Here is a 216659-nt window from a genome sequence, read left to right as displayed (position 1 = left end):
TGAAATGCTATTGATGGTCATCGAAGAGGCTAAAGAGAATGTTAGGAATTGATTCCCAAAACGGCAAGCATGCGTTGGGCTTAGCTGTTCATTAGAATTCAAAGGCACTTTAAATATAGTGAAGTTCAGGGAGTTCATTAGAGTTTATCTGAGGCGCCTTCAAAAGGTTCTCCAGAGGGTTCCGTCTGTGTGACGATCTGAGGAACCGAACGCTGCCTCAAGTGTCTTTTAAGCTGTAAAATATGACAAACCTTTCATGGAATTATAAAGCTATGTTTGAAATCTGACAGACGAATTTAGAGATAGATACAGTAGCCTATATAGACAGCCGATATTGACTAAAATTCAGTTCCTGAGTTTCCACAGCGTCTTTATCTCATTCAAATAATTAAAATAAAGTAGAGCTGAATTATTAATTCGATTGTTTTTTTTTTTTATTCTGGCCATAAACTTTTTTTTTAACTAAAAAATGAGTAAAGAGAAAACAGGCGGATTTCTATATCATGTGCTGCTTTGAAGAAATATAGCCTTTGTATTCTGAATCTACAGAATACATAGGATATCTTTGGGGAAATAAATATTTTTTTTATGTGGAAGATATACACGCAGACGCGCGTGGAGACTAAGCTGATATGAAATGATATAAATAAAAAATACATCGATAGGAATTATACCAATATTAATCAATATTTTATATATTTTACACATACCCCTGTTCGCAAAAACATGGATCTTATTCGATTTCTATACTTTTGGGCTGTTTCCTCCTTTAGGAATGAGGTAGCCTAGGCTACATACAAAAAAATATAGAATTTGAAGCAAAAACAAAAACGAAATTCCAAACATTTCGATTGCATGACAGCACTGTAACATCTGATTGTTTGAAATAAGAATGTGGACAACACGAATATTTGCTGGGACAGATCACAGTAGCTATATGTAATTTGGTGAATTAACTGCAGGGCAATTATGTGGAATGCATTGTACGCGCTCCTCTCCGGCTTAAACAAACACACACGCGGCGCAAAGCATCTCTCACTCGAACCATTTTATTTTTCCAAGCTGTATAGCTGTGACTGACAGACATGCAGCCGTGTACTCCGGCCCCTGGGGCCACTATATTTATAGTTTGTCCCCTCATTCTCCCACGCTGCACACTCATGCAACTTACATAGGCTACAATGTTTAAAAACACTTCTGGAAAATAGATGTATTTATTCTTGATGTTAGTATATACTGACATTATTATTATAAATATAAACATTAACTACATTATTAATAGCCTACTTAGGCTACTACTATTATTATTATGTACATTTTATGTTAATTCATCAGGTAACCCTAATACCATACTTTTCTCGCGGATTTTAATTCTTAATAAAAAAAACAAACAAACAAACAAAAAAAAACAATAAGAATAAGATGGGCTATATTATTAGTGGAGTGTTTTTTTCCTGATTCCAAATAATATATGAGATTAAACGAAGACCCAATAATATTTTAAACTATAAAAACGCGCTGTGCTCATGACGCAAGAGGTAATCATTTAGTGTTTTTTAAAATATGAATTATTTATAGAATTAAAATTCCATGTCCATGACGTGTCATCCTACCAGTTTTCTGTATTGTTTTTAAACATAGCCTATATATTTATAGCCTTTTACTTTTCTTCCCAGAGCATATGAAGGTGGTTTAATAATACCGTTACTCTTTATCGAGTTTATTACCAAAAATATTTTAGTATAGCTTTATTAAAAAAAAAAAAAAAAAAAAAAATCCTCCTTCGTTACTGAGCATTAATCAAATCTGTAATTTTAAGCTCTCAGTTTGAGACGCGTCACCAAACGCACGAGTAGCGCTGTGAACATGTGATGCACCAGCGCCATCGTGTGATCAAACTCAAGATCACACTCAAAATCAATCAATGCTTAATAATGAAGTTACATTTTAATACCTGTTACTGTGGGGTGGGGGGTTGGGGGGTTGGTAGCTGGATATGTAGTCTAATTAAAAATACTATAAAAATAAGAAAACACAATAATTTATTCAAAATACTTCTGTAACAATGTACACTAACATTCAAAAGTTCAGGGTCATTATTTTTTTTTCAGCAAGGATGTTAAATTGATAAGAAAAAGTGATAGTATAGCATCTAAAATAAAAGTTTTTGTTTACATAATATATTTGTGTGTACTGTTTTTTTATTGTGCGTGTGTGTGTGTGTGTGTGTGTGTGTGTGTGTGTGTGTGTGTGTGTGTGTGTGTGTGTGTGTGTGTGTGTGTAAATATTATATATACAGGTCCTTCTCAAAAAATTAGCATATTGTGATAAAAGTTCATTATTTTCCATAATGTAATGATAAAAAAATAGACTTTCATATATTTAGATTCATTGCACACCAACTGAAATATTTCAGGTCTTTTTATTGTTTTAATACTGATGATTTTGGCATACAGCTCATGAAAACCCAAAATTCCTATCTCAAAAAATTAGCATATTTCATCCGACCAATAAAAAGAAAAGTGTTTTTAATACAAAAAAAGTCAACCTTCAAATAATTATGTTCAGTTATGCACTCAATACTTGGTCGGGAATCCTTTTGCAGAAATGACTGCTTCAATGCGGCGTGCGGGTGCATGGAGGCAATCAGCCTGTGGCACTGCTGAGCTGTTATAGAGGCCCAGGATGCTTTGATAGCGGCCTTAAGCTCATCCAGAGTGTTGGGTCTTGCGTCTCTCAACTTTCTCTTCACAATATCCCACAGATTCTCTATGGGGTTCAGGTCAGGAGAGTTGGCAGGCCAACTGAGCACAGTAATACCATGGTGAGTAAAACCACGGTGACCTTTACCAGTGGTTTTGGCACTGTGAGCAGGTGCCAGGTCGTGCTGAAAAACGAAATCTTCATCTCCATAAAGCTTTTCAGCAGATGGAAGCATGGAAGTGCTCCAAAATCTCCTGATAGCTAGCTGCATTGACCCTGCCCTTGATAAAACACAGTGGACCGACACCAGCAGCTGACATGGCACCCCAGACCATCACTGACTGTGGGTACTTGACACTGGCTTCAGGCATTTTGGCATTTCCTTCTCCCCAGTCTTCCTCCAGACTCTGGCACCTTGATTTCCGAATGACATGCAAAATTTGCTTTCATCCAAAAAAAGTACTTTGGACCACTGAGTAACAGTCCAGTGCTGCTTCTCTGTAGCCCAGGTCAGGCGCTTCTGCCTCTGTTTCTGGTTCAAAAGCACACGCCTGTGCACGGTGGCTCTGGATGTTTCTACTCCAGACTCAGTCCACTGCTTCCGCAGGTCCCCCAAGGTCTGGAATCGGTCCTTCTCCACAATCTTCCTCAGGGTCTGGTCACCTCTTCTCGTTGTGCAGCGTTTTTTTGCCACACCTTTTTCCTTCCCACAGACTTCCCACTGAGGTGCCTTGATACAGCACTCTGGGAACATCCTATTCGTTCAGAAATTTCTTTCTGTGTCTTACCCTCTCGCTTGAGGGTGTCAATGATGGCCTTCTGGACAGCAGTCAGGGTCGGCAGTCTTACCCATGATTGCGGTTTTAAATAATGAACCAGGCTGGGAGTTTTTAAAAGCCTCAGGAATCTTTTGCAGGTGTTTAGAGTTAATTAGTTGATTCAGATGATTAGGTTAACAGCTCGTTTAGAGAACCTTTTCATGATATGCTAAATTTTTTTGAGATAGGAATTTTGGGGTTTTCATGAGCTGCATGCCAAAAATCATCAGTATTAAAACAATAAAAGACCTGAAATATTTCATTTGGTGTGCAATGAATCTAAAATATATGAAAGTTTAATTTTATCATTACATTATGGAAATAAATGAACTTTTTATCACAATATGCACAATCTTTTGAGAACGACCTGTACTGATATATATATATATATATATATACATATACACACACACAGTATATATTTTGAAATATTTACATGTATTTACATGTACATATACATATATATATATATATATATAAAATTTATATTATATAAAAATATATTTAATACATTTTTCTGAAATGTATACATGCATTTGTGTGTGTGTATATATATATATATATATATATATTATATATATATATATATATATATATATATATATACTATTTTTAATATAAATATATATATATATATATATATATATAAAATTAAAATTTAATTGATGTATATGTTACATATATTATGTAAACAAAATCGTCTTGTTTTGCTTTTACACTTATTTGTGCATATAGCATGTCAGTTTGAAAACTATGAAGTCAGAAAAACTAAAGTTTCCCAAACTGTAATTTCTTAAGGAAACGGTTAAATCATGCATTAAAAAGAGAAAAATCACATCAATTAAAACAACATTTGTTCTAGCTACATTTCAATTTATTTTCTTTGACGAAAATTGTACAAAAATTACTTGATACAGAATGTTTCGAATGTCATTTGTGTTTGCTCACACATCACATGTATTCATGCACACAAATTTGTCATTCTGAAATGCATCTTTTAAAAAACAGCAAAAACACAAAACAAATCTGTGTCCTCAGGAACAATCCCACTTTTGAGAGTGTTCACACGTTCCTCAAGACACTTCATAATGTTCACTGCTGCTTTAACACTGTGTGGCCTATCAAAATCACCATAAAAGAATATACAAAGGAATATATTTGCCCATATATGTACACATTTATAATGAGCTATACTTCATCTGCTCTGTAAGCATTTGTTGCCCAACAAGACAAAATATTATTCGCTATAAATGACATTAGTGCAAACATAGTATGGCATGACATCTCTAGCAAACAAAATGGAGCATACTCCTGACAAAAGTAATGGCAAAATAATTCTCCAATGACTAAATGAAGTGCTGTTGATGATACAAACTGATTAGTCAACAGCCAATATTAATGTGAAAATCAAAACTTTCAAAAAAAACAAACCAAACCTGAACCGTGGCTTGATTTTGAGATTTGACACTAAACATCACTCACTGAAAAAAACATGCCAGTTTTACAGCGGGCAAACGCAAGATGGCCTTAATAGAACATCCACTGAATATTAATAAAGAATATAAAGAAATGTATTGTCTTCCCACTAATGTTCTTTAAAACCAGAAAACAGGTTTAGTTTATGTAGTCTGCAATACGCTTTGAAAATGCTCGCTTCCAGGAATCAAGCCAACTGCCAAACTGACAACTTAACGTTATTTCTGACACATGATAAAGAGTGACAAATATATAGATGAAAAAGCCGCCCAGCCTCGGAGATCCCTTTATAACTGGGGTAAATAACAAGAGGCGCACTGTGATAAAACATAGATCAACTGGCTCAATGGCACTTTAAATAACATTCCTCAGTTTGACTTTGCCAGGGTCTGGATTTTACAGTGGCTCATTTGGGATGCGCTTCCAAAACACATTTATACACACACACACACACTTCTACAAAATAGTATAGCATAAGAATCGAGAATCATCCATTACCTCCATAGAGATGATGTACATTTTCAGTCAAATGGATGCTTATTAAAAAACGACTACGCCCCACAGAGGTGAAACACTGTACCTACACCATCACTCAATCTGAGAAAAAGCTTGATTGAATTGTTACACTAGCTACACTAGTAACTCAATGTTAACATGCACAAGATGTGTAGTTAGTAAGCTTCGTCTCTGTAGGGCAGTCTTCTGAAATGTCTTTTGACCAGCAATAATGTGAACAGATCGTATGAAATGCATCCTTGAGCTGAGAGACATGTGACCAACATAAAGGGACAGTTCATTCCAGAAGTCATCCTGTACTCATGCCATTTCAAATTCGTTCAGTGTTCTTTTGTGGAACACAAAAGAAGAAGTTTAGCAGACTATAAAAAAGCTTTAGGATATTTTGAATTGTAAGGAGATATTTTCACAGTATGGAAGAAAAAGAAAAAAAAACCTTCCTTGCAACTTTATTTCACAATTCTGAATTCTTTGCTTGCTGACTTCTGTTATTGTGAGAGATAAAATTGCAATTCCAGGAAAAAAAAAATCTCAATTGTGAGAAAAAAAGGTCGCAATTACCTTTTTTATTCTGTGGCGAAAAAAAAAGAAAACTGCGAAATGTAAACTCAGATTTCAGAAAAAAAAAAAAAAAAAAAAAAAAAAAGTCACAACCGTGGAATGTTAACTTGCAATTGTAAAATATAAACTCACAATTGCGAGATAAAAAGTCACAGTTACCTTTATTATCTGTGGCCGAAAAAAACTGCAAGATGTTAACTTAGAAATCAGAGGAAAAAAGTAATTACTGCAGAATGTTAACTTGCAATTGCCAAGATATAAACTCAAAATTCAACTCTGAGATCCAAACGCATAATTGTGAGACGAAAAGTCGCAATTGCAGAAAAAACTATTACAAGATGTAAATTTAGAATTCACCGAAAAAGAGAAAGAAAAAAAAAAAGAATTGCAGGATGCTAACTTGTAAATGAAAGATTAAACTCACAACACAAACTTTTTATTCCATGGCAGGAAAAAAAAACTCAGTATTGAGAGTCAATATTTTGCAATTTTGAATGTTTTTAGAATTGCGAGGCAGTCCAAATTGTCAGATAATTAGTAGCAATTATTTTTTATTCTGTGGTGGGAATAAGCTTCGATATTACAGCCTTTGTCCCCTTTTCATTATATGGAAAAGAGCAGCTGGAACAAATTTCTAAATATCTTCTTTTGTGTTCCACAAAAAGAGTGTGAGTAAATGATGACAGAACTTTTATTTTATCGTCTTCTAATGGAGTCCTCAACCTTGGCAATCTGAAGTATTTGTGGCAACACCTAACACCTAAGGATGTCATTTGCTCATGAAGAGGAATGGACATCTGACGTGCTGCACGAACCATTATCATTCAAATCAGCATCTGGGCTGGTGCTGCTCTCTGCCTCTGTATCACATTCTTTGGGCTGGATTTTCGAGCTCCCCGATAGCAAGTCCGTTCCAAGTTCTGGCTCGGCTGAGGTTTTCATGGGAGGAGTGTTTTTTGCTTGGGTGCCTTCCTCAGTGTCCAGCTCGACCTGTGGCTCACCCTGCTCCTGCTCCACCTCTGCTGGGTTCTGATTGGCAGCTACTGGAGAGCTCGCTAGCTGTAATTGGTTTTTGAGCTGGCCGTGGCAGAGAGGACACGTTTCTTGCACGTACAGCCACTTCTTTAAGCAGGCAGCATGGAAAAAGTGGCTGCATGGCGTAATGACAGCAGACTTCATATCCTGGAATTGAAGGATGGAAGTGAGAAACAATGTTTAAAACTAGACAGCCAAGATAAGAAGTGAAATTATGAACATGTTGACAAATGAGGAAATGGTTTAACGGCTAGCGGGAGCAAATTCAGATTCAAATGATAGTGAGCACAGGGAACAACTGTTCAAGAGCCCACTGTATGTAGTGGTATCACGAAGCATGTGCAAAACTATTCACAATCTCTTGATTTGATTCAAGTATGATTCAGATTCATTTGGGTATAATATTAATTTCAGTAAAGAACCTTCAATAAAAAAAAAATGGTAATTTTAAACTGATCAACACTTCAGTTTAGGGCTGGGACGATAAATCGATGCAGAATCGATTCGTGGATCGATTCTTAGATTTTCAGAATGCATTGCGATTCCTCTGGAATCGATTCTAAACTTAGATTTTATCAGTAGATGGCGCTCTAATCTAGTTTTTATCCGCACACTCAAATGGTCATGAAGAAGAGGGTTAAAGAGCGCTAGTGCATTTGGCATATCATGTAATTTCACCTCAGCTTAGAATGCTTTTATGATGCGAGATTAATGTAAACACAGCCCACTGTGAACACCTTTGTAATTTGCTTCAACCTTTTCGAATTTTATGAATTATTATTTTAGGTTCAAGTGTGTGTAAGGATTTGGAAACAAGCACAGTACGGTTGTTTCTAAAGCATGGAGTGCCATCTGATGTTCAAAACTATGCTCAGAATCGATTAAAGAAAGAATCGCAATGCATTCGGAAAATCTCAGAATCAATGCTGAATCATCCATTTATTTTCCCAGCCCTATGAACTCCAGTGAAAGTACATAAAACATTTTGTACTTTGTTCAAAAAAGGAATGATTCAATGAACTTATGTTGTGAATAAATGCAATGAAAACATCTTAAACACTCCTTACCTGAAAGCATATAGAACAGATGTCATTATGTTGCTGGAGTTGTAACGCGGAAGCAGTGGGCATGTTTTGGATCTTGTGAACTGCATCTCTGCGCAACAGGAAGCTCTGCCAGCCCAGCTGGGCCCTTAGCCACACGTTATAATAAGAGTGAACCAGGATGATGGTGGAGCCCATTACAGTCCATTCTCCAAACAGGGTCTCTGAGACACCATAGGCCACCACGCAGACGGCCACCAGGAACTCCAGGAGCCGGTAGGTCCCATTGACACAGTAGATGACTTCATCCATGTTCTCAACAGGAGCCTTACGAAACTCTTCCACCATGAAGAGGATGTAGATCAGAAGTGTGCCAAGAACCTGAGAGAGTGTAATCCATTATATCATATATTATTATATTAGACATTTATATGCATTTGTAAATGTATACATTATATATCATTATCCATGCAAAATATTCAAGACAAAAAAAAAAGTATGAAATTTTTTCTCTGAAACAGTATATATTTCTTTTGCCATAAAGGTAGACGCAACCAATATGTTGCCTGAAAATCTAAATCCAAATTTTTATATAATTTTTGAGAGCCTGATTACAAAAATAAAGTCTCACCATTAAAGGCCATTAAACACTTCAACATAAATCAAACAAAGCAGCCTTACAAATTAAACAAGTCACTGAACAACATTACTTGCGTGTAAAAAAAAATCTAAAATCATGTGCCATGCATAAATGAAACGGAATAGCCTCCGCACGAACAATAATGAAATTATTTTAGTTAAACCATATTGTTAATGAAAATAAGAAAAATAAAAGTGGTAGTGATTATTAATATATCAATGATTTTGAAAAAGTAGTATCTTAACACCACTGCTGTTTGAGCTGTGTGCGCTGTAGCTGAAGAGCAGAATGACCAGTAAACTGAAGCGCTTTGTTAGCAGGTTAATTACGCTATATGAGAATCAGATATTTATACAACATAAACAGAATATCATAACTTATATATGCACAAAAAGACAGAAATACACAATTTATGTGCTAGAATGTGTAACTTATGGTGTGTAGGCGCCCTTGGCTCTTTCCGTAACAACGAGCTGCAACATGGCAAATATACCAAAACAATTCACAACATTTTATTATAATAATATTCTCATTATGTTATATATGACATTCCCAATTATAGTTAATATTGTGCGCTGAGCTAAAGATGACCACTGACAAACTGCGCTCTATTTACCCTCCGTTAGCTTAACTAAAAGCATTCTATATTAGATAAATAAGATATATGTGCATAAACAATACAATTGCACAACGTACAATTGCACAAAAGGCTGCCAATGCACAATGCGACAACAGGAAAAAAAAAACATTTATCAGCTGATACCGATATGGTGGCCGATATATTGTGCATCCTTAGTCACCATAAAAACCAACTGATATATACACTACAATACCACTTCATCTTATAACAAAACTGCAGTGATAGCAACTGTTCATTTGTATTACTCTGTGAGGTTTGTGTACCTGCAGTGATGTGAGGATGCTGGAGGAGATGATTATGAGCAGCCAGAAGTCCATTTTGAAGAACTGGCAGATCATGTAAGCCATGTAAGCAGGGAAGACCAGCAGGAAAAGACAAAGACTTACTGCTCGGAAGTGCTTCCACAGACTCCTGCAAAAACCAAAGACAGAAGACAGGGTCAACATACAGGACCTCGGATAGAAATACACGCATATCGGCCCAGACAGTACTCTGCAGGGTTCTAATGATTTTATTTCCTGATTACAAGACCAATCAATACTAGCACGTTTTTTTAGCATGAAAACATGTATAATTAAATTTTAAAATAAAAAGTAAAAAAATAACATGCCCATAGTGCACATCTCTTAACGTTTACTCGGTTTAAGACTTTTTTGGAAGCTAGTTCAATTTTGAAATTAAATAAATTAAAATAAGAAAATGAAATTTCAAACCATTTAGAAAATGTCAAAAATCTGCCAGACTAAAAAAAATGTTTAAAAGAAAAAAAAAAATGTTGTAAATAATGCACGCGTCTTGCCTGAAAGTTGCAGGAATTGTACTATCTGTATTCTGATCAGGTGTGACGTATGCAAGATGTTTTGAGGCTCTTACTTGTCTCTGGAAGCCCCCAGGGCCAGAACTATGGGGTCAGCAATCTCCAGCATGGACTGCAGGATGGAAGCCACCACGACGAAGAGGATGATGCTGAGGAGGAAAGCTCTGTGAATGACCTGCAGCTCAATGAGGCCAGTCTGAACAGCCAAGATCAGGAGAGTGATGCCCTCCGTCATGCCCCTGAAAACCAGACGAGAAAACAAACTACTGCATACACTCTTATCTATATACAAGTCTCTGCAAAAAGTTGTTTTGAAATGGAGCACTGTAAGCATATTTGGTTGGACGTTCCTCACCTGTGCACGGCATTGTCATTCATGAAAGCTCTATATCCCTGTAGATAGAACTTGCAGAGTGTGAGGACGCCCAGCGCCACGAAAGACACAGTGAAGACCAGCCCCAGCAGAGAGTAAGGAGTACTACAGCACTCAGCGATACTGCAGAGAACACACACAACCAACAAAACATTTACATACTGTGTGTTACATATTGTTAAACAGTGATTTAGATTTCTACTGCCCTATTTTCAGCTGTTCCAAATCCTTGTTGCAATGCATTCTGGTTTATATCTAGCCTAGCTATGCCAATTTACAATTATTCCCATGATCAATTAATCATTAACCTAATAATTCAAAATGCTTCTACCGCAGTGGCATATAAATCACCAGCATTACAGGATGTGCAAAAACTAAAAGGATAGTAAGCAGGATTGTAAAATGAATTGACAAGATAATAGTTGTTACGTTTGGGATCATTTTATTTTAAATGGAGGTTATTGTTGGCTGTTTCATATTCTGTCATTGAGACAGCTGAATGCACCATTTTAACTGGTATGATGATGCGCATGGTTGTATTTAATTTTAAAACACAATCACAATGTTTGCAATTAACATTATCACCATTTAAAGTAAAACAATCCCAAATGTAGCTCAAGCACATAGGGCTGTGCCAGTAAGCATGACTAACCGCTACCACCAACAGTGATACGACAAAACGACTTTTTGCCCACATGAAACACCTTTTTACATGAACATTATGAAGTATGTGAAGTACAAAGCTTTGTTCGCAAGAGAAATAATTGCAAATTATGAAGGCAAATGTTACAATGCCTCCATGGAAACATTTGGATTCAAGCTGGATGAGAGAGGTACATTAGCCCATTCATTTAAATTAAGCTTTGTGTTCTGTTTTGCGGGTTGGTTGGTTATTTGAATTTCCACAAATTTAACACAAATTAAGAATCTGTTCCCACGACTTAATTTTTTCCCTCATGTTAATTAAATCATGGCCACATTGTACCTTAGATTTAATTTAACCTAATTAATAAAACGTGGGCCATGGCAACAAATTAATAAGTGGTACGAACTAATAAATATTAATATTTACTTTTTAATACCCATTTTTTCAGCATGTCACTCTGTAGTAGAAGTATTTCACATGCACCGGTATTCAGTTTAACTGTTCCTGACTTGCTTGCTTGTTTGGAAGATATTCACTTTTCTGACCATTTACAAATGGTGTCAGTTGCTTTGGAATATCGTGAGAAAACATTTTCTTTCTGTTTTTCTAGTTTCTATTTAATGCACTTTTGAAGTTTGGATCACATCAAAAGCATATTTTGTACAATGTGAATTATTCACGCGAGAGATCCAGCCCATCACTGTCACAGCCCTAAGTGCTCGCTTCTTTTTTTCCTGTGTGTCTGCTGCACGTTTTGTGCATGAACACACTGTGCTGAATCGATTATCGATAAGTTTTTTGATTGTCAATAAATCGTTAGCATCCCTCGTGCTGATTAAAATCAGTGGACTATATGTTGCAGCAGTCAGACCTGGTGAGGAACAGGAAGAGAAGCCTCTCTCGGGAGGGCGGCTGGTCCCGTGTGCTGAAGTAGGTGTAGATCTGCAGTGCAAACAGCACCAGCCAAAAGCACATGAAGAGAACAGGCAGAACCAGCTGATTCCACAGAGACATGCCCAGAGCCAGCAAACCATACACCTCCACCACCTACAGAACAACACAGGAAACACAGGGATGATACCTAGGGTTCAAAGACTGGCTGGAAGGATGCTACTCCACATTATTCACAAACCAAGAAAATTCAATTTACTTCACAGTAACTATATATATCATGATAGTTATTTTTGTCAAACTTTTGATAACTTTTTATTAATTATTAATTTCATAATTCTTACCAATTTCAATATCACAAAAACACTAATGCTAGCCTAATAATGCAAGTAAAAAACAAAATGATCAAACTCACTTAAGGCAATTAAACAGTGTAATTAGAAACTAATTATAAGCAATAGGACAAAAAATACATAAGTGACAGTAAAACAATTTATGTTAGAAAAGATTTCTATAAGAAAGGTGTCATTTTGAACTTTCTATTCATCAAAGAATCCCGAGAAAAAAAGAAAAAAAAAAGAACAGCACGTTTTTAACAAATAATAATAAATGTTTATTTGGCACCAGATCTACATACTTTAATGATTTCTGAAGGATTAAATAATACTAAAGTTTAGCCTTTATTAAATAAATACAGCTTTGATGAGGATAAGAGACTATTCCCAAAAACATTAAAACCGACCTCAATTAATTCAAAAATAACCCCAAACTTTATACTTTTTTCAAAAATATTTTTATACAAATTTGCTTTGGGTGTCCCGAGTTCGAGTCCCGGCTCGTGGACCTTTCCCTCTCCCCTCTCTCTCCCACTTCACTTCCTGTCTAGCTACTATACTATCATACTAAAGTTAAGAAATGCTAAAAAAAAAAATTAATCCCTGGATTGAGGGGGCGACAGATCTTACCCCACTCTCTACACCTATGACACTCATACCTGCACCAGCTCTCTGTAGGCAGTTTTGGCCAGATTGTACGGCACCAGCAGGTTGGAGGCGATGAAGTAGAGCACCTCCAGACCGGTGAAGATCATAGCGAAGCGGTTGATGAAGACGATGGTCTCCAGGGGCACGAGGCACAGTCTAGCCACTAGGGGGAGCAGGTGTGCAGAAAACAGCCAGATCTGTTTGGTCTGCATGACGCAGGAACACAGCGTACACACCACGACCTGACCTGAGGGAGAGGATAGTCTTACTGAACAAACACTAACTTACAGATGCACTGAACAGAAAAACATCACACTAACACACATCAATGTTTCCACAATGTGATCCGCTTTGCCATGTTGACAGGGCAAACAAAACATATCTGATCAATTTGACTCAAACAAAACAAAAAGAGTTAACTACTGAAGTTATGTGTCTATCAGTTTACTCTCTCTTCACTGAAGGCATGAAACTTTTCCATTTAGATATAATATAATTGTTTAAAAACAAATAATTGTTTTTCCAAAAAAGTTTAATTTCAAATGAATAAGTGAATGCCTTTTCTTTTTACAACTTTGTTGCATTGCACAAATTGTGTGGTGGTGTTGCCAAAGGGGAGTTCGTATGACATGTCATGTTGTTATCTTCCATTTCGATTTGGCTGGTCAGCAAAGAACACAGACTTTGCCTATGAATGTTTTCTATTCAAATAGTTTCATTTTGAGTAAAATGAGGATACTGCCCTGCGGTGCTGCTGTCTTTGTGAACTGTGCTAAATGTGTTCATTTATTTCAGTGTGATTCTTCTATATTAACAGAGATTTTCAGTATTAAATATCTGTATATATAGAGTCTGTTAGTGAGGTAAATATTTGATTAAACATGAATTAGACTCCCAATCTTTTCTAAGAATTGCAAAAATATTTATAGATACTGCACTTACAAAGAGTCATTTCTACCACACAGTATTTTAGTGGAAAAAACTCTATTATATTTGATTTATTTTAAATAATTTCCATGACATTTTTAAACATTTTTGTAATTATTACTTAGAATATTTTTTATTTGTTGTGAGCTTGGCATATCTACAAAAATGTTATTTTCCAATAAATTTCTATGATTTTCCATGATTTTCCCAGGATATTATTAAACATTCTACAGATTCCACTTGCAAAAACACTGCTTTAAATGTAAAACTTTTTTTGTAGAATTTTTCAGAAGTATTTTACAAAAATTCTATTATAGGGATTCAATGATTTTTCCAAACCCATATTTTTCATGGTTTTCCAAATTGTGACTTTGCTGAAACAGTTACATATTACACGTTACACATGTTAGAGAGAAGTACAAGTTCTTGTGACATCCATTACTTACTAAAAATATGAAAAACATTCCTTAATACAGAACTGAACCAAATCGAATTTAGCCATTTCTGTTCTACCTCAGAGTGTTACTCCGGTTTTAGCTTACTTCTCTTTTATCCAACTTTTGAAGCTATGGATGACCTGTCAAACTGATATTCTATATGTCACCTCTATTATACATGTTAATAAAAACTGATTAGGTGACAATGTCTTGGGTTTTACTACCTTGAGATGAAGTTTCACTCTTTTTTAAATCAATTAAATTAGTCAGAAATGTATTCATTTATTAAAATCATGAAACTTAAACAATTTTACATCAATAAAAGTTAAAAAAAAACTACATGTTTAGGGCCCTATGAAAGGTTTTATTTTTTTCCAACTTTGTTTTATTGTTACCAAATTCTGTTTTAGCATGTCTAATTATTTGAAAGCATAAAAACAAGTTTCATTTATTCTTACAATAGCCTTATGATTTTTTGCTCAGAAATTTTTTAAGGCATAAAACATTCATTTAATCTATCTTTTAAGTAATGAAAATTAAACATTAAATTATTTGGAAAATAAAGGTCATTTAATATTACAATTAAAATACTAAAAAAACATTGTATGATTATTCCTTAAAAATAAGGTTTTAATAATTTTAGTAGTAGTAGTAGCAGCAGCCTATTACCTACATTCTACTGAACAATAGCAATATATATCTGCCGCAACGCCTTCAAGTTAAACTGAACTTTTATTTTGACGGGTTGTGCAGGCCGCCCCCTCTAATATAATGGCAGGGGAAACACTGCAGTCTGTAGCTATGATTCAAGTCTGTTTGTCATGGAAAGGGCTGGTTGCATGCCATTCCATTTCTAAATGCCTCATTAGTAAAACTGGAAGTATTTCACAGAGTCTATTCATTAGCAAATTGAGTACACTGAGATCTGGTTTCTTCTCTTTCAGATTCTGTGTTATAGTTCAGCAGTCAGGTCTCTTTTCCAGCATGGGTGGGAACCAAGTTCAGTGACAACACCAATTGCGAGCAGGCATATGCCGGTATCAAATTTTTATGTTGCCATTAATTGCTAATGCTTTTATCACGGTATTACCACGATATTGAGATTTAGTTGCAAAAATAAAAAAAAAAGTGTTGTCATAATACAGTATAACAGGTTTAATAACAAAAAAAAATAACTGAACATTTAAATACAATAAAGCAATACACGAAAAAAAAAGTAGACTTATAGGTAAAACTTTACAATAAGATCTCATTAGTTAGCCTTAGCTAATGTATTAACAATGAACAATATCTACATTGGCTACAGAAGTTATTAATCTTTGTTTAAAAAAAACTCAAGTTAACTCATTAAATAACAGCTGCAACTTTTGATTTTAACGTGTTAATAAATATAGGAATTACCTAAGATTAATGAATGTTCAGAAGATTTTTTTTATTGGTTGTTTGTTAACTAATGAATTAACTAATGTTAACTAGTGAAGCCCTAATGTAAAGTGTGACCGAACAATAAAAAAATCAAAACACTTTCAAAACAATATCTAGGGCATGCTGTAGTCCAGATTAAAATGTTAAAAGGTTTGAAAAGAAACAGCTTATCAAGTCTAAACATTGAAGTATTTGGCTCCGTGATGAAGACTGCGAATACAAAAATCTGAATGGTGACAAGTTGATGGGAAAAGTATTCTTATTATGCATTCAAAATTCTGAATAATTATTCTCTGTATTTTAAAGTGCCCTTGATAGCAATATCGTGCATGTTCATTATTGTGATATATCGCATTACCAAATACCGGCACGTCTAGTTGCGAGTAACTCATCCCTCATAATGCGTCAAGAACAAATGCAGCAGTAAAGAGATCAAAATCTGTTGTTGTTTTGGAGCTGATGATGCAGGACGTACCGATGAGTGCTGTGGTAAAGCGGTTCATGGACAGTGGCTCCAGGTAGAGGGGTCCTTCATAACCCGAGTCCAGTTCTCCACGTACGTAATCCCTGCAGGAACACCAGTCATTCAGCACTGTTTGTTTGACAGTCATTATAACTACTAAACAGTTGCATTAATGTCAAAATGTGTCAAGCACTTTTTTTATTTGTGAACTGTCAATGTGTCAGCACTTAAATCCCAATGTGTCATTGTGTTTTATACAGTCAAGCAAGGGGTGCTGTGAGCACAGACCTGGAGAGCTGGTGTCCAGCGAAGAGCAGAAGAGCTGTGAGCACGTAGAGGTAGAGCTGTACCAGATGCTGCCGGGGTAAAGTCAACAACACCAGACTGAGGATGTAGCCTGAAGAAAAGGGAGTCTCAATTACTGACAGGAATAAAGATATACTGATACACATTCCATTAAATAAACTAACAAACCTTGTGCTTTTGCAATCTTGGTTTCACAGAAAACAAAAATAACATTTTTGGTTTTAAATTATAATCACGATATGGACTAATATCTGTAAATATTAAGCTGCAAAAGTCAATTTAAATATGAATCCTGCATGTTGAGTTGAGTTTATTACACACATGGAAGCGTGTGTGACGCTCGTGGTGCTTTCAGCGTAGGGATCGACCGATATGCGTTTTTCAGGGCCGATGCCGATACCGATTATTACAGATCAAGGAGACCGATAACCGATATTGTGAACCGATATGTGTCTTGTGTAAAAATGAAAATTAATGTCAAAATTAAGAATAAAAAGGCCTCTGACAAAGACTCTCTTTAAATTATTTTAACACATCTTTAATTCTGAGAACTGTTCATAATAACAACATTAATATTAATAATAACAACAAACATAAGTGCTGGGAGCATCCATCAGCAGCATTCTGTAAAATAAGTAAAACTTGCATCCATCAGCAGCATCCTATAAACAAAGTAAAACTTAAAGCAAATTTAAACAGCAACAAATGAACAAATAATGGAAAATAAATGTAATCTCTCTCTCTCTCTCTCTCTCTCTCTATATATATGTGTGTGTGTGTTATATTTAGCATTTTATTTGCAACCCAGAATTGCATTAAAATCACACACAACCCATATTGTAATAGGGGTTTTTTTTTTTTTTTTTGATGTGTAAAATGTTTGTTTGACTGTTTATCACGGCGATACAAACTAGGAAGTATACAGGACAGCGTCATCCAGAAACGTGCAATGTGAGATTATTGACAATTTACGTTATTAGCATAGGGTTATAAGCAGGGTGCGATTTGTGAAATAAACAAAGGGGGGGATGCTTTTGAAAGAATTTTATGAAATGTTTTTAATACGACGGAAATTGTATTTAGTGTGATCTCAGTTTAATAAAAACATTGTAAGCCTACGTCAGGCCTATTAATTGTAATGATTTAATGTCCACGGTTATTCAAACAACAAATTACATCGAGAAAGCGAGCAAAAAACACAACGGAGCTTTTTGAAACTCCGAATAAGTTAAACCATTGCGTCGCAAAATGATTCACTGTTTCGATGCGCTTCAATCGGATCGCGTATCGCGAATCATTTGATTCAGATCTGGACGTCAGAGCGGGTTTGCAAGATGTTTTTATCCCCACCGGGGATAAAAGTTATTCAGCAGAGGCAGGGATGCATAGACCAGAAGGGGGGAAATCCCCCATCCCCCCCGGCAAACCGCACCCTGGTTATTAGTCAAATGAGAGAGCGCGGCCGCGGAGATAACTAAATCAGGAATAGGGAGCTCGCGTCGCGTCAGGGCGTCAGAGCTCGCGCTTGATGCCCTTTCAGCTCTTCAAAATTGCACAATGGTAATTCTGAATCTGTATGATAAATTATTTTGCAATCATGTTAGAATAAAGCAACATTTCTCCAAATATGCGCAATTTATTTGACCAAGAGCCCTAACGGAACGGACGCTGTTCAGTGAAGCTATGTGAACAACACAAAAAAAAAAAAACCGCAGCAGACGTGAGTGAATTCATTCGTGTTGATAATCTATTCACAATATAACGTTAAGTTGGCCGAATGGTGAGAGAAGTAGGTTTTAGTTTCACTATCTCAGCACTGATGTGATGATCCGTTAAAGCATATCACTGCAATGACGGACATTGACCGGGAATTCACGGTATAATAACTGAACGGGGCTTGTCATCATAAAGCGATTATATTTAGGTGTTTTGCAACTTCAGTGTAGTGATTTATTGCAACTTCAGGAACGTTTACTGCATTCTTACCTTCGAGAGATAACTTATTGATGTGTGATGATGATCACTGAAGCAGCTCCTGTGCTTTCGGTGTGAGAGCGGAACATTTTCCAGGCGCGCCAGCCGTATTGATTGGCCAGGCTCGTGACTCCCAACAAATCAGACGGACGATGGGCGGGGCTTAGTCTAGGCCACAGAGCGGTGCGCTCTGACTGAGGTGGCTGGATCAGTGCCAGATCGCGCATTTCAAAATAAAATGGTTTTATCGGCAAATCGGTTTTGAAAATGGCCGATGCCGATAACAATAAAAATGGTTAATATCGGCGCCGATAATCGGCCACGCCGATAATCGGTCGACCCCTATTTCAGCGTCTGCCGTCTCATTAAATGAGGACGTAAACACATGAACAACTCCTCCAGAACTGCTCTGTGAGTCACTTCATGAGCATTTGACAGTTTCATCTGAGTAAAACTAGCATCATATCACATAAACAGAACTGTAAAGGTATTCAAGGCAACCCGTCAAAATAAAAGTCAGTTTTAATTTAAAGACAAGTATTTGCCAGAAATGTATTACTATTGTTCAGCAGAATGTACATTTTTGTTTACCAAAAAATAAAGTTTGCTTAATTTTCAATGATTAAGAGATACATTTAAATTAATGTTTTATGCCTTCATTTGATAACCAGAAAAATGTAAATACACAACAGAATTTCTGAGGAAAAAAAAAAAATCATAACGCTATTTTAAGAAAGAAAAAATAATAAATGAAGTTGTTTTTATGCATTTAAATAATTAGACATGCTAAAACAGAATTAGGCAACATTAAAACATATGGTGAAGAAAAAATATAACATTTCATAGTGCCCTAAACATGTAATTTTTGTTAAAGTTTTAATAAATTGGTGTGAAAATGTGTAAGTTTCATGATTTTAATTAATTAGACATGCTTTTTGATTAATACAAATATATTTAACTATTAAAAAGGAGTCCAGAAAAATTACAACAGGGAAAAAAAAAAAAATTTTAAATGGAAAAAAACGGAATGTGGAAAAAAATTAAACGGAATTTGATTTCATAGGGCCCTAAATATTCATGCAAAAATAAAACTCTACTGTAGCTTGTAAAAGAGTTTTAAAAAAAAGACAATTTCCATGATATCACATTATTTATATTGTTAGAGGTCAAAATTGTATGCATATTTTTGTTCAAAATTAACCGTAAAAAATTCTTATCACTTGCACACTGAAATACAAATAACTACAAGTATAAATAGTACTTACTGGAAAAATTAAGTAATAATACAAAAATATTATGCTAAACAAAATGTTTTTTTTCTCCATTGTTTTAAAGTAAATATATTTTTGTAATTTAAGGTAAGCTTTATTTTGAAACATTATTCTGATAAACAACAATACAAGACTAGCTCTGAGATATTTTACCAAATTAACTTGCTAATGCTGGTGATTATAAAAACAAAACACTTGAAACAAAAAGTAGTATGCAGCTCTGGTTTTTACTGACAGTGCTAATTAAAAAGGCTGAAGGATTGAGTTACAGCAAAGGAAAAGGTATTGATTTCATTTAATTCCAATGGGATTACACAGCATTGTGTTTAGATCACATAAAAAAAGTCTGTAACTAAAAACCAGAACTTAGGCCTAAACTTTATGGTCAAAAGATGGGTCAATGACATTATTGGTGAGAACTTTATTGTAGCAGTAAAGTGTGATCCACCCTGTCTGTTTAACTGTGTCAGCAGTATCTTTAAGCCACACTAAACCTAAAAGACTGTTCAGGCCGACAGGAAGTTACATCAAACACCTGACGATTTAGCTCCTGGACTGGCCTGCACATTTCCACTAGGACAGCTCTCTGCTGCAGATATCTTTAGCTGGATGAGCAGGTCTGGGAAAGATTCTGACATAAGCAAAACATCATTTGTCTCTGGCTTGCAAACAATTGCTCTTGTTGTGGTTGTTTATGCCTGCTGCACCGAACATGCAGGGAGAATCCAGCATATTCAAAGAGGAGGAAATCTAATACACTGCCCTGGACAGCTATATGAGCATCTAGTGATCATCTATAAAGCATTTGCTGATGCTTAAATCATTCCGAATAGAATTAGACATTAGTCTATAGGGGGGTGTGTGTGTGTGTGTGTGTGTGTGTGTGTGTGTGTGTGTGTGTTGGAAGCACAGTGAAGCTGTTCTCTCCATACTGACTACCGAACAACGATTATGCTTATGTAATAGTTAAGTCCAAATATATCCAAATATCCAAATGCTTAAGACTTTTTTCTTTCATTTAAAGATAAATATAAATTTGGCTAACATAAACTCTACAAGTAAACATAACTTTTTAATAATCTACTTCTATGATTAAATTGCACTAAAAACAGTTCATTTTGAAATATATTAAAAAAAAAACCTTATTTGACTAAATGAATCATTTTATCCTTTGATAAACACTCAACACATTGTAGACGTCACAATAGGTTTAAAAGATACAATGCATGCCAATATTTGCAAAAGCATAAATGAATGTCTCTGATCTGAAGTGCGTTTAGTGGTTTCTGTCATCATTCATTGTCTGTATCTTGTGTGTCGACTATGTGGCATAAATCAGTGTCACTGGAACCTACTCGGTTGGATCAAGTGTCTAGAACAGGTCACGCAAAGAGAGAGAAAGTGAAGAAAGAAAGGTGTGGTAGAGATGTGTACAACTATGCCATATACAGTATAATGCCTACAGAACTGCAGCCCTGTTCTTACAGAGTTTTTAGCTAGAAGTCACAGAGTTGCTGCGCTGATGGTATTTTGTATCAAAATGTATCAGGTGACAGAAGTGCGGCATCATGCCACTGGTTCCTAAATTCACGTTAAAATGAATGATGTATGATCGCATTGATTCCAATAGGAATTACTGTTGTTCTATTGTTTCCCATTTGCAAGATTACATCCCACAAACAAAATCTATCAAATACCAGTATAGACACCATTCTAGTTTATGTTGAAGCCAATATAATTCCCATTATAACCCTTAAATCTATTAAATTTTCTATTGTGTTTTGAGAGGGGTTCTATTGTTTTTTTTTTCAGCAGAGAATAATATTACGTTATTACTACTCTTACAGAATTTACTTAATTACTGAATTCACAGGAAAGATTAGCTTATTTTGTGTTAATAAAGAACTGTATTACTTCAGTCAATTATTAATAGATTACATAGGCTGATTTATTCAAGTATTTGGGATTTTAAGAACAAGTGGAAAATGTGCTGAATGTTTCATTTCATCCAAGTGAAATTAGCAAAGCAGTTAAACTGAATTTACACTTGTTTTAAATGCGGAGCCAGGAGCCAGTTGACACAGGTTGCGCGCATGCATCAGGCCTCATCCATATTGGCAGATGTGCTCGTGAAGACTCGTGGTGCGGAGCTGCGCGTGACTATAAACGAGCAATACGAGACAGGCTGCGTGTGTGTGTGGCAAGTGTAACGTTAAATAGCTTCTCCGTGAGACGCGGCAGAGAGGAGCGAGTATGAGAAGCATTCAGAGAGACAGGCTGTGTGTGCGGTCTTCTGAATTGGAAATAGCGAACACGCATTATAAACTTTTCAAATTAGAATCTGTTGGAGAGATAAAATGTGCAAAATAATGTTCATGTACTACCGTATTTTCCGCACTATAAGGCGCACTTAATAATCCGGAGTGCCTTATCTATGGATCAAGGCGCTCTGTCAAAATGTTGACATTCCCTTTAGCACAGCTCCATCTAGTGGATGCATAACGCAAACCCAGTTAAACGTTTGACTGCAGTATCTTCTATTCTATGCGCCTTATATATGAAAACAGTTCTAAAATAGGCCATTCATTGAAGGTGCGCCTTATAATCCGGTGCGCCTTATAGTGCGGAAAATACGGTAATAAAAACATCTAAGAATGTATCTTTTATTGTTAAGTACTGAAAGAAGAACCGATAAGGGAGCTCTCGATATGTGTTGTGACACAGCTCTTGCAAATTAACATTACCTTTTTTGTCTGGTGTCTGTCATTTCGAAGCTGAAGTAATCTCATACTACATAAGTTTATCATTTACATAACTATCGATCTGACCCTGTAGACACCATAATCACACACACTCTCTCTCCCACTTTCTGATTGTATTTTTTGTTTTTTAGGGCATTATTTTTTTTTTTTTTTTAGTTGGCTAGAGTATTGCTGATTGTTTTTTTTTTTTTACATGTATTTATGCTTTGGTTTGAAAGACACACAGAGGAGAGGAATTGTTGAATAAAGTTGTTATTTTTGTTTTCTTTGTGTACAAAAAGTATTCTCGCCGCTTCATAACATTACGGTTGAATCACTGATGGCAGATGGAGTATTCTCACGACGCTTTTCATACTTTCCTGGACCTTGACACTGTTATTTAATTTCTCTAGCTAACTATCGGGTTCATGGACATTGAATGTCTTGCGTGACATACTGTTCACAAGCTTTTTCATTGACGTCCTGAGACCTGAGATATTTCAATAAGTTGCTCCATTTCTTTCAGCATACAGTTTGATGTGCTTTTGTATTTGTATATATTGTTTCAATTTTGTGATTAAAATTGACAGAATTAGAAAGCCGAGTCTGATGTTCCACATCAGAAGTAACAAGCAAAGCCTATTGTGATTTATTAGATGGGACGCACACCACAAATAATGTTTCATTAATTCGGTTCATCGACTGAAAACAGCACAGACCAATTCTTGGGATTTATGAATCAATATTGTTACATCAAAATGGGAATCAATGAAAATATATTCCACCCAGCCCTACAAGGTACTGTGTTAAACTATTGAGACAACACTACCCAGGGTGCATCTCATGAGGATAGCTGAGTGAAGCCTTATAGTGCAGAGCTGGACTCTAGATGCTTGTCTATAAAGAACAAGCGATCAAACTCTTTCCCTATCATTTGTACATGCACAGCTTTTCTCGGTTTCCATGTATTCTTTGACACAAACAAAACCGGCCTTAATTACAGCTTGCAGCTCTATGGTCTAATTACTGCTTTAATGACTAACAGTCTAGACTGTTCCCATCATAAAAATCTTCCCAACTCCTGACTCTGCGTTTCCACTGGCCCATTACAAGAGAACTCCAAAAGACGTTATTGCATGTGAAACACCATTATGACCACCACAAATTGAAAACTAGCCATGAAGATACACTTTAACCCTCTGGCGCTCTTCGGTCACTTTTGACCTAAACATTTTCTGTTGTGAATTTTAAAAAAAATCACAGCTTTATCGGAATGGTATGGAACTTGGTGACTTTTATGGCATCTGGATGTGAACACACAAAATATAGCATGATTCAAGCATGATTCGAGCAGGCTAAGTGGTCGTAAAAAACAAATAAAAATGACCAACCATAGGAAATGAACGGGAAATCGACAAACACAAAAATTCAGAGAACAAAAAAAAAAAAATTCAGTGTACAAATCTGTCACAATGCAGTAAAAGTACACAGCAACGGTGGGGTGAAACTCTAAAACTGATGTGACTAACACAGCACATATGTAAAATTAAAGTAGTAATTTAACTACAATGCAGTAAAGAATTGGACAGCAAGGAAGCGGTTACGATTAAAACATCAAGAGTGCAAAACAGACACATCCACTCACACACGCTCACATATACACACACCCACAGACACACAAACACAATTATACACACTCAAATGAATTGGTATAGCTACCATATAGACAAAACAAGTCAGAAAACTGAAATCAGATCAGACCCAGAAGGAATAAGCTCTGATAAAACCTTCCTATTCATTTTGGTTACATTTTTATAGAATTTTAATGTTTTGTGTAATAAAATGCTTTCTGTGTTCAGGTTTGACTGTAGTAATAATAACTCAAAATCTGATGCTTCAAACCCCCCAAAAATCTAAACCTTTACAAAACGCTGTCTTTGAGAATGTCTAAATAGATATCTATACCCACAACTTAAAGGGTTAGTTCACCCAAAAATTTAAAATTGCCCATAAATTACTCACCCTCAAGTCTAGGTGTATATGACTTTATTCTTTCAGACGAATTCAGTCAGAGTTATATTAAAAATTGTCTTTGATCTTTCAAGCGGTTTCATGGCACTCAGTGGGTGCTGCAGTGCATCAGTCCAAAAGAAGTGAAATAAAAACGCCCATCCTTAATAAAAAGCAAGTGTTTCTTAATGATAAGTGTGTTGAGCAGATTCGTTGTTTAGTTAATCGATGCATTTTTATAAGAACAATAACCATATTTAAAATGTAATAATCAATTTAATCTAGCTTGCACTCACTGTTGTACACAGAAGCAGCTGTGGGTGGACAAACGGTCACTAATTAAAAGTACAAAATTAGAATTTGTAAAGAAGAATGTTAGAGGATTTCGATATAAGCCAAGAGGAGACTGGTTTTCCTTTGCTGAAGTAAGGAAACTTTGCTTCCTTTGCTCCTGTTAACACATGTTGGTTTTCGCGAGACTCACAGGCGCATGCACAACGCTTGGCCTAGAGCTGCAGTCAAGTCCAGCTTTGTCGAGTCCAAGAACAGGACTAGTCGAGACCGAATCCAAAGAGGTTCGAGTTCAAGTCAAGTCAAAGTCCAAAAGTTTCAAGTCCAAGTCAAGGCCGAGTCCAAATGAGAAAAAAAAAGGATTCTCTTCAAGACCACATACTTAACTTTTGATAATGTATCTGATGCGAGAGACAGCATATCTCCTATTCTAAGAAAATAATTGTACAATATTATTTGTAATGATCAAAAAGCATGTACAAAGTAACAACTCTGTAGGACAGGGGTCTCCAAACAAGATCCTGGAGGGCCAATGCCATGCAGAGTTTTGTTTTGAAGGAGAAAAAAAGCATATTGCTGGACTCAGTCGAGACCAATGAGAACATTTGGGGAATCCAATGACCAAGTCTGAGACAAGTCCGAGTGCAAACACCAACGAGTCCGAGACAAGTCCGAGTGCAAACACCAACAAGTCCGAGACAAGTCTGAGTGCAAACACCAACAAGTCCGAGAGCAAACACCAACAAGTCCGAGACAAGTCTGAGTGCAAACACCAAACAAGTCCGAGAGCAAACACCAACAAGTCCGAGACAAGTCCGAGTGCAAACACCAACAAGTCCTAGTGCAAACACCAACAAGTCCGAGACAAGTCCGAGTGCAAACACCAACGAGTCCGAGACAAGTCCGAGTGCAAACACCGACAAGTCCGAGTGCAAACACCAACAAGTCCGAGACAAGTCTGAGTGCAAACACCAATGAGTCCGAGACGATAGAAAAATGTCTTGAGTCCGGACTCGAGTCCTATAGCCCTACGCTGACCTCATACGTCATGCTCCTGGAACTGCTTCTGTGTGCAACTCTTAGCGCAAGCTACATTAAAGTGATCATTACGTTTTGAATATGGATATTTTTTCTTACAAAAATGCATTGATTCACTACAGGAGGCCTTTGTTCACCCCCCGGAGCCGTGAGAGACACTTTTATATTATAGATGGGTGCTTTTTATTTTACTTCTTTTGGACTGATGCACAGCAGCACCCGCTGAGTGCCATTAAACAGCTTGAAAGATCAAAGCCCATTTTTAATTTAACTCTGACTGGATTCGTCTGAAAGAAGAAAGTCATATGCACCTAGGATGCCTTGAGGGTGAGTAATTTTTGGGCTAATTTTCATCTTTGGGTGAACTAACCCTTTGATAAAAATAAGTATTTATGTCTAAAAACAATTAGAGAATTTATAAGCCTTTTATATAGAGCTATAGCCTATAGACTATTTTAACATGAAATACTGCATTAATTGAAAAGTTATATATATATATATATATATATATATATATATATATATATATATATATATATATATATATATATATATATATATATATATATTTATTTTTTTTTTTTTTTTTTTTTTTTTTTTTTTCCTTCAATGGATAGATATTGATCAGACTTATTACATAAATATTAACTAGTATCATGAAAATAAAAGAAAAAATATATTATACAATAGAAATATGTTAACACTGATTTTAATTGGGGGGAGGGGGGTGGTTACGTTTTAGATGTCCGGTAACTTTTGACCGTGAAGATCACATGACCGTAATGACTCCCAAATAAGGAGCACCAGAGGGTTTACAGTGCGACTTAAGTGTTGCACCTATGGTATTATGGGTGGTATTTTACTGGTCCAAGTGAAAAAAAAATAAAAACACCCCAAGTCTAGATTTGCCTCTAAAAAAATATATATATATATAAAATAAAAACAAAAACCTAATAACACACCATCATTCATGCTTTCCCCCAAAAATGAATGCCCAAGATTAAGAAAACAAAGACTTTAAGGAGTTCGTTCGAAGAGCATTTCCAGTTCAATGTCATTCAGTGCTTGTTGTATAGACAGGGAGTGGTTGCTTGTGTTTGGACCTACCGACATAATGCAGGTACAGGGCAATGTATTTGTACTGGAAGAGAGGATTATTGTTGAGACTGCTCCTCTGGATCTTCTGGAAGAAGGAGCTGACGTCCCAGCGGTACAGCACCTCTAGCAGCATGATGCTGGGGATCCGCAGACCCACGTTTAGAACCGCCTCCACACGGGCCTTCATCGCCTTGACCAGCAGGGCACCGAACAGGCCTCAACCTAAACTGAGAGAAAATAGAGAACAACAATGCGATCCTATTAAAACCACACAGTTTTGTAGTCTTTGAGGAACTTAATCAAGACACCCAGATGAGGTAAGTTTATATTTCAACCTGAAATTTGACTAAATAAAAAATAAGCATAATTAAAGCTGCAAGCAGCGATGAACGGGCCCTCGCACCCGGGCTCACCGCCAGCGGGTGGCTTTTGTAAAACAGCGAAAGTCGAGATATATGCGTTTAATGTGGTAAATATAAGAGAAATATGTCAAATGTCATTTATATGTGCCAATCTTCCTGCTGCCAGCTGGTGGCGCTATGACTATAACTGGATTTTGGAATGTTGATTTCTCCAGTCCAGCACTTTTATCAAGCATATGAAATTTAGTGCAGATTGAACATGGAATGTTTGAGGTTAATATAAGGCATGAGGTGTCCTATTGCCAACAGGTGGCGCTATGATTATAACTGAATATTGGCCTTTAGATATCTTCAGGCCATGACTCTTTCCCAATATTTGAATTTTGGTGCAGATTGGACATTGCATGTTTAAGTTAGTGTAAAACAAGCCATTTCCTGTTGCCAGCAGGTGGCGCTATGATTATAGTGGAATATTGACCTTCAGATGTGTTCAGGCCAAGACTCTTTTCGAACATGTGAAGTTTGGGGAAGATCGGACATCTTATGCCTGAGTTACAATAACTTCTATTCCCATGGCGAGACATCAAACTTCGTCATGGCGCCATGGCCACACCCTTTAATGAAACCTCAAGATGTTCACAATTTAACATCGCAAAGGCCTTTAGATTAGACTGACCAAAAAAAATTATAAAATGTCATAAAATATCTAGGAGTAGTTTGTTACAGCATAAAACATGTCACTTCCTGTTGCCAGCAGGTGGCGCTATAGCGATATCTGAATATTGGCATGTAGATATATTCAGGTGAGGAGTCTTCTCAAACATGTGAAGTTTGGGGCAGATTGGACATTTTATGTCTGAGTTATAGCAACTTCCTTTCTCATGGCGAAACATCGAAATTTGTAAGGCCGCCACAGACACGCCCTTAAACGAAACCTCAAGATCTTCGCAATTTAACATCGCAAAGGCCTTTAGATTACACAGACAAAGTTTGGTGTTGATTTGAATAAATCTCTAGGAGGAGTTTCGTTAAAGTACAACCCCTGAAAATGGAAAAAACGACACAAATTTTGCAGAGAAAATTCAAAATAACTGACTTCCTGTTGGGATTCGAATTTCGTACCAAGAGACTTTTTTGTAGGTATTGGTGTGTTACATGTGTGTGCCGATTTTTGTACATGTACATGAAACGTAGCTCGAGGCGCAATCCGTTGAAAATGTATAGGTGGCGCTATCGAGGCATTTTGCCACACCCAATGGAATATTGGCCTTCAGATTTGTTCAGGCCAGGACTCTTATCGAACATGTGAAGTTTGGGCAAGATCGGAAATTTTTTGCTTGAGTTACAATAACTTTTATTCCCATGGCGAGACATCGAATTTTGTGATGGCGCCATGGACACGCCCTTTAACGAAAACTCAAGATCTTCACAATTTAACATCGCACAGGCGTTTAGAATAGAGTGACTGATAAAAAAAAAATTATGTCATAAAATTTCTCAGGGTAGTTTGTTACAGCGTAAAATATGTCACTTCCTGTTGCCAGTAGGTGGCGCTATGACTATAACTGAATATGGGCATGTCAATCTGTTCAGGTCAGGAGTCTTATCAAACATGTGATGTTTTGGGCAGATTGGACATTGTATGTCTGAGTTATAGCAACTTCATTTTTCATGGTGAAACATCGAAATTCGTCAGGCCGCCACGGACACGCCCTTCAACGAAAACTCAAGATCTTCGCAATTTAACATTGCAAAGGCCTTTAGATTAGGCATACCAAATTTGGTCTTGATCTGAAAAAGATCTCTAGGAGGAGTTCGTTAAAATACAAGGCATGCAAATGACAAAAATGATGCAAAATTTGCTCATAAAATTAAAAATAACCGACTTCCTGTTGGGTTTCGGATATTGCTCCAAGAGTCTTTTTTGTAGGTACTGATGCTTTACATATGTGTGCCAATTTTCGTGCATGTACGTGAAACACAGCTCGAGGGCTGTTGATTTTTTTTACGATAGGTGGCGCTGTCGAGCCATTTTGCCACACCCTCTTCTGAAACCTATATCAGACATAAATTTTCACCAGGTCTGACGCGTGTGCAAAGTTTCAGGACTTTTCGAGCATGTTTAGGCCCTCAAAAATGCGATTCATTTTGGAGAAGAAGAAGAAGAAGAAGAAGAAGAAGAAGAAGAATAATAATAATAATAATTAAAGCTGCAAGCAGCGATGAACGGGCCCTCGCACCCGGGCTCACCGCCATTGGGTAGCTTTAGTAAAACAGCTAACGGCGAGAAATATGCTTTTAATGCGGTAAATATAAGAGGAATGTGTCAAAGTCATTTATATGTGCCAATCTTCCTGCTGCCAGCTGGTGGCGCTATGACTATAACTGGATTTTGTCATGTAGATTTCTTCAGTCCAGCACTTTTATCAAGCATATGAAATTTAGTGCAGATTGAACATGGAATGTTTGAGTTAGTATAAAGCATGTTTGTGTCCTATTGCCAACAGGTGGCGCTATGATTATAACTGAACATTGGCCTTTAGATATCTTCAGGCCATGAATCTTATCAAATATCTGAAGTTTGGTGCAGATTGGACATTGCATGTTTAAGTTAGTGTAAAACAAGCCATTTTCTGTTGTCAGCAAGTGGCGCTATGATTATAGTGGAATAATGACTTTCAGATGTGTTCAGGCCAGGACTCTTATCGGACATGTGAAGTTTGGGGAAGATCGGACATCTTATGCCTGAGTTACAACAACTTCTATTCCCATGGCGAGACATCGTACTTTGTCACGGCGCCATGGCAACACCCTTTAATGAAACCTCAAGATGTTCACAATTTAACATCGCAAAGGCCTTTAGATTAGACTGACCAAAAAAAATATGAAATGTCATAAAATTTCTAGGAGTAGTTTGTTAAGGCGTAAAACATGTCACTTCCTGTTGCCAGCAGGTGGCGCTATAGCAATATCTGAATATTGGCATGTAGATATATTCAGGTCAGGAGTCTTCTCAAACATGTGAAGTTTGGGGCAGATTGGACATTGTATGTCTGAGTTATAGCAACTTCCTTTCTCATGGCAAAACATCGAAATTTGTAAGGGCGCCACAGACACGCCCTTAAACGAAACCTCAAGATCTTCGCAATTTAACATCGCAAAGGCCTTTAGATTACACAGTCAAAGTTTGGTGTTGATCTGAATAAATCTCTAGGAGGAGTTCGTTAAAGTACAACCCCTGAAAATGGCAAAAATGACACAAATTTTGCAGAGAAAATTCAAAATGACTGACTTCCTGTTGGGATTCGAATTTCGTACCAAGAGACTTTTTTGTAGGTATTGGTGTGTTACATGTGTGTACCGATTTTTGTACATGTACGTGAAACGTAGCTCGAGGCGCACTCCGTTGAAAATGTATAGGTGGCGCTATCGAGGGTTTTTGCCACACCCAATGGAATATTGGCCTTCAGATGTGTTCAGGCCAGGACTCTTATCGAACATGTGAAGTTTGGGCAAGATCGGACATTTTATGCCTGAGTTACAATAACTTTTATTCCCATGGTGAGACATCGAACTTTGTGACGGCGCCATGGACACGCCCTTTAACGAAAACTCAAGATCTTCAAAATTTAACATCGCACAGGCCTTTAGAATAGAGTGACTGAAAAAAAAAAAAATGTCATTAAATTTCTCGGGGTAGTTTGTTACAGCTTAAAATATGTCACTTCCTGTTGCCAGTAGGTGGCGCTATGAATATAACTGAATATGGGCATATCAATCTGTTCAGGTCAGGAGTCTTATCAAACATGTGAAGTTTGTGGCAGATTGGACATTGTATGTCTGAGTTATAGCAACTTCATTTTTCATGGCGAATCATCGAAATTCGTCAGGCCGCCACGGACAGGCCCTTCAACGAAAACTCAAGATCTTCGCAATTTAACATCGCAAAGGCCTTTAGATTAGGCATACCAAATTTGGTGTTGATCTGAATAAATCTCTAGGAGGAGTTCGTTAAAATACAAGGCATGCAAATGATAAAAATGATGCAAAATTTGCTCATAAAATTAAAAATAACTGACTTCCTGTTGGGTTTCGGATATTGCTCCAAGAGTCTTTTTTGTAGGTATTGATGCTTTACATATGTGTGCCACTTTTCGTGCATGTACGTGAAACACAGCTCGAGGGCTGTTGATTTTTTTTACGGTAGGTGGCGCTGTCGAGCCATTTTTGCCACACCCTCTTCTGAAACCTATATCAGACGTTAAATTTTCACCAGGTATGACGCGCGTGTGCAAAGTTTCAGGACTTTTCGAGCATGTTTAGGCCCTCAAAAATGCGATTCATTTTGGAGAAGAAGAAGAAGAAGAAGAAGAAGAAGAAGAAGAATAATAATAATAATAATAATAATAAACAAAGCAGATACAAGAGGGTCCTCACACCATCGGTGCTCGGGCCCTAATAATAAACAAAGCAGATACAAGAGGGTCCTCACACCATCGGTGCTCGGGCCCTAATAATAATAATAATGCATATTATACATACACACATATTAAAAAAAAAAAAAAAATTATATATATATATACAAACTGCCTTGAGTGTTCATTTTTAGATACAACTCAGGTTTTAGTTGAGTGTTGATTATGCATGTGTATTTTAAATGTTAATTTGCAAAATATGAAACAAATAAGAATATAAATGTTTTGAATATGACATTATCACCAAATAAAATCATAATACATCTCCAAAACCACAGTAATGTCCTATCCTATCTTTAAGAAACCATGGGAATACCAAGGTACTTTTCGGAAGTGGAAGAACGACACGCCTACTTCTCTTATTACCACCATATGGGGAAAAAAAAACCTACAATTACATAACCATACTCTTGAGTCAACAATACAGTCAAATAATTGTGCTGTGGCGAAAATATAGTGTTGTATTTCTCATATTTAAACTCGGGTGGACTAGTTATCGTCATATCTGTCGTGTTAAACGTGTCTGAACTCTAGTAACCCCGACACATCAACAGTCACAGTTTAATACGGGACGCGTGTGAAATATTGAAAAGATAAACCTTATACAGACACACATATTACATCTTTAAGACGACAGAACACGGGTTTAAATGTGAACCAGAACAATAACAATGACTTTCGGAGTTTGTGCTGACTAAAGGGTAACGTTATCTTAATAATTAGGTAAAGTTTATATTTAACCGCTTTAGAGGTCTCAAAACACTAACAAATAATGTTTTTGAGGAAATGTGTTAAATACGTAGAGTTAAATTATTTTAAAATGCCTAGTAGCTAACGTTAACTGTAACATTACAGAACTGTGCCCGTTCTTCCCTTACAAACGCTTCGATAGTTATAATAAAATAGACTTACACGTCGGTTAATCACTTCACGCTGTTAGATTTCGTCTTTGGCTGCGTCTCTGGATGAGTATAAACCATTTTAAACACCGATGTCTTGACGTTATCCGTTTGTTATGGTCAAATTAAAAGAAGAAGAGACGGAGCATCTTAATTCACTTACTCCTTCAGGCAGCCATTACGCACACTGTTTGAGTGTGCACCGCGCATGCGCAATTTTGAATAACGGAGATTAGCCGTTAGGTGGCGCTTGTTTAACGGCAATTCTACTATGGCGAAGGCTTGACTGTAATGAATAGTTTAATTGACAAATACAATATAATTTAGAAAAGAAATAATTAAGGAGAGAGTGAATAGTTCCGAGGACCGAATTCGGATCAGAGTCTTTCGCGAAAGCGTCAAGATGAGTAGTGCACTCTAGGGATTCGACTATCTCATGAATATTAATGAATCAAGTTGACGTTCTACGTAATCTACCTGGAGCGTAGTGACGTAATTAACATTCATGAGCCAAATATTAATTCATTTGATTTCTCAACATATAGCCTAGAAGTTGACAAGTAAATAGTGCAGTGTTTTAAACTCTGCTTTTATACTTAATGCAGGATCATTACATATAATCAGACATCACATTTTTGATAAATATCTTGCAAATATAAACAGGAAGGTGAATAAATAGGAAGTTGTCAAGTCACAACTGTAATGTCTCAAGAATGTTTATATTGTTCTGACGCCGAAGAACCTGTAGATGGCACTCGCACACTGTACAGCTTCAAACAAACAGCCTATATCTTGTTATTTAATAAACTGCAAAATAAACAATTGTATAATTTTAATAAATAGTTGTTAAAGATAAAGGAAAAGATTGGTATTTTATATTTGTGATAAATCACATTATTCGATATCTACTATAACTTCTATAATATTGATGTCACATATCACTTAATTTTTGTTGTCCATGTTTTAAGATTTGGAATGGAAATTTAAGATGATTTTTTTCTCATTCAAAATGTTTTTTTTTTTTTTTTGTCTTATATAACGCAGTTGGCATACTACATCTGATTACAGCCAAAAACTAAAAGTACAATAATATAGTGCCTTTTGTCCTCCGTATTTAATTTAATGTAAACTTATTAATCTAAACTCTCCCTCTGATAATGTAACGTCATACAGGACGCGTTATTGTGTGCGTTACCTCTGCGCTATTTTTGGAAAGGGTTTTTTTTTTTTTTTTTTTTTTTGGAAACGTCGCGAAGACTTCCTGACAAATTAAACATTTGAATTTAAAAAGAACGCGTCGCGTCTCGAGACCCAGGCGTGAACGCGCCTGTCAGAGAGATGCGTTTGTGTCATCGCTGCCATGTTCACTCTGGTGCACTTGTTACGCGGATGTTGAGGAAGTGGTGGCACTTGGATGAGTATCATCCGCTCTTGATGTAGCACCGTGAGAAAGCGAGTCAGATGCCGCGCTGCTATGGACGCGATCGGAGTATCGCACACGGATCCGCGCGATGACTATGAGCTGATACACCGCATAGGTAGCGGGACATATGGAGATGTGTTTAAGGTAAGAAAACGACAGAAAGTTACCTCTGAAAAACCATTTCCGTGAATATTTAGTGCAGATAAAGCTCTAAGGCTCTTGTGTTTGTGCCAGTGATGTAAAAATATGTTGCAAAAATAAAGATTCCATCCTAAAACCACAGTTACTTAATCTTTCAGACATTGTCTGTATTCATACATTCATTTATATGTGTGTGTGTGTGTGTGTGTGTGTGTGTGTGTGTGTGTGTGTGTGTGTGTGTGTGTGTGTGTGTGTTTCATGACAGTAGTGGCTAACACGTCAGTTACCACAGTTTTAGTTTTTGGCTAATCATGCCTTGCTGCAAGCTCTGTTTGGAGACATAGTAGCTGGTTTGTTGTTGGTGCAGAATGGTCTATCAGGAAATTTACATTTTGTTACAGTTGTTACAGTTGCATGACACAAATGCTACATCTTAGTATCTTGTATCTTAGTTATATTTGCAACATTGTTGTTTGTGTTTGAATATCATATCCTTACTGTGAAACATATTGTGCATTTGCATTAACATGTTGAAGAAACTAGTAATATGTTTCGGGTGATGTGTGTACTGACTGTCTGACTGTGTTACTCTACTATGATTTCAGTTTTCTCACCCCATTGACTTTGATGTTCAGTAACGCCCATGTGGCGCTGGAGTGTTTAACACCATAAAAACATGCGATTCCACATGTATGCATTGTGGATTGCTTCCTTATAAAAAAGAAAACGTGATACTAAACTTGAATTTGCAAATGGAATTTGTTACTTTCTATGAACCGAGCTGGTCATGGTGGCATGCAACAGAAATAACAGGGCATGAAAAACATCTTGTTGCATACAAGGAAGCAAAGATTTGCAAACTCTGTATGTACATTTTGTCTCTCTGAAATGTTTCCAACGGTGGCCTTGTGCCCTGATTGGGTGGATTGCCCATTTATATCACCCTGCCTGAACAAACATGAATCATGCCCTTGATAACGGAGAAAGACACATTACAGGATGTGATTTGGTTCAGCAGGAAAGAAAACAGGAAATGAGCCCTGCTACTTTTTTTTATCTCTACTTCACCTTTCCAGTGTCTGCTGATCCACCATTGGCTGCTGATTACCATGGTTACAGGCAGACAGCTTCATTTTTTATTTTTTTGGTCTTTTGCAGACCACACTGGCACATACTGTGCCTCACAAATCATGTGAGGTTTGAGCGGAGGCAGAACGCTTGACTTGCTGATGTCACACTTGTGATGTTGTGAATGAGACGATCACATTTCTTTCATTGGTAAAATATTGTAAGGCCTTAAAAAAGTATAACTGAAACCAGGTCCGATTTGAAAGAGGTAGCGTGTGACACAATAAATGTTGTGGTGGCTCGATACACGAGATCTTTCAAAAAAACCAGGAGGAATTTTGTAAGTAACTGACTGATGCAAAGGTCTGATGTCAACATCCATTACTTATTTGTAGAAGTGTTTGATTTGCATAACCACTAACTTGTTTCTCTGTCGTTCTAGGCCCGTAGCATAAAGACCTCAGTCATCGCAGCTATTAAAGTGGTCAAACTGGACCCTGGTAAGGTCATAAACCATTTGTCATCAAATTGTTTCATTTGCATTTTACTGATATGATGCACACCATATATTGACCTTTTCAGTAGATGTGGGTAGTGTTATCTAAAGAGGTTCATGTTATGTCATATTAGTAAAATACAATTTAATTATATGAGATGTCAACAAAGTTGATGAAATTGAATATGTTCTATGCAATATTCTTCTTTATCTAGCAACTTTTACCATGTTGTCAGATACAGTTTTTCTTTTTTTCTTACAGCCATACTAACACTTTCTTATAGTGTCACACTTCATTTCAGAACACATTTTTAAAAAAGCAATCTCCAGTTCCTTAAACAATGTTCTGCAGTGCTTGTCATGATGCACAGTTACTAAAAGGAGCAGTTCTGAACAAGGGCTCAAATTAAGTCCAGTCAACATCTCATGTTAATGGGCATTGACAGTTATTTGCTGGCACTAATTGTATGTTACAGTAGTTCTTTGCTTCCGAACCTCTAAACAATGACATATTTTAAAACTGAAAATGGTTGAGAAAGGCCCGTAGTTGCAACTTTTATATATTTTGAATATATTTGAAGATACCTAGAATATCATCATTTATGCTGTAAATTCAGTTTAACGCTGAATTCTTCACTGAAGCATCTGAATTTCTGCTCTGTCTTTGAATCCTTTGAATCCTGCTGTGATGTTGAGGTGTTACTGACAGCGAAGCAGAATTACAGACGAGACCCCTGTTTCCTTTTCTGTCAGGTGATGACATCTCAAGCATTCAACATGAAATAACCATGATGAAGGATTGCACTCATAAAAACATTGTGGCTTATTTCGGCAGCTACCTCAGGTCAGTCACACAAGAAACCAATACTGCAGTTTGCAGCAAAAAAATAAAAAATGAAGAAAAACTAACAACAAACTTCTTCATATTGCACAGAAATAACAAGTTATGGATCTGCATGGAATTCTGTGGAGGAGGATCATTGCAGGATATTTATCATGGTACAGTTGGCATATATCTAATGTAATGATAAGTTACATGAATGTATATCATTTGCTGAAAATAGATAGTTTTTTTTTTTGCGCTTAGTTTCTTGGATAAAAAAAGCATAGATGAAGTCATGATGTTTAATGGTTTCAGAAGCGAGCCTTCAGATATGCTGTCTCTGTATGTGGTTTCTGTTGTTATTTATATTGCCTGATAGAGGATTAATGCTCATATGTTGTTTTGTGAGTCTAAATGAGGTCACTGTGTTTCCGCAGTCACTGGTCCTCTGAAAGAGAGACAGATAGCTTATGTGAGCAGAGAGACACTTCAGGTGAGGCTGCTTTCACATCTTACATCAGGTTCTTTTCACTTGAGGTTCATGAGGTTGTGTTATTTTCAGCCAATTTTTTGTTGCTGTTGTATTCTTTCCTTAAAGGCACAGTTCACCCAAAAATGTAAATTCTGTCATCGTTTACTCACCCTCATGTTGTCCCAAACCTGTATGAATTTCTTTTTTCTGCTAAACACAAAAGAAGGTATTTTGAAGAATGTGGGTGGGGAGTATGGAGGGAAGACAAATAGGAACCAGAAACCTGTTTGGTTACCAACATTATTTTTTGAGTGAACTATCCCATTAAAGCATTTCCGATTACGCTTGACCATTTTTAAAGAGATAGTTCACCCAAAAAGGAAAATTGACTTTCTTTCTGTCTTGAGAAATATCTCAGTGGCTTGTTTTTTCTAGACAGTGGAGGTCAGTAGATTCCAAAATGATTTGGTTCCCGTTGTTTTTCCAAAGGGGGCTAAAAGCAGAGCTAACCCTGAAATGCAGTGCCAAAGGTGCGCAATGTTACAACAGTATGGTGCTAAAATTGTGTGGCGAGTTGGCTAGCAAAAGACAATGAATTGTTAACCTCGTCAAATGTACAGTGTGAAGTCTCAGTAACTTTCTACCCAGGATTAATTATTAATCAGCAGGTAAACAATTTCATATACAGCCCATTTATGCCATATCTTTCACAAGTGTTTTTTGTTCGTTTACAGGGACTACATCATCTCCATGAAGCGGGGAAAATGCATCGAGACATAAAAGTAATTGCCTATAACCATGTTTGATATACATTAGTAGAGTTCATCTGTACATGAGTGAGTTTCTTCACAGCACAGTAGTGCATGTGAGATGATAGTGTGGATGTGCTCATTGTGTCGTTCTCGGTTGCTCACAGGGTGCCAACATCCTTTTGACAGAACGAGGAGATGTCAAACTAGGTCAGTCTGGGTTTACCCCTGTCTCAGACCCTCACATGTAAACACACATATGCATGTATTAACTAATACACCATAAATCTCTTAAATGTGGGCTTTTGTCTCCCCTCTGTCTGGCAGCGGATTTTGGAGTGGCAGCTGAGATCAACGCATCTGTTGCTAAGAGAAAGTCCTTTATCGGGACACCATACTGGTGAGTGACCAAGATATTATACTTTTGTAAACACTGTGCTATTGTTGTTGTTGTTGTTTTTTTTATAGTACCATTCAAAAGATTGGAGTCAGCAAGACTGCAATAATTTGATCAAACATAATATTATAAAATACAACAATTTAAAATAACTGGTTTCTACTTTAATATATTTTAAAATGTAATTTATTCCTGTGATACAAAGCTGATTTCTCAGCATCATTACTCCAGTCTTCAGTGTCATATGATCATACTGAGATTATTCTAATATTCTGATTTGGTGCTCAAGAAACATTTCTGATTATTGTCACAGTTGATGTTTGTGGAAACAGTGATGCATTATTTTCAGGAATCTTTTTCAGTAAATGTCACTTTTGATCTGTTTTTCTGAATAAAAATATTAATACACTTACCCTAAATTCAAATGGTAGTGTATATAAATGAATATATATGAAAGTGAATAGCAAATTACTGTATATAGATTATAAAATGTACACTGCCGTTCAAAAGGGTTTTTTTTAAGAAGTGTCTTTTGCTCATCAAGGCTGCATTTATTTGATCAAAAATAGAGAAAAAAACAGTAATATTGTGAAATATTATTACAATTTAAAACAATAGTTTTCTATAGTATTACTCTTTAAAATATAGTTCATTCCTGTGATGCAAAGCTGAATTTTCATCAGCCATTACTCCAGTCTTCAGTGTCACATGATCCTTCAGAAATCATTCTGATTTATTATAAATATGCTCATATATTTTCAATGTTGGAAACATTTGTGCTGCTTAATTTTTATTTTATATATATTTTTTAAACTTGTGATACTTTTTTCACTATTCTTTGATGAATGAAAAGTTTAAAAGAACAGCATATTCTAAAGAAATCTTTACTGACAACATGTCTTTACTATCACTTTTTAGCAATTCAGCACATCCTTTGCTGAATAAAAATATTAATTTCTTTAAATTCTTACAAAAAATTACTGATCCCAAACATTTGAATATTAGTAAAATATAAGTAGAAGGATACTATTGTTTTAATCCTTTTAATATGATTCTAAAATAGTTTATGAGACAGTATGCAAAACTTTCAAATAGTAGTTTACATTGTTATCAAAGTAAATTAATTTCAAAGAGCAGAATCCAGTTTTCATCCTGGAAATAAATGTTTTTATGCATATTTAATACCATTTTGTATTAAAAGAAAAGTAAAGCAGGATAATTGAACAATGAGTCATATTAAAAATCCCATCCGGTATTGCTTTGTTATTTGCTTCTTTTATATTTTACTGTGATGATTTTTCCTCAGGATGGCCCCAGAGGTTGCGGCAGTGGAAAGGAAAGGGGGTTATAACCAGCTGTGTGACATCTGGGCAGTGGGTATCACAGCTATTGAACTAGCAGAGCTGCAGCCGCCTATGTTTGACCTACACCCAATGAGGTGTGAACACACACACACACACACACACACACATAAAAGGGCCTTTCGCACTGCAGGAACCTTATCATAGTACCAGAACTAATTGGGGAACTACCCACTTTTGGGCGTTTTCGCAGCGCAGGAACTGGGTGCGATTTTAGTATCGGACTGCCTTTTTCGAGAAATAAATTAACTCCTGCTCCGGAGCAGAGTCTGACCAGCACAACTGGTACTACCCATGACGTAATCAAAAAAGGCCCTCCCCCTCCATTATTTAAAACGCTGTGTAACATACTGTAAACATTGTGTCAACATAAGTTTGGAGAACAGCGATAAATATACGGACGCTGAAGTGCAGGCATTTGTAGCAAATGTAGCTCTGCCAGTTATCATTGGAGATTCTTATTCCTCCTTTCCGTTCTTTCAATCGCTTTACGTATACGTCGACATTCCATGTCTATTATTGTGAAAGCCGCGAGACACAACAAAAACACAGCTCTGATCACAGCGTCCTCCATCCTCCTGTTGTTAACGCTGTTCTTCTTTGTTAATGTTCGCTGTCAACCGGCTTCCGTCCCGTCCTAGTAAACACTCTCGTGCGAATGCAACCCTTTAAATGGTACTGGGAAACAGTTCATGCAAAATCGTCCCAGTACTGTAGTACTGTACATTTAGTTCTGGAACTAAAGCGGTGCGAAAGGCCCTAAATATACACATATGCAGATCCTTTCAAAAGTATTGATACCCTTTGAGAGCAATCACACTACAAAATACATTCCCCTTTGTAAAAGGTGCTGTAAGCGATTTCATTTGTTCATTTGTGCTATCTTTATCTCAGTTTACACAGTCTGAGCCAGCCAAACCTTGACCCCTTGGCAAACGAGAAACATGCTGTTCCAAAAAAAAAAAGAAAATTGCTTACACCATTAATAATGTTTTCACATGCTGCAAAAAGTGATGTAGCCTAGCAGAAAACTCAAACAAAAGACGCAACGTTTCATAGACATTGTCCTTTAGGTTGAAAGGTTGAGATGAGATTTGGCGGTGGGTTGGGCGGCAGAGAACACAAACGTTTCTGTTGTTTCGCCCTCAGAGCTTTGATGCTGATGTCCAAGAGCAGTTTCCAGCCTCCCAAACTCAAAGACAAGAGCAAATGGTAATGTGCATGAAATGCAACTGATTTTCCTCAAATTACAAAGTATTTAGTTTGCCAGTTCAATAGAAGTATGTTTATTTCTCAGGTCCACAGAATTTCACAACTTCATCAAAATGGCGCTCACGAAGAACCCTCGGAAAAGGCCGACAGCAGAAAAACTCTTACAGGTACATGTTAACCATATCTGTGTTAAATATCATTTTACTCATGTGACATCCTTGTGGTTTATCTTTAATATACTCTAGGTGTACTGTAATGTATTTATTACTAAAGTGACATCTTTTTTTCTTCTGTCTTTTCAGCATGCTTTTGTGACGCAGCTCCTCACGCGTAACCTTGTTATAGAGCTGCTGGACGCCGTCAATAACCCTGATCTGCAGCAGACACACACTATGGATGAGAGTGACCTGGAGGTGAACTGAGCGCAATGAAGATAAAACGGGGAAAAAGATTTAATTTCAGAACACTTTAGATTAACTTTTTCCCAGTTCCACTTTATTGTGAGAACTAGGCTGATTTTGTGAAAAGTGTCAAAACTGTAGCTCTGTGCTGCTTTAAACAGTTTGTTTGAGCAATCTAACACCTACATCATATTTAGAAAACCTGATGGAAACAGGATCAGTGACAATGCTCGTTTGTTTATCCAAATCTATTAATTTCTTCAAAAATATAATTTTGAAACTATGTTGGGAGGCATCAAGTCAGAAATGTCAGGGTGAAATAGCATAAAACAACCCTTATATCAAAATGAAGAAAAAAATAAATAAACCAAAAAAAAGAAAAATTATAATAATAATGATATAATAATAATTAAAAATTATAATAATAAATAATTATAATAAGGCGGTGGTATGGTCTAACACCCAAAATAATGTAATGATGTTGGAACAATAATTTTTATTATTAATACCTATAAAATCATCAAATAAATGTGTGATTTGCTGGACAAAATATATAAATTTATTATATAAAAAAAAATACATATATAGCATTTTTTGAAAATAACAACTGAGGCCTGAACACGTTTTCAAAATATACTAAATGTATTATTTATTATTACAAATCAAAAGTTATTACTTTCGACTTTTACAAGTTTACAAGTCATTTTTTATTATTTATTTATTTATTTATTTATTTATTGAAAAACCATATAAAAACTATATGAGGCTTGAGCTTGATTCGCTGGTTCAGGTGTGTTTGATCAGGAGCAGGGTTGAAGACCTCTGCTGTCTGTTAAAAGGTCTTTATGTGACTTCAGAGTTTATGTCCATGTTTGTGTGTTTACAGACATGCAGTGTCCTACCTGATAAGATTCATTCCCTAGCGAAACTTCCGGCTCAGAGAACTCGGTCTGAAGAGCAATGTAAGTCAAGTTCATACTCTAAAACACAGTTTCTAATACACATCTTATTTGCTGTTAATTATCTTAGCAGTATGTTATTGCATCTAAATAGCAGATTAAATGAATCCCAGATTAAATTTTGATGAGAAACACCACTTGAATACATTTCTGAGAACCTGAAAAGAGGGGCCTTCACTTTGATTTACTTGTTGATTTATTGTGTTCAGCATATGTCAGTTAATAAAATCAAAAAAAAAAATTGTTCAATAAATAATTTTATATTTGTACCAGGGGTCTGCTTATAGTTTCAGACAATGTTTTTTGTACTAAAAATGTGATTTTGTTTTTAATGAGCATTTTCTACCCACCCTTAGACCTTTACAGTTGAAGGGACTTAAAGGGACAGTTCACTCAAAAATTTAAATTCTGTCATCATTTTGTTCAAAAACTGCATCTGTGTTTTCTTTGTCCATACAATGGAATTCTGTGGGCTCGGGTGTAGTGCTGTCAAACGATTAATCACGATTAATCGCATCCAAAACAAATGTTTTTGTTTACATAATATATGTGTGTGTACTTTGCATGTTTATTATTTATATATAAAGACACACATAAACAGTATATATTTTGAAAATATTCACATGTGTTTTTTTATTTATATATATATATATATATATATATATATATATATATATATATTCATATTTTTGTATTATATATATAAATGTATTTAATATATAAACAACACATTTTTCTTAAATATATATACATGCATGTGTGTGTATTTATTTATATACATAATAAAAATACACAGTACACACACATATATTATGTAAATAAAAACTTTTATTTCGGATGTGGTTAATCGCGATTAATCTTTTGCCGGCACTACTTAAATATCTTCTTTTTTTGACATGACTATGAGAAAGTGATGAAAGAATGTTCATTTTCTGGTGAACCATCCCTTTAAGTGGCGTGTTTTGGTATTTAAGCATACTATGTAAGCATTCACTTCGCATGTGAAATGATTAACAATGCTTTTGCAACATCCACAAATATACAAAACGTTTACTGTGGAATATAAATGTAGTCAATCATTAATGTACCCTTTTAATGTTACTAAAATCTGTGGTTTTTGCAACTTAAATTCAATAAGCTTTGAGTTCTAAAAGTTTAACCATTTAAGCAAAGTCACCTTTATTTATACAGCGCTTTATACGAAAAATAACAGAATGATTCAAACTTCATCAAATATAAATTCTCTTCAAAAGTAGCCCTGCTTATTCAATTCAAGTCAGTTCATTGTTGATTCAGTTCACTTCAATAACTGTGTAAAGTTCATCAGTTATGAAAAAGCTCAATTCAGCTATAAGCAGCTCTACTGAAGACATTAGTGTTGTTATTGAGCTTGAGTCAGTTCAGTGTTGATTCCATTCAGTTCAGTTACAGTGTCAGTGTCAGTGTTGCAAAATCTGAAAAAAATTCAAACACATCTGCTTCAGCTATAAAGCAGCTCCACTGAAAACAATGCCATCATCCAGCTCTGGGGTGCGTTTCCCAAAAGCATCGTTAGCTAACTATGGTTGTTAGTTCCATTGAACTCTATTGGTAATGACGGAACTTGCGACCATAGTTGCTTTTGGGAAACGCACCACAGTTCAGTTCAAACATTGTTCTCATTAGATAGTGTCAGTGCAGTCGACAATTTACATTAAATCTCTTTGTATATTAAGACCCCTTTAAAGGTACATATGCTTCTGAAATTTGCTGTGACTCATCATGTCATCTCCAACAGTGTAATGACAGAACTGTAGAGTAATAAGACCAAATCAGTAGTAGTAAACACCAAATCAGGAGTGACTAAAAAAGAGTGTGACATTAGTCAGTAAGTGCCATTGTTGTGGTTTGGTAGATTACAGCAAGCCATGGCCACAAGCCAACATTAGCTGGACAACAGCCGCTATTGTACTTGAGAAGCCACTTTAGAGCTATGAATGGACGCATTGTGTGTGTTTCTCATTGTGTCTTTAGGTTCATGTCTGTTTGCATGAATGCATGAGCATGCATCCAGAGATGCATGCTAGAATGTCACGCAGACAATACTATAAGAAAGTGGCGTGTTATACTCCTACCGCACGATTGTATGTGAAAGGGGAAGCGTGCAGCAGTTGAATACAGAGATTCTGTTCTGCTTGTGACTATCGCTTTTTCTGTTTTCCAGTTGATCATGTGAGGTTTGGACCACCAATGAGAAAGGAGACAGATCCCTGTCCTGATCTGGTGAGATTAAAATGTTTTAATGAAATAGAAATGACTTTGTCCAGTGTATCAAGTTATTTATGAAAGTTCTGTCCTGATTTTCTCACCGTCATATAGTTTCTGGGTAACACTCTACTGTATTTTAAGGTGTCCTTGTTACACATTATATTGTAAAAAAAACAATGCTTATGGAATTACATGCTCGTTTTCTGTTTTAATTAGGGGGCGTATGATGACTGGAGCACTATCAATAAAGACAAGGACTCACCGTGGGTTATATTTCACTCTTGATCATCTAAAATAATGGTGACTGTAGTAAATGTTGTGTCTGATCTGCTAATGCATGTAGGTCATTCAAAAATATTGATTGGCTGAGTGGTTTGACATCCTCCAATCACTGATCAAAGTCTAATTTGATACATTTATTGTTAAATTAAGCTGTTAAGAAGCACTAATAAGGCCTTCTCAGAAACGGGAGTTTTAAGGGTTTCTTTGCTTTTTTTACTGTGTGTTTTGCAGGAGTTTGTTAGAGTGTGTGGAAGAGGCCTTGATGGAAAGGTGATCTGGCTTTTATTTATTTTTTATAATGAGAGTACTTATGTTTAGTTGATTGCTTCTAAGGTTTTCTCCTAAGTCAAATGTGATTTCTGTTCACTAGAATGAAAATATCTATTTGCATAACTTTTTTGATTAATGAAACATTTGGAAACTCTATTAAAATTATGATATTTTATATTACAATAAAAATATTAATTGCTATACTTATTGTTTTGTTTAAGCTTCTTGTTTTTAATTTGACCCCTTTGGTCTCCGAAATATGTTTGATTACCACCTTGTTAATAGCTTACATTTTTGCTTATCAGAGAAATTTCCCTTAATTAGGTTTTAAGAATATTTATATATTTTGAAATATAAAAATATGACATTTTAGCTAATTAAATTTTGTTGCTTCAAATTTGGAGCAAAATGTTAATGTAGCTTAACAATTTGGAAATACAGATAGTATTTTAATCATTTTAAAAATGATTAAATAATATTATTAAAATAAAAATATTATGTTTGCTGTCCCCGCAAAGCTTACAGTGGATCTACATTCCTACCACCACCCTTTTATAATTAATAACATGAGAAGGTTAACTAAAATGATGAAATGCCTAACATTTTGCTTCCTCTTTTACAGGAGTTTGACTATAAAGAGAGGCTCTTCAGCTGAGGTAGGGGAACAATAAAATAAAAGTGTAAAAAGTCAAATGTCTTCTTGAATAAGATCATTTATGTGTGTTTAATCTACAGCACTCACTGGATGAAGAGGATAAATATGGGACGGTGAAGAGAGTGGTCTCTTCTCCCCAATCAACAACGGTCACCAATCAATCTGTCTCCTCACCTCTTATTGGCTCTACGCCTCTGAAAGGCCCCACCTCCGACACTAACCCCGCCCTACTCAATGAATCCGCTTTGCTGATTGGTTCAACACTGTCTGACCTGTCACTCCTCACAAACTCTTCCCTCTTCACAGACTCCTCCATCCTCAGTCATTCCAACAGTCTAGGTTCCCTTTGCTCAACACCAACTGAAGGTGATGACCACACTTTTAAAGCAGAATATATGGAGCAAATTTTGTGCCAATATTCATCAAACAAATCCAGCGTTTTGTAAATAAACGCAATCTGCTTTGCAAAGAAAAACTCGACTTTCAAACAAACACAAAATGATTTGCAAATGCAAAACTCTATTTGAGAGAAAATGCAGAGTTATGGACAAATGTATGTATTGTGTGAGAAAATCAAGCCTAGTTTCTCACAGTTGTAACACACAATACAAATATTTGTCCATACCTTTACATTTTCTCTCAATTAGAGTTTTGTATTTGCAAATCACTTTGCATTTGTTTGAAAGTCAAGTTTTTCTTTGGAAAGCAGATTGTGTTTTGTTTGATGAATAGTGGCACAAAATTCACTCCATAAGAATACCTCCGTTTTAGAGAACAGTTCTGTTTTACTAATTAGTATTAGCAATGTTAAATGGACAGTAAGACCAACATAACTAATAGCTTACACTTCTTCACATAAATGATTTTGTATGTTTTTTATGCTTTTATCCTGTTACAAATATACTCTGCCTAAAAATGAAAATTCACTCATCATTTACTTTCCCTCAAGCTGTCCCAGAGGTATATGACTTTTTTCTTTAGATGAGCCAGAAATTATGGTTCATAGTTTATTTTTCTTACACATACCCCTATAGTTTCGATGTGGTCATGTGGATTTGTCCAATTTACTTTGGTTTTTTAAGTTTTAGTTTTTGGGGTATTGTGGATATTGGTTGAATTGAGTTATGTAGTTGGTTATTGTTTTATAAATTGTTGTTTGCGGTTATCTAAAGAAATAAAGTCATATAGATCTGGGAGGGTATTAGGGTAGGTAAATAATGAGAGAATTCTTATTTTTGAGTGGAATATACAACCAAAAACACTTAAGACCACGCTGAATTCCTTAAGAACCATGCAACAACTCACTTAAAACCACTCTCAAAAAACTCTTAAATCCAGCTCTTTCATGGTTTGAATCTAAAGCCTTTTGGTTTTCATCCCAGATTTTGACCTGTTAGGCCACACCACCCAGTGAGATTAATATAGTGTTATATGTATAAAGTGAACATAAATAATACCTCCAAACACTGATGCAGCCACTGTGTTGAACAGGATTGATAGCAGAGAGCTCTGTTGCTCCAGACCCAGGAGGAACCAAGAGTAATTTCCCGCCACATGACCCCCCTCTCTCCCCAGAATGGAGTACTCTCAGGAGGAAACCAGATGACTCAGTGAGTAGATTACATAGGTCATACCAAATATGACCTTTGACATTGATGAAAATCTGTCTAAGGGTTTAAAACAAAGATGTCCAAACTCAGACATTTTGGCCAAAGATGCCCGTGATGACCTTTGATTTGGCCCAGCTTGCCATATCACAAGAGTAAGGGGGGAAAAACATCCCACTGAAACATATCTTCATTTCTAATTTATATTTTTGTTTTAACAAGTTTTTATCTTTGCACTTAAATGTAAAAAACAATGTAAGTTGTAAGTGATTTTTTTTTAAAATATTTTTTAAAAATACTTTTAATACATTATAGTTGTAGTTGGATATAATGCATTATTTACTTTAGATTTTTGGCTCTTTGTATTAAAAATTATAGTTGTAGTTGGATATAATGCATTATTTACTTTAGATTTTTGGCTATTGATTCCAGAAAGTCGTCCATGGACTGCCACCTACACCACAAGTACATGTATGTACAGAGAATTACATGATTCTAATTCTATTGCATGCTCTAATTTCATGCTTATTGATCTTTAATCATAAATCATAAATTGTTTTCCAGATGGGGGCCTGCTTCTCTAAAGTATTCAACGGCTGTCCATTAAAGACTCAGTGTGCTGTTACATGGGTTCTACCAAAGACCAGAGGTAAAGTTTGCTAATAGAATTGTGAGCACTAGAGACAGCCGTATTCTGCTGGCTGCCAATTACACACAAGCACACACAAAACCATCAAACAAGTATAAAAACTTGCATATGGTTTTGTGGTTAAAGTGAAAACCAAGGTCAATAGCAGAACAAAATAGCTGGTATGTTAAAATAGATTTGTGCATTAGTGTGAATGCAGTCTGTTAGACCTGCTGCTGTCTGTTATGTCATCAGTAATAAACATAAAGAAGTAATGCTGAGAAAAAAGGAACAATCCTTCACTGCCTTTGTCTGGAAACTTTCACATATTTAAAGCCCTCTCAGATATTGAAAGCACTTTTTGTTTATTGTTTATAATGTGTTTTTTGTATCCGTTATTACTTTATATTTGCTTGAAGCTATTTTAAGTTATATTTAGTATACTTGATTAATCTTAAAATACAGTTGTTTTGCTTTTTATTTATTATTATTAATTTGCTTGCATGCAAACATGGTAAATTGAAACTCAGAAAGCGTGGGCTTGACATGTGAGAAGCAGTGAAATTCATTATTGCGTGTAAAGCAAGTACAGTTGAGCTTCCCTTTACTATATTAATGATCTGATACATGTATGTGCATTGAGAAACACTTTTTATGTGAAGAAAAGCCTTAATTAAATCTGTTAATCACATAAAGTGATCATATCACTCCACAAGACTTGGATTAAACTGCTCTATTAATATGGATCACTTTTAGAATTTCTTTATGAATGTTTTGAAGCATGAAAGTTTTGGTGGAACTTTAATGGAGGAACAGAAATCTGTCTGGTTTCATTTTTGGATCAAATAATAGTTGATGGACACCTTATTTTAATTGTCGTGCTTCACAACTACCTCAGCCACTTCCCCGTGCATCTTGAAAAACTATTTTACTGTCATATGTATAAACTAATTTCTATTCATTTTATATGCAACATATTTACTGTATATGTTGATATGCTGATATTTACTCATAGATCAATACCTTATTCTGGGTGCTGAGGAGGGCATCTACACTCTCAACCTCAATGAGCTCCACGAGGACACCATGGAAAAGGTAGCCATATTATCTTTTCTCTATTTACTTGTGGACCCTTTAATTGTTTCAGAGTTAAAAAAAAACAAAAAACTGAGGAAACAGGCTTCCATAATTTACTACAGCAAATATCCCATGAAAGAGTGTGTAAGATTTTCTTTCTTTTCCAGTTGCTTCCTCAGAGATGCAGTTGGCTGTACGTGATGAACAATGTCCTTATGTCCGTCTCAGGCACGTGCAATGTTATTAATATGACTGCATTTAATGTACCACGAAGATCTGATGTCTTGATTAACTCTCTGGCTGGTACCCCTCTGTCTTCTGTCCACAGGAAAGTCATCACAGTTGACCTCTCATAGTCTGCCAGCACATTTTGAGTACCGCAGGAATATGCAGCGTAGACAAGGGCATCTCGCGATTAATGCACACCGCTTGAGCACAAAGATAAACGCGAGGTTTGTCGAATTTTAATTGATCTTTGTCTTTAGTCAGTTCCTTTGGATTTAAGGGTCTGCTAAATGGCGGTAATTCTTATCTTTCTCCAGGAAGTACGCCATGTCAGTAAAGATCCCAGACACCAAGGGCTGTAGAAGATGCAGTGTGGGTGAGGACCAGTGACCTCTGTAGAAGTGTAAATCAGTCTCTAGGCATTTCGTGCACGTTTTAATGTTTGTTCCTCTGATTCTAGTTCGAAACCCCTACACTGACAGCGTTTTCCTTTGTGCTGCTGTTCCCACTGGTTTGGTTCTTCTAATGTGGTATGAACCTCTGCAAAAGTTCATGCAGCTCAAGGTGAGAAATGAGAGATAAGAGTGATGAAAATGTGAAAAATAAGATCTGCACTGTTGCGTAATTTTCCTGTTTCTCTCTCTCTCTCTCTCTCTCTCTCTCTCTCAGCACATTGCTCTGAATCTGCCAGAGTCTCTGCCCATCTTTGAGCTGCTCGTAAATGAGACAGAAGAGTTGCCACAGGTCTGTGTCGGGGTGAGAAGCCGGCCCTGCCAAAAAGACACCACTGGACAGATGCACTTTGACATCATCCACCTGGATGACACGCCACAAAGTCAGCCAGGTGCTGCTCATGTGTGGATACATCAAAAGTCACACACAAGACACTGCTGTTTTACAAAAGCAATATATTTCAAGTGAGCTATATGATTTGTGTTTTGCTTGACTGAGTTATGTGACTTCACAGATGGCGAGTCTCTGGAGGTCAAGCAAGTGATTCAGCTCGACAGGGACACAGTTCTCATTGCACTGAAAGGTAAGAAATGCTTGTTTTCACTGAGCCATTTGAAGCACTTTGTATCTACGCTTAATAGGAGTGTCTGATACTGACCAAAAATTATATTTTGGGGGATTTTAATTTTCATATAACGATTATTAATGCAATAATTTTGCTGAGTGTGGTTTTTGTGCTGCTACCTTGGCTGGTTTAGGCCTGTCATGGAAAAATAAATAAATACACTAATCCTTTAACAACCTGTTTTGTTTCAGACACAGTGAAGGTTGTGAATCTACAGGGATGTGTGAGCCATCAGAAGTCTTCTGAACTTGCATTTGAGTTTCCCATTCAGACGCTGGGTAAGCCCTGTTAAGCCAATGCCAGGCTGTCTTTGAGCATCTCTTAGCCTGGTTTTTGCTGTCTGTTCTGCTGTCCACAGCTTTCAATTGAGAAGTTTTGGGGTAACGCATTACAATAATGCGAGTTACATAATCGCATTACTTGACTAGTTACATGAAATAAGTAATCTATTACTTTTTAATTTACAAGAACTTACTTTTTTTTTCAATATGTAATGCCAGTTTTCCCATTTATTGACTGACAGCTCTCCTGTCCCCATGTTGAGAAAAATCATGAATTTTACAAAAATATAACTTTTTATATTAAAAACAAACAAGCAAGCCCAGCACAGATTACTTTCCATAAAAAGTAACTAAGTAACACAATATTGTAATGAATTACTTTTAAAAGTACCTTTCCCCAAATCTGCTACTGAGCATGTTGAGCCAGTTGGTTGAGAGCGATTACTCTGATTGGCTGTTCAGCTTAATGAAGCAGTGAAGTCAAGAGCACAAGCTGGTGTGATGAAGCACAGCGTTTTAGATGAATCTTTCTGTTGCATCTTTGTAGTGTGTCTACAGGACAGCGTTCTTGTCTTCTGGAAACACGGTCTGAAAGGAAGAAGTTTACAGACTAATGAGGTAAAGCTGACGTCTACAACAATGAAGGCTTCACTGATGTGTGAGGAAGGAAGAAATGATGGATTATTATGCTGTTTATCCTCAGGTCACCCAGGAGATCACAGACAGAAGTCGGGTTTTTCAGGTTTTGGGAACAACTAGGTATGTTTTCCCACATGTCTGGTAATAGACAAATGGAATCATATACTAATCATTTAATGTTACTGCAGGGATATCATCTTGCAAAGTACTCCCACAGATGATCCGTCTGCCCTGAGCAACCTGTACATCCTCACGGGGCATGAAAGCAGCTACTGATGGGCCTGAGACGCTGAGAATGTTCAGCTATAGCTGGAAACACTACAGAGGTAGATGGTCCTCCCTTCCCTACTGAAAGGGTCGAGTCATCAGGCCCAAAAAGCTCCAGGAACAGAGGAAAGCATGATGGAGTCACGTACACACAGTTCTCCAGAGCCTTTGAGGACAGGAGGCGGATTCGGAGCTGATTTGGAGGGAAAGTGACCTGTGGACTTGCATTAGACCTACTAGGTTTGAAGAAGCTGATATGGGTCAGTGACTAAACAAATGAAGTGTTCTATTTAATACTAGACAGTCTGTTGCCAATCTTCCACTGGCCAGTTAATTAGCTGATAGAATTGTGTAAAACATTGTACTGTAAAACCCATAAAAACTGTGAAATAAATAAATGTAAACGACAAGGATAATTTGATGAATAGTTTTATTTGTGTTGCCAGCAGTGGTCGTTTTAATTCAGAGCGCTAGCGGGAGCTGTTTCTTTCGTCAGTTCTTAATTTTTTAACAGTGCCTTGTCTTATCTTATTTGGAGAGGCGTTTTAAAAACAGGAAGCGCTTTACCCAATCGTTCTGCAGCAGTGTTAACCTTATACCTATATGATAAAGTACTTATCATCTGGTGCGAATGCGCTGTATTTGAAACAAAGCTAAAACGTGTTATTCTACCTTTCTGTAAATGAAGAGGTGAATATTATACTCTCGCTATGAGTCTAGAGAAACGTTCGCTACTCTTGTGTTGACTGGTGTGAAGGCGCTAGAGAGCCGCTGGCGGCCCCTGCTGTCAGAGCTGCGGAACTGCACGCTAGCGGTTCGCATCGTTCAGAAGAGCTGGGAGGGAGAGCACTGGAGACTCATCTTCACAGAAAGACTGGAAATGACTGCCCTGCAAACCGAGGAACTGCTGGAGGCTGGAGAAGGGTTCGGCCGTGGTGTTATAGCAGGTGAAATGTACACTGGTTTGTTAATAATTGTAATGTTTGTATAATATAAAGATTTATTATGTGCATAATCAGTTTATGTAAGTTAATAAATAAATTCAACTAAGGTGTAGATATTATTCAGATATATTCAGATCGTATATATATATATATATATATATATATATATATATATATATATATATAATATATAATATATATATATATATATATACACACACACACAAACACACAGATAGATAAATAGAAAGATAGACAGGTCGTCATTATTAAAGGTAGCGCTGAAACATGAAGTAGTTTGTACTTTCTCAAGCCAACATTAAAGTTTGCTTTTATTATACTAATAAATATCCATAAATTGCTAATGATAGATAGGTAGGTAGACAGATAGATAGATAGATAGAAGGGCTGGACAATATGGGCAAAATTTATATCACTTAAATATAAGTGATTATATCTCTTAATTTTGGTCAATATGATATAATTCTGATATCTATATGAACTATATATATATATATTAAATGTTCATAGAGACGATATGTATATATATATATATTTGTTTTGTTTGTTTTTTTTTTTGTTTTTTTTTTTTTGCTTATTTTTAAATGGCCTAAGAAAAAAATGATGGATGTCTGTTCCTATGACATCTGAAAAAATGATTTTTCCAAGTCTATGAAACCTCCTCCTATAAAACTATGTAATATTTTAAAAATAAAAAAAGGTACAAATAAATTAATGTTCACCTTTTATTTGTATTAAGCCATCATACAAACAAAAAACATAAAAATCACCATCAAATACATTTACATTTATGCAGACGCATTTATCCAAAGCGACTTACGGTGCATTCAGGCTATACATTTTTTACCTAACATGTGTTCCCTGGGAATTGAACCCACAGCCTTTTGTGCTGCTAATGAAATGCTCTACCACTGAGCCACAGGAACACTAAAAATAAAACAGAACTCTCAGACTCACCTTAATAATATCTTTAATGTTACACTATAACACTATAGGCTGATTATTGTTATGGATTGAAACAAAAGTGCTTCAGCCATGATAAAGAATATGAAAAGTGCTCAGAGTCGCTGCACAAAACAGAAATAAAAAGAGTGAGCAACAACAAAAATGCATGTTGCTGGAGGGCCTTATTAAAAATGCAAATTCATACTCTGCCAGCCTTTTGGAACGGCAGAAACATAGGTATCCCCAGTGACATAGATAGATAGATAGATAGATAGATAGATAGATAGATAGATAGATAGATAGATAGATAGATAGATAGATAGATAGATAGATAGATAGATAGATAGATAGATAGATAGATTGATTGATTGATTGATACTGCAACATGTTGTTCAAGTGTTGAAACTTTGTTATCAAAAAAAGCATAATATAATTTTTGGCTCTGTTTAGCTCCTCATCAAGCTTTTCCTCCGCTTTCTGATGTTATTATTTGTGTATGTTTTATGTGCTACTGAAGTGTGTTTGTTTATTTGCCGCTGTATACCTGCAGGTCTTGTGTATGTTGGGGAGACGTGGTGTTGTCCTGAGGATATTCCCTGTGAAGAGATGAGAGAGCTGGAAACAGCAGCTTGCTTGACTGAACTCAGAATGAAATACCTTACCAGACTCTCAAACCCCCAGTGGCTTAATGAACCAATATATTCCAGAGGCCATAAAGATGTGTGGACGGTCTCCTGCCCCCTGCTCCTTCTCATCCGTAACAGTGAAACAGAGATTATTTGTGTCTGAGACACTGAGATGTGCCTCCCTGGAGATTTGCAATGTATCTAATGTGTGCAGGTTATTTTTTTCAACATTAAATAAAAAATGCATTTGTTACATACCTGTATATATATATATGACATGTGTCAGTATTCGATAATGAACATGCACGATATTATTGTGGGCACTTCAAAATACAGTGAATAATTATTTATAATAAATTATTCGTAATTTTATTTTATTTATTTTTTTTTTTTTTTTTAATGCATTTTAAGAAGGCTTTAGTAACATTAAAACAGTACATAAACATGTAGGCAAGGTTAGTTATTTCAAGGAAAGCGAGGATTCAACATTAAGAAAGCATAGTTGTAAGGACATCTTATTTCTGTTTTCCTCATTACCTGGGCATCGCTGAGAAGGCAGGAGGATTTGGAGAGGATATATATATATATATATAGTTGTATTATTTTACGCCGTATTGTCACGCTGTTGCATATTGGGAAACGTGGTTTGTAGATATTTATTGTCGCTGGCGTGGCGGTGCGGGAGGCGAGTTTACGAATCCTACTGCGTTGAAGACTGCAGCATTAATATTCATGAGCGGCGTCTTTGCCATTGGAAACTATTGACGCAGCGTAATTATTATTCAGGAGCAAACCATCACCATTGGTAGGTTATGCAGCACAGCTCTATTAAGTATTCATGAGCGTTTCCCTTCGGCGTATAGGATTCCTGATTTCGAGCGTCGGCGAGTCACAAAGTTTCAGAGGAAAGCTTTTTCAGATCCAGACACGATGAGCGTTGGATATGCAACATCGCGTTATTTTGCGCTTCTGTAAGCCTACAGTAGAGAATGGATAAGCGACCGACCTCAGCACAGTCAAACGCTGAATCTCCAGACAGGTCAGTGCCAATAACACCCATTTAATACTTTATGACACCCATACTGCTAGTGGCGCGACGCGAATGGATGCGTTCTTATCGCGTCGCGTTGTGGAGCTAAAGCGTCATAAAGGTGTGTTTTACTGCCTTCTAGTTACTGAGTGACTTGATAGCCTACAAACAAGACACTTGGGTTGACTTTGTTTGAATGAGATGTCATATTAAACAAGATATGCAGATAAGAAAGCATTTTATCAACCTCAGCTATAGCTACTGATGACTAACCTTCAGAATAAATTACTGGATAATATTCTTTTTTAAGGGTGCACTCACATAAACAACGGTTTTATATATATTTATATATATATGTGTGTGTGTGTGTGTGTGTGTGTGTGTGTATGTGTGTATTCTCAGAACTGCATGGTATAAATTCACAATTCTGAATTTTTTCTCAAACTTGAACGATAAAAACTCGCAATTGCGAGCTTTAAAGTCAGAATTGCAGGACATAAAGTCGCAGTTGAGTGTTATAAAGTCAAAACTGCAAGGTATAAACTCACAATTCTGAGATAGAACGTCAGTCTTTTTCCTCAAAATTAGACTTTAACTCACAGTTGTGAAAAGAAGAAAAACAAATCTGAAAAAAAGCCAGAATTGCAAAATATAATCTCGCAATTGTGAGTAAAAAGGTAAGATTTGTGAGTTTATATCCAACAATTCTGACTTTGTAACACACATTTTTTTTATATCATAATTCTGCAAAAAAAGTTGGAATTTTAAGATAGAAAGTCACAATCACCTTTTTCATTTTTACATTTTTTATTTTTTATTAATGACGGAAACAGGCTACAGTAACTTTCAGCCAGTGCTCAAGATGTTTTATAAAGTATAAAAATATAGTTCATCTAAACTAAAGATGCAGCATAACTGTCTGACAGCATAGTTCAGAATGATGAATGTTGTTGATGTACTGGTCCTATTGGGATAAATAAGAGCCAGTTGAACATAAACAGAAACCGTGCTCTTCTACATATCTTACTGTCACTCTTACATTATAGTCCCACAGGGGCTCATGTTGAATGGTGCAAACAACTGATTGCAGCAACAATGTCAAGTCAGATCTCTGGACCCATCAGCTCAGAGATGATTTCCAGAGATTACAAGGTATGAGCGTATACTGGTCAAGTGGTGTGTGTGTATATTTTGGATATGTGATTATTTACTTTGTTTTGGAGGTAAAAAGGTGGATTGCTAGATATCTCCACCCAGTGCTTTCAGTTTATATACTCTTATGCAAGAGGCAGCAGACTGCTGTTTTGTCATGAAACCACAGTGAATCAGAACATTGCTGATGAAATTATTTCATTTTATCAAGTCTTCACAGATGCATAGTTCACATGGAAAAGAAAGCTCTCTCAATATTTAACACATTTTGTTACAAAACCCCTTTGGTGGAACATAAAGGGTTAATTTTTCCTGGCCATATCATGGGACTATAAAAGCATCATAAAATAGTCCAGACAACTCCTGCAATGAGGACATCTGGAGTCATAAGATAGCTTTGTGTGAAGAACAGACTGAAAACAGGTGACTGAAAATTGTTGATAATCTTATCTTTTAGTGTGGTGTTAAAGGAATAGTTCACTTGAAAATGAAAATTTGCTGAAACTGTACTCACAGTTAAGTCATCTGAGAAATGTAGCATTCCATCCCTTGCTCACCAGTGGCTCCTCTGCAGTGAATGGGTGCCGTCAGAATGAGAGTCCACACAGCTGATAAAAAAACACTGTTATAATTTTAAAGTATATGAGTCCAGTCCATCGTTTAAAGTTCTGAAGTGAAAAGCTGCATGTTTGTAGGAATGAGTCCTCTTTCCATAATATTGTTTTCTCAAGTTAAAAAAGTCAAATCATCTGAATCAGGAGAGAAATATGCACAGAACAAAGCACAGTTTACAAGCAAAACAGTCCAAAGCAGTTCTAAACAAATTCATCTGTGGTTTTTGATGAGGACATCAGGGGTCTTTATCACTGGAAGTAGTGTTATTATGGATTATACACTTATATTTTTGCCAGAAGCGACTGATTAAAAAAGTAATGATGTTTCAAACACTGATCCCTTATGAGTTGAGATCAACTTCTCTGTGAATCATGCAGAACTTCTGATTTTCACCCTGCTTCTGTTCTTCAAGGGGTCATATAACAACAAATTAAGTTTTACTTAACCTTTTGAAACACGTTATGATTAGAAATTGTAACTTTCAGAACTCAGAAAACCCGAAAATAACCTGTACTGAAACATAAATGTAATGAGTGTTTTTTGTTTTTTTATGTTATAAAAAATATATTCTCATTCATTTTTTTATTTTGTTTATTTTTTATTCTTTTAGCAAGTAAAAGGCTTTTAGTGTAATTGTAGAAATGTCCTCATTCAGGTTGTGATTCACATGGTTTTAAGCTGTGAAATCTACTGAGTAATATTTCTAAATGAACATTAACTGGACTGAAGTAACTTAGGTTTACTACATTATCCATGCATTTTTTTAATTTTTTTTTAGAAAAAGCATGTTAAGATGTTTTTAAAAAATATCCAAAAGGCTTTTGAACGTTTATTTGTAAATTGTACAGTTTTTATACATATAAAAAAAAGCATTTAAATATTACCTTATTTGGGAGATATAAAACTATTATTGGGAGATATTGGCATGTGATATTTATATGCATTTTGTGTAAGTATCAGAAATGATCATATTTTTTCCTCTTATTTTTAAGCCATATAAATATCAGAAACTGCATATTTGGCTCAGTTTGGGGAAATTTTAGGTGTTTTTATCCTTCCAGTGTGATCTCTATATTCTCATTATATTCTAGGAGCCATTAATGCCTTATAATGAATAGGATAATGGACAAAAAAAAAATATATATATATATATATATATATATATATATATATATATATATATATCTATATTATATATATATATATACTCTATATATATTGTAACTTTTTTTATCTAAAGTTTCAATAAACAGTTCCTTTTTTATATATATATATTTTATTTGTCAGGTTAATAGTCAGGCATATACTGATTTCCTCAAAAACAGAGTCAGTATCAGAGTGCCGTGTTCAGAATTTTCGATGCAGAAACCTTGACTAACATCTAAGATCTGAGAAAGTTGGTAAAGTGGGAAAGTGATCAAAAGTATATGACCCCTTTTGACCTCATTACATCTGCATGGATGCTTGTAGTTCTTATAGTTTCTTGAAATGATTGCGCTTCCACAATCTTTCTGGTGGAATTACATACACTGAAATGTTTCTACTCTTTCTTCTCTCTCTTTCCCCATCACTTTTTTGGTTTTCTGTGGTGTTGTGTTGGTGTTTCTTTGGTACAGGACTGCGATGTGGAGGTTAAAGGATTTCTCTTGGACAGTGACCCTCAGCAGACTGCCCCCTCTCTCTTTCCCCGCAAGTCTCTTTCTGTGTGTGTGTGTGTGTGTGTGACTCTGTGAACTATTTGACATGATAATTAACTTACTAACAGACTCAATTTCAGAGAGTTGCATCCGTCTTGTCTATCTATTAAAACAACAGTCTGTCTGTCTGTTTTGTATCAAAACACATTTGAAAAACTATGTAAATGTGGATTTCTTGAATTGTCTGGTCATAATAATGATCCATGTCCATGTAAATGCATTAATTGTAATATTTGGACATATATTTGTATGCTTGTACAGAGTTTTTTTCTGTGCCACAAATGCTGTGGAAAGAGCATGATTTGTAAGGCGTATTGTATTCTACTTACTGATGCAGTAGATCACTGAATGGTGTTGAGTGTGTGAGGGGAAAATACAGATGTTTTGACTCATATGAGCCATTATGAAAATATCACCACCTCGTGCCATCTTTTCAGGGCTTGATTAGCATAATGTTGAACAGATCTCCATAGATCTTTTGTGTGGTCAAGCCTGTTGAACTCCACAGTGCCGTCGTTTTCCTGCAGCTGGACTGTAAGAGAAAGACTGAATTCTCTGATTCCTCTGTGTCCATGAAGCTGCCAAACAGTTGTGTCACTGTGGGTGGAGCAGACCCATGAGCCCCCATCTCATCCTGCTGAGCTCCCTACTCGTTGTCAACAGTGTGCTGACAGAAAATGAACTTTTGGGGCCAAACATTGACTAGTGGCTCATGGGATCTGAAAAGAGTAATCATACTGCTTTCATACTGCATATAGATGAGATTTTGCTCAATTTTCTGTCAAGATGCTGGAGTGGTGTACAGTAGAGGGTTTCCAGAATGTTGCTGTGTGGTTGTTGAGGTGTATTCTAGCCAATCCAAAAATATAAATATATTAAATATTTTGCTCTTGCTGAATTTGCATCATCAGAAGCTTTTTTCTCTGTGTCCTAAACTACAGCCCTGCCTTCCGTGTTTAATTTACAACCTCAAACGTTGGACTGTTTGCTTTAGGCGGAGAGAGAACTTAAAGTTTGGGAGTGGTAGCAAAGGAAACCACATACAGAGTATCTTTCTGACACTGGAGTTGTATTTTATACTTTTTTTTTTTTTTTGGTATGTATATTTTGTTAGAGATTTCTGAATAGTTTACTATCAGTGGCACTTGTGTGAAGGTTAGCTGCAAAAAACAATGCCAAACATTCAAGGATCTTTTAAATCCTATTTAGAGAACTGCCAATCAGATTTTTTTGTATCAATTTAAAAAAACCTTATTCGAATATCCATGCAGAATAATCTAGAACTCCATGCTTAAATTATGCTGATACTGGAATATTCTAATAGGAACATGTAAATGTGTATCTAGAATATAGACATTTTAATCAAGAAAATAGGCGATGTGACTTGTATTAATATCTCAATTGTGTTTGTTTCACGTGTGACAGACACTCAGTCGAAGGAAATAAAGCAGGCTCAGATGGAAGAGCTCAACCTAGTGTTCCTGGAGAAACCATTAACGGCTATGGTAAGGAACTTCGGTAATTGAGCACGCAGTTTTTATGTAATGTATTACTATAGAACCATATGAAGCATAGCAAGGCCAACCATAATACTGAAATTTGGTTCATATAGCGGGGGTCACAAGGTCAGTGGACAAGGCTAAAAATTTGTCATTATTTCTAGAACAGTACAGTTTACAGGTCGTCACACACATGTTGTTCATGTCAGTGGCAGATAACCCATTGTATGCTGTGGTGTTTTTTTACAGTCCAATCGCGGTCATGTAGCGTTTGTCCGTTCTCTGGGGTCGTGAGAGGGACTCTAACCATCACTGACTACAACAAGCTCTTCTTTAAAAGCCTGACAACAGCGGGGTAAACACATTTTTCGATTTCTTTTTTACTGCATCTAAAGGCAATGAAACATCAAACTGACATCACTGAAAGCCGACTGTGGTGTCACTTTTCATTTTAAAGTTCTGCGACAATGGTACCATCAAGAAGATAATCGCAATAGTTATAGTTTCTTTTCGGACTGTACATATCCGTGCTGAAATATTTGAAACTGTTTTAATACTAATTTTTCTGGCAGAAGTATACTAGCTGGTGCTTCTTGCCGTCATTCAGTGTCTTGTCATGTCAGTTTTTGCTGGGCAAATACTTTTCATAACGCAGGGTTTGCATTGAAAGAATAAAGACCAGCTGATCAACATGGTAAGCAAAATAGTGGTGTGTGGTATTGACAAAAAATTTATCTTAATTATTTTGGGGAATTTTTTTCCATAACTACAATTAAACAGTATGTTTTTGTGCTGGTACCCTTGGCTGGTTTAGGACAAGAAAGATAAATATGACACGGCAAAACAACAGTAGGGGGCGGCAAGTATCCTGTGTTAATGAGAGGTTCACTGAATCATTCGTTCAAAAATATCGTTTAACAACTCAGCTAATTCATTTAAAAATGAAGCGCAGTGGCTCTCTTTATGAAAGGATCTTTGAATCATTGACTCAAGTTATTTGTTAAAAAACACATTCACATAGGAACGAAACACCGCTTCCAGTTTTGTTTGGAACTATTTTCATTAGCGAAACAGAAAAAACAGACAACTCGTTTAATATTAACTTTCCGTTGTTTTTGAACTGAAGAATTATAAAAAAAAACAAAAGTCCCGTGTAGGGATATTTTTTTGCTTTCATAACTAGAATGATATGGGACATATGGAGTCAATATATATCACATATATACGCAAAAAAAATAAAGTTTTGCAAAGAAAATAAAGTTTTGCAACAAAAATTAAAGTAGTTGAGGAAATAACTTTTTTGCTTTTTGCAAACAAAAAAAGAAAAATTGCAAAACTCCATAAATAATACCGTGCGAAGCAGCTGATCAAAGACAAATAAGAAATGAAAAGTACAATAGTATGATGTGTCTTTAGTCTTCAGTATTTAATTTAAACGTTTTTATCTAAACTTTCTCACAACGTAACGACATTGTGGCTATGTGTTTTTGAGATCAAACATATTTGACTGTTCCGTCGCGATTAGCTGTTCTCTCTCTCTGTCTCTCTCTCTCTCTCTCTCTCTCTCTCTCTCTCAGAGATGCGTTGTTAAAGACGTCCTGTCAAGTTAAAAACAGCTGAAGAACGCGTCTCTCTCTGCGCCACCCTGTTGCGCTCTCGCGAACGCGTCTTGCGTGAACGCCCCCTGAGAGAGAGAGATGCGTTTGTGTCATCGCTGCCATGTTCACTCTAGAGCACTTGTTACGCGGATGTTGAGGAAGTGGTGGTTAGTGGCATTTGGATGAGTATCATCCGGCTCTTGATTTTACACCGTGAGAAAACGATTCCGATGCCGCGCTGCTATGGACGCGATCGGAGTATCGCACACAGATCCGCTCGATGACTACGAGCTGATACACCGCATAGGCAGCGGGACATATGGAGATGTGTTTAAGGTAGGAAAACGACAGAAAGTATCTTAGAAAAACGATTTCATTGAACATTTAGTGCAATTAGGCTCTTGTGTTTGTGCCAGTGATGATGCAAGCATACTATAACCAAAGTTTCCATCCCAAAAACCACATTTATTTCAGTATAAAGAGGTTTTCTGATATTGTCTGTATTAGTAAAAGGGGTGAGTTGTTGTAATCATGCCTTGCTGCAAGCTCTGTGTTGTGGAACATAGTAGCTGGTTTGTTCTTTATCCAAAATGGTCTATCAGCAAAAACACTTTCCAGCAGTTGTTATAGTTTCATGACACAGATACTAAATCTTGGTATCTTGCATCTTAGTCATATTTGCAGCAATCTTGATTGTGCTTCAGACTTGAATATTATATCCTACTTTGTAATATTATGCATTTGCATTAACATGTTGTAGGAACTAGTATTAACTACCACTTTCACAGAATATGAATGATGTGTGTACTGTCTGACCATGTTACTCTAATATGATTTCAGTTTTCACACCTCATTGACTTTGATGTTCAGTAACGCCCATGTGGCTCTGGCACGTTTAACAGCGTAAAACCATGCGATTGTGCATGCATGCACCTTCACTGTGGATTCCTTCCTCATAGAAAAAGTAACCAGGATACTAAACATGAATTTTCCTTGCAAATGGAATTTGTTCCTTTGAATGAACTGAACTGGTCATGGTGGCATACCATGCAACAGAAATAACAGGGTGTGAAAAACATCTTTTTGCATACAAGGAAGCAAATAATAAAAAGATTTGCAAACGGCGTATGCACATTTTGTCTCTTCGGAGTATCTGACGGTGACCTTGTTTGCCCTGATTGGGTGGATTGTCCATTTTTATCACCCTGCCTGAACAAACATGAATCATGGCCTTGATAACGGAGAAAGACACATTACAGGATGTGATTTGGTTCAGCAGGAAAGAAAACAGGAAATGAGCACTGCTACTTTTTTTTCATCTCTACTTCACCTTTCCAGTGTCTGTTGATCCACTATTGGCTGCTGGTTACCATGGTTACAGGCAGACAGCTTCATTTTTCTGTCTTGCGTAGACCACAGAGGCACACAATGTCCCTCTCAAATTGTATGTCTTGCTGCTGTCGCACTTTTTAAGGAAAATCCTTGTGATACAATCACATTGTTAATATAGTATAAGGCCTTTGAAAGGTATAACTGAAACCCGTCAGACTTGAAAGAGGTAGCGTGTATTTGTGTATGTATCAAAATACTTGTGGCTCTTTGTGCATTGGATTTTTGTGATCCAGCACAACCGCAAAAACAATGTTGAAACTTGAAGCACTGGAACTAGAAAATAACTGACTGATGCAAAGGTCTGATGTCAACATGTATTGCTTATTTGTAGAAGCAGAACGCTATTAAATTCATCTGCATAAACCACCAATTTGTTTCTCTGTCCTTATAGGCCCGCAGCATTAAGACTTCCGTCATCGCAGCTATTAAAGTGGTCAAACTGGACCCTGGTAAGGTCATAAACCATTTTTAATAAAATGTTCTTATTTGCATTTTACTGATATGATGAACACTGTGTATTGACCTTTTTTAGTAGATGTGGTTAGAATCAGAATCAGAATTAGCAGACACACAAGGAAGTTAGTGTTATTTAAAGAGGCTAATGTCACACTTCATTTCAGAACACATTAAAAAAAAAAAAAGAAATCTTCAGATGTTTATAAGATGTTCTGTAGTCATAGTGACCCACAGTAACTAAAAGAGTCCGTTCTGAACAAGGGGTCAAATTAAGTCCAGTCAACACCTCATGTTAATTGGCATTTACGGTTATTGGTCAACACTAATAATGTCAAAATTATACGTCACAGTAGTTCTTTGCTGTCTGAGCTTCCGAACTTCTAAACACCGACATGTATTTAGATTTTAAAACTGAAAATGATTGAGAAAGGCTTGTAGTTGCAACTTTTGTATACTTTGAGTATATTTAAAGATACCCAGAATATCATATTTTATGCTGTAAATTCAGTTTGAAGCTGTCGTTTAATCCCTGTAAATCCTGCTGTTATGTTGAGGCAGCGTGTTGAAATTGTGTTACTGATAGAGCAGCAGACAAGATTACAGACGAGACCCCTGTTTCTTTTTCTATCAGGTGATGACATTTCAAGCATTCAACATGAGATAACCATGATGAAAGATTGCACTCACAAAAACATTGTGGCCTATTTCGGTAGCTACCTCAGGTTAGTCACGCAAGAAACTAATACTGCAGTCTGCAGAAAACTGAAGTAAAACTAACAACAAACTTCTTCATATTGCACAGAAATAACAAGTTATGGATCTGCATGGAATTCTGTGGAGGAGGATCATTGCAGGATATTTACCACGGTACAATTCAAAGATTGACGTTTATAATAATTAATTTGAAACATTATTGCATATAATTTCAATTACTGTACATGGATGTTATAGCTCATTATTGACACTGCAAGTAGATAGTCAATTAATATATCAATCATTTTAGCTGAGGTTGTGATGTTTAATTGTTTCAAAAGCAAGCCTCCTATATGTTGTTTCCTTAAGAAGGGTGATGCAGATTGACATGGTTTCTGTTGTTATTTATATTAGCTGACAGAGGATTAATGCACATACTGTATGGTATTTTGCGAGTCTAAATGGGGTCATTGTGTTTCTGCAGTCACTGGTCCTCTGAAAGAGAGACAAATAGCTTATGTGAGCAGAGAAACACTTCAGGTGAGGATGCTTACATCTTACATCATGTTATTATCACTTAAGGTTCATGAGGCAATAGGAAGTGATTGCAGTTATGTTATTTTTAAATTATTCTAGTCATGTTGTTGTTGTTGTTGTCTTTCCTTAAAGCGACAGTTTACCCATAAAATAAAATTCTGTCATTTACTTACCCTCATGTTATTCCAAACCTGTATGAATTTCTTTCTTCTGCTAAACACAAAAGATATTTCGAAGAATGTGGGTAACCACGCAGCTGCAGGACTTCCATAATATGGATTTAAAAAAAAAAATCTATGGAAGTCAATGGTGACCAGAAACTGTTTGGTTCCCTTTCTTCAAAGGGAGCTAAAAGTGGCACCAATTTTGTGGCGAGTTGTTTAGCAACATACAATCGATCATAAACTAAACAATGCTCCCCTCGTTAAATATTCATGTACAGTCACAGAAACTTCCACTTGCTGTGTTTAGTTTCTGCATCTGAGGGAAACCTTTAAAGTAAATAGCAATTGCATCAGTTATAGCGATGCTAATTTGATTTACGTTGAGACATTTGCTCATTGCATGCTTGCTACAGTATACTTTCCCAGCCAGTGTTATAAACTTAGTTACGTTGGGATATATTTATCCAAAGTAAATCTTCAATATCACTAAAATGAAAAAATATTAAATTATAGTAATTTAAAGGGGTCATATTATGCTCTTTTACAAGGTCTTGATTTTGTTTTGGGGGTGTACTAGAACAGGCTCTCGTACTAGGTTGTTCGAAAAACACATCATTTTTCACATATTTTACATTATTACAACACCTCTCTCCACAGTCTGGCAAGAATGGCTGAAATAGTTCCTGTATCAAATGAAGGCCCACCTTCTGAAATACGAAATGTGCTGTGATTGGTTAGCCGGGCCAGTGTGTGTTGTGATTGGCTCCACTCGGTGGCTGGTTGGGAAATGTCATGCCCCTTACCATAGCCGCCTGTGAGCTTCAGTGTAAATATTGCATCAAAATCAAATCAATTTGAGCGAGATTTAAACCTGGATGATTGTAACCACTCTAAACTCGTCTGCCTTGGGAAAGCTAGCATGTCTACGACATAGAGATAACACTCGTTGCCTTCTCTAGTGCAGCTCAACCAGGTCTTGTCCCATTCGTCGATCTTTGTGATATCACAAATCCCGGAAAATATGGGTTGTAGTCCAAACGAGTCGTTCGTTGTATTTTTTGAAAAGTGATTTATGTTAAACAAAATATCTCCTTTTGAATTGGACTTTGAGCTTTGTAACTTTGCAGATCTTTTTTATGCTCAAACAGCAACATTACAGACTAATTAAAGTTGAAAAAGTGAAAAAGCATAATAGCACCCTTTTAAGAAAAACTGTTAAAAACGTTAATATTTATAAAATCACAAAATAATTTTAAAAAAAATCCATAATTTTCAAAATGCAGTTTTCATACTGTGAATTATAATGTGCATTGTAAATACACTTTTAACATTTCAAATGATTAATTTTAGATTTTGATGTTTTAAGTTTATGATTTAAATAAAGCTTAAAACATAATTTTAATATCAGCTATTTATTGGTTATTGTTTTTATTCATATCAGACAAAATCTAAAAGTTGAGATGTAACAGCAGTAGTGGCAGATCTTTTTTCTGTATTGTAACTGACAAGGATGGGGTTCTATTCACCAGTGAATTCTTATTAATATGCAAATAAAAGTGTTAACCTTTTCAAATGTATAGTGTGAAATCTTCATACCTTTCTACCCAAGAATAATTATTAATCAGGGTTAAAGGTTAGTAAAAAGGCTAAAAATGACACTAGGTTAATCATTTCACATGTGTAAAGCCAATTTATGCTGTATTTTTTACAATTATTTTCTGTTTACAGGGTCTACATCATCTCCATCAAGCGGGAAAAATGCATAGAGACATAAAAGTAATTTTACAAGCCATTATTGCCTATAACCATGTTGCCACGTAGTGATTGATATACTGTACATTGGTAGAGTTCATCTGTATACAGTATGAGTGAGTTTCTTTATAGCACAATAGCACATGTGAGATGTGCTCATTGTGTCCTTCTTGGTTGCCCACAGGGTGCCAACATCCTTTTGACAGAGCGAGGAGACGTCAAACTAGGTCAGTCTGGGTTTACCCCTGTCTCAGACCCTCACATGTAAACACACTTATTGACGTATTAATTAATACACCATAAATCTCTTAAATGTGGGCTTTTGTCTCCCCTCTGTCTATCAGCGGATTTTGGAGTGGCAGCCGAGATCAACGCATCTGTTGCTAAGAGAAAGTCCTTTATTGGGACGCCATACTGGTGAGTCACCAAGATTGTAATATAGTATAAAAATTAAATATTATTACAATTTAAAATAACTGTTTTCTACTTTAATATATTTTAAAATGTAATTTATATTTGGGATGCAAAGCTGAATTTTTCACATGATCCTTCAGAAATCATTCTAATATTCTGATTTGCTGCTCAGGAAACATCTTTTATTATTATCACAGTTTAAAATGGTTGAGCTGCTTAATATGTTTGTGTAAACAATACACACTGTTTTCAGGATTCTTTTTTAACATTATAAATGTCTTCTTTAATGCATCTCTTCTGAATAAAAATATTTTTTTTTTAAAATTGTAAATGTTTTTTTTTATGAATGTATGACTAATTGTATAGATTATAAAATAAGTATACAAAATATTAGTAGTAATGTACTATTATTTAAAAAAATAATACTCTGAGACAGTATGCAAAACCTTTCAAATAGTAGTGTATACATTGTTGTCATATTAAATTTAATTCAGAGAGCAGAAACCAGTTTTTATTTTGGAAATGAATTTATTTATGCTTATTTAAATCCATTTTGTGTAAAAACGAAGCAGGATGATCACGAAATGAGCCATATTAAAAGTCCCATCTGTTATTGCTTTGTTATTTGCTGCTTTTATATTTTACTGTGATGGCTTTCTCTCAGGATGGCCCCAGAGGTGGCGGCAGTGGAAAGGAAAGGCGGTTATAACCAGCTGTGTGACATCTGGGCAGTGGGTATCACAGCTATTGAACTAGCCGAGCTGCAGCCGCCCATGTTTGACTTGCACCCTATGAGGTGTGAACACACACACACACACACACACATACATACATGTAAACCCTTGCAAAAGGATCAACACCCTTTGAAAGTAGTCACATTACAAAGACATCCCCTTTTGTTAAAGGGAAAGTAAGTGAATTCATTTGTTTTGCTAATTTCATCTCAATTTGAGCCAGTCAAACCTTGACCCCTTGGCAAATGCGAAACATGTTTTCACATGCTGCAAAGAGTGATGTAAGCTTGTCTAGCGGTAAACTCAAACAAAAAGATGCAACGTTTCATAGACATTGTCCTTTAGGTTGAAAGGTTGGCGGCAGAGAACAAAACCGTCTTTGTTGTTTCACCCTCAGAGCTTTGATGCTAATGTCCAAGAGCAGTTTTCAGCCTCCCAAACTCAAAGACAAGAACAAATGGTAATATGCATAAAATATAACTGCTGATTTTCCTCACCTTTGCATAAATAACAAAGTGTTTGGTTTACAAGTTCAATAAAAGCAAACTCATTTATCAGGTCCACAGAATTTCACAACTTCATTAAAACGGCCCTCATAAAGAGTCCTCGGAAAAGGCCGACAGCAGAAAAAATCCTACAGGTACATGCTAACTATATCTGTGTTGAATATCATTTTAATGATGTGATATCCTTGTGGTTTATCTTTAAGGTAATATAGGGGCTCTCGATACTGTCTTAATACTGGAATCATATTTTTTTTTTGTTTCCGCTGTCTTTCCAGCATGCTTTTGTCACGCAGCTCCTCACACGTAACCTTGTCATAGAGCTGCTGGACGCAGTCAATAACCCTGATCTGCAGCAGACACACACTATGGATGAGAGTGACCTGGAGGTGAATGGAGCGCAATGAAGATATTTCCTTTAAAATGGGGAAACATATTTTATTTCTGAGCACTTTCGATTAAAGGTGAAGTGTGTAATGCTTTTAATGTTAAAATACTTTCTCCCAATTCTACTTCAGTGTGAGAACTAGGCTGAAAGGGTAAAAACTGTGGTTTGTTTGAATGGTTCAACATCTCCATCATATTTAGAATACCTGTTGGAAACAGGATCAATGGTATAATGCTCATTTGTTTATCCAGATCATTTCATTTTTATTTAAAATTATTAAAATTAAAGGTGCTGTATGTAGGATTGACACCGAGTGGTTGAACTAGGTATTGCAGTCCAAATTCAAAATATTGGAGAGGTTTTTTTCACCTGGCCCCTCCTCCTCAGGTTGCCAGATTGATGACACAAACAGGAACTAGTGCACTTGACGATGAATGTAATGAAATACACTGTGTTTTCCGCCAACTGGCAACCCGGGGTGCCGAGATACAAACATTTTCAAAAGAGAATAACTGACTGTAGCATTGTTTTTCGGATAAACAAGTATGTTAACTGTGCATGTTTTTTAAATATCTGCAAACATTATGGTATTTTTATGCTTTATTAGTCAAAATCTTACATACAGCACCTTTAAGTTAATTTTGGAATTATTTTGGGGGGCATCAAGTCATACACCAATCCTGATAACAAATTAAAGAAAAAAATTAAACCTGAAAAAGGATTAATTCTTAAATTTTTTTTACAGTTTTGTTGAAAAAAAGAAAATAATAATAATAAATTAAATATATAAATAAATAATAAATACATTTTAGCTTGAAAAATATACATTTACAGTATAAAAATATACATCTATGGCATTAATTCTTAGAAAAGATGAAACAGTTTTGTAAAAATAATAATAATTATAATAATAAGACTGTAGTGTGGTGTAACCCCAAAAATAATGTACTGATGTTGAAACAATATTTTTTTTTATAAATAAATATAAAATCATCAAATAAATGTGTCATTTGCTTTACAAAACAAACAAAGCACTTTTTAGCTTGAAAATATACAAAATTAATGTTTTATTTATTACAAAACAAGAGTTATTACATTTTTTTATGAGTTTACAAGTATGTTTCTTAAAATTCATTTGTCATCAGCCCAGGAATCATTATTTCTGCAGTTCTATTTGGTGCCAGGAATGGTACAAAAATTACACACTTCACCTTTAATACTCAAACACCAAAATGGTACATAGACAGTGCCATGGATTTAAGCTGACATGTGACATTTTTTAACATTACTTATCTGTACTGTGGTTGTTTATCTGTACTGTGCTCCTGGAGATCCACTGTCCTGCAAAGTTCATTTCCAGCCAGCTTCAGCACACTTGCCCTATTTATTCCCAAGTGATCCTGAAGAGCATGATTGGCTGGTTCAGGTGTGTTTGATTAGGGTTGAACCCTGCAGGATAGTGGGTTCCCAGGAGCAGGGTTGAAGCCCTCTGCTGTAAGGTGAAATGTCTTCATGTGATTTTAGAGATTATGTCCATGGATGTGTGTCTGTGTGTTTACAGACGTGCAGCGTCCTACCTGATAAGATTCATTCCCTAGCGAAACGTCCCATTCATAGAACTCGGTCTGAAGAGCAATGTGAGTCAAGTTCATACTCTATACACAGTAAAAGAACTATCTTTATGTTATTAGTGATCTTAGCAGTATGGTATTGCATCCAATTGGCAGATTAGATTAATTTTAGATTGAATTTTTGCTCAGAAAACACCACATAAAATACATTTCTGAGAACTTTTTAAACATATCACAGTTACTAAACCACCATTTTATGAACTTTATTGGTAATATCATACATTTATTAAATAAATCATTTCAGATTTGTATACCAGAGGTCTGCTTATAGTGTCAGACAATGTTTTTTGCACTAAAATGTGATTTAGTTTTTCATGAGCATTTTCTATCCTCTCTCTGACCTTTACAATAAAAGGGACAGTTCACTCAAAAATTAAAATTCTGTCATTTATTAACAGTCATGTTGTTTGAAAACTGCATCTGTGTTTTTTTGTTCATACAATGGAATTCTGTGTTCACTGATGCAACAAAGTTTCTTCAAAATCTTTTCTGTTTTTGACATGACAATGAGTCAGCGATTGATAAGTGACATTTTTTGGTGAACCATCCCTTTAAGTGGCCTTTTTTTGGTATTTAAGCAAACCATGTAAACATTGACGTTGCATGTGAAATGATTAACAACATCAAAATGATGAACTGTATTCACAAATACACAGTGTTTACTGTGTTGTGTAAATGTCAATCATTAATGTATCCTTTTAATGTTACAAAAATCAGATTTGATGCAACTTGATTTCAATACGTTTTGAGTTTTGAAAGTTAAAACGTACTTAAGTCAGCGTTTTATACGATACAAATAATTTTAAAGTGGAAAAATAACAGAATGATTCAAACTTAATCAAATATGAGACAAAGTCTGTTGTAAAGTAGCTCCACAGAAGACAATAGTTTTGTTATTCAGCGCAAGTCAGTTTAGTGTTGATTCCATTCAGTTCAATTACAGTCTCAATGTTTCAAAATTTGACAATTATGAAACAAATTTGATTCAGCTATAAAAGCAGCGCTGTAGAAAGACATAGTGTTGTCATCCAACGCAATTCAGTTCATGTATTGTTCTCATCAGATATTGTCAGTGCAGTCAACAATTTACATTAAAACTCTTATTTCAAAAGCTTTTTCTTTAAATGACCCATTTATGCGTCTGAATTCTGCAGGGACTCATCATATCCTCTCCAACAGTGTAATGACAGACCTCTAGAGTAATATGAGGGTTGTGACCTCACCTCACAAGTAGTAAACGGCTAATCAGGAGTGACTAAGAATGTGACATTAGGCAGTGAGCGCAATTGTTGTGGTTTGAAAGATTACAGCAAGCCAAGGTTAGCTGTACAACAGGCACTATTGTAATCGAGAAGCCACTCTAGAGCTATGAAAGGACGTATTGTGTGTGTTTCTGAGTGTGTCTTTAGGTTCATGTCTGTTTGCACGAATGCATGAGTGTGCATCCAAATCTGCATGTTAGAATGTCCACGCAGACAATACTGTAGAAAGTGGCGCGTTTATACTCCTACCACACGATTGAATGTGAAAGGGGAAGCATGCTGCAGTTGAATACAGTGATTCTGTTTGGTTCAAGAGCTTGTGATTATCGCTTTTTCTGTTTTTCCAGTCGATCACGTGAAGTTTGGACCACCCATGAGAAAGGGAGACGGATCCCTGTCCTGATCTGGTGAGAATAAACATTTGAATGAAATAGAAACAACTTTGTCCAGTGCATGACGTTAATGATGAAAATTCAGTCATTTTCTCACCCTCACTGATCGCTCATTTCCATACGATCCAAAAAGAACACAAAAGCACCAAACTTAAGATGCTTATGGAATTACTTATTGGTTTCCTGTTCTTCATTAGGGGGCGTATGATGACTGGAGCTCTATCAGTGCGGACAAGGACTCACCGTGGGTTATATTTCACTCTTGCTCATCTTAAATAATGGTGTCAGTAGTAATTATTGAGTATGATGTGCTAATGCATGTAAGTAATTTAAAAATATTGATTGGCTAAGGGGGGTTGACATCCTCCAATCACTGTTAAAAATTTAATTGGATACATTTATTGTTAAATTAAGCTATTAAGAAGCACTGATATGACTTTATCCTTCTCACAAACAGAAGATTGCAAGGGTTGCATTGCTTTTTTTTTTTTGCAGGAGTTTGTTAGAGTGTGTGGAGGAGGCCTTGATGGAAAGGTGACACACACATCCAGACAATACTAACTATTATTGCTTATCATTATAAATGTACACGGCAAAAACATTCTGAATCAGATTTTTGTTGTTGCTATTAAAAATAGAAAAATAATACAAGGTTCATCTTACATACAATTTTGTCTTTATAGTTTACCTTTGGCACAAATATCCAATGTTAACTATACTTTTAATTAAAGTGTGTGTTTTTTTTTCTTCTTTATACACTTGTGATATAAATCTATAACGAAGTGATAAATAATGAGAATTACTTATGTATAGTTGATTTTGGTTTCTACGGTTCCCTCTAGTCAGATTTGATATCTGTTCACTAGAATGGAAAAAAACATTTGCATAACTTTTGTGGTTAATGAAACATTTAGAAAATAATTATATTATATACTTCCAGTAAATCAAAATATGAAATGCTATACTTGTGTATATAAAAAGCTTATTGAATTTAAATTTTACCCCTTTGGTTCCTCAAATATAGCCTGTTTGGTTACCCCCTTCCACTAATGAGAAATTTCCACTAATGAGGGTTTTATGAATTTTATATATATATTAGACTAGAAAAACAAGACAGGTATGCTAATGAATTTTTAATCAGCTAATTTTTTTTTTTTTTTAATTTTCTGTCAGCTTTAAATTTGGAGTAAAAGGTCAATGTACCTAAAAAAATTTGGAAAAACTGATAACTAGGTTAACGTACAACTAAAATGATGAAATGGCTAACATTCTGCTTCCCTCTTTTGCAGGAGTTTGACTATAAAGAGAGGCTCTTCAGCTGAGGTAGAGCTATGACATAAAAGTTGAAAAAGTCAAATGTCTTCTAGAATAACAGAAGTGTATGTTGTTTAATCCCCAGTACTCACTGGATGAAGAGGATAAATATGGGACGGTGAAGAGAGTGGTCTCTTCTCCCCAATCAACAACAGTCACCAATCAAGAGAGAAAAATCCCACTCCCTGTTCCCTCTCCTCGCCTCTTATTGGCTGCACGCCTCTGAAGGGCCCAGCCCCTGACTCTAACCCCGCCGCTAGTCCAGTGAATCCTCTTTTTCTGATTGGTTGAAGGTGATGACCACACTTTTTAAAGCAGAATATATGGAGCAAAATTTTGTGCCAATATTCATCAAACAAATTCAGCGTTTTGTAAATAAGCGCCAATCTAGCTTCTGCAAAAAGAAAAACTTCGACTTTCAAACAAACTACAAAATGATTTGCAAATGCCTGGAAACTCTCTATTTGAGAGAAAATGCAGAGTTATGGACAAATGTATGTATTGTGTGGCCGAGAGAAAATCAAGCCTAGTTTCTCACGAGTTTATGACAACACACAATACAAATATTTGTCCATACCTTTTACATTTTACTACTCTCAATTAGGATTTTGTATTTATAAAATCACTTGCATTTGTTTGAAAGTCAGAGAGATTTCTTTGGAAAAGCTGGGTAATCTTTTGTTTGATGAATAGTGGCACAAAATTCACTCCCATAAGAATACCTCCGTTTTTAGAGAACAGTTCTGTTAATACTAATGAAGTATTAGCAATGTTAAATATGGACAGTAAGACTAACATAACTAATAGCTTACACTTCTTCACATAAATGATTTTTGTATGTTTTTTTATGCTTTTATCCTATTTACAAATATACTCTGCCTAAAAATGAAAAATTCACTCATCATTTACTTTCCCTCAAGCTTGTCCCAGAGGTATATGACTTTTTTTTCTTTAGATGAGCCAGAAATTATGGTTCATAGTTTATTTTTCTTACACATACCCCTATAGTTTCGATGTGGTCATGTGGATTTGTCCAATTTTTGTGGTTTTTGAAGTGTCAACTTTGGAGGTCCTGTACATCTGCATTACATGGAGTCATAGAGTGGGTTATTGTTTTATAAATTGTTGTTTGCGGTTATCTAAAGAAATAAAGTCATATAGATCTGGGAGGGTATTAGGGTAGGTAAATAATGAGAATTCTTATTTTTGAGTGGAATATACAACCAAAACACTTAAGACCACGCTGGAATTCCTTAAGAACCATGCAACAACTTTCACTTAAAACCACTCTCAAAAAACTCTTAAATCCAGCTCTTCATGGTTTGAATCTAAAGCCTTTTTGGTTTCATCCAGATTTTGACCTGTTAGGCCACACACCACCCAGTGAGATTAATATAGTGTTATATGTATAAAGTGAAATAAATAATACCTCCAAACACTGATGCAGCCACTGTGTTGAACAGGATTGATAGCAGAGAGCTCTGTTGCTCCAGACCCAGGAGGAACCAAGAGTAATTTCCCGCCACATGACCCCCCTCTCTCCCCAGAATGGAGTACTCTCAGGAGGAAACCAGATGACTCAGTGAGTAGATTAAATAGGTCATACCAAATATGACCTTTGACTTTGATGATAATCTGTCTAAGGGTTTAAAACAAAGATGTCCAAACTCAGACATTTTGCCAAAGAGCCCGTGATGACCTTAATTTGGCCCAGCTTGCCATATCACAAGAGTAAGGGGGGAAAAACATCCCACTGAAACATATCTTCATTTCTAATTTATATTTTTGTTTTAACAAGTTTTTATCTTTGCACTTAAATGTAAAAAACAATGTTGAAATTTGATTAAAAAATATTTTAAAAAATTACATTTAATACATTATAGTTGTCATTGGAAATAATGCATTATTTACTTTAGATTTTTGTCCCTTTGTATTAAAATGTCAAAAAAAAAAATGCAATCTTTCATTGGTCACTCACTTCTGTTTTCATTGATTCCAGAAAGTCGTCCATGGACTGCCACCTACACCACAAGTACATGTATGTACAGAGAATTACATGATTCTAATTCTATTGCGTGCTCTAATTTCATGCTTATTGTTCTATAATCATAAATCATAAATTGTTTTCCAGATGGGGGCCTGCTTCTCTAAAGTATTCAACGGCTGTCCGTTAAAGACTCAGTGTGCTGTTACATGGGTTCTACCAAAGACCAGAGGTAAAGTTTGCTAATAGAATTGTGAGCACTAGAGACAGCCGTATTCTGCTTGCTGCCAACTACACACAAGCACACACAAAACCATCAAACAGTAAAAATTGATATGGTTTTTTGGTTAAAATGAAAACCAATCAATAGCAACAAAATAGTGGGATGTTAAAAAGATTTGTTTCAAAGGTTTTTTCTCCTAAGTCAAATTTTGATTTCGGGTTAAACTAGAATGAAAATATCTATTTGCATAACTTTTTTGATTAATGAAACTTTTGGAAACTCTATTAAAATTATGTATTTTTATTCCCAAAAAAAATATTAATTGTTTATACTTATTGTTTTTTTTAAGCTTCTTGTTTTTTTTTTGGGAACCCTTTTTGAAATATTTTGATTCCCAAACCTTTTTAATCCCTTTACATTTTGCTTATCAGGGGGGAATTTTTCCCCTTAAATTAGGTTTTAAGAATATTTAATTTTTTGGAAATAAAAAATTAATTTTTTTTAATTTAAAATTTTTTTTCCCTTAAATTTGGAGCAAAATGTTAAGTCCCAAAATTTTTGGAAATACAGATAGTTTTTTAATTTTTAAAAAATGATTAAATAATATTATTAAAAAAAAAAAATTTTATTTTGCTGCCCCCCAAAGCTAAAAATTTTTTTACTTTACTCCCACCCCCCTTTTAAAATTAAAACATAAAAAGGGTTAAACCAAAAAGGGAGCAATGATTTAATTTTTTTCCCTTTTTTTACGGGGAGTTTAAACTATAAAAGAGAGGCTCTTCACCCTGAGGGGGGGGAACAAAAAAAAAAAGTGTAAAAAGTCAAAGTCTTTTTGGAATAAGATCATTTATGTGTGTTTAACTACGGGCCCCAAATGGAGGGCGAGGATAAATATGGGGCCGGTGAAAAAAGGTTTTCCCCCCCCAAAAACCAAAAACGGTCACCAATCAATCTGTTTTCCTCCCCCTCTTATTGGCTCTCCCCTCAAAAGGGCCCCCACCTCCGACACAACCCCCGCCCTACTAATGAATCCGTTTGCGGATTGGTTCAACACGTTTTGACCTGTCACTCCTCAAAAACTTTCCCTTTCACAGACTCCTCCTTTCTCAGTCTTTCCCAAACAGTCTAGGTTCCCTTTGTTTCCCACCAACAAAGGGGGTGATGACCACATTTTTAAAGCAGAATTTAGGGAGCAAATTTTGTGCCAATTTTCATCAAAAAATTCAGGGGTTTTGTAAAAAAGCAAATTTGTTTTTAAAAGAAAATTTCGACTTTAAAAACAAACAAAAAATGATTTCCCAAATGAAAAAACTCTATTTAAGAAAAAAAATGCAGAGTTATGGACAAATTATTATTGTTGAAAAAACAACCCTAGTTTCTCACATTTGTAACAAAATAAAAAATTTTTGTCCATTTTTTAATTTTCTCTAAAATTAATTTTTTAAGGCAAACCCCCGATTGTTTAAAAAGTAAAGGGGTTTCGGGGGAAACGGTTGTGTTTTTTTGATAGTGGAAACCAAAATACTCCATAAGAATACCTCCTTTTTTGAAAACATTTTCTGTTTTCTAATTAGTTTTCCCCAAGGTTAAATGGCAGTAAGCCCAACAAATTTAAAAAGTTTACCTTTTTTCACATAAATGTTTTTTGTATTTTTTTTTATGCTTTTTTTTCCTGTTACAAATTACTCTGCCAAAAAATAAAAAATTCACTCATCATTACTTTCCCTAAAGCGGGGCCCAGAGGTTTTGATTTTTTTTTCTTTAGATGAGCCAGAAATTAGGTTCATAGTTTTTTTTTCTTACACATCCCCTTTATAGTTTCGTTTTTGGTAAAGGTTTGTAAATTTTTTGGGGTTTTTTTTAAAGTGTCAACTTTGGGGGTCCTGTACATCTGCTTACATGGAGTCATGAGTGGGTTTTTTTTATAAATTGTTTTTGGGGGGGAATCTAAAGAAAAAAAGTTTAAATAGGGGGGTATTAGGGTGGGTAAATAAAAATTTCTTTTTTTTTGGTGGAAAAATAAACCAAAAAACTTAAGACCACGCTAAATTTCCCTTAAGAACCAGCAAAAAATCACTTAAAACCACTCTCAAAAAACTTTTTAAATCCAGCTCTTTAAGGGTTTTTAAATCTAAACCCTTTTTGGGTTTTTCACCCCAGTTTTTTGACCTGTTAGGCCACCCCCCCCCAGTGGATTAATTAGTGTTTATGTATAAAGTGAAAAATAAATAATACCCCCAAAACCCACTGATGCAGCCCTGTTTTTGGGAAACAGGATTGATAGAGGGGGCTCTGTTGCTCCAGCCCCAGGAGGAACCAAGAGAAAATTTCCCGCCACATGACCCCCCTCTCCCCCCCAAAATGGATTTACTCCAGGAAAAACCAGATGATCAGTGATTTAGTTTACATAGGTCTTTTAAAATATGCCTTTGGACATTGATGAAAACTGCCCAAAGGGTTTAAAAAAAAATGTCCAAACTCAGACTTTTTGGCCCAAAAGGCCCCCCCCCCCCGTGATGACCATGTTTTGGGCCCCAGCTTCCCAAATCACAAGAGAAAGGGGGGGAAAAAACATCCCCCCCTGAAACAACCCCCCCTTTTTAATTTATATTTTTTGAAAAAAGGGTTTTTCTTTACTTAAATGTAAAAAAAACCAAATGTTGAAATTTGTTTTAAAAAATTTTTTAAAAAAAAATTTTTTTTAATACTTTTAAAAGTTGTCTTGGGAAATAATGCTTTAAATTTCCCTTTAGGATTTTTGTCCCTTTGTTTTTAAAAATTTAAAAAAAAAAATCCCAATCTTTCTTTTGGTCACCCCCCCCTTCTGTTTTTTTGATTCCAGAAAAGCCCGGCCAAGGACTCCCCCCCCCCCCCCAAAAAAGTCCATTTTAGGGAAAAAGGGGAAAATTTTACAGATTCAAAAATTTTTTGGCCCCCCCCCTTCCCCTCTAATTTAATCCCCTTATTGCCCCCTTTAACCCAAAATAATATTGTTTTTTTTCCCAAGGGGGGCCTGCTTCTCTAAAGATTAAAGGATGTCCTTTAAAGATCGTGTGTTTTAAACATGGGTTTCCCAAAAGGACCGAGGAAAAATTTTGCTAATAAAATTGGGGAGCACTAGAGACAGCGTTTGTTTGGCTGCCAAAAAAAAGCACCCCCAAAAAACCCAAAAAAAAAGTAAAAAAAATTTGCATATGGTTTTTGGGTTAAGGGAAAAAAAACCAAGGTAAATAGAGAACAAAATAGTGGTATTTTAAAAAATAGTTTTGCATTAGGGAATGCAGTCTTGCCCTGCTGCTGTCTTTTTGTCATCAGTAATAAACATAAAGAAGTAATGCTGAAAAAAGGGACCCCCTTCACTGCCTTTGTTGGAAACTTTCACATATTTAAAGCCCTCTCCCGATATTAAACACTTTTTGTTTTTTGCTTTTAATGTGTTTTTTTTTTATCCCTTATTCTTTTATTTGCTTGAAATTTTTAAGTTTATTTTGTATATTGATTGAAATTTTTTTTTTTAAAAAAAGTTTTTTTTTTTTTTTTTTTATGTTTTTTTTTTTTATTTATTTTTTTTTAAATCTTTTAATGGTTTTTTAAAATTTTATACCCCTTTGTAAATTTTTTTTTTTTTTTTTTTAGTTTTTTTTTTGTTTTTTTTTTTTCACATAACTGTTAAGAGAAAGAAACATTTTTTACGTTAATTATTCTAATTGACCCTTTGTTTTTTTTTTTTTTTTCCCAAAACTTTCAAATTTCAAATTATTTTTAATTTATTTTTTTTGTTTTAATTTACATTTTTCCCGCCCCCTGACCTAAATTATTGGTATTAATCAAGTTTTTTATTTAATGTTTGAAGGTTTAATTATTTATTTTTTTTTACAATTTAATACACTAACTATAAACCATTTTGCCAAAAAGCTTTTGATTAAAATGTGTTTTATAATTAAACCAATTTTTTGTTGTTGTTTCTGAAAACAAATGCTTTGTTATTTTATTTTTTACCATTGCTTTCTTTTTTTTCTGTTGATTCCTTAATTGTTTAAAAATGTAGTTTTTTTTTTGTATTGTGTGTTTTTTTTTGTTATTGTTTATTTTTTTTTTTTTCAATTTTAGAATTTAAAATTTTTTTTTTTGAAACCTAAAAAAAAAACAAAATATTCCTCCCTTCCCCAGCCTTCCTTTTTTTCACATTTAAAATATAATCAATAATTAATTAATAATAATTAATAAATAAATAATAACACTAATGTTTTTTTTTTTGTTGTAGAAAAATAAGAATTTTTGAAGGGCCTTTTATAGAAAAAGGTTTTGGGTTTGGGAAATTTAATGGAGGAACAGAAATCTGTCGGTTTCATTTTTGGATCAAAAAAATGGGTTTATGGACACCCCTTATTTTAATTTTAGGGGGTTTACAACTACCTCGCCACTTCCCGTTTCATCTTTAAAAAAAATATTTTACTTCATTGTTTTAAACATTTTTTTCATTTTATATGCAACATATTTTTTGTATATGTTGATATGTTGATTTCCCCAAGATCAAAACCTTATTCTGGGTGCTGAGGGGGCATCTTTCACTCTAAATCAATGAGCTTAAGGGGACACCATGGAAAAGGTACCATATTATCTTTTCCTATTTCCTTTGGACCCTTTTAAATTTTTTCAGAAATTAAAAAAAAAAAAAAAAAAAAAATGGGAAACGGCTTTCCCTAATTTTTCTACAGGGAAAAAATCCCATGAAAGGGGGGTAAAAATTTTTTTTCTTTTCCCGTTGCTTTTTCCCCAGAGATGGGTTGGTTACGTGATGAACAAGTCCTTATGTCGTCTCAGGCACTGCAAAGTTATTTAAAATGACCATTTAATGTACCACGAAAATTTTGATGTCTTTTATTAACTCTCTGGTGGTACCCCTTGCTTCTGTCCACAGGGAAAACCTCACAGTTGGGCCCCTCATAGTCTGCCCGCACTTTTTGAGTACGCGGGGGAATGCCGCGTGGGGCAGGGGGGATCTGGGGTTAATGCACACCGCTTGAGCACCCAAGGGTAAGCCGAGGTTTGTGAATTTTAATTGATCTTTGTCTTTAGTCAGTTCCTTTGGATTTAAGGGGCTGCTAAAGGGGGTAACTTTATCTTTTCCCAAAAGTACGCCAAAGTCAGGAAAGAACCCCGACCCCAAGGGCTGTAGAAGATAAGTGTGGGGGGGACCAGTGACCCCTGTAAAGGATAAAAAAGGCTCTAGGCATTTTGTGCCCTTTAATGTTTGTTCCTCTGCTTCTTAAATTGGGAAAACCCCCACTGACAGGTTTTCCCTTTTTCTGCTGTTCCCACTGGTTTGGGTTTTTCTAATGTGGGATGAACCCCCTGCAAAGGGTTTTGCAGCCAAGGTGAGAAATGAGAGATAAGAGTGATTTAAAATGTGAAAAATAAGATCTGCACTGTTTTCGTAATTTTTTCCTTTTCTCTCTCTCTCTCTCTCTCTCTCTCTCTCTCTCTCAGCACATTGCTCTGAATCTGCCCCAAATTTTCTGCCCATCTTTTAGCTGCTCGTAAATGGACGAAGAGTTGCCACCGGTTGTGTCGGGGGGAGAAGCCGTCCCTGCCAAAAAAAAACCAAAAATGGACAGTGCACTTTGACCCATCCACCTGGATGCCCCGCCACAAAGCAAACCAGGGGCTGCTCATTTTGTATACATCAAAAAATCACACACAAGACACTGCTTTTTTACAAAACCAAAAATATTTCAAGGGGACTATTGATTTGTGTTTTGCGGCTGAGTTATGGACTTAAAAGAGGGAGGGGCTCTGGAGGTCAAGCAAAAGGGTTCAGCTCGACAGGGACACGTTTTCATTCACTGAAAGGGAAAAAATGCTTTTTTTCACTGAGCCCTTTTAAGCACTTTGTATGTTTTGCTTAATAGGGGGGGTCGTTCGAAAAAATTTTAATTTTTTGGGGGGTTTTTAAATTTTTATATAACGATTTTTAATGCCAAAAATTTTTTCTGAGGTGGTTTTTTGCTGCACCTTTGGGTGGTTTAGGGTTTTGGGAAAAAAAAATAAATACATAAACCTTTTAAAAAACCCCTTTTGTTTCAGACCCCAGTGAAGGTTGTGAATCTACAAAGGGGGTTTTGAGCCTCAAAAAGTCTTCGAACTTGCATTTGAGTTTCCCATTCCCCCCGCTGGGTAAGCCCTGTTTTAAACCAATTTCCAGGCTGTCTTTGGCATCCTCTCGCCTGGTTTTTGGGGTTTTTTCTGCTGTCCCAAACTTTTTAATTGGGAAATTTTGGGGGGAAGCCCTTTCAATAATGCAGGTTTCATAATCGCTTTCTTGCCCCGTTCCCTGAAATAAGTAATCTAAAACCTTTTTTAAATTTTCAAAACTTACTTTTTTTTTTAAAAGGGAATGCCAGTTTTATTTTTGAATGACAGCTCTCCTGTCCCCTGTTGGGGAAAAATCATGAAATTTTACAAAAAAAAAACTTTTTATATTAAAAAAAAACCCAAACAACGCCCAGAATTTCTTTCCTAAAAAGTAACTAAATAACAAATATTTAAAGAATTACTTTTAAAAATTTCCTTTCCCCAAATCTGCTATGAGCTGTTGAGCCCGTTTGGGTTTAGGCGGGTTACCCGATTGGCTGTTCAGCTTAATTTAACCCGTAAAATCAAGAGCACAAGCTGGGGTGTTTAAGCCCGGGGTTTTAGATAAAACTTTTTGTTGATCTTTGTTTGGGGTCTACAAAGGGCGGGGTTCTTGTCTTCTGGAAACCCCGGTCTGAAAGGAAGGGGTTTTCAGAAATAAGAAATAAAGCTGGGTCTACAACCCAAAAGGGCTTTTACTGAGTTGAGGAAAGGGAAAAAATTTGGGGGCTATTATGCTTTTAATCCTCAGGTCAAACCCCGGAGACCCCAGACGAAGTCGGGTTTTTTAGGTTTTGGGGCAACTAGGTATGTTTTCCCCCATTTTCTGGTAATAGAAAATGGGGGAAACATATACTAAACATTAATGTTACTCCCGGGATATCATCCTTTCAAAAATACTCCCAGGGGATCCGTTGCCCTGAGCAACCGGGACATCCCCCACCCGGGGGGATGGGAAAACAGCACTGATGGGCCTGAGGCGCTGGGGGAAAAGTTCCCTTTTTGCTGGAAACACTACAGAGGTTAGGGGGCCTCCCTTTCCCCCCTGAAAGGGTAGAGTCATCGGGCCCCAAAAAACCCCCAGGAAAAAGAGGGAAAACAGTGGATTTACTTAACCCCAGTTTCCAAAAGCCTTTGAGGGGCAGGGGGGCGGTTCGGGGGCTGATTTTGGGGGGAAAGTGACCTGTGGACTTGCATTGACCCACTAGGTTTGAAAAAGCTGTTTTGGGTCAGTGAACCCAAACAAAAGAAGTTTCTTTTTTTAAAGGTTTTAAACTGAGGTTTTTCCCAAAGGTTCTTGATGGGAAAGGGGAATAACGGGAAAAAAACAAGGGGTTATGAAGAAATTTTGGAAAAAAAAAAAAAAAAAAAACCTTAAACCTTTTCCCCCAAAGGTTCTAAAGGCACTTTTTGGGGCCTAAAACCGGGTTAAAAAGGGGGGGTTTCAGCAAAGGGGGAAACTGATTTAAAAAATGCCCCTTCCATAAAAGGTAAGGGGGAAAAATTAGGGAACAAAAAAGGCGTTTTTAAAGGTCCCCGGAGCAAAACGGGTTTTTTCGTTTTGGGAAGGAGGCCCAATTTGGGAAAAGCTTTTTTGGAAAATTATTAATTCTTTTGGGACTACAGGGTCCGAAAAGGGATTCAGGTGTCGTTGCCTAAAAAAACTTTTCATTTAATAAAAAAGGGCCTGTTGCCCAACCCCCTGGAAGTTAATTAAAAGCTGGAAAATTGGTAAAGGGCCCTTCCCTTTCCAAAACGGGGTAAAATTTTAAAAAAGTAAAAAGGAAAGCTGAAGTTTTTAAAATTTGTGTTTGGGGCAGGGGGGGAATTGGACCCTAGGGGGGAAACTTTTTCCTTTGGCTTCTTAATTTGGTTTAAAGTGTTGGGGTCTTTTTTGGGGAAGGGTTTTTTAAAAACGGAAGGGGGGAACCCAAATTCCGGGTTTTGCAGAATTGGTAAAACCCTTATGAAAACCTAAAACCTTAAAATTTAAATTTAAAAAAAAAGGGTAAAAAGTGTTTTTTTTGGGCCCTTCTTTTAATGAGGGGGGGGAAATTTTCTTTCGCTTTTTAATTTTGGAAAACTTTCCTTTCTTTTGGGGAAAGGGGTTTTAAAAAACCGGGAAGCGCTCCCCCCTTTCTGCAGAGTGCCAATTTGGAAAGTACTTAAATCGGTCAAGGCTGAGAAAAAAGAAAACGGGGAATTTTTCTTAAAGGAAAGAGGGAAAATTTTAAACCCCGGGCAAGGGGAGAAAAACTTGCAAATTTTGGGGGTTGGCCTGGTGTTAAAGCGGTGAAAGACCGGGGGTTTGTTTAATAATTGTTTTTTTGGGTCCCCTTTAAATTTTTTTAGGGGGCCTAAATCATTTAAGGAAGACTAAATAACCTTCAAAGGGAAGGGTTATTAAAATTCGGCCGTTTTATAGATAAATTTAATTGGGGTTAAATATTTAATTTTTTAATTTTAAAATTTAAAAAACCCCAAAACAAAGAAGAATAAAAAAAGAAAAGGGGTAGATTTTAAATTAAAAAAGGTCGTAAATTTTAATTATTTTACTTTTAAAAATTAAATTTGTTTTAACAAAACAAAATACCACAAAGAAGATAAATAGGGGTAGACGGGTGTAATTTTTAAAGGGTGGTTTGGAAAAGGGGAAAATTTTCCCCCTTTAAAAAAAAATTTTGTTTTTTAAAATCTTCCTTTCAAGTTTGGTCAATAGAAAATAATTTAAAAGGGGCTAAAGGAAAAATTTATATAAAAATAAAATATATATTTTTAATTTCAATTATAAATTTTATATATATAAAAATATATATATATAATATAATCTTTTTTTGTTTTTTTTTTTTTTTTCCCCTTTTTTTTTTAAAAAGCCTCAAAAAAAAGGGAAAAAAACCACCCAAAATGGATTCGGTTCCTATGAACTAAAAAAAATTTTTTTTTCCCAGTCAAAAACCCCCCCAAAAAATTTAAATTTTTAAAAAAATAAAAAGGTACAAATAAATTAATGTTCACCTTTTATTTTTTATTTACCCACCCTAAAAAACCAAAACATAAAAACCCACATAAAAATACTTTTAAAATTTATGAGACCCATTTTCCCAAAGCGACTTCAGTGAATTCAGGTAACATTTTTTACCAAAACATGTTTTCCCCGGGGAAATTTGGGACCCCCGCCTTTTTTTCTCCCTAATAAAATTCCCCCAAACCACTGGGGCCACAGGAACACAAAAAATAAAACAAAACTCTCGACTCCCCTTAAAATTTTTTAATGTTCCACTATAACAAATAGGGGGATTTGTTATGGTTTTGAAAAAAAAAGTGCTTCAGCCATGATAAAGAATATGAAAAGTGTCGAGTCGCGGCAAAAAACCCAGAAAAAAAAAAGGGGTGAGCAACAAAAAAGGCATTTTGGGCTGGAGGGGCCCTTATAAAAAAATGAAATTTTAAAAATCTGCCCCCCTTTTTGGGCCCCGGCAAAAACAAGGAAAACCCGGCCCTAAAACATGGGGCTGGGGTAGTTTAAGATAAAAATGGGATGATAGATAGAAAGATAGATAGATAAAGGATAGATAGATAGATAGATAAGTTTGATTGATTGATTTGATACTGCAACGTTTTTAAAGTTTTTAAAAATTTTGTTATCAAAAAAAACATTTTTAATTTTTGGCTCTGTTTAGCCCCTCATCAAGCTTTTCCTCCGCTTTCTGTTTGTTTTTTATTTGTGTTGTTTTATGTGCTATGAAGTGGGTTTGTTTTTTTGCCGCGGTATACCTGCAGGTTTGTGTATGTTGGGGGCCCTTTTTTTGGCCCTGAGGTTTTTCCCCTGTAAAGGAGTTAGAGAGCGGGAAAACAGCAGGGGTGTTGATAAACCAAAAAATAAAAACCCTTCCCCCGGCCCCCAAAACCCCCAGGGGTTTTTTTAAACCAAATATTCCAGGGGCCCATAAAAATGGGTGGACGGTTCCCCCCCCCTTCCCTTTCCCTCATCCGAACGTGAAACAGAGATTTTTTTGTGTCTGAGCCACTGAGTTGTGCCTCCCTGGAGTTTTTCAATGAAATTAATGGGGCGGTTATTTTTTTTCAACATTAAAAAAAAATGAATTTTTTTACAAACCTGTAAAATAAAAATTGACAGGGTGTCTTATTCGATAATAAACCATGCACGTTTATTATTGGGGCACTTCAAAATACGGGGAAATTAATTATTTTAAAAAAAAAATTTTTCGTTTTTTTTTTTTTTTTGGGTTTTTTTTTTTTAATGCATTTTAAAAAGGGGCTTGGGGTTTTTTTAAAAAACCCAGTACTAAACTGTGGGCAAGGTTAGTTTTTAAAGGGAAAGCGAGGATTCAACGTAAAAAAGCATAGTTGTAAGGAAAATTTTTCTTTTTTCCTCATTACCTGGGCATCGCTGAGGGGCGGTTTTGGGTTTTGGGAAGAGGATATATAAAATTTTAATAATTGGGTATTTTTACCCCGTATTGTCCGCTTTTTCATTTTGGGGAATTTTTTTTTGTAGATATTTATTGTCGCGGCGGGGCGGTCCCCGGGAGGCAGTTTACGAATCCTCTGGGGTTGAAGCCTGCACTTTAATATTCATGACGGGGGTTTTTGCCATGGAAACTATTGACGCAGCTAATTATTTTCGGGAGAAACCATCCCCATTGGGGGGGTTATGCCACAGCTCTTAGTTTTCTTTACTTTTTCCCTTCCCCGGGGAATAGGATTCCTGATTTCGGCGTGGGGCGATCCAAAGTTTCAGAGGAAGTTTTTTCCCGTTTCCGACACGATGGCTTTGGATTGCAACACGCGTTATTTGCCTTCTGAAAACCCTACAGTAGAGAATGATAAGCACCGCCCTCACCCATTAAAAAACGCGGGAATCCCCAGCCCGGCCCGTCCCCAAATTTTAAAACACCCATTTTACTTTATGAACCCTATGTAGTGGCCGACGACGCAAATGGAGGGTTCTTATCGCTTTCGCGTTATAGACCCTGGGAGCGTCAAAAAGGTGTTTTTACCCCCCTTCCCAAAGTTTAATGACTTGATAGTAAAACAAAGACCTTGGGCTTATTTTGTTAAATAAATGTCATTTTTAAACCAACAGGGCAGAAAAGAAAGCATTTTTTCAACCTGAGCTTTTGTCCTGATGACACCTTAAAATTAAATTTAAATTTTTGGCATAATATTTTTTTTTTAAGGGTGCCCCAAAAACAAGGGGTTATATAAATTTATTTTTTTTATTGTGTGTGTGTTTGTGTGTTGTGTGTTTGTGTGTTTCTCAGAACTGCATGGAAAAAAAATTCAAAATTTCCCGGAATTTTTTCTCAAAATTTTGAACGTTAAAAACTCGCAATTGCAGTTTTAAAAAGTCAAAATTGCGGAAAATAAAGTCGCATTTTAGTTTTTAAAAAGTAAAAAGAAAGGTATAAACCAATTCTGAGATAGAACGGGGTTTTTCCAAAAAAATTGGGTTTTAAACCTCTTTAATTTGGAAAAAAAAAAAAAAAATCAGAAAAAAACCCAGAACTGAAAAATTAATTCGCAAGTGGGGAAAAAGGAAAAATTGTGAGTTTTATATCCAAAAATTCTGACTTAAACACACATTTTTTTTTATTATAATTCGGGAAAAAAAAGGGGGAATTTTAAATAAAAATTCACAATCACCTTTTTTTTTTTTAAATTTTTTTTATTTTTTTTAAAGGGAACGGAAACAGCTAAAAGAAACTTTCAGCCAGCCCCAAAGATTTTTAAAAAGAAAAAAAAATATATTTTCATCTAAAAAAAGATGCAAACAAAACCTGTTAAAGCAATTTCAGATGAGAATGTTGTTTGTGAAACTGGTCCTATTGGAAAAAAGGGAGCCTTGAACTTTAAAAAAAAAAAACCGGTTTTTAACAATTTTTACTTCCCTCTTCCCTTATATCCCCCCAGGGGCTCAGTTAAAGGGTTTGGCAAACCAACTGATTCCCCAGCAACAAGTCAAGTAAATCTCGGGACCCACCCGCTAAGAGATGATTTCCAGGAGTACAAGGTAGATCATACGGGGTATTTTTAAAAAAAAAGGGAAAAAGGGGCCAAACTAAACAACCCCCGTTTTTTGGTTTTTTTTTTTATTTAGAAATTGCAAAAGATCTCCCCCCAAAGTGTTTTTAAAAACCCTCTTTTTCAAGGGCACAAACTGCTGTTTTTTCTTTAACCCACAGTGAACGGGAACATTGCTGATGAAATTTTTTTCTTTTTATCACGTCTTCACAGAGCATTTTCACAGGAAAAAAGTTTCTCTCAATTTTAAACACTTTTGTTACAAAACCCCTTTGGGGGAAACCCAAAAAAAGGTTTTTTTTTTCCTGGTCAAAATCATGGGACAAAAAAGGCATAAAAAGCCCAAACAACCCCGCAATGGGACATTTGGAGTCAAAAGGAGGCTTTGTGTGAAGAACAGTTTGAAATTTTTAATCTTACCCTTTTTTTGGGGTGGTTAAAGGAATGTTCACTTGGGAAAATTTGCTGAAAAGGTTCCCCGGGGTAAGGGCCCTCGGGAAAAGATGGTGGGCATTCCATACTTGCTCACCAGTGGTCCCCCTGTTTTTAAAGGGTCCCGGGCAGAATGAAAGGTCCACACACTATAAAAAAACTTTGCTAAATTTAAAATTTATATGATCCAGCCTCAAAAAAAAGGTTTTGAGTAAAAGGGGCATTTTGTGGGAAATGAGTCCTTTTTCCCAAAATTTTTTTCAAAAAAAAAGTAAAATCTTTGAATCGGGGAAGAAATAGGAAACAGAAAAAAAGGAAAAAGTTTCCCGGGAAAACAGCCCAAAAGCATTCAAAAAAAAATTTTCATCTGGGTTTTTTTGATGAGGACACGGGGGTCTTTATCACTGAAAAAAGTAGTTTTTATTAGGGATTATACACTTATATTTTTGCCAGAAGCAAAATGATAAAAAATTTAATGATGTTTTAAAACACGACCCCTTATGATTGAGATAAAATTCCCTTGTAAATCATCAGAATTTCCCTGTTTTTTAAACCCTCTTCTTTTTTCCCAAGGGGCCCAAAAAACAAAAAATTAATTTTTTATTTAACCATTTAAAAAAGTTAGGGTTAAAATTTTGAAAACCTTTTCAGAATTTTCCCAAAATAACCTGTCCTGCAACATGTAATAGGGGTTTTTGATTTTTGATGAAAAAAAACAATCTACTCCTCCATTCTTAATCTGTTCATATTGATTTTTTTTGAGCCGAAAAAGGTTTTTAGTGTAATTGTGGGAAATGTCTCCCCTTTTTGGATTCACAGGGTTTAAGCAGTGAAATCTCTAGTAATTTTTCTAAATGAACTTTAAACGGGATGAAGTAACTTGGGTTTTTCTACATTACCCATGCTTTTGTTTTTTTTTTTTTTTTTAGAAAAAGCCCTGTTAAGATGTTTTTTAAAAAAAAAAACCAAAAAAGGGTTTGAAATTTTAAATTTTTAAAATTTTACAGTTTTTTACAAAATAAAAAAAACTTAAATTTAAATTTTTCCCCTTTTTTGGGGGGTATAAAAAATTTTGGGAGATCTGGCCTGTGATATTTTATGGCCCTTTTTTGTAGTATGAAATTATCATATTTTTTTTCCCCTTTTTTTTAAAACCCTATAAATATCAGAAACGCTATTTGGTCTTTTGGGGGAAAAATTTTGGTGTTTTTTTTCCTTCCAGTTGAAACTCTATATTTCCCTTATTCTAGGAGCCATCAAGGGCCCTTTTAATGGAAAAAGGAAAAATGGACAAAAAAATATATATATTTAATATAATAGTTTTTTATATATAAATAATTTAATTTTATATAATATATTAGTAATTAATTTTTTTAACCCAAAGGTTTTAAAAAACAGTTCCCTTTTTTAAAAATTTAAAATTTTTTTGTCGGTAATAGTAAGGGATATACTGTTTTTCCCCAAAAAAAAAAAGTCAGTACGAGTGCCCGGGTTCAGAAATTTTTTATGCGACACCTTTACTAACTCTAAATTGAGAAATTTTGGGAAAAGGGGAAAATGATCAAAATTTTAGGGCCCCCTTCCTCTGCCGGTTTTGTGTTCTTTTTAGTTTTTTGAAAGATTGCCTTCCCCAATCTTCTGGTAAATTTCAAAACTGAAAAAGTTTTTTCACAAACTTCTGCGCTCTCTGTCAGCTATGCGCGACATTCGCACTGGGTCGGGGGTTTTGCTGTGGGGTGTGTTGGGTTTGTGATTACGGGGGGTACAGGACTGCGAGCGGTAGGGGGAGGTTAAAAGTTTTCTCTAGAGACATGACGGCCACTGACAGCAGAGACTGAGGCCCCCGGATCGTCGCAAGCCTCGTTCGTGGGTGGTGTGTGGTGCTGAACTCTGGGAACTATTGACATGATAATTTACTTACTAACGACTCAATTTCAGAGGAGTTGATCCGCTTGTCTAGTCGTTACAACAGTCTCGAGCCCTGTTGGGTGGTATCAGAACCATTTAAAAACGAGGAAAGTGAGTATCGGGATGGGCTGGTCATAATAAGGATCCAGGTCCATGTAAAATGCATAATTGTAATATTTGGACATATATTTGTATGCTTGTACAGAGTTTTTTTCTGTGCCACAAATGCTGTGGAAAGAGCATGATTTGTAAGGCGTATTGTATTCTACATTACTGATGCAGTAGATCACTGAATGTGTGAGGGGGAAAATACAGATGTTTTGACTCATATGAGCCATTATGAAATATCACCACCTCGTGCCATCTTTTCAGGGCTTGATTAGCATAATGTTGAACAGATCTCCATAGATCTTTTGTGTCGGTGAAGGTCAAGCCTGTTGAACTCCACAGTGCCGTCGTTGTCCTGCAGCTGGACTGTAAGAGAAAGACTGAATTCTCTGATTCCTCTGTGTCCATGAAGCTGCCAAACAGTTGTGTCACTGTGGGTGGAGCAGACCCATGAGCCCCCATCTCATCCTGCTGAGCTCCCTACTCGTTGTCAACAGTGTGCTGACAGAGAAAATGAACTTTTTGGGCCAAACATTGACTAGTGGCTCATGGGATCTGAAAAGAGTAATCATACTGCTTTCATACTGCATATAGATGAGATTTTGCTCAATTTTCTGTCAAGATGCTGGAAGTGATGTACAGTAGAGGGGTTTCCAGAATGTTGCTGTGTGGTTGTTGAGGTGTATTCTAGCCAATCCAAAAATATAAATATATTAAATATTTTGCTCTTGCTGAATTTGCATCATCAGAAGCTTTTTTCTCTGTGTTCCTAAACTACAGCCCTGGCCTTCCGTGTTTAATTTACAACCTCAAACGTTGGACTGTTTGCTTTAGGCGGAGAGAGAACTTAAAGTTTGGGAGTGGTAGCAAAGGAAACCACATACAGAGTATCTTTCTGACACTTAGTTGTATTTTATACTTTTTTTTTTTTTTTGGTATGTATATTTTGTTAGAGATTTCTGAATAGTTTACTATCAGTGGCACTTGTGAAGGTTAGCTGCAAAAAAACAATGCCAACATTCAAGGATCTTTAAATCCTATTTAGAGAACTGCCAATCAGAATTTTGTATCATTTAAAAACCTTATTCAGAATATCCATGCAGAATATCTAGAACTCCATGCTTAAATTATGCTGATACTGGAATATTCTAATAGGAACATGTAAATGTGTATCTAGAATATAGACTTTAATCAGAAAATGATGTGCATGTATCAATATCAAATTGTGTTTGTTTCACCGTGTGACAGACACTCAGAGAAGGAAATAAGCAGGCTCAGATGGAAGAGGCTCAACGTGTTCCTGGAGAAACCATTAAAGCTATTGGTAAGGAACTTCATAATTGAGCATGTTTTTATGTAATGTATTAATATGGAACCATTATGAAGCATAGCAAGCCAACCATAATAAGAAATTGGTTAATATATGGGTCACAAGGTCAGTGGACAAGGCTAAAAATTGTCATTATTTCTAGACAGTACAGTTTACAGGTCTTCCACACATGTTGTTCATGTCAGTGGCAGATAACCATTGTATGCTGTGGTGTTTTTTACAGTCAAAGATGTCATGTATATTTGTCCGTTCTCTGGGGTCGTGAGAGGGACTCTAACCATCACTGACTACAAGCTCTTCTTTAAAAGCCTGACACGGGTAAACACATTTTTCGATTTCTTTTTACAGCATCTAAAGGCAATGAAACATCAAACTGACATCACTGAAAGCCGACTGTGGTGTCACTTCATTTTAAAGTTCTGAGCAATGTACATCAAAGAATAATCGGCAATAGTTTATAGTTTCTTTTTCTGTACATATCAGTGCTGAAATATTTGAAACTGTTTTAATACTAATTTTTCTCAGTATACTAGCTGTGCTTTCTTGCCGTCATTCAGTGTCTTGTCAGTTCAGTTTTTGCTGGGCAAATATTTTCATAACGACATGGTTGGCATGAAAGAATAAAGACCAGCTGATCAACATGGTAAGCAAAATAGTGGTGTGTGGTATTGACAAAAAATTATATTTTAATTATTTTGGGGAATTTTTTCCATAACTACAATTAAACAGTATGTTTTTGTGCTGGTACCTTGGCTGGTTTAGGCCAAGAAAGATAAATATGACACTGAAAACAACAGTAGGTGGCGGCAAGTCCCTGTGTTAATGAGAGGTTCACTGAATCATTCGTTCAAAAAATTCGTTTAACACAGCTAATTCATTTAAAAATGAAGCAAGTGGCTCTCTTTATGAAAGGATCTTTGAATCATTGACTCAAGTTATTTGTTAAAAAACACATTCACATAGGAACGAAACACCGCTTCCAGTTTTGTTTGGAACTATTTTCATTAGGGAAACAGAAAAAAACAGACAACTCGTTTAATATTAACTTCTTGTTTTTTGAACTGAAGAATTATAAAAAAAAACAAAAGCCCGTGTAGGGATATTTTTTGCTTTCATAACTAGAATGATAGGGACATATGGAGTCAATATAATATCACATATATACGCAAAAAAATAAAGTTTTGCAAAAGAAAATAAAGTTTTGCAAACAAAAATTAAAGTATTGAGGAAAATAATTTTGCTTTTTGCAAACAAAAATAAAGAATTGGAAAACATAAATAATACCGTGCGAAACCAATGATTTTGCAATACATATTTTCTATGGTCATATCTACAATTTTATTTGCAACACTGATTTTATTTTGCGTGTCGGTCTAGTTTGAGCATGCGCTGCAGTTTTTCCTGTGAGCTTCATTTCTCTGCGCGTCTCGCTTTGTGGCGCTGTTTTGACGTGGGGGTGGAGTCAAGGGGCAGGGGCGTGTACAACATGCCTCCCTGGAAGTGACGACATCGGCCCGAGACGCAGCTCACTGATCCAGGTACTGTCATGATGAGTAGATGCATGCGAGTGGATCGCTTCCTTTTATTCACTAGCATTAAAACATGCATGGTTTCGTTTTATTAACTTTATTAACAAATGTATATGTGTATTAGCAGCGTTTGCTCAAGTTAAAGAAGTTGTTACCATGCACATCTGCTGTTTATTTCTCTCGATGTGCACTCTTTTACTGGCATAAAATTGGCTTGACGTTGGACGTTCGATATTCGCAAATCTAGGGACCGTCTCTAAAGTTACATGCAAAACTACTATACACTTCTCTAAGGTCAATAGCATGCAATGAGAATGACTAACAGTCATGAAAACAACTGTTAACTGTTCATCCAGGTGTCAACTATAATGCACACCTTTTATATTTTTTGATAATTATTAAAATTATAATTATGAAAAATATGAACGGTGTGCATTATAGTTGACACGAAGATGAACACTTTACAGTATGTTTTATGAAAGTGAGTCATTCTGTTCAAATGCTATTGAGCTTTAAATTTGTATTTAAGTGCATTCGGTAATGAAAAGTAGCAATATTTTACATAAGATTTACAGTTTATTTGAATAATTATGAAATTCTGATGAATGGTGTGCATTATAGTTGACACCTAGATGAACACTTTACAGTATGTTTTATGAAAGTGAGTCATTCTGTTCAAATGCTATTGAGCTTCAAATTATGGCATATTTTAAATTTGAGCCCATTCCGTAATGAAAATTAGCAATATTTTACATTTGATTTACAGTTTATTTTAATAATTATCAAAAAATATAAAAGGTGTGCATTATAGTTGACACCTGGATAAACAGTTAACAGTTGTTTTCATGACTGTTAGTCATTCTCCTTGCATGCTATTGACGTTAGATAAGTGTATAGTAGTTTTGCATGTAACTTTAGAGACGGTCCCTAGATTTGCGAATATCGAACGTCCAACGTCAAGCCAACTTTATGGCAATCACACACTTCTATAGCATTAAAATGTGTATTGTTTCATATGGTTAACAGTGTTTGTTTAAGATCTCTTAGCCTGTGGGAGGACGCCAGCGCACAGAAGCGTTCTTTGTTCACATTAGTTCAGAGTTAGCCTACTGCTAGTTTTTAATGTAAAATTATGCAATTCACTTCATAAACTATAACGTACATCATTAAAGAGGTCTACGACTCAAGGTTTTATATCGATCTCGACTTCGTTTTTCATTTACATAACTCCTGGCATAAATTAATAAATGACTGTCATTGTAAGATAAAAAAAAATGAAGCTCGAATCTTTTTGGTTTAATTTTTCCATGAGTTTAATGCATAAACAAACCCGCGTGACCATAGCAACCTGAGATTATCAGAGATTGATCAAATATTTTTATCCATCCCACAGTCCGTTGATCGTGTCTTTTTATGTAATATATGTGCATATAAGGCTTTTATTATTTTTATCATTATATATACATAATATATCCAAGTGGATGCTGCACACTGCTGGTGGTTGAGGAGAGAGACCCCCCACATGATCGTACAGCAAATTGGGTGTACAACAATACATTATAAAGCGCTATATAAATGCATCATTCATTTATTCATATAGGCTGACCGTATATAATAATTGATAATACCATTATATTAAATAGGGCTATATTTTTATATTTATTGTTATGCTTATTTCCCCTTTTAATTCGTGTATTGCTTACCTAATTAACGTTCTTTGTTAAATTAGTGTTTTAATTTACAAATGAAACTAGCGAATTATTCATTTATAATTCTAGTATTTATTATTATAGGGTTATTGTTAAATTCATCCTCTAAAGTGCACTTCCAGTAAAAAATCTTTATTGGCATGTCGGGCTTTTACAGTATAGGCTTTTATTTACAAAACTCTTCAATACTGCGTTTTCCAAAAGCATCGTTAAAACTAGCAGTAACTCTGAACTAATGTGAACAAAGAACGCTTCTGTGCACTGGCGTCCTCCACAGGTTAAGAGATTTTAAACAAACACTGTTAATACACATGCAGTTAACCAAATGAAAACAATACACATTTTAATGCTAGAAAAGTGTGCACATCGAGAGAAATAAAACAGCAGATGTGCATGGTAACAACTTCTTTAACTTGAGCAAACGCTGCTAATACACATAGGGCTATACATTTGTTAATAAAGTTAATAAAACGAAACCATGCATATTTTAATGCTAGTGAATAAAAGGAAGCGATCCACTCGCATGCATCTGCTCATCATGACAGTACCTGGATCAGTGAGCTGCGTCTCGGGCCGATGTCGTCACTTCCAGGGAGGCATGTTGTACACGCCCCTGCCCCTTGACTCCACCCCCACGTCAAAACAGCGCCACAAAGCGAGACGCGCAGAAAAATGAAGCGCACAGGAAAAACTGCAGCGCACGCTCAAACTAGACCGACACGCAAAATAAAATCAGTGTTGCAAATAAAATTGTAGATATGACCATAGAAAATATGTATTGCAAAATCATTGCTTTCGCACGGTATTATTTATGTTTTGCAATTCTTTATTTTTGTTTGCAAAAAGCAAAATTATTTTCCTCAATACTTTAATTTTTGTTTGCAAAACTTTATTTTCTTTTGCAAAACTTTATTTTTTGCGTATATATGTGATATTATATTGACTCCATAGGGACATTATTAAGGCTTCATCATGCAGTAAATGCGATCTCAAGATGTGTTTTTATTTGTTTTTTGCAAAGTAGGTGACATACTTGATACTGTCAGCTCGCAATTATGATATTATTGCAGATGATAAATATTGCACACCCCTATAAAGCAAGCGCTGCTTTGTTTAGAGTTTGTATATCCACTGACCTAGTTCTGTTTTTTTTTTTTCAAATAATGAATACAGGCTACTGCCACCTGCTGTTATGGAGAGTTATTTCCTCTCAGGCAGCAGCAGATCCTTTTGTGCTAGTTTGCTGTAGTTTTTGCAGTGTGTTCAAGCAGAACCTTTTAGCTCAGACCCAGGTAATGCGAGGCAGCTTTCATCGCCAGTAGTTCTAGTTGGTTTGGTGTGTCACAACATTAAAAAAAAAACCAAAGTATGCTCTAGCTTTTGCCCTAATACTGGCATACCGGCGCTTTTTCTACATATTCAGAAGTGTAGACTTTCCTGTGACCTGCAAAGTGCATAAATCTACTACACACTAAAATTATGCAAATTAGGACACAACCATGATCTCTATAAAATACAGTAAAATACAGTTTCTGGCTCTGTAGATTCCGAAGTGTCTTCTTAGATCTCAGCAAGCACAAATGTTTTGGTTGACTGATAGTGTTGTTTTTGTGTTTGGCAAAGGATCCTCCGTTTGTGCTGGATGTGAATCTTGGAGCCATTAGCAGACTGGAATCTGTCGCCGTTCAGAGTCACGGAGAGAACACTCAAGGACTTGAGATAGTTTGCAAGGCAAAGGGCACATCAGTCTTTTTCCACTCTTCATTGGCCCCCAGCCTCTTCCTTTTCATGTCTTTGCATCTATTTACTCTCTTGCTCACACCTTTAAATATTAATTCCTGTTTTTTTTTTTTTTTTTTTTTTTTTTCACAGGACTTGAGAAACCCCCGGTTTGCGTACAAGAAGGAGGGTCAGAGCAATTTGGAGGTGTTTGAAACACTGTCAAAGTACGCATTCCCGCTCTCCCACAACCTGGTATGACTTTATGAAAACACCCAGATGTGTGCACTAGCTGAAGGTGTTTCAGTATGTTTAATGATACACGTTCCCTCTCTTCCCTCAGCCTCTCTTTGCCTTTAAGTACCGGGAGACGTTTCCAGAAGACGGCTGGAAGATCTACGACCCAGTCGCTGAGTATAAGAGGCAGGTAAGAACTGTCGTCATCACTCACCATATGTAAAGTATGTGTTATTACAGGTCATTGTTTTGGTATTATGTTCTGATGTACCTGTGTCGATGCTGTTGGACGGTAACAGGGTCTTCCAAACGAGAGCTGGATCATCAGTAAAGTCAACAGCAGTTATGAGCTGTGCGAGACGTATCCCGCTCTGCTGGTTCTTCCTTCAAACGTCACAGAGGACGAACTGAAGAGAGTGGCGGCCTTTAGGGCCAAACGCCGTTTGCCAGTAAGATAACTAATTATTTTAAATCGCAAAGGAGAATTTTGTTTAACAGTTTTTGTTTTTTTGGGAAAAATTTAATAATCTTCTAACAGCACCTGTATTGTCATCAGGGTTATTATAGTTAAAGGGGTCATCGGATGCTACATGGACTTTAATAAGTTGTTTGAACTGAAATGTGTGTTGGCAGTGTGTGTACACAACCACCCTATAATGATAAAATTCCACCCATTTTTTAATCTTGTTAAATCATTTCCCCTTTTCAAATCGAACCGATCTCAGATGCCTGTCTGTGTGATGTCACGTTTCACGATGAATGTGGCTAAAGTAAACAGTCTCTTAGAGAGTGGCTCGGAAGAGAGTGGCGGGGTCAGCAGAGCTCATTTGTATTTAAAGGAAAATGCTACAAAACGGCTTGCTCTGAAAAAAGCTGTATTTGACAGGGTTAAAAGAGTGTTGTTTTACACTACCATTGAGAAATTTTAAAGGGGTCATATGGCATTGCTAAAAAGAACATTATGTTGAGTATTTGGTGTAATGCAATGTATTTATGCGGTTCAAGGTTAAAAAAACACATTATTTTACATAATGTACATTATTGTTGCTCCTTTATGCCCCTCCTTTCTGAAACGCATCGATTTTTACAAAGCTCATCGGTCTGAAAAGCGAGGTGTTCTCTGATTGGCCAGCTATCCAGTGCATTGTGATTGGCTGAATTCCTCAAGCGTGTGACGAATTTGTTACGCCCCTCAACATACTGTGATGCCGTGTCCCGGTGTGATGAAACAAAACCAATAAAACCCATTATAAACGAGGCATCTGTTGCATCCAGTGGGGACATAATTACTGATTATAATGACTTATACTGTGTTTTTATGCATTGCGTTGCGTATCGCATTTTTTATGCATGTCTGCATTTGTGATCGGAGAAATGACAAACAATAAGCGCTACTCTACTGCTTAAAACTTGCGCTTGAATCATCAGTGGCAAATCCTTTAAATATGAAAACATACTTACAGGCTGTGAGTCAGAAGTGCCAGACTGTCCTTGCAAAGTTGGAATTGCCCAACTTTATAGAAACAGCCTTTGTGCACAGAAGCATTATAGGCTACTGGTTCAGGAAACAGTCCTCGTCCTCCGTAAAATGTGCTGCACACATCTGAATATTTGCGTTGAACTGTTCTGGAACAGTGTTGAAATACAACTTAACCACTGATTTGTAGTTGTGTCCTCTTTTGGAAGGCCAAAGAAAGTAGTTTCGATTTCACAACATGGCAGCGGCGGCAACAGAGAGAATAAAAGTTACGTTTTCTTTCTTTGCTTGAAGATTTGGGCGGCGTTATGCAAATATTCCCACATAGTGACGTAGAGATGTGGGGGCGTGTTAGAATGAGCCGTTTTAGGGGTGTGCGGTTGACTCTTAACTTTTATAAAGAATATCTCTTTAGTCTTTGCAACTTTACAGATCTTCTTTATGCACCAAGAGCTTGTAACACTCCAAAGAGAATTATAAACACTTTTTTTATAGACAGTAATAAAATTGACAAAAACACATGAAAAAATTACTAGAACTTTAACTAAAATTTCAATGAAAATAGAAAACAATTTCATCCCCTTCCATCAGGTGCTGTCCTGGATTCACCCTGAGAGTCAGGCCGCTATCGTGCGCTGCGGTCAGCCGCAGGTGGGTCCATCAGACCGCCGCTGTAGGGAGGATGAGCGATACCTGCAGACCATTCTCGACGCCAACGCACAGTCTCACAAACTCTGCATCTTTGATGCTCGCCAAAGCACTGTGGCTGACACTAACAAAGTAAGCTACAGTGTTTTAACAAATGAATACTGCAGATATGCACTACCGTACAAAGGTTTGAGGTCAGTAAGAGTTTTTGGATTAATTAAATTGAGAAAGAGTAACAATAAAGACATTTGTAATGTTACATTTGTAATGTTTTCTGTTTTAAATAAATGCTGTTCTTTGAACTTTCTATTCGTTAAAGAATCCTGAAAAAAACGTTATCATGGTTTCCACAAAAATATTAAGCAACCCAACTGTTATTAACATTGATAATAATAAGAAATGTTTCTTGAGCACCATATTAGAATGATTTCTGAAGGATCATGTGACACTGAAGACTGGAGTAATGATGCTGAAAATTCAGCTTTGATTACAGGAATAAATTACATTTTAAAATATATTCAAATAAAAAGTCCTGTAATAACATTTCACAATATTACTTTTCTCATGAACATTATTTTAGTGTATACTCACTGATCTATATAATTATATTTCTTTAATATCTAATCATCATTTTCAAAGCCCTATATGGTTCAATCTCAGAAATATGGGGTCTCAATGCGGCTTCATGTCCAAAATGTTGAAAATTACCCATTTTCAGTGGGCAAAAACCAAATGATGGTCACTTTGTATACAGCTTCCAAATGAAGATTACAAAAGAAAAGTTTATTAAGAGCCAGAATTTAAAAGAATATTAATATACAGGCACATTAATAGTTTGTGCACAGGCATGTAAACTTTGGAAAAAGAATATTTATGGCACTTGGACAGGTATGTTCTATGCAGTTGTTTTAATAGAGGGAAACAAGATACATTTCCAGTTTCAACATGATTTGTTCTTCAGACATTCCTTTTTAAAAGAAAACAAATCAGATGACTGCAAAGTGTCCAACCTTTGGTTTTTGACCACTGAAAACGTTTTTTTTTCCTGGAGCCATATTGTTAAAACCCAAAATCTAAAAGGGCATTAAGATCTCTGTAATATTTCTTGAGTTACAGGTCAAAAAAAGTGCTTTTCCCATTTTTCCAAGTGCTTTTCCCAATCACCATTGCTAAAGTCAACAGATTTTACTAATAGACCTAGCAGTCTCTGATTAATTATATAACATAATGTTGCTGCCATTTTTCTGAAGTAATTTACCCCCTGGTTTCTGGCTGGTCATCATTAGTTGGTCATTCACTGGCGCAGCATGGTAGACCATCTTGAGCCAGCAACGAACTAACTATTGTACCAGATTTTCTGGAATAGCTGATATGTGGCTTCTCTTCTGTAGGCCAAAGATGGAGGATATGAGAATGAGAGTCTCTATATCAATGTAGAGCTGAACTTTCTGGAGATCCCCAACATACACGTGATGAGAGAATCCCTGAGGAAACTCAAGGAGGTGGTGTATCCTGCCATCGACCAGCAGCGCTGGTTCTCATCTGTGGATTCTACACACTGGCTGGAATACATCAGGGTGAGAATATGGGACTAAATCACTGCACTGCACCATGATGGTCAGTATATCCTGACCTCTATACTCATGAAGTTTCGTTTTTCTTTTGGTTAACATTTACAAGTAAACAATACAACGGCTGAATCTGTTGTACTGTCAAATCCAATAATTTAGCATTACATCACTTGCTTACTAATGGATCCTCTGCAGTAAGAATGAAAGTCCAAACAACTGATAAAAACATTACAATAATCCACACCACTCCAGTGCATCAATTAATGTCTTGTGAAGTGAAAAGCTGCATGTTTGCAATAAAAAAAATCCAGTATTATGTCGTATTTAACTTAAATCTATTGCTAAAGTGCAAGTAATTTTTTTTCTTAGTTTAGAAAATAATAAGAAAAAAGTTCTTCAGAATTTTATTCACACAGTGCATGTTTTTGCATTTCACTCCACTTCTTTTCCATTGTTTTCTATGTAAACATGCGCTAGATGGACCTGTGGTTTGATCTTTGTGTGCATGTCTAGTGTTGTCTGCCGTGTCTCGCACATAAGACATTCCCAAAACTCAGAGCACAAGTTGAAAGAGGTTTTAGGATGTTTTTAAAAATGACATATTTAGACCATTTTTCAATAAATAATGAATAAAAATGTAAATTCAAAGAAAGAAAAAAAATTCATTTAGTAAAATAAAGTAAATGTAACTTCTTGAATTTAAAACAGTATTGCACATTTGATTTTTTTTTATATGTTTGTCAAAGCTGTTAAAAAAATGCTGACAGTCTGTTGCAGGTTATTCTAACTTTACGAAGCTTTACAATTTACAATGATCTTTAAGATGATTCTTTTCAAGTTTTGAGAATCTTACAAACAAAAGATATTTAAAAAAAATAAAATAATAATAAGTATGTATATATGTATATAGGACATCCTCATTTGTAAAACTGGTATAAAAATAAAGTAAACAAAGTTTTTTTGAAATTGTAAAAGTGGGTTTAGTTTAAAAGTGTATAACTATCTGCATTTAAAAACAATAGAAGTCTATGTAATGTACCCATTTAGATAGCTAAGTAAACGTGTGTGTGTGTGTGTGTGTGTGTGTGTGTGTGTGTGTGTGTGTGTGTGTGTGTGTGTGTTTTGAACACGTTTGTCAGTGCAGTCCAAAAATGCTTACACCGTGTTGGATTTAAATGCCATTCTATACTTCACACTTGGTAGCAACTAATGAACTTGGTTGCTCAGCTAAGCTAAATTTTAATTGAATAAAGATAATACAGAAATGCAATTTAAACTGAAGCTCTAAAAATTCTGAATGTATTTTTTTGTATTTATTGTTACATTTAACAAAGTGCAGAAAGAGAATACAGGTTTTTAAAGAACAGGTTTTTAAAATAGTTGTATGTAATTAAATGAAATTATTTAACCGACTTATTAATTGAAAACATAACACATGTATAATAATATTAATAAAAATAAGCATTTCTTAAAGGAAAAAAATCTGTTTTCTCTGTAGCTCTTGCTAGCAGGTGCGGTGCGCATCGCAGACCGACTCGAGTCGGGGAAGACGTCAGTGGTGGTGCACTGCAGCGATGGCTGGGACCGCACGGCTCAGCTCACCTCTCTGGCCATGCTCATGCTGGACGCACACTACCGCTCGCTCAGGGGCTTCCAGGTGCTTCTGGAGAAGGAGTGGCTGAGCTTCGGACACCGCTTTGCCTCGGTCAGTAACATCCTGTGTATATGGAGAAGAACATTGTGCACTGAATGCTTACTAGCATCTCACGGCTTCCTTCTCTGTCCTTCTGTCTGTCAGCGAGTGGGACATGGAGATGGGAACCATGCAAACTCGGAGCGCTCCCCTCTCTTTGTGCAGTTCATCGACTGTGTCTGGCAAATGACCCGGCAGGTGAGGAACAGTGGAGCTGAAATTAAAAATGCAATGTTTATTATATAACCAAAGTGTTCTCTTTTTTTCTCTCTCTCTCTTCATAGTTTCCCTCTGCATTTGAATTCAATGAGCTGTTTCTCATCACGGTGCTTGATCACCTGTACAGCTGTCTGTTTGGGACGTTTCTTTACAACAGCGAGCAAGAACGGGTCTCGAAGGCATGCAACTGTTACTTGGTTTTAAAGTCATTCTGTCATGATTTAGTCACCCTGATGTCAATCAGTTCTGATTTTTATTTTTTTGCAGGAGGTGTACAGCAAGACTGTGTCTCTGTGGTCATATGTGAACAGCCAGCTTGAGGAGTTTACCAACCCGCTGTATGTGAACTACGAGCACCATGTTTTATATCCAGTAGCCAGTTTGAGACATCTAGAGCTTTGGGTCAGTTATTATGTGCGCTGGAACCCTCGCATGAGGCCACAGGTGAGCAGGGGATGCAGAGGATGATAGCTGATGGCTATTTATTCCACATTTGCTTCAGTGGTTGTAGGTGAAAAATGTGTGTTGTGGAGTTACACTGATAACAGTGTAAAACAATTAAGAGTTCATTTGAATTTTATGTTGCATTATAAAAAATCTTAGCATTGCCTGCATTTATTTAAAATGTTATTTTATTTAATATATGGTCAAATTTATCTTTTAGAAAATATGTGTTATATGGTATTAGGTGGTTTTATTTACGATAAATAGGATTTTTTCTATTAATATTATATATTATTTATTCAAGCTGTGCTAAAAATTGTAAAATCTTGTATGTTTTTCCATTTTTATTGGGATGAAATCCATAGTTTTGTGGTCCATGACTTTTGAATACCATTTTATATATATTTATATAATATACTTTATATTAGAAATTATATATATAAATTTATATATTTATAATATAAATAAAAAATTGCATCTCTAGACATACTATTTTTTTTCCACTGCCTTGTAAATGTGAATTTATTAAAAAAAGTAAATCAATTATAAATTACTTAATACTAAATAAAATGTTTATAAAATAGTACATTAATTTGCATTTAAATATAACTTTCTAAAATTGTATTAATTCCTTAAAAAAAACTGTATTGGCCATTTAATTTTGATTTGTTTGTCAATGCAGTTCGGCATGTCATTAAATTCTTTACACTTAGATACTTTAACCTTGGTTACTCTGAACAGATGATTTTAATAGAATAAAAAAATGCATTTAAAAGATGCGTTTAAAAAATATTCACATTAAAATTTAGTATATATTTATTTATATATACATTTTAATTTGTTTTCATTTAGTAAGCTTTACTTTTTATTTGTATGAATAACAATATTTAATACATTTTACAAAAGTCAGAAAAGTTATGTTGTGTATACTTCACATTCAGAGACACTAAAGGCTCTGTTTTTCCCCGTCTCTGTCTGTCAGGTTCCTGTTCATCAGAGTCTGAAGGAGTTGTTGGTCCTGAAGTCAGAGTTGCAGAAGAGAGTGGATGAGTTAAAACGAGATGCAGCTTCATCACATTCTCTCTCCTCTTCCTCAGAGCATGAAGGCATGCCCATGCAGACTACTGTCTGAGCATATCTTATTAACTTTTTTAAATACTGGCATCAAAATCAATTATATTTGTTCTGATCTCTGTTGGCACAGTTGGATAATAACAATGTTTACATATGTTTGATAAGATCCTAGTGTAATCCTTGGAATAATAACCACTGTGTGGTCATTGCTGCCCCCTAAATGCCATAAAACCACTGGCCAAATCACATAGCACTACAGTTCAACAGACATTTTCTGTAGAGTATTCTGTGCATAACTTTGTGAAAACTATTTAGATTTTTATCACATATTATTGGGAGCAATTTTTTGGAGGTTGAGTTTTATCGAGAGCTGAGTTTATTGAAAAGCCTATTCCAAGAAATCGTGGTCAAATTGTGTTAACAACAATAAAATGGTATTCAGAACTAAACAGTCTCTCTACAGAAAATGCCTGAATATTCCAGTGGCTTTGGCAAAATGTTCTTGCTCTTATATTGCATACAAGAATTACTACTCAAGACTAATTGAAATGTAACCTAATTTAAAATCATGCATAATATAAAATGAGTGCATAACTTTGTGACCTTCTTTTATTATATTTTATTATTATTTTAAATGCATTTCAATGTTACTATGACAGTTTACTAAAAGTTGGCTAATGTGTATATGTGACCCTGGAGCACAAAACCAGTCTTAAGTCACGGGGGTATATTTTTAGCAATAGCCAAAAAAACATTGTATGGGTCAAAATTATTGTTTTTAATTTTATGCCAATTATTTTTTTATTAGTAATATGCATTGCTAAGAACTTCATTTGGACAACTTTAAAGGTGATTTTCCCTTTATTCCAGATTTTCAAATAATTGTATCTCGGCCAAATATTGTATGATCCTAACAAACCATACATCAATGGAAAGCTTATTTATTCAGCTTTCAGATGATGTATAAATCTCAATTTCGACAAATTAACACTTAAGACTAGTTTTGTAGTCCAGGATCACACATATGTTATTTTCTGAATGTGTTTGTAATACCCTTTTTTTAATGTTTATGTTCATATAGCTATTGCTATATGTGATAAAATTCTAATTTACTATTAGCTTATATTTGTAATTATTGAGTATCTTCATATGTTTAAAACTACATTTTGTTGTATAAAGAATAAAAAAAAATCTTACATCTTAAGTGTTATTTCTGCTGCATTTGGTAATCCATGATACATCTGCAAATTGGCAGTTAATTAGACACAATATTGTTCATAATACTTAATATATACCAATTTAAGCCAAATGCTTATAATAAAACAAATAAATCTTTTTACTCTAAGTATAATATTGAAAACAAAAACCGTATTCATGTATGTCCTTTACACGTCGTTGTTTGTGGATAAAGCAATACCCAAAACTGTTTTTGTAGGCCATCCTCGTCTTCATATGGCAGCCAAACTACCCTATTTTCTGCTCCTCTACTCAGTATTCTCACGCCCTAAATATTGTACAGTATACAGTTCCTCTTTATAGCGCACTGTGCCGCCTGTAGTTCACGCTCACACGTGGTTTGCCACAGCTCTTTTTAACTTCTGTTGTTGTTACAGCAATTCCCGCCTTGTTTTTGAATAATGGGTGTGGCTTATGCTTCTGTCCAATGGCGGCAAGCAGGTTATGAATATGTATGACGTTTTAGCCAATCCACAGTTGTGGAGGCTGTTTTAAATGCGTGCCGGGACTGACCAATCAGGCGGCTCTCGTAGTGAGCTAGCGCGAGGCTGTGTGATCTTCTATAGAGAGAGGAAGCGCGACTCGAGGAGGCCGTTAGTGTGACTGAGGAGAACAGACGACAGGACAAACATTAGCAGAAGGTATTTATAAAACACTCCATTTTAGGATTTCCACCGGGGCTTAATATTCTCTTTAAAATCTTGTTTTAATTATTTAAAGCCTTTTTTGGTGCGTAAACCATATTTTTGATATAATTAACCGTGTTTTTCTTTTAAAACTCATTTTCAGTGAAATGTTTAACGGTGTTTTTTTTAATTCAGTTAGTTCTAAACCATTTCGCTTTCATTTACGGTCAACAAAAGCTATATTTTTTTCTCTTAAACCGAAGTTGAGTGATGAACGTGCTTTTAAAATGGCTGGCGATGTAAAAATCTCCCTTTAAAAAAATCACAGGGTGCTAAATGGCCTTGAAGGCTGTTGTGAAGTGCACCGTGTGTCGTCGCTGAGTTTGCTGTGTAACGGTAATAGTTTCAGCTCGTTGTATGTTTTCTGGTTATGGAGAGCGTTGAGCTGTTAAAGCGCTGTTGACAGTCAGTGCCAGTCATGGCTGGTTTGCCTCTGCCTTTGTTATAAACGGGTTTGAGCCGGGCGCGAATTTGCGAATCCTACTATGGGGAAGTTGTGGCTCATGAATGTTAATGAATTCGCTGACCGTTGCCGCGTAAAATTCCTACAACGTAACTTTATTTAATATTCATAACGAACGCCTTCTCCATAGTATGATTCGTTAATTCGCTGGCTCGCTAAATACGTCTACATTTCAACCAATCAGCTAGCTACGCGGGGCGAACGTCACGGTGCGTAATTAATATTCATGTCGCAAGCCTACACGATAGTGGTCTGGTTTTTAGCGTCAAGTGTGGAGCTGGTAAAACTTTGCAAAAGCTGGCTTCGCAGCTCAGTGTATTTAATAAACGACTTTTAAAATGGCTTATCTAGCAGCTTTTAAAAGTCGACGTGTCCTCGGGGCGTCTGCTGTGAAAACGGCGACGTGCAAGTCATTGTTCTCGACGCTGATAGAGGCCATTTTAATGAATGGAGTCTGATTTAAGAGAAGCGGCCAGTCTGTCCTTCTCTTCACACAATACTGGACTTTAAACTAGTCACGCGTTTAAATGCCATCTTATTTTGGAAATAATCACTAATTTACGGTTTTAAAAAAGTTACGTTTGTGTCATCAATTTGCACTTCACAACATGGAATATAATAAGGTAGTATTTGAAGGCACCTCCGACGATGCATTATATATTGAAACTAAAGTATGGTAAATATCCCATTAACTATTTTTTTTGTTTGTTTTACTTAACTAAAGTCCTTAAAGACTGACCTACTTTAAAGAGCTAGAGATTAGAAATCGATGAATTGTTGAAGCCATCAGCCTGCATGAATTCAATTTTTTTTTTTACTACGTTTAAAAAATAAATTAAAGAATATTACAGTACTTACATTTGGCTTAAAAAATTACACTAATCAAAGAATTGAGACAGTTTGCATCATAAGAACTCTTTAGCTCCTGTCCACTCCCATGAACCACTGCATTTAGTGCAATAAATGTGATATAGGCATTAAGTACAGTCTTTTTTAAAATCTGATTTTCAAATTAAATCAAAGCATATAATGTTGTAATTTTATAATTCACCTCGTAGTTGTTGGTTTGAATTTCAACTTACACCTCTAATGATTCCTTTAAAATCCCTACATGTAAAACGAATATGAAAATGTATTTTTCTGGAACCAGTGCTGCTGAAAAGTGTGTGGGACTCTCTATTAAGAGAGTCTCTAGGAATGAGCGATGTATGGAAAGATGCAGTTTTTTTGTATTGGAACTGTGGGACCTAATCATTTGGGTCATCTCGGTGATAATCATCTGTTTTAGTTTATTAAACTGTCTGTGTATTTCTAGGTGTGGTGACTAGTTGATTTGCTTCGTAATAATGGCAAAGGGTGAGCCAGGGAAACCCAAGGGCAAGATGTCCGCCTATGCCTATTTTGTGAAGACGTGTCGTGAAGAGCACAACAAGAAGAGCCCTGGTGTCTCGGTTAACTTCTCAGAATTTTCCAAGAAGTGCTCAGAAAGATGGAAAGTAAGTAGGTTATTCTTATCTGGAGATGTCTATCTTAAAAAAAAAAACAATAAAAATGAATAAAGGCTACAGGTATCGGCTTAACGAAACTGTCATCTGTTTCAGACGATGTCACCAAAAGAGAAGACTAAATTTGATGACCTGGCCAAACAGGACAAGGCCCGTTATGACCAGGAAATGATGAGCTTCAATCCAGGAAAGAAAAGTCGGAAGCAGAAGAAGGACCCTAATGCTCCAAGGCGGCCACCGTATGTGCTCTTTCCTCTTAGAAGGCTTATTTCTAGATCTTTTTTTATTGCTTGTGGATGGACTATGGGCTTGTCTTGTTTAGTTACTGAAATGTTTGTCTTTATTTTTTTTATTTTTTTTTATTCCCAGGTCTGGATTTTTCCTGTTCTGTGCAGAAGAAAGGCCCAGCATAAAGGCTCAGCACCCCAGTCTGGGCATTGGAGATGTAGCCAAGAGGCTGGGAGAGATGTGGAACAATCTGTCTGATTCGGAGAAGCAGCCCTTCCTGTCCAAGGCCAACAAACTGAAGGACAAGTATCAGAAGGTGGAGCATGACCTCTCTCAAAATGCTGTTCATTATTCAGTGTGGTTGGTGGTTAAAGAAAGATTGATATACATATAACCATTATTTATTTAATGTTTGTTTTGTAATTGTAAAGTTGTCATCATGTTTTGTTTTCTCAGGACATGGCAGACTACAAAGGAAAGGGAAAAGGAAGCGGAGGGGCATCATCTGCCAAATCCAAACCGAAGGATGATGATGATGACGAAGATGAAGACGATGAGGAGGAGGAAGAAGAGGAAGATGATGAGGATGATTAAATAACTTGTTTCTCCTAATTGGGCAGTAAGTTATTTGTTTGCTGCCAATTAGTATCAGTTAAGTCTGGTTCTACGAGGTCTTGATGTCAAGACTGCTATAAACTGATCACCAGTAGAGATGCCCAATGCATGCAAGCTCTGACTTTACACAACCAAACTCTCTCAGTGCTGGGTTTGCTGGTGGTCCTGTTACAGCTTGCTATTAAACTGCATTGACAAAAACAAAATATTTCTACGTTCAACAATAAAACAAAGTGGTAGCAGTACATACTCTTTTAAAACTATTTAAGGTGGTGTGTTTCTGTACGGCTGTTGACTTAGTTCTTTTTTTATTTTCTACTCTCCCAGCTTTCAAAATGCACAGTTTGTTGATCTGTAAGGTTCGGTTCTATTTGGCCCCATAAGCTTCCTGCAATGTTGAAAGGATGTTTGTGAATTGTGGTTATTATTATTTGTGTAATTTTGACTGATTACATTGATAATTTTATGTGTGGAGAGTCTAGGGACATTTTCAGCTTTAACCAGATGCAAATGATCAGATGTTAAGCTGGGGAAAGCTCTTATTTGCACCTTCAGCTGTTACCTTTTTTTTTTATGTCTAGGTGACACTGTGATTTGAAAAACATGGCATTTTTAGATCTCAAATGATTCAAGCGACTTTCTAATCTGCAAAATGTTCAATGTAGTGTGTAAATACTTGGGGTATTTGTCAATGTTATCAATAAAAGGATAAATGGTGATTAATTTCTTTTAAGAGTGCTCTTTTAATTTGGATTTGTTTGTTTTTATTCTTCTCTCCATTTAATAACTCTGATAATGCATTGACTGTGGTGAGCCACTAGATGCCAATGGAGGGCACCAATGGCACAAACTCTTTAACAACCTAGAGTAAGCTGTCAAAAAAAACAAAAATCCCAAAACGCAGTGCAACAATCTTAAAAATCCATGCAAATCTTAATGTCTCAACAATATCAGGTTATATCAGAGATTAAGATTTTGTCCGTCACTGTACAGACCGCCTTAAATATTAGATGTTTGCAAAGGCACGTGGATTCTCTAAAACTTATCAATAATAAAATCATTTTATGAATAGCTGTCTTGTTTGACAGAATCTTTCACTTAAAGGTGTCAGTATTTCTGGCTTGTGGAGGAGCAATGTGTCAAAAGGCTGTGAAAAGGCCCTCAGATATCCCTCGAGAACTGAACCAAGCCATGCATTATTTAATGTGATGTCACCTCAGCTGTTGGTTTTATACTGCAAAAAGAGATTGGCAAATATAACCGGAACAAGAATTAAAATGCATGACTGATTAGATAATCTAGCAATCCAAGTGGAATTTATTTTAAAGAGTGGTTTTTTTTTTTTTTTTTTATTTTTTTTTTTTTTTTTTTTTTTTCAATTTTCAAATTTTTTTTTTTTTTTTTTAGACGCATGGCCTGAATTGTCCTTAACAAGCTGCACACACAATAAAGAGATGAGTTAAACTATAGAGGTTTTGTTTCTATAGCCTAAAGTGGAGGTACAGTAAATATCCACCTCTTTTTGTTTACTGTGTTAAAAATCAAAGAATTGCAAACAATTTTAGACCTTATCTGATTCTAATCAGCTGATAGCAAAAACACATGACGTGGATGCTGAAATATTATGAGGGAAAGCCCTTCTCTGATCAATAAGGTAATCTTTATTGTCAGACAGGGATTTATTAGTAATATTTTACGTGGGCACAGAGCTATTTGTGGCTCATGTTCCTGTAAAAGTCTAGTTATGCCCTGTGTGGGTACATGGCATATTTTGTATCTTATAATTGGACATGAACACTCCTCCATTTTTAATGCAGATGAATGACTTCATAGTCAACATGACAAGCTACAGTAGCTGATATCAATATTGTGAATAAAGCAATATTGAATTCAGTTTTTAGTGTCCGCATATGCATCTATTACTTTCACGCTATTGTCTTCTGCAATGAATGGATTAAATATCACATCATTTCCGCTCTAGACATTTTATCCATAAAGCCCACTGTATCATATTTGAATGTATTGTAAAACTTTGCTGAAATATGTACACAATCTTCTGCATGCCTTCTGTCTCATTGATATTTCATACACTTTTAGTAAAAAGGCCTATAATCCTAAAAACGTTCTGCTTGTCCACATGTGTCAATCTGCTGTGAAATCAATGTTAAAATTATTACAAATATTACAAATGTGTATACATATCTTACAAGACATATTAAGTCAAGTCAAGTCATCTTTATTTATATAGCGCTTTAAACAAAAAAGACTGCGTCAAAGCAACTGAACAACATTAATTAGGAAAACAGTTTCAATAATGCAAAATGACAGTTAAAGGCAGTTCATCATTGAATTCAGTGATGTCATCATGCAGCTCAGTTCAGTTTAAATAGTATCTGTGCAATAATTTGCAATCAAGTCAACGATATCGCTGTAAATGAAGTGTACCCCACCTAAGCAAGCCAGAGGCAACAGGGGCAAGGAACCAAAACTATTAAGGTAGATATAGAATGACAAATGATATTATGCATTTTATGTAGGTAATCTTATACTGTTATAAAAATCTCATTGACTTACATTACAAGCTCAGAGCTTTCATCTAACATTTAGGCCATATAAATAGAGACACCTGCATAAAATGGTACAATTTTGCTTAGTCTGTGCCTCTGAAAAAATTAAGGTATTTTTCCTTCTCAAGAGTGAGCTCAATATTCTCGGTATATGAACACCATAAAGAAGGGCTCAGATAAATAAAATATGCAAAATTTTAAGCAGTTCACCCAAAAGTAAAAATTTGCTGCAAATGCGCTCACCCTCAGGCCAGCCAAGATGTAGACAAGTTTTTTGTTCATGTGAAAAGATTTAGAGAAATGGAGCACTACAGTGAATGGGTGCCATCAGAATGAGAGTCTACACAGCTGATAAAAAACATCACAATAATCCACACACAATAATCTCCAGTCCATCAGTTTATGTCTTGTGAAGCAAAATGCAGTTTGGACTCTTATTCTGACGGCACCCATTCACTGCAGAGGATCCATTAATGAGCAAGTGATGTGATGCTACATTTCTCCAAATCTGTTCCCACAAACAGACTACAAACTTGGATAGCCTTAGTTAGTGTAAGTAAATTTTCTGCAATTTTTTATTTTTGGGGGTGAACTAAAAGCAAATACAGAAACATCAAGATACATTAAAATAATGTGAAAGGGTTCAAATGTTTCTCAGATACTGAAATCTCTTCTGTCCAACCACCTGCTCCACTTTTCCCAAATCTGTCTCGTTCTACATTTTTTTTATTCCTCATCAAATATCCTGTTTCACTCTGTAATAAGATTATGCAAGTAAAATGGTCTTCAAAAGGCACCCTAAAAAACAAAAGCCTATTATTCCTGGCACTCAGCACAGTTCAGAAATACAACCCAGCTAGATGCCAACGTTAAAAGGTTTATTGTCATAATCTACACAGGAACAGTTTGCATGTTGTTTCCAAGGATTTGGGCCTACCTAACAAGTTTCTCAAATCACTCTGCAGCATATCCACTTTATGCTAACAGCACATTAGCTTTATTCTGTTCATCAAGGCTGCTACATAATAGATTGACGAGATCATAAAGTATGCTAGCACATGACCAATTATTTGTGGAAAACTAATTTTCACTTCATTATTGTCTAGACTCATATCTGGATAAGATTTAATGCCCTGACAGATACATTGTAAAATCCTTCACTTAAAAGTCAGGAGAGCTTATTAATAGCATGTCACTCCAGGCTGCAGTTTTTAGGTCGAAGACAGATTTGAAGAGAAATAATTGATGCGACCTGCTATAAAATCTGAAATCTACTGCATGAGTCACACTGCTGCTGTTGTGCAGTGGAGATGTGCGTTCTGTATGGGTGCCGGTGTGCAGCCGTGCCCCTGTCATCACCTCGTTTGATTGCCTCTGGACTCATCTACTCATTCCCAAGAGGCTTTGCACCTACACTCTCCCTGCAAATATACAGAATGAATCAGCAGGGTGCAATCACAAACTTTAGGATCTCTTCTTTGATCAAACATGCAGGCCTGATGCTGAGAAATAATGTACAGACGCACTGAAGGAAATGCATCCATTGATACACATCGTGCTGTGATCTGATCATCAGCATTGGTGTTGAGTTGCCTGTGGTGTGGGTTAATGATGCTCTGCCAGCACTGGAGATCAATTAAAGCTAATGAGGTGATGCGTTCCTGCACCAGCCCCAAACAGAAAAATAAAGCAAGCTCGCCTTTTTGTTCAGTTCTGACAATGGTGTCATTTTTATTATGGAAGGCCATTTTTGCAGCGGAATACTGTGACTTTCTGACTTTTCTTCTCAGAATGGCAAGATGTAAAGTACGAATTGTGAGATATAAACTTAAGGGGGGGGGGGGGTGTTATCACATGGTGGAAACTAGCTTCCATAATTTCATATATTTTTGGAAATAATGACTTTATGAAACTTTTTAATTTGTGTGTAAAAATGCATTTGGATATTTCTGATGGCATACAGTCAGGGTGGTAAAACTGTTATTGCTGAAACTTTTACTGATATAATGATATAAAATAATAAGAATAATAAAATTCTTGAAAGAAAATATTGAGGAAAAAACTGCAGAATCTATCTACAGATGTCATTATGTATTTATTTATTTTTTACACACTTTTTTGGCAAAATCACATGCGTGTGATGCAACCAACAAAAATCATGTGTTGCAATCAACATTCATTGTATATTATGTATATATAATAATAAAGATACTCTTTCATGTAAGGTGTAAGGACTTGATGGCTATTGAGACTTTTACTGAAAATTCTGCAAAAAGTTTTTCAAAGCAATATGAATACAAAGAGTACATTTCTTGATACTTAGAACATGGTTCAAATTAGATTTTTCCTTACATTCATTTCATATTATTTAAAGTGGATAAATGTTTATGTATTTCCATTTGAGTTTTGAGAATTTGAGTTAGTTTGGTTTTGTTTTGTTTTTTTAATTTGCAAACATAATGCTAAATTAATGTTGTAATCCCTTTGGTTATATGATGCCATACAGAGAAAAACATTTCTTAGCGCACTGATTATCATGAATTGTGTTTGCAATCGTTTCAGGCATTTAAAGGGTTATTAAGACTAAATGCTTTCGAGTGAGAGAAACGACTCTCAGAGATCTAGACATGACAAATGACTTCAAAAATAATAAAGACCAACAATAAACATGCCAGGAACTTAACCTGAACCGTGTATGACTGTGAAAAAACCCTGAGTCATGTGACCAGCCATTCATATTATTCAAAGTCTCTTTCTCCTTCTGTGGCCAGAGAATCTGTAAAAGAACATTTGTTTCCACCTTTACAGCAATATATATTTGCTGAATATGAAGTTCAAAAGAACAACATTTATTTGAAATATATATTTACACAAGTATATTATGTCAGGAACACTTGTGGCTCAATAGCTGTCTGTGTATGATTTGGTTGCAGGGCATTTCTAATGAATGAATTTTTGGTCAAGTGGAGTGAACTTCTACAGACGTCCTCTGATGAGTGTGTAACGCAGCTCTAATGACTCCCACAGGCTAGTGTTGCTATTCCAGCAGGTGCTTTGCTATATGCTGCCATTCTTTTTTCCTCCTGTCAAAACTGCAGTTTCTGTGACAGATGCACCTGCCATTCAGATTTTTAAAACGGGATATTTTTGTCTTGGTATGTGTCATTTCTGTTCTTATAGGTTTCTGTAAGGTAAAGGAGAGCAGTTCCACCCGAGAGAGCCAGTATGTATGTCAGTTCCATGATGGCTGATGGCTGAGCACGGTACAATCATGGTAAAATCGTTTGTGAATGTAGATTCCATTGCAGTCATCTACGAAGGTTTAGTTCATCTAAAGATGAAAATCTTTAAATCATAATTTTCTCTCACTCATCATTCTAATCCATTCTTTCTTTGGTGCAGCAAAAACATTTTGAAGAATGTTTTTTGTCCATACAGTAAAAGCAAATGGGCTCCAGAATAACTGCATTGTATGGGTAAAAAACAAACAAGCAAAATAACAAAAAGTATTAAGTAGTTTGGCATAATCTTTCATGAATATTTCATAGAAAAAAAAATACATATATATATTTTTTAAAAAACTGCTTCACATTATTCATTGTTTTTTATGCTTGACACTTATTGTTTTTTTATTGCACAAACTCAAATTAATGGTGCTACCAAACAAAATGGGTGGAAAATAAATAAATAATTCAGGAAATGTTATCATAACTGTGTATTGAGGTCAGCAAGTCTCTTAAAATATCAAATAATTTGACCTTTTATGACATTGTTTAAAATGTCATGTGGTGCAACTTCCCCAAAACCGATATTTGTTAATTCATAATATTTGTTTAAAAAAAAATTACTGGCCTGAAAATATATATTTAAAAAAAATAATCTGATACAAAAGATACAAATTACTTGGATCTACTTGATGGTTACACAAGATGACATATTTAACCATATTAACCATATTATTTAAAGTCAAATAACTTTTCTTGAAAATAGCATAAAAGGTTATTGCAGTGAAAGTCATCAGGGTCCATAAACAACCAGAGAGAGAGAGAGAAAACGTTTTATTTTTTCAAAATATGAAAAAAGTCACAAAGGAACAAAGTAAGGTGTGAGAAAATGATAGAATTTTTATGTGTAGCTCAATAATTCCTTTAAAAACAAAATTTTTAAACGTCTTAAAGGAGACCTATTATTCCCCTTTTACAAGATTTAATATAAGTCTCAGGTGTCTCCAGAATGTGTTTGTGAAGTTTCAGCTCAGAATAGCCCACAGATCATTTATCATATCATTTTGAAAATGCCTATTTTAAGTGGAACCAGAAACACACTGTTTTCGTGCATGTCTCCCTTAAATGTAAATGAGCTGCTGCTCCCGCCCCTTTTCTAGAACAGGGCTGTGCCTTTACAGCTTCTTCCTCAGATACTCTGCTAAAAAAAAACATTTGATTTTTTTTTTCCTGCATATTGTTACAGTTTCTCTGTCTGTCCCTTTTCTTCTGATGGTCTCTTCTGCGCGCTGAGATTTTTGTGCCAGCGGCAGCATGATTCTCCACAATCTGACAAGTCTTCAGCTGCAAAAGTAAAGATTTCCCAAGTGTCTGTGACAGACTAAGCCGATTGTCTCAATGTGTGGCCTGTGTCAGGATTCTAGCTCTGCCGCAGCTGTACACGGCCTCTCATGTCTTGATTTCTCACAGGTAATCTCTTGCTATTTAAATTCGCCATTGGGATTCAATTCACCATTTCACTCCATCGTTATGTGCACGGCAGTGTTAAAGTTCTAGGTAATCTTAGGGATCTTACAGAGGATTTTCCTGCCACTGTCGGCTTTGGATTCTTCACGGAGGGTTTGTGAGGCACTATACTGTTTCTTGTAAAGCTGCTTCTGAAGGATTTGTATTGTGTAAAGTTCTGTACAGATCAACTGAAATCAGTTTAATGACTTAAAGGCACGTCATGTCTTATTTTCAACTGCTAATTATATGAATCAACATATGCAGCTCTGTTCCAAAATCTAGTGAGCAGCCTACATGCAGCTTAAAGCAACATAGACATGAAGGAATAATTCCACGGCCTTCTGAGATGCTGAATCCTGAAAGAGTGTAGGGTGTATTTTCCATGGAGAAGAAAATCCTATTATGCAGCATAACATAAAACATTTTTTTTTTTTACGAAATCAATACTTTTGTTCAACAAGGATGCATTAAATTGACCAGAAGTGGCATAAAACACAACACAGTTTCTATAGAAATATGCAGCAAGACAGTTTTCAACATTGATAATAATAAAAATGTCTCTTGTTCTGCAAATCATCATATTAGAATGATTTATGAAGGATCAATGTGACACTGAAGACTGGAGTAATGATGCTGAAAAAAAATGCTATATATATATATATATACATATATATATATATATATATATATATATATATATATATATATATATATATATCTATATATATATATAGATAGATAGCACACCAAAAATGATCTAAAAGATACTTTGAATGGAGATCAAGTGATTTGAGCGAAAAAAATTTAAAAAAAAAAAAACGTGAAGATTTAGAAAAAATGTAAGGATCATCTTGTAAACTGTAATTATTGTATGCGAAGGACTGGTTACTGCTGCCGAAAGCTCATACAATATACATGCCATAGCCCACGGCCATAGCAGACATGATGAATAACCCACCAGGGATTACAACACTGAGGTTATTATAGCAACTCTGAAGAGTACTGATTTCTTCAATAAATGTTTGAGAAGATAACTGGACACCGAAAGCATTACATAATCACACTGTATTAGTAAAAGGAACGAAATTCACTCGGAACTGTTCATTATGCAAGTCTGCTTATTAGGGGTGCACTATTAAACCAGATGAACCTATTAGTGTGCTGATCCAACAGAAACCTCGGGCTCTTACAGCAGTCATTCAGCCATCATAAATGCAATTCAGAGCGAATGAGAATCATCAAAATGATTTTTGTTGCTGTTGTTGTTGTTACATTTAAGTAACTTTGTCTCCTAAAATTCTGTAGGAGCAATACAATTACACAAAAATTAGACAGCTTGTGTAAGAGTTTTAACGAATGCATAAATTGGATAATAAATGCTTGAGATGCAGGAGCCTTTGCTCTCCTTTTAATCACACTACTTTTCTATAAGAAAGAACTGATATTTTAATTAAACTTGATTTGTGATTTTTCTTTCCTAAAGGCCTGTTCACAATAAACATACACACTGCTTCTGGAAGACACGTGACAAATGAAAATAATATGTTTTAAAATCAGCACAATTCCTAGTCTGAAGAATTTTTTGCACATGCAAAATTCACGTGTTCTTTATTGAAGGGGCAGTTGAAACAGAATCAAATATTTTGGAAAGAATATTTTGGCAATACATTTATCAGAAATGCAAATAGTCTGCAACTGAACTGAATGGACAAATCTGGTCAACTGTGTGGAGCTTAATGTAAGGAAAATATAACAGACTCTAAATATAATTAGGATGGATTAAAAAAAATATATATTTTTAAACTTTACATGGGAATATCTGCTAGTATGCATGTCCCCATTCATAACCATTAGATTTAATCTAGTTACATAGAATTTAAAGGAAACTGAATGGAATTTTGGGTTACACACTTGTCATTGTTAAATAATAAATATTATTAATTAACAAATATTATTAATAATAGTACTTACTATGGGGTTTGGTATTGGTTAGTTGCTTTTAAGTATGTAATAATTATGCAGATTTTACTGTTATTATATTTAATTATTAGTTTTAATTTAGTTATTTAAATTACTTTATTTAGTATACTATTACTTAGTATACTAAGAACATGTAATAATCTATAACAAGGAAATTAAAATTTGTAATTTGTCCTTTTCCCTCATTGTTTGTTCAACCCTGTTATACTGTAACTTTTCTATATTAAAATTGACCTGAATCAACTAAAAGAAAGCATTTCTTAATTCGTGATCAGTATTTTATCACATCTAGGGTAAATCTAAAAAATATGATACTGCAATGATTAATATCTAGTTTGATTGCTAGTTAGTGCCTCGAAAAAGCACTCAAAATGTCTTGGTGAAACAGAAATAGTGACAGATCCTTTCCTCCAATGAAATGTACATCCAAGTGTAAAATGTAGGACGGAGACTTGGTTCAATCCTGTTGTCGATTGGATTTTGGGATGTGAGCTGGTTGATTGTGGAGGGGTGGGTTAAAGAGACAAAATGAATGGAGAAGTCTGGCACATGTTATGAGATCAAAAATAAATGAATTTTCATTTCACTCTGACTTCAAAACAGCTGAACCGATGATTGATGGCCAGATGGCCAGTGAACGAACTTTGGCTGTGCTTTCTGAGGCTCATGGAGAAATGTACCAAACTGATACTCACTGCGTATGTTTAGAGCAGCACTAAGCGCCACATGCCTGTCTGGTTCTCCAGCCAAACACCTGTACTCATCCTGTCATTCCCAGCCAGGAAAACGAAGAAGAACGCTCAGGAGAGAAACCTCAAACAGCACACTAATGTCAGGGGAGGAACAGAACAGCGCTGGTAGTTCTGCAAGACAAGGAACAGACATGCAGGATTTGAGATGACAACAAGCACAAAAACAACCTGGGTGCCGGAGAGGAGGGGAGAGAGAATGGAAAAGGGGAATTGGGGGATGCTGCGAGAGGGAGGGAGGGAGGGAGGGAGGGAGGGATGGAGACAGAGAGAGGAGGGTGAGGTGGAAAAGGAAGAGAGAGGAAAAAACAGGAGACAGAACAGACATCCAGAGCAGCACAGAAACAGACAGAGGTAGAGCAGGTGCAGGAGACGCCACACTCCATCCGGCAACCATGACAACCGAGGAAAGCGCATGCCAAGCCCCCGTACCCTCACGCCACCGATAAGAAGGACAGCGAGGACGCTGCAAATCTGGAATGGTTTAGATGATTTTGCTCTTTTGTTTAGCTCCTTTCACCTGGGGTCAATTCATCAGGGTGGGCTGAACCCGGATCAAAGCGAACAGCTGGAGCCTTTTCCACTGCGACCCATCAATGGAGCCACTGAGGTGGGCTTAATACCGCTCAATGGTCCTCCTCCAGAGCAAACGACCTGCCGGCAGACTTGTCTTGAAAACCGCCTGTAAGACGGAAGAGACGAAACATGTAAGCCATATGACACAGGGTAAGTGCACTTTCCAGATTGTGCATGTGGAAAATTTTGAATCACCTGGAAAGGTCTACGAATTTGTAACATGTTGCAGAAGGTGCAGTGGAATCATGGAGAGAGAAAAAAAACAATATGCATTTTAAATATATTTGGTAATATAAACCTTTGTAAACTGAAGATTAGTATGTCCTCATTCAGAATATGATTAAGCAATACACACACACACACATATATATATATATATATATATATATATAAACATTTAAGTGTGGTGGTGGTCTGTGACAATCAACAGGTTATTAAGACTTTAATGAATCTCCCACAGCAATGCTCGATGGCTTGTCCTCAGGAAACGGTACCATTAATTGCTTCTGATATAATTAACAGGACACTGAACTTAGCCACAATCGTTAACAGAACTCTAATTAAGGTGAATTGCAAAAGAAAGGTAAAGAATTTTATTTGAACATGTTTTATGGGAATAACAGACTTTTTGCATTTCCTCATTCATAACAAATTGTTTAAATAAAAGGTGAAATAAATAAAATACTGAAAATTTTCTCCATTAAAAATGATCTGGATCATTGAGCTCGTTAAGCTCAATAAGCAATATTTGGTAACACTTTATTTTAAGGTGTCCTTGTTACACGTTACATGTACTTACTATTGTAATAACAATAACAAATAACTATAAGCCAAACCCTAACCATATAGTAAGTACATGTAGTCAATTCATATTACTCAGTATTTAATGTATAATTACACAGTAACAAGGACATCTTAAGACAGAGTATAACTCAATATTTTTTTAAATAGTACAAAAAATTATCAACACAATTTGAAATGTTAATAGAGCTGGCATTAAACAGGAATGTTTTAAGAGATAAATGTAATAAATAAAATGCAACAATAATAATTTTAATAATAATAATGCACATTTTAATTTTAAATTTAAAATGTGTGTGTGTGTGTTTGTGTGTGTGTGTGTGTGTGGTGTGTGTGTGTGTGTGTGTGTGTGTGTGTGTGTGTGTGTGTGTGTGTGTGTGTGTGTGTGTCAATAATAAAGTATACTTAAATTATCAACTAAGATTTTATGATAGTTTTTGGTTCAGTGTTCTTTCAAACTAATGAATCCTTAACTTTGTAATCAGTATGATAAACTTTTTGTCTTTTACAAAGAAAAATTGGACGCAAAAAATGACAAATCTCATAAATTACACTTGAAATATTGTTAAAAATTTAATTGTTATGGATTTACCTCTGTTTTTTTTTAAATAAAATAGCAAAAAATATATATTTGCCATCTAGGTGTAAGCCATATATATATATTTATGTATAAATATATAATTATAAATAGCAAAAAATATATATTTGTAACATTTATTTGTTATTAGGAAGTATTATTTATCATTGAAAGTTCAACAGCAACATTATAAAAAAAATAAATTAAAAAAAAGGATTATAAAAACAGAGAAAACAACAACAGCTATTTTCAGGCACAAATAGCAGTGCTTCCTGACAATGGCCCATTAAGGCAAGTGAAGAAAACATCTAGATTTTTTGACAGCATTGAAAAAAATAATAGTCCATGAGCATACGATAAGATATGAAAATTCTTCAGTAATGAAGAATGAAAGTCACAGGTGTACTTTGATGCACTTCTGATGTCTGTTTTCAGGCTCAGATCAACCTGTGTGTAAATAACATGAAATTTCAAGGTTGTTTTCACACATTATGTAACACCATGTGGGTCAGCATCTTTACAGTTCATTTCTGAACACAGACTATGTTTGTCTGCTTGTTTCATTTGACTCCTCAGCAAGAGTCAATAGTACTGAAATGAGCTGTTCTCCATATGAAAGGTTTCCATGAATATCTCACAAATGTGAAACTGTAACACAGCAACAAGGTGCGAGTCAAATGCTCATTTATCACTAAATGTGTGCTTGATAATTGGCTCATTAGTGTAAACGGTGCATGCATGTTGCTTAACAGTGTGCATTCAAATTATAAAGCAAATTGTTCTTAACAAAACTGGAAATGGTGTCCCAGTTTACCCACTATATGAGGGAGACTCGGTTTACCCTAAACCTTGACTTGACTATGAATTCAAAGGACATCTCTGAACAAATATTATTTGTTGCCATGTTCAGAATGGAATATTAGTGCACTGAATGCAGCACAGTATGTACTGTATACAATGTGTTTAAAATGTGAAATCACAACTATAAACTTTCCCATGTTGTTATGAAATGACAGTGAAGTTCAGTTGACATTAATTTATGTTAATTCAAGCACGATCAATATTATCACACTGAAAATGAAAGTTTGATTTGAGCACATTAAGGGAAACAGTATTTCATACAGTGTGCTCTGACTGTATACTCCACATTTGTTCAATCACATTTATACAGAATAGTTGCACACTAGACACAGTATACTGTACATACTGCATGCCACAAAACAGCATGAATAATATGGTTGTATGCCATTCTGAATACATTCCTCTTGTCTTTGTGTTCACTGTAGTCACATTAGTGAAAAAAAGCTCTGTAATTTTGTAGCACTGTGATGATAATGGTACTGATGACAAATAATGGTACTGTAATGCCTCCTGGGATCATATTAGTGTCAGCTTAGGAATACGTAAGCCCAAAACTGATCCTGTTGCACATTATCACAGAACAGCCATCTGACATAACCTCACTACATCCTGATGTCAGGACCTCCGAAACCAGTCTGGCTAATGACCCTGTTCTTTGGTGAGAACTGTATATGGGGTCACTTTAACAAAGAAGTGTTCAGGTTTTACATAGACAAGCCCCCTTGTCTGCTGTCACTGATGCTCTGTGAAAAACAGCAGCGAAGGGATTGTGACGCAGGTCTGCTCTGTAGAGTTTACAGCGATCAGTACATAGAGAAAGAGAGAGAGAGAGGTGAAAAAGATTTCTATGCTGTAGAATTGCTAACTGGTTTCCTCACGCTCTAGTAAACAGCTGCCCATGCCTAATTAGCGTTTCAAACTGAATGTCTGCACTGTGTGTGGGCTCCAGTCTCAAAAACACTTTCACTGTTATGGCCAGCTGACGCGTTTACCTAATCCCGACTGCCCTGATGCTGTCTGACTGTGGCTTCCTTTCTTTTCCTTGCAAGCCCAACAACTCCTGACAAGTAAAGGCCCAGCGCAGGTATACTTCATTTTCCACGGTCTACTCTGTTGAGCACACCAGACCTTTCGAAGTACACACCATTGATGCATTTAGTGGTTCTTTTGTTTCAAGTGCTCAGATCAGCATGATTTTTATGTCTGTAGACAAAAGCATATGCGAGTGATTTGACCACTTGAAAAGGAAGGTCCACTCGCAGTGTTGCCAAGTCTATGAGACAAAACCAACCCAGCTGCTATTCAAAAACTAGCTCAAAACTAGCCCAATCAAATTTTTTTCTTTTGAACGTACAACAGAACCAGCCAACGAATGGCTTTACATATTAAAATTAGAATTTCAAAATTTTCAAAATCATGCCTATCTGGTCATCCAGGGTACCCTTACACTGTGTCCTATCCAATCACAATGTAATACAATTCTGCCATGTAATTTGTCTTCCCGCTACAAGATGCGACAAACTTTATCACCAATCACAGCCAATCAGAAGAGCTTCTCTCTCTGCAAACGTTGACTCACACTCACGAATTCGAAAACTACATAATCAAATGTAAATGAATTTAAACATTATTAAAAATCTCTGTGAAAGTTTTTGTCATTGAATGCACTATACACGTGCTTAATTTTCTTGTTTAGTTTAATTTATTTTAACGATCTGAGGTAAATTATCCATTGGCGCTTTCATTTCGGTTATTAAAGTCAGTGAACCTGATTAAAACTTTATAGACTGCACATATTCAGTACCTTAGATTTTCATTGTCATTGGACCCACTGTATGTTCTTGGACTCAACTCTCTGTGATGTTGCAGAAATAGAAACTCTTCCAAAAATAGAGTCCTGTCATTCTTTGCATATCACAGTCGCGACTGGTAAAGATACCCAAAGGACCTCACATTGCCAAGTTCGCCAGTTGTCCTTTCCATTTCTTAGCTTGTCCCAGCTTCTAACGGAACACTGTGAGCAGAATTTTGAAAAACCTGCTGCGTGTGAATCTCTTGGACAGTTCTCCTTTCCAATCAGTTTCACTTCACTGCTGAAATAGCCATGGTTTGGAAACTATTAACTGTGCAGCCCTTATTTAAAGGTTGTGATTCGATTGAATCTAACTCATGCAGCCCTCGCTCTGTATCCAAAAGGTGCTGGAAAAAACTTGCCACCCATTTTATCCAGTACATGATGTTCAGATCTCTGTCATGGTTCACTAACTGTGTTCTCATAGAGTTATATAAAAGTAGATCATCTAACTTCTGATTGTCATGTAGCAAAAACTGTCTTAGTGTTAATTTTTTTTTTTTTTTCATATCTACACTAGGTCAATTCAATAACATGCCAGAAGCTTTCAGCAATACACCTTCCATGATCACACCTTTCTCCAATTCTCAGTATTAACTATTAACTATGACTTTTGCCTCAATGAACTCACTTATTTGTTGCATATTAATCGTTAGTAAGGTAGTTGTTAAGTTTAGATACGAGGAAGGATTAAAGGATCTAAAATATGGTCATGCAGAATAAAGCATTAATAAGTGCTTTATAACTACTAAAAACAGCTACTAATGCCCTAGTATAAAAAAAGTAATATATTTAAAATACATTTATTTCATACTGTACTAAGCATAGTTGAAATCTATTAACATATCTACTGACATATCGCTTGAGACTTACTAATATAAAAATGATCATTAATAAACTTTAGTTGGAGTACTACTTGTGCACAATGCACATAATTAGATTATTTATACAGTTATTTTGCACCACATTACAAAAGGGCTATACATAGATGACTGATCATGATTCATGTGTAAATGTGATCCAACTTATGTGACAATCAAACCGCATGAAAAGAGTAAAACCAAGCTACTTTTTCCTTAAACTATATGTCAGTCACTCTCTCTTACCCATCCCAAACTATGCCACATCTATACGACAAACTATTAAATTATATAAGTTTTACAATTAGCTATACTGTAAGTGCTCCTAAAGGGACAAGATTTTTACATCATTTAAATGGTTATATTCTCTAAGTCTATACAAATAGGGCCCAATGTACTGTTTATATAAAGGACTTTATTATATAGCCTCTTCACTTGCATGCTCTCCTGCACCCCGTGACCGAAATCAGGTGCAAAAAGCTTTGAATCCTGTCGCACTAAAAGCTTTCACATGCTCAAGTATGGACATTTTTTAACAACTTTTCCCCTTGTAAATAAGATTGCTCTTGTAGAGCCAGCTTGATTAAATAAGTTAAAGTAATAATTTCTGATGATTCCTGTCATAGCTTGGTATTTTGAAATCGATATTTGAAAAAGCATCTTGTGTTCCCACTACATCTGAACAAAAATGATATGAAAAAAAGCAAGCTTATCTGTGTGTACTCATTCTTCGATCTCTTGTCAGGAGTATATGATTCAGGCCAGTGGAGGAAACTTTAGTGCTATAGAAACCAGAAACCTTAACATTTATAATCTCCAAATCACTGCTCCACTGCATTAAACTAGTAAGAAGCGAGACGAAAGCGAGACGAAAACACACAGCTGCGGTGGGAGATCAGTGTGAACTTAAATATGTGTGTTCACACTAAATGCCAGCAGATGCTCATGGAATGCAATCAATGAATCCAGTCGCTCTGGGATGTTTCTTTGAGCTTGCAAGTTGCTTCTCTAAGTCTCTCTTCTCTGTCAAGTTCTGCCATTCCATCGAATATCAGAATCTAAGTGTTATACTAGTTCTTCTTTTAAAAACAGCTCAGCTTCCGTTTATAGCTGGAGGCAGAGGTCTGTACGGCCCACCAGAGATTTCTTCTTTTGCTGTTTGCTTCAAATGAGTAATTCCTGTTCTTGAAACAGGCAGCAACAACATCCATCTCTTAATCCCTCTATAAACACACACATTGTTAGTGCTCTGTTCACAAAATCATTGTTACTTAAACTAAACTTACTGGTGACAGTAAGTGAACATTTAGTTCAATTAAACTCACTTTAGATTGTGGAGCATTTAACAGATGACAATAAACCTTAACTTTCCAGAATGTCCTTCATTGTGATATCAAGTGAAATAAAAACAATATGGTTAAACTGAATTGAAATCAAATAAAAAAAAAGGGTTTAACCAATTTTTTAATTTGATCAAGTGAAATAAAAACAATATGGTTAAACTGAATAGTAATCCAATAAAAAAAAAAAAATGGTTTAACCTTCGCCACTAATCGTAAATGAAAAAAAAAACAGATTTTACGACTGAATTTGAATCTGTTTATCGAATTTGAGGGTATTATCAAATAATACCCCTAGATTTTCGACCACAGGTTAACAAAAAGGAGTCAATTCACCTAAATTTGACAGTTCAGGTGGATTAGGACCTCCAAACCAAACAAGTTCTGTCTTACTCTCATTAAAATTTGAGATGTTCGCTCGCATCCAGGCATTAATCTCCTTCAAACAATTCACAAGGGAGTCCAGAGCATTTTCATGATTTTTCCTCAAAGGCAAATAAATTTGTGTATCCTCTGCATAAAAATGATAATAAATCCCATACTTTCGAAAAGTTGTCCCTAAAGGTAAAATGTATAAAGAAAAGAAAATAGGGGCAAGAATGGATCCTTGCGGGACACCACACATCAACAAGGCAGAAGATGAAAATGCCTGACCTGAATTGACAGAGAAACTTCTATTCGATAAGAATGATCTAAACCACCAGAGCGGTACCCTGAATACCTGTCACTTTCTCAAGACGTGAAACAAGGATCCCATGATCAATCATATTGAAAGCTGCAGTGAGATCTAAGAACCACAGAATGACCAGAATCACTTAATAATAAAATATCATTAAGTACTTTTAACAACGCAGACGGAAAAGTCTCTAACACAGAATTATGATCCAAAAAACTCTGTAGTTAAATAAAGAACCTTTTTTTTCTAAAACCTTAGATAAAAACTGAAGTTTTGAAATCGGTCTAAAATTGGACAGAACAAAACGATCCAAATTTGGCTTTTTAAGAAGTGGTTGGACCACAGCATGTTTCAGTGACAACGGCATCATTATTAAAGGCTACCATTAATAATAGACAGAATGCTCAGGCCAATAATATTAAAGACCTTTTCGAACAGCTATGATGGAATACTATCCAGAGGACAGTTGGTGGGTTTCTTCTGACCTACAGTCTCAGTCAGAGTCACCAAAGATACCAGCTCAAAATGGGTAAACGTAGCAGAGCACAAAGTAGGAACAGAAGGATCCAAATTACAATTAACAATCTCAGATCTAATTTTCATAATCTTGTTTACAATTTTTTCAAAGACTCATCAACTCTCTCACGTGAGCCCCTTTCACACTGCACATTGGTGCCAGGAAAATTGCCAGATCGCCTTATGTGTAAACACAAACACGTCCCGGGATTGATTTTGGGATCGATCTCAGGTTGGGGACCTAGTAACATTGCCGGGTTCAGTCCCGGAATGAGCTCTGTGTGAACAAAAAAAAGAACCAATGCCATAAAGGGTGTGTCGTACTGATGACGCACGTTATCGTGCAACTCTTTTACCAGGTGTTTTGAAGGCAGATCAATGTTCACGACGAAAAAATGCTCAAACTGTAATGAAGCAGAGATCAGTTAGCTCCTCACTATCAGCGCTGAAGCTGAGATCGTTCGCCAGCTTAAGTGAAAGTTAACGTGCCTATCGTTTTCGTCTCATACATTACATGTCACATCCTGATGTCACGTGTCATTACGGGACCTTTACGGGCTGTGTGTGAACGCACAGAGAGAGTTTTTGTTCTGTTTCCATCTGGAATTGTTTAATGTATATGTTAGTAATAGTATTGGGTCTTCACTGCCAAACCACTTTAATGAACTAAGGTGTCCATCCAGGTCTGCAAACATGCTGAATAAAACATGGGTTGATTCCCTGTGGAAGCCTTGTTTAGCTTTTATGAAGCAGTGAGGTGTGAAGTACAATAGCAAACAGGAAAACACACGGCCTCTGTTCTACCATAATGAAATAATGAAATGTTCAGACATGAGTATAAAGTGCATCAAATAAAATTTTATGATATTCAAATTGACTGGACCAAAGTAAAACTGGGCAGCTGTCTTGCTTTTGGCAAGGTCCACAAATCCCCATGCCAGGATGGTTAAATTGCTACAACAAACTCAGAGTGCTAATATTTGTTTGAGTGAGAAAAAAGGTCTGAGCTTAAAAGTGGAATTTTGTGTATCCCATGATTGACCAACAATTCCTATTTCTTATGGATTGGCCATCACAACTCTTTAAAATTTAAAATGCTCTTTACAATATACATTTTTTTAATTTGCATGATTTTTAATTATTTTTCATGCAGTTTGTGAAGGTTACAATTTTATATTTAATTTGAGAGATTTCACACTAATTTACATTTCACTTGTGAAGTTTTACATTATTTTATGTTTCATTTAAGAGGTTTACATTATTGTACATTCAATTTTAACCACATTTACATTTAATTCTTGAGGTTACATTTAACTTCATTATTTTAAATTTAATTTCTCATTAAATTAAAGATTTTCCATTATTTAATGTTACGTAAGTGTAGTTTAATTCATGTTAAATCGTGTCATTTGAGAGATTTTTTTTACATTAACATTTAATTTTAGATGATTAACATTATTTCACAATTGCATCAGTTATTTGTTAATAGGGATTGCTTACTAAATCTTGCATCTCTAGACAGGGTGAAGCAAAGCAACACAAGCCATATATCTTGGCAGTTACTCACATAATTTTACGCATCTGTTATCTGCCATGTTTAGAAATCATGGGGTGTTATGGACTGGTTATAGTGTGTGATCATGTTTAGAGATGTTTACTTTTCATGTCACACCAAATATACTGGTAATGCATGAAAGAAAATGGAAGAGAGAGTCACCTGATAAAAATGGGAGATGTGGAACACCTGTGGAGGACAAGAATATAAATATTCAAAAGAATGCAATCTTATATATTCAAAAAAGTATTCTTAACATAACCTATTATTCAAAAGGCTTAAATATTGATTTTCAAACTAAAATGGACATTACAGCTCTAACACTTACCTTAGAACAAAGGATAGACCAATTAGAACTGACCCTGTTGATTAAAAAAACAAACAGTGAAATTTATGCTTATATCAATAATACATCAACAAATTATATTCCCATCTCACCTTCATTGATGTGGTTCAGTTCCTAATTATCACAATGACAGGCGGCAGTTTGTCTGCTGCTACTATTACCCAGGGCATCCCCCAGGGATCTGTCATTGGCCCTCTGTTCTTTCTAAACTACATGATTCCCAATAGACAAATAATGTGACGTCAGTCCCGGTTCTAGACTTTCCATCACCCTCATTACTGCATGATTTCATGGCTGAAGCTCTACATGGATTCTTTCTCATGTTTCACATAGAAAAATTAGAAGTCCCATTTGCATATGATATGCTTCTAAACAACAGCTTGAATACTGATTTTTTTCTCCACCAAATGTGTCATGCTGAGCATTGTTGGGAAATGATACTTTTAAATGTAACAAATGACAATACTGAGTTAGTCATAAAAAGTAATGATTAACTATGTTTAAGTTTTTAAATAAGTATGTTTTTAAAATCTGTTGATGTAAATATGCACTAAACGGCACGCATCGTGTAGTCAGTCTATTAAGACACCATTCCAAGTTGAAACAAAAAACACATCTAAAGAAAAATTTTGAGCCCCTAAAAGGACTAAAATATATTCGGTAAAATGACTAAAATGTAAATAATTCTAAACAGATAAAAAGCCTACAAATTTACAGAATGCCCTGTAACCTTAGGTTCTAACTAAATATGTCGACCCCAGATGTTTAGAGGGTTCTCTTCAGATTGATGATTTCAAAAAGTTTCAGTGAATAGCTCTCCTTGGAAATCTGGGTTCAATCAAGCGTGGACAAACTGAGGAAAAAAATCTCTTCATATCACAGTTTGACACCCTTGGCTATCTGACTCTCCTGGAAAATGAGGTGTAGCCATTGTGGGTCATCTGGATGTAGTACAAGTATATAAAATATCCCAAGTATACTTCATGGACATTGCCAATCATCTTTTAAGCATGTGTTTGTGTTTTTTTATTTTAAAACCTCACTGTACATGTAGGGATAAATCACAAAAATCTGACACACAAATCCTTACCATAGTTTATCACGTTATTTCTTCCTTCTGTGGAACATGAAGATATTTTGAGAAATATGCTCATTTTGGTCCATAAAAAGTAAATGGTTACCATATCTGTTTGGTTAAAAACGTTGATTAAAATATATTTTGTGTCTTTTGGAATGACATGGGGGTGATTAAATAATGAAGAAATTTTAATTTTGGGGTAAACTATCACTTTAAGTCAAGGATCATCATTAAAATGCATGTATTTTTATGCATGTATTTTTAATCGCCATTAATCACATCCAAAATAAAAGTTTTTGTTTATTAAATATATGTGTGTGTACTGTGTATATTCATTATGTATATATAAAGACATACACATACAGTATATATTTTGAAAATATTTACATCTATTTACATGTATATATTTATATTCATATAATTTATATAATATTATATATAAACATATTGAATATATAAACATAACATATTTTTCTTAAATATATATACATGCATGTGTGTGTATTTATATATACATTAATATACAAAATACACACACATATATTATGTACACAAAAACGTTTATTTTGGATGCGATTAATTGCGGTTATCCGTTGCCCAGCATTAATAAAAATATCAGGGCAGAGCAAGTTGTCACATGTTTTATACAGTAAATGTGTCATTTTTTTTACTTTTCTTTATTTCCATGTAGTTAAAATAGGTACTGTATCTTTTTAAGAGCATTTAGGGTAGAAATGTTTAACGATTGTTTTTAAATCAAATCTTTGTTTCTATACTGAAACTGGCTTTAAAAAAATCTTAATTCTGAGAAATATTAGAGGTTAAATTTAAATATTCACTGGAGTAAAAAGTGTCTGGCCTCACTCCTACATCTGGATTTGTTCTGATTTGGCATGCCACTTATGAAAGAAATGTAGTGTCATTTTGAAACGACTAACTGATTGTTTGCTCAATCTCTGCACAGCTTTGTCCGGACTTGTGTCATTCATTGAGTCCACATGAACCCCATGGCGCAGCTGTACTACAACAAGGCCCGTGACTCCCCGTACCGCGATCGCATCCCGCTGCAGATCGTGAGGGCAGAGGTTGAGCTGTCTGCCAAGGAACGAGCCTACCTGACGGCGGTGGAGAAGGGAGACTATGCTGGAGTTAAACAGGCCCTTGAGGAGGCCGAGATCTATTACAACATCAATGTGAACTGCCTGGACCCATTGGGCCGCAGCGCACTCCTCATCGCTATTGAGAATGAGAACCTGGAGGTGATGGAGCTGCTGTTGAGTCATGGCGTACACATGGGCGATGCACTCCTCTATGCCATCCGCAAGGAGGTGGTGGGAGCAGTGGAGTTACTGCTATCCTATAGGAAGCCAAGTGGCGAGAAACAGGTGTGTGATGGCGTGACTTCCTTCAGAGGGAGAGTCAAATCCAACTTTTCTGATTGCATGTAGCTGTACTGACATGACAGTGCATTTAAGTCCTCCTGGCAGGTTCGTATTTACGAGTTGGCAGGTAGTAATTATGACATGAAGTTGTATGTTTATTATTATTCAATTTATGGTGTTGTAAATGGAATGGAATTAAAGTAAATTAAATTATAATTAGTAGTAGTAGTAGTAGTAGTATGTTCATTTACACTGTATATCTACCATAATTTTACTATATTATTGTATTTTGTACATGCAACTTAGTTGGATAGTTGTAAAATTTACTATACAACTATACAAGTTGTATGTACAAAATATGATATTGTAAAATTATGTTCGATTTACAGTGTAAACAAACATTATAATAATAATAATTTAATTAACTTCTAATTCATATCTCACTGGACAACACCAACTCAGAAACTCTGCTAAAAGAAATCTTCCAGTTCCCAAGTTGCAATTATGAGTTCTACGAGGACGTGAATGCCTTTTACAAGCTGGTATCTCATAATCATGGTAATTACGATATGGTGTGAACGCAGCTAAAGTGTCAAGTCAAGTCTCATAATTGTAAATGAAACAGTTTAAGTAAACAATGTTGGGTAGGCCATCTGTTATTTTACAAATTAAGCCATCCAAGCTCATTAGTCAACTAGAAAAAGTAACCCCAGAAGGATCATTATATTTTTACTTAACTTAGGCTATGTTTACATGAGAATGATGTAGTCAAAAACCAAAAAGTTTTTCACTTTTACACAACAATGTTTTCAAAACAATTTGCGTTTACACATATCCGCGGAAATGGCCAAAAATGCTGTATTACGTATGCCAGGCCAGTAGTTGGTGCTGTAACCTTGTTAGTAAACATTACCTGTAGGAAAGTGACGATTATATGATGTATATGATGCGTCTCTGCTGTTGGTTGTAATATTGGTGAAGTAAATCCACACTTTGCTGAAGAAGCGTTAGGAAACTCTTGAGCAGCAACAACAGTACCATGTACTCCGCCATTGTTGTGTATGTTTGTTAGCACTTGCCTTTAAAGTCAACACATACTGCACATGTCTACATACCAAACCATCACAGTTTTCAAAGATTCCCGTATTAGGTGTTTACACGGAAACGACAATGCTGCCATTTTAAAAAACTTGCACTTTGAAACCCATTTTCAAATGCATAAAATGTTTCCCGTTTTTGGCTGAAAACGTTGTGTAAAAGGCCCCTTAGCAATGTCTCATTTATTTGAATAAATCTGTGTAACAACAAACCACAGTTTAACTATTGCCACCATTTTATATTTCAGTAGAAACATAACTATATAATTAAAATGTTTATATAAAACTTCCTTATGTGCAATATAAATTTGTATATAACCTTTTGAGTGGTGATTATTATATCTATTATTATAAATAAATAGCATTTGAATTTATGTGCATTAGTTGAGAGATTGTTTTTGGCATGAGTTCAGATATTGATTGTTTTCAATAGGCTGACTGACATGTACCTGATATCCAAACAAAGCAATACTGAATCAAAATTGCACATGAATTGAATCAAGAGCCTGCAAATTTGCGAAATCTGTGTCAATTTCCAGTCCTATTGCAGAGTTTCAGATCTTGCTGTAATTTTCTATTTATTTTTTTTTCTTTTCTCCTGCTGGAAGTTCTGAACAGCACAGATTGAAATCACTTTGCATTCTTTATTTTCCCACAGCTTTTTTGCACCATGTTAATGTGAGGTGCCTTTAGGAAACACCTATGAATTCAATCACTGGCCTTTTTTAAGCAAAAGGTATAGATATCAGGCTGACTCATTTCATATCTGAAGTGGCTCTTAAAAAAATGCCTCAAAGGTATCAGTTTTTCCTTGATCTTTGGAGATCAAAAAACTTGATGTACTATGAACACGCAATGTAAAATATTCACTCCAGTCCAAAAAGAGTAGGCTATTCATCAAAACAACTCTTTCTTCCTTAACTTTGTGAAATGTATTCATCAGCACGTCTGTCTATATTTACATGTAAGATTGGTGGAGTAAAATCAGCTCAAAATTTGGATTTTATTTCTCATATGAAGTACTTAGTTTTGCTTTAATGCACTCAAAGAGAATAATCATATAAGAAATGGGGTGATGGCATAGGAGGCTCTGTGTATTGTCAAATATGCCAAGTTCAAGTGCCCATAAAAAAGACTACAGTACAGTAAAAACTGATGACAATTTTGATTTTGTTAGAGCTGCAACCATAGTATGAAGCCCTTTTTATCCATTTTTATGCACCCTTAAAGGGAGGCAAAATGAACTGTAAAGATTGACAACTTCCTTAATAGCGTACTTTTACTTTTATTTATTGCTCTCTTTATTTCACTCTTCTAGGTTCCTTCTCACATGATGGACACACAGTTTTCGGAATTTACTCCTGATATCACGCCAATCATGTTGGCTGCCCACACTAACAACTACGAGATCATCAAGCTCCTAGTTCAACGAAAAGTCACCATCCCGCGGCCACACCAGATCCGCTGTGACTGCGTGGAGTGTGTATCGAGCTCCGAAGTGGACAGCCTTCGGCACTCCCGTTCACGTCTAAACATCTACAAAACTCTTGCCAGCCCCTCTCTCATCGCCCTTTCCAGCGAAGATCCCATCCTCACTGCGTTCAGGCTGGGCTGGGAGCTGAAGGAGCTCAGTAAGGTGGAGAACGAGTTCCGGCAGGAGTACGAGGAGCTGTCGCAGCAGTGCAAACGTTTTGCTAAAGACTTGCTGGATCAGGCCCGTAGCTCCTGTGAGCTGGAGACCATCCTCAACCATCGGGATGACCACAGCGAGGAGCTGGACCCCCATGAGTGCAGAGACCTGGCCAAGCTCAAGCTAGCCATCAAGTACCACCAGAAAGAGGTGAGGATCCTAGATTTAAAGAAGAGATTGAGTATAATTTCTCTTCTATCCACAGTTTGCAGGAGTGTGAATCGTTTCATAGGTTTTCGATTCAGGTCAAAGGCGATTCTTGCAAATTCATAATGATTTGATTTATCATAAAGTTTGATTCAATGATGATTCTATTCTGTATTTAAAAATATATATGATTCTTTAAATACATCCACTAACGTGTCTGATGCAAGAAAGAAATGAAAGACAATCTACTATAGCTTGTTCATTGCACAAAAAAGTCACTTTTCCATGACCATAAAAACCCGGAGTCAGCATTGTTCCAAAGGTAAAGTTCCAATCTATGAATTCCAAAGTTTCCATACAATGAAAAAGTTTCATTTTGCTAGCAGTCCCTAAGGTAGAAGACAATGGTGTACAATCTCCCCATTAATTCACGTAACTAATTTAATGTTTATTATACATTCTGAAATGTGCCACTTTACCAAATCATGATTAATCCACAATTATTGACCAAAACAACAACTACAATACTACTATTTCTACTAATTATTACTATTATTATTGTAACCAATGTTAATGTTTCGGAAATCATATTTCATTATCGGTGCATATAAATTGGCAGATTTGTTTTTTTTTTTGTTTTTTTTTTTATTATTTTTATTTTGTTACATCCAGAAAACAAGGGATCCTTTACAACCCTAATAATTTGGATTTGGGGCGGTGTGGTATTTCGGTTAATTATCTTGTTAGGTGACTAAAAGGTTGTAGGTTTGAACCCCAGGTGTCAAGGGTTTGGTGTTTTGTTTTGTTTTTTGGTAGAAACACCTGCTGATAGATGCTTTAACTACATTTTTACTATCAATATAAATGTAGCATCTTTCTCACATGTATTTCGTTATATTAGATTCTTTTTTAAATCATCTTTGAAAGTGAAGTGTGTGGATTTGTATTTGTTAAATTATTTTTATTTATTTTTATTCAGATTATGATAGTCTCCAGTGCACTGATGTGTAAGTAAAGCTTAAGCTTCAGAACTTTTACTATTATTATCAAAAACAGGGATTGGTTTAGTCTTAGTGCAAGCATGTGCTTGTGGCATTTTATAAGCAGCTTATGAGATAAATCTAAATTAAAATGCAGTGTTTTGATCAACCTTAATGTCAGTTAGGCATGTCTACCGCTAAACTTTTGTCTCGTCCTCAGGCATCAAATTAAGTTTCACTACATGATGTTGCCTTAAGTGTATCATATTTTGGCTGCGCATCAAATGCAGTGAATCATGTAAAGCCCCCTCATCCAATCATTTTATTGATTTTGAGGAACTCCTTTTTCATCAACTCTCTTGCTGATAAATTGGTAAAATATTAAAATAGAAATTAAAATATGAAAAATTAAATGACTAAGCTAGGACCTTTATTTTTTTTCTTAAAGTAACTCAGAATCTTTCTTATTTCCCTATAAATGTTATCTTGAAATGAAGGGCTTTCATAAGAACTGTTGTTTTCTAATGCTGATGGAATCATTGCAAAATGTTTTCATGAGAGGGGACAGTTCAAGTTGCCACTGCATTTTGAATCATTCATCTGTTTAATAGGAGTCCACAGCAGAAATGACTCCTTTCATAAAACATAATAACATTGCAGAGCAATGTAGGTCAGGCAGCAAGAGAAAAATATGATTTGAGAAACATTATTTATACAATTATTATGGACAGGCACATAATTTTACACCTGCATTGTGTAAAAAGGGAACCAATTTTTTTTTTTTTTTTTTTTTTTTTTTTTTTTTTGCAGTGCTAAAATATAAACCTCGTTTTGTGAGAACATGAAGGGTTGGGGTGGTGAGGCAGAATGGACTGGTAGATGAAAGTTTGCATGTTTCAACATCACAAGGGTTGATTTGTGAATCATCAACACTGGGCTATTCAATCAACACTGGGCTAACCAATTCATTCTAGGTTACTGCAAGGCAATAGATCTTGCAATAAGTGTAATGTAATTTTTAGATAAATGTTTTCCAGTGATAAAAGTAAAACTAAATGACTTCTTACTCAAAGTCTGACAGTTTGATTTAATAACTGATTTCACCTCAAATGCCTGTGGGAAACATACTGTATTACGTAATGGCATGAATGTCAAACCTGGTGTTCACTCACTTTTTTCCTAATTTATGCTGTTGTATAATACAGTATTTGTCATTTTTTTGTCATGTGCACTTGGCTGCTTTTTTTTAGCATGATTGAGAGATAGTAGTTAACAACAACAACAACAACAACAACAACATAAACAAAAAACATTAAGTTAATATATGAGTACATGTCACAAAGAATGAGCAAAGTGTCATTCAGTGGAGGAGCGTAAACTTCCAAAACAAAACAAAACAAAACAAACCCAAAAACAAAAACAAATCAACTCGAATCAAATCAAAACCAAACAAAAAACAAAAACAAACAGCAACTTACAATGGAGGAACATAAACACTCACAAATTTACTAACTATTTAATTTTTTTTTTTTTTTTTTTTTTTTTTTGCATTACATTTGTATAATATATGAGAGATTTAATAGCATGATACAAAGAATTATATTATTCATTTTCATTTATTTTACACGTTTCTTAGTAGTTTTTGTGAGATTCCCCTTTATTCAATTTTCACATACGTTCATATTATTATCAATCATATACGAAGTTACCAAGAGTATGCATAAAACATCTGTATAATCTTAACATCTGTAACACCAGGGGGTCGTTCTTCGTACGTCGCTTATTACATCCGAGAAGAAATGTCACATCCAAGATGACATCATCGCGCTAATCAGGATCTGGCTAATTCGGTTCTGCGAACGCACCTATTGTTGATGATTAGTATGGATTAGTATTATCTGAGATAATTGCGCGTTCATGGGTTGGTTTAAAAGGGGTTATGTATCGATACTCGAAACCACGATCAGCAATGCAGCTTAAGACTGCATGTAAGACTAATACAATTATGAATAATTATTTTATGACAAATAAATATTTCAGTGAGTAAAACTGGCTGCGTTAAAGACTGTTATTATATTATCTTTAAATTATTATATTTTTAATTATTATTATTTTAAATTATTGTCCCTGGATCAGTAGGATACTCTTGTAAAAAAGTAGCGGTGGTAGCGGACAGATTTTAGGTATCAATTCTGCTTAAACAGATGCAATTTAATTCCGTTTACATGAAATAAGCCTGCTCCAGAGCAGGTTAAAGTTTACGGACCTGTTGCTATGACAACAACTCCAGGATGAGCTTCGAAGAACCAAACTTTCCAAGATCATGTCAAATCATCAACAATCAAATCCAGCTAACTGAGTTAGCGACGTATGGAGAACAGGCCACATGAAACAAATTCTCATAAAAGTTTTGTTTCACCTTTATATTTAATGTTTCTTTTTAAAGTCTGACATTCTAAATACGAAAATCACATTTTTTGTGTGTATGGCAGTGCTCACAAAAAGTAAATAGACAATATATTGACAACAATTTATAAAAACTAATCTGTTTTTACAAATACATAAAAAAATGACATGACACATGCATAATACTCTGCTAACAACAGCTCAGTATTAACAGTTGTGAAAAAAAAATGAGTCGTTCAAATCTTTATAAATATGTGTTGGATGTTTTGTCCTTTATGATTAGTCCCACAATGTTCTGGAATGTTCAAGAAAGCATTAGAATATTACAGAATATTAAAGTTCTCATCCATGCAAAAACAAAATATGTTAAATAAATAAAAACATGGATAAGTTAAAAACTTACTAAACCAATGTTCCATAATTTATGATATAAGTTCTAAAATTTACCTGACCTAAATATTTACTAAAAGTATTGATACTGCATGAAAATAAATATAATAATAATAATAATTATAAAATGATAATAATTAGCACCACAGAATTTCAAAAGAACCATAAGTGAAAGTATTTTTCTTGTCAGAGAATTTAATGCTTAAATGTCAGGCAGTTAAAATATTATGCTAGATACTGAATACTGTCTTTATCTGTATTTGCCATGAATTTCACTGGCTTATTAGATCATTCACCTATTATTATATTCTCACAGTTTGTAGCTCAGCCCAACTGCCAGCAGCTCCTGGCAACGCTGTGGTATGATGGGTTCCCAGGATGGAGACGACGTCACTGGGCAGTGAAGCTTGTCACTTGCTTCATTATTGGCCTGCTCTTCCCTGTCTTCTCCCTCATATACCTTCTGGCTCCAAAGAGCACCCTGGGAACCTTCATCAAGAAACCTTTCATCAAGTTCATCTGCCACACTGCCTCCTACCTGACCTTCCTCTTCCTCCTCCTTCTGGCCTCACAGCACATTGTGCAAACTGATCTGCATGTACAGGGACCTCCACCCACCATCGTGGAGTGGATGATCTTACCCTGGGTTCTAGGTAAGACTTCTTTGGGACATTTGAGTGCAATAGATAACATTCATTCAGTTTAAGCTAAAGTATTTTTATAGTATATTAAAGGATATATAATATACTTTTTATTTATGCTGTACTTATTAATACTACTTACAAGTAGTATTATAATTATACTTCTTTTGCACATATATACATTTTTAAACGTCTTTTCAAAGTCTTTTTTCATTGCTTAGAAGACTTTAATGCAGAATGATTTAAATCCCTATGTAGGAAATGATTAGGAAAAAGTTGGAATCTAAAGTGTGAAAATCTAGTCCAAATATCCATTTACAGTCGGGGAAAATATTTATTTGATCCCCTGCTGATTTTGTAAGTTTGCCCACTTACAAAGAAATATAGGGTCTGTAATTTTTATGGTTGGTTTATTTTAACATATAGAGACAGAATACCAACCAAAAAAATGCAGAAAAAACACATTATATAAAGGTTAGAAATTTATTTGCATTTCCATGAGTGAAATAAGTATTTGATCCCCAAGCAAAACATGACTTAGTACTTGGTGTAGAAACCCTTGTTGGCATGCACAGAGGTAAGATGTTTTTTATAGTTGGTCACCGGGTTTGCACCAAGCTGCAACCATCTGATCTCTCTCGTGAAACCAACACGGAAATGACTAAAACTGCAATTCATCAACTGGCCTCTAGAAGCTGGCTCCAAAAGGGAGTCAGTCCCATAGACACCCCATGTTAAAATGCCCAACTTTTTACAGTGTTCACAGCTTGGTACAAAAAGTTGTTTTGGTCTATATAGCTAATTTTGCCCTTCATGACAACTGTGAGGGGGTTGAATTTTTTATAACTCATCCATTTAAATTATATTAAGCCTTAAAATTCTGCATAATTAAGGTCGTGGCCACTTGAGTGACAGGTGGATTGCCGCTGCTGTAACCGCCTTCGAGCTAGGTGGGCGTGGTTTCAGCAATCAGTTCCCACCTTTTTGCCCATTTTCGATTATCTGGGAGTGACACCCAGTGACACGCTGCCAAGATAGCGACGGCCCACTCTGCCCACTTTGAGCTTCAAAAACACTCTACAGGAACCTACGGATGACGTCTGGTACACTACGTCTATGTTTTTATACAGTCTATGGTTTGCACACATCTCAGGAGGAATTTTGATCCACTGCACTTTACAGATCCTCTCTAAATCCTTAAAAGTTTCTTGGCTGCCGTTTGGCAGCTTGAAGTTTCAGCTCCCTGCACAGATTTTCTATAGGATTGAGGTCTGGAGACTGGTTAGGCCACTCCATGACCTTAATGTGCTTCTTCTTGAGTCACTCCTTTGTTATCTTGGCAGTATGTTTTGGGTCATTGTCATGCTAGAAGACCCATCCATGACACATCTTCAGTGTTCTGGCTGAGGGAAGGAGGTTCTCGTCCAAGGTTTTACAGTACATGGCCCCGGCCATTTGTTAGTGATGTCGTCCTGTACCCTTAGCAGAAAAACAGCCCCAAAGCATAATGTTTCCACCTCCGTGATTGACTGTAGGGATGGTGTTCTTGGGGTCATAGTAAGCATTTCTCTCCCTCCAAACATGGCGAGTCGAGTTAATGCCAAAGAGCTCAATTTTGGTCTCATCTGACCACAGCACTTTCTCCCAAGCCTTCTCTGAATCGTTTAGATGTTCTTTGGCAAACTTTAAATGAGCCTGTACATGTGCCTTCTTGAGCAGGGGGACCTTGCGGGCGCTGCAGGATTTCAGTTCATTGCAGCATAGTGTGTTACCAATGATCCCTCACCGTTCTCATGAACATCCTTACCCCATAGCTCCAGACCAAGGCCGATTGATTGTTGTTTTAATTCCATTTGCGAATAATCGCACCAACATTTGTCTCCTTCTCACCAAGCTTCTTGCTGATGGCCTTGTAGCCCATTCAAGCCTTGTGCAGATCTACAATCTTGTCTCTGACATCCTTTGACAGCTCTTTGGTCTTGCCCATGGTGGTGGGAGAGGTTGGAATGGAAGATACAGATTGTGTGGACAGGTGTCTTATATACCTAACAAGCTGACATTAGGACTAACTTCTTAAAGTGGCAGCACTAATCTGTGTTCCACATGGGCACATAACCAATCTGTGGGTCAAATACTCAATTTCTAACCTTTTATATAATGCTCTTTTTCTGGATTTTTTGGTTTATATTCTGTCTTTATCCGTTAAAATAAACCTACCATAAAAATTACAGACCCTTCATTTCTTTGTAAATGGGCAAACTTACGAAATCATCAGGGGGTCAAATAAATATTTTCCCCACTGTAGCTCAAATAATGAAGAAACGCTGATCTGTAACATTTACTTAGCTGGCTCTTTTCTCAAGCAGTAAAACTGGTGACCTGCACAGGAAATAGATACAGCTATGGTTTTATCCCTCTCATGAAGTAAATGAATACTCATGAATTATTGATATCATAATTTATTGACCTCAAGACAAAAGCAGAGAAAATCAGATCTCGAGTCCCAGTTCAGGATTGATTACACCAGGGTTCAATCATAATGGCTTGAGTTTTCTCTCAAAGCACACACAAGCCCAGAAGAAGACACAAGTGGAGGCTTGACACAAATTATCTGTACCCTGGAAGACAGGTGCAATCAGCGAGAACAGAGTTTACTTTATTTCTGTGAATATGAGCACTAGGCAGTGGAGCAATGAAAATGTATATATGTTAGTCTAACAGCATTTGTTTGTTTTCTGTTTTGTTTATTTCAATTAATTTATTTTAGGGACATGTTACAGAGGCCCTGAGGGGCAGGGTGAGACAGTTTAGTTTTTAAGTACATGTTTTTTCCAGTATTATTATTATTATTATTATTATTATTATAATTATTATTATTATTATTATTATTTTGTCTTTTGATAAAAAAAATTAAATAAAATAAAAATAAACAAAAAATAAAATAAATAAAATAAAATAAAAATGGAAGTTCAATTCAATTAAACTAAATTAAATTAAACAAATAAAAACTAAATCCAAAGGGCAAATGTTTATTCTTATACTGGCTGAACTATTAATTATTTATTTATTTTGCCTTTTGATCTTAGTGAAAAATAAAAAAGAACAAAAAAATAGATTAAATTAATAAATTAAATAAAAAATGTAAATTAAATTAAATTAAATTAAACAAACAAAAAATGAATCCAAAGGCAAATGTGTATTCTTAAACACTGGCAGAATTGAGGGGAAAATACAGAAAAAAAAAGAGAAAGAAATTATGCAAAAGAATAACTAGTACAAAATTTTAGTAACTAAAATCTTTTTTGTTCAATTTTCCCTAAAGGGTAATATGTAGTGAAAGTGGAGGAACTGCGCTGTTTTTACTGTACTGTTACTGTTTTTTTTTGCCATTTTTGTAATGTTTTTAATTTTGGCCCTTGCAGGCTTCATCTGGGTGGAGATTAAAGAGATGTGGGATGGCGGTTTCACAGAGTACGTCCATGACTGGTGGAACCTGATGGATTTTGCAATGAACTCTCTCTACCTGGCTACTATATCTCTTAAAATGGTGGCCTACTTTAAGGTTTATACCAGCATTTTAATGCGAGCTACAGTATTACAGAAACTATTACAGTAAATAATTTCAGCTTGTAGAAGAAACTAGAACTGTCTACATTTATCTCTCATATCTTCTCTCTCCATCAGTACAACAGCTCTCGTCCTCGTGTGGAGTGGGAGATGTGGCACCCTACGCTCATCGCCGAGGCTCTATTCGCCATCGCCAACATCTTCAGCTCTCTGCGTCTCATCTCTCTGTTCACTGCCAACTCTCACTTGGGCCCACTGCAGATCTCTCTCGGCCGCATGCTGCTGGACATCCTCAAGTTCCTTTTCATCTACTGTCTGGTGCTGCTGGCTTTCGCCAACGGCCTCAACCAGCTCTACTTCTATTATGAGACGAAGGCGTCCGAAGAGCCCAACAACTGCAAAGGGATCCGTTGTGAGAAGCAGAACAATGCCTTCTCTACGTGAGTGAAACACATTGTAAAGTTCCTTAGTCAAATGTCAAGACTAAAAAGAAGCATACTTTAGCAAACTTTTAAAGAGGGCATATGTAGAATTCATAAAGCTTTGTTATTAGTGACAACGGTGGCCGTTGAGTGAACTGCAGCCAGCAACTTAAAGGGATATCCACCCCAAAATGAATGTTTTTTTTTTAATTAATTACTTACATGTATTTCGTAACCCATAAAAGCTTCGTTCATCTTCGGAACACAATTTAGGATATTTTGGATTAAAACCGGGAGGCTTGTAACTGTCCCATTGACTGCCAAGTAAATTCCACTGTCAAGGTCCAGAAAGGTATGAAAGACATCGTCAGAATAGTCCATCTGCCATCAGTGGTTTTTATCTGAATTTTATGAAACGACAGGAATACTTTTTGTACACGAAGAAAACAAAAATAATGACTTTATTCAACAATTTGTCTCCTCTGTGTCTCTCTGCATCACCATAGCGCCATTTTGGAGAATATCCGCTGAACGCAAACTGCGTACACTATTCTGTGTCAGCTGCGACACAAGGATATGTTTTCTACGTGTATTTACGCTTTGATTTGAATGAAAACAGCGCATCTGTGCACCGCGGATGACACAAAAGAGTGTACGTTGCTTGCGTTCAGCTGATTTTCAAAATCATCAGATCATCATTGTTTTCACACTACACGACTATCTGGGGTAGCATTCAGTTGCTGCTGTGTTCACATTGCATGATGGGTCGACGATGGATCAGTATTTAGATTTTTGTTTGCACCCTCAGATTCCAGAATTTCAAATAGTTGTATCTCTGCCAAAAAAAAAAAAAAAAAAAAATCCTATTCTAACAAACCATAGGCTACATCAATGGAAAACTTATTTATTTAGCTTTCAGATGACATATAAATTGACCCTTATGACTGATTTTGTGGCCCAGTGTCACATATGTGCTGCTTTCCTCTCATTAACAAAATAAACACAACAAAAATGACAGCAGTGAGAAAACAGCAGTTAAGAAAGCATCTGATAATAGCAATGTGGATATGTTTACGTCAGCTCTGCAATTCACCACCATCATGTTGACAGATGAGGTATTTAAAATTACATTGTTATGATAGCTTGATTATAAAGTGTATTTGAGACTATAGACTATGTAGATTTGGCTCTGTGAGACTATAGTACAGAGACTACTGTATAGTCCATATACATTTTAAAGCTTGAAGTACACTACAAGTGCACCTTCAATACAATAAGTGCACTTAATTTCCATACATTGAAAAAAGATGGTGACCAGTGTGTCACGGTACAAAATTACAAAATCAACCTGGCCATTGTTTTTTTCAGAGAAATGTCTAATTAAAGCAGTCCAACTTGAGAACACAATTCTGAGTTTCCTGAAGCCAAGATAAATCTGTTTCTAGACTACATTAACTACATTAAATTAGTTGTCTTAGCTGATTTAAGCTGATCTAGTTGATATCTGAGCCTGACCTGAACCTGAGGTTGGTTGGACTGGTCTGTTGACTGGTTTTATAAAGGTGTTGGTCACTTTTTAGCTTGTCAGTCTGGGAGGTCTGGCTAAACTAGCTGAGCACCAGTAGGACTAGGCTCAGAGACCATCTTATACCAGCTAAGACCAGCAAACCAGCTTGAACATCCTTTTTGTTCTCCTATACAGTCAGACATAAAAAAATGTCCTGTGTGTTTAGGACATCAGACATTAGATGATAATGACACAGCTCAACAGTCGAGCTCCCTGCTTGGCTTTGCAGTAACAGAGGTCTTATAGCTTTGCTAATAATCAGAATAAATTAACTGTGATGCACGTATTACAAAACCCACACAGACACTTCGGTCAATGAATATAATGTGGCCAAGATGCCACATGCAGCTTAATGCTGACCTCCTGCAGAGGTCAAAATGAGAAAGGAAACGAGTGGAAATGGTTATGATCTTCCTGAATTTTCACATCATAGCATGAGCCTTGCAGAATCATTTGATCTCAGAGGACAAAGACAAAATTATAGAGCGGCGCGTCATCCATCAACTGTTGTGTGTAATGATGAGAATCTGTTGCTCAAGGCTGTGCAGTTTAAATGTTTTCAGAAATGGGAAGAGATTTCAATGATACCAATATATTTTAAAACTACTCCTCAGAAGGCAAATATTTGTTTTGATTCTAAGTAAAAACAGTCAGGAAAAGCATCCTACACTTTTTCTTTCCCGTTTCAGTGTATAATAGGAGGTTGAATTATAATCGAATTGGCCACTCCCTAAATGAAATTGAATAGGAATTTGAATCGGATATCTATCTATCTATCTATCTATACATCCTTCCATCCATTTTAAAAGATTTTTTACACGTGTAGAACTGCGTGTAAAAAAAAATGTTTTGTTTGTTTCTGCTTATTAAACTGGGATTGTAAATTATCATTGAAAAAGTTAACGCTTTCAGTTTGTGTTTCCTTCTTGGCTATATTTAATAAAAACAGTATGTCATTGCTGATAATAGTGCAGGCTTAAACCCATTCAAATTCAGTGCCCAATTCAATTCTAACTTTCCCTTGTTATACACAATATGCGTGTTTGCGACATATGAAAATTCTTGTTTTGTTTCTTTCTTTATTTCCCTCTCTCAGACTGTTTGAAACTCTTCAGTCTCTCTTCTGGTCTGTGTTTGGGCTGCTGAATCTGTATGTTACCAATGTGAAGGCACGTCATGAGTTTACAGAGTTTGTGGGGGCCACCATGTTCGGCACTTATAATGTCATCTCACTGGTGGTGCTGCTGAACATGCTCATCGCTATGATGAACAACTCTTACCAACTCATTGCTGTAAGTGCTATCTGATACTGATGATTTATATATACAGTATAGTGTAAACCTTACACTATATTTTATATATATATATATATATATATATATACACACACACACATACACGCACACTACTTTGACCTGAATCATTCGGTATTGAAAGTAAGTTTAACAGCGGTAGATCAAATAAGGGCTAGATTTACTAACGGCTTGCACCAGCTCAAATCCTCTTTTGGCGTTAAAAAGCGACTGTCAGGATTTACTAAAGACATGAAGAGAACATTAGCCATGAAAAGGCATGCCACAGTCATTTTTGCAGCTGACCTTATTGCAAATGCATTTGTAGGAGGTTCCATTCCAGACACAAAATTTATGGGAGGAGAGTATTTAGATTAATCATGCAGCAAGATTTACTAATGTTTGCACTAGTCAATTTACTGGTATTTATTTTAGAGCCATTATTTACTGCTCTAAAAAAAAGTTACATCTTAACCAAATGCTAATTTGGGCTGCTCTTGGTAGATTGCGCTGGTTATTATAGAAATGCACTTTTATGGGATTGTGCTCTTATGCTCATTTGCCCTGTTTAGTAAATCTGACCCTTAATTTCTAAAATCAGTTGTTACGACCCTGTCTAGGGTAAGGCCGCAACATAAACTGAGATTAACCGTCTACGATCCTTTGTAAAGAACCACAGAGTAAAAGCACAACTTCAGGGGTGAGCAAAGACCAAAACAACAAACAAACACCAAGTCAGCTCCTAACAGAGAACACTAAATTCCCTAACAAAAGAAAAACTAAAAAATACAATATGCTACCCTAACTCCCTATCTAATGAAAAACAGGAGAAAACAATATTTGCAAAAGAAAATGGCACTCACCCCCTACAGCTTCCAAGTGTGAAAAGAGAGTATTTACAATGTTTTACAAAATATACAAAATGGAAAATGAGATTGACAACACCTTATAAACTCGAAATCCACACTGCACACAATAGGCAGATCAACAGGCCAGTTAAGAGCATCAACACCCTGTAGCAAACACACAACAGCACATGTACAATGGAACAACAGGAAATCACAAGTTGATCAGAGCTCCCTCCTCAGGCAAAGCAGATCCCTTTATTGCTGCTCCTTGGTCCCATTAGCACCAATCAGATCTTGAGATCACTTTGGTAGGATCCAACCCTGTGAGCGAGAGAGAGAGAAAACAAGAGAGCAAAAGAACCAGCAAAGCAAGACACACACTATATGTCTCAAGACGTAACACAGTTGTAATCATGTGGCCAAAAAAAGGGCCAAATTCACCAAAATGTAAATTTGCAAAAAAAAAAAAAATAATAATAATAATTCAGTGTAAATTGCCATGAACCGATCTGCTTAAACCTGAGGCTAAATGTTGTAAAATAACTCTGTGCCATATTTAAATTAGGTATATTTGCTAATATACTACTTAGAACATTTTATGTCAGCCTAAGATGATTTGCTGTTTTAGCTGGATCAATCTGGTCTTAATCTGGTCTCCTAGCCTTGCCAAGATGGTATTTAGCCAGTTTAGTTGGGTGACCAGTTTGAAAAGTGGCTAAAATCAGTCAAAAGACAGTCTGACCAGGCTAGGTGACTAAATAAAACTTTTAAAAATGAGGAACATAATAATGTGCATTACAGACTGAAGACTAACTGCCATTTGTATTGTATTTGTGCAATCAACACTTTTACTATCTGGGTCATTGGAAAATAAGAGTGTCCATGACCAAAATCTATATTTTAAAACACATGTGCCAAGTTTTAGTAGGCTTAGTACTCTTTGTATTCATGTGGTTACAGTTTTGAAAAACTTTAGCATTTTCCAAAAAAACTTTAAATTTAATAACTAAAAATGTCATGTGGTTTAACCATTAAATAAAACGTGCAGAAAAGCTTTTAAAAAAATGTTCTCATATTTTGATTATTTATTGATTGATTTTTTTTTTTTTTTTAATCCGTTTTGGAAAGTTGCACCACATGACATTTTTAATCCTGTAAATGTGTCTTGGCATAAAAAGGTAAAATTATTCAATATTAAGAATCTTGCTGACCCCTGACAATCATGAGGGTCTATAGGGGCCCAGTCTACGATATAACGGCCTGATGTATGTTTCTACATATTTTATCAACATGACTTAACCTCAAAACATTTAATGTCCTTAAATTACATAATGGTTTTGTGTATGTATTCTGAACATTAAAGCCATTAGTATCTTACTAACAAACCATCATATTTCATAGTTTTGTTACAGTCAGATGGGCTTTTATCTATGCATTTTTCAGGATATATTAGTTTTGGGCTTATATAAACTATATTTAGAGGCATTTTCACCCCTGCATGTGTCTCACAATGGGAACCGTTATTCAAGTAAACACAATTCTGAGTAAATGCACAACATCCAATCACAAGATGATTTTTGCAGCAACAAAAGCCTGTCTGGGACACTGTCCCAATTGGCAGATTCAGCACTCTCCTCCGTCCAACTGGCTGTCTGTTTCTCTGTTGTAGGATCACGCGGACATCGAGTGGAAATTTGCTCGTACCAAGCTGTGGATGAGCTACTTTGATGAGGGAGGGACATTACCACCACCCTTCAACATCATACCAAGTCCAAAGTCTGTGTGGTACCTGTGTGTGTGGCTGCACTGCCGTCTGTGTGGACATGGAGAGCCTAGACATGAGGAGGAGTGTAAACACGGAAACCTCAAAGAGTTCACAGTAATGCACTGCACGCTTTCATTGTGTATGCAGCGTGGGTGGCACATTATAGCTTTCACTCAATAAATCTAACACAGTCCTTGACAAAGCAAACAAAACAGCATACTTGTCATTATAAACAGTGATTTTTGAAGAATCACTAGAATTAGGGATGGCAAGCTTCTCATCATTATTACTCATACTTTGTTAACTCTGTATTCAGAGTATTATATTTTGTTTGTGCTGTGCACATGATTTATATCTCAAAGCATGCGGTTTATTGAGGAAAGTTTTGCTAATATTTTTTTTTTTAAATCTGATTTTATCCCAGTGGATGATTAAATAGGACCAAGCCATATCTACAAGCCTTGAATATACTGTAGCTTTTTCAACTTCAGCCAGAAAGCAACCATTCAGAACACCATTGCAACCACCCTGGAGTTCCTTTAATTCCTGCCAGTTCACATGGCAGCCATATTCATAATGAAATAAAATGAGTTTATAGTTTTATCACTGTGCTTTACACACACACACAAAGTGTGACCTCTTAGAATGGCCTACTAACGTCTAACAACCACAAAATAAATAAATAAATATTTTAATGTAATAATAATCATTTTAATTTTAACCTTCATAAATCCTAAACTGCCTTTGAAATGATTTTAAGGATGTCCTGCCATTAAATAATGTTTGAATTGAACCTGACAGTGCTTGTCTATTTGGCGTCCAGCCTCAAGTTGCCCTAGGCAAATGTTGGTTGCTAGGCAACCCCGCTTCAACCATACCCATTCCCGAGACATTGTTCAATCAGTAGAACTTCTCTCCTCTGTGAGGTGGACTCTACTGTTTCTGCAAGCGCGCTCACCCACGTTCTCCCACACACAGCACATGGAGCGCACAGTTTTGGGTTTGTAAGGCTGCTATCATTTACTTTTGAATTTGTAGCTGGTGTTTCAGTGAATAATAGGCATGTCAATGCTTTCAGAGGGTTTCAGGTCATTTCAAAGAACAGTTTGTGTGAAAATGAAACATCTGTCATCATTTAGTCAACCTCACGTTGTCTCAAACCTGTATGACTTTCTTCCATGCATGGAATACAAAGCCAGTAGATTAAGAAAAAAAAAAGTTCTGGTCCCTCTTTCTTTCAAAGTAACAATGAATGGGGACTGAATCTGGCAAGCCTTTTAAAAGTAAAAAGTTAAATGTTATTTTGTTTCAGAAGACTTTCAGAAGTCAAATTATTTTATGGTACCCTTTTTAAAGCTTCAAAGCTCTATATCCTTTTCATTAGTCATGCAGGATTGGAACAATATGAAGGTGTAGAAATGACAACAGTTTTAATTTTTAGGTTATCTATTTAGGGATGCTATCGTGAAAGTAACATCATTGAAAAGTCTTAAAAAATAAATGCAAACAAAAATATTTTTAAAATACAGGTGCATCTCAAATTAGAATGTCGTGGAAAAGTTATTTTATTTCAGTAATTCAGCTCAAATTGTGAAACTCGTGTATTAAATAAATTCAGTGCACACAGACTGAAGTAGTTTAAGTCTTTGGTTCTTTTAATTGTGATGATTTTGATCTCAACAAATTAGAATATGGTGACATGCCAATCAGCTAATAAACTCAAAACACCTGCAAAGGTTTCCTGAGCCTTCAAAATGGTCTCTCAGTTAGGCTACACAATCATGGGGAAGACTGCTGATCTGACAGTTGTCCAGAAGACAATCATTGACACCCTTCACAAGGAGGGTCAGCCACAAACATTCATTGCCAAAGAAGCTGGCTGTTCACACAAAGTGCTGTATCCAAGCATGTTAACAGAAAGTTGAGTGGAAGGAAAAAGTGTGGAAGAAAAAGATGCACAACCAACCGAGAGAACTGCAGACTTATGAGGATTGTCAAGCAAAATCGATTCAAGAATTTGAGTGAACTTCACAAGGAATGGACTGAGGCTGGGTTCAAGGCATCAAGAGCCACCACACACAGACGTGTCAAGGAATTTAGCTACAGTTGTCGTATTCCTCTTGTTAATCCACTCCTGAACCACAGACAATGTCAGAGGCGTCTTACCTGGGCTAAGGAGAAGAAGAACTGGACTGTTGCCCAGTGGTCCAAAGTCCTCTTTTCAGATGAGAGCAAGTTTTGTATTTCATTTGGAAACCAAGGTCCTAGAGTCTGGAGGAAGGTTGGAGAAGCTCATAGCCCAAGTTGCTTGAAGTCCAGTGTTAAGTTTCAACAGTCTTTGATGATTTGGGGTGCAATGTCATCTGCTGGTGTTGGTCCATTGTGTTTTTTGAAAACCAAAGTCACTGCACCCGTTTACCAAGAAATTTTGGAGCACTTCATGCTTCCTTCTGCTGACCAGCTTTTTGAAGATGCTGATTTCATTTTCCCGCAGGATTTGGCACCTGCCCACACTGCCAAAATCACCAAAAGTTGGTTAAATGACCATGGTGTTGGTGTGCTTGACTGGCCAGCAAACTCACCAGACCTGAACCCCATAGAGAATCTATGGGGTATTGTCAAGAGGAAAATGAGAAACAAGAGACCAAAAAATGCAGATGAGCTGAAGGCCACTGTCAAAGAATTCTGGGCTTCCATACCACCTCAGCAGTGCCACAAACTGATCACCTCCATGCCACGCCGAATTGAGGCAGTAATTAAAGCAAAAGGAGCCCCAACCAAGTATTGAGTACATGTACAGTCGTGGCCAAAAGTTTTGAGAATTACATAAATATTGGAAATTGGAAAAGTTGCTGCTTAAGTTTTTATAATAGCAATTTTGCATATACTCCAGAATGTTATGAAGAGTGATCAGATGAATTGCATAGTCCTTCTTTGCCATGAAAATTAACTTAATCCCAAAAAAAACCTTTCCACTGCATTTCATTGCTGTCATTAAAGGACCTGCTGAGATCATTTCAGTAATCATCTTGTTAACTCAGGTGAGAATGTTGACGAGCACAAGGCTGGAGATCATTATGTCAGGCTGATTGGGTTAGAATGGCAGACTTGACATGTTAAAAGGAGGGTGATGCTTGAAATCATTGTTCTTCCAATTGTTAACCATGGTGATCTGCAAAGAAACGTGTGCAGCCATCATTGCGTTGCATAAAAATGGCTTCACAGGCAAGGATATTGTGGCTACTGAGATTGCACCTAAATCAACAATTTATAGGTTCATCAAGAACTTCAAGGGAAAGAGGTTCAATTCTTGTAAATAAGGCTTCAGGGCGTCCAAGAAAGTCCAGCAAGCGCCAGGATCGTCTCCTAAAGAGGATTCAGCTGCGGGATCGGATTGCCACCAGTGCAGAGCTTGCTCAGGAATGGCAGCAGGCAGGTGTGAGCGCATCTGCACGCACAGTGAGGCAAAGACTTTTGGAAGATGGCCTGGTGTCAAGAAGGGCAGCAAAGAAGCCATTTCTATCCAAAAAAAACATCAGGGACAGATTGATCTTCTGCAGAAAGTATAGTGATTGGACTGATGAGGACTGAGGCAAAGTCATATTCTCAGATGAAGCCCCTTTCGGATTGTTTGGGGCATCTGGAAAAAGGTTTGTCCGGAGAAGAAAAGGTGAGCGCTACCATCAGTCCTGTGTCATGCCAACAGTAAAGCATCCTGACACCATTCATGTGTGGGGTTGCTTCTCATCCAAGGGAGTGGGCTCACTTACAATTCTGCCCAAAAACACAGCCATGAATAAAGAATGGTGCCAAAACACCCTCCAACAGCAACTTCTTCCAACAACCCAACAACAATTTGGTGAAGAACAATGCATTTTCCAGCACGATGGAGCATCGTGCCATAAGGCAAAAGTGATAACTAAGTGGCTCGGGGACCAGAATGTTGAAATTTTGGGTCCATGGCCTGGAAACTCCCCAGATCTTAATCCCATTGAGAGAGGTGGGTGGACAAACAAAAACCCACTAATTCTGACAAACTCCAAGAAGTTATTATGAAAGAATGGGTTGCTATCAGTCAGGATTTGGCGCAGAAGTTGATTGAGAGCATGCCCAGTCGAATTGCAGAGGTCCTAAAGAAGAAGGGCCAACACTGCAAATACTGACTCTTTGCATAAATGTCATGTAATTGTCGATAAAAGCCTTTAAAACGTATAAAGTGCTTGTAATTATATTTCAGTACATCACAGAAACAACTGAAACAAAGATCTAAAAGTAGTTTAGCAGCAAACTTTTTGAAAACTAATATTTATGTAATTCTCAAAACTTTTGGCCACGACTGTACAGTAAATGAACATACTTTCCAGAAGGCCAACAGTTTTTTTTTTTAACTTTTGTTAAATTTGAGCCAAAATCATCACAATTAAAAGAACCAAAGACTTAAACTACTTCAGTCTGTGTGCATTGAATTTATTTAATACACGAGTTACACAATTTGAGTTGAATTACTGAAATGAACTTTTATACAACATTCTAATTTATTGAGATGCACCTGTATATATTTTATTTTAGCTAGTAACATACATTTCCATTTTTGTTTAGTTTAACTTTAAGTACTAAAATAATTCAAACAAACTAATTAATAAAAAACAGATATAGACATTTAAAAGATAATGAAAATGACAAAAACTTTGAAATCAAAGTGAAAATATAAAAATAATTTTCAAAATATTAATAAAAACTATATTAGTATATATATTGGCCACAACTTTCTCTGTGTTTTAGCAAATGGAATGATTTTTGGTGACAAATCTTATTTTGACACATATTTTAGGAAAATGATTTAAAATTTTTCAAAAACTCAATACACTGTGGGCAAATGTTCGTGGATGAAAACATCCACTAAATTAAACTGCTGTAAAAATGTATCAGATAAATATTTTTTTCAAACTTTTTTGCATAAATCTATTAATCAACCTCAGTCCTGATTAAAACTACCAAATGTTTAAAAAAAATCCAAGATTTTAACTCTTTTTTTAACCAAGTTCATAAATGATGTCACTGATTTGGGGGTAAAAAAAAACACACAAAATGACTTGTTTTCAATATAAAAAGTGATTGTGGACTGGATATTTTTTTTTACCTTTTATCACAGTCTTGGGCATGTCAAAGATTAGTAACAACATTGGTTTTGATGCATTGTTAGTTTTTGTGCAGCATAAGATTTAAATTTTTTCTCGCTCATTTACTGTTCATGGCTGTTTTTGCCCCATTGACTTCCATTATAATGACATTTTTTGATTGCAAAGCCATGACAACATATACCATGCATTCTTGATTGTTGGTGGTTTTCCCTGTTGGGAAGAGGTAAAATTTGTAATTTTTACAGTTGATCACTAGGTGGGACCATTAACCCTTTAGACAGGCCTGTGCAAAAAAAAACTTACAACTTTTTAGTTTCTGGCTTATACATGGAGTTATAATGGAGTATAACAGCAAATTATAGTGTGTGTGTGTGTGAGAGAGAGAGAGAGACAGTGAGAGAGAGAGACCTTTGCGTACTTACTTTGATGTATCTGAGAAACTTAAAATATGCACCACAGCTCTCAGAACTACATAGAGTAAACAATAACAAAATAAGTGTATTTATGCACCTGCTGCCTTTTGATATAGAGAAGTACCGACCAAACAAAAACAAGTGGATTTAAACACTTGCATGCCATCCTGCTTGTCATTTGATGGTGAGAAGAGCAGCAAGCAACAGAGGGCAGCTGTGGCCTAATGGTTAGAGAGTTGGACTTGTAACCTGAAGGTTACAGGTTTGAGTCTCGATGCTGGCAGGAATTGTAGGTGGGTGGGGAGTGAATGAACAGTGCTCTCTTCCAATCTCAATACCCATGGCTGAAGTGCCCTTGAGCAAGGCACTGAACCCCCAGTTGCTCCCCGGGAGCTGGATATAGCTGCCCACTGCTCCGGGTGTTTGTTCACGGTGTGTTCACTTCTCACTGCTGTGTGTGTGCACTTGGATGGGTTAAATGCAGAGCACCAATTCCGAGTATCGGTTACCATACTTGGCAAATGTCACAACTTAAAGAAAAAGAGAAAGGGCTTGACTTGTACCAAAGTTTTAGAAATGATTATGCAGCCTGACCTGTTTTTGTTTACTCCATGTAGTTCTGAGAGCTGAGGTGCATATTTAGATTTTTTCAAATACATCAAGGTAAGTGCGCAAAGGTCTCTCTCACACACTCTCTCTCTCTCTCTCACACACACACACACACACACACACACTATAATATGCTGTTATACTCCATATAAATCCATATACAAGCCAGAAACTAAGCTTTTTTTGCACAGGCCTGTCTAAAGGGTTAATGGTCCCACCTAGTGATCAACTGTAAAAATTACAAATTTTACCTCTTCTCAACAGGGAAATCCACCAATCATCAAGAATGCATGATTTTATGGCGTCATGGCTTTGCAATTAAAAAATGTCATTATAATGGAAGTCAATGGGGCAAAAACAGTCACGAACAGTAAATGAGCGAGAAAAAATTTAAATCTAATGCTGCACAAAAACTAACAATGCATCAAAGCCAATGTTGTTACTAATCTTTGACATGCCCAAGACTGTGATAAAAGGTAAAAAAAATATCCAGTCCACAATCACTTTTTATATTGAAAAGAAGTCATTTTGTGTGTTTTTTACCCCCAAATCAGTGACCTCATTTATAAACTTGGCAATTAGAGAGTAAAAATCTTGTTTTTAAAAAAAAAAATTTAGTTGTTTTGATCAGGACTGAGGTTGATTAATAGATTTAGGCGAAAAAAAAAAATTATCTGATACATTTTTACAGCAGTTTAATTTAGTGGATGTTTTCATCCCGAACATAACGAAAAGGTAGTGAATTTGAACAACGCACAAGGGTTAAAGGGGTCATATGATGCTGCTAAAAAGAACATTATTTTGTGTATTTGGTGTAATGAAATGTTTATGCGGTTTAAGGTAAAAAAAACATTATTTTCCACATACTGTACATTATTGTTTCTCCTCTATGCCCCGCCTTCTGAAACACGTCGATTTTTACAAAACTCATCGTTCTGAAAAGTGCGGTGTGCTGTGATTGCCCAGCTATCCAGCGCATTGTGATTGGCCGAATGCCTCAAGCGTGTGACAGAAATGTTACGCCTCTTAATATATTGTGATGTCTTGTCCGGCCAGAGCGACGAGACATAAACATAAAACCCATTATAAACGTGATATAAACATGATTTCTAGTCGTGTCTTCTTGTGGAAGGCAAAAACAAAGTATTTTCGCTTTCTCAACGAAACAGCGTCACACACCGCGGCCTTGAGTGAGCAGAGGCCGGAGGCCTAGAGTGAACTGCGGCCGGCTTGAGTGAGCAGAGGCGGGTGGCTTGAGGCGGATTCTACGAAGGAGCGTAAATATTGTGCTTGCAGCAACCACATGTGACGACCCCGGGCTGGACACCGCTTCGTCCATGGTGAAATCCGATTCGGCGATCCACAGTGCAAAGTTGATGTATTTCCTCAGCGACCAGCACGGATCAGCTCCAGGCATGACGAAGCTGATATCGTCACTTTTGGAAGGCCAAACAAAGTAGTTTCGCTTTCACAGTGAAACACACATCGTATATATGACATTGCGGCGTTGGGCAACAACAATACTACAACGAGAATAAAAGGTAAGCCTTCTTTCTTTGCGTGAACATCTGCTGGCGTTATGCAAATCTTCCCACATATTGATGTAGATATGTGGGGCGTGTTAGAACGAGCCGTTTTAGGGGGGCATGTACGAGTCTCAAATTTTATAAAAGATATCTCTTTGGATTTGAGACTTAAGTCTTTGCAACTTTACAGATCTTCTTTATTCACCAAGAGCTTGTAACACTCCAAAGAGAAAGGAAAATTTGAAATCGCATCAAATGACCCCTTTGAAAAACAGTGCCTGATAGTTCAAACTATTCACCTTTGGATCATAAGTATTACATAATGCCGCATATTTATTGTTGAAATTTGCTATTGTTGTCTGTTTCAGGAAAGGCATGCCGATAACCTCATTCAGAACCAGCACTACCAGGTAATGACATTTGGCCGTACCCATCACACTTTGGCATCCGTGTTATTAATCCATTTCCCAGCATGCTGTTGGATCAGAACCTTGCTGTTAATGTTCACAATTCCAACAGTTTATTTAGATGAGGAAAAAAAAACATTAACCTATTGGCATCATGCATATTAATGGGTTATTAGAGCATTGCACATTGTATAATTTGCATGTGTTTTCATCAATGATAGTTCTAGGTGCTTACAAAGAGAAAAATCATGTAGAAGGGATTTTAAATCTGTTTACAATAAATAGTGCATGATCACACTAAAAATAAATATTATGTTGAGTTGTTAATCAGTGAATATTCATTACTTGCTCTAATTGCATTACACCCTGTCCTGCTTTGAACTTTATAACCACTGAATCCCTGCTGACTGCTAATGCATTAATACATAGCCATCCAGACTCCAGGAACCTCTGGTGCAGGTCGCGACACTAAACAATGTAACGTATGTGAACTCAGGGAGGAACAGTAATCACACTTCTCTCCTTTGTAGGCTGCTATTTTTTGTCTGTGGAACATGGACATTTTGGAGGAATTTTACATAGTTATGCACAATATAATGGTAATTCATAGCGAAAAGGGTGTCAAAGCACCATAAATGATGACGATGCAACATTATCAGAGAATGACAACTCAGGGTACATTTACACAACAATGATTGTACTAAAAATTTCGCGCTTTTGAAAAGTTGTCAAACTTGACATCAACGTAGTCAAAATGACCCATATTCACAAAGGAACTATGAAAACTGCTAAAACACTGCATTATGCATGCCAGGCCAGTAGATGGCAATGTCACTTTGTAAAGAAAGACTACACACCTGTGGACGTTTTTATAGCTTATATGGAGTTGATAGCATATAGTTTTCAAAAACGTGCACTTTGAAACCCGTTTTCAAAAGTTTGTGTTTTCAGGCCCCCAAACGCTATTGTTGTGTAAATAAATAGCCAAAACGAATTAAAATATTATAATTGTTTAGTTGAAAATTGTTGCATAAACCCCCCTTAAATTTCAAATCTACTGTTTGGATTCACAAGATATAGCAGAATACGGAGTCATATGATGTTGACAGCAGTGCTTGTGTTGTTGTATGGCAAGAGCTGTGTGATGGTTGTTCAAAATCTCTTACGTTGTGTGAAAACAGATGTCATTTTTTGGGAGAACTATTTCTTGAGTGTGGGGTTGTACATAATTGCTACAAACAAATGTTTCTCTCCAATAATCAAGAGCTGCAGTAGCGGATATTGCAATAGCTGTTATTTTGTTGTTGTGCGTAAGCATATTTAGAGAGCCACTGCTGGCTCATTCTTTATTGGATATGCAAATAAATGCTAATGAATGCACATCCAGATTTTCACCTCCAGCTAATACATATGTCATGAATATGCCCAAAACTGATTTTCGCCGCTTATTAAACTGGAATCGCAAAATATGCGCATACCGATCACATTCAGAGCCCATCACCCTATCTCACCTCATCCGAGAATAAATCACCTCCTTTGGGGATGTGGAAAGTTCTTGTGATTCATATTGAAGAGGAAAACATTTGTAGTTTGTAGATCAGAATGTAACATGTCAAGAAAAATGTATTAAAGTCCATCCTGTTTGTGGCTGTTTTTAGGAGGTGATTAGAAACTTGGTAAAGCGATATGTTGCAGCCATGATCCGCAGTGCCAAAACAGATGAAGGGCTGACAGAGGAGAACTTCAAGGTATGAAGATTTTTTTGGTCATCTTATTGTCTATATAGGCACTTATAGAGGCCTTGATGATCTTATTTGTATTCTTAAAGTGTACATTTTTATTACGTAGTAGTCATGCAGGTTTGACTTACATTATATTAAACCTCATTTGGCATAAGGCATTTGGGGATAGACCGATTATGGAAGATGATAATCTTCGGATATGACTCATCCCTAAAGTCCTCTAGCAAAACCATAAGAACCAGAAGTCATGAAGATAATGTCTTAACGTTAGAAGATTTCCTGTAATTAGGTGGTGCAGTTTACACTCCAGTAATTGCATATCGTTTCTCTGCACTCAGGAACTTAAGCAGGATATCTCCAGCTTCCGCTACGAGGTTCTTGATTTGCTGGGCAACCGTAAACCACCGCGACGCACGTATTCTTCTAGTAGCGAGGCCACTCAGCAGGACGAAACAGCTGAGCCTGAAGAAGAAGAGGATGAGGAGGGCAATAGGCTCGGAGGACTCAGATGTGGGGATGGAGGAGAGTCGTCCAGATCTGAAGCATCTACGTCCTTCTCCCAGTGTTACAGAAGAAACCGAGAGTCCCAGTTAAGTGTATCGGCTCTCTTCAAATCCATGTCGGGACCGGCCAGAGAAAGACTGGAACGCAATGGTTTGAGGAACAACATATCCCACTCGTCTGCATTTGTGCGGACCAGCAGCCGTCTGCAGAGCTTTTCTCGCTCCAAGAAAAACTCTTTGCAACGTTTGGGAATGCTAATGTCTCGTATGAACGGACATGTCCCGGACCAATATGTGGAGACCCCGGGAGATCAGCAGTCCGCATACAGCATCTCAGACCAAGTACCGCAAACGTCTTGGCATGGTCCCCAGATGCTTTCAAAGGTAACTCAGAGCGAGATGCACCTGCACACGCTGGGACTGGGGCTGCCTGAGACTGAACAGAACCCAATGCAGTCCACATCTCAACGGGCAAACGGCAGGGACAGTCTCGTCCTCCGGCCGCCCAGCCACTCGCTGCCCCCGCTGCACTGTGCTTCCAGCCTGACTGCCTCCAGCTCTCAGCTCTTGGCCTCCAGTGATGATCTGTGCCATGGCTGGTTGGGACCTTGTGACAGTTTGGGCTCCTCCAGCTGGGACCAAGAGGAGTCGGTTACAACACAGCTGTAGAGGCGAAGTCAGTTCATTAACATAATGTTTCACAGCTTCAGCCAGGGATTGATTTCAGCTCCAACCCCAATCAAACACACCTGAACCAGCTTATCAAGGGGTTCCCGGTTACTTGGTAATTATAGGCAGGTGTGTTGGAACTGATGTTTGCAGGATGGTAGTTGGAGACCCTGGCTGAAGGTGACTGGTTCAATGCTTCAATAACAGTCAAGGGCCTGTGACACTCATACTTTAGCATCTTTATGCTTTGCACACATCAGGCCTTATTCACAAAACACGAGCAGAACGAATTGTGTAAAAACATTTGTAAAACATTAATGCAAAAGTGTTTGTGCGACCATTTGTATTGCCCATCCTAACAATTAGGAAAATGTGTTCTACTTGTGTTTCTTGATTGAGGCCACTGGAAATTTATATTTAAAAGTGAGGTATGTAATTTCTGTGTGGGAAAATATATATTTTACAGTAATGCCTAACACTTTCTGCCATTGGTTGGATCCTACAAAGTAAAGTGAAATTGTGGGCTGCATCTGAAATCAGGTACTTTCCTACTATATAGTAGACAAAAAAATAAAAATAAAAAAACAGTATGTGAAAAGACTGAGTAGTATAACCAACTTCACAGAATTCATAAAAAAGGTTCAGAAGTATGTATCCAGTGGACACTTTACTATCCCATGAGGCCTTGGGAGAGGATTTATGAATAGAAAAATAGCAGAATATAATATACGCAACTGATGCTGGTAGGTTGCATGAATATGTCCAGATTACATTCATACTACACACATTCATACTATATAAAGAAGTGGTTCCCAACCCCGGGGTCACTGAAGATTTGCAAGGTGTCACCGAGCTCATTCCAGTTTGAGGGTTACAAATAGAAATGGTTGCAGTTTGAACAAACCGCAATAAAATTTTAGATGTGTAATAATACAGTTTAATGTTTGATTAACTTACCGCGATTTCAAAAAACTCACTGTAAACGCCGTCCAACAGTAAGTAAAGTTAGTTACAGTCTCATGAAGACATAGCATAAATTAATTGTATGAATGCATCTTTGAAGGGAACCAACTGTCTTAATTTCCATGGCCTTTTCCTTTTCATTACAGGACTTCATTTCCTTTTTATTGCAGGAGCGCCACCTGCTGTCAGACCGTGGATTTGCATTTTCATTCAGCCCATCTGTTTTTGTTCAAGCCCATGCAAAAATCAGACAGAATTTTGATGCACTGTTGTAAAGTTTTACAGGTTGATGGAAAATAAGCGAATGTGCATTCTAAAAATCTAAATTTGGATAAGGTATCTAAAAATATTAACAGAGCAGATAAAATACTATTACAAATAGAAAAGATTTTGATTCATATCCATTTTGATTCAACCCCTTTTCTTAAAATGGTTTGAAATTAGAGTATTTTTAATTTAATTGACTTTGGACAGAGCCATGATCTAAGCATAGGTGTAGTATAAATACATACTACATTTACCTTTGACATGTGACCTACAACATCATCAGTCGTGTCACTACCCCACAACTTACGAATTCTCTTACCTGGCCTTACGGGTTAGTAAAATTTTCATCTCTGCACACTTCAAAGCACTGGCAGTAGTAGGTCATCCAGGTAATTTTCACGGTTTATGAATAATGCAAATTGAGACATTATGCTGATTTGACTTCCTACCCTTCGCATACTATTAGCAGGGAAGTAGGCATGTTCCGATACAGGGTCTGCATTACACTTTTCAGGAAATCAGCTTATGAATGTTGTAAGCTGCATTTTCTTTGCAAAGAACATTTGAATATGACTTTTGGAACTCGCCCCCTAGTGGCAATCATAATGAACATGTAATTAGCATAGGCTGTTTCCACTTCCTGTGGCTCAGATTTTGTTTTTTTTCTTGAAAAAAAAAAATATATATATATGCAAAATTATGTCAGAATATTAAAACCATCAAATCCCAAAGAAAGCAAAACTTTATACACCTCTGAGCTCTTTAAAATGTTCTACGTGAGTTGCTTGGATGCACCCTTATGTATGTGTACTTGCAATATGTACTTGTTATATGTTCAGATGCACCCTTAACAAATGTAGCAACCCTCTTGCACAACTCCATCCAGTGTAAAAACCTTTGTTTATTTTGCAAGGCTATAAGTTAACGGTTTAAACAAGATACACATTTACTTTTAAATTACATACCATCTGCACCGCATGCTAAGTTCTGGTGCTTCATTGTCAATGCTAGTGCAATATTTTCGAAAACAAGCTTAAACTGCAGACTTGAACACGTTCTATAGAAAGTCCTTTTTTGAGCTCAGAAAGTGGAAGTAGAACCAATATATGAAATATGTCTGATACAATGTAAATTAATAGATCTTGAAGTGACATTGTATCAGAAGATACAGATAACAGAATGTGGACCTAAATATATATGCATATTTGTAATACACTTATGTCTACACTTAAATGTTTAAGGGCACCAAATGGTTTCAATTGAAGCTTAAAAATATAGTACAAAAATATCTATCTATGTGACTGGTAATATTTTTTCATTTGTTTTTCATGTTTTATAGCAAATTGTGACAAATAGTGAATTGGCTCCTAAAAACACAACGCATGATCTAATATTTAGAGTTTGCTCAATAACAGGAGCTTAGTAGAGTTAGTTTCTCTCATGACTGGTCTCTAGACACTGAACCAGTCACAAATAATATATCAGATCCATTTGTGCATTAGTAACCTCTTATTTGTGTTGCTTCATTATGGTTTTAATTTAAGCTGTAAGTTATCTACAATAGATTCTAAATGTCTTTTTTGTAAAATTTATTTTCTAACAAATTATTTTTCTATTATTTTTTTACATAAGGGGTACGTTTTTGTTACACTTCATGTATAATTTATACCTTGATTTCAAATAGAGGCTTCAGTGGTTTTCTATTTCATTTTTTGTTTTGTGGTCACATGAACTAAATAAATCATATCTGGGTTAACATCACTAATGATTGAAACTGCATTTTTTGCTGATCTTAAAGTCAACATGATATAGACCCTGCCTGTACATGTTTCTGGTGTTACTGTGCATGTTATTGAAAAAAATAATAATGGAATCTTTCTTTGAAGTGTAATACCTTGCTCTGCCTCTTAAAGACTTTTCAGATGATTACACAAAGGCCACAGGCCAAGTTTTTTTTGTTAACATTAAGGCATTTGTTTAGGCAATTATTGTAGAAAATTCCTACAATGAGAATTGGGACACTGTGAGATGCACTCAAAGAAGCTAACAGTGAAAAGTTTAAACAAAGTAAAACTGAGGATGAAGCCAGGTAAAGTCTTTCCACATATTTCTGAAGTTAAAATCAGTTCCCTTTTCCCTTTTTTTTTTTGTTTTACATTAGTCATTAGCTAAAAAGCTAACAGATTAGCTCAGATCCAACTGGTAAAAAAATAAAAAATAAAGCATCAACCAAAGAGAAGGGGTGAACTAATCCAGCCTGTCTTCTGAAATAAAACACCCTATTATCACAATAAAAATCAATTCCCAATAGATAAGTGTTCCACGTGTTAATATCCTTTTTTATGTGGAAATTGATAATATTTTCAAGTAAAATGGGCAGCGTCAAAGATCAGATTTTGAAAATGTTAAAGTCATTCACCAAGTTGCCAAGCAACTGCATGATTATCCAGAAAAATTACAAATAGTCAAATAATTGCAAATAATTATCTGCTTAATGTAGCTTTATAGATTCACATACATACAAACACAACCATTTAGAAGTCTGGAGACATTAAGATTTTTTTTTTTGAAAGCAGTCTCCTAATATTTCACAATACTACGTTAGAATTTAAAATAACTTTTCTATTTTGATATTGTAAAATGAAATTTAACTGAATTTTCAGCATCATTACTCATCTTCTCACAGCAACTTATATCATTCGCTACATTTCAGGATGCTTTAAATAGAAAATTAATTTCTCATATAAATAAGTTTCAGCTTGTAACCTTAAAATGGATTTGAAAACAACTTGATTTGGTTTCTTTTTTTTCTTTATTTGTGCAGCTATAATAAGTGATTTTTGACATAGAAAAACAACAGACAATGGTTTCCTAAGGCTTGAACTCCTGGTGTGTTGCTAAACGACTATATTCTGGAAGTGTGCAAACATTTGTAAAAGCAAATGAGAAGGGAACTCTAATAACATTTAGAATCATGTCACCTTTTAAAATCCTCACATAATTAGGGAAAAAATCCAATATATGCTTATTAGAGTGATGTTGATTGGGGAGCAAATGTGCGGGGTGGTAAAAGCACACCTACTCTGTCCTGCCTTTCAGTTTAAGTGCCAAGTAACACTGCAGGATCTCTGAATAACCATTTGTCTGTGAAAACAATACAGAACTAACAAGTGAACATAAACAGGAACATTTCTGCTGGTAAATGAGACTTAGACAAACTGTGAGTGTGGCAGGTGGGTGGGGTGGGTGGGCGTGGTGATGTAGTTGACGGGGGGGTGAGAGGACGAGGGGCAGTATGTGGCGTGGTGGATGCGGGGGTGTGGGCCGGCACCGGGAGTCCAGGGCGTGAGGTAGTGGTATGTTGTGGAGAGCACAGGCATGTAGGGATCATAGGAGGGGTGAAGGGGCTGCTGACTGCACTGCTCCTGCACCAGGGGGTAGAACACCGTGCCAGGGACCACCGCGGGAGGGCTTTCCATGGCCAGAGGGGTGCCTGAGGAGAGGAGGGCATGGGTGAGTGTGTACTAGGGCTGCCCTGACTAAAGATTTTTCTAGTCAACTAGCAGTCGTTCATTTAAGCCATTAGTTGAATAATTGCACATTTATATACACATTACTTAAATATATATCATAATGAACTTTTAAAATGTTTCACCATTCCTTGATTAAATTTAAGTGCTCTATTATAAACAATTCTCGATTGCATGTTGCCCATGTATTCCACAAATTAATATCCATGAAAAGCATTATTAGACTGTTTTCTAAGGCTCCTCCCATTTCCTGCGCTAATAGCTTTCACACTCCACACAAACACTTGGATATAGGGCTCCGATAGTGGCATTTTTACAAGATCCGGTATGTGTCAGACGAGACCGATCCAATACTGATACACTGTGCATATACTATTCTATGTTATTTTTAAGCCTCACGATAGGCACAAAAACATTATAATAGTTTTTTTTTTTGTCATTGATTATGATTAAATTTTTTCATTAGTTATTTTTAATTAAAATGAGGTTGTCTGTATTTAACAGATTGGTGTTAACACACAAAAGAGTGATGATCAGGTCAACCCACAGAAGTGTTTGAAATTGTTTAATTTGTATGTTCGGTCTATTTATTTATTTGTGCCATTCACACAATGTTTTTTCAAGTTTGTAGGTGTCCAGTTACAGAAACCGAATAATCAGAAAGTAAAATAGCACTGCATAGTCTTCACTGTAAATATTAAATATAAAGTCAAACCAACATTTATTCAGACACCTTCAACATTTCTCACGTTATCACAGCTTATCTGCTATAGTTTAGAAAATTGTGATAAAATATGACCAGAAAAAAATTAATCTTGATAATGTCAGATAACTTTGATAGAAAGGTATTTAGTGGATTACAATCAACCAAAAATTCAGACAACTATTAGCATGACAATATTTACACAACTATCAATACTTTGTTGACCAATTACCAAGCAAAAAATTTTTGCATTAGCAATTAAAGAAAACACTTAAGCAAAACATAGTCAGGTCAAAGTGTATAAATAATTTTGAATCCTTTTTTTTTTGGCCATTAGGGAGGTCCCCGACTAAGGATTTATAGAGTCGAATCGGAATTTTCAAATCTTGCCGATAGTCTACTGATAGTCGAATCATATGTTTTGGGGGCGGGGGCAAAATACATTACCAAGAGTCAAGTCAGACATTCAACAGTAATAATTACTGATGTTAACACACAGGGAAAATGTGCAACGGATGCCTTGTCGATATAAAAATAAGAACTAAGATTTTTTTACAACAGTGCTCTCATTGTAACATTATGTATATGACAGTAGTTATTAATGTTCTGCATTTCTGTTTTGAGCTGCGCATGCTGAAGATGACTAGCAGAGTGAAGTATTTGATAGTAGTGTTAATTTTGTTAACGAAGGCTATGACGAAAAATGTTCGCCGACAAGCTTTTTCCCCATGACTAAGACGAGACAACAATAAGGTCAATAAACATTAACTAAGACTATATCAACATGCAATTACGTTGACGAAATAAGAAGAGACTAAAATGTATAAAAAAAAAAATAAAAAAAGGAGACAAAATGATATTGCAGACTGCTTTACACACACACACGCCTCTACTACAAGAGCTTTCCTGAGTGTGGAAACCAGATATCAAGAGTTCAAATGCCCGAATCAGAGCTTTGCTGTTATTTGGATACATTTTCTGCCCGGTGTTTTGCTTATTTTAAATCAATCTGGCAACCATGCACACTCGCGCTCCTCATTGCGGAAGCGCCTCCGCTGATGATCTGAAAACACTGACAATCAAGCTGGAGTTTTGCGATCTAAATGAAAGCGTCACTCAGCCGGTCAGTGTTCTGTCATGAGATCTCGACTGTATTGTGATCGCTGAATAAATGCACTTAATCGCTGTTGATTTAATAGAGAAACATAGGCTATTGCAATTTGGAATTAGTGGAATTACTAGGAATTATTATAATTTCAGAGTTATAATATTTTCATTAGTGTATCTGATTTCATAATGTAGACCGAGAGATTGCATAAGTCTTTGGTGTTAATATATATAATAAAAAGCCTATAATAAATCAGTACACTAGATGAGGTAAAATATGTCTACATTCTTTTGATTTGTGCTTACTGGAGAAAGTGCAATACCTGAAATGGAAAAGCAAATTTCTCAAATGACAACAGTCATTACGATTATAATTTTGAGAACAAAATTATCAGTTTAACCATTATACAGAATGGCGAAAATGTGACTAAGCTTTCATTGATTAAAACCTGACTAAAATGTTCATACATTTCATTGAATAAACAAAAACAAGACAAGTTTGTTTAAATATGATAACCAAAATGTACATGAGTAAGACTAAGACTAAATTAAAAATGGCCGCCAAAATTGATACTGCTCTACGGTTAGTTAATAATAAGCTTATTGCTAAAATGTCAAGTTTTCATTGACTAAAACTAGACTAAAATACTTCAGGGTTTCTTCAACCAAAACTAAACTAAAATACTTTAGATTTTCTTGGACTAAAACTACATAGGATAAGGTTGACTAAATATGATAAAAACTAACAAGGACATTTTAACATGGGACTAAGACTAAAATTGAAAATAGCTGACAAAATTAACACTACTTGATAGCAGGTTTTTAATCATTGGAATTTAACTCATTTATCTCACTTAGAATACGCTTCATTATTTATACAACATAAAGTTGATATTGTGACTTATAGGCTATCTGCACAAAATGCCCAAATGTGAACTTGTCTGTGCGGCTCTGAATTAACTCCTTTTGTGGACGCATTCTTTATGCAACAATGCGCAGAAACACGGCAACTAAACTAGAAACATTCACAGCAATTTATTATGATAGTGTTCTCATTATAATGTTATAATATATAATAAATAAACTGGCTGAAATGTTTTGAAATCTCTTGTACCCTACCTTATCAAAAAAAAATACACTGTTTCACTCTGCCTGTGTCAATTTCAGTCTTGTTAATGTTTTAAATCCCTGTCACCAAAACGCTCCTCTGTCGGTCACTGATTATGGAAAGTAAAACTGTTATGGGGTGGTTGGATTTGTTCACGCACAGTAAAATATTTATTAAAGCTTCTTTTTCAGATTCTTATTTTCAGCATTATCTAAATAGGCTGTACATTAACTTAACTTTTTAAGGTAACTTTTTTTTTGGAGAAAACCGGTAGTTCTGTGTGAAATCAAACACTGAGCACCCCCATATTGCCAAAATGGCACGATCATAACACCTCTGTGAATATTCGACTGTGAGATTGGTAGTCGAATCAGGCTCCTCCTATCGAAGCATCAAATCTTCTACTATTCAGGGTCACCCCTACTGGCCATGTAAAGTTGGTACTACTTACACGTTTCAATTTCAAATGATAAGCCATATTTGAGGTTGATGAAAGATAGGTGAACGTTTGGATTTCCTGCCCAATATACTGTGTAATTACCTCAATGACAAGCTCTTAATCTGTCCGTCTAAGAGACTAATAAAATTTTGGTCTACTAAGAGTACAGTAGATGTATGACACGCTCAAGATGAACGTGAAAGCTGAGAATTTGGAGGTTTGCGGTAATGATGCCTTACCATTGCTGGCCACGTCTCCTTGTGGATGTGGGCACATGCGGACAGGATCATGGTAGGCCTGGGGGACCGTGTGGTCAGCAGTGGGAACGTTGCTCGGGTACGGCTGGAACTGAGCCTCTGCGACCTGCTGTGGATACACCTGCTGCATGTGCACCATAGAGTTCCAGTAACTCTGCTGATACCACTGGAACAAAAACAAAAATATCAGTATGTCACATAGAAAGCAATTAAATGTATAAGTACATTGAGGACAGCAAGTGACATTACTTGGTTTCTGCTGACAACTGTATTGTTACTTTATTATTTGACCTGTAATAAGTAAGGGCTCATGCACAATCTCCTATTCTAATCAGTGGCTACGTTTACATACAACATCAGACTGATAGTTCAATCAGACTGAAATGAACTCATGTAAACACCTTTATCAATCCAGTGGAGCTCGATCCAAATCAATTTTTGATTGGATCGGAAGGGGTGGTGTAAACCTTGATTGGATTGAAAACCAAAACTAGAAAGTACTGCGCATGTGCAATGATATAGAAATGGTGTAATGATGTATGACGCATGGAACGAGCTGTTGTTTTTGTAGAATGAAGTGTCATACTGTAAATGACTCATGTTATTCAAAAATTCCCCTTCCACTCATCGTCTGTGAAGTGGAGCAGAACAGTGTCTTCCACAGAGGGCTTGTTTTGACCACAGGAATGGGCGATTTTACGGCTTGATAAATAAAAGCAGCAAGGCACAAAGCTTTAAGTGCTTGTAGTCTTCTAATTAGGACCCGAAAAAGATCAATATTAAGTCTGCTCGTTGTATTAAAAGAACCGATAGGAGAACAGTAAAAGCAAATTCTGTATATTGAAAAAGTGAAAGTGACGTGACATACAGCCAAGTATGGTGACCCATACTCAGAATTCGTGCTCTGCATTCCACCCAAACTGCACACACACAGCAGTGAACACAGACCCGGAGCAGTGGGCAGCCATTTATGCTGAGGCGCCCGGGGAGCAGTTGGGGGTTCGGTGCCTTGCTCAAGGGCACCTCAGTCGTGGTATTGCAGGCCCGAGACTCGAACCCACAAACTCTCTAACCACTAGGCCACGACTTCCCCATTCACGTAGTGTGTGCATGTCAAAAGATCAAATCCGATATTGAAGCTTGTGACATGTTTTGTAAATGCGCACATCAACCTCAACACTTTATTTAGCGTACATGTAAAAAGTATGTTCAGATTCATCAATCAGAATGATTTAATTCCATTTGAAACAAAGGTGTCCATGTATATGTAGCCAATGACAGTTAATATTGCTTAACCAGTCTTTCATTTACATCATATTTTCACCTTGTTAATTAGGATGAAAGTATTCGATCACTGCATCGTGCTCAGCAGACATGACTGTCTGGCTATAGTACAGTGCTGCGACCTTTGGTGCAACTGGAGTAGCAGTATTAGTATCTAAATACAATGCTATTATCAACACTTTTCATGATTAGTTCATCTCATTTCATATGCAAGTATGTTAGCCAATCACAGGAGTGGGAGTTTACATTTAAGTCTCAGCAGAAATGCCCCTTCTAATTGAGGCTAAATTCAGGAAAGTCAGAAAATGACCATTTACAGTATATATAAATTATGATTTTTCACGTTACTGCATTTAATAGTTACAGACGGGCATTACGATTTTTTACCAGATCAGTATTAATATTTTAACTGACTTCCCATGCTGCTTTTTTTTTTTTTTTTTTTTTATAAAAAGGCACAAGAGGCCACATATTACTCATAAATGAGGAAAAATTTGTGTGAGTTATGCCTAAATGTAAGTCCAGGACATTACATATACTATAAATCTCTAGAGGTAAATCTCAATGTGGAGATCAAAACTAAAACACCCACTTACCTGAACCCCCAAATTATAGTAGTACTGGAGCACTTTGCAATCTGTGGAGAGAGAGGAAAAAATAATAATAATAATTTTACAAACATATGCAGCAAATATTAGACAATGAGGTGGTTCCCTCGGACCTCTTGGAAGGTCACTGCCATTGGGGTCATAAGAGTAGGGTGGAGGAGGCGCCATGGCGACTGGTTCTCCCAGCTCATTGACAAACCACGGAACTGCTCAGGAAAAACGGCATGGATAAACTACACAACGACTAATGAGGAAGTGTGTCTTGAGTCATCTCCTTTGCTAACATTAGTATCTGATAACTGTGCATGACAATCACTACATTCATTTAAAAAGCCACAACTGTATACCAGGCCTGCCCAGAACATTCTGGGGTGGTGGCTGTCCAGGCGTTAAGATGTTGTTGGGCTGCAGTGGGTTCGGGGGGGTCTGGGAGCTCCCAGTGGATGAAGAGGAAGAGTTTGATGTGAAGATCGCAGCCGGGGCAGAGTTGATTGGTTGAGAAGAGGAAAGGACAGACGACTTCACAACCACCTGAAAAGATTGAGTTACACACATCCCCTCCAAGGCAGGCCAAAACTGTGTAACAAATTTCTGAATGCTGTGAACAATGCATGCCTGTTGAGAGTAACTGTAGGTAGCGACACCCTCTTGTGGTGACCCGGCACGAGAACCTCCCTCCTGAATGGTCTGCAAAACATGTCAAAATTCAATCCGATTAGCAATCTCTATTTACTATAAAAGTACTTTTAAACTTTTCCACAAACACTGATCTAATGAGTGTAGTGACATTTTCCGTATTCTCAAATAAAGGGAAAGATATTAGTTGGTTTAGGAGAGCTTGTGCAGAGCTGTCAGAGCACATCTACTCTACGTTCTCCCACTGGAACTCTTGTCAGCTACAGTATTAGCATTTTGGTGGACATTTTTGACAAATGTAGATGTTTGGAAGACAGTACCAGATTGGTGGTAGACTCTGCTGCTGCAGCATACACCGATGGACTCTGATATCCTGCCTCTGTAATACAGAAATATAAGTTTTTAATATCAGTGCACACAGGATATCATGACGAGTATAAAGCTGAAATTACACTAAAATAATGTAGTGGTTAATGAACTAACCTGCGGCAGAGTAGATGTACTCCTCAGAGTATTCACCTAGTCAGGACAAAGAGTTAAAATTAACCACCATCCATCATATCACATATGGGCTGTGTTAGTTCCACTTTTCAGTTTAATGTTAAAAACAAATCTGCTGCATTGAATTTGCATTGAATTATTGTTGATTTTAATGTGCAAATCATTACCATCAGTATTTACCAAATGTATGTAAGATCAATTGCAAGCATGAGTTTTAACTTGGGGGACCGGAACAGTGTCTAATCTAATTTTCTTCATGGACTTGCTGAATAGAGAACTGAATGTCAGACCTTGTTGAATACTAAAATGGAAAGGACACTGTTCAAGGTCTATTAATAAGAATAAAGGAGGAAATTTGTTTACCCAATTATCAGAGCCAGATTTGACAACAGAGAAGCAAAAAAGCGATACCTGATCAAAGGGAACTGAAAGAGTCTGAGATTCATCCATCCAATTAAAAATATATAATCACACAAATATTGATGACTAGAGGTGTCACAATATACAGTATTAATGATGTGGAGTATTAACAATGCAAAAATAGCGTTTACGTAGATGAGGTGTTTTTTGGGGGGGGGCCAAGGGCCCCACACAGGGGAGACAATTTTCCAAAGACCATATTATAATTATAACAGTGAATAAGCATAAGCACTACAATTTGTCCTCTTAGATGCCACTGAAACTTCTATTTTAAACTTTTCTGTAAAGTTTTTTTTTTTTTTTAAATGGTTAAATTAAACTGTAGTAATCAAAAAGCATGTCTAATTATACAATTTCTTAGAAGTTTAACAAAAATTTAATTCTTAGAGCCCTATGAAATCAGTTTGATTTCTGTTCTGTTTTGTTGTTTCCAAATCCTGCGTTTTTCATTTTAATTATTTATTTACTTTTAAGTCTGTGTTTGTCTTTTAATTTTTCTGGATGCATGTACAAATTTATTATGAAAACTGGTGGAAATCAAACTAAAAAGCATAAAGCATTAAAAAATAAAATGTAAGTCAAATGAAAACCATTCTTGTGAAAACCAAACTGTGCTCGAGTTTGTGTAGAAGTTTGCCATTTATAGAACTGTGCCATTTATTCACATGAAGACTTTATATTTACATAGCAGTCTTTTTGCGGTTTACCATTCACAGACAGACAGTAGTCCATGTCGCAATTTGATCAAAAGTACAGCCATAATTGATGAATTCATCCCAAATTTGAATTAAATTACGATGTTTACCAAATAAGGCGGCACTAAAATTGTTTTACGGACCCCGCAAATGTCTATGGACCCCATAACTGACCATGTGGGTAGCTGTCAGCTCATTCTGTTTTGACACAGAGCCATGGAACATTTTGGCTGTACCTTGGTCGCCAGCATTACTCCTCTCATCAGGGTCCTCCTCTGATGATGTCATGGGCTGTTTGCCTGAGGAAGGAATTGGACTGGGAACTCTTGGCACCCAGTAAGCAGTGGCCCCTGGAACCATGGGGCTGGAAACCGCTTGACCTTCAGATACACACAGTAAGACAGACAGAACAGTGATCTTAGTGTCAAAGCCTAAAAAACCTGTTCACACCAAGGACAAAAACTATAGTTAACTATAGTAAGTTTTAATGATGGTTCTAATTTTATGTGAATAGGGAATCCACCTGACTTTATAGAGCTTGAGCATTTCAAGCAGCATGACATAATGGTAGTTTGTGCTTTTAACAAACATAATGGTATCGTGCGTTGGTGCAGACGCTAATATACATATAGTTATTGTTCTTGGTGTGAACAGGCTTGCTCCCAACTGTTACTGATGTAGAACTGGGTGTCTCACTGATATCGGAGAGAAGGCACTCTCATCAGTCTCCTCAATTTCATAGAAGGTGATACTTCCCTCTATGTCTTGGGTTTCCTCTCCTGGCTCGGGAACACAGCTCAGAAACTCTTTATTCAGAGAGTGCATTTGCCGCCGCCGACTCCTATATATACACAACTTAACTCACTTTGACAGCAGCTGAATAAAAAAGGTTTGCTGAGAAAACAAAAGATTCAACTGAAATATCTTGCGATATTGAAAATGATGCAATGGATTCACAGAAAACAATTTTTCACAAAGGAACATGATTTCGAAAGCTGAAAATGTTGAGGCTAGTCATTTTGTAAAAATGCAATGTTTTGCCCAACCTTCCAACTTTTTCTAGTGAGAAATTAGTATTTTAATAACTATTTTAACTGGGCAGCCTAAATACTTCCATGCCATTCCATACTTCCAGGTCTTTTCCATGCCATTTTCTGTGCAACAAGCTTTCAAATGGAAGGCAAACAAGAGTAAAAACATTTTTTCTTCTTTAACATCTTGTTTTAATAGGAAATGTGTAAACAAGAAGCAAAAGTACACTTGAAAAACAATTTCATAAAGTCTTTAAAGGGTTAGTTCATCCAAAAATGAAAATTAGGCTGCGTTTTACTCACCCCTGAGGCATCCTAGGTGTATATGACTTTCTTCTTTCAGACAAATCCAGTTGGGAGTTATATTAAAAATTGTCTTTTATCTTTCAAGCTCTATCATTTCAGTCAGCGGGTGTAGCATTCCTTCGGTCCAAAAGACCTGAAATAAAAAGTGCCCTTCCATAAAAAAAGTCTCACACGGCTCCGGGGGGTGAACAAAGGCCTTCTGTAGCGACTCGAGTTTTTCCAAGAAAAATATCCATATTCAAAACGTAATAATCACTTTAATCTAACTTGCGCCAATAGTTGTACACAGAAGCAGTTTGAGGAGGATGACGTATGAGGTCAGCGTTGCACATGCACCAGTGAGACTTGTAAAAACCAATGTTTGTTTACATGATCAAAGGAAGCAAAGTTTCCTTACTTTAGCAAAGGAAAACCAGTCTCCTCTTGGCTTATATCGAAATCCTCAGAAATTCTTTACAAATCCTCGTTTTGTACTTCTAATTAGTGACTGTTGTTTTGATCTCTCCCCTGCGAATCCCCATTCGTCCCTTCTGAGCGGTGCATGCGCAAAGCTGACCTCATACGTAATTTCCCCGTTTTGAATATGGATATTTTTCTTACAAAAACACATCGATTCACTACAGAAGGCCTTTGTTCACCCCCCGGAGCTGTGTGAGACAATTTTAAATTTTTTTTTTTTAAATGGAAGGGCACTTTTTATTTCAGGTCTTTTGGACTCCAACTGGATTCTTCTTAAAGACAAAAATCATATACACCTAGGATAACTCAGGGGTGAGTAAAATGCAGCCTAATTATCATTTTTGGGTGAAATAACCCTTTAAGTCATGATTCCTAATTTCCACAACCCATTTTTTCAAAGTAAAAAAAAAAAAAAAAAGTTACAAAATGTATTAATATTATATTAAAAAGACTGAATCCATCACAGGTTCATTATAGTCTGTCATTTCTAGCATTATCCATTTCTGATGTAGATGTTAAAGTAAATGTTTTCTTACCGAGACCTGAATGAGTAGTTATCAAAACTCTGGTAGCAGCGCTTGCTGGGACTGGGATAATAGGCTAGGTCTGGTCCAATAAGATGGTGCCTGTTCAGGAATCGGGTCGATTCTGACCAAAAGTCGTGTGGTGAAAAAAAAAAAAAAAAAACCAAAAAAAAAAAAAAGTCATCCAATGAGTAAAGACAGGACATGTTTAGAAGACACAACAATGAATAAGCATCTGTAAAGAATTTTGTGTCTAACCTGGGTGGGGCGTAGCCACGTGGTGGTCTAGGTGGATGGTGGGGCCGGTAGTGCTCATAGGCCAGACCTGCAGGAGGCGGAGCAGGACCATGTACCCCTGAAGAACGGACAGGATGAATGTTTCCTGGCCCAGGCTGCAGACGGGGAGGTAAGCCAGGTTGAGGACGACTGAAAGACACTGCCATCAACATCTCCTTACCACGAGGTTTCCTGAAGTACCGTCGCCGTCCGCGCAGCTCTGGGTCTTTAAAGAGGAAAAATTTCATGACCCAGAAATATGCAATCTGATCAGTTCATGTGCCCTGCTGATAACTTTTTACCAGTAACAGGCCTACACACTGAGCAGCAACAACAACAACAACAACATTAAAACCACCTGCCTAACATTCTGTAGGCCTTCCTTATGCTGCTGACCAGTCAATACATTTACTCTACAAGACCTCTGAACATTTCATGTGGTATCTAGCATCAAAACATTTACAGCAGATCCTTTATGTCCTGCAAGTTTTGAGGCGGGCCTCCATGGATCAGCTTTGTTGGCCCAGGAATTGAGATATGGGGAAATCTGGAGGCCAAGACAACACATTGAACTCTTTTTCCTGTTCCTCAAACCACTCCTGAAAAAATTTTGCAGTGTGGCAAGGTGCATCATCCTGCTGAAAGAGGCCAATGCTTCCAGGAAACACAGTCGCCATGAAGGAGTGTACATGGTCTGCAACAATCTTTAGGTAGGTGGTAAATGTCAAAGTATCATCCATGTGAATGCGAGGACCCAAGGTTTCCTAGCTGAACACTGTCCAGAGCATAGCACTGCCTCCACCAGCCTACCTTTTTACCATAATGCAAGATGTACACACCCAGCTATCCATCTGATCTAAATCAAAGCATGATTCATCAGACCAGGAAACCCTCCTCCATTGCTCTATGGTCCAGTTCTGATGCTCATGTGTCCATTGTTGGCACTTTCAGTGGTGGACAGAGGTCATCATGGGCACTCCAATCGGTCAGCAGCTACACAGCCCCATATGCAGCAAACTGCCTTGGACTGTGTGCTCCGACACCTTTCTATCATGGCTGGCAATACATTTTCAGCAACTTGAGCTACAGTAGCTCCTCTGTGTTATCACGCCATACAGACAAGCTTTCGCTCCCCATGTGCATCAATGAGCTTTGGGCACTCATGGTCCTGATCCTGGCTTGTCCTTACTTGTATCATTTTCATTAAGTACTAACCACTTCATACTGGGAAAACCTCACAAGACTTGCCATTTTGGAGATGCTCAGACCCAGTCTAGCCATCACTATTTGGCCCTTGTCAAAGTCACTCAGATGTTTTCGCTTGGTCATTTTTTCTGCTTCCAACACATGAAATTCAAGAGCTGACTGGTCACTTCCCGCCTAATATATCCCACCCCTTGATAGGTGCAACTTTAATGATATAATCAAATGATATGATTCAATCAGTCAGTGGTTTTAATGTTATGGCTGATCAGATTATAGACGTGCAAAGTATATGACAGGCCAATATTTGACCATTGTCTGTAAACATTATAAGCATTATTTAAAGCATAATTACATGCAGTTCATTTTAAGATTAACACCAAATTACTGTTTTAGCATTTTAAAAGTTCAGCAGTTTTATATACATACACATTTAATTACACAAAACAAGTAATCACCCACTAAATTAAAGAAAATTCAGGCTGTACATCCCAATACAAATGAAGTTGAAGAGGCAAACCTATTTCTCCAGGGTACTGCTCCGGATGGTTGTAGGAATTTCCTTTTCTGCTTGGTGTGATGTTCCAGGCTGGCACAGGATTCACTGGCTTCAGATTGGTCAAGGGAACCAGGTGTCTAAAACATCAAAGAAGATGTTTAAAGATTCTCAGGGACGTCTGCCTGTGAGAAAGTACAGAAGGACACAGCTTACTTTTCCCCAAGTTCCTCAATGAACACGGTCACCGCAGTGGTCTGAGTCCCTACTTCTTGAATGAAGGCATTGTAGTACTTCCCTTTTGGATCCAAGCGGACCTGGGAAACAAAACCATGAGATGACAGAGGCTGCAGGGTCATTTAATGCTTCAGAAATAGCATTCATTTTTATGGAAAAACCCATAACAAGAGTCTGTTTTATCAAAAGAGGTGTGACAATTAAAAAAAATAAAAAATAAATAAAAGGCAATCCAATTTGCAATATGTTAACATTTAAACCTGATGCAAGGTTTTGTCCCACCTGACACTTATCTCCTAAAAAATACTGTCTGCCAGCAAACACCATGTAATCAGTCTTCTGTAGTTCTATAACACAGGATTATCACAAAACACATCACAAAATTAGGCACATATACTCCTAATTTAGGGTAAGAATCACTTAAGCTTTTAAAAAGTAACTGAGGTAAAGTAAACGGACCTTTGCGGCTGTCTTGCCACACGTCAAACTCCACGTTGCGGTACAGCTCTGGCTCTAAGGCCTTCAGTACCTTGTACGGCAAAGCCTGTTTTCCAGACCCTTCTGTGGCCTGGAGCAGAGAAATCCTGTCAAATACTAATGAAAGTTTAACATCTTGATCTCTAAAATTATGGTTTTTGTCACCTTCTGGTCCTCAGCTCCAGCTTTGGTTTTGTCTTCCGAGCGGCTGTGACCACTCGACTCCCATTCTTCTCTGGAACAAAGCCATGCAAAGTACATAAACTGACATTCTTTGGTGAAACACACATGGAATTCTAAAGAATGAAAGCATAAAGCGACCAGCAGTTCTGGAAAAGCTACTTGCTCCTGCCTGTAATTTGTCAAGCTACAAACTACTCATAATTTCTAAGTTTAACTACCATCAAATATCAGCCTGCAGATTTGCTTTATACAACAATAGGAAGATCAGGCCCTTTCTTACTGAACATGCTACTATCTCCTTGTTCAAGCACTTGTTCTGGACAGACTGGACTACTGCAATCCTCTCTTGAAAGGTCTTCCAGCCAGTTCTATCAAACCTCTACAATTAATCCAGAATGTGGCTGCAAGATTAATCTTTAATAAGCCGAAAAGAAAAATTATTTGATCAATACAGTGAAAACAGTCATTTGCGAAATAATTAAAAATTTAGTTTAAATCGTCATTTTATTTTTATTGTAAATGTGTAAGAAGTCTCTACAGCCAGTTTTTTACTTTTGATCAATTTAAAGAATATTTACTAAATAAATATATATTTTTTTAAATGCATTTCCTCACATGAAGTAATCATATGCCTTGGAAAATATTTGCAGAAGTTGTATGGACTACTTCTGTAGGTGTTTTTTTTTTTTTTTTTTGGCATTTTTGGAGCTTGACAATTCCTTTTTCATATACACTTTCATTGTATAGTAAAGAACAGCTAAGACTTTCTGCTAAACAACTCCTTTTTGTGTTTCACGTGAGTCTGAACATCACATGGATGAATAAATGACAGAATTGTAACTTTTGCGGTCAACCATTTGCTTACAATCTATACTCTTAAGGCATGCAAGCATGAGCTTTCAACATTTCTCCATGATGAAGCAACACTTTGCATTTTAGAGATAGCAAGAACAACAAAGAAAAATTAAGGAAGACAGAGACTACAATAAAGACAGGAAACAAGAGAAGACCTCTGAAGGCGGTCTTCTGGGATATCGTATCCTGCGTCATCACTGCATATAGACTGGCTGTTTCGGTATCGTCGTCCTCCTCCTTTGAATCCCTCCAGTGCCATCTGCAGCTCTTCTTCCTCAACTCCCAGAACATGAGTGTACAACAGTTCATACAAAAGCGCTGAAAAACCAAAGCAGCACATACAACATTCCAGTACTGTGACGTTACAATAAAGGTAAAAAATGTTTACAGTTTGGGATTGGTTAAAAATTCATTATACACACGATTTGGGCTTGATGAGCTGCTAACTCACCCTGACATATTGCAGCATCCACTGGATAGCTCTTGGAGTAAACAATGTCATAGTGGCCGTTGTTTGAGCAACACAGCAAAATCTGTGGGGTGGAATTCAAGATGGGAAATGTAATGAATGCTGTACAAATTACACATTACTTGATTAACAATAAAACGGTCATATTTCTTCACATTTCAAAAGAGAATCATCTGGTGGATGGAACCAGAACAGAAGACTGTGTGAATGCTGCCAACCTAAAACCGATCTCAGCCTCAGACATCCCACCCTCATGAAATACATTTTGTGCACTAAAATCTAGAGCTGATGTATTCCATTAGATCCTCATTCATTTGATGGCCACTATGTAACTTCTGGAGTCAGGGGTCCAGCTTCATGGGAGTTAATGGAAGAACTTCCAGCTCAAATTCATGGTATCAAATCTTTCATAAATGTTCAGGTAGGGGTAAGCAAGCAAAAAATCCTCAAGCAGCTGTATATACTGCCTTGGTTTACAGAGTTATTTCTGTGAAACCACGGCTGCGTGGTTCATGGTCAGAATAGTGAAACTGAATTAGAACTGAGCTTGAATTTTTGAATGTGAACAAATGGAGATTAACCCATTCCTCACCTTAGGCAAGTTGTCCTCCTCTGCAATCTCAGTTGGCGGCTTACCTGGATACCTGTAAATGACAAAGCACCGCCTGCGCCAAACATTATTCACATGAGAACACGGGCCAAAAATTCCATTTTAAATCTGAATGCATTCAAATAGGTACAGTTCAGATGTACTGCATCAGATAAAGGAATAGTCTACCACATTTTATTTTAAAGCCATTTGACTGCTTTTCTTACATGGAACACAAAAGGTGAATTTAAGAATATCCTGGCTATTCTTTTAAACATAATGAAAGTGAATTAGAACTGGGACAGTCAAGCACTAAAATGACAAAATACATGTCTTATAAAAGCAGTCCACAAAACTTGAGCACTTTATTCCAAGTCTTTCAAACCCTCATGATAGCTTTGTGTGGGAAGCAAACCAAAAGTCATTATTCACTAAAAATATTCATTGTAGCACTACTGACTTTGGTAATAATACACTTTTTGTTGTCCATTTTAGACCTTTGGAGGATGAGAAGATTAACAGTTTATCAGTTTTGGTGTGTTTATCACATAAAATGATCATGCGACTTGGGATACAGCACAGGAGTCTCCTTTTTGTCATTTTGATACCTCACAGCATATCGAAGAAAGCAGCTAGGATGTCCTTCAGAAATCAAACTCTTGTGTTCCATAGAAGAAAAAGATGTATGGGTTTGAATCAACATGAAAATGAGTAAATGATGCGTTTCCTTTTTGAGTGAACTACTCCTTTAGTATGGTTACTTTAACAGACTAATAGGGTTTCACAAAAGGGAATAAAGAAATAGAGATGCAAAGCATACCTGTACAGTAAAGACAGTGCTTTTATTTCCACTTGACCTGTGGTTTCCTATTGAATTTGGGAAATTAAACGACAGCAAATTACATTCATATGAAGTCTTAAAGCTTAGAGAAAAAAAAAAAAAAAAAAAAAAAAAAAACCTTCACTGATTAAACAGAGGGTTACCAATATCAATACCAACATTCACATGTCTGATAACCATTTTTTAGTTATTCTGATTCTTGCATTAAATAGCCTAAACATTAAGATACCAAAAAATAAAACATAACATGCATTGTTAATATTTTAGCGATAGCAACAAGATGAAAGACCCCGAATACAAACCTGGGGATCTTCCAAACGTTCCAAATACTTCTCAAAAGATCCTTGGACAAACTGAAAGACATGGTAAAACCATAACACAACATGTTATAATGTTTAAACTTGATTACAGTTTGTACAAAGATTTCTGTTGATGTAGTCTGAACTCACTCACAGGCTCAAAGTTGCATCTGTTTGCCTTAATGAAGTTGACACATTCTTTCCTTATTCGTTGATGGTAATTCTGGGAGTAATAAAGCTTATAACAAAATAAAACATCAATTTAGCAGCATATATCAAAACACCTGGACAGGTGCGTCATTGGAGAGGTATAATCATAAAAATGTCGTCTAGCTACTAATTTTACCAGCTATGCTACAGCATACACCACTTTCAAGAATTCATACTTTCACAGCTTCTGAATGTCAGAGATAAATGTACAGTTTGAGATATCTTTGAGGTATATATCTATAAAGCGTACCTGCTCAGAAACAGCTCGAAACAGACAGGACGCGTCTCTAGCCATCATTTTTCGGTAAAGCCCGATGCTGGCCAGATACTCGTCCATGTTTACAAAATATTTCTTCAAGGCTTTCTGCATCTTCAAGAAATAATAAATAAAAAACAATATACATACAGAACTTCACGGCTTTCCGAATAAAAGCGGAAAAGACTGTGAAGGTCGAAAGTTTCCTTTCAGGCTTGAGAGAGACACAGGTGCTGCAAATGAAGCCTGATTGAAGCGCATCACTCTCTTTTGGCGCGACTTTACATTTCAAAAGTGTTAGTGCATCGACGTGACGTTTTCTATGACAACACTTATGCAGATTTTTTTTAGCTAATATCCTGTCAGTTGGTAGGCTATATTATAATATTAAAGCGATTTGTAAACAAACACACAAGGCAGTGTTTTAGTAAGCCTATAACAGCAATTTATTATAGAATAAAAATGTTGCATATTAGCCTATGATAATAACTTTTTAATATTTACATGTTTCTACTCCAGGTTGTTGTGGAAATATAAACAGTGGTTTAAACAGTGGAACTTGTTTTAATGACGCATTTATCTAAACATACATTAGCCTAAATATTGAGAAGCAGGTTAAGTAAAAATATAATGAACTTGTTACTGTATAGGCCCGACTTATGGACTCTGAATGAATGAATGAATGAATGGATTTTTTTTTTTTTGGTGTGTGTTTGATTGATTGATTGATGTACTTTTTTCGGTTGTTGAAACACTGAGCGATTACATGAGGCCTGTGGCCTATATACTGCACATTTTAGTAAGTTGTACCGATTCTTTCAGCATCGCTTCTGAAGTCCATGTTTCGTGTAGAAACTGCAGGGTGTGGATCGGTCGCTTGTAACGTTACTGAGGCGCTGCTACAAGACAACCAAACGGCAATTAACTTTCATATCAGAAGTAACAAAAACAAAGATCATGATTTATTGCATGGGAGGTGCTCCTAAAATAAAAGGCTTTAAGTTTAAGGCTAAGCATAGACCGATTAACGGGATATAGCCTAAGAATCGAAATCGTTTAATCAAATAAGAATCGATCAAAAATGAGAAATCGATATTTCCAACCAGCTATATTATCTTTATTTACTAGCCTAACTAATTGATCCAACTTACGGTTTTTCTAAAATGGACGATCAAATTTCGGAAAATCCATAGACATAACGTTACTGAGGGAATGTTAATGAGCAGAACAAAAGACTATTCAAACACCAACTGTCAAATCTAAACTTATGCCCTTTTAAACTCATGTTAGCGTCCATTCCATCTAATATCTATAGCCTACACCTGAGTCATGCCAGAAACATGCTAAAGTAAGCTAACAACATAAAAAAAAACATATATCAATTGTGTAGCAGCACCCTAGCAACCAGCCAGAACAACTTAACCTATAGATAAGGGGCGTTGCTAGGAAGAGAAAAGCCCCCCCCAGTATCATTTATAGTTGTCACCAGAGGGCGCCCTCGCGCAGAAACTGAGACTCACAGAACTTATGACGTTCCAGGAAATCCCTTTATGGACAAATGCATCCAGTCTTCGCTGTAGCAGAGTAAAATGTTGATAGAGCAGTTTTACCTTATGAAACATCAATACAATAAACATACAATTGTGACAATATAGTTACACTTATTCATTTAGCAGATGCTTTTATCCTCAACGACTTACACATGAGGACAGCGGAAGCAATCAAAATCAGAAAAATAGCAAAGATACACAAGTGCTATTACAAGTCTCAGTTAGTTAACGTAGTACAGGTAGCAAGGTTTTTTTTACATTATATAATAAATAAAAAGAAAACCGATAGAATAAAAAAGAATAGAGCAAGCTAGTGTTAGAGGTGTTTTTTGCTTTTGTTAATTGTATAATAAATAAAAAGAAAACAAATAGATAGAATACAAAAAGATTAGAGAAGCTAGTGTTATTTTTTAAGAAAACAAGCAGTTAGTAAATAAATAGTGCAAGTCTTAAAGTGGCAAGTTTTTTTAAAGAATAGAATTAGAATAGAGCGTGCTTGAGGGTCAAATAAAGAATTTGAATTATTAAACTTATGTATACATGCATGCAAAGTTTCTACAAGCAAACTTACATTTAAATGTTTGTTTCTCTTATTGGTAAGTTAATGTTAGATTAGTTAATGTTATTTATGTCTTGTGTTATGTTTAAAATTTGTAAAGTCAAAAAATTTAGTTTGAACTATCTATATGTATTATGAGGCATAACACAAGACACCAAAATAACATCAACTAATCTAACCAATTAGTTTCAACAATTCTTTTTTGTAAGCTAAGATTTTTGTAAAGATTATATAGGCCTGTGTTGCCAATATATATTTTAACTTCATATTTTTTGCTTGCTTAAAATAAAAGTTGACCTGAAAAATAATTCTCCTTGCACAGATATTGGTACCAACAAAATAATGTATTGAATTTCACACGTAATGCACTTTTAAATTCCACTTTGACTGCATGTTGACTTTATTTAAAGTGCTGTTCTACGGAGTATCCACACGGTGGAGCCAAAGCTCGCGATGAGAGACGAGATCTCAGTCACGTTAAAATTGCTATCAGTATATGTCGCATCTATCTGTATTATAGTACCTTTACACATGAAAAACGTAAAGAGATGAAGTATGGTCGGATGAGTGGTTTAAATTATTGCCAAAATCACTCGAGTTAGTTACTACATTTGCGGTTAATGAACTGCATTTCCAGCAGTCTCAGCAGTACTTAAATGTCTACAAAACGATATAGAAAATAATTATTTTCACTCTTAAAAATATCACTCTCTTAAGAATTTCAGAAATGAGCATATGACCTAAATGTACAGGTTAAATGGTTCTTTCTCTTTAAAATGGTTCATTTAGATGAAAAGTGAACAACTAGACCAAGACTCCCCAAACTGGAGAGTAAAAAAATATATATGTATATATTGTAAATAAAACATATGTTTTATTAAGTTGTAAATAAAACGTATACTTTTGGAGTATGTTTCCATTAAAATACTTCTTCAGTTCTTGTACTTCACAATTTCAATGTGTGCTTGCCATTTCTTTATAATTGTTATATATAAGTGAACTTCAATAAAAATGTAAAGATTATTATTCTTTTGAAATTAATACGAATGAATGATAATGTTCTTTACCAGTATAATTGATTTTTGATTCTGGATTCTCTCTTTTCACTAAGGACATGGAGTGAGATGCTGCATATTTGCCTAAAAGGCCTTTGACACCAGAATCATTGTAGTATCTGGTGTCGTCCCTTCCCCCTTCAACTAATGGATGGTCAAACACTCCGGAACTCAATCCTTATAATGAAAATACTGCATTAATTTTATTTTGTGATGTGTCATTGTAATTCAAGAGATGTTTTTAATCTTCAGATTGCTCCGGCACAAGCCATTTCAAAAATATTTGGCAGCAGCCCATCTCGCCCCACACGGGCGTATGCTCCTTTTATTGAATGCCGTTTGTCAGAGGTGGACATTAAAAGCTCGCCTTTATTTGAATAAACTATTCAAGATTTTTAAAAAAGCCACTGTTAAAATATGTAAATTGATCCAGGGAAGAACGCTCGGCTCACACGTAGTCTTTCATATCTCGATGTTGTCCATTACAAAGTGCATCTCCTTTCCACTTTTTCATGTCATCTTGTCTTTATTGGCAGCTTGTGTGCTGCTCTCTATTGATGAGATCGTGCTGGCCCGTCCTGCGCTCTTCAGCGGAGATCCAGAAGAGGATGTGATGTGATGGACCACGAAAGGTAAGATGATTCTTCAAGTGATCAGCATACAACGCCATTTTCAGTATTACTGCAATGCTTTAAGCTTTGACATCAAATAAATGCATATGGCCTGTAACCACAATAGATTTTTAAGGTGATGTGCCCCAATATTAAGAATAGTGGCTGCTGATCAGTAAGGGTTATTCAATAACAAACATTAATATGATAAAAAAAGAATATATATACACAGTGTGTGTGTATATATATATATATATATATTATATATATATATATATATATATATATATATATATATATATATATTATATATATATATATATTTATATAAATGTATAATTTATATAAATATATTTATTTATATAAATAGATAATATTTTTATGACTATGTAATATGTATGAGTGTAACAATAACTATCTATCTATATCTATATAGATAGATAGATAGATAGATATTGTTACATTTATACATATTACATAGTCATAAAAAAAATCTGATAATTTAATCTTTGATGACAAGGCAAGGTTAAATTGTTGTAAAATGTCATGTGGTATGACTCTCTAAAAATGTAATATTTCTATTTTTATTTTAATTTTGAAAAGTGTGCGCACGCACATGTATACAAGGTAAAAGAAATTTATACATTTGTACTTTTTATTGAAATGCATGATTTTACATTTTTGCTAAAATCATTAAATTGAAAATTTCTTGAAAATGGCATAAAAGCTTTTCCAAAAACCTTAAGAAAAGCACCATGTAGTAGATACTCTTATAATGTAATCTTTGTTACATTATTGATCTGGAAATGATCATATATGCACAATAAGTGCAGATGAACAAGTCTTGTGTATTAAATCACAAAGTTTCTTTGCTTTCAGGATCAGTGGATTGGAGAATGAGATCAAAATTAGGCCACAGACATTACATTATAACCATGCTTGCTTATGGTTTTAAACCCCTGGTGATGAGCTATTCTTGTGTTATTTATTCTGTAAAACATTGCAAATTTTCTCTAAGGGAGTTTTAAACGTATTTATCAATGGGTATTTAGTAAAACATGCAAATTTCTGAAAAGCAGTTAAGCTAGTTTCCCTGCGGCACCATTGAGCGCTTGACATTGCCGCCCGTCTTTGTTTAGTGTTCCTCTTTATCTAAGTTGCTTCACTTACAACACTCTAATACTGCAATAAAATCCCTACCGAGTGCATGCTTGGTCACCTTGACATGCTGTTAAATTGCATTTGTGCTTCAGAAACTCCGGATGTATCTTTCCCCCCATTAGGTGCTCATGGGATTGCTTTTAATGACACTTTGCTGATTTGCTTTCACTGTAATAACAGACCGCTTTTGTGACATCCACTGGCTTCTGCAAACACCATGCTAATCTGACCACAGAACGTGTAGCACAGCACCAGCGTAATTTGATTCGCAGCACATTGTGCTTACACGCTCCAAATCTGCCTTACGCCTGTGATATCGAAACACCTCGGCGTTTGCTGGAGCTGCACCAAATGAACGCGGGGAAGAAAAAAAAGCTTCTGAAGCAGACGATGGACAGTGGGGGCCAAATGAAAGCTCTCAGAATCACTGTACATAGCCATCGGTCAAACAGTCCATTTCTTCCCCAATGTCACTGTGTTCTGGCATAGGAGGAAGATGGAATATTCTGTGGACATATATATGTGTGTATCCTATGCAATTTTTAAATTCCCCTGAAGGTCTCCAGGTGTCCCACATGAAAAAAATGCATGAATATGTGTAAATGAATAATTTATTAGTTGAATTTGTACTGTTGTAATTGTGGGACATGCATCGTCTTCAAAGTTTATTTTATTTTATTTTTTATTTATAAAGGGCAATATTTGCCCCCAAAACAGGTTTTAAGGGCTGTTTTGATGTTTATGAATGTATATTTTCCTTTTTTCAATGCTTCAATTAAAATATACAAAATATTATTAACAGTTATGTCCTAGCAAATACAAAAGTAACTGTATATAATGCAGAATTTAATTATATTTATCATGCTTTCTCCCTTAGGTGAATTATTTCTACTTTTATTATTGTCTTATTAGTGTCTCTTTTATTATGTACTATTGTCTATCTATTTGCCTGTCTATCTATCTATCTGTGTGTGTGTGTGTGTGTGTGTGTGTATATATAATATTATAGTAAGCTTTAAGTATTACATTACGAATGATCTGAGGTGTGTGTGTGTGTCTGTGTGTATATATGTGTGTTGTACATATACATACGTCGAATATGATTTCAAATGTTACCAGTTTTCAGTCATTTGCAGCACACTCCTAATATTATGTTAATGCAGATAGGGGAGTATGTTCTTACTTGGCCTACATTTTCACACAGTACAAAAATGTTGTCTCATACTCTCTTTCTCTCACTTGTATTCACTTTATCCATTACTGTTTTTCCGCCTCGCAGTATCGCTTTGGTGTTTCCATTTATGGATGCAGGTCACTTTGCCATTTCTTTTCTGTCGCTGTGAAAATAAGTTATTTAAAGCAAATTCATCATTGGCGTTTGGATTTAGTCGGCCCCTCCTCTGAGTGCTGCTCTGACACGTGTTTATACAGCTTTTATCCTGTCCCCAACTCTTTGCTGAACAGACACTTTTGTCGTGCTGGCTGGTGAATTTTTTAACAGATCTCATGGCCACTTTCGCCTTTACGATTGCCAGGTTCACCAATTTACTGTAATGGACTGAAGCAGAGAGACTGTGGGTATTACAAATTATTTTTTAGAGTGAAAGGAGAAAGTGAATGGAAAAATAAACAAGCAGATATAAAACTCTTTATTTGGAAGAGCCAGAGATTAATATTTCATAAGGGGCCGAGTATGTATCAAGCCCCTTTTTCACAGGTTGTAAAAAAAAAAAAAAAAAAGTTCTGTGCTGTAGTTTAATGTGTCGTAGGCTATTAATGCATGCACCATTTTCAGATCAAAGTATTGACTCATGTTTAGGACAATCTTAAAGAATTTAACCATTCTGGTTACCAATGGTTCCATTATGGATTGCTTTAATATAGGACTGCACAATTAATCAAATTTCTAATCGTGATTACAATTCAGTTGCCACAATTAGTTTTAGTATAACATTATAACACCATTCATATTTTTACTTTTTTAGAATTTAAAGAAGAAGCCAATCCGATGTATAGTTGACATTTGAGCTTAATACTATAGAAAAGCACTAAAAGTTTGCCAATTAGAGTGTTTTCAGCTTGTTTATTTTCATATAAAAATACGACATGCAGTTGCATCAAACAGTGGTATAAACATCATTCAATGCAAGTTGTGATAATCGTAATTAATAATCGCAATTACAATTTCAAGGGAATATTCGACAGTTATATTTGTCATAATCATGCAGCCTTAGAAAGCTTTTAAAGAAGTAGGTATTTGTAAAACATATCAATGTGCCAAATAAGAGAATTTCAATATTGAATTTAGTTTTGTGTCACAATTGTATTTGTAAATGTACTTTTAATTTTTGAAGGATGTAAAGAAATAAATAAAAATAATGTTGTAAAAAAACTAGATTTGTTGTAAAGTGATGCATTTGAACAATAGCTGCATAAAATATGCATATATATGCAAAATATACCTATATTCACTCTTAATTTTATGCGGTATGCCTAATATGCAGAGATTACAATTACATTTATTAAACTACAAATATTGTGCATGATATTTTCAGTCTAAAATGCAAACATTTGAAAAGATTTGATAAAAAGGTAATAATTTGAGTTTAGTTTAACATTACTATGGTGAAGCGGTCACATATTAAATGTTTATTTACTGGCATCTTACCTCACACGCTCTAACCATTAAACTGATGCATTGTGGCTTCTGTGAACAGTAACGTTCACCTTACTTAATTTGATTGGCCATTCTGATCATTTTGACATCAGACCACTGAGACTGACCACCTTAAATTGCTATTTTTGATCCATTAAAAATAATTTGGGAATCAGACTACACTGATCGTGCTCAGTTTTGCTCTTTAGAATCATTAGCAGTTTTAGGATGAGAGTGAATAGTGCAGGAAACGCTCTCAAAGTATTTTAGTTTGGTATTCAGTATTAATCAGGTTTCAGTATTAATATTTTTAAATGGAACAGTTTCATAGACTTTTCCTTTTTAAAATCTGATGTTTGGGTATTTGTCACAGCCAGTCTCAAACCTGTGTTATCTGCATGAGTACAAAGGTTCTGAGCGATATGTTTAAGCTTAGACTAGATATATTTCCATTTCATTTCTGGAATTTGAATGTTTTCTTAAAATGTGAGTTTCCTTTTTTGCAAACCTCCTAGATGGTGACCCCAAATGCAAAGTCAGTTTGCATACATAAACAGTTTTTACGCACTTTATCATGAGAATTTATTGTGACTCTTAATATCTGTGACATCATCACAGTGGTTGTGTATCACTATAAATGAGCGCTTCTGAACGCAAAGGTTGTGCAGACGGCACACAGGCTCGCTGGATAATTAGCGGCAATGACAAAGGAGCAGGGCGCTGAGCCGTGGTCTAATGCGTCGCTGGTGCCGGGACAGGCATGTGCCCCCAAAGCTCCAGTGCTGCCCCATTATTAATGAATGACCTTTGCTGATGTTAAAGGGTTTGGGAGCAAAATTAACGTCTGCGCTCATTTGTTGCTGTCACATTCCTTCCTTAACTTTCTTCATGGTGTGCGAGAGATTGCTTTTTTTAGGTAATACTATTAACTCATTCACTTAAAAGCGTTAGATTGATGTATTCTTTCCACATTCTGCTGTGACTTGCACTGTGGCACTGGGGTCATTAAGTCTTCTATTCTTCTTTCCATAGTAACGGTTTGTGATTGTTTTGGTCATTATTGTTGCTTTTGTTTACAGCGAGTGAGTATTCAGGAAGTGTAAATAGTGGCACACATCCTCCTCTACCCAGAAGCCCCTCTACGGCCAGCCAGACAGAGCTCACTTCTACCTTACTTCAAAGAAAAAGGAAAAAAGTTCAACTCTGAACAGTTTCCTACTGAGTCTTGTTAAAACCGTGTGTAAAAAAAGAGGCACTTCAAAGGACCGGTGCTGCTGACTGTCTCGAAAGCACAGAAAGGGTTTTTACTGGCTTGTTGTAGGTTATTAATTTCCACCGCACCTCACTAAATCTTAATTAGTCAGACGATAAAGAAAAAGTCAACTAACAAAAACAACATAAGATCTTACGGCTAATCTCCATGTAAAGTTCATCAAAATGTCCATCTGTAAACCGTCCAGTTGTGTTGTTGCCATTTGTTCAGTCTCTGTTTGCTCTGAGAGAATGGGAGATAAGAAATAAACACTGAAGTCATAAAAATGCATATATTCACCAGCAGCTCTTGTTGAACATGTATTGTTTATCACCACAAAATATGATTATTAAAACTAAATTATTGAACTAGCCTAATTGCTTTAAAAAAAAAATTTAGTTGTAATTAACATTTTCTTAGGGATAAAAAATCAACCTCAAATTATGCTCTAAACTACAGGGAGCCCTTTTACATTACTATAAGGTTAAATTTAATTTAATTACTATTTATTTTTAAATATGAATCAACACTGGACTTAAATGTATGCAAATGTGTAAATTGCACATAATGCAGTTTTTAAATTAACTTTATATTTAATTATAAAATTTACATTTGTTGAAATGGATTCATTTACACAGTGGCTGTCATAACGTGCTTCATAATAGATTTATTTAAACACATTAAATGATTGACATCACTAACAGTTTAAAGGTGCAATAGGTGATTTTCTTCAGAAACATTTTTTGTTATGCTGGTTGAAAGTCTCTTCACATCCCAATAGCAATTACTAAATTAAAGCGATAGTTCACCCAAAAATGAAAATTTGGTGTTTATCTGCTTACCCCCAGGGCATCCAAGATGTAGGTGACTTTGTTTCTTCAGTAGAACATAAATTATGATTTTTAGCTTCAGGCATTGCAGTCTCTCATTTGTACAATGCTTGGCAATGGTAACAGAGTCTATGAGAAAGAAAAAAAACATGCACAGAAAAATCAAAATTAAACCTTGCGGCTCGTGGAGATACATTGATGTGTAAAGACACAAAACGATAGGTCTGTGCAAGAAACTGAACAGTATTTATATAGTTTTTTTTTTTTACCTCTGATTCATGCAATGTCCGAACTGTTAGAACTCTTTTTTTTTTTTTTTTTTTTTTTTTTTGCTTATGCCAGGGTTGATACACAAAATACACTACTAAAACAAGCATACAAGACAAAAATTAACCACAAAATAAAATAGAAATAAAAAATAAATAAATAAATAAATAAATAAAACGAGACCAAATTACATAAAAGGATGCAAATTAAACATATTTAGAGAGTACAAGATCGGTCTTAATAGCCTTTCTAGTTTTAAGACCTCTTACAGTGGTGTGATATTGTTTTAGCTCTGCTAAAAGGTGTTCAAAATTTGGTTTGGACTCTGCCCATTTCTTCTTATGAATATGGAATTTTCCTAAGACTATAAAAAATTGTTGGAAAAAAGAAGAATAATTATTTTTTTGTTCATCTTTATTGTAAGTAAATAAAATCATTTTTTTTCTTTGTTGTAGTTTGTCCAGTTTACTGTTAGAACTCTTGTGAACGTGCTTCACAGCAGCCTGCATCATCTTCTTCTTCTTCTTGCTTTATGGTGTATCGGAGACTTATAAGTGCATTACCGCCACCTATTTCTCAAATCGACCATTGACACTCCTGATTGAGATTTCCATTTGAGTGACCTAAATGTATTTATATATTCTGTGGAAGGCGTAGGACCAAGAAATGTTCGTCCAATCAAAATGCTCGTTCCGAATGGTCGTTCAAAATGCAAAATTCCAAGCATTTTGATTGACTTTCCTACCTGCCTGTCAACATATGTATTTGCATACCTCTGCACACCCTTTTCGTGCAGACAGGATACGTCATCAGTGCGTTAACATACGCTATGCAGACAGTTCAAGAATGGCAGGCAAACATCAACAACCTGACCTTCCTTCCTGGTATTGTAGTGTTTTTACTTACTGTGCTAAAAAGTTTTCTCACCGGTGAATGACTCATGATGTATTGTAGTAATGTTGTCTCTGGTTGTCTGGTCTGTGAGTGTATATGCATTCAGGAGGCATGGCTTTGGACGGCGATTTGCAGGTAGGGTGGGACGGATGCTTTCAGTGCTATCAGGCTTAAGTTAGCATTTTCCAAGATGTCCAAGATAAGTAAAATATATGTCAGTAGCTATATAGTCTAATATTTAGCAAAATAATCTTCTCTGACTTAATTTCTCTAGCGAACTTACGAACTATAGACACTCTGAAGACTTGCCTGAGGTAATTGAAATGGTACGTGACATTTTGTTTTGATATCTTTCTGCGGTTGAAAAACAGATTGAGCAATTACATGAAGCACGAGATGTTCATTCATGTTTATTTTGTCAAAACTACCAGTAAAAAGGGATGATCACACTCACTTGCGCTTTGCACTGCCGCTTGAACTGAGGCGTTTATACAGCGATCTGTCAGGCTACATTAAAGAGCGTCAAAACGCCATTTATTGTTTGAATTTCCTGAAAAAATTTACATATTTTGTGAGATGAGACTTTATTTCTTACCAAAAGTAACAATATATAAAGCTTCAAAAGTTTTGATGAATCATCCTGAACTACAAATTGTTGTCCAATCAGATGCTCTTTAGAATGAGAATGCTCCGCCCTCTAATTTCACCTGCCAGCAACTACCAATAACAAATAGCCCTTTGATGTATTTTCCCAACTTCTTATTTAAATAGGATAAAGTACACTTATTTGTGGAGTCTTTTAAACAAATCTGAAAAAAAAATAAAAATAAAATAACAAACCTGACAATGGAACAAAACTGAATTTTATTGTTATTGACCGCTGATCTGGCCACATATAGCTTGTCGTTTGAGTCTGATTTCTGCTCCAGTGTGAACGTAGCCATAGTGTCAATTAATCTTGTACTGATTAATGTAGGCTTTTTTTTATTTTGCTCCTGGTTTGTCCTCTCTTTCACCTCAGCAGGGTCATTGTGGCTTATTAACTGAACTGGAGGTGGCGTGTATTTTTCTCTCTTGCTGTTCTTGGTGCGCTCTTTCCCTAAATGTTTATATTTATATGTATTATATTTATATATCTATGCCTGGAATGGCTGCTTATGAGATCATTTCTTTTGCCTTGGGGGAGGAAGTGTTTTTTGAAGCAAATAAAACACTTCCTTCTCCCTTACAGGCCCGGATTTTATGTTTATCCATGTCGTGAGAAAGCTACCGCGTTGTAATGCCTTTTCCATAATTAGGTTGATGGCAGGAAACTCAAACTAAATAAATTGGTGTATAAATGGTGGAATGCGGTAAGGAAAAAACACAAGACATACAGCTAAAAAAAGGAGGTAATTTGCTATGGAAAGCTGTCGTACATTTCCGAAGACTGACTTTTGGCTTAAAAGGACAACGTCCGTGTTGTGTTTGTTTGTTATCTTCATCTGTGTTGCTCTGTTACAGTCCTCCAGTGTTTCTGAGCTGAGCTGAAGTTGTAATTGTTTCCGTACCGCAACACTGTGCTCTTTGACTGGATTGTTTCCTGTGTGTAATCAGGCAGATCTATTGAACACTGATCACTAATGTTTTGTCAAGATTTAAAGTACACTTGAGTGTTCTTCCTTGTCTGATTGGTGTAAAGCGCAAATTCGCATTGATCAGTGTTGCACATTTATTTCTTATCTTGTCATCACAGTGATTGATTAACACATTCTCATTTGCTGAAGCAACCGTGTAACTTTTAGATTGTTTCTACATGTCTTTTATTGTGCTTCTTGTTGTTTCAGTACTTGAATATTTTTATTGCCACTAGTGTTCATTTCTGCTTGGAACTGCATTGAATTTAGGCCAAGTGATCATTTCAAACCAGGCCTAACGTAACATCTCCTATAACCCCGATGCTGCATAACCATATTGATAAATCCTAAATTTAAAGGAGAATTGGAGATTAGTGTTTAGATATCAGATATGTAACCATATTAGAACCATATTTGAATGCAAAAAATCCATAATTGTATGCTTTTCTGTTGTTTACATGCATGCACCAAGATGAGTAATTATCTTTCCCAGGTATCAGTGGAAGAAAAAATGCAAAACATTTCTATTAAATAAATGCTGTTTTTTATTTTATTTTATTCATCAAAGAATCCTGAAATAATTGACCATTTTCACATGCAGACTGATGCAGTATTTTATATATAAAAGATTATTTTAATATTTGACCATTTTCACATTTCTAAAAAAAAAATACATTTAAAACACTATACTTTGTATTATATTATCTTTACATCACTTTGAAAAAAAAACCCTGCTGTGAGTGTGTTTTTTGAGTGTGATAGCGGCTTTGGGGGTTTGTGTTTTTATTTGATTTTGATTATCAAACTAATTTATTAATTTAATTTTTTTGTTGGATTTTTTTTTTTTTTTTTTTTTTTGAAGTTGTGAAAACAATATTGTAGAGGTTTTTCTTTTGCTATTTGAGCTAATGGGAATGCAAGAAATTTGACATTTGATTATTGTCAGTTCACAGCTATAGACGTTTAAGCAACTCTGGTGACCTCTGTGTCTGAGAAACCTGGGAATCTGGAAAGAGTCCATGTATTACAGTTTCCACAAATAGCACAACTGCTAGATCATTTTTTTTTTCTCTCCTTCTGCCACTTTTGCTCCCATAATAGGTTCATGAGCTGAATCAACTTCTGTGACAAATGGGACGAAGGTGCAGACATTTAAATTTATAAAACCACTAGAAAAACATGATTTGGCACTTTAAATGCATGTAATGAATACCACAGAGTGTAGTGTCCTGTGTTCTAGTACCATAGTATCAAGCGTGTCTGTGGCCGTCGGTAGGTGTGTGGTTTGGGTGTGGTGGTGTCTCTGTGTCCTCTTCCTCTGCAGGGACAGACGGCAGCGACGCACACGTTAACACTGCTCTCAAACGCTTTCTGACAGCTTTGGCATATGCCACCCGCTAATTACTGTGCCAGTCCTCCCCCACTGCTGTTTACTCACCCTTCACTGCTTTATCTGGATTAGCCTGGCGAGCCACTACACACACACACACACACACACACATCAATTCCTCTCATCTCTGGATCTGAAATCTCTTATTCTTACACTAAGGACTGCCTCCCACAAAAAAAGCACATATTCACATTTCATATGTATGTGAGCAACCATTCATATTTGTATACTACTGTTCAGATGATGCTTGTGTCCCAAAAAGTTCTCTTCCTCCTCCTGCAATAAAGTCATACTTATGGAGAAGCTAGCTGATGGGCAAGTTAAAGGAATTCTGGATTCAGTACATGTTAAGTTGTATCACACTTTGTGGCATGTTATTGTCATATAAAATTAAAACTTTTCTCAATTTAAAAAAAAAAAAAATGACAAAATTACACATAAAGAAGTCTGAGGAGCAGCCACGGGTTTAAAAGCAGAAATGTGAAGCATGTAGTTTTTATTTTTTTTATTAAGTTATTTTTTTATATTATAATATATTATTAATAAGATATATTAATATTAAAGATATTAAGAGATATAATGCTTATATTTTTAACCCATTGGAAAGAATAGAAGTATTGTCATAGTTTGCAAGACTTTATCATCAATATTTCGGTCAGACCTTCAGGCATTATGTGTATTGTACTTGTAGATGCCAATGTAATGATATTACTTTTCCTTATTCTTGTTTTTACAAATGAATCAAAATCATTTGTATTGAACCTGCCACATTCCTTTAATATTCACCATAGAGGAGATTTACTTGTGTCAGCATGATTTTAGATGACACGTACAGCTTTCATCTACATGTAAAGAGAGATGAGGAGCCAGAAAGGTCTATTTTACGACTCATCCACGCACCCGAAAAGATGGCCGTTGTCAGTTTCAGCTTTGATGGCATATGAAACATGGGGCAAATGTACCCATAAACACTCCCTAACTGAGGAAACGATGTGTCTGCATGTGTATGTGTGTATATGTTTTTGAGAGGTGCATCAATAATAGATGAGGCCTGTATGGACCTGTCTGCCAGACACGTAGCATTAGCAGATGGTCCTGAGAACTGAGCCTCGGTCGCCACGGCGACGCCAGCAGATGTCACTCACTCGCACCCACACACAGGCTGCACTCTGTGTACCACGGTAAAACTGATTTACCATGATCACTTTTCTCAATATAATCAGGAATCTTTTAGTAATGACTTCCTTAAAGTTTTGCACTTTTTCAACATGTAGGGGTACATTGAAACTTTATTTGGACAGTATTAATGGTGAAGGTGACAATTTAAAAATAACAACAACATTTTCTATGAAAATTCAACCGTTATAAATTCTGGAAAAGAATACGTTCACATTCAATGATGCAACTCAAGTCATATTGGTTTAACATCTATTACAAAAAGTACTGTACATTCCAAGTGACATTTGTTAAAATACACTATATATTGTCTTTTATCTGTTAACATTTATTTATCACAACATAACTTTATCACAGTGCTGCAGCCATTTTTATATCTTTTTATATTTAGTTAAATACTACATGCATTAGTTTTCTTTTAAATTGCATGTGCTTTTGTGAGGAGTTAAATTTAATCATTTGTGTAATTTAAAAGATATAGCCCCATTGATACTGGAGAAAAATTTTAGTGGAGCTTACTAAATTTTTTTTGTAGCTTGACTGATGTTGAACTACTTACAAAGTAGCTTTCCTTAGCACTGGACACCAACAAATGTTGCCCGTTTGTGTATGTGTATTTTTTCCCTCCCTCTCTCTTCATTTAACCGCTAGATGTGTTTGTAGAAGTGTGAACTCACTCTCTCGGTGTATCTGTTTTTTCTTTTGTAACAAAGAACAACATGTTTTCCACCAGTTCTGCTCCACTTACAAGGAAAACTAAAACAATCCATCAGTTGTCAGGATCACTGGACCAACTGTGGGAGAACTAAATGGATCCTGGGTCTGGGAGTCTTCCCTCATGTTTCACTGTGTCTTCCTGAGTCTGCACTTGTGCTCTCATATACTTGGAGATGGAACTCACAGAAGTGATCCAACTTGCATCCAGCTTCACAATAGGAAAGATTAATCATATCTCAGTTGTTACAAACATTAAATGGAGTTCTTTTCCCCTTTAGAAACAGACCCTCATACAGTAGTAGCACGCCTCTTCTAGAACTGTAGACTAAATCTGCTTTCAGATTTCCCAAGATGCCAATGTCTCCAATTAAAAGTCAGAGATTTGAAGATAAAATAAAACATTTCTCATCAGATTCTTCTGGCCAAATGATCTGAGGTTTTTATTCCAGATTATAGCTGTACACTGTAATACATAATTTTTCAAAGATGTATATTAAAACAAAGATTAATGGAGTACAAAAACAAATCAAATTTTTAATCTCCAAAAATTTAATGTTTAATTTTATACCATTTCTTTGTAGCTGTTTGAAATCTTCTAGCAATTTCTGAGTGAAAATCCTACACCATTTTCAGTGTATTGTATGCTATTTCCTGAAAACCTGTCTTCTGAGGGTATTATCGTACAGTATGTATTTTAAGAATGATTTTCTTTTATCTAATATCATAACAATCAGTTTACAATAGAAAATACAAATGCTAGCATAATTTAATTACAACATATTTTCCTTGCAATTCATAAAAGTTCTTTATTTAAGAACCTCTCCTACTAGAAGACCTTAAAAAAAACAATAAACTTAAACTCATGTACAAAACAAACAACCGCTCGCAGCTCTAAATAATGAAACACACATCCAGCGAGAAACGGCAGCAGTGGACAGAACTTGGAGAGCTGCTGACCAGCATTATCGCCCGCAGACATCTGAGTCTGCCCCGCTTTAAAACATTCCTATTTACGGCGTGGCGGCACAGAAATAAATAAATGTGTTAATATGTTGGGAAGGCTGGTTGGAGGGACCGCTGGTGCTGTTTGGTTTTTCTGTGATGATGCCATTTATCACGCGCTGACAGCCCGTTTGTGAAGTGCTGCGCTACGCGGTCCACTTCAACTCACCGTCCCGCCGTCTCAGCTCTTTGGGAGAATGCATAAACGAGACGTCACGATGCAGAACGACTAGCGTACCTTGCCCCTGGGACTTCCACGGTGAAAAACACTGGAGATTCTCCACAGTCAGACACAGATTTTGTTTATTTAATGTTTTTCCTGAAGAACATGCTGTCTGGCTGCTTTCTGTGTTGTCTTGGTGACATGTGTAAAGGACCTAGTACATGCCCTAGGGGTACACCATATCATCAAGTGTGAGAAAGGGAAGGTTCAAATGCATCATGAGGATGTTCCAGGAGTTTTTCCATGTAGAGGTGAACTATGGAAAGAGGGCACATTCCTGTGACCTTCAATTTTTTTTAACGTGGATGTGTGTGTGCAGGTTCAAGCAAATAGTACAGGTGGTGATTTATGATTTTCAGTGCAGCGAGATGCGACTTGACATTTTCCTGCTGTGGCGTAGCCCAGTTCTGGCTCCATGCTTCATTACGTGAGCCTCCCCACGCGATTCCCGACCCAGTAAAAATAAGCCTGCTCACCTCAGCTATGAGTGAATGAGCATGTGTGGATATGTCTCGGGGGTGGGCGGCTTCACTGTGCTCTGCTATTCTCACCTTCCCCAAAATTTCCATATGGCCATGATGCCACTGCTCCAGTCAACCCTTAAATACACACACACACACACAGCTGACAGCAACTTTCAAAGTCTTACCTGGTAAGATAAAGGAAACTGATAAATAAGTAAACAATCACATCTGTGAGCACAAATGGTTGACATTTGGCGTGATGCAGATCATTTCTTATTTATGGGTGTTTTCATGTCCCTCGACCCACTTGCACAGGTCATATGACTAATGCCTAAAATTAGGTGATGCATATCTGTGCTCTATACACTTTTGTTTTTATCACTACTACTACAACGGCTAACAATAAAATCACATCATTCGATTCCAGTAAATGTTGCTTTTTTTTTCTTTCCAAAATGTTTAACTTCTCTTTGGTAACGTCTGGTTTCCTTCTCCAGTCATTAAGTTATTATATGAAAAATAATAATAATAGTGTGCCGTTACTTCTGTTATATCATGGAAAATGTACAGTCCCTTTCAAAATTGAAACAAAAACAGACTCATCCTGTACTTTTTTTTTTTTTTTTGAATTCATTCAAATTTTCTGTAAACACTGCTTGAATCGATTCGCAGGGTGATACTCCAAAATGTTGGCTCTTCACTTGATGTCTGAAGTAAAATCAGACAGACCCAACCACCCCACATATAATAAATTACAATAAATAACCAATTAAATTTGAATGTTATAAATGAATAGCACGGTTTTAAAAAGTGGGGAGAAAGCTGCTCAAAAAGTTATCTGTTAAAACAATGCATTCTTATTCCCTTAAGCCTGCCACAAACCACCACTGCTTTTAACATTATTTTCATGGTTTTAATTATAATTTTAGGACTTATTTTAACAACATGGTGTGCAGAGCTGGTCATAAGGGTAATGTACAGGTTTTTTTTTTTTTAAGGGACAGAACATGTAGCGTAAAATCATGTGAACATGTTCCCATCTGTGCATTTTAAATAAATAAATTATTCAAAGTAATCTTACTGATTATTTAAATTAGTACATTAGCACCCTAATAGCAAGTCATGGTTTATAGCTGTGATGTTGTCAGAGTCTATATTTAAAAAGTGTCCCAGCTAAACTTCATTCAGTAGGAATTGTGTAAGCACCGGAAAGAAAATTGCACTTGTCAAGTGATTTCATGGGCTTTTTAATCTGCCACGAACCTTATGATCTCAGAAAAGTACAGTAGAGACATAAGTAGGCGGTCTGTAGCGTACAGTATTACCTTTGCGATGCATTCTCTGCAGAAATTCATTATTCTTAATTAGCATTTCTGTAAACAGCATCAACCCCCATCATTTGCCATACAGGAAAATCTCTGCGGTGCATTTCCACTAACAGTCGCGAACGCAGCAATTTGTTGCAGTTGTTTCTAGTTATTACTTCAGTTGTTCAGCGAGAGAGGAGGGGAAAATAGAGTTGAACATTCCTAGACACTGCTTTGTCTTCACAAACACACATCCAGACACCTATTTATTCACTATTATCTTTTAACAATGAAATTTACTGCTGTTTGAATTGTCTTTAATGCAGCCTGGAGGTAATATCCCATGATTCCCCACTAGACAGCCACTTTAGTGAGCTCTTTAACTCCCTTTCAACTGCCTTTACTTATCTAATCGTTCATTTTACAATAACATACTCCAACTTTAACAGCCAACAACAACCTGTGTTTGGGTGTGTGTGTGTGTGTGTGTGTGTGTGTGTGTGTGTGTGTTTGTGTTTGTGTCTGTGCTTGGGTTTTGCTTGTAACATTGTGTATGTACACTTAAGGTTTGGGTTGCCAAGTGTTGGCTTTCTTGTAAAAAGAAATCACTATTTTGTAACAAAAATAAAAGCAACAAACAGGAAGACATTAAAACATAATATATTACAGAATTTGCTTGGCTGTTTTCAAATACAGAGATACAAACTGTTAAAAGCATTGTTTTTATCATATATAATATTTTATAATAATAATATAAAATGTAGTTTAATGTTTTGATTTTTTTTTACTGTAATAATTATGTAATAAAGTTTGTATATTGATAAAAGAAATCTACAAATGTAACTGATATTAAAGCCATTTCAACAAACGGGGCATGGATGTTAGAGTTGTTTAATACTTGATCACAAATGATAAGTTAAAAAAATAAACAACATATTTTTAATTTTGTAATTATTATAAATAGCTTTTTTCATTACCTTAAATTAACTGAAACTAATATTTCTAATAATTTAGTAATGCATCACTATTAAAGTGAGCTGCCAAAACTAAAGGATTTTTTAATGATGAAAAACTGATAATTATGATGAAAAGCACCTATGATATACACTTTGACTCATTCATTTTAAGATAAAATATTGATATGTTGAAATACTCAAATGCAGTTCATATAGTGTATGTTTAATTGAAATGTATCTCAGCACTTCTCTCTAAGAGGGAGATATCCTGCAAAGTTGCAATGTTTTCATGACAGTCAATTGTTCATGGTCACGGTGGCATAATCTGTCCAAACAAACAGCTCCGTACCGAAGAGGTAGAGAGTTATTGATTCCAGCCACGGTCATATTTCATCTCCATGAAGGTTTTTAATTGACGTGGATCTGCTCTTATGGATTATAGGCTAGAGGGAAGAGACGCACACCTGGCTCTGATGTCAAGCTTGTATGACTCTCCATATTCGTCCGCTCCTTTAATCCCTACCTTCTTGTTAGCCTTAATCAGATTCAATGTTTTTAATGGAACGTATGCAAATGATTCTGTTTTTATCTTATTTCCACTGATCAAATAGTCCACCGCAGCGATTGTGTTTCAAACACTCACCTCAATCCCACCCCTAAAAACATCACTAATCATAAATGAAGTACTTTGACTACTTTACATAAAGCCAGTTAGGGAGGAGAGGGGCTAATCAAGAGTAGATCAAACGACTCGTCTTTAATTGAAGTGCAAAAACGGACCCTCTTTCTTTTTTTGTTTGTAGGGCTGATTCAGGCAGCGGCTCTCAGGGCTCTGTCAGGAGGCCTGCTACTCTTCCCACAACTCCCAGAAGTCCACACTGTTCCGGACAACAGATAAAGTGCAGCAGTCACGGTGGGAAATGTAGTCTGCTGCTTGACGGCTTGACGTGACTAATTAGGTCAGTTCCTTTGGCAGCTGCAGGTGAGAGGTGCTCGCTCGCGTTTGCTTCGTGTTGAACACCTCCGGGACGGTGGAGCTTCAGAGCCGTGCTGGGGTGATGGGAGTTTCAGGCTGTGATGCGAGGCCCATGTGTATTTTCATGAAAACGCTCCGCTTCAAAGAAGTACTACAAGACCCATGACGCGAAGATATTAAAAGAGTCATAAAGAACCAGTGTTCATACCATTCAAACTATTTGTCAACTGATACAGGGTTCAGGATTTCTTGAATATTTAACAAAAGTACATGAGATACATTGCACTAATTTCCATTAGTGCAAATTACTACTAACAGTTGCTTAAATGTGTGTGTGTGTATATATATATATATAATTTTTTTTAAAATCAATAAATACTTTTTTTGGAAAGTAATTAATACTTTCATTCAGCAACAATGAATTAATTTGATCAAAAGTGACATTAAACCCTTTTACAGTAGTCCAACATTTTTTAACATTTGATTCGTCAAAGAATCCTAAAAAGAAAATTATTGTTTCCACAAAAATATTAAGCAGCACAACAGTTTTCAACACTTATAATAATAATAATAATAATAAGATGAAGAAGAAGAAGAAGTGTTTCTTGAGCAGTAAATCAGCATATTAGAATAATTTCTGAAGTATTATGTGACACTGAAGACTGGCATAATGATGCTGAAAATTCAGCTTTTAATCACAGGAAATTGAAAACCCTTATTTTTTTTGTTTGTTAATGTTAGTTTATTTATTTTACTGATTTAACTGTATTTTTATAATATAAAGAGAAAAGTTTTAAAATGTGTAAAGTGTTTTTTTATGTGCAGTAGTGTGTGTTTATAGCAATAATAATAAACTTTGTGCTATAATTGACACATTTTGGTAACTGACACGTGGTTATTATACATTAATTTAAAAATGGCCAAATACCAATTAACTTGGGGAAAAATTCTCTGAAAATAACTGAAGCGAAACAAGCAAATGTTTCCATCTTAATTTTATTACTCAAAGGGGAAAAAAAACAAAACCTACCAAGTCGTCCATAGGGGTGTTTTATTCGTTGTGGCATGTGCAAGGCTGTGATAAGTGTCTGTTGCCATTTTAAAACAAGATTCAACATCATTGATAGCTGCCGATTTGTGATTGCATTACCTATGGAGTCGCTAGAAATGTTTAAAAATAGATTTGAAGAGGCAGCGCTTTATTTTCAATCGATACGTGTCATTTTTCATCGTTGTATTTACAAGCATGCTCGCTCTGGATGTGCATAAGGGTACTTCTCGTCTCTTTTTCCTCACTAAAAATGTATCCACGTAATAACAACGTCAGGATAGCAAACGCTAAAGCATTTTTACAAGTCTTTATAAACGGGTAAAAACAGAAGGGGGAGTACTGTAATACTGTGTTTATAGCAACATCAAATGAACACTTCTTTTTTTTTTTACTTTTTAAGTTAAGCAGCAATAGAGAAAACATTGTCACGGGGCAAAGTAAGACAGCAAAGACGTACAAAGAATGTTTGTTTCAAGATCACTTGAGCATCTGTTTGAAATGCTGATTAAAATACAATGGAAAACAACAAACCAGATAATAAAATAAACACCAGAATAATAAACATAGGGCAGGGAAACGACAACATGAGGAAATATTTCTACACTTTCTAAAAAAATACAATAAGAAAAAAGGAAATGTTGATATAGAATCCCTTTCTTAAAAGGCAAAACAACAAATGTAGACAATGTTTATTAAAGAAGCACACGTGTCTTGTTTGGAGTCTGTCCACATAATATTTGTCTCTTTTGTCCCTTCATGTAGAGGTGCTGTGGACAAAGTTCTCTACAGACTCGTCAAAACTGTTGTGCTGTTCAGAATCACTGGTGCACAGAATCATGGGGGATCAGCAGATAACACTCAATAATAATAATAATAATAATAATAATAACAAACTGAAGATTAGATTAGGGTGATGCTGTGTGCTTCACATAAAGAAGGGTATTTCATCAGATAATGAGATTTTAATCCAGGAAAACAAACACTTCTTTTAATCTCAAAAAAGTGTGGGATGTAGAAGTAGTCAAAACAAGAGAGAAAGACATTTTTATACAAGTCGGTGCATGTGATGTTGAAAGGTCGCCAACAAGCAGTGCTCAAGACACACACACGCGTCTCATGAGGACCGCAAACACACTGCACCTCCACACACATACATACACACTCAAGTCCTGTACATAGGTTCAGGTGCCGGTCTTCAGCACCCGCACCACTTTTCCTCCGGGAAAAACCCCTCTCCACGTGGCCCCGTCCGTCTCTGGGCTGAGCTGAGCTGTCTGTCGTGGGACTAAAGATGCCACAGGCTTCAGTACATGATGGGAGGTTTGGAGTAGGGTCTGTTTTCTGTAATGAAGAAGATAAAATGCATGAGAGCCAGGGAATTTTATATAGAACTTTAATCATGTAATCCATAAAAAATTTACTGTAATCTGAGCCTTTTAAAACGTGTTATAATCAAGTACTGCATTTTTGGAATCTAATTGTGTAATCCAGGTTACTTGTAAATATATATACTCTGTGTGTGTGTGTGTGTGTGTGTGTGTATATGTATATATATATATATATATATATCTGTATATATATATATATAAAATGTATGTGTTCATTTGTATTCATTTATACATATAAAATCATTTATTTATTTAAAATATTCATCAGATTTTAGAGCTTTCACTATCAATTATATAATATGAAAACGAGGCATAATATAATTTTGAAAACATTAAATTTTAGCACAACAGTGTTCAAATGAATATTCCACCACCCCCAAGAGAATCGCAAGAGTTCGTAAATCAAGAATCATAATTAAAAAAGGGACAAAAACAAAGACATTAATGTCTTCTAACATCAAAACTTAGCAAGTTTAGAGAATGAATCATGTTTGCGGTGGCCGTAAAGCACTAGATCAGAGAGAACCAGCTGGTGGTTGAGGGGCAGGAGTGCTGCAGATGCATGTTAATCGGAGAGCTCGCAGCGCACAGTCACACAGAAAGCAGTTCATTAGGACTCGAGTGCTTTTACATGTTCAACATGCTTGTTTCTGCAAGCACCAACAGATGAGCTAATATGTATGCAGGATGTAAATACAACAACACTCAAGGTACATGGACGGAGAGAGCGTAATTGAGGGAGAACAGAACATTAAACTGAGCGTGTTTATGTCCCTGCGCATAATCTCTATAGGTCACCCCATATCTGTTTGCTTTGAAAGCAGACATGGAAAAATTACATTCTAGACGCCCACGGGTAATGTAAAAAAGTCATGTTGATTGGTGATGCTTTTCACTAATTGGGCATTCTTAACTGTATTTTGATATAATTTCTTGAATTGGTATACATTTATTGGTGTAAGATTACATTTGAATTATAATTATAAAAAAAAAAATGATCAAATTATAATAATTATTAATTGCTACATTTAATTGCCAAAAAAATGTAATAAAAAATTATCTTTCTCAGATTTTGTTAGTGCATGATCTTACCCCAATTAGAAAAAAGAAAGAAAAAAAAAATGGGAAAAGTAACATTCTTTGAACAGGGACATACCAGAAGTGATCACTTTCTAAACCTTGATGGGAATTTCACACAAATTGTTGCATTCGCTGCATTTGGAAGTGACATTTAAAAACATCATCTTACCCAACTTATGAAAAATGATTAATAGCTTTATCAGTAATTCCCAAAGGAACAATTTGATTCAAAACTAGCTATGCCATACTGACTGACATTTGTACAAAATGTAAATTTGTGCTTAATTTACAGATTAATACTGAATTTGTAACCCTATTCTCCATTCTGCAGTCTTTTTTTTTTTAAATAAATAAGCATCGTTTATAAAATTGATCTTTTTATTTGTGTTTGTTATTATAATAAAAGAATGAAACACAAATTAGGATTAGGTTTAAAACTGTATTCAGACATGTTCCAATTTTTGCCAAAATGGTTGCAACCTAAAACTGCTAATATTTTAACTTCCAGAGCTTTTCAGCAAATGATCCATGAAAAAAAAAAACTGCTTAACCTTCAGAAATGTTTGATTCTTAAGAATTTCAGGCTTTATTTCTGTTCTCTCTTTGTGAATAGTGCCTAATTTTCTGATAAACTGTCTGTGAAATGAAATGCTTTCTCATTCAACCTTTTTTTGTTTATAAACATACACAGAACATGATTAAATGTGCCATATTAAACATTACATGAGACATTAATACTAAACATGAACCATTTGAAATGTATGCATGCCACACTGAGGCCTGCTGGTGCTGAAAGGAGGGAGATATGCTAGAAGAGATAAATAGACGCCGGGTATTTCACTTGCTCTGAAATATGAGTTATGAGTAATATCCTGAAGTGCAATTAATTGAGTCCTATGGCTGACAGCAGGCTAAATCTGCCATGATGAAGCTGCACCCAGGAGACACCGGAGCAAATAGTTCATACACTTAATACAGAGACCTGACAGAGCAGGACACTATCGGTTTTGTTAAGCAGGAGGTGGGCCAAAATACCAGTATTCAATGCATCAAGATTCATTTCTCTTTTGTGTATATCAGTGTTTTCATCATGTCAAATACTCTAGCTAAAAAAATATTAAATAAAAAATGTACAAATCAGAATTTTGCTCATTCTTTTGGATTTTATAACCTCATATTTATTGTAAATATCTTTTAAAAAATTAAATAAATCTTGTCACACACAAGGGCAAGTTTAAAATTAAATTAGCAACATTTTGCTCATTCTTTCACATTTTATAACCTTATATTAATTGTAAAATTATTTTTACATAACATGAATCTGGTCACACACAGGGCAATTTTAAAATTAAATTTGCAACAATTTAGTGTATTTTTTTCATTATTCATTCAATTAAAGATAAAATACAATATTGAATTCTCTCCAATGTGTTGTAAAATTCAACAAAAAGTAATTGCACAGAATTTTATGTAAATGAATGAATAAATAAATGCACATTAATATATATTAAATATTGCATACAAGGAGACTATCAATAAAATAATATTTGCTAATGGCAATTTCCATTTTCGTTTTCACATTTTATTCATCAATTTGTAGCCCTAAAGCCCGAGACATACTGCACGATTTTTGGCTGTCCCAGACGAAAGATGGGCATCGTGAAACAATCGTGGCGATTTCTGTGATCGTGGCTCTCAATCGGTGGTCCTATGTCATACAGTGAGAGAGGTTCTGTTGTCACAGTCTTGCGACCAAAGATAGCCTACAATAATTTTCTGTCAGTGTCAGAAATTCAGCATGTTCATCGTTTGCAGTTACGAGCCATGTTTACTGACCAACCAGTAAAAATGCGACATGAAATCAATGCGACTGGGTGCTAAAACACTTTTTCCTTACTCTTATTCCTTACTCTTTCGCCGCTTCCACTTTTCAGCACTTTCACTTTTTAGCACACATAAAAACTACAACTGTCAAAGTGTTATTCATTATGCTCTTTTTGTTTACCACTAGCGCATGCTAATGACGTTTTATTCTTCTATTGAAACGTGCATCGTAGCCTAGGAGTCAATATGTGTCATCATCGTATAGTTTACATGCATTTTGTACCCAGATTTATTAGATCCATGTCGCACAGTGTGACCAGCAATGATCTTACAGGATTGCTAAAATCGTGCAGTGTGTAGAAGGCTTAACAGAAAGCATCCTAGTCTTATTCAAAGGCAAGCATTTATACATCACATTCTCCTCCTTGCATTGGTATTTCAGTAAATAACTGTTGCCAGCGATGAGGTCAACCCTATGAATCTTTGGCTCTTTTGCCCCACATGTAGGATACTGTAAATAGATGGATGGGGAGGTGAGGGTGGTCCTCCTCCGGGACCTTCTCCACAACACACAGCTCCCCTCCATATAACCCCGGACTCATTTATTCTCGAAACGCAAACACCACTTCCTCATCCTTGATTATTCATCCTCGTTATATCACAGCATGATACCAATTAATAGGTTGAAAACTTGATATGAATGGTGTGCTGAATGGGATCAGATCCGGAATTCCATACGCAATCTGCACATTTTCAGCGTCGATTGTTGGAACGTGTGCGGAATTCTCCGGAATGACGCCCATTGAGTGTGACTGCAACGGTTTTCTCCATCTTAATTACATTTTCACCTCGCCTCCCTTCTTCACTCCCTCTCTCTCCCACCACTCCACACTTCTCTTAATCGGCTTGTAAAATGATGTCACCTTCTTTTGTGTTCAGCAGTTTTTTTGTTAGCGCCACTTGTCTTGATTAATCAGAAAAGGCACGGGTCATCGTAATGGCCCAACACAGGGGTGGAACCTGAGAAAGCGCAAAAAGCTTTTAGCCCGACGAGTGGGATCTCGGCAAGGACAATCAAACCTAATGAAATCAGCTGTCACTGCTAGCTTGCAAAACTGTGAAGTCCGACTTGGGAGGGAAGCACGGGCTAATTAGATTTTTGCCGGCTGTAATGGATAAATGTGGTGAGGCGCGGGAGCTCGGGGAGGGGTGGAGCGGACAACAGACTTCATACACAAACTCCCCAGGTGGGGCGGCTGCCAGACTTTGTAAGCTGATTGCACAGACACCTTTCCTCTTTCAGCTTGATGGAACTTCTAGATAAAGAAGTGCAGAGATAAAGTGATGATCTGTGCATCCGAGAGAGTGCGGGATCATTATGTTTTCCCTTCATGGACAAAACCAGGCATTCCTTAACAAGTGAATTAGATATGCTCTTCCTTTAGCTTGTTACAATTTAGATGTTGTTTTTCATATTACAGTGGCTTCCATGAACAAAAGTAAACCTCTCATTTTAGCTTTCTCATTCAAGCTCATTTAGTAGGAGTCATTACTTCCTATAAGCCAATTATATTGAGTACTGAATATACGGCATCCATAATCGCAGTCTCAAATAATGTACAATTAACTGTAACTGTATTGAACTTGTTTTTCCCTTTAGTGGGGTATTAAAATGTAATGCAAAGCTGTTTTTTTCCATTGTAGGGCGCTGATCACTACTCATGAAGTGAACAGTTAAAGTACTGTGTCAGAGCGATTACAGACTCATTTGCACCTCGTATTAGCCTCTGCATTATAGGGGAAAGGTCTGATCTTCACGTTCCCTGGTTCTGCTCGTTGCTCTAAAGGTCAGGGGCATTGTGATGGAGCTCTAACACTAATCCCTGCTGTTATGCTCACATTAGTGACGCCTCAACTCAAGTCACAGACTACATTCCACAGGGCTCCAGAGTGCCACTAAAATGGTCGCAAATGAAACAAAAACATTTTTCCGTTTTTCAGAATTAACTGGGACCTGTTATTTTTCATTTAAAGATACATCAGATTTCATTGTAATAAATGGTATTCATTAAAAAAAAATCACAATCATTGTTAAGCATAATGAGGTCTGACTAATCTTGTACAGAGCCCCTAAAGCGCCAAACACATTTGCGTACTCCCCTGAGAAACTTTGCATTCATGGGCAATTTTTTTGCATTCCCCGATAAACATTTTTTTGCAAATGTTTTGATAAGCAAACGTGAGGCTTCTTGAGGAACTCTAAAATTTGTGAGTGAACACAAAGCATGGAAATATAATTTTTCCACCCATCTCATCTTTATTTCCATCTCCGTGTCTCTTTAGGGCCTACATAATGTTGAATCCATTGCAAGCGAAACTTTAGGAGTAATATGGATAACATGTTAGAACCATCAACACAATTTTTCCCCCTCCAAACTGCCAGAAATATTCTTACAAAACAAAGTGACCTTTATATGACACAGATCAGGATTACTAGTGACAGTATGGGAATTTTATCAAGCAGTTCTATAATTTATGATACTTAAAAAAGCTATTGGGTCCTAAAAGTTTTTATTTTAGGAGCCGATGGCTCCCTAGTAAATTTTTAGGCCTGAATGAAATCCTGTACGATTTCAAGATAAGTGCTCCTCAGCTAGTTTAGATTTGTTTCGGGATTGTTACTTTTTAGCAAATATGATTGTATATGATTATCACCAACTCAAAAGCACAATTTTTACAAAAAAAATTCTCAAGTCATGAGTTACTTGATGTCTCACAAGATTTGACAACAGCATGCTCTATTCTGTGTCCAGATGTCGGCCTACAAAATAACAATTGATGTATTTCTCAGTCTGGTCTAAGGCTGCGTGTCTTTGATCTGCAGGTTTTGAAAGCTACAGACTTTGAAACATGAGATGTGCAACAGATTTAGGGTGAAGTTGTGTCTGATTCAACCCGAGAAACTACAATCACCCGCTGATGACCCCTTTACACTGCGAATGAACCTTGGTGCTGCCCCAAAGAAGAAAAACAACTGGCGATATCTACTCTGCAAACGCTTCAGCAGGGCTCCGTTACAGCACCACTGTCAAAGCCAGAAGAAAAATGGACGTCTCTTTATTTGCAGACTGTGAAATTGGCTATATAGGGGGAAAAAAATATTTCGCTCATTTTCAGCGGAGCTCTTTGGAGCCCATTTCCACCGCATCTTCTGTAAACATATGTATTTATTCACCTTCCCCCAGCCCCACATTTCAATAAGATGTACGGCAGTGGGTCTTTAATTCGCCGTCAGACGTGTTGATAATAGGTCCCATTTATCAAACACAACTTTTGGCCAGATTTGGGAGGCTAGCTTGGAGGGAAGAGGGAAAGACAGATGGAACAGGGATAAGAATGAAACTGTATGAGTGTGTGCAGAAGAGCTGTAAAGCACAAATAGATCTCGGGGAACGGAAGCGTGAAAGGCACGTGAAAACATCAGTTTGTAATCTCACTCCTGAAAGAGTTGGACATCTTCAAAGGGACCCAATGAGATGTGAGGCAAGTTCAGGGATTTACTCTGGTAGTTTTGCCAGGAGAGAGGGGGCCTCTGGACCATATGTACAGCACATGGCTGGTTGCATCTTCTCAAATGCAGCCATTTTTACCTTTCATTCAAATACAGACTATTGACCATATGATGTCAGGTCTTTATTTCGAGTTTTTAAATTCTCACCTTGTACAGCTGAGTTCTCCTGCTGGCTGCCATTATGTTCAGACTTCACCTCTGGTATCACTGCCTCTACAATCAAATATGTCACACATTATCAGTAAAACATTAAACAGTAAAACTATCAGTACGATATTACTGTTTTTATCTTATATTTAAACAAATAAATGCAGCCTTGGTTAGTATCAGAGACTTCTTTAAAAGAAACTTACTGACCCAAACTTTTGAACGGTAGTGAGTATTATTACACATTAAAAAAGGTTTATTTATTTATTAAATCCACGTTGTCTGCCTAGCTCGCTTGAGTTGCACTGCGCTTGGAAAATCTCCTCAACAAAGGCTGTGTTGCACAGATAAACAAAAGAGGAAGTAGCTTTATCTGAGTCGAGATGTGACGTAACAGCAGACCTTCACAATATGGATCTTTTCCTAGCATTTCCCTCAGATGAAAGGCAAAAACAAAGTGCATTTCTCATAATGAATTCGCGTCTAATCAGCATTGGCCTAATAATTGCTCCAGCACTCATGAAAATACTTGCAGATGTCTTGCAAATGTACCTGTTTTTTCCCTCCTATTCAAATTCTGCTTCTGTTAAGATATTCACAATTAAACAAGTGTAATCAAAACAACAGCAAGCGATTAGGAAAATGGTTTGGCCTTGGTAAGTGTGCATATTTAGAGCGTTTATGATAAACATCAGACTGCATTTCCTCAGCTGAGATTATGATGCTAATGCATTGCTAATAGTTATGACCTAGACGGAAATACCGATATCAGCACTGACTAAAAAAATATGAGAATGAACAGAAGGTTAAATGAAATATTAATGGACAAACTGAGGGAAGTTCTGAACAAGCAGATCTGTAAAGAGATGACTGTAAAGAGGAACTGTGTGTGTACATGTCCAAACAATGCGCGATGTGATGAGTTTCCAATGTTACGTCAATGAAAGTAAAAGTGCAACACAATCTTAAATATAATATATGTTATATTTGGCTACGAAAGCATGAAATCCACTGCCCAGATTTTCCGTATTCTTGATGTATTTTCCAATTAATTTCTTCACACATATTCCTAACTGTGCCAAGCTCAAATGGAAATGCTACTGGCGATCTCATAATTAAATGAAGCAGAATTTTAGACCAACGAGATTTCATTTATTGCTTATTGCATCACATCTGCTTGATTGGCTTGTCCCAATACCACACTTTCGGTCTTGGCCACTTGTAGGTGCATAAGACTGTTCCTGGTCTCATTAATGCCAAAGCTCAGTGCCTTTAACACACACTAAAACACTAAAGTTTGCATCAAAGTGGTATTTGTAGCTCAATGTATCCCATCATATAATCAAAAAAATTAAGGCACATTTTATTGGTGCAGAGAGGTGTATGTGTATTTTGTAAAATGTTAGCAACTGCTTTTTATATTTTAATTAGAAGCACCACATTTGCTTTATTGTAAGTGCAAAGTATTGAAAATCAAAATGTGTAAGGAAACTTTAGTAGGACTTAACACCATAATGTGTGTCCCATCTGGTGATCAACTTAAACACTTGCGCCAAATACAGGAAATGTGTCATGTACGTAGACAAGTGGTCAAATGAAAAGCGTGGGTACTGGGACAGGCCGAGTGTTGTGTGTCCGAGCAGAGCCCCACCGTTGAGACTCATGCGGAGACTCTCAGGAGATGTGGCCTGTTTGAGCGCCTGTTCCACCTGCTCTCTCCTCTTAGACTCAAACTCCAGAGCCTCCTGCAGTTTCCTCTTCGCCTTCTTTTCCTTCTTCAGACGCTTCTGAATAGTGGCTAAGGGCGAGAAGAAAGACGTTTGAACAAACATTCAAACGTAAAACACTTCTCTCCTTCAGCATGGTGTCTGAAAACACAAGACTCACGTTCACACATTAGAGACTTGAAAGTGCTCATTAGCACTAGCAAAACAAAAACATATGGTGCGCTACATGCAACAGCTTTCAAAAAGGATATGTAAAATTACTAGTTTTTTAGACGCTCGGATTAATCAACTTTATGGAAATGTGGCCTGGTTAGTGGTGTTTGCTAGGGCATCGCTACTACTGTTACTCATACTCAGGGTTCAGAGACTGTAAGAATAAGCAATCGTTATAGCACGACTAATAAAAGAATAAATTCAACCTAACAATGTGCATTTATGGGCCAACTCAACAGCTGTACACACCTAATGCCAACACATCGTGTTCACACAGCACACAGTTTTCTCTGAATATGTGCAAACATAATCAACTCTGTGTATATGTGGATTCACAGCAATTAACTGCCTTTTGAAACACTCGGAGTCTGGCAGAAGACCTTAAAACAAGCTCGCTTGCAGTGTTAAATGTATGTCCCTTTCTCCTCACACCTCTAATTACTTGCCTTTGATTGGCCAAATCATCCACCATATAACAGTGCGCATTAAAAGAACATGAAATGCTGTAACAGCCATGGCTAATAAATTATTGAGGTGTTTGTACATATTGTCAGAGTTGTTATCCAGCTGAATAATTGGCTTAATTTCTTGGCGCAAACGGCTCGAGTTGAATTGGCAGTAAATCCACTAGTGACACGGTTTGGGAGGGAATTGGCGGCACACACTATGAGGTTTTTTTGAGTTTCGTCATGCGTTAATGTGTTTACTAAACAAAAAAAAAAAAACAAAAAAAGGCTTCATACACATTACGACCAAAGAATTTCCATCACTTCATTTAAAATAATTTAAAAAGGTAACACACTATTTCTAAAAGTATTGATGAATCACCACACACACATCAACTCTGGACCTAAAATATAGCTATTATAAAAGCAAGTTCAATTATGATCCACCGTAACATCCTTAAGTTTATTAGTGTGTGAACGTACCTCGGCTGTGCAGTTCAGAGGTGAGTTGTCTCTCCAGACTCTCTCTCATCTCTCTTTCTCTGTACAGCTCCATCTTTAACTCCTTGCGTTCCTGTTGCACCTGTTTCTCCTGCACACGGGCATTATCCACGGCCACCTTCAGCAGACCCTGAGCCGCCAACACAACACAAGACACACTCGATTTTAATACACAAATAAACATCCACAGTTACTGTATGCAACATGCATACACTTTAAAGCACTGCTTCTTAACCAGAGGGCCTCAGCAAACTTCCACTTAAAATTATGTCAACGTGTTTCTAACATGAGTATAAATACATAGAACTATTTCTAACAAATATAAATAAAACACAAACTGCATGTACCTGGATGTTAGTGAGCAATGTCTCCACGGAAGAGAGGCCATCTGCAAACATGAAGGGAGCGGGGAAGCCTGGAGGAAGAGTCTGAGTGCCCAGAGGAAGCTTCTCGAACCCTGCTTTCTGTATGGGCAGAGCTAACTGAGCCTCATCTGATAAAACACAGAACAGAACACATGTTGTGAATAGTCGTGCCAGTATTTCTAGAAAGTTAACAATGTTAATGCATGTGACTTTTTACATTTGTATAAGCTGTTAAAGCATTTATTAATACATTTTTAGTAATTTAATATTATTCAATTTAGCACCAGAAGTTTCTTTTCTTCTTCTTCTTCTTCTTTCTGTCTTCTTCTTTTTCTTTTTTTCTGCATAAAATAGTGGTTGGCCAATGTAGAATTTTATTGATAGCCATAAATAAATAAATGAAGACATATAACACATGCTGCAGTTAGAATTATTTCATTTGACATCATTAATTAAAATGAAAATGAATCAAAATAAAAAATGTATTGTTTGGACACTTTAGATTTACCTCTTGATTCTATAATCCTATTATAGTTATTTATTTTTATATATTTTTTTCTTTCATAAATAAAGACATTGTTAGAAACATGACTAAAAAGGTAGTAAGCTACAGTAATTTGGTAAATCTATGTGCCCTGGAACTCATAAGACCAAGTAGAAAGGCAAACTCTATAAAACATCTTCATATTCAGTTTACTTTCTTTGTCTAACACTTGTATAATAATTTTCATACTGTTATACAAACATTTTATGTATCTATATATACATTTATATATCAAAATATCAGTTGACCACCAAGCAGAATTGAAAAGATAAAAACCTGTTTTCCAAACACCTCATCTACCATTGGTCAAACAAACAGATAGCTCCACCCCCAACCTCACCCTATTGGTTGAGCTGTTGCTGTGTCAGGACACTCAAACACACAGGGCAAATTTTAAAAGTACCACAATTAGAAAAAAATCAACCTACAAATGGCTCTGTGTAACAAACTGGAAAAAATAGAATAAAGTATTTTCCAAAAATGAAACTCTTCACCTTGAAGTGTTTTATACAGGCTCCAAATGTGTTTCACAGAGGATGAACTGGCTACAATCAGAGCGAGGTTTACCGTACACCCAGAAACAGTAACCGTGAATATCACTCAGCGGGGAGAAGATAAACCGAATGAGCACTTCACAGTGTATGTCCAAACCTCCGTATAGCAATTAATCTCTTACTTTCACACACACAATCCATATTTTACCCACAATCCCCACAGGCAACCCCTCCCACCCACAGTGCCGGGCCGCAAACTCTAGCCCCACTGCAGCAGCAATAACAGATAGAACTGGGGCTGAATAAGAAAGAGCGCGAGCGGTCATGATTCACCCCGGCTAATCTGTGCGGGGCCTCTCTCCACGCACGTTGACACGGCCCGTCCAGAGCTCCCTACGCAAGACAAATAGGATGGCTGGGGTGGGAATTGTGATGACAGTGTATCACGGGTCACATCGATTTTCCCGCCGCGCGCTCTCCTGCGCCCCACCAGATAACCCTGCACTCCTTTCTGCCCATTGTTCATACCCCACCTGTCCCACCAGCCATAAATTTTCCCCCTTCTTTCCTCGCCACTGCAAAGGGCATTAAAGAAGAGAGGAGCCGAGAGAAAGAGGGGAAGAATTCGCCCTCCTCCTCCTCTCCTTACAGCTTGACAGTGTGTGATTAAGTTTTTGGTGCCGGCTGAAAGTGGCGAGCAGATGAAGGTCACGCAGATAGAGTGTGAAGAGGAAAACGCGCGAGAGCAAGAAGGATAGGGTGAGAAAAGGGGTGAGCAGAAGGGGATGCTGGAGAGAGAGGTGTGAGGTGAACTGTGAGATAAAGCTGGAGGTGAAGACCGCAGAAATGTTTAAAAGTGCATGAGGGGCTAAGCGTCTGTTTTCTACCTTCAACAGGAACATTTTAATAGTACGTTTCTGTCTTATTGTGTACGGTTCATCACTGCACAAAAATGTCTTCATAATCTTTCACTAAAACATACCTTCTTCACCTCTAAAATGGCTTGCGTTTCAAAATTTGCTTCCTTATATTGTCTTTTTTGTTCCTGAACAAATCTGTCATTCCAAACTAATATTTTTCCCAGTGTTTTCAGTCTGCACAAGACAACCGAATTGCTGTAGTTGATTTAATTTTCATTCACAACAAGGAGAGAAAGGAAGTGCATGGATTATTAATGTGTAAAAATATCTGTACTATACTTGTACAATTAAATTGATGTAAAAACTTACTTGAAACCTGCTTTGCCCACTTTCTGTGTGTAATTTGTTGGATATATAGTAGATCCAACTTTACTTTGCAATCATAACATGATGAGAAAGTATGCTATATAGCAAATCTCAGCTACATGATTGTTTATATCATTGCAAAATGAACAATTTATTATTGCACAGCTCTCTATCTATCTATCTATCTATATATATTAGGGCTGTCAAAATTAATGCATTAACGCAAACTCATTTTAAAGACACTATTTTTTTTAAGCATGATTAACGTAGTGCACATTTTCCGTTTGACCCGTTGTCTAGCCTGTAGTTGGAGAAATGGAGATGCACAGTGTTGCCAACTTATCGACTTTTCAGTCCCCTTTAGTGACTTTTTTGTTTTTTTTTTCAAAAAAGGTACCTAGCGACAAATCTAGCTGCTTCTTGGACAAACCTTATTTAGTTTCTGAGACTCATTGGTACTGTTGACTATAGTTTCACTAATAATAAACATATGTACATCTGCATAAATCATCCATATTTGTCAATGCCCATGTTGATTAGAGTATGAAAAACTTGAAAAGTATTAATTTAAGGTACATTTAGAACCGATAAAAATGTGTGATTAAGTTGCGATTAATCACGAGTAAACTCATGACAATCATGTGATTTAATAGTGATTAAATATTTGAATCGATTGACAGCCTTAATATATTTATTTTAGGGCTGTCAAATGATTAATCACGATTAATCACATCCAAAATAAAAGTTTTGTTTACATAATATATGTGTGTATACTGTGTATATTTATTATGTATATATAAATACACACACATGCATGTATATATTTAAGAAGAATATGTTTATGTATATATATTAAATATATTTATATATAATATAAAATATAAGAATATAAATATATAAATGTATATACATGTAAATATTTTCTAAATATATAATTTATGTGTGTGAATTTATATATACATAATAAATATACCCTGTACACATACATATATTATGTAAACAAAACTTTTATTTTGGATGTGATTAATCGTGATTAATCATTTGACAGCCCTAATTTATTTATTTATTTATTTATAACAAATCTGTTAAATAGATTATTCAGTGACTCGTTTTGTAATACACAGACATTTGTAAGTCACTTGAGAATGAATCAGGAAACAAATCTTGAATTGATTCAAAAGATTCAAGTCACTTGAATCAAATTCCCACCCTACATTCTGTTTCACTCAGAAATGTCACTTTACAGAAGTAAATCGGGCTTTCAACAGGTCAAATATTAGCATCGTCCTTTTTGTAGTTCTTTTTTGGTGAGTGGATGATTCAAAT

The 216659-nt window shown here is 36.1% G+C and overlaps 9 protein-coding genes and 1 long non-coding RNA gene across 16 annotated transcripts in view; 7 read left to right on the top strand and 3 right to left on the bottom strand.

Moving 5' to 3' along the window:
• Positions 1-4373: 4373 nt before the first annotated feature.
• On the bottom strand, positions 4374-33065 carry LOC109069178 (RING finger protein 145-like). Of its 2 annotated transcripts, none has more exons than XM_019085856.2 (11): positions 32873-33065; positions 27133-27350; positions 16683-16791; positions 16407-16498; positions 13154-13389; positions 12140-12315; positions 10605-10745; positions 10306-10488; positions 9696-9843; positions 8177-8533; positions 4374-7256 (listed from the first exon to the last, which is right to left on the bottom strand). In XM_019085856.2, the coding sequence occupies exons 2-11, from the start codon at positions 27308-27310 to the stop codon at positions 6852-6854; spliced, it is 2025 nt and encodes a 674-aa protein (XP_018941401.2). In that variant the 5' UTR covers positions 27311-27350; positions 32873-33065; the 3' UTR covers positions 4374-6851. The 2 variants fall into 2 exon arrangements, with proteins under 2 accessions (XP_018941401.2, XP_042603849.1); XM_042747915.1 differs by having other exon boundaries at positions 27133-27345.
• A 1079-nt stretch (positions 33066-34144) lies between these two features.
• Positions 34145-52030, top strand: map4k6 (mitogen-activated protein kinase kinase kinase kinase 6). The gene is made up of 32 exons (XM_042747914.1): positions 34145-34426; positions 35934-35991; positions 36741-36831; positions 36922-36986; positions 37248-37303; positions 38017-38064; positions 38199-38241; positions 38359-38431; positions 39735-39866; positions 40939-41001; positions 41087-41168; positions 41304-41414; positions 42289-42364; positions 44565-44623; positions 44825-44871; positions 45122-45160; positions 45783-45816; positions 45896-46181; positions 47307-47425; positions 47855-47893; positions 47987-48071; positions 49066-49145; positions 49295-49355; positions 49456-49579; positions 49670-49728; positions 49813-49916; positions 50022-50196; positions 50320-50388; positions 50622-50708; positions 51259-51329; positions 51415-51470; positions 51539-52030. The coding sequence occupies exons 1-32, from the start codon at positions 34334-34336 to the stop codon at positions 51624-51626; spliced, it is 2673 nt and encodes an 890-aa protein (XP_042603848.1). The 5' UTR covers positions 34145-34333; the 3' UTR covers positions 51627-52030.
• Positions 52031-52163: 133 nt separating this feature from the next.
• On the top strand, positions 52164-54466 carry LOC109065079 (protein EOLA1-like). Its single transcript, XM_019082094.2, has 2 exons — positions 52164-52564; positions 54078-54466. The coding sequence occupies exons 1-2, from the start codon at positions 52498-52500 to the stop codon at positions 54314-54316; spliced, it is 306 nt and encodes a 101-aa protein (XP_018937639.2). The 5' UTR covers positions 52164-52497; the 3' UTR covers positions 54317-54466.
• A 532-nt stretch (positions 54467-54998) lies between these two features.
• Positions 54999-104668, top strand: LOC109096490 (myotubularin-related protein 1-like). 3 transcript variants are annotated; one of them, XM_042747916.1, is made up of 15 exons: positions 54999-55192; positions 56230-56335; positions 91460-91535; positions 91765-91859; positions 96403-96510; positions 96652-96753; positions 96842-96925; positions 97035-97184; positions 98804-98992; positions 100252-100437; positions 101930-102136; positions 102230-102322; positions 102409-102522; positions 102611-102787; positions 103770-104668. In XM_042747916.1, exons 1-15 carry the CDS (start codon positions 55143-55145, stop codon positions 103917-103919), a joined length of 1887 nt encoding a protein of 628 aa, XP_042603850.1. In that variant the 5' UTR covers positions 54999-55142; the 3' UTR covers positions 103920-104668. The 3 variants fall into 3 exon arrangements, with proteins under 3 accessions (XP_042603850.1, XP_042603852.1, XP_042603851.1); XM_042747917.1 differs by lacking the exon at positions 54999-55192 and adding an exon at positions 58567-58632 and having other exon boundaries at positions 56279-56335; positions 91459-91535; XM_042747918.1 differs by lacking the exon at positions 56230-56335 and having other exon boundaries at positions 55044-55192.
• LOC109050839 (mitogen-activated protein kinase kinase kinase kinase 3-like) lies at positions 61743-73484 on the top strand. Its single transcript, XM_042747919.1, has 18 exons — positions 61743-62080; positions 63528-63585; positions 64224-64314; positions 64395-64459; positions 64770-64825; positions 66715-66762; positions 66923-66965; positions 67083-67155; positions 67817-67948; positions 68284-68346; positions 68445-68526; positions 68668-68778; positions 70339-70414; positions 72018-72077; positions 72260-72306; positions 72558-72596; positions 73352-73385; positions 73462-73484. Exons 1-14 carry the CDS (start codon positions 61988-61990, stop codon positions 72071-72073), a joined length of 1047 nt encoding a protein of 348 aa, XP_042603853.1. The 5' UTR covers positions 61743-61987; the 3' UTR covers positions 72074-72077; positions 72260-72306; positions 72558-72596; positions 73352-73385; positions 73462-73484.
• On the top strand, positions 74805-75597 carry LOC122141246. Its single transcript, XR_006157627.1, has 3 exons — positions 74805-74958; positions 75376-75414; positions 75508-75597. It is a non-coding gene; the product is annotated as an uncharacterized LOC122141246 (long non-coding RNA).
• Positions 104669-105582: 914 nt separating the features above from the next.
• Positions 105583-109313, top strand: hmgb3b (high mobility group box 3b). The gene is made up of 5 exons (XM_042747683.1): positions 105583-105738; positions 107562-107742; positions 107848-107990; positions 108121-108295; positions 108436-109313. Exons 2-5 carry the CDS (start codon positions 107593-107595, stop codon positions 108571-108573), a joined length of 606 nt encoding a protein of 201 aa, XP_042603617.1. The 5' UTR covers positions 105583-105738; positions 107562-107592; the 3' UTR covers positions 108574-109313.
• Positions 109314-118891: 9578 nt separating this feature from the next.
• Positions 118892-161931, top strand: LOC109084581 (short transient receptor potential channel 5-like). Its single transcript, XM_042748100.1, has 11 exons — positions 118892-119349; positions 130626-131046; positions 133459-133980; positions 138070-138406; positions 141817-141956; positions 142079-142401; positions 145047-145242; positions 147760-147969; positions 155913-155954; positions 157610-157699; positions 158032-161931. Exons 2-11 carry the CDS (start codon positions 130660-130662, stop codon positions 158863-158865), a joined length of 3081 nt encoding a protein of 1026 aa, XP_042604034.1. The 5' UTR covers positions 118892-119349; positions 130626-130659; the 3' UTR covers positions 158866-161931.
• A 957-nt stretch (positions 161932-162888) lies between these two features.
• On the bottom strand, positions 162889-180360 carry LOC109058949 (putative bifunctional UDP-N-acetylglucosamine transferase and deubiquitinase ALG13). 2 transcript variants are annotated; one of them, XM_042748260.1, is made up of 25 exons: positions 180089-180360; positions 179783-179866; positions 179632-179682; positions 179309-179355; positions 178492-178564; positions 177882-177963; positions 177586-177748; positions 176558-176627; positions 176375-176483; positions 176198-176262; positions 175895-175995; positions 175703-175818; positions 174161-174205; positions 173962-174058; positions 173716-173826; positions 172080-172224; positions 171620-171764; positions 170251-170286; positions 170088-170146; positions 169747-169818; positions 169479-169662; positions 169245-169337; positions 169120-169160; positions 167222-167405; positions 162889-163588 (listed from the first exon to the last, which is right to left on the bottom strand). In XM_042748260.1, the coding sequence occupies exons 1-25, from the start codon at positions 180206-180208 to the stop codon at positions 163305-163307; spliced, it is 2577 nt and encodes an 858-aa protein (XP_042604194.1). In that variant the 5' UTR covers positions 180209-180360; the 3' UTR covers positions 162889-163304. The 2 variants fall into 2 exon arrangements, with proteins under 2 accessions (XP_042604194.1, XP_042604192.1); XM_042748258.1 differs by having other exon boundaries at positions 173962-174205.
• Positions 180361-201736: 21376 nt separating this feature from the next.
• Positions 201737-216659, bottom strand: part of LOC109067735 (dachshund homolog 2-like) — a 143416-nt gene continuing 128493 nt past the window's right edge. For 2 of the 3 annotated variants that reach the window (XM_042748428.1, XM_042748430.1), the window contains 5 exons: positions 213052-213197; positions 212687-212843; positions 211469-211615; positions 209818-209883; positions 201737-203148 (listed from right to left, as the gene is read on the bottom strand). In XM_042748428.1, coding sequence (XP_042604362.1) covers positions 203111-203148; positions 209818-209883; positions 211469-211615; positions 212687-212843; positions 213052-213197 — 554 coding nt within the window. In that variant the 3' untranslated portion in view covers positions 201737-203110. The remainder of the gene's footprint in view (positions 203149-209817; positions 209884-211468; positions 211616-212686; positions 212844-213051; positions 213198-216659) is intronic. The other variant, XM_042748429.1, reaches the window with a different exon arrangement.

This window comes from Cyprinus carpio, chromosome B21 (assembly GCF_018340385.1).
Source record: "Cyprinus carpio isolate SPL01 chromosome B21, ASM1834038v1, whole genome shotgun sequence".
Taxonomy (NCBI): domain Eukaryota; kingdom Metazoa; phylum Chordata; class Actinopteri; order Cypriniformes; family Cyprinidae; genus Cyprinus; species Cyprinus carpio.
Note: the sequence above shows the minus strand (reverse complement) of the source record. Positions and strands in the feature narration are given on the sequence as shown.

Excerpts from the sequence above, each read along its gene's own strand:
- LOC109084581 (XM_042748100.1), top strand. The coding sequence starts at position 130,660 with ATGAACCCCATGGCGCAGCTGTACTACAACAAGGCCCGTGACTCCCCG. Across the intron at positions 145,243-147,759 it reads ACTCTTACCAACTCATTGCT|GATCACGCGGACATCGAGTG; the intron begins GTAAGTGCTATC and ends TCTCTGTTGTAG. Across the intron at positions 147,970-155,912 it reads GAAACCTCAAAGAGTTCACA|GAAAGGCATGCCGATAACCT; the intron begins GTAATGCACTGC and ends TGTCTGTTTCAG.
- LOC109065079 (XM_019082094.2), top strand. The coding sequence starts at position 52,498 with ATGACTGCCCTGCAAACCGAGGAACTGCTGGAGGCTGGAGAAGGGTTC. Across the intron at positions 52,565-54,077 it reads CGGCCGTGGTGTTATAGCAG|GTCTTGTGTATGTTGGGGAG; the intron begins GTGAAATGTACA and ends GTATACCTGCAG.
- hmgb3b (XM_042747683.1), top strand. The coding sequence starts at position 107,593 with ATGGCAAAGGGTGAGCCAGGGAAACCCAAGGGCAAGATGTCCGCCTAT. Across the intron at positions 107,991-108,120 it reads AATGCTCCAAGGCGGCCACC|GTCTGGATTTTTCCTGTTCT; the intron begins GTATGTGCTCTT and ends TTTTATTCCCAG. Across the intron at positions 108,296-108,435 it reads TGAAGGACAAGTATCAGAAG|GACATGGCAGACTACAAAGG; the intron begins GTGGAGCATGAC and ends TTGTTTTCTCAG.
- map4k6 (XM_042747914.1), top strand. The coding sequence starts at position 34,334 with ATGGACGCGATCGGAGTATCGCACACGGATCCGCGCGATGACTATGAG. Across the intron at positions 35,992-36,740 it reads AGTGGTCAAACTGGACCCTG|GTGATGACATCTCAAGCATT; the intron begins GTAAGGTCATAA and ends CTTTTCTGTCAG. Across the intron at positions 36,987-37,247 it reads ATTGCAGGATATTTATCATG|TCACTGGTCCTCTGAAAGAG; the intron begins GTACAGTTGGCA and ends GTGTTTCCGCAG.
- LOC109058949 (XM_042748258.1), bottom strand. The coding sequence starts at position 180,208 with ATGCAGAAAGCCTTGAAGAAATATTTTGTAAACATGGACGAGTATCTG. Across the intron at positions 176,628-177,585 it reads CCAGAAGACCGCCTTCAGAG|AGAAGAATGGGAGTCGAGTG; the intron begins GTCTTCTCTTGT and ends GCTTTGTTCCAG. Across the intron at positions 173,827-173,961 it reads CGTGGCTACGCCCCACCCAG|ATCGACCCGATTCCTGAACA; the intron begins GTTAGACACAAA and ends CTTTTGGTCAGA.
- LOC109096490 (XM_042747916.1), top strand. The coding sequence starts at position 55,143 with ATGGATAAGCGACCGACCTCAGCACAGTCAAACGCTGAATCTCCAGAC. Across the intron at positions 56,336-91,459 it reads TGATTTCCAGAGATTACAAG|ACACTCAGAGAAGGAAATAA; the intron begins GTATGAGCGTAT and ends ACCGTGTGACAG. Across the intron at positions 96,926-97,034 it reads TCGCTGAGTATAAGAGGCAG|GGTCTTCCAAACGAGAGCTG; the intron begins GTAAGAACTGTC and ends GGACGGTAACAG.
- LOC109069178 (XM_019085856.2), bottom strand. The coding sequence starts at position 27,310 with ATGAAGGCCCGTGTGGAGGCGGTTCTAAACGTGGGTCTGCGGATCCCC. Across the intron at positions 10,746-12,139 it reads CTCTTCCTGTTCCTCACCAG|TATCGCTGAGTGCTGTAGTA; the intron begins GTCTGACTGCTG and ends TGTTCTCTGCAG. Across the intron at positions 10,489-10,604 it reads AATGACAATGCCGTGCACAG|GGGCATGACGGAGGGCATCA; the intron begins GTGAGGAACGTC and ends TCTGGTTTTCAG.
- LOC109050839 (XM_042747919.1), top strand. The coding sequence starts at position 61,988 with ATGGACGCGATCGGAGTATCGCACACAGATCCGCTCGATGACTACGAG. Across the intron at positions 64,460-64,769 it reads ATTGCAGGATATTTACCACG|TCACTGGTCCTCTGAAAGAG; the intron begins GTACAATTCAAA and ends GTGTTTCTGCAG. Across the intron at positions 68,779-70,338 it reads TGGATGAGAGTGACCTGGAG|ACGTGCAGCGTCCTACCTGA; the intron begins GTGAATGGAGCG and ends GTGTGTTTACAG.